This window comes from Heterodontus francisci, unplaced genomic scaffold (genome assembly GCF_036365525.1).
Source record: "Heterodontus francisci isolate sHetFra1 unplaced genomic scaffold, sHetFra1.hap1 HAP1_SCAFFOLD_50, whole genome shotgun sequence".
In the NCBI taxonomy this organism is placed as follows: domain Eukaryota; kingdom Metazoa; phylum Chordata; class Chondrichthyes; order Heterodontiformes; family Heterodontidae; genus Heterodontus; species Heterodontus francisci.
In genome coordinates this window covers 9785294-10065854 of record NW_027140867.1, presented here as the reverse complement: position 1 = coordinate 10065854, position 280561 = coordinate 9785294, and positions in this window count along the sequence as shown.

Here is a 280561-nt window from a genome sequence, read left to right as displayed (position 1 = left end):
GTTACTGGGTATCAGTGGATGTCTTTGTTACTTGGTGTCATTGTATGTCTGTGTTACTTGGTGTAAGTGTGTGTCTGTGTTCCTGGGTGTCAGTGTGTGTCTGCGTTACTTGGTGTAAGTGTGTGTCTTTGTTACTTGGTGTCCGTGTTTGTCTGTGTTACTGGGTGTCAGTGCATGTCTTTGTGACTTGGTGTCAGTGTATATCTGGGTTAATTGGTGTAAGTGTGTGTCTTTGTTACTTGGTGTAATTGTATGTCTTTATTACTTGGTGTCAGTGTGTGTCTGTGTTACTGGCTATCAGTGTATGTCTTTGTGACTTGGTATCTGTGTATGTCTTTGTTACTTGGTGTCTGTGTATGTCTTTGTTACTGGGTGTCAGTGTGTGACTGTGTTACTTGGTGTCAGTGTATGTCTTTGTTACTGTTTATTAGTGTTTCTCTGTGTTACTGGGTGTCAGTGTGTGTCTGTGTTACTGGGTATCAGTGTATGTCTTTGTGACTTGGCATCATTGTATGTCTTTGTTACTTGGTGTCAGTGTGTGTCTGTGTTACTGGGTATCAGTGTATGTCTTTGTGACTTGGTATCTGTGTATGTCTTTGTTACTTGGTGTCTGTGTATGTCTTTGTTACTGGGTGTCAGTGTGTGACTGTGTTACTTGGTGTCAGTGTATGTCTTTGTTACTGTTTATTAGTGTTTCTCTGTGTTACTGGGTGTCAGTGTGTGTTTGATGTGTTACTGGGTGTCAGTGTATGTCTTTGTTACTGGGTGTCAGTGTATGTCTTTGTTACTTGGTGTAAGTGTGTGTCTGTGTTACTTGGTATCAGTGTCTGTCTTTGTTACTTGGTGTAAGTGTGTGTCTTTGTTACTTGGTGTAATTGTGTGTCTTTGTTACTTGGTGTCCGTGTGTGTCTGTGTTACTGGGTGTCAGTGTATGTCTTTGTTACTGGGTGTCAGTGCATGTCTTTGTTACTTGGTGTAAGTGTGTGTCTGTGTTACTTGGTGTAATTGTGTGTCTTTGTTACTTGGTGTCCGTGTGTGTCTGTGTTACTGGGTGTCAGTGTATGTCTTTGTTACTGGGTGTCAGTGTATGTCTTTGTTACTTGGTGTAAGTGTGTGTCTGTGTTACTGGGTGTCAGTGTGTGTCCGTGTTACTTGGTGTAAGTGTGTGTCTTTGTTACTTGGTGTGCGTGTGTGTCTGTGTTACTGGGTGTCAGTGTATGTCTTTGTTACTGGGTGTCAGTGTATGTCTTTGTTACTTGGTGTAAGTGTGTGTCTGTGTTACTGGGTATCAGTGTCTGTCTTTGTTACTTGGTGTTCGTGTATGTCTGTGTTACTTGGTGTAAGTGTGTGTCTGTGTTATTGGGTGTCAATGAATGTCTTTGTTACCTGGTGTCAGTGTATGTCTTTGTTACATGGTGTAAGAGCGTGTCTGTGTTACTGAGTATCAGTGTATGTCTTTGTGACTTGGTGTCAGTGTATGTCTTTGTTACTGGGTGTAAGAGCGTGTCTGTGTTACTGGGTATCAGTGTATGTCTTTGTGACTTGGTGTCAGTGTATGTCTTTGTTACTGGGTGTCAGTGTGTGTCTGTGTTCCTGGGTATCAGTGTATGTCTTTGTGACTTGGTGTCATTGTATGTCTTTGTTACTGGGTGTCAGTGTGTGTCTTTGTGACTTGGTGTCAGTGTATGTCTTTGTTACTTGGTATAATTGTGTGTCTGTGAAACTGGGTAACAGTGTATGTCTGTGTTTCTTGGTATAAGTGTGTGTCTGTGCATCAGTGTATGCCCTAGTGACTTGGTGTCAGTGTACGTCTTTGTTACTGGGTGTCTGTGTGTGTCTGTGTTACTGGGTATCAGTGTATGTCTTTGTGACTTGGCATCAGTGTATGTCTTTGTTACTGGGTGTCAGTGTGTGTCTGTGTTCATGGGTATCAGTGTATGTCTTTGTGACTTGGTGTCAGTGCATGTCTTTGGTACTGGGTGTCAGTGTGTGTCTGTGTTCCTGGGTATCAGTGTATGTCTTTGTTACTGGGTGTCAGTGTGTGTCTGTGTTCCTGGGTATCAGTGTATGTCTTTGTGACTTGGTGTCAGTGTATGTCTTTGTTACTGGGTGTCAGTGTGTGGCTTTGTGACTTGGTGTCAGTGTATGTCTTTGTTACTTGGTATAATTGTGTGTCTGTGATATTGGGCAACAGTGTATGTCTTTGTGACTTGGTATCAGTGTACGTCTTTGTTACTGGGTGTCTGTGTGTGTCTGTGTGACTGGGTATCAGTGTATGTCTTTGTGACTTGGTATCAGTGTTTGTCTTTGTTACTGGGTGTCAGTGTGTGTCTGTGTTCCTGGGTATCATTGTATGTCTTTGTGACTTGGTGTCAGTGTATGTCTTTGTTACTGGGTGTCAGTGTGTGTCTGTGTTCCTGGGTATCAGTGTTTGTCTTTGTGACTTGGTGTCAGTGTATGTCTTTGTTACTGGGTGTCAGTGTGTGTCTTTGTGACTTGGTGTCAGTGTATGTCTTTGTTACTTGGTATAATTGTGTGTCTGTGATACTGGGTAACAGTGTATGTCTGTGTTTCTTGGTATAAGTGTGTGTCTGTGTATCAGTGTATGTCTTTGTGACTTGGTGTCAGTGTATGTCTTTGTTACTGGGTGTCAGTGTATGTCTGTGTTACTGGGGGTCAGTGTGAGTCTGTGTTACTGGGGGTCAGTGTGTGTTCCTAACTGGGTGTCAGTGTGTGTCTGTGTTACTGGGTATCAGTGTATGTCTTTGTTATTTGGTGTCAGTGTATGTGTTTGTGACTTGGTGTCAGTGTATGTCTTTGTTACTGTTTATTAGTGTTTCTCTGCGTTACTGGGTGTCAGTGTGTGTTTGTTTGTGTTACTGGGTGTCAGTGTGTATCTGTGACCCTAGTTGTCAGTATTTAGTTTAGTTTCGAGATACAGCACTTTCAGAGGCCCTTCGGCCCAACGAGTCTGTGCCGACCATCAAGCACCCATTTATACTAATCCTACACTAATCCGGTACTCCTATCACATCCCCACCTGTCCCTATACATTTCCCAACCACCTATCTATACTAGGGGCAAATTATGATGGCCAATTAACCTATCAACCTGCAAGCCTTTGGCATGTGGGAGGAAACCGGAGCACCCGGAGGATAACTCACGCAGACACAGGGAGAACTTGCAAACTTCGCACAGGCAGTATCCAGAATCGAATCCGGGTCCCTGGAACTGTGAGGCTGCGGTGCTAACCACTGCGCCAATGTGCCCCCCCCCCCCCCCCCCAGTGTGTGCCTGTGTTACTGGGTACCAGTGTATGTCTTTGTGACTTGGTGTCAGTGTATGTCTTTGTTACTGGGTGTCAATGTGTGTCTTTGTGACTTGGTATCAGTGTATGTCTGTGTTACTTGGTGTCAGTGTATGTCTTTGTTACCGTTTATTAGTGTTTCTCGGTGTTACTGGGTGTCAGTTTGTGTTTGTTTAAGATACTGGGTGTCAGTGTATGTCTTTGTTACTTGGTGTATGTGTATGTCTGTGTTACTTGGTGTAAGTGTGTGTCTGTGTTCCTGGGTATCAGTGTACGTCTTTGTTACTTGGTGTCAGTGTATGTCTGTGTTACTTGGTGTAAGTGTGTGTCTGTGTTCCTGGGTGTCAGTGTGTGTCTGCGTTACTTGGTGTAAGTGTGTGTCTTTGTTACTTGGTGTCCGTGTGTGTCTGTGTTACTGGGTGTCAGTGCATGTCTTTGTGACTTGGTGTCAGTGTATATCTGTGTTAATTGGTGTAAGTGTGTGTCTTTGTTACTTGGTGTAATTGTATGTCTTTGTTACTTGGTGTCAGTGTATGTCTGTGTTACTTGGTGTAAGTGTGTGTCTGTGTTCCTGGGTGTCAGTGTGTGTCTTTGTTACTTGGTGTCAGTGTGTGTCTGTGTTACTGGGTATCTGTGTATGTCTTTGTTACTTGGTGTCTGTGTATGTCTTTGTTACTGGGTGTCAGTGTGTGACTGTGTTACTTGGTGTCAGTGTATGTCTTTGTTACTGTTTATTAGTGTTTCTCTGTGTTACTGGGTGTCAGTGTGTGTTTGTTTGTGTTACTGTGTGTCAGTGTATGTCTTTGTTACTGGGTGTCAGTGTATGTCTTTGTTACTTCGTGTAAGTGTGCGTCTGTGCTACTTGGTATCAGTGTCTGTCTTTGTTACTTGGTGTAAGTGTGTGTCTTTGTTACTTGGTGTAATTGTGTGTCTTTGTTACTTGGTGTCCGTGTGTGTCTGTGTTACTGGGTGTCAGTGTATGTCTTTGTTACTGGGTGTCAGTGTATGTCTTTGTTACTTGGTGTAAGTGTGTGTCTGTGTTACTTGGTGTAATTGTGTGTCTTTGTTACTTGGTGTCCGTGTGTGTCTGTGTTACTGGGTGTCAGTGTATGTCTTTGTTACTGGGTGTCAGTGTATGTCTTTGTTACTTGGTGTAAGTGTGTGTCTGTGTTACTGGGTGTCAGTGTGTGTCCGTGTTACTTGGTGTAAGTGTGTGTCTTTGTTACTTGGTGTCCGTGTGTGTCTTTGTTACTGGGTGTCAGTGTATGTCTTTGTTACTGGGTGTCAGTGTATGTCTTTGTTACTTGGTGTAAGTGTGTGTCTGTGTTACTGGGTATCAGTGTCTGTCTTTGTTACTTGGTGTTCGTGTATGTCTATGTTACTTGGTGTAAGTGTGTGTCTGTGTTACTGGGTGTCAATGAATGTCTTTGTTACCTGGTGTCAGTGTATGTCTTTGTTACATGGTGTAAGAGCGTGTCTGTGTTACTGGGTATCAGTGTATGTCTTTGTGACTTGGTGTCAGTGTATGTCTTTGTTACTGGGAGTCAGTGTGTGTCTGTGTTCCTGGGTATCAGAGGATGTCTTTGTGACTTGGTGTCAGTGTATGTCTTTGTTACTGGGTGTCAGTGTGTGTCTTTGTGACTTGGTGTCAGTGTATGTCTTTGTTACTTGGTATAATTGTGTGTCTGTTATACTGGGTAACAGTGTATGTCTGTGTTTCTTGGTATAAGTGTGTGTCTGTGCATCAGTGTATGTCTCTGTGAATTGGTGTCAGTGTACGTCTTTGTTACTTTGTGTCTGTGTGTGTCTGTGTTACTGGGTATTAGTGTATGTCTTTGTGACTTGGTATCAGTGTATGTCTTTGTTACTGGGTGTCAGTGTGTGTCTGTGTTCCTGGGTATCAGTGTATGTCTTTGTGACTTGGTGTCAGTGCATGTCTTTGTTACTGGGTGTCAGTGTGTGTCTGTGTTCCTGGGTATCAGTGTATGTCTTTGTGACTTGGTGTCAGTGTATGTCTTTGTTACTGGGTGTCAGTGTGTGTCTTTGTGACTTGGTGTCAGTGTATGTCTTTGTTACTTGGTATAATTGTGTGTCTGTGATACTGGGCAACAGTGTATGTCTTTGTGACTTGGTATCAGTGTACGTCTTTGTTACTGGGTGTCTGTGTGTGTCTGTGTTACTGGGTATCAGTGTATGTCTTTGTGACTTGGTATCAGTGTTTGTCTTTGTTACTGGGTGTCAGTGTGTGTCTGTGTTCCTGGGTATCAGTGTATGTCTTTGTGACTTGGTGTCAGTGTATGTCTTTGTTACTGGGTGTCAGTGTGTGTCTGCGTCCCTGGGTATCAGTGTATGTCTTTGTGACTTGGTGTCAGTGTATGTCTTTGTTACTGGGTGTCACTGTGTGTCTTTGTGACTTGGTGTCAGTGTATATCTTTGTTACTTGGTATAATTGTGTGTCTGTGATACTGGGTAACAGTATATGTCTGTGTTTCTTGGTATAAGTGTGTGTCTGTGTATCAGTGTATGTCTTTGTGACTTGGTGTCAGTGTATGTCTTTGTTACTGGGTGTCAGTGTATGTCTGTGTTACTGGGGGTCAGTGTGTGTCTGTGTTACTGGGGGTCAGTGTGTGTTTCTAACTGGATGTCAGTGTGTGTCTGTGTTACTGGGTATCAGTGTATGTCTTTGTTATTTGGTGTCAGTGTATGTGTTTGTGACTTGGTGTCAGTGTATGTCTTTGTTACTGTTTATTAGTGTTTCTCTGTGTTACTGGGTGTCAGTGTGTGTTTGTTTGTGTTACTGGGTGTCAGTGTGTATCTGTGACCCTAGTTGTCAGTATTTAGTTTAGTTTCGAGATACAGCACTTTCACAGGCCCTTCGGCCCAACGAGTCTGTGCCGACCATCAACCACCCATTTATACTAATCCTGCACTAATCCGGTACTCCTATCACATCCCCACCTGTCCCTATACATTTCCCAACCACCTATCGATACTAGGGGCAATTTATGATGGCCAATTAACCTATCAACCTGCAAGTCTTTGGCATGTGGGAGGAAACCGGAGCACCCGGAGGAAACTCACGCAGACACAGGGAGAACTTGCAAACTTCGCACAGGCAGTACCCAGAATCGAATATGGGTCCCTGGAACTGTGAGGCTGCGGTGCTAACCACTGCGCCAATGTGCCCCTCCCCCCCCCCCCCCCCCCACAGTGTGTGCCTGTGTTACTGGGTACCAGTGTATGTCTTTGTGACTTGGTGTCAGTGTATGTCTTTGTTACTGGGTGTCAATGTGTGTCTTTGTGACTTGGTATCAGTGTATGTCTTTGTGACTTGGTGTCAGTGTATGTCTTTGTTACTGGGTATCAGTGTGTGTCTGTGTTACTTGGTGTCAGTGTATGTCTTTGTTACTGTTTATTAGTGTTTCTCGGTGTTACTGGGTGTCAGTTTGTGTTTGTTTATGATACTGGGTGTCAGTGTATGTCTTTGTTACTTGGTGTATGTGTGTGTCTGTGTTACTTGGTGTAAGTGTGTGTCTGTGTTCCTGGGTATCAGTGTACGTTTTTGTTACTTGGTGTCAGTGTATGTCTGTGTTACTTGGTGTAAGTGTGTGTCTGTGTTACTGGGTATCACTGGATGACTTTGTACTTGGTGTCAGTGTATGTCTGTGTTACTTGGTGTAAGTGTGTGTCTGTGTTACTGGGTGTCAGTGTGTGTCTGCGTGCCTTGGTGTAAGTGTGTGTCTTTGTTACTTGGTGTCCGTGTGTGTCTGTGTTACTGGGTGTCAGTGCATGTCTTTGTGACTTGGTGTCAGTGTATATCTGTGTTAATTGGTGTAAGTGTGTGTCTTTGTTACTTGGTGTAATTGTATGTCTTTGTTACTTGGTGTCAGTGTATGTCTGTGTTACATTGTGTAAGTGTATGTCTTTGTTACTTGGTGTAAGTGTGTGTCTGTGTTCCTGGGTATCAGTGTATGTCTTTGTTACTTGGTGTCAGTGTATGTCTGTGTTACTTAGTTGAAGTGTGTGTCTTTGTTACTTGGTGTAATTGTATGTCTTTGTTACTTGGTGTCAGTGTATGTCTGTGTTACTTGGTGTAAGTGTCTGTCTTTGTTACTTAGTGTGCGTGTGTCTGTGTTACTGGGTATCAGTGTATGTCTTTGTTACTTGGTGTCAGTGTATATCTGTGTTACTTGGTGTAAGTGTGTGTCTGTGCTACTTGGTGTCAGTGTGTGTCTGTGTTACTTGGTGTAAGTGTGTGTCTTTATTACTTGGTGTCCGTGTTTGTCTGTGTTACTGGGTGTCAGTGTATGTCTTTGTTACTTGATGTCAGTGTATGTCTTTGTTACTTGGTGTAAGTGTGTGTCAGTGTTGCTGGGTATCAGTGTCTGTCTTTGTTAGTGGGTGTCAGTGTGTGTCTATGTGACTTGTTGTCAGTGTATGTCTTTGTTACTTGATGTAAGTGTGTGTCTGTGTTACTGGGTATCAGTTTATGTCTTTGTTACTTGGTGTCACTGTATGTCAAAATACTTGGTGTAAGTGTATGTCTTTATTACTTGGTGTCAGGGTATGTCTTTGTTACTTGGTGTCAGTGTATGTCTGTGTTACTTGGTGGAAGTGTGCGTCTTTGTTTCTTGGTGTAAGTGTATGTCTTCGTTACTTGGTGTCAGTGTATATCTTTGTTACTTGGTGTCAGTGTGTGTCTGTGTTACTGGGTATCAGTGTATGTCTTTTTGACTTGGTATCAGTGTATGTCTTTGTTACTGGGTGTCTGTGTGTCTGTGTTACTGGGTATCAGTGTATGTCTTTGTGACTTGGTATCAGTGTACGTCTTTGTTACTCGGTGTCAGTGTGTGTCTGTGTTACTGGGTATCAGTGTATGTCTTTGTGACTTGGTATCAGTGTATGTCTTTGTTCCTTGGTGTAATTGTATGTCTTTGTTACTTGGTGTCAGTGTATGTCTGTGTTACTTGGTGTAAGTGTATGTCTTTGTTACTTGGTGTAAGTGTGTGTCTGTGTTACTTGGTGTAAGTGTGTGTCTGTTTTCCTGGGTATCAGTGTATGTCTTTGTCACTTGGTGTCAGTGTATGTCTGTGTTACTTGGTGTAAGTGTTTGTCTGTGTTACTGGGTATCAGTGTATGTCTTTGTTACTGGGTATCAGTGTATGTCTTTGTGACTTGGTATCATTGTATGTCTTTGTTCCTGGGTATCAGTGCATGTCTTTGTGACTTGGTGTCAGTGCATGTCTTTGTTACTGGGTGTCAGTGTGTGTCTTTGTGACTTGGTGTCAGTGTATGTCTTTGTTACTTGGTATAATTGTGTGTCTGTGATACTGGGTAACAGTGTATGTCTTTGTGACTTGGTATCAGTGTACCTCTTTGTTACTGGGTGTCTGTGTGTGTCTGTGTTACTGGGTATCAGTGTATGTCTTTGTGACTTGGTATCAGTGTTTGTCTTTGTTACTGGGTGTCAGTGTGTGTCTGTGTTCCTGGGTATCAGTGTATGTCTTTGTGACTTGGTGTCAGTGTATGTCTTTGTTACTGGGTGTCAGTGTGTGTCTTTGTGACTTGGTGTCAGTGTATGTCTTTGTTACTTGGTATAATTGTGTGTCTGTGTATCAGTGTATGTCTTTGTGACTTGGTGTCAGTGTATGTCTTTGTTACTGGGTGTCAGTGTATGTCTGTGTTACTGGGGGTCAGTGTGTGTCTGTGTTACTGGGGGTCAGTGTGTGTTTCTAACTGGGTGTCAGTGTGTGTCTGTGTTACTGGGTATCAGTGTATGTCTTTGTTATTTGGTGTCAGTGTATGTGTTTGTGACTTGGTGTCAGTGTATGTCTTTGTTACTGTTTATTAGTGTTTCTCTGTGTTACTGGGTGTCACTGTGTGTTTGTTTGTGTTCCTGGGTGTCAGTGTGTATCTGTGACCCTAGTTGTCAGTATTTAGTTTAGTTTCGAGATACAGCACTTTCACAGGCCCTTCGGCCCAACGAGTCTGTGCCGACCATCAACCACCCATTTATACTAATCCTACACTAATCCGGTACTCCTATCACATCCCCACCTGTCCCTATACATTTCCCAACCACCTATCTATACTAGGGGCAATTTATGATGGCCAATTAACCTATCAACCTGCAAGTCTTTGGCATGTGGGAGGAAACCGGAGCACCCGGAGTAAACTCACGCAGACACAGGGAGAACTTGCAAACTTCGCACAGGCGGTACCCAGAATCGAATCCGGGTCCCTGGAACTGTGAGGCTGCGGTGCTAACCACTGCGCCAATGTGCCCCCCCCCCCCCCCAGTGTGTGCCTGTGTTACTGGGTACCAGTGTATGTCTTTGTGACTTGGTGTCAGTGTATGTCTTTGTTACTGGGTGTCAATGTGTGTCTTTGTGACTTGGTATCAGTGTATGTCTTTGTGACTTGGTGTCAGTGTATGTCTTTGTTACTGGGTATCAGTGTGTGTCTGTGTTACTTGGTGTCAGTGTATGTCTTTGTTACTGTTTATTAGTGTTTCTCGGTGTTACTGGGTGTCAGTTTGTGTTTGTTTATGATACTGGGTGTCAGTGTATGTCTTTGTTACTTGGTGTATGTGTGTGTCTGTGTTACTTGGTGTAAGTGTGTGTCTGTGTTCCTGGGTATCAGTGTACGTCTTGGTTACTTGGTGTCAGTGTATGTCTGTGTTACTTGGTGTAAGTGTGTGTCTGTGTTACTGGGTATCAGTGGATGTCTTTGTTACTTTGTGTCAGTGTATGTCTGTGTTACTTGGTGTAAGTGTGTGTCTGTGTTACTGGGTGTCAGTATGTGTCTGCGTTACTTGGTGTAAGTGTGTGTCTTTGTTACTTGGTGTCCGTGTGTGTCTGTGTTACTGGGTGTCAGTGCATGTCTTTGTGACTTGGTGTCAGTGTATATCTGTGTTAATTGGTGTAAGTGTGTGTCTTTGTTACTTGGTGTAATTCTATGTCTTTGTTACTTGGTGTCAGTGTATGTATGTGTTACTTTGTGTAAGTGTATGTCTTTGTTACTTGGTGTAAGTGTGTGTCTGTGTTCCTGGGTATCAGTGTATGTCTTTGTTACTTGGTGTCAGTGTATGTCTGTGTTACTTAGTGTAAGTGTGTGTCTTTGTTACTTGGTGTAATTGTATGTCTTTGTTACTTGGTGTCAGTGTATGTCTGTGTTACTTGGTGTAAGTGTGTGTCTGTGTTACTTGGTGTCAGTGTGTGTCTGTGTTACTTGGTGTAAGTGTGTGTCTTTTTTACTTGGTGTAAGTGTGTGTCTGTGTTCCTGGGTATCAGTGTATGTCTTTGTTTCTTGGTGTCAGTGTATGTCTGTGTTACTTAGTGTAAGTGTGTGTCTTTGTTACTTGATGTCAGAGTATGTCTTTGTTACTTGGTGTAAGTGTGTGTCAGTGTTGCTGGGTATCAGTGTCTGTCTTTGTTAGTGGGTGTCAGTGTGTGTCTATGTGACTTGTTGTCAGTGTATGTCTTTGTTACTTGGTGTAAATGTGTGTCTGTGTTACTGGGTATCAGTGTATGTCTTTGTTACTTGGTGTCACTGTATGTCAAAATACTTGGTGTAAGTGTATGTCTTTGTTACTCGGTGTCAGGGTATGTCTTTGTTACTTGGTGACAGTGTTTGTCTGTGTTACTTGGTGTAAGTGTGCGTCTTTGTTTCTTGGTGTAAGTGTATGTCTTCGTTACTTGGTGTCAGTGTATATCTTTGTTACTTGGTGTCAGTGTGTGTCTGTGTTACTGGGTATCAGTGTATGTCTTTATGACTTGGTATCAGTGTATGTCTTTGTTACTGGGTGTCAGTGTGTGTCTGTGTTACTGGGTATCAGTGTATGTCTTTGTGACTTGGTATCAGTGTACGTCTTTGTTACTGTGTGTCAGTGTGTGTCTGTGTTACTGGGTATCAGTGTATGTCTTTGTGACTTGGTATCAGTGTATGTCTTTGTTGCTGGGTGTCAGTGTGTGTCTGTGTTACTGGGAATCAGTGTATGTCTTTGTGACTTGGTATCAGTGTACGTCTTTGTTACTTGGTGTAATTGTATGTCTTTGTTACTTGGTGTCAGTGTATGTCTGTGTTACATGGTGTAAGTGTATGTCTTTGTTACTTGGTGTAAGTGTGTGTCTGTGTTAATTGGTGTAAGTGTGTGTCTGTGTTCCTGGGTATCAGTGTATGTCTTTGTCACTTGGTGTCAGTGCATGTCTGTGTTACTTAGTGTGTGTGTGTCTGTGTTACTGGGTATCAGTGTATGTCTTTGTTACTTGGTGTCAGTGTATGTCTGTGTTACTTGGTGTAAGTGTGTGTCTGTGTTACTGGGTGTCAGTGTGTGTCTGTGTTACTTGGTGTAAGTGTGTGTCTTTATTACTTGGTGTGCGTGTTTGTCTGTGTTACTGGGTGTCAGTGTATGTCTTTGTTACTTGATGTCAGTGTATGTCTTTGTTACTTGGTGTAAGTGTGTATCTGTGTTGCTGGGTATCAGTGTCTGTCTTTGTTAGTGGGTGTCAGTGTGTGTCTATGTGACTTGGTGTCAGTGTATGTCTTTGTTACCTGGTGTAAGTGTGTGTCTGTGTTACTGGGTATCAGTGTATGTCTTTGTTACTTGGTGTCACTGTATGTCAAAATACTTGGTGTAAGTGTATGTCTTTGTTACTTGGTGTCAGGGTATGTCTTTGTTACTTGGTGTCAGTGTATGTCTGTGTTACTTGGTGTAAGTGTGCGTCTTTGTTTCTTGGTGTAAGTGTATGTCTTCGTTACTTGGTGTCAGTGTATATCTTTGTTACTTGGTGTCAGTGTGTGTCTGTGTTACTGGGTATCAGTGTATGCCTTTATGACTTGGTATCAGTGTATGTCTTTGTTACTGGGTGTCAGTGTGTGTCTGTGTTACTGGGTATCAGTGTTTGTCTTTGTGACTTGGTATCAGTGTACGTCTTTGTTACTGGGTGTCAGTGTGTGTCTGTGTTACTGGGTAACAGTTTATGTCTTTGTGACTTGGTATCAGTGTATGTCTTTGTTACTGGGTGTCAGTGTGTGTCTGTGTTCCTGGGTATCAGTGTATGTCTTTGTGACTTGGTGTCAGTGTATGTCTTTGTTACTGGTTGTCAGTGTGTGTCTTTGTGACTTGGTGTCAGTGTATGACTTTGTTACTTGGTATAATTGTGTGTCTGTGATGCTGGGTAACAGTGTATGTCTGTGTTTCTTGGTATAAGTATGTGTCTGTGCATCAGTGTATGTCTTTGTGACTTGGTGTCAGTGTATGTCTTTGTTATTGGGTGTCAGTGTATGTCTGTGTTACTGGGGGTCAGTGTGTGTCTGTGTTACTGGGGGTCAGTGTGTGTTTCTAACTGGGTGTCAGTGTGTGTCTGTGTTACTGGGTATCAGTGTATGTCTTTGTTATTTGGTGTCAGTGTATGTGTTTGTGACTTGGTGTCAGTGTATGTCTTTGTTACTGTTTATTAGTGTTTCTCTGTGTTACTGGGTGTCAGTGTGTGTTTGTTTGTGTTACTGGGTGTCAGTGTGTATCTGTGACCCTAGTTGTCAGTATTTAGTTTAGTTTCGAGACAAAGCACTTTCAGAGGCCCTTCGGCCCACCGAGTCTGTGCCGACCATCAACCACCCATTTATACTAATCCTTCACTAATCCGGTACTCCTATCACATCCCCACCTGTCCCTATATATTTCCCAACCACCTATCTACACTATGGGCAATTTATGATGGCCAATTAACATATCAACCTGCAAGTCTTTGGCATGTGGGAGGAAACCGGAGCACCCGGAGGAAACTCACGCAGACACAGGGAGAACTTGCAAACTCCGCACAGGCAGTACCCAGAATCGAATCCGGGTCCCTGGAGATGAGAGGCTGCGGTGCTAACCACTGCGCCAATGTGCCCTCCCCAGTGTGTGCCTGTGTTACTGGATACCAGTGTATGTCTTTGTGACTTGGTGTCAGTGTATGTCTTTGTTACTGTTTATTAGTGTTTCTCGGAGTTACAAGGTGTCAGTTTGTGTTTGTTTATGTTACTGGGTGTCAGTGTGTGTCTTTGTCACTTGGTGTCAGTGTATGTCTTTGTTACTGTTTATTAGTGTTTCTGGGAGTTACAAGGTGTCAGTTTGTGTTTGTTTATGTTACTGGGTGTCAGTGTGTGTCTTTGTCACTTGGTGTCAGTGTATGTCTGTGTTACTTAGTGTGTGTGTGTCTGTGTTACTGGGTATCAGTGTATGCCTTTGTGACTTGGTGTCAGTGTATGTCTTTGTTACTGGGTGTCAGTGTGTGTCTTTGTGACTTGGTGTCAGTGTATGTCTTTGTTACTTGGTATAATTGTGTGTCTGTGATACTGGGTAACAGTGTATGTCTGTGTTTCTTGGTATAAGTGTGTGTCTGTGCATCAGTGTATGTCTTTGTGACTTGGTGTCAGTGTATGTCTTTGTTACTGGGTGTCAGTGTATGTCTGTGTTACTGGGGGTCAGTGTGTGTCTGTGTTACTGGGGGTCAGTGTGTGTTTCTAACTGGGTATCAGTGTATGTCTTTGTTACTTGGTGTCAGTGTATGTGTTTGTGACTTGGTGTCAGTGTATGTTTTTGTTACTGTTTATTAGTGTTTCTCTGTGTTACTGGGTGTCAGTGTGTGTTTGTTTGTGTTCCTGGGTGTCAGTGTGTATCTGTGACCCTAGTTGTCAGTATTTAGTTTAGTTTCGAGATACAGCACTTTCACAGGCCCTTCGGCCCACCGAGTCTGTGCCGACCATCAACCACCCATTTATACTAATCCTACACTAATTCGGTACTCCTATCACATCCCCACCTGTCCCTATATATTTCCCAACCACCTATCTATACTAGGGGCAATTTATGATGGCAAATTAACATATCAACCTGCAAGTCATTGGCATGTGGGAGGAAACCGGAGCACCCGGAGGAAACTCACGCAGACACAGGGAGAACTTGCAAACTCCGCACAGGCAGTACCCAGAATCGAATCCGGGTCCCTGGAGCTGTTAGGCTGCGGTGCTAACCACTGCGCCAATGTGCCCCCCCCCCAGTGTGTGCCTGTGTTACTGGGTACCAGTGCATGTCTTTGCGACTTGGTGTCAGTGTATGTCTTTGTTACTGGGTGTCAATGTGTGTCTTTGTGACTTGGTATCAGTGTATGTCTTTGTGACTTGGTGTCAGTGCATGTCTTTGTTACTGGGTATCAGTGTGTGTCTGTGTTACTTGGTGTCAGTGTATGTCTTTGTTACTGTTTATTAGTGTTTTTCGGTGTCACAAGGTGTCAGTTTGTGTTTGTTTATGATACTGGGTGTCAGTCTATGTCTTTGTTACTTGGTGTATGTGTGTGTCTGTGTTACTTGGTGTAAGTGTGTGTCTGTGTTCCTGGGTATCAGTGTATGTCTTTGTTACTTGGTGTCAGTGTATGTCTGTGTTACTTGGTGTAAGTGTGTGTCTGTGTTACTGGGTATCAGTGGATGCCTTTGTTACTTGGTGTCAGTGGATGTCTGTGTTACTTGGTGTAAGTGTGTGTCTGTGTTACTGGGTGTCAGTGTGTGTCTGCGTTACTTGGTGTAAGTGTGTGTCTTTGTTACTTGGTGTCCGTGTGTGTCTGTGTTACTGGGTGTCAGTGCATGTCTTTGTGACTTGGTGTCAGTGTATATCTGTGTTAATTGGTGTAAGTGTGTGTCTTTGTTACTTGGTGTAATTGTATGTCTTTGTTTCTTGGTGTCATTGTATGTCTGTTTTACTTTGTGTAAGCGTATGTCTTTGTTACTTGGTGTAAGTGTGTGTCTGTGTTCCTGGGTATCAGTGTATGTCTTTGTTACTTGGTGTCAGTGTATGTCTCTGTTACTTAGTGTAAGTGTGTGTCTGTGTTACTGGGTATCAGTGTATGTCTTTGTTACTTGGTGTCAGTGTATGTCCGTGTTACGTGGTGTAAGTGTGTGTCTGTGTTACTGGGTGTCAGTGTGTGTCTGTGTTACTTGGTGTAAGTGTGTGTCTTTGTTACTTGGTGTCCGTGTGTGTCTGTGTTACTGGGTGTCAGTGTATGTCTTTGTTACTTGGTGTCAGGGTATGTCTTTGTTACTTGGTGTAAGTGTGTGTCTCTGTTGCTGGGTATCAGTGTCTGTCTTTATTACTTGGTGTAAGTGTGTGTCTGTGTTACTGAGTATCACTGTTTTTCTTTGTTACTTGGTGCAAGTGTGTGTCTGTGTTACTGGATATCATTGTATGTCTTTGTTACTTGGTGTCAGTGTATGTCTTTGTTACTGGGTATCAGTGTATGTCTTTGTTAATTGGTGTCAGTGTATGTCTTTGTTACTTGGTGTCAGTGTATGTCTTTGTTACTTGGTGTAAGTGTATGTCTTTGTTACTGGGTGTCAGTGTGTGTCTGTGTTACTGGGTATCAGTGTATGTCTTGGTGACTTGGTATCAGTGTATGTTTTTGTTACTGGTTGTCAGTGTGTGTCTGTGTTACTGGGTATCTGTGTCTGTCTTTGTTACTTGGTGTCAGTGTATGTCTGTGTTACTTGGTGTAAGTGTGTGTCTGTGTTACTTGGTGTAAGTGTGTGTCTTTGTTACTGGGTGTCAGTGTATGTCTGTGTTGCTTGGTGTAAGTGAGTGTCTGTGTTACTGGGTATCAGTGCATGCCTTTGTGACTTGGTGTCAGTGTATGTCTTTGTTACTGGGTGTCAGTGTGTGTCTTTGTGACTTGGTGTCAGTGTATGTCTTTGTTACTTGGTATAATTGTGTGTCTGTGATACTGGGTAACAGTGTATGTCTGTGTTTCTTGGTCTAAGTGTGTGTCTGTGCATCAGTGTATGTCTTTGTGACTTGGTGTCAGTGTATGTCTTTGTTACTGGGTGTCAGTGTATGTCTGTGTTACTGGGGGTCAGTGTGTGTCTGTGTTACTGGGGGTCAGTGTGTGTTTCTAACTGGGTGTCAGTGTGTATCTGTGTTACTGGGTATCAGTGTATGTCTTTGTTACTTGGTGTCAGTGTATGTGTTTGTGACTTGGTGTCAGTGTATGTTTTTGTTACTGTTTATTAGTGTTTCTCTGTTTTACTGGGTGTCAGTGTGTGTTTGTTTGTGTTCCTGGGTGTCAGTGTGTATCTGTGACCCTAGTTGTCAGTATTTAGTTTAGTTTCGAGATACAGCACTTTCACAGGCCATTCGGCCCACCGAGTCTGTGCCGACCATCAACCACCCATTTATACTAATCCTACACTAATTCGGTACTCCTATCACATCCCCACCTGTCCCTATATATTTCCCAACCACCTATCTATACTAGGGGCAATTTATGATGGCAAATTAACATATCAACCTGCAAGTCATTGGCATGTGGGAGGAAACCGGAGCACCCGGAGGAAACTCACGCAGACACAGGGAGAACTTGCAAACTCCGCACAGGCAGTACCCAGAATCGAATCCGGGTCCCTGGAGCTGTGAGGCTGCGGTGCTAACCACTGCGCCAATGTGCCCCCCCCCCCCTGTGTGCCTGTGTTACTGGGTACCAGTGCATGTTTTTGCGACTTGGTGTCAGTGTATGTCTTTGTTACTGGGTGTCAATGTGTGTCTTTGTGACTTGGTATCAGTGTATGTCTTTGTGACTTGGTGTCAGTGCATGTCTTTGTTACTGGGTATCAGTGTGTGTCTGTGTTACTTGGTGTCAGTGTATGTCTTTGTTACTGTTTATTAGTGTTTCTCGGTTTTACAAGGTGTCAATTTGTGTTTGTTTATGATACTGGGTGTCAGTGTATGTCTTTGTTACTTGGTGTATGTGTGTGTCTGTGTTACTTGGTGTAAGTGTGTGTCTGTGTTCCTGGGTATCAGTGTATGTCTTTGTTACTTGGTGTCAGTGTATGTCTGTGTTACTTGGTGTAAGTGTGTGTCTGTGTTACTGGGTATCAGTGGATGCCTTTGTTACTTGGTGTCAGTGTATGTCTGTGTTACTTGGTGTAAGTGTGTGTCTGTGTTACTGGGTGTCAGTGTGTGTCTGCGTTACTTGGTGTAAGTGTGTGTCTTTGTTACTTGGTGTCCGTGTGTGTCTGTGTTACTGGGTGTCAGTGCGTGTCTTTGTGACTTGGTGTCAGTGTATATCTGTGTTAATTGGTGTAAGTGTGTGTCTTTGTTACTTGGTGTAATTGTATGTCTTTGTTTCTTGGTGTCATTGTATGTCTTTGTTACTTGGTGTCAGTATGTGTCTGTGTTACTGGGTATCAGTGTATGTCTTTGTGACTTGGTGTCAGTGTATGTCTTTGTTAATGGGTGTCAGTGTGTGTCTGTGTTACTGGGTATCAATGTATGTCTTTGTGACTTGGTATCAGTGTATGTCTTTGTTACTGGGTGTCAGTGCATGTCTGTGTTCCTGGGTATCAGTGTTTGTCTTTGTTACTTGGTGTAAGTGTATGTCTCTGTTACTTAGTGTAAGTGTGTGTCTGTGTTACTGGGTATCAGTGTATGTCTTTGTTACTTGGTGTCAGTGTATGTCCGTGTTACGTGGTGTAAGTGTGTGTCTGTGTTACTGGGTGTCAGGGTGTGTCTGTGTTAATTGGTGTAAGTGTGTGTCTTTGTTACTTGGTGTCCGTGTGTGTCTGTGTTACTGGGTGTCAGTGTATGTCTTTGTTCCTTGGTGTCAGGGTATGTCTTTGTTACTTGGTGTAAGTGTGTGTCTCTGTTGCTGGGTATCAGTGTCTGTCTTTATTACTTGGTGTAAGTGTGTGTCTGTGTTACTGAGTATCACTGTTTTTCTTTGTTACTTGGTGTAAGTGTGTGTCTGTGTTACTGGGTATCATTGTATGTCTTTGTTACTTGGTGTCAGTGTATGTCTTTGTTACTTGGTGTAATTGTCTGTCTTTGTTACTTGGTGTTAGTGTATGTCTTTGTTACTTGGTGTCTGTGTGTGTCTTTGTTACTGGGTGTCAGTTTATGTCTTTGTTACTGGGTATCAGTGTATGTCTGTGTTACTTGGTGTAAGTGTGTGTCTGTGTTACTGGGTGTCAGTGAGAGTCTGTGTAACTGGGTGTCAGTGTGTGTCTGTGTTACTTGGTGTAAGTGTGTGTCTTTGTTACTTGGTGTCCGTGTGTGTCTGTGTTACTGGGTGTCAATGTATGTCTTTGTTACTGGGTGTCAGTGTATGTCTTTGTTACTTGGTGTAAGTGTGTGTCTGTGTTACTGGGTATCAGTGTCTGTCTTTGTTACTTGGTGTAAGTGTGTGGCTGTATTACTGGGTATCAGTGTTTGTCTTTGTTACTTGGTGTGAGTGTTTGTCTGTGTTACTGGGTATCAGTGTATGTCTTTGTTACTTTGCGTCAGTGTATGTTAGAATACTTGGTGTAAGTGTATGTCTTTGTTACTTGGTGTAATTGTCTTTCTTTGTTACTTGGTGTCAGTATATGTCTTTGTTACTTGGTGTAAGTGTGTGTCTTTGTTACTGGGTATCAGTGTCTGTCTTTGTTACTTGGTGTAAGTGTGTGTCTGTGTTACTGGGTATCAATGTATGTCTTTGTGACTTGGTGTCAGTGTATGTCAAAATACTTGATGTTAGTGTATGTCTTTGTTACTTGGTGTAATTGTCGGTCTGTGTCACTTGGTGTAAGAGTATGTCTTTGTTACTTGGTGTCAGTGTATGTCTTTGTTACTTGGTGTCAGTGTATGTCTGTGTTGCTTGGTGTAAGTGTGTGTCTTTGTTACTTGGTTTAAGTGTATATCTTTGTTACTTGGTGTCATTGTATGTCTTTGTTACTTGGTGGAAGTGTGTGTCTGTGTTACTGGGTATCTGTGTATGTCTTTGTGACTTGGTATCAGTGTATGTCTTTGTTACTGGGTGTCAGTGTGTGTCTGTGTTACTGGGTATCAGTGTATGTCTGTGTGACTTGGTATCAGTGTATGTCTTTGTTACTGGGTGTCAGTGTGTTTGTTTGTGTTGCTGGGTATCAGTGTATGTCTTTGTGACTTGGTATCAGTGTATGTCTTTGTTTCTGGGTGTCAGTGTGTGTCTGTGTTACTGGGTATCAGTGCATGTCTTTGTGACTTGGTATCAGTGTATGTCTTTGTTACTGGGTGTCAGTGTGTGTCTGTGTTCCTGGGTATCAGTGTATGTCTTTGTGACTTGGTGTCAGTGTATGTCTTTGTTACTTGGTGTCAGTGTGTGTCTTTGTGACTTGGTGTCAGTGTATGTCTTTGTTACTTGGTGGAAGTGTGTGTCGGTGATACTGGGTATCAGTGTATGTCTTTCTTACTTGGTGTCAGTGTATGTCTGTGTTACTTGGTGTAAGTGTGTGTCTGTGTATCAGTGTATGTCTTTGTGACTTGATGTCAGTGTGTGTCTTTGTGACTTGGTGTCAGTGTATGTCTGTGATACTGGGGGTCAGTGTGCGTTTCTAACTGGGTGTCAGTGCGTATCTGTGTTACTGGGTATCAGTGTGTGTCTTTGTTACTTGGTGTAAGTGTATGTCTTTGTTACTTGGTGTCAGTGTATGTCTTTGTTACTGTTTCTTAGTGTTTCTCTGTGTTACTGGGTGTCAGTGTGTGTTTGTTTGTGTTACTGGGTGTCAGTGTGTGTCTGTGTTACTGGGTATCTGTGTCTGTCTTTGTTACTTGGTGTCAGTGTATGTCTGTGTTACTTGGTGTAAGTGTGTGTCTGTGTTACTTGGTGTAAGTGTCTGTCTTTGTTACTGGGTGTCAGTGTATGTCTGTGTTGCTTGGTGTAAGTGAGTGTCTGTGTTACTGGGTATCAGTGCATGCCTTTGTGACTTGGTGTCAGTGTATGTCTTTGTTACTGGGTGTCAGTGTGTGTCTTTGTGACTTGGTGTCAGTGTATGTCTTTGTTACTTGGTATAATTGTGTGTCTGTGATACTGGGTAACAGTGTATGTCTGTGTTTCTTGGTCTAAGTGTGTGTCTGTGCATCAGTGTATGTCTTTGTGACTTGGTGTCAGTGTATGTCTTTGTTACTGGGTGTCAGTGTATGTCTGTGTTACTGGGGGTCAGTGTGTGTCTGTGTTACTGGGGGTCAGTGTGTGTTTCTAACTGGGTGTCAGTGTGTATCTGTGTTACTGGGTATCAGTGTATGTCTTTGTTACTTGGTGTCAGTGTATGTGTTTGTGACTTGGTGTCAGTGTATGTTTTTGTTACTGTTTATTAGTGTTTCTCTGTTTTACTGGGTGTCAGTGTGTGTTTGTTTGTGTTCCTGGGTGTCAGTGTGTATCTGTGACCCTAGTTGTCAGTATTTAGTTTAGTTTCGAGATACAGCACTTTCACAGGCCATTCGGCCCACCGAGTCTGTGCCGACCATCAACCACCCATTTATACTAATCCTACACTAATTCGGTACTCCTATCACATCCCCACCTGTCCCTATATATTTCCCAACCACCTATCTATACTAGGGGCAATTTATGATGGCAAATTAACATATCAACCTGCAAGTCATTGGCATGTGGGAGGAAACCGGAGCACCCGGAGGAAACTCACGCAGACACAGGGAGAACTTGCAAACTCCGCACAGGCAGTACCCAGAATCGAATCCGGGTCCCTGGAGCTGTGAGGCTGCGGTGCTAACCACTGCGCCAATGTGCCCCCCCCCCCCTGTGTGCCTGTGTTACTGGGTACCAGTGCATGTTTTTGCGACTTGGTGTCAGTGTATGTCTTTGTTACTGGGTGTCAATGTGTGTCTTTGTGACTTGGTATCAGTGTATGTCTTTGTGACTTGGTGTCAGTGCATGTCTTTGTTACTGGGTATCAGTGTGTGTCTGTGTTACTTGGTGTCAGTGTATGTCTTTGTTACTGTTTATTAGTGTTTCTCGGTTTTACAAGGTGTCAATTTGTGTTTGTTTATGATACTGGGTGTCAGTGTATGTCTTTGTTACTTGGTGTATGTTTGTGTCTGTGTTACTTGGTGTAAGTGTGTGTCTGTGTTCCTGGGTATCAGTGTATGTCTTTGTTACTTGGTGTCAGTGTATGTCTGTGTTACTTGGTGTAAGTGTGTGTCTGTGTTACTGGGTATCAGTGGATGCCTTTGTTACTTGGTGTCAGTGTATGTCTGTGTTACTTGGTGTAAGTGTGTGTCTGTGTTACTGGGTGTCAGTGTGTGTCTGCGTTACTTGGTGTAAGTGTGTGTCTTTGTTACTTGGTGTCCGTGTGTGTCTGTGTTACTGGGTGTCAGTGCGTGTCTTTGTGACTTGGTGACAGTGTATATCTGTGTTAATTGGTGTAAGTGTGTGTCTTTGTTACTTGGTGTAATTGTATGTCTTTGTTTCTTGGTGTCATTGTATGTCTTTGTTACTTGGTGTCAGTATGTGTCTGTGTTACTGGGTATCAGTGTATGTCTTTGTGACTTGGTGTCAGTGTATGTCTTTGTTAATGGGTGTCAGTATGTGTCTGTGTTACTGGGTATCAATGTATGTCTTTGTGACTTGGTATCAGTGTATGTCTTTGTTACTGGGTGTCAGTGCATGTCTGTGTTCCTGGGTATCAGTGTATGTCTTTGTTACTTGGTGTCAGTGTATGTCTCTGTTACTTAGTGTAAGTGTGTGTCTGTGTTACTGGGTATCAGTGTATGTCTTTGTTACTTGGTGTCAGTGTATGTCCGTGTTACGTGGTGTAAGTGTGTGTCTGTGTTACTGGGTGTCAGGGTGTGTCTGTGTTAATTGGTGTAAGTGTGTGTCTTTGTTACTTGGTGTCCGTGTGTGTCTGTGTTACTGGGTGTCAGTGTATGTCTTTGTTCCTTGGTGTCAGGGTATGTCTTTGTTACTTGGTGTAAGTGTGTGTCTCTGTTGCTGGGTATCAGTGTCTGTCTTTATTACTTGGTGTAAGTGTGTGTCTGTGTTACTGAGTATCACTGTTTTTCTTTGTTACTTGGTGTAAGTGTGTGTCTGTGTTACTGGGTATCATTGTATGTCTTTGTTACTTGGTGTCAGTGTATGTCTTTGTTACTTGGTGTAATTGTCTGTCTTTGTTACTTGGTGTTAGTGTATGTCTTTGTTACTTGGTGTCTGTGTGTGTCTTTGTTACTGGGTGTCAGTTTATGTCTTTGTTACTGGGTATCAGTGTATGTCTGTGTTACTTGGTGTAAGTGTGTGTCTGTGTTACTGGGTGTCAGTGAGAGTCTGTGTAACTGGGTGTCAGTGTGTGTCTGTGTTACTTGGTGTAAGTGTGTGTCTTTGTTACTTGGTGTCCGTGTGTGTCTGTGTTACTAGGTGTCAATGTATGTCTTTGTTACTGGGTGTCAGTGTATGTCTTTGTTACTTGGTGTAAGTGTGTGTCTGTGTTACTGGGTATCAGTGTCTGTCTTTGTTACTTGGTGTAAGTGTGTGGCTGTATTACTGGGTATCAGTGTTTGTCTTTGTTACTTGGTGTGAGTGTTTGTCTGTGTTACTGGGTATCAGTGTATGTCTTTGTTACTTTGCGTCAGTGTATGTTAGAATACTTGGTGTAAGTGTATGTCTTTGTTACTTGGTGTAATTGTCTTTCTTTGTTACTTGGTGTCAGTATATGTCTTTGTTACTTGGTGTAAGTGTGTGTCTTTGTTACTGGGTATCAGTGTCTGTCTTTGTTACTTGGTGTAAGTGTGTGTCTGTGTTACTGGGTATCAATGTATGTCTTTGTGACTTGGTGTCAGTGTATGTCAAAATACTTGATGTTAGTGTATGTCTTTGTTACTTGGTGTAATTGTCGGTCTGTGTCACTTGGTGTAAGTGTATGTCTTTGTTACTTGGTGTCAGTGTATGTCTTTGTTACTTGGTGTCAGTGTATGTCTGTGTTGCTTGGTGTAAGTGTGTGTCTTTGTTACTTGGTTTAAGTGTATATCTTTGTTACTTGGTGTCATTGTATGTCTTTGTTACTTGGTGGAAGTGTGTGTCTGTGTTACTGGGTATCTGTGTATGTCTTTGTGACTTGGTATCAGTGTATGTCTTTGTTACTGGGTGTCAGTGTGTGTCTGTGTTACTGGGTATCAGTGTATGTCTGTGTGACTTGGTATCAGTGTATGTCTTTGTTACTGGGTGTCAGTGTGTTTGTTTGTGTTGCTGGGTATCAGTGTATGTCTTTGTGACTTGGTATCAGTGTATGTCTTTGTTTCTGGGTGTCAGTGTGTGTCTGTGTTACTGGGTATCAGTGCATGTCTTTGTGACTTGGTATCAGTGTATGTCTTTGTTACTGGGTGTCAGTGTGTGTCTGTGTTCCTGGGTATCAGTGTATGTCTTTGTGACTTGGTGTCAGTGTATGTCTTTGTTACTTGGTGTCATTGTGTGTCTTTGTGACTTGGTGTCAGTGTATGTCTTTGTTACTTGGTGGAAGTGTGTGTCGGTGATACTGGGTATCAGTGTATGTCTTTCTTACTTGGTGTCAGTGTATGTCTGTGTTACTTGGTGTAAGTGTGTGTCTGTGTATCAGTGTATGTCTTTGTGACTTGATGTCAGTGTGTGTCTTTGTGACTTGGTGTCAGTGTATGTCTGTGATACTGGGGGTCAGTGTGCGTTTCTAACTGGGTGTCAGTGCGTATCTGTGTTACTGGGTATCAGTGTGTGTCTTTGTTACTTGGTGTAAGTGTATGTCTTTGTTACTTGGTGTCAGTGTATGTCTTTGTTACTGTTTCTTAGTGTTTCTCTGTGTTACTGGGTGTCAGTGTGTGTTTGTTTGTGTTACTGGGTGTCAGTGTGTATCTGTGACTCCAGGTGTCAGTATTTAGTTTAGTTTAGAGATACAGCACACAAACAGGCCCTTCGGCCCACCGAGTCTGTGCCGACAATCAAACACACATTTATACTAATCCTACACTAATCCCGTATTCCTATCACATCCCCACCTGTCCCTATATATTTCCCGACCACCTACCAATACTAGGGGCAATTTATGATGGCCAATTAACCTATCAATCTGCAAGTCTTTGGCATGAGGGAGGAAACCGGAGCACCCGCAGGAAACCCACGCAGACTGAGGGAGAACTTGCAAACTCCGCACAGGCAGTACCAAGAATCGAACCCGGGTCCCTGGAGCTGTGAGGCTGCGGTGCTAACCACTGCGCCAATGTGCACCCCCCCTCCCCAACGTGTGCCTGTGTTACTTGGTGTCAGTGTATGTCTGTGTTACATGGTGTCAGTCTGTTTGTTTGTGTTACTGGGTGTCAGTGTGTGTCTGTGTTACTTGGTGTAAGTGTGTGTCTATGTTACTTGCTGTCCGTGTTAATGGGTGTAAGTGTGTGTCTGTGTTACTGGGTGTCAGTGTGTGTCTGCGTTACTTGGTGTAAGACTGTGTCTTTGTGATTTGGTGTCCGTGTGTGTCTGTGTTACTGGGTGTCAGTGTATGTCTTTGTTACTGGGTGTCAGTGTATGTCTTTGTTACTTGGTGTAAGTGTGTGTCTGTGTTACTTGGTGTCAGTGTCTGTCTTTGTTACTTGGTGTAAGTGTATGTCTGTGTTACTGAGTATCAGTGTATGCCTTTGTTACTTGGTGTCAGTGCATGTCTGAGTTACTTGGTGTTAGTGTGTGTCTGTGTTACTGGGTGTCAGTGTATGTCTTTGTTACTGGGTGTCAGTGTATGTCTTTGTTACTTGGTGTAAGTGTGTGTCTGTGTTACTTGGTGTCAGTGTCTGTCTTTGTTACTTGGTGTAAGTGTATGTCTGTGTTACTGAGTATCAGTGTATGCCTTTGTTACTTGGTGTCAGTGCATGTCTGAGTTACTTGGTGTTAGTGTTTCTCTGTGTTACTGGGTGTCAGTGTGTGTTTGTTTGTGTTACTGGGTATCAGTGTATGTCTTTGTGACTTGGTATCAGTGTACGTCTTTGTTACTGGGTGCCAGTGTTTGTTTGTGTTACTGGGTGTCAGTGACACTAGGTGTCAGTATTTAGTTTAGTTTAGAGATACAGCACTTAAACAGGCCCTTCGGCCCACCGAGTCTGTGCCGACCATCAACAACCCATTTATACTAATCCTACACTAATCCCGTATTCCTATCACATCCCCACCGGTCCCTATATATTTCCCTACCACCTGCCTATACTAGGGGCAATTTATAATGGCCAATTAACCCATCAACCTGCAAGTCTTTGGCATGTGGGAGGAAACCAGAGCTTCCGGAGGAAACCCTCGCAGACACAGGGAGAACTTGCAAACTCCGCACAGGCAGTGCCCAGAATCGAACCCGTGTCCCTGGAGCTGTGAGGCTGCGGTGCTAACCACTGGGTCAATGTGCCCCCCCGCCCCCCATTGTGTGCCTATGTTACTGGGTATCAATGTATGTCTTTGTGACTTGGTATCAGTGTATGCCTTTCTTACAGGGTGTCAGTGTATGGCTTTGTGACTTGGTGTCAGTGTGTGTCTGTTTTACTGTGTATCAGAGTCTGTCTTTGTTAGTTGGTGTCAGTGTATGTCTTTGTTACTGGGTATCAGTGTATGTCTTTGTTACTGGGTGTCAGTGCGTGTCTGTGTTACTGGGTATCAATGTATGTCTTTGTTACTGGGTATCAATGTATGTCTTTGTTACTTGGTGTCAGTGTATGTCTTTGTTACTTGGGGTAAGTGTGTGTCTGTGTTACTGGGTATCAGTGTCTGTCGTTGTTACTTGGTGTCAGTGTACTTCTTTGTTACCTGGTGTCAGTGTATGTCTTTGTTACTTGGTGTCAGTGTATGTCTTTGTTACTGGGTGTCAGTGCGTGTCTGTGTTACTGGGTATCAGTGTATGTCTTTGTTACCTGGTGTCAGTGTATGGCTTTGTGACTTGGTGTCAGTGTGTGTCTGTTTTACTGTGTATCAGAGTCTGTCTTTGTTAGTTGGTGTCAGTGTATGTCTTTGTGACTTGGTGTCAGTGTATGTCTTTGTTAATGGGTGTCAGTGCGTGACTGTTTTAATTTGTATCAGTGTATGTCTTTGTTACTGGGTGTCAATGTATGTCTGTGTTACTTGGTATAAGTGTATGCCTTGGTTACTGGGTATCTTTGTATGTCTTTCTAACTTGGTGTAAGTGTTTGTCTGTGTTACTGGGTATCAGTGTATGCCTTTGTTACTTGGTGTCAGTGCATGTCTTTGTTACTTGGTGTAAGTGTATGTCTTTGTTACTTGGTGTCAGTGTTTGTCTTTGTTACTTGGTGTAAGTGTTTGTCTGTGTTACTAGATATCAGTGTATGTCTTTGACACTTGGTGTCTGTGTGTGTCTGTGTTACTTGGTGTAAGTGTGTGTCAGTGTAACTGGGTATCTGTGTATGTGTTTGTTACTTGGTGTAAGTGTGTGTCTGTTTTACTGGGTATCAGTGTATGTCTTTGTTACTTGGTGTCAGTGTATGTCTTTTTTACATAGTGTCATTGTATGTCTTTGTTACTGTGTCTCAGTTTTTGTCTTTGTTACTTGGTGTCAGTGTATGTCTTTGTTACTTGGTGTCAGTGTATGTCTGTGTTACTTGGTGTAAGCGTGTGTCTTTGTTACTTGGTGTAAGTGTGTATCTGTGTTACTGGGTATCAGTGTATGTTTTTGTTACTTGGTGTCAGTGTATGGCTTTGTTACTTGGTGTAAGTGTGTGTCATTGTTACTGGGTGTCAGTGTATGTCTGTGTTACATGGTGTCAGTGTTTGTCTTTGTTACTGGGTGTCAGTGTATGTCTTTGTTACTTAGTGTAAGTGTGTGTCTGTGTTACTGGGTATCAGTATATGTCTTTGTTACTTGGTGTAAGTGTGTGTCTGTGTTACTGGGTATCAGTGTATGTCTTTGTTACTTGGTGTCATTGTATTTCTTTGTTACTTGGTGTCAGTGTATGTCTTTGTGACTTGGTGTCAGTGTATGTCTTTGTTACTTGGTGCAAGTGTGTGTCTGTGTTACTGGTTATCAGTGTATGTCTCTGTTACATGGTGTCATTGTGTGTCTGTGTTACTGGGTATCAGTGTATGTCTTTGTTACTTGGTATCAGTGTTTGTCTTTGTTACTTGGTGTCAGTGTATGTCTTTGTGACTTGGTGTCAGTGTATGTCTTTGTGACTGGGTGTCAGTGCGTGTCTGTGTTACTGGGTGTCTGTGTATGTAATTGTTACTTGGTTTAAGTGTGTGTCTGTGTTACTGGGTATCAGTGTATGTCTTTGTTACTTGGTGTCAGTGTATGTCTTTGTTACTTGGTGTAAGTGTGTGTCTGTGTTACTGGGTATCAGTGTATGTCTTCGTTACTTGGTGTAAGTGTGTGTCTGTGTTACTGGGTATCAGTGTATGTCTTTGTTACTTGGTGTCATTGTACTTCTTTGTTACTTGGTGTCAGTGTATGTCTTTGTGACTTGGTGTCAGTGTATGTCTTTGTTACTGGGTGTCAGTGCGTGTCTGTGTTACTGGGTATCAGTGTATGTCTTTCTTACAGGGTGTCAGTGTATGGCTTTGTGACTTGGTGTCAGTGTGTGTCTGTTTTCCTGTGTATCAGAGTCTGTCTTTGTTAATTGGTGTCAGTGTATGTCTTTGTGACTTGGTGTCAGTGTATGTCTTTGTTAATGGGTGTCAGTGCGTGACTGTTTTACTTTGTATCAGTGTATGTCTTTGTTACTGGGTGTCAGTGCGTGTCTGTGTTACTGGGTATCAATGTCTGTCTTTGTTACTGGGTATCAATGTATGTCTTTGTTACTTGGTGTAAGTGGATGTCTTTGTTACTTGGTGTCAGCGTATGTCTGTGTTACTTGGTATAAGTGTATGTCTTGGTTACTGGGTATCTTTGTATGTCTTTCTAACTTGGTGTAAGTGTTTGTCTGTGTTACTGGGTATCAGTGTATGCCTTTGTTACTTGGTGTCAGTGCATGTCTTTGTTACTTGGTGGAAGTGTATGTCTTTGTTACTTGTTGTCAGTGTTTGTCTTTGTTACTTGGTGTAAGTGTGTATCTGTGTTACTAGGTATCAGTGTATGTCTTTGATACTTGGTGTCTGTGTGTGTCTGTGTTACTTGGTGTAAGTATGTGTCAGTGTAACTGGGTATCTGTGTATGTGTTTGTTACTTGGTGTAAGTGTGTGTCTGTGTTACTGGGTATCAGTGTATGTCTTTGTTACTTGGTGTCAGTGTATGTCTTTATTACTTGGTGTCAGTGTATGTCTTTGTTACTGTTTCTCAGTTTATGTCTTTGTTACTTGGTGTCAGTGTATGTCTTTGTTACTTGTTGTCAGTGTATGTCTGTGTTACTTGGTGTAAGCGTCTGTCTTTGTTACTTGGTGTAAGTGTGTATCTGTGTTACTGGGTATCAGTGTATGTTTTTGTTACTTGGTGTCAGTGTAAGGCTTTGTTACTTGGTGTAAGTGTGTGTCATTGTTACTGGGTGTCAGTGTATGTCTTTGTTACTGGGTGTCAGTGTATGTCTTTGTTACTTGGTGTAAGTGAGTGTCTGTGTTACTGGGTATCAGTGTATGTCTTTGTTACATGGTGTGAGTGTGTATCTGTGTTACTGGGTATCAGTGTATGTCTTTGTTACTTGGTGTCAGTGTATATCTTTGTTACTTGGTGTCAGTGTATGTCAAAATACTTGGTATAAGTGTATGTCTTTGTTACTTGGTTTAATTCTCTGTCTTTGTTACTTGGTGTCAGTGTATGTCTGTGTTACTTGGTGTCAGTGTATGTCTTTGTTACTTGGTGTCAGTGTATGTCAAAATACTTGGTGTAAGTGAATGTCTTTGTTACTTGGTGTAATTGTCTGTCTTTGTTACTTGGTGTCAGTGTATGTCTTTGTTACTTGGTGTCAGTGTGTGCCTGTCTTACTGGGTATCAGTGTATGTCTTTGTTACTTGGTGTCAGTGTATGTCTGTGTTCCTTGGTGTAAGTGTGTGTATGTGTTACTGGGTATCAGTGTATGTCTTTGTTACTGGGTGTCAGTGTATGTCTGTGTTACTTGTTGTCAATGTGTGTGTTTGTGTTACTGGGTGTCAGTGTGTGTCTATGTTACTTCGTGTATGTGTGTGTCTGTGTTACTGGGTATCAGTGGATGTCTGTATTACTTGGTGTCAGTGTATGTCTATGTTTTGGATGTCAGTGTGTGTCTGTGTTACTGGGTGTCAGTGTGTGTCTGTGTTACTTGGTGTAAGTCTGTGTCTTTGTTACTTGGTGTCCGTGTGTGTCTGTGTTACTGGGTGTCAGTGTATGTCTTTGTTACTGGGTGTCAGTGTATGTCTTTGTTACTTGGTGTAAGTGTGTGTCTGTGTTACTGGGTATCAGTGTATGTCTTTGTGAAATGGTGTAAGTGTATATCTTTGTTACTGCGTGTCTGTGTGTGTCTTTGTGACCTGGTGTCAGTGTATGTCTTTGTTACTTGGTGTCAGTGTATGTCAAAATACTTAGTGTAAGTGTATGTCTTTGTTACTTGGTGTAATTGTCTGTCTTTGTTACTTTGTGTAAGTGTATGTCTTTGTTACTTGGTGTCAGTGCATGTCTTTGTTACTTCGTGTCAGTGTGTGTCTGTGTTACTGGTTATCAGTGTATGTCTCTGTTACATGGTGTCATTGTGTGTCTGTGTTACTGGGTATCAGTGTATGTCTTTGTTACTTGGTATCAGTGTTTGTCTTTGTTACTTGGTGTCAGTGTATGTCTTTGTGACTTGGTGTCAGTGTATGTCTTTGTTACTGGGTGTCAGTGCGTGTCTGTGTTACTGGGTGTCTGTGTATGTAATTGTTACTTGGTTTAAGTGTGTGTCTGTGTTACTGGGTATCAGTGTATGTCTTTGTTAATTGGTGTCAGTGTATGTCTTTGTTACTTGGTGTAAGTGTGTGTCTGTGTTACTGGGTATCAGTGTATGTCTTCGTTACTTGGTGTAAGTGTGTGTCTGTGTTACTGGGTATCAGTGAATGTCTTTGTTACTTGGTGTCATTGTACTTCTTTGTTACTTGGTGTCAGTGTATGTCTTTGTGACTTGGTGTCAGTGTATGTCTTTGTTACTGGGTGTCAGAGCGTGTCTGTGTTACTGGGTATCAGTGTATGTCTTTGTTACTTGGTGTCAGTGTATGGCTTTGTGACTTGGTGTCAGTGTGTGTCTGTTTTACTGTGTATCAGAGTCTGTCTTTGTTAGTTGGTGTCAGTGTATGACTTTGTGACTTGGTGTCAGTGTATGTCTTTGTTAATGGGTGTCAGTGCGTGACTGTTTTACTTTGTATCAGTGTATGTCTTTGTTACTGGGTGTCAATGTATGTCTTTGTTACTTGGTGTAAGTGGATGTCTTTGTTACTTGGTGTCAGCGTATGTCTGTGTTACTTGGTATAAGTGTATGCCTTGGTTACTGGGTATCTTTGTATGTCTTTCTAACTTGGTGTAAGTGTTTGTCTGTGTTACTGGGTATCAGTGTATGCCTTTGTTACTTGGTGTCAGTGCATGTCTTTGTTACTTTGTGTAATTGTATGTCTTTGTTACTTGGTGTCAGTGTTTGTCTTTGTTACTTGGTGTAAGTGTTTGTCTGTGTTACTAGGTATCAGTGTATGTCTTTGACACTTGGTGTCTGTGTGTGTCTGTGTTACTTGGTGTAAGTGTGTGTCAGTGTAACTGGGTATCTGTGTATGTGTTTGTTACTTGGTGTAAGTGTGTGTCTGTTTTACTGGGTATCAGTGTATGTCTTTGTTACTTGGTGTCAGTGTATGTCTTTTTTACATAGTGTCAGTGTATGTCTTTGTTACTGTGTCTCAGTTTTTGTCTTTGTTACTTGGTGTCAGTGTATGTCTTTGTTACTTGGTGTCAGTGTATGTCTGTGTTACTTGGTGTAAGCGTGTGTCTTTGTTACTTGGTGTAAGTGTGTATCTGTGTTACTGGGTATCAGTGTATGTTTTTGTTACTTGGTGTCAGTGTATGGCTTTGTTACTTGGTGTAAGTGTGTGTCATTGTTACTGGGTGTCAGTGTATGTCTTTGTTACTTGATGTCAGTGTATGTCTGTGTTACATGGTGTCATTGTTTGTCTTTGTTACTGGGTGTCAGTGTATGTCTTTGTTACTTAGTGTAAGTGTGTGTCTGTGTTACTGGGTATCAGTATATGTCTTTGTTACTTGGTGTAAGTGTGTGTCTGTGTTACTGGGTATCAGTGTATGTCTTTGTTACTTGGTGTCATTGTATTTCTTTGTTACTTGGTGTCAGTGTATGTCTTTGTCACTTGGTGTCAGTGTATGTCTTTGTTACTTGGTGCAAGTGTGTGTCTGTGTTACTGGTTATCAGTGTATGTCTCTGTTACATGGTGTCATTGTGTGTCTGTGTTACTGGGGATCAGTGTATGTCTTTGTTACTTGGTATCAGTGTTTGTCTTTGTTACTTGGTGTCAGTGTATGTCTTTGTGACTTGGTGTCAGTGTATGTCTTTGTTACTGGGTGTCAGTGCGTGTCTGTGTTACTGGGTGTCTGTGTATGTAATTGTTACTTGGTTTAAGTGTGTGTCTGTGTTACTGGGTATCTGTGTATGTCTTTGTTACTTGGTGTCAGTGTATGTCTTTGTTACTTGGTGTAAGTGTGTGTCTGTGTTACTGGGTATCAGTGTATGTCTTCGTTACTTGGTGTAAGTGTGTGTCTGTGTTACTGGGTATCAGTGTATGTCTTTGTTACTTGGTGTCATTGTACTTCTTTGTTACTTGGTGTCAGTGTATGTCTTTGTGACTTGGTGTCAGTGTATGTCTTTGTTACTGGGTGTCAGTGCGTGTCTGTGTTACTGGGTATCAGTGTATGTCTTTCTTACAGGGTGTCAGTGTATGGCTTTGTGACTTGGTGTCAGTGTGTGTCTGTTTTACTGTGTATCAGAGTCTGTCTTTGTTAATTGGTGTCAGTGTATGTCTTTGTGACTTGGTGTCAGTGTATGTCTTTGTTAATGGGTGTCAGTGCGTGACTCTTTTACTTTGTATCAGTGTATGTCTTTGTTACTGGGTGTCAGTGCGTGTCTGTGTTACTGGGTATCAATGTATGTCTTTGTTACTGGGTATCAATGTATTTCTTAGTTACTTGGTGTAAGTGGATGTCTTTGTTACTTGGTGTCAGCGTATGCCTGTGTTACTTGGTATAAGTGTATGTCTTGGTTACTGGGTATCTTTGTATGTCTTTCTAACTTGGTGTAAGTGTTTGTCTGTGTTACCGGGTATCAGTGTATGCCTTTGTTACTTGGTGTCAGTGCATGTCTTTGTTACTTGGTGGAAGTGTATGTCTCTGTTACTTGTTGTCAGTGTTTGTCTTTGTTACTTGGTGTAAGTGTGTATCTGTGTTACTAGGTATCACTGTATGTCTTTGATACTTGGTGTCTGTGTGTGTCTGTGTTACTTGGTGTAAGTGTGTGTCAGTGTAACTGGGTATCTGTGTATGTGTTTGTTACTTGGTGTAAGTGTGTGTCTGTGTTACTGGGTATCAGTGTATGTCTTTGTTACTTGGTGTCAGTGTATGTCTTTTTTACTTGGTGTCAGTGTATGTCTTTGTTACTGTTTCTCAGTTTATGTCTTTGTTACTTGGTGTCAGTGTATGTCTTTGTTACTTGTTGTCAGTGTATGTCTGTGTTACTTGGTGTAAGCGTCTGTCTTTGTTACTTGGTGTAAGTGTGTATCTGTGTTACTGGGTATCAGTGTATGTTTTTGTTACTTGGTGTCAGTGATTGGCTTTGTTACTTGGTGTAAGTGTGTGTCATTGTTACTGGGTGTCAGTGTATGTCTTTGTTACTTGGTGTAAGTGAGTGTCTGTGTTACTGGGTATCAGTGTATGTCTTTGTTACATGGTGTGAGTGTGTATCTGTGTTACTGGGTATCAGTGTATGTCTTTGTTACTTGGTGTCAGTGTATGTCTTTGTTACTTGGTGTCAGTGTATGTCAAAATACTTGGTATAAGTGTATGTCTTTGTTACTTGGTTTAATTCTCTGTCTTTGTTACTTGGTGTCAGTGTATGTCTGTGTTACTTGGTGTCAGTGTATGTCTTTGTTACTTGGTGTCAGTGTATGTCAAAATACTTGGTGTAAGTGAATGTCTTTGTTACTTGGTGTAATTGTCTGTCTTTGTTACTTGGTGTCAGTGTATGTCTTTGTTACTTGGTGTCAGTGTGTGCCTGTGTTACTGGGTATCAGTGTATGTCTTTGTTACTTGGTGTCAGTGTATGTCTGTGTTCCTTGGTGTAAGTGTGAGTATGTGTTACTGGGTCTCAGTGTATGTCTTTGTTACTGGGTGTCAGTGTATGTCTGTGTTACGTGTTGTCAATGTGTTTGTTTGTGTTACTGGGTGTCAGTGTGTGTCTATGTTACTTCGTGTACGTGTGTGTCTGTGTTACTGGGTATCAGTGTATGTCTGTGTTACTTGGTGTCAGTGTATGTCTCTATTTTGGGTGTCAGTGTGTGTCTGTGTTACTGGGTGTCAGTGTGTGTCTGCGTTACGTGGTGTAAGTCTGTGTCTTTGTTACTTGGTGTCCGTGTGTGTCTGTGTTACTGGGTGTCAGTGTATGTCTTTGTTACTGGGTGTCAGTGTATGTCTTTGTTACTTGGTGTAAGTGTGTGTCTGTGTTACTGGGTATCAGTGTATGTCTTTGTGAAATGGTGTAAGTGTATATCATTGTTACTGGGTGTCTGTGTGTGTCTTTGTGACCTGGTGTCAGTGTATGTCTTTGTTACTTGGTGTCAGTGTATGTCAAAATACTTAGTGTAAGTGTATGTCTTTGTTACTTGGTGTAATTGTCTGTCTTTGTTACTTTGTGTAAGTGTATGTCTTTGTTACTTGGTGTCAGTGCATGTCTTTGTTACTTCGTGTCAGTGTGTGGCTGTGTTACTGGGTATCAGTGTATGTCTTTGTGACTTGGTGTCAGTGTATGTCTTTGTGACTTGGTGTCAGTGTATGTCTTTGTTACTTGGTGTCAGTGTGTGTCTGTGTTACTTGATGTCAGTGCATATCTTTGTTACTGTTTATTAGTGTTTCTCTGTTACTGGGTGTCAGTGTGTGTTTGTTTGTGTTACTGGGAGTCAGTGTATGTCTTTGTTACTTGGTGTAAGTGTGTGTCTTTGTTACTTGGTGTAATTTTATGTCTTTGTTACTTGGTGTCAGTGTATGTCTGTGTTACTTGTTGTAAGTGTCTGTCTTTGTTGCTTAGTGTAAGTGTGTGTCTGTGTTACTTGGTGTAAGTGTGTGTCTGTGTTCCTGGGTTTCATTGTATGTCTTTGGTACTTGTTGTCAGTGTATGTCTGAGTTACTTGGTGTAAGTGTGTGTCTGTGTTACTGGGTGTCATTGTGTGCCTGTGTTACTTGGTGTAAGTCTGTGTCTTTGTTACTTGGTGTCCGTGTACGTCTTAGTGACTTTGTGTCAGTGTATGTCTTTGTTACTGGGTGTCAGTGTATGTCTTTGTTACTGGGTGTCAGTGTGTGTCTTTGTGACTTGGTGTCAGTGTATGTCTTTGTTACTTGGTGTAAGTGTGTGTTTGTGTTACTTTGTATCAGTGTATGTCTTTGTTACTTGGTGTCAGTGTATGTCAAAATACCTGGTGTAAGTGTATGTCTTTGTTACTTGGTGTAATTGTCTGTCTTTCTTACTTGGTGTAATTGTCTGTCTTTGTTACTTTGTGTAAGTGTATGTCTTTGTTACTTGGTGTCAGTGTATGTCTTTGTTACTTGGTGTCAGTGTGTGTCTGTGTCACTGGGTATCAGTGTATGTCTTTGTGACTTGGTGTCACAGTATGTCTTTGTTACTGGGTGTCAGTGTGTGTCTGTGTAACTTGATGTCAGTGTATGTCTTTGTTACTGTTTATTAGTGTTTCTCTGTGTTACTGGTTGTCAGTGTGTGTTTGTATGTGTTACTGGGAGTCAGTGTATGTCTTTGCTACTTGGTGTTAGTGTATGTCTGTGTTCCTGGGTATCAGTGTCTGTCTTTGTTACTTGGTGTAAGTGTGTGTCTTTGTTACTTGGTGTAATTGTCTGTCTTTGTTACTTGGTGTCAGTGTATGTCTGTGTTACTTGATGTAAGTGTATGTCTTTATTACTTGGTGTAAGTGTGTGTCTGTGTTACTTGGTGTAAGTGTGTGTCTGTGTTCCTGGGTATCATTGTATGTCTTTGTTACTTGGTGTCAGTGTGTGTCTGTGTTACTTGGTGTAAGTGTGTGTCTGTGTTACTGGGTGTCAGTGTGTGTCTGTGTTACTGGGTGTCAGTGTGTGTCTGTGTTACTTGGTGTAAGACTGTGTCTTTGTTACTTGGTGTCCGTGTGTGTCTGTGTTACTGGGTGTCCGTGTTTGTCTTTGTTACTGGGTGTCAGTGTATGTCTTTGTTACTTGGTGTAAGTGTGTGTCTGTGTTATTGGGGATCAGTGTATGTCTATGCGACTTTGTGTCAGTGTATGTCTTTGTTACTGGGTGTCAGTGTGTGTCTTTGTGACTTGGTGTCAGTGTATGTCTTTGTTACTTGGTGTCAGTGTGTGTCTGTGTTACTTGGTGTAAGTGTGTGTCTTTGTTACTTGGTGTCCGTGTGTGTCTTTGTTACTTGGTGTCCGTGTGTGTCTGTGTTACTGGGTATCAGTGTTTGTCTTTGTGACATGGTATCAGTGTATGTCTTTGTTATTGGGTGTCAGTGTGTGTCTGTGTTCCTGGGTATCACTGGATGTCTGTGTTACTTGGTGTAAGTGTGTGTCTGTGTTACTGGGTATCAGTGTATGTCTTTGTTACTTGGTGTCAGTGTATGTCTGTGTCACTTGGTGTAAGTGTGTGTCTGTGTTACTGGGTGTCAGTGTGTGTCTGTGTTACTTGGTGTAAGTCTGCGTCTTTGTTACTTGGTGTCCGTGTGTGTCTGTGTTACTGGGTGTCAGTGTGTGTCTGTGTTACTTGGTGTAAGTCTGTGTCTTTGTTACTTGGTGTCCGTGTGTGTCTGTGTTACTGGGTGTCAGTGTATGTCTTTGTTACTGGGTGTCAGTGTATGTCTTTGTTACTTGGTGTAAGTGTGTGTCTGTGTTACTGGGTGTCAGTGTATGTCTGTGTTACTTGGTGTAAGTGTGTGTCTGTGTTACTGGGTATCAGTGTATGTCTTTGTGACTTGGTGTAAGTGTATGTCTTTGTTACTGGGTGTCTGTGTGTGTCTTTGTGACTTGGTGTCATTGTATGTCTTTGTTACTTGGTGTAAGTGTGTGTTTGTGTTACTGGGTATCAGTGTATGTCTTTGTTACTTGGCGTCAGTGTATGTCAAATTACTAGGTGTAAGTGTATGTCTTTGTTACTTGGTGTAATTGTCTGTCTTTGTTACTTTGTGTAAGTGTATGTCTTTGTCACTTGGTGTCAGTGTATGTCTTTGTTACTTGGTGTCAATGTGTGTCTTTGTGACTTGGTATCAGTGTATGTCTTTGTGACTTGGTATCAGTGTATGTCTTTGTAACTGGGTGTCAGTGTGTGTCTGTGTTACTTGGTGTCAGTGTATGTCTTTGTGACTGTTTGTTAGTGTTTCTCTGTGTTACTGGGTGTCAATGTGTGTTTGTTTGTGTTACTTGGTGTCAGTGCATGTCTTTGTTACTTGGTGTCAGTGTATGGCTGTGTTACTGGGTATCAGTGTATGTCTTTGTGACTTGGTATCAGAGTATGTCTTTGTGACTTGGTGTCAGTGTATGTCTTTGTGACTTGGTGTCAGTGTCTGTCTTTGTTACTTGGTGTCAGTGTGTGTCTGTGTTACTTGGTGTAAGTCTGTGTCTTTGTTACTTGGTGTCCGTGTGTGTCTGTGTTACTGGGTGTCAGTGTGTGTCTGTGTTACTTGGTGTAAGTCTGTGTCTTTGTTACTTGGTGTCCGTGTGTGTCTGTGTTACTGGGTGTCAGTGTATGTCTTTGTTACTGGGTGTCAGTGTATGTCTTTGTTACTTGGTGTAAGTGTGTGTCTGTGTTACTGGGTGTCAGTGTATGTCTGTGTTACTTGGTGTAAGTGTGTGTCTGTGTTACTGGGTATCAGTGTATGTCTTTGTGACTTGGTGTAAGTGTATGTCTTTGTTACTGGGTGTCTGTGTGTGTCTTTGTGACTTGGTGTCATTGTATGTCTTTGTTACTTGGTGTAAGTGTGTGTTTGTGTTACTGGGTATCAGTGTATGTCTTTGTTACTTGGCGTCAGTGTATGTCAAATTACTAGGTGTAAGTGTATGTCTTTGTTACTTGGTGTAATTGTCTGTCTTTGTTACTTTGTGTAAGTGTATGTCTTTGTCACTTGGTGTCAGTGTATGTCTTTGTTACTTGGTGTCAATGTGTGTCTTTGTGACTTGGTATCAGTGTATGTCTTTGTGACTTGGTATCAGTGTATGTCTTTGTAACTGGGTGTCAGTGTGTGTCTGTGTTACTTGGTGTCAGTGTATGTCTTTGTGACTGTTTGTTAGTGTTTCTCTGTGTTACTGGGTGTCAATGTGTGTTTGTTTGTGTTACTTGGTGTCAGTGCATGTCTTTGTTACTTGGTGTCAGTGTATGGCTGTGTTACTGGGTATCAGTGTATGTCTTTGTGACTTGGTATCAGAGTATGTCTTTGTGACTTGGTGTCAGTGTATGTCTTTGTGACTTGGTGTCAGTGTCTGTCTTTGTTACTTGGTGCAAGTGTGTGTCTTTGTTACTTGGTGTAATTGTATGTCTTTGTTACTTGGTGTCAGTGTATGTCTGTGTTACTTGTTGTAAGTGTATGTCTTTGTTACTTGGTGTAAGTGTATGTCTTTGTTACTTGGTGTAAGTGCATGTCTTTGTTACTTGGTGTAAGTGTGTGTCTTTGTTACTTGGTGTAAGTGTGTGTCTGTGTTACTTGGTGTAAGTGTGTGTCTGTGTTCCTGGGTATCATTGTATGTCTTTGTTACTTGGTGTCAGTGTCTGTCTGTGTTACTGGGTGTCAGTGTATGTCTTTGCTACTGGGTGTCAGTGTATGTCTTTGTTGCTTGGTGTCAGTGTATGTCTTTGTTACTTGGTGTCAGTGTGTGTCTGTGTTACTTGGTGTCAGTGTATGTCTTTGTTACTGTTTATTAGTGTTTCTCTGTGTTACTGGGTGTCAGTGTGTGTTTGTTTGTGTTACTGGGAGTCAGTGCATGTCTTTGTTACTTGGTGTAAGTGTGTGTCTTTGTTACTTGGTGTAATTGTATTTCTTTGTTACTTGGTGTCAGTGTATGTCTGTGTTACTTGTTGTAAGTGTATGTCTTTGTTGCTTGGTGTCAGTGTATGTCTGTTTTACTTGGTGTAAGTGTGTGTCTGTGTTACTGGGTGTCAGTGTGTGTCTGTGTTACTTGGTGTAAGTCTGTGTCTTTGTTACTTGGTGTCCGTGTGTGTCTGTGTTACTGGGTGTCAGTGTATGTCCTTGTTACTGGGTGTCAGTATGTGTCTTTGTTGCTTGGTGTAAGTGTGTGTCTGTGTTACTGGGTATCAGTGTATGTCTTTGTTACTGCGTGTCTGTGTGTGTCTTTGTGACTTCGTGTCAGTGTATGTCTTTGTGACTTTGTGTCAATGTATGTCTTTGTTACTTGGTGTCAGTGTGTGTCTTTGTGACTTGGTGTCAGTGTATGTCTTTGTCACTTGGTGTAAGTGTGTGTTTGTGTCACTGGGTATCAGTGTATGTCTTTGTTACTTGGTGTCAGTTTATGTCAAAATACCTGGTGTAAGTGTATGTCTTTGTTACTTGGTGCAATTGTCTGTCTTTGTTACTTTGTGTAAGTGTATGTCTTTGTTCCTTGGTGTCAGTGTATGTCTTTGTTACTTGGTGTCAGTGTGTGTCTGTGTTACTGGGTATCAGTGTATGTCTTTGTGACTTGGTATCAGTGTATGTCTTTGTGACTTGGTGTCAGTGTATGTCTTTGTTACTGGGTGTCAGTTTGTGTCTTTGTAACTTGATGTCAGTGTATGTCTTTGTTACTGTTTATTAGTGTTTCTCTGTGTTACTGGGTGTCAGTGTGTGTTTGCTTGTGTTACTGGGAGTCAGTGTATTTCTTTGTTACTTGGTGTTAGTGTGTGTCTTTGTTACTTAGTGTAAGTGTGTGTCTGTGTTACTGGGTATCAGTGTATATCTTTGTGAAATGGTGTAAGTGTATATCTTTGTGACTTGGTGTCAGTGTATGTCTTTGTGACTTGGTGTCAGTGTTTGTCTTTGTTACTTGGTGTCAGTGTATGTCAAAATACTTGGTGTAAGTGTGTGTCTTTGTTACTTGGTGTAATTGTCTGTCTGTGTTACTTTGTGCAAGTGTATGTCTTTGTTACTTGGTGTCAGTGCATGTCATTGTTACTTGGTGTCAGTGTGTGGCTGTGTTACTGGGTATCAGTGTATGTCTTTGTGACTTGGTATCAGTGTATGTCTTTGTGACTTGGTGTCAGTGTATGTCTTTGTGACTTGGTTTCAGTGTATGTCTTTGTTACTTGGTGTCAGTGTGTGTCTGTGTTACTTGATGTCAGTGCATGTCTTTGTTACTGTTTATTAGTGTTTCTCTGTTACTGGGTGTCAGTGTTTGTTTGTTTGTGTTACTGGGAGTCAGTGTATGTCTTTGTTACTTGGTGTAAGTGTGTGTCTTTGTTACTTGGTGTAATTGTATGTCTTTGTTACTTGGTGTCAGTGTATGTCTGTGTTACTTGCTGTAAGTGTATGTCTTTGTTGCTTGGTGTAAGTGTGTGTCTGTGTTACTTGGTGTAAGTGTGTGTCTGTGTTCCTGGGTTTCATTGTATGTCTTTGGTACTTGGTGTCAGTGTATGTCTGTGTTACTTGGTGTAAGTGTGTGTCTGTGTTACTGGGTGTCAGTGTGTGTCTGTGTTACTTGGTGTAAGTCTGTGTCTTTGTTACTTGGTGGCCGTGTATGTCTTTGTGACTTTGTGTCAGTGTATTCCTTTGTTACTGAGTGTCAGTGTGTGTCTTTGTGACTTGGTGTCAGTGTATGTCTTTGTTACTTGGTGTAAGTGTGTGTTTGTGTTACTTTGTATCAGTGTATGTCTTTGTTACTTGGTGTCAGTGTATGTCAAAATACCTGGTGCAAGTGTATGTCTTTGTTACTTGGTGTAATTGTCTGTCTTTGTTACTTGGTGTAATTGTCTGTCTTTGTTACTTTGTGTAAGTGTATGTCTTTGTTACTTGGTGTCAGTGTATGTCTTTGTTACTTGGTGTCAGTGTGTGTCTGTGTTTCTGGGAGTCAGTGTATGTCTTTGTTACTTGGTGTTATTGTGTGTCTGTGTTCCTGGGTATCAGTGTCTGTCTTTGTTACTTGGTGTAAGTGTGTGTCTTTGTTACTTGGTGTAAGTGTGTGTCTTTCTTACTTGGTGTAATTGTCTGTCTTTGTTACTTGGTGTCAGTGTATGTCTGTGTTACTTGATGTAAGTGTATGTCTTTGTTACTTGGTGTAAGTGTGTGTCTGTGTTACTTGGTGTAAGAGTGTGTCTGTGTTCCTGGGTATCATTGTATGTCTTTGTTACTTGGTGTCAGTGTGTGTCTGTGTTACTTGGTGTAAGTGTGTGTCTGTGTTACTGGGTGTCAGTGTGTGTCTGTGTTACTGGGTGTCAGTGTGTGTCTGTGTTGCTTGGTGTAAGTCTGTGTCTTTGTTACTTGGTGTCCGTGTGTGTCTGTGTTACTGGGTGTCCGTGTTTGTCTTTGTTACTGGGTGTCAGTGTATGTCTTTGTTATTTGGTGTAAGTGTGTGTCTGTGTTATTGGGGATCAGTGTCTTTCTTTGCGACTTTGTGTCAGTGTATGTCTTTGTTACTGGGTGTCAGTGTGTGTCTTTGTGACTTGGTGTCAGTGTATGTCTTTGTTACTTGGTGTCAGTGTGTGTCTGTGTTACTTGGTGTAAGTGTGTGTCTTTGTTACTTGGTGTCCGTGTGTGTCTTTGTTACTTGGTGTCCGTGTGTGTCTGTGTTACTGGGTATCAGTGTTTGTCTTTGTGACATGGTATCAGTGTACGTCTTTGTTATTGGGTGTCAGTGTGTGTCTGTGATCCTGGGTATCAGTGTATGTCTGTGTTACTTGGTGTATGTGTGTGTCTGTGTTACTGGGTATCAGTGTATGTCTTTGTGACTTGGTGTAAGTGTGTGTCTTTGTTACTTGGTGTAATTGTATTTCTTTGTTACTTGGTGTCAGTGTATGTCTGTGTTACTTGTTGTAAGTGTATGTCTTTGTTGCTTGGTGTCAGTGTATGTCTGTGTTACTTGGTGTAAGTGTGTGTCTGTGTTACTGGGTGTCAGTGTGTGTCTGTGTTACTTGGTGTAAGTCTGTGGCTTTGTTACTTGGTGTCCGTGTGTGTCTGTGTTACTGGGTGTCAGTTATTGTCTTTGTTACTGGGTGTCAGTGTGTGTCTTTGTTGCTTGGTGTAAGTGTGTGTCTGTGTTACTGGGTATCAGTGTATGTCTTTGTTACTGCGTGTCTGAGTGTGTCTTTGTGACTTTGTGTCAGTGTATGTCTTTGTGACTTTGTGTCAGTGTATGTCTTTGTTACTTGGTGTCAGTGTGTGTCTTTGTGACTTGGTGTCAGTGTATGTCTTTGTCACTTGGTGTAAGTGTGTGTTTGTGTTACTGGGTATCAGTGTATGTCTTTGTTACTTGGAGTCAGTGTATGTCAAAATACCTGGTGTAAGTGTATGTCTTTGTTACTTGGTGCAATTGTCTGTCTTTGTTACTTTGTGTAAGTGTATGTCTTTGTTCCTTGGTGTCAGTGTATGTCTTTGTTACTTGGTGTCAGTGTGTGTCTGTGTTACTGGGTATCAGTGTATGTCTTTGTGACTTGGTATCAGTGTATGTCTTTGTGACTTGGTGTCAGTGTATGTCTTTGTTACTGGGTGTCAGTTTGTGTCTTTGTAACTTGATGTCAGTGTATGTCTTTGTTACTGTTTATTAGTGTTTCTCTGTGTTACTGGGTGTCAGTGTGTGTTTGCTTGTGTTACTGGGAGTCAGTGTATTTCTTTGTTACTTGGTGTAAGTGTGTGTCTTTGTTACTTGGTGTAAGTGTGTGTCTGTGTTACTGGGTATCAGTGTATGTCTTTGTGAAATGGTGTAAGTGTATATCTTTGTGACTTGGTGTCAGTGTATGTCGTTGTGACTTGGTGTCAGTGTTTGTCTTTGTTACTTGGTGTCAGTGTATGTCTTTGTTACTGTTTCTCAGTTTATGTCTTTGTTACTTGGTGTCAGTGTATGTCTTTGTTACTTGTTGTCAGTGTATGTCTGTGTTACTTGGTGTAAGCGTCTGTCTTTGTTACTTGGTGTAAGTGTGTATCTGTGCTACTGGGTATCAGTGTATGTTTTTGTTACTTGGTGTCAGTGATTGGCTTTGTTATTTGGTGTAAGTGTGTGTCATTGTTACTGGGTGTCAGTGTATGTCTTTGTTACTTGGTGTCAGTGTATGTCTGTGTTACATGGTGTAAGTGAGTGTCTGTGTTACTGGGTATCAGTGTATGTCTTTGTTACATGGTGTGAGTGTGTGTCTGTGTTACTGGGTATCAGTGTATGTCTTTGTTACTTGGTGTCAGTGTATGTCTTTGTTACTTGGTGTCAGTGTATGTCAAAATACTTGGTATAAGTGTATGTCTTTGTTACTTGGTTTAATTCTCTGTCTTTGTTACTTGGTGTCAGTGTATGTCTGTGTTACTTGGTGTCAGTGTATGTCTTTGTTACTTGGTGTCAGTGTATGTCAAAATACTTGGTGTAAGTGAATGTCTTTGTTACTTGGTGTAATTGTCTGTCTTTGTTACTTGGTGTCAGTGTATGTCTTTGTTACTTGGTGTCAGTGTGTGCCTGTGTTACTGGGTATCAGTGTATGTCTTTGTTACTTGGTGTCAGTGTATGTCTGTGTTCCTTGGTGTAAGTGTGTGTATGTGTTACTGGGTATCAGTGTATGTCTTTGTTACTGGGTGTCAGTGTATGTCTGTGTTACTTGTTGTCAATGTGTTTGTTTGTGTTACTGGGTGTCAGTGTGTGTCTATGTTACTTCGTGTATGTGTGTGTCTGTGTTACTGGGTATCAGTGTATGTCTGTGTTACTTGGTGTCAGTGTATGTCTATGTGTTGGGTGTCAGTGTGTGTCTGTGTTACTGGGTGTCAGTGTGTGTCTGTGTTACGTGGTGTAAGTCTGTGTCTTTGTTACTTGGTGTCCGTGTGTGTCTGTGTTACTGGGTGTCAGTGTATGTCTTTGTTACTGGGTGTCAGTGTATGTCTTTGTTACTTGGTGTAAGTGTGTGTCTGTGTTACTGGGTATCAGTGTATGTCTTTGTGAAATGGTGTAAGTGTATATCTTTGTTACTGCGTGTCTGTGTGTGTCTTTGTGACCTGGTGTCAGTGTATGTCTTTGTTACTTGGTGTCAGTGTATGTCAAAATACTTAGTGTAAGTGTATGTCTTTGTTACTTGGTGTAATTGTCTGTCTTTGTTACTTTGTGTAAGTGTATGTCTTTGTTACTTGGTGTCAGTGCATGTCTTTGTTACTTCGTGTCAGTGTGTGGCTGTGTTACTGGGTATCAGTGTATGTCTTTGTGACTTGGTGTCAGTGTATGTCTTTGTGACTTGGTGTCAGTGTATGTCTTTGTTACTTGGTGTCAGTGTGTGTCTTTGTTACTTGATGTTAGTGCATGTCTTTGTTACTGTTTATTAGTGTGTCTCTGTTACTGGGTGTCAGTGTGTGTTTGTTTGTGTTACTGGGAGTCAGTGTATGTCTTTGTTACTTGGTGTAAGTGTGTGTCTTTGTTACTTGGTGTAATTGTATGTCTTTGTTACTTGGTGTCAGTGTATGTCTGTGTTACTTGTTGTAAGTGTATGTCTTTGTTGCTTAGTGTAAGTGTGTGTCTGTGTTACTTGGTGTAAGTGTGTGTCTGTGTTCCTGGGTTTCATTGTATGTCTTTGGTACTTGTTGTCAGTGTATGTCTGTGTTACTTGGTGTAAGTGTGTGTCTGTGTTACTGGGTGTCAGTGTGTGCCTGTGTTACTTGGTGTAAGTCTGTGTCTTTGTTACTTGGTGTCCGTGTACGTCTTAGTGACTTTGTGTCAGTGTATGTCTTTGTTACTGGGTGTCAGTGTATGTCTTTGTTACTGGGTGTCAGTGTGTGTCTTTGTGACTTGGTGTCAGTGTATGTCTTTGTTACTTGGTGTAAGTGTGTGTTTGTGTTACTTGGTATCAGTGTATGTCTTTGTTACTTGGTGTCAGTGTATGTCAAAATACCTGGTGTAAGTGTATGTCTTTGTTACTTGGTGTAATTGTCTGTCTTTCTTACTTGGTGTAATTGTCTGTCTTTGTTACTTTGTGTAAGTGTATGTCTATGTTACTTGGTGTCAGTGTATGTCTTTGTTACTTGGTGTCAGTGTGTGTCTGTGTCACTGGGTATCAGTGTATGTCTTTGTGACTTGGTGTCACAGTATGTCTTTGTTACTGGGTGTCAGTGTGTGTCTGTGTAACTTGATGTCAGTGTATGTCTTTGTTACTGTTTATTAGTGCTTCTCTGTGTTACTGGTCGTCAGTGTGTGTTTGTATGTGTTACTGGGAGTCAGTGTATGTCTTTGTTACTTGGTGTTAGTGTATGTCTGTGTTCCTGGGTATCAGCGTCTGTCTTTGTTACTTGGTGTAAGTGTGTGTCTTTGTTACTTGGTGTAATTGTCTGTCTTTGTTACTTGGTGTCAGTGTATGTCTGTGTTACTTGATGTAAGTGTATGCCTTTATTACTTGGTGTAAGTGTGTGTCTGTGTTACTTGGTGTAAGTGAGTGTCTGTGTTCCTGGGTATCATTGTATGTCATTGTTACTTGGTGTCAGTGTGTGTCTGTGTTACTTGGTGTAAGTGTGTGTCTGTGTTACTGGGTGTCAGTGTGTGTCTGTGTTACTGGGTGTCAGTGTGTGTCTGTGATACTTGGTGTAAGTCTGTGTCTTTGTTACTTGGTGTCCGTGTGTGTCTGTGTTACTGGGTGTCCGTGTTTGCCTTTGTTACTGGGTGTCAGTGTATGTCTTTGTTACTTGGTGTAAGTGTGGGTCTGTGTTATTGGGGATCAGTGTATGTCTTTGCGACTTTGTGTCAGTGTATGTCTTTGTTACTGGGTGTCAGTGTGTGTCTTTGTGACTTGGTGTCAGTGTATGTCTTTGTTACTTGGTGTCAGTGTGTGTCTGTGTTACTTGGTGTAAGTGTGTGTCTTTGTTACTTGGTGTCCGTGTGTGTCTTTGTTACTTGGTGTCCGTGTGTGTCTGTGTTACTGGGTATCAGTGTTTGTCTTTGTGACATGGTATCAGTGTATGTCTTTGTTATTGGGTGTCAGTGTGTGTCTGTGTTCCTGGGTTTCACTGGATGTCTGTGTTACTTGGTGTAAGTGTGTGTCTGTGTTACTGGGTATCAGTGTATGTCTTTGTTACTTGGTGTCAGTGTATGTCTGTGTCACTTGGTGTAAGTGTGTGTCTGTGTTACTGGGTGTCAGTGTGTGTCTGTGTTACTTGGTGTAAGTCTGTGTCTTTGTTACTTGGTGTCCGTGTGTGTCTGTGTTACTGGGTGTCAGTGTATGTCTTTGTTACTGGGTGTCAGTGTATGTCTTTGTTACATGGTGTAAGTGTGTGTCTGTGTTACTGGGTGTCAGTGTATGTCTGTGTTACTTGGTGTAAGTGTGTGTCTGTGTTACTGGGTATCAGTGTATGTCTTTGTGACTTGGTATCAGTGTATGTCTTTGTTATTGGGTGCCAGTGTGTGTCTGTGTTCCTGGGTTTCACTGGATGTCTGTGTTACTTGGTGTAAGTGTGTGTTTGTGTTACTGGGTATCAGTGTATGTCTTTGTTACTTGGCGTCAGTGTATGTCAAATTACTAGGTGTAAGTGTATGTCTTTGTTACTTGGTGTAATTGTCTGTCTTTGTTACTTTGTGTAAGTGTATGTCTTTGTCACTTGGTGTCAGTGTATGTCTTTGTTACTTGGTGTCAATGTGTGTCTTTGTGACTTGGTATCAGTGTATGTCTTTGTGACTTGGTATCAGTGTATGTCTTTGTAACTGGGTGTCAGTGTCTGTCTGTGTTACTTGGTGTCAGTGTATGTCTTTGTGACTGTTTGTTAGTGTTTATCTGTGTTACTGGGTGTCAATTTGTGTTTGTTTGTGTTACTTGGTGTCAGTGCATGTCTTTGTTACTTGGTGTCAGTGTATGGCTGTGTTACTGGGTATCAGTGTATGTCTTTGTGACTTGGTGTCAGTGTATATCTTTGTGACTTGGTGTCAGTGTCTGTCTTTGTTACTTGGTGCAAGTGTGTGTCTTTGTTACTTGGTGTAATTGTATGTCTTTGTTACTTGGTGTCAGTGTATGTCTGTGTTACTTGTTGTAAGTGTATGTCTTTGTTACTTGGTGTAAGTGTATGTTTTTGTTACTTGGTGTAAGTGTATGTCTTTGTTACTTGGTGTAAGTGTGTGTCTTTCTTACTTGGTGTAAGTGTGTGTCTGTGTTACTTGGTGTAAGTGTGTGTCTGTGTTCCTGGGTATCATTGTATGTCTTTGTTACTTGGTGTCAGTGTCTGTCTGTGTTACTGGGTGTCAGTGTATGTCTTTGCTACTGGGTGTCAGTGTATGTCTTTGTTGCTTGGTGTCAGTGTATGTCTTTGTTACTTGGTGTCAGTGTGTGTCTGTGTTACTTGGTGTCAGTGTATGTCTTTGTTACTGTTTATTAGTGTTTCTCTGTGTTACTGGGTGTCAGTGTGTGTTTGTTTGTGTTACTGGGAGTCAGTGCATGTCTTTGTTACTTGGTGTAAGTGTGTGTCTTTGTTACTTGGTGTAATTGTATTTCTTTGTTACTTGGTGTCAGTGTATGTCTGTGTTACTTGTTGTAAGTGTATGTCTTTGTTGCTTGGTGTCAGTGTATATCTGTTTTACTTGGTGTAAGTGTGTGTCTGTGTTACTTGGTGTCAGTGTGTGTCTGTGTTACTTGGTGTAAGTCTGTGTCCTTGTTACTTGGTGTCCGTGTGTGTCTGTGTTACTGGGTGTCAGTGTATGTCCTTGTTACTGGGTGTCAGTATGTGTCTTTGTTGCTTGGTGTAAGTGTGTGTCTGTGTTACTGGGTATCAGTGTATGTCTTTGTTACTGCGTGTCTGTGTGTGTCTTTGTGACTTTGTGTCAGTGTATGTCTGTGTTACTTGGTGTCAGCGTATGTCTTTGTGACTGTTTGTTAGTGTTTATCTGTGTTACTGGGTGTCAATTTGTGTTTGCTTGTGTTACTTGGTGTCAGTGCATGTCTTTGTTACTTGGTGTCAGTGTATGGCTGTGTTACTGGGTATCAGTGTATGTCTTTGTGACTTGGTATCAGTGTATGTCTTTGTGACTTGGTGTCAGTGTATGTCTTTGTGACTTGGTGTCAGTGTCTGTCTTTGTTACTTGGTGCAAGTGTGTGTCTTTGTTACTTGGTGTAATTGTATGTCTTTGTTACTTGGTGTCAGTGTATGTCTGTGTTACTTGTTGTAAGTGTATGTCTTTGTTACTTGGTGTAAGTGTATGTTTTTGTTACTTGGTGTAAGTGTATGTCTGTGTTCCTTGGTGTAAGTGTGTGTATGTGTTACTGGGTATCAGTGTATGTCTTTGTTACTGGGTGTCAGTGTATGTCTGTGTTACTTGTTGTCAATGTGTTTGTTTGTGTTACTGGGTGTCAGTGTGTGTCTATGTTACTTCGTGTATGTGTGTGTCTGTGTTACTGGGTATCAGTGTATGTCTGTGTTACTTGGTGTCAGTGTATGTCTATGTGTTGGGTGTCAGTGTGTGTCTGTGTTACTGGGTGTCAGTGTGTGTCTGTGTTACGTGGTGTAAGTCTGTGTCTTTGTTACTTGGTGTCCGTGTGTGTCTGTGTTACTGGGTGTCAGTGTATGTCTTTGTTACTGGGTGTCAGTGTATGTCTTTGTTACTTGGTGTAAGTGTGTGTCTGTGTTACTGGGTATCAGTGTATGTCTTTGTGAAATGGTGTAAGTGTATATCTTTGTTACTGCGTGTCTGTGTGTGTCTTTGTGACCTGGTGTCAGTGTATGTCTTTGTTACTTGGTGTCAGTGTATGTCAAAATACTTAGTGTAAGTGTATGTCTTTGTTACTTGGTGTAATTGTCTGTCTTTGTTACATTGTGTAAGTGTATGTCTTTGTTACTTGGTGTCAGTGCATGTCTTTGTTACTTCGTGTCAGTGTGTGGCTGTGTTACTGGGTATCAGTGTATGTCTTTGTGACTTGGTGTCAGTGTATGTCTTTGTGACTTGGTGTCAGTGTATGTCTTTGTTACTTGGTGTCAGTGTGTGTCTTTGTTACTTGATGTTAGTGCATGTCTTTGTTACTGTTTATTAGTGTGTCTCTGTTACTGGGTGTCAGTGTGTGTTTGCTTGTGTTACTGGGAGTCAGTGTATGTCTTTGTTACTTGGTGTAAGTGTGTGTCTTTGTTACTTGGTGTAATTGTATGTCTTTGTTACTTGGTGTCAGTGTATGTCTGTGTTACTTGTTGTAAGTGTATGTCTTTGTTGCTTAGTGTAAGTGTGTGTCTGTGTTACTTGGTGTAAGTGTGTGTCTGTGTTCCTGGGTTTCATTGTATGTCTTTGGTACTTGTTGTCAGTGTATGTCTGTGTTACTTGGTGTAAGTGTGTGTCTGTGTTACTGGGTGTCAGTGTGTGCCTGTGTTACTTGGTGTAAGTCTGTGTCTTTGTTACTTGGTGTCCGTGTACGTCTTAGTGACTTTGTGTCAGTGTATGTCTTTGTTACTGGGTGTCAGTGTATGTCTTTGTTACTGGGTGTCAGTGTGTGTCTTTGTGACTTGGTGTCAGTGTATGTCTTTGTTACTTGGTGTAAGTGTGTGTTTGTGTTACTTGGTATCAGTGTATGTCTTTGTTACTTGGTGTCAGTGTATGTCAAAATACCTGGTGTAAGTGTATGTCTTTGTTACTTGGTTTAATTGTCTGTCTTTCTTACTTGGTGTAATTGTCTGTCTTTGTTACTTTGTGTAAGTGTATGTCTTTGTTACTTGGTGTCAGTGTATGTCTTTGTTACTTGGTGTCAGTGTGTGTCTGTGTCACTGGGTATCAGTGTATGTCTTTGTGACTTGGTGTCACAGTATGTCTTTGTTACTGGGTGTCAGTGTGTGTCTGTGTAACTTGATGTCAGTGTATGTCTTTGTTACTGTTTATTAGTGCTTCTCTGTGTTACTGGTCGTCAGTGTGTGTTTGTATGTGTTACTGGGAGTCAGTGTATGTCTTTGTTACTTGGTGTTAGTGTATGTCTGTGTTCCTGGGTATCAGCGTCTGTCTTTGTTACTTGGTGTAAGTGTGTGTCTTTGTTACTTGGTGTAATTGTCTGTCTTTGTTACTTGGTGTCAGTGTATGTCTGTGTTACTTGATGTAAGTGTATGCCTTTATTACTTGGTGTAAGTGTGTGTCTGTGTTACTTGGTGTAAGTGAGTGTCTGTGTTCCTGGGTATCATTGTATGTCATTGTTACTTGGTGTCAGTGTGTGTCTGTGTTACTTGGTGTAAGTGTGTGTCTGTGTTACTGGGTGTCAGTGTGTGTCTGTGTTACTGGGTGTCAGTGTGTGTCTGTGATACTTGGTGTAAGTCTGTGTCTTTGTTACTTGGTGTCCGTGTGTGTCTGTGTTACTGGGTGTCCGTGTTTGCCTTTGTTACTGGGTGTCAGTGTATGTCTTTGTTACTTGGTGTAAGTGTGGGTCTGTGTTATTGGGGATCAGTGTATGTCTTTGCGACTTTGTGTCAGTGTATGTCTTTGTTACTGGGTGTCAGTGTGTGTCTTTGTGACTTGGTGTCAGTGTATGTCTTTGTTACTTGGTGTCAGTGTGTGTCTGTGTTACTTGGTGTAAGTGTGTGTCTTTGTTACTTGGTGTCCGTGTGTGTCTTTGTTACTTGGTGTCCGTGTGTGTCTGTGTTACTGGGTATCAGTGTTTGTCTTTGTGACATGGTATCAGTGTATGTCTTTGTTATTGGGTGTCAGTGTGTGTCTGTGTTCCTGGGTTTCACTGGATGTCTGTGTTACTTGGTGTAAGTGTGTGTCTGTGTTACTGGGTATCAGTGTATGTCTTTGTTACTTGGTGTCAGTGTATGTCTGTGTCACTTGGTGTAAGTGTGTGTCTGTGTTACTGGGTGTCAGTGTGTGTCTGTGTTACTTGGTGTAAGTCTGTGTCTTTGTTACTTGGTGTCCGTGTGTGTCTGTGTTACTGGGTGTCAGTGTATGTCTTTGTTACTGGGTGTCAGTGTATGTCTTTGTTACATGGTGTAAGTGTGTGTCTGTGTTACTGGGTGTCAGTGTATGTCTGTGTTACTTGGTGTAAGTGTGTGTCTGTGTTACTGGGTATCAGTGTATGTCTTTGTGACTTGGTATCAGTGTATGTCTTTGTTATTGGGTGCCAGTGTGTGTCTGTGTTCCTGGGTTTCACTGGATGTCTGTGTTACTTGGTGTAAGTGTGTGTTTGTGTTACTGGGTATCAGTGTATGTCTTTGTTACTTGGCGTCAGTGTATGTCAAATTACTAGGTGTAAGTGTATGTCTTTGTTACTTGGTGTAATTGTCTGTCTTTGTTACTTTGTGTAAGTGTATGTCTTTGTCACTTGGTGTCAGTGTATGTCTTTGTTACTTGGTGTCAATGTGTGTCTTTGTGACTTGGTATCAGTGTATGTCTTTGTGACTTGGTATCAGTGTATGTCTTTGTAACTGGGTGTCAGTGTCTGTCTGTGTTACTTGGTGTCAGTGTATGTCTTTGTGACTGTTTGTTAGTGTTTATCTGTGTTACTGGGTGTCAATTTGTGTTTGTTTGTGTTACTTGGTGTCAGTGCATGTCTTTGTTACTTGGTGTCAGTGTATGGCTGTGTTACTGGGTATCAGTGTATGTCTTTGTGACTTGGTGTCAGTGTATATCTTTGTGACTTGGTGTCAGTGTCTGTCTTTGTTACTTGGTGCAAGTGTGTGTCTTTGTTACTTGGTGTAATTGTATGTCTTTGTTACTTGGTGTCAGTGTATGTCTGTGTTACTTGTTGTAAGTGTATGTCTTTGTTACTTGGTGTAAGTGTATGTTTTTGTTACTTGGTGTAAGTGTATGTCTTTGTTACTTGGTGTAAGTGTGTGTCTTTCTTACTTGGTGTAAGTGTGTGTCTGTGTTACTTGGTGTAAGTGTGTGTCTGTGTTCCTGGGTATCATTGTATGTCTTTGTTACTTGGTGTCAGTGTCTGTCTGTGTTACTGGGTGTCAGTGTATGTCTTTGCTACTGGGTGTCAGTGTATGTCTTTGTTGCTTGGTGTCAGTGTATGTCTTTGTTACTTGGTGTCAGTGTGTGTCTGTGTTACTTGGTGTCAGTGTATGTCTTTGTTACTGTTTATTAGTGTTTCTCTGTGTTACTGGGTGTCAGTGTGTGTTTGTTTGTGTTACTGGGAGTCAGTGCATGTCTTTGTTACTTGGTGTAAGTGTGTGTCTTTGTTACTTGGTGTAATTGTATTTCTTTGTTACTTGGTGTCAGTGTATGTCTGTGTTACTTGTTGTAAGTGTATGTCTTTGTTGCTTGGTGTCAGTGTATATCTGTTTTACTTGGTGTAAGTGTGTGTCTGTGTTACTTGGTGTCAGTGTGTGTCTGTGTTACTTGGTGTAAGTCTGTGTCCTTGTTACTTGGTGTCCGTGTGTGTCTGTGTTACTGGGTGTCAGTGTATGTCCTTGTTACTGGGTGTCAGTATGTGTCTTTGTTGCTTGGTGTAAGTGTGTGTCTGTGTTACTGGGTATCAGTGTATGTCTTTGTTACTGCGTGTCTGTGTGTGTCTTTGTGACTTTGTGTCAGTGTATGTCTGTGTTACTTGGTGTCAGCGTATGTCTTTGTGACTGTTTGTTAGTGTTTATCTGTGTTACTGGGTGTCAATTTGTGTTTGCTTGTGTTACTTGGTGTCAGTGCATGTCTTTGTTACTTGGTGTCAGTGTATGGCTGTGTTACTGGGTATCAGTGTATGTCTTTGTGACTTGGTATCAGTGTATGTCTTTGTGACTTGGTGTCAGTGTATGTCTTTGTGACTTGGTGTCAGTGTCTGTCTTTGTTACTTGGTGCAAGTGTGTGTCTTTGTTACTTGGTGTAATTGTATGTCTTTGTTACTTGGTGTCAGTGTATGTCTGTGTTACTTGTTGTAAGTGTATGTCTTTGTTACTTGGTGTAAGTGTATGTTTTTGTTACTTGGTGTAAGTGTATGTCTTTGTTACTTGGTGTAAGTGTGTGTCTTTCTTACTTGGTGTAAGTGTGTGTCTGTGTTACTTGGTGTAAGTGTGTGTCTGTGTTCCTGGGTATCATTGTATGTCTTTGTTACTTGGTGTCAGTGTCTGTCTGTGTTACTGGGTGTCAGTGTATGTCTTTGCTACTGGGTGTCAGTGTATGTCTTTGTTGCTTGGTGTCAGTGTATGTCTTTGTTACTTGGTGTCAGTGTGTGTCTGTGTTACTTGGTGTCAGTGTATGTCTTTGTTACTGTTTATTAGTGTTTCTCTGTGTTACTGGGTGTCAGTGTGTGTTTGTTTGTGTTACTGGGAGTCACTGCATGTCTTTGTTACTTGGTGTAAGTGTGTGTCTTTGTTACTTGGTGTAATTGTATTTCTTTGTTACTTGGTGTCAGTGTATGTCTGTGTTACTTGTTGTAAGTGTATGTCTTTGTTGCTTGGTGTCAGTGTATGTCTGTTTTACTTGGTGTAAGTGTGTGTCTGTGTTACTTGGTGTCAGTGTGTGTCTGTGTTACTTGGTGTAAGTCTGTGTCCTTGTTACTTGGTGTCCGTGTGTGTCTGTGTTACTGGGTGTCATTGTATGTCCTTGTTACTGGGTGTCAGTATGTGTCTTTGTTGCTTGGTGTAAGTGTGTGTCTGTGTTACTGGGTATCAGTGTATGTCTTTGTTACTGCGTGTCTGTGTGTGTCTTTGTGACTTTGTGTCAGTGTATGTCTTTGTGACTTTGTGTCAGTGTATGTCTTTGTTACTTGGTGTCAGTGTGTGTCTTTGTGACTTGGTGTCAGTGTATGTCTTTGTCACTTGGTGTAAGTGTGTGTTTGTGTCACTGGGTATCAGTGTATGTCTTTGTTACTTGGTGTCAGTTTATGTCAAAATACCTGGTGTAAGTGTATGTCTTTGTTACTTGGTGCAATTGTCTGTCTTTGTTACTTTGTGTAAGTGTATGTCTTTGTTCCTTGGTGTCAGTGTATGTCTTTGTTACTCGGTGTCAGTGTGTGTCTGTGTTACTGGGTATCAGTGTATGTCTTTGTGACTTGGTATCAGTGTATGTCTTTGTGACTTGGTGTCAGTGTATGTCTTTGTTACTGGGTGTCAGTTTGTGTCTTTGTAACTTGATGTCAGTGTATGTCTTTGTTACTGTTTATTAGTGTTTCTCTGTGTTACTGGGTGTCAGTGTGTGTTTGCTTGTGTTACTGGGAGTCAGTGTATTTCTTTGTTACTTGGTGTTAGTGTGTGTCTTTGTTACTTGGTGTAAGTGTGTGTCTGTGTTACTGGGTATCAGTGTATATCTTTGTGAAATGGTGTAAGTGTATATCTTTGTGACTTGGTGTCAGTGTATGTCTTTGTGACTTGGTGTCAGTGTTTGTCTTTGTTACTTGGTGTCAGTGTATGTCAAAATACTTGGTGTAAGTGTGTGTCTTTGTTACTTGGTGTAATTGTCTGTCTGTGTTACTTTGTGCAAGTGTATGTCTTTGTTACTTGGTGTCAGTGCATGTCTTTGTTACTTGGTGTCAGTGCATGTCTTTGTTACTTGGTGTCAGTGTGTGGCTGTGTTACTGGGTATCAGTGTATGTCTTTGTGACTTGGTATCAGTGTATGTCTTTGTGACTTGGTGTCAGTGTATGTCTTTGTGACTTGGTTTCAGTGTATGTCTTTGTTACTTGGTGTCAGTGTGTGTCTGTGTTACTTGATGTCAGTGCATGTCTTTGTTACTGTTTATTAGTGTTTCTCTGTTACTGGGTGATAGTGTTTGTTTGTTTGTGTTACTGGGAGTCAGTGTATGTCTTTGTTACTTGGTGTAAGTGTGTGTCTTTGTTACTTGGTGTAATTGTATGTCTTTGTTACTTGGTGTCAGTGTATGTCTGTGTTACTTGCTGCAAGTGTATGTCTTTGTTGCTTGGTGTAAGTGTGTGTCTGTGTTACTTGGTGTAAGTGTGTGTCTGTGTTCCTGGGTTTCATTGTATGTCTTTGGTACTTGGTGTCAGTGTATGTCTGTGTTACTTGGTGTAAGTGTGTGTCTGTGTTACTTGGTGTAAGTCTGTGTCTTTGTTACTTGGTGGCCGTGTATGTCTTTGTGACTTTGTGTCAGTGTATTTCTTTGTTACTGGGTGTCAGTGTGTGTCTTTGTGACTTGGTGTCAGTGTATGTCTTTGTTACTTGGTGTAAGTGTGTGTTTGTGTTACTTTGTATCAGTGTATGTCTTTGTTACTTGGTGTCAGTGTATGTCAAAATACCTGGTGCAAGTGTATGTCTTTGTTACTTGGTGTAATTGTCTGTCTTTGTTACTTGGTGTAATTGTCTGTCTTTGTTACTTTGTGTAAGTGTATGTCTTTGTTACTTGGTGTCAGTGTATGTCTTTGTTACTTGGTGTCAGTGTGTGTCTGTGTTACTGGGAGTCAGTGTATGTCTTTGTTACTTGGTGTTAGTGTGTGTCTGTGTTCCTGGGTATCAGTGTCTGTCTTTGTTACTTGGTGTAAGTGTGTGTCTTTGTTACTTGGTGTAAGTGTGTGTCTTTGTTACTTGGTGTAATTGTCTGTCTTTGTTACTTGGTGTCAGTGTATGTCTGTGTTACTTGATGTAAGTGTATGTCTTTGTTACTTGGTGTAAGTGTGTGTCTGTGTTACTTGGTGTAAGAGTGTGTCTGTGTTCCTGGGTATCATTGTATGTCTTTGTTACTTGGTGTCAGTGTGTGTCTGTGTTACTTGGTGTCAGTGTGTGTCTGTGTTACTGGGTGTCAGTGTGTGTCTGTGTTGCTTGGTGTAAGTCTGTTTCTTTGTTACTTGGTGTCCGTGTGTGTCTGTGTTACTGGGTGTCCGTGTTTGTCTTTGTTACTGGGTGTCAGTGTATGTCTTTGTTATTTGGTGTAAGTGTGTGTCTGTGTTATTGGGGATCAGTGTCTGTCTTTGCGACTTTGTGTCAGTGTATGTCTGTGTTACTGGGTATCAGTGTATGTCTTTGTTACTGCGTGTCTGTGTGTGTCTTTGTGACTTTGTGTCAGTGTATGTCTTTGTGACTTTGTGTCAGTGTATGTCTTTGTTACTTGGTGTCAGTGTGTGTCTTTGTGACTTGGTGTCAGTGTATGTCTTTGTCACTTGGTGTAAGTGTGTGTTTGTGTCACTGGGTATCAGTGTATGTCTTTGTTACTTGGTGTCAGTTTATGTCAAAATACCTGGTGTAAGAGTATGTCTTTGTTACTTGGTGCAATTGTCTGTCTTTGTTACTTTGTGTAAGTGTATGTCTTTGTTCCTTGGTGTCAGTGTATGTCTTTGTTACTTGGTGTCAGTGTGTGTCTGTGTTACTGGGTATCAGTGTATGTCTTTGTGACTTGGTATCAGTGTATGTCTTTGTGACTTGGTGTCAGTGTATGTCTTTGTTACTGGGTGTCAGTTTGTGTCTTTGTAACTTGATGTCAGTGTATGTCTTTGTTACTGTTTATTAGTGTTTCTCTGTGTTACTGGGTGTCAGTGTGTGTTTGCTTGTGTTACTGGGAGTCAGTGTATTTCTTTGTTACTTGGTGTTAGTGTGTGTCTTTGTTACTTGGTGTAAGTGTGTGTCTGTGTTACTGGGTATCAGTGTATATCTTTGTGAAATGGTGTAAGTGTATATCTTTGTGACTTGGTGTCAGTGTATGTCTTTGTGACTTGGTGTCAGTGTTTGTCTTTGTTACGTGGTGTCAGTGTATGTCAAAATACTTGGTGTAAGTGTGTGTCTTTGTTACTTGGTGTAATTGTCTGTCTGTGTTGCTTTGTGCAAGTGTATGTCTTTGTTACTTGGTTTCAGTGCATGTCTTTGTTACTTGGTGTCAGTGCATGTCTTTGTTACTTGGTGTCAGTGTGTGGCTGTGTTACGGGGTATCAGTGTATGTCTTTGTGACTTGGTATCAGTGTATGTCTTTGTGACTTGGTGTCAGTGTATGTCTTTGTGACTTGGTTTCAGTGTATGTCTTTGTTACTTGGTGTCAGTGTGTGTCTGTGTTACTTGATGTCAGTGCATGTCTTTGTTACTGTTTATTAGTGATTCTCTGTTACTGGGTGATAGTGTTTGTCTGTTTGTGTTACTGGGAGTCAGTGTATGTCTTTGTTACTTGGTGTAAGTGTGTGTCTTTGTTACTTGGTGTAATTGTATGTCTTTGTTACTTGGTGTCAGTGTATGTCTGTGTTACTTGCTGTAAGTGTATGTCTTTGTTGCTTGGTGTAAGTGTGTGTCTGTGTTACTTGGTGTAAGTGTGTGTCTGTGTTCCTGGGTTTCATTGTATGTCTTTGGTACTTGGTGTCAGTGTATGTCTGTGTTACTTGGTGTAAGTGTGTGTCTGTGTTACTGGGTGTCAGTGTGTGTCTGTGTTACTTGGTGTAAGTCTGTGTCTTTGTTACTTGGTGGCCGTGTATGTCTTTGTGACTTTGTGTCAGTGTATTTCTTTGTTACTGGGTGTCAGTGTGTGTCTTTGTGACTTGGTGTCAGTGTATGTCTTTGTTACTTGGTGTAAGTGTGTGTTTGTGTTACTTTGTATCAGTGTATGTCTTTGTTACTTGGTGTCAGTGTATGTCAAAATACCTGGTGCAAGTGTATGTCTTTGTTACTTGGTGTAATTGTCTGTCTTTGTTACTTGGTGTAATTGTCTGTCTTTGTTACTTTGTGTAAGTGTATGTCTTTGTTACTTGGTGTCAGTGTATGTCTTTGTTACTTGGTGTCAGTGTGTGTCTGTGTTACTGGGAGTCAGTGTATGTCTTTGTTACTTGGTGTTAGTGTGTGTCTGTGTTCCTGGGTATCAGTGTCTGTCTTTGTTACTTGGTGTAAGTGTGTGTCTTTGTTACTTGGTGTAAGTGTGTGTCTTTGTTACTTGGTGTAATTGTCTGTCTTTGTTACTTGGTGTCAGTGTATGTCTGTGTTACTTGATGTAAGTGTATGTCTTTGTTACTTGGTGTAAGTGTGTGTCTGTGTTACTTGGTGTAAGAGTGTGTCTGTGTTCCTGGGTATCATTGTATGTCTTTGTTACTTGGTGTCAGTGTGTGTCTGTGTTACTTGGTGTAAGTGTGTGTCTGTGTTACTGGGTGTCAGTGTGTGTCTGTGTTGCTTGGTGTAAGTCTGTGTCTTTGTTACTTGGTGTCCGTGTGTGTCTGTGTTACTGGGTGTCCGTGTTTGTCTTTGTTACTGGGTGTCAGTGTAGGTCTTTGTTATTTGGTGTAAGTGTGTGTCTGTGTTATTGGGGATCAGTGTCTGTCTTTGCGACTTTGTGTCAGTGTATGTCTTTGTTACTGGGTGTCAGTGTGTGTCTTTGTGACTTGGTGTCAGTGTATGTCTTTGTTACTTGGTGTCAGTGTGTGTCTGTGTTACTTGGTGTAAGTGTGTGTCTTTGTTACTTGGTGTCCGTGTGTGTCTTTGTTACTTGGTGTCCGTGTGTGTCTGTGTTACTGGGTATCAGTGTTTGTCTTTGTGACATGGTATCAGTGTACGTCTTTGTTATTGGGTGTCAGTGTGCGTCTGTGATCCTGGGTATCAGTGTATGTCTGTGTTACTTGGTGTATGTGTGTGTCTGTGTTACTGGGTATCAGTGTATGTCTTTGTGACTTGGTGTAAGTGTGTGTCTTTGTTACTTGGTGTAATTGTATTTCTTTGTTACTTGGTGTCAGTGTATGTCTGTGTTACTTGTTGTAAGTGTATGTCTTTGTTGCTTGGTGTCAGTGTATGTCTGTGTTACTTGGTGTAAGTGTGTGTCTGTGTTACTGGGTGTCAGTGTGTGTCTGTGTTACTTGGTGTAAGTCTGTGGCTTTGTTACTTGGTGTCCGTGTGTGTCTGTGTTACTGGGTGTCAGTGTATGTCTTTGTTACTGGGTGTCAGTGTGTGTCTTTGTTGCTTGGTGTAAGTGTGTGTCTGTGTTACTGGGTATCAGTGTATGTCTTTGTTACTGCGTGTCTGAGTGTGTCTTTGTGACTTTGTGTCAGTGTATGTCTTTGTGACTTTGTGTCAGTGTATGTCTTTGTTACTTGGTGTCAGTGTGTGTCTTTGTGACTTGGTGTCAGTGTATGTCTTTGTCACTTGGTGTAAGTGTGTGTTTGTGTTACTGGGTATCAGTGTATGTCTTTGTTACTTGGTGTCAGTGTATGTCAAAATACCTGGTGTAAGTGTATGTCTTTGTTACTTAGTGCAATTGTCTGTCTTTGTTACTTTGTGTAAGTGTATGTCTTTGTTCCTTGGTGTCAGTGTATGTCTTTGTTACTTGGTGTCAGTGTGTGTCTGTGTTACTGGGTATCAGTGTATGTCTTTGTGACTTGGTATCAGTGTATGTCTTTGTGACTTGGTGTCAGTGTATGTCTTTGTTACTGGGTGTCAGTTTGTGTCTTTGTAACTTGATGTCAGTGTATGTCTTTGTTACTGTTTATTAGTGTTTCTCTGTGTTACTGGGTGTCAGTGTGTGTTTGCTTGTGTTACTGGGAGTCAGTGTATTTCTTTGTTACTTGGTGTAAGTGTGTGTCTTTGTTACTTGGTGTAAGTGTGTGTCTGTGTTACTGGGTATCAGTGTATGTCTTTGTGAAATGGTGTAAGTGTATATCTTTGTGACTTGGTGTCAGTGTATGTCTTTGTGACTTGGTGTCAGTGTTTGTCTTTGTTACTTGGTGCCAGTGTATGTCAAAATACTTGGTGTAAGTGTGTGTCTTTGTTACTTGGTGTAATTGTCTGTCTGTGTTACTTTGTGCAAGTGTATGTCTTTGTTACTTGGTGTCAGTGCATGTCTTTGTTACTTGGTGTCAGTGCATGTCTTTGTTACTTGGTGTCAGTGTGTGGCTGTGTTACTGGGTATCAGTGTATGTCTTTGTGACTTGGTATCAGTGTATGTCTTTGTGACTTGGTGTCAGTGTATGTCTTTGTGACTTGGTTTCAGTGTATGTCTTTGTTACTTGGTGTCAGTGTGTGTCTGTGTTACTTGATGTCAGTGCATGTCTTTGTTACTGTTTATTAGTGTTTCTCTGTTACTGGGTGTAAGTGTGTGCCTGTGTTACTTGGTGTAAGTGTGTGTCTGTGTTACTGGGTTTCATTGTATGTCTTTGGTACTTGGTGTCAGTGTATGTCTGTGTTACTTGGTGTAAGTGTGTGTCTGTGTTACTGGGTGTCAGTGTGTGTCTGTGTTACTTGGTGTAAGTCTGTGTCTTTGTTACTTGGCGGCCGTGTATGTCTTTGTGACTTTGTGTCAGTGTATTTCTTTGTTACTGGGTGTCAGTGTGTGTCTTTGTGACTTGGTGTCAGTGTATGTCTTTGTTACTTGGTGTAAGTGTGTGTTTGTGTTACTTTGTATCAGTGTATGTCTTTGTTACTTGGTGTCAGTGTATGTCAAAATACCTGGTGTAAGTGTATGTCTTTGTTACTTGGTGTAATTGTCTGTCTTTGTTACTTGGTGTAATTGTCTGTCTTTGTTACTTTGTGTAAGTGTATGTCTTTGTTACTTGGTGTCAGTGTATGTCTTTGTTACTTGGTGTCAGTGTGTGTCTGTGTTACTGGGAGTCAGTGTATGTCTTTGTTACTTGGTGTTAGTGTGTGTCTGTGTTCCTGGGTATCAGTGTCTGTCTTTGTTACTTGGTGTAAGTGTGTGTCTTTGTTACTTGGTGTAATTGTCTGTCTTTGTTACTTGATGTCAGTGTATGTCTGTGTTACTTGCTGTAAGTGTATGTCTTTGTTACTTGGTGTAAGTGTGTGTCTGTGTTACTTGGTGTAAGTGTGTGTCTGTGTTCCTGGGTATCATTGTATGTCTTTGTTACTTGGTGTCAGTGTGTGTCTGTGTTACTTGGTGTAAGTCTGTGTCTTTGTTACTTGGTGTCCGTGTGTGTCTGTGTTACTGGGTGTCCGTGTTTGTCTTTGTTACTGGGTGTCAGTGTATGTCTTTGTTACTTGGTGCAAGTGTGTGTCTGTGTTATTGGGGATCAGTGTATGTCTTTGCGACTTTGTGTCAGTGTATGCCTTTGTTACTGGGTGTCAGTGTGTGTCTTTGTGACTTGGTGTCAGTGTATGTCTTTGTTACTTGGTGTCAGTGTGTGTCTGTGTTACTTGGTGTAAGTGTGTGTCTTTGTTACTTGGTGTCCGTGTGTGTCTTTGTTACTTGGTGTCCGTGTGTGTCTGTGTTACTGGGTATCAGTGTATGTCTGTGTTACTTGGTGTATGTGTGTGTCTGTGTTACTGGGTATCAGTGTGTGTCATTGTGACTTGGTCTCAGTGTATGTCTGTGTCACTTGGTGTAAGTGTGTGTCTGTGTTACTGGGTGTCAGTGTGTGTCTGTGTTACTTGGTGTAAGTCTGTGTCTTTGTTACTTGGTGTCCGTGTGTGTCTGTGTTACTGGGTGTCAGTGTATGTCTTTGTTACTTGGTGTAAGTGTGTGTCTGTGTTACTGGGTATCAGTGTATGTCTTTGTGACTTGGTGTAAGTGTATGTCGTTGTTACTGGGTGTCTGTGTGTGTCTTTGTGACTTGGTGTCATTGTATGTCTTTGTTACTTGGTGTAAGTGTGTGTTTGTGTTACTGGGTATCAGTGTATGTCTTTGTTACTTGGCGTCAGTGTATGTCTTTGTTACTAGGTGTAAGTGTATGCCTTTGCTACTTGGTGTAATTGTCTGTCTTTGTTACTTTGTGTAAGTGTATGTCTTTGTTACATGGTGTCAGTGTATGTCTTTGTTACTTGGTGTCAGTGTTTGTCTTTGTGACTTGGTATCAGTGTATGTCTTTGTGACTTGGTATCAGTGTATGTCTTTGTAACTGGGTGTCAGTGTGTGTCTGTGTTACTTGGTGTCAGTGTATGTCTTTGTGACTGTTTGTTAGTGTTTCTCTGTGTTACTGGGTGTCAATGTGTGTTTGTTTGTGTTAATGGGTGTCAGTGTATGTCTTTGTTACTTGGTGTAGGTGTGTGTCTGTGTTACTGGGTATCAGTGTCTGTCTTTGTTACTTGGTGCAAGTGTGTGTCTTTGTTACTTGGTGTAATTGTATGTCTTTGTTACTTGGTATAAGTGTATGTCTGTGTTACTTGTTGTAAGTGCATGTATTTGTTACTTGGTGTAAGTGTATGTCTTTGTTACTTGGTGTAAGTGTGTGTCTGTGTTACTTGGTGTAAGTGTTTGTCTGTGTCCCTGGGTATCATTGTATGTCTTTGTTACTTGGTGTCAGTGTATATCTGTGTTACTTGGTGTTAGTCTGTGTCCTTATTACTTGGTGTCCGTGTCTGTCTTTGTTACTGGGTGTCAGTGTATGTCTTTGGTACTGGGTGTCAGTGTATGTCTTTGTTGCTTGGTGTCAGTGTATGTCTTTGTTACTTGGTGTCAGTGTGTGTCTGTGTTACTTGGTGTCAGTGTATGTCTTTGTTACTGTTTATTAGTGTTTCTCTGTGTTACTTGTTGTCAGTGTGTGTTTGTTTGTGTTACTGGGTGTCAGTGCATGTCTTTGTTACTTGGTGTAAGTGTGTGTCTTTGTTACTTGGTGTAATTGTATTTCTTTGTTACTTGGTGTCAGTGTATGTCTGTGTTACTTGGTGTCAGTGTATGTCTTTGTTGCTTAGTGTCAGTGTTTGTCTGTGTTACTTGGTGTAAGTGTGTGTCTGTGTTACTGGGTGTCAGTGTGTGTCTGTGTTACTTGGTGTAAGTCTGCGTCTTTTTTACTTGGTGTCCGTGTTTGTCTCTGTTACTGTGTGTCAGTGTATGTCTTTGATACTGGGTGTCAGTGTGTGTCTTTGTTGCTTGGTGTAAGTGTGTGTCTGTGTTACTGGGTATCAGTGTATGTCTTTGTGACTTTGTGTCAGTGTATGTCTTTGTTACTTGGTGTCAGTGTGTGTCTTTGTGACTTGGTGTCAGTGTATGTCATTGTCACTTGGTGTAAGTGTGTGTTTGTGTTACTGGGTATCAGAGTATGTCTTTGTTACTTGGTGTCAGTGTATGTTAAAAGACCTAGTGTAAGTGTATGTCTTTGTTACTTGGTGCAATTGTCTGTCTTTGTTACTTTGTGTAAGTGTATGTCTTTGTTACTTGGTGTAAGTGTATGTCTTTGTTACTGTGTGTCAGTGTGTGTCTGTGTAACTTGATGTCAGTGTCTGTCTTTGTTACTGTTTATTAGTGTTTCTCTGTGTTACTGGGTGTCAGTGTGTGTTTGTTTGTGTTACTGGGAGTCAACGTATGTCTTTGTTACTTGGTGTTAGTGTGTGTCTGTGTTCCTGGGTATCAATGTCTGTCTTTGTTACTTGGTGTAAGTGTGTGTCTTTGTTACTTGGTGTAATTGTCTGTCTTTGTTACTTGGTGTCAGTGTATGTCTTTGTAACTGGGTGTCAGTGTGTGTCTGTGTTACTTGGTGTCAGTGTATGTCTTTGTGACTGTTTGTTAGTGTTTCTCTGTGTTACTGGGTGTCAATGTGTGTTTGTTTGTGTTAATGGGTGTCAGTGTATGTCTTTGTTACTTGGTGTAGGTGTGTGTCTGTGTTACTGGGTATCAGTGTCTGTCTTTGTTACTTGGTGCAAGTGTGTGTCTTTGTTACTTGGTGTAATTCTATGTCTTTGTTACTTGGTATCAGTGTATGTCTGTGTTACTTGTTGTAAGTGTATGTCTTTGTTACTTGGTGTAAGTGTATGTCTTTGTTACTTGGTGTAAGTGTGTGTCTGTGTTACTTGGTGTAAGTGTGTGTCTGTGTTGATGGGTATCATTGTATGTCTTTGTTTCTTGGTGTCAGTGTATGTCTGTGTTACTTGCTGTTAGTCTGTGTCCTTATTACTTGGTGTCCGTGTCTGTCTGTGTTACTGGGTGTCAGTGTATGTCTTTGGTACTGGGTGTCAGTGTATGTCTTTGTTGCTTGGTGTCAGTGTATGTCTTTGTTACTTGGTGTCAGTGTGTGTCTGTGTTACTTGGTGTCAGTGTATATCTTTGTTACTGTTTATTAGTGTTTCTCTGTGTTACTGGGTGTCAGTGTGTGCTTGTTTGTGTTACTGGGTGTCAGTGCATGTCTTTGTTACTTGGTGTCAGTGTATGTCTGTGTTACTTGATGTAAGTGTATGTTTTTGTTACTTGGTGTAAGTGTGTGTCTGTGTTACTTGGTGTAAGTGTGTGTCTGTGTTCCTGGGTATCATTGTAAGTCTTTTTTACTTGGTGTCAGTGTGTGTATGTGTTACTTGGTGTAAGTCTGTGTCTTTGTTACTTGGTGTCCGTGTGTGTCTGTGTTACTGGGTGTCAGTGTTTGTCTTTGTTACTGGGTGTCAGTGTATGTCTTTGTTACTTGGTGTAAGTGTGTGTCTGTGTTACTGGGTATCAGTGTATGTCTTTGTGACTTTGTGTCAGTGTATGTCTTTGTTACTGGGTGTCAGTGTGTGTCTTTGTGACTTGGTGTCAGTGTATGTCTTTGTTACTTGGTGACAGTGTGTGTCTGTGTTACTTGGTGTAAGTGTGTGTCTTTGTTACTTGGTGTCCGTGTGTGTCTGTGATACTTGGTATCAGTGTTTGTCTTTGTGACATGGTATCAGTGTATGTCTTTGTTATTGTGTGTCAGTGTGTGTCTGTGTTACTGGGTATCAGTGTATGTTTTTGTGACTTGGTGTCAGTGTATGTCTTTGTTACTGGGTGTCAGTGTGTGTCTGTGTTACTTGGTGTCAGTGTATGTCTTTGTTACTGTTTATTAGTGTTTCTCTGTGTTACTGGGTGTCAATGTGTGTTTGTTTGTGTTACTGGGTGTCAGTGTATGTCTTTGTTACTTGGTGTAAGTGTGTGTCTGTGTTACTGGGTATCAGTGTCTGTCTTTGTAACTTGGTGTAAGTGTGTGTCTTTGTTACGTGGTGTAATTGTATGTCTTTGTTACTTGGTGTCAGTGTATGTCTGTGTTACTTGGTGTAAGTGTGTGTCTGTGTTCCTGGGTATCATTGTATGTCTTTGTTACTTGGTGTCAGTGTATGTCTGTGTTACTTGGTGTAAGTGTGTGTCTGTGTTACTGGGTATCAGTGTATGGCTTTGTGACTTGGTGCAAGTGTATGTCTTTGTTACTGGGTGTCTGTGTGTGTCTTTGTGACTTGGTGTCAGTGTGTGTCTGTGTTACTGGGTATCAGTGTATGTCTTTGTGACTTGGTATCAGTGTATGTCTTTGTGACTTGGTGTCAGTGTATGTCTTTGTTACTGGGTGTCAGTGTGTGTCTGTGTTACTTGGTGTCAGTGTATGTCTTTGTTACTGTTTATTAGTGTTTCTCTGTGTTACTGGGTGTCAGTGTATGTCTTTGTTACTTGGTGTCAGTGTGTATCTGTGTTACTGGGTATCAGTGTCTGTCTTTGTTACTTGGTGTAAGTATGTGTCTGTGTTACTTGGTGTAAGTTTGTGTCTGTGTTCCTGGGTATCATTGTAAATCTTTGTTACTTAGTGTCAGTGTATGTCTTTGATACTTGGTGTCAGTGTATGTCTTTGTTACTTGGTGTAAGTGTGTGTCTGTGTTACTTGGTATAAGTGTGTGTCTGTGTTACGGGGTGTCAGTGTATGTCTTTGTTACTTGGTGTAAGTGTGTGTCTGTGTTCCTGGGTATCAGAGTGTGTCTGTGTTACTGGGTATCAGTGTGTGTCTTTGTTACTTGGTGTAAGTGTGTGTCTGTGTTACTGGGTATCAGTGTATGTCTTTGTGACTTGGTGTCAGTGCATGTCTTTGTTACTGGGTGTCAGTGTGTGTCCTTGTGACTTGGTGTCAGTGTATATCTTTGTTACTTGGTGTAAGTGTGTGTCTGTGTTACTGGGTATCAGTGTATGTCTTTGTTACTTGGTGTCAGTGTATGACTTTGTTACTGGGTGTCAGTGTGTGTCTTTGTGACTTCGTGTCAGTGTATGTCTTTGTTACTTGGTGTCAGTGTGTGTCTGTGTTACTGGGTATCAGTGTATGTCTTTGTTACTTGGTGTCAGTGTATGTCAAAATACTTGGTGCAAGTGTATGTCTTTGTTACTTGGTGTCAGTGTATGTCTGTGTTACTTGGTGTAAGTGTGTGTCTTTGTTACTTCTTGTCAGTGTATGTCTTTGTTACTCGGTGTCAGTGTGTGTCTTTGTTACTCGGTGTCAGTGTGTGTCTGTGTTCCTTGGTGTCAGTGTATGTCTTTGTTACTTGGTGTAAGTGTATGTCTTTGTTACTGGGTGTCAGCGTATGTGTTTGTGACTTGTTGCCAGTGGATTTCTTTGTTACTGGGTTTCAGTGTATGTCTTTGTGACTTGGTGTAATTGTATGTCAAAATACCTGGTGTAAGTGTATGTCTGTGTTATTTGGTGTAAATGTATGTCTTTGTTACTGGGTGTCAGTGTGCGTCTGTGTTCCTGGGTATCAGAGTATGTCTTTGTTACTGGGTATCAGTGTATGTCTTTGTGACTTGGTGTCAGTGTATGTCTTTCTTACTGGGTGTCAGTGTGTGTCTTTGTGACTTGGTGTCAGTGTTTGTCTTTGTTACTTGGTGTAAGTGTGTGACTGTGTTACTGGGTATCAGTGTCTGTCTTTGTTACTTGTTGTCAGTGTATGTCTTTGTTACTGGGTATCAGTGTATGTCTTTGTTACTTGGTGTCAGTGTATGTCTTTGTTACTGGGTGTCAGTGTGTGTCTTTGTGACTTGGTGTCAGTGTATGACTTTGTTACTTGGTGTAAGTGTGTGTCTGTGTTACTGGGTGTCAGTGTATGTCTTTGTTACTTGGTGTAAGTGTGTGTCTTTGTTACTTGGTGTACGTGTATGTCTTTGTTACTGGGTGTCAGTGTATGTCTTTGTTACTTGGTGTCAGTGTATGTCTTTGTTACTTGGTGACAGTGTGTGTCTGTGTTACTTGGTGTAAGTGTGTGTCTTTGTTACTTGGTGTCCGTGTGTGTCTGTGATACTTGGTATCAGTGTTTGTCTTTGTGACATGGTATCAGTGTATGTCTTTGTTATTGTGTGTCAGTGTGTGTCTGTGTTACTGGGTATCAGTGTATGTTTTTGTGACTTGGTGTCAGTGTATGTCTTTGTTACTGGGTGTCAGTGTGTGTCTGTGTTACTTGGTGTCAGTGTATGTCTTTGTTACTGTTTATTAGTGTTTCTCTGTGTTACTGGGTGTCAATGTGTGTTTGTTTGTGTTACTGGGTGTCAGTGTATGTCTTTGTTACTTGGTGTAAGTGTGTGTCTGTGTTACTGGGTATCAGTGTCTGTCTTTGTAACTTGGTGTAAGTGTGTGTCTTTGTTACGTGGTGTAATTGTATGTCTTTGTTACTTGGTGTCAGTGTATGTCTGTGTTACTTGGTGTAAGTGTGTGTCTGTGTTCCTGGGTATCATTGTATGTCTTTGTTACTTGGTGTCAGTGTATGTCTGTGTTACTTGGTGTAAGTGTGTGTCTGTGTTACTGGGTATCAGTGTATGGCTTTGTGACTTGGTGCAAGTGTATGTCTTTGTTACTGGGTGTCTGTGTGTGTCTTTGTGACTTGGTGTCAGTGTGTGTCTGTGTTACTGGGTATCAGTGTATGTCTTTGTGACTTGGTATCAGTGTATGTCTTTGTGACTTGGTGTCAGTGTATGTCTTTGTTACTGGGTGTCAGTGTGTGTCTGTGTTACTTGGTGTCAGTGTATGTCTTTGTTACTGTTTATTAGTGTTTCTCTGTGTTACTGGGTGTCAGTGTATGTCTTTGTTACTTGGTGTCAGTGTGTATCTGTGTTACTGGGTATCAGTGTCTGTCTTTGTTACTTGGTGTAAGTATGTGTCTGTGTTACTTGGTGTAAGTTTGTGTCTGTGTTCCTGGGTATCATTGTAAATCTTTGTTACTTAGTGTCAGTGTATGTCTTTGATACTTGGTGTCAGTGTATGTCTTTGTTACTTGGTGTAAGTGTGTGTCTGTGTTACTTGGTATAAGTGTGTGTCTGTGTTACGGGGTGTCAGTGTATGTCTTTGTTACTTGGTGTAAGTGTGTGTCTGTGTTCCTGGGTATCAGAGTGTGTCTGTGTTACTGGGTATCAGTGTGTGTCTTTGTTACTTGGTGTAAGTGTGTGTCTGTGTTACTGGGTATCAGTGTATGTCTTTGTGACTTGGTGTCAGTGCATGTCTTTGTTACTGGGTGTCAGTGTGTGTCCTTGTGACTTGGTGTCAGTGTATATCTTTGTTACTTGGTGTAAGTGTGTGTCTGTGTTACTGGGTATCAGTGTATGTCTTTGTTACTTGGTGTCAGTGTATGACTTTGTTACTGGGTGTCAGTGTGTGTCTTTGTGACTTCGTGTCAGTGTATGTCTTTGTTACTTGGTGTCAGTGTGTGTCTGTGTTACTGGGTATCAGTGTATGTCTTTGTTACTTGGTGTCAGTGTATGTCAAAATACTTGGTGCAAGTGTATGTCTTTGTTACTTGGTGTCAGTGTATGTCTGTGTTACTTGGTGTAAGTGTGTGTCTTTGTTACTTCTTGTCAGTGTATGTCTTTGTTACTCGGTGTCAGTGTGTGTCTTTGTTACTCGGTGTCAGTGTGTGTCTGTGTTCCTTGGTGTCAGTGTATGTCTTTGTTACTTGGTGTAAGTGTATGTCTTTGTTACTGGGTGTCAGCGTATGTGTTTGTGACTTGTTGCCAGTGGATTTCTTTGTTACTGGGTTTCAGTGTATGTCTTTGTGACTTGGTGTAATTGTATGTCAAAATACCTGGTGTAAGTGTATGTCTGTGTTATTTGGTGTAAATGTATGTCTTTGTTACTGGGTGTCAGTGTGCGTCTGTGTTCCTGGGTATCAGAGTATGTCTTTGTTACTGGGTATCAGTGTATGTCTTTGTGACTTGGTGTCAGTGTATGTCTTTCTTACTGGGTGTCAGTGTGTGTCTTTGTGACTTGGTGTCAGTGTTTGTCTTTGTTACTTGGTGTAAGTGTGTGACTGTGTTACTGGGTATCAGTGTCTGTCTTTGTTACTTGTTGTCAGTGTATGTCTTTGTTACTGGGTATCAGTGTATGTCTTTGTTACTTGGTGTCAGTGTATGTCTTTGTTACTGGGTGTCAGTGTGTGTCTTTGTGACTTGGTGTCAGTGTATGACTTTGTTACTTGGTGTAAGTGTGTGTCTGTGTTACTGGGTGTCAGTGTATGTCTTTGTTACTTGGTGTAAGTGTGTGTCTTTGTTACTTGGTGTACGTGTATGTCTTTGTTACTTGGTGTCAGTGTATGTCTTTGTTGCTTGGTGTAAGTGTGTGACTGTGTTACCTGGTGTAAGTGTGTGTCTGTGTTCCTGTCTATCAGTGTATGTCTTTGTAGTTGGTGTCAGTGTATGTCTGTGTTAATTGGTGTAAGTGTGTGTCTGTATTACTGGGTATCAGTGTATGTCTTTGTTACTTGGTGTCAGTGTATGTCTGTGTTACTTGGTGTAAGTGTGTGTCTTTGTTACTTGGTGTAATTGTGTGTCTTTGTTACATGGTGTCAGTGTGTGTCTGTGCTACTTGGTGTAAGTGTGTGTCTGTGTTCCTGGGTATCAGTGTATGTCTTTGTTACTTGGTGTCAGTGCATGTCTTTGTTACTTGGTGTCAGTGTTTGTCTGTGTTACTGGGTGTCAGTGTGTGTCTGTGTTACTGGGTGTCAGTGTGTGTCTGTGATACTTGGTGTAAGTGTGTGTCTTTGTTACTTGGTGTCCGTGTGTGTCTGTTACTGGGTTTCAGTGTATGTCTTTGTTACTGGGTGTCAGTGTATGTCTTTGTTACTTGGTGTAAGTGTGTGTCTGTGTTACTGGGTATCAGTGTATGTCTTTGTTACTTGGTGTCAGTGTATGTCAAAATACTTGGTGCAAGTGTATGTTTTTGTTACTTGGTGTCAGTGTATGTCTGTGTTACTTGGTGTAAGTGTGTGTCTTTGTTACTTCTTGTCAGTGTATGTCTTTGTTACTGTGTGTAAGTGTGTGTCTTTGTTACTCGGTGTCAGTGTGTGTCTGTGTTCCTTGGTGTCAGTGTATGTCTTTCTTAATTGGTTTAAGTGTATGTCTTTGTTACTGGGTGTCAGTGTATGTGTTTGTGACTTGTTGCCAGTGGATTTCTTTGTTACTGGGTTTCAGTGTATGTCTTTGTGACTTGCTGTAATTGTATGTCAAAATACTTGGTGTAAGTGCATGTCTGTGTTACTTGGTGTAAGTGTATGTCTTTGTTACTTGGTGTAAGTGTGCGTCTGTGTTACTGGGTATCAGTGTATGTCTTTGTTACTTGGTGTAAATGTGCGTCTGTGTTACTGGGTATCAGTGTATGTCTTTGTTACTTGGTGTCAGTGCATGTCTTTGTTACTAGGTGTAAGTGTGTGTCTGTGTTACTGGGGGTCAGTGTGTGTCTTTGTTACTGGGTGTCCGTGTGTGTCTTTGTTACTGGGTGTCAGTGTATGTCTTTGTTTCTGGGTGTCAGTGTATGTCTTTGTTACTTGGTGTAAGTGTGTGTCTGTGTTAATTGGTGTCAGCGTATGTCTGTGTTCCTTGCTGTAAGTCTGTGTCTTTGTTATTTGGTGTCCGTGAGTGTCTGTGTTACTGGGTGTCAGTGTATGTCTTTGTTACTGTGTATCAGTGTATGTCTTTGTTACTTGGTGTCAGTGTATGTCTTTGTTACTGGGTGTCAGTGTGTGTCTTTGTGACTTGGTGTCAGTGTATGACTTTGTTACTTGGTGTAAGTGTGTGTCTGTGTTACTGGGTGTCAGTGTATGTCTTTGTTACTTGGTGTAAGTGTGTGTCTTTGTTACTTGGTGTACGTGTATGTCTTTGTTACTTGGTGTCAGTGTATGTCTTTGTTGCTTGGTGTAAGTGTGTGACTGTGTTACCTGGTGTAAGTGTGTGTCTGTGTTCCTGTCTATCAGTGTATGTCTTTGTAGTTGGTGTCAGTGTATGTCTGTGTTAATTGGTGTAAGTGTGTGTCTGTATTACTGGGTATCAGTGTATGTCTTTGTTACTTGGTGTCAGTGTATGTCTGTGTTACTCGGTGTAAGTTTGAGTCAGTGTTACTGGGTATCAGTGTATGTCTTTGTTGCTTGGTGTCAGTGCATGTCTTTTTTACTTGGTGTCAGTGTATATCTGTGTTACTTGGTGTAAGTGTGTGTCTTTGTTACTTGGTGTAATTGTGTGTCTTTGTTACATGGTGTCAGTGTGTGTCTGTGTTACTTGGTGTAAGTGTGTGTCTGTGTTGCTGGGTATCAGTGTATGTCTTTGTTGCTTGATGTCAGTGCATGTCTTTGTTACTTGGTGTCAGTGTTTGTCTGGGTTACTGGGTGTCAGTGTGTGTCTGTGTTACTGGGTGTCAGTGTGTGTCTGTGATATTTGGTGTAAGTGTGTGTCTTTGTTACTTGGTGTCCGTGTGTGTCTGTTACTGGGTGTCAGTTTATGTCTTTGTTACTGGGTGTCAGTGTATGTCTTTGTTACTTGGTGTAAGTGTGTGTCTGTGTTACTGGGTATCAGTGTCTGTCTTTGTTGCTTGGTGTAAGTGTGTGTCTGTGTTACTGGGTATCAGTGTATGTCTTTGTTACTTGGTGTCAGTGTATGTCTGTGTTACTTGGTGTAAGTGTGTGTCTGTGTTACTGGGTATCAGTGAATGTCTTTGTTACTGTGTGTCAGTGAGTTTCTTTGTGTCTTGGTGTAAGTGTATGTCTTTGTTACTTGGTGTAAGCGTGTGTCTGTGTTACTGGGTATCAGTGTATGTCTTTGTTACTTGGTGTCAGTGTATGTCAAAATACTTGGTGGAAGTGTATGTCTTTGTTACTTAGTGTAATTGTCTGTCTTTGTTACTTGGTGTAAGTGCATGTCTTTGTTACTTGGTGTCAGTGTATGACTGTGTTACCTGGTGTAAGTGTGTGTCTGTGTTACTGGGTATCAGTGTATGTCTTTGTTACTGGGTGTCAGTGTGTTTCTTTGTGTCTTGGTGTCAGTGTATGTCTTTGTTACTTGGTGTAAGCGTGTGTCTGTGTTACTTGGTGTCAGTGTATGTCAAAATACTTGGTGGAAGTGTATGTCTTTGTTACTTAGTGTAATTGTCTGTCTTTGTTACTTGGTGTCAGTGTACGTCTTTGTTACTTGGTGTCAGTGTGTGTCTGTGTTTCTGGGCATCAGTGTATGTCTTTTTGACTTGGTGTCAGGGTGTGTCTGTGTTACTGGGTATCAGTGTATGTCTTTGTGACTTGGTATCAGTGTATGTCTTTGTTACTGGGTGTCAGTGTGTGTCTGTGTTACTGGGTATCAGTGTATGTCTTTGTGACTTGGTATCAGTGTATGTCTTTGTTACTGGGTGTCAGTGTGTGTCTGTGTTACTGGGTGTCAGTGTGTGTCTGTGTTACTGGGTTTCAGTGTATGTCTTTGTTACTTGGTGTAAGTATGTGTCTGTGTTACTTGGTGTAAGTTTGTGTCTGTGTTCCTGGGTATCAGTGTATGTCTTTGTGACTTGGTGTCAGTGTATGTCTGTGTTACTTGGTGTAAGTGTGTGTCTTTGTTACTTGGTGTCCGTTTGTGTCTTTGTTACTTGGTGTCCGTGTGTGTCTGTGTTACTGGGTATCAGTGTTTGTCTTTGTGACATGGTATCAGTGCATGTCTTTGTTATTGGGTGTCAGTTTGTGTCTGTGTCACTTGGTGTCAGTGTGTGTCTGTGTTACTGGGTGACAGTGTGTGGCTGTGTTACTTGTTGTAAGTCTGTGTCTTTGTTACTTGGTGTCCGTGTGTGTCTGTGTTACTGGGTGTCAGTGTATGTCTTTGTTACTTGGTTTAAGTGTGTGTCTGTGTTACTGGGTGTCAGTGTATGTCTGTGTTACTTGGTGTAAGTGTGTGTCTGTGTTACTGGGTATCAGTGTATGTCTTTGTGACTTGGTGTAAGTGTATGTCTTTGTTACTTGGCGTCAGTGTATGTCAAAATACTAGGTGTAAGTGTATGTCTTTGCTACTTGGTGTAATTGTCTGTCTTTGTTACTATGTGTAAGTGTATGTCTTTGTTACTTGGTGTCAGTGTATGTCTTTTTTACTTGGTGTCAGTGTGTGTCTTTGTGACTTGGTATCAGTGTATGTCTTTGTGACTTGGTATCAGTGTATGTCTTTGTAACTGGGTGTCAGTGTGTGTCTGTGTTACTTGGTGTCAGTGTATGTCTTTGTGACTGTTTGTTATTGTTTCTCTGTGTTACTGGGTGTCAATGTGTGTTTGTTTGTGTTAATGGGTGTCAGTGTATGTCTTTGTTACTTGGTGTAAGTGTGTGTCTGTGTTACTGGGTATCAGTGTCTGTCTTTGTTACTTGGTGCAAGTGTGTGTCTTTGTTACTTGGTGTAATTGTATGTATTTGTTACATGGTATCAGTGTATGTCTTTGTTACTTGGTGTAAGTGTATGTCTTTGTTACTTGGTGTAAGTGTATGTCTTTGTTACTTGGTGTAAGTGTGTGTCTGTGTTACTTGGTGTAAGTGTGTGTCTGTGTTCCTGGGTATCATTGTATGTCTTTGTTACTTGGTGTCAGTGTCTGTCTGTGTTACTTGGTGTTAGTCTGTGTCCTTATTACTTGGTGTCCGTGTCTGTCTGTGTTACTGGGTGTCAGTGTATGTCTTTGGTACTGGGTGTCAGTGTATGTCTTTTTTGCTTGGTGTCAGTGTATGTCTTTGTTACTTGGTGTCAGTGTGTGTCTGTGTTACTTGGTGTCAGTGTATGTCTTTGTTACTGTTTATTAGTGTTTCTCTGTGTTACTGGGTGTCAGTGTGTGTTTGTTTGTGTTACTGGGAGTCAGTGCATGTCTTTGTTACTTGGTGTAAGTGTGTGTCTTTGTTACTTGGTGTAATTGTATTTCTTTGTTACTTGGTGTCAGTGTATGTCTGTGTTACTTGGTGTAAGTCTGTGTCTTTGTTACTTGGTGTCCGTGTTTGTCTGTGTTACTGGGTGTCAGAGTATGTCTTTGTTACTGGGTGTCAGTGTGTGTCTTTGTTGCTTGGTGTAAGTGTGTGTCTGTGTTACTGGGTATCAGTGTATGTCTTTGTGACTTTGTGTCAGTGTATGTCTTTGTTACTTGGTGTCAGTGTGTTTCTTTGTGACTTGGTGTCAGTATGTCTTTGTCACATGGTGTAAGTGTGTGTTTGTGTTACTGGGTATCAGTGTATGTCTTTGTTACTTGGTGTCAGTGTATGTCAAAATACCTGGTGTAAGTGTATGTCTTTGCTACTTGGTGCAATTGTCTGTCTTTGTTACTTTGTGTAAGTGTATGTCTTTGTTACTTGGTATCAGTGTATGTCTTTGTTACTTGGTGTCAGTGTGTGTCTGTGTTACTGGGTATTACTGTATGTCTTTGTGACTTGGTTTCAGTGTATGTCTTTGTGACTTGGTGTCAGTGTATGTCTTTGTTACTGGGTGTCAGTGTGTGTCTGTGTAACTTGGTGTCAGTGTGTGTCTGTGTTCCTGGGTATCAGTGTATGTCTTAGTGACTTGGTATCAGTGTATGTCTTTGTGACTTGGTGTCAGTGTATGTCTTTGTTACTGGGTGTCAGTTTGTGTCTTTGTAACTTGATGTCAGTGCATGTCTTTGTTACTGTTTATTAGTGTTTCTCTGTGTTACTGGGTGTCAGTGTGTGTTTGTTTGTGTTACTGGGAGTCAACGTATGTCTTTGTTACTTGGTGTTAGTGTGTGTCTGTGTTCCTGGGTATCAGTGTCTGTCTTTGTTACTTGGTGTAAGTGTGTGTCTTTCTTACTTGGTGTAATTGTCTGTCTTTGTTACTTGGTGTCAGTGTACGTCTGTGTTACTTGATGTAAGTGTATGTTTTTGTTACTTGGTGTAAGTGTGTGTCTGTGTTACTTTGTGTAAGTGTGTGTCTGTGTTCCTGGGTATCATTGTATGTCTTTTTTACTTGGGGTCAGTGTGTGTATGTGTTACTTGTTGTAAGTCTGTGTCTTTGTTACTTGGTGTCCGTGTGTGTCTGTGTTACTGGGTGTCAGTGTTTGTCTTTGTTACTGGGTGTCAGTGTATGTCTTTGTTACTTGGTGTAAGTGTGTGTCTGTGATACTGGGTATCAGTGTATGTCTTTGTGACTTTGTGTCAGTGTATGTCTTTGTTACTGGGTGTCAGTGTGTGTCTTTGTGACTTGGTGTCAGTGTATGTCTTTGTTACTTGGTGACAGTGTGTGTCTGTGTTACTTCGTGTAAGTGTGTGTCTTTGTTACTTGGTGTCCGTGTGTGTCTGTGTTACTTGGTATCAGTGTTTGTCTTTGTGACATGGTATCAGTGTATGTCTTTGTTATTGTGTGTCAGTGTGTGTCTGTGTTACTGGGTATCAGTGTATGTTTTTGTGACTTGGTGTCAGTGTATGTCTTTGTTACTGGGTGTCAGTGTGTGTCTGTGTTACTTGGTGTCAGTGTATGTCTTTGTTACTGTTTATTAGTGTTTCTCTGTGTTACTGGGTGTCAATGTGTGTTTGTTTGTGTTACTGGGTGTCAGTGTATGTCTTTGTAACTTGGTGTAAGTGTGTGTCTGTGTTACTGGGTATCAATGTCTGTCTTTGTAACTTGGTGTAAGTGTGTGACTTTGTTACTTGGTGTAATTGTATGTCTTTGTTACGTGGTGTCAGTGTATGTCTGTGTTACTTGTTGTAAGTGCATGTCTTTGTTACTTGGTGTCAGTGTGTGTCTGTGTTACTTGGTGTAAGTGTGTTTCTGTGTTCTTGGGTATCATTGTATGTCTTTGTTACTTGGTGTCCGTGTGTGTCTGTGTTACTGGGTGTCAGTGTATGTCTTTGTTACTGGGTGTCAGTGTATGTCTGTGTTACTTGGTGTCAGTGTGTGTCTGTGTTACTGGGTATCAGTGTATGGCTTTGTGACTTGGTGCAAGTGTATGTCTTTATTACTGGGTGTCTGTGTGTGTCTTTGTGACTTGGTGTCAGTGTGTGTCTGTGTTACAGGGTATCAGTGTATGTCTTTGTGACTTGTTATCAGTGCATGTCTTTGTGACTTGGTGTCTGTGTATGTCTTTGTTACTGGGTGTCAGTGTGTGTCTGTGTTACTTGGTGTCAGTGTATGTCTTTGTTACTGTTTATTAGTATTTCTCTGTGTTACTTGGTGTCAATGTGTGTTTGTTTGTGTTACTGGGTGTCAGTGTATGTCTTTGTTACTTGGTGTCAGTGCGTATCTGTGTTACTGGGTATCAGTGTCTGTCTGTGTTACTTGGTGTCAGTGTATGTCTGTGTTACTTGGTGTAAGTGTATGTCTTTGTTACTTGGTGTAAGTATGTGTCTGTGTTACTTGGTGTAATTTTGTGTCTGTGTTCCTGGGTATCATTGTAAATCTTTGTTACTTGGTGTCAGTGTATGTCTGTGTTACTTGGTGTAAGTGTATGTCTTTGTTACTGGGTGTCAGTGTGTGTCTTTGTAACTTGGTGTCAGTGTATGTCTTTGTTACCTGGTGTAACTGTGTGTCTGTGATACTGGGTATCAGTGTATGTCTTTGTTACTTGGTGTCAGTGTATGTCTGTGTTACTTGGTGTAAGTGTGTGCCTGTGTATCAGTGTATGTCTTTGTGACTTGGTGTCAGTGTATGTCTTTGTTACTGGGTGTCATTTTGTGTCTTTGTGACTTGGTGTCAGTGTATGTCTGTGTTCCTGGGGGTCAGTGTGTGTCTGTGTTACTTGGTGTAAGTGTGTGTCTGTGTTAATTGGTGTCAGTGTATGTCTGTGTTCCTTGCTGTAAGTCTGTGTCTTTGTTATTTGGCGTCCGTGAGTGTCTGTGTTACTGGGTGTCAGTGTATGTCTTTGTTAGTGGGTATCAGTGTATGTCTTTGTTACTTTGTGTCAGTGTATGTCTTTGTTACTGGGTGTCAGTGTGTGTCTTTGTGACTTGGTGTCAGTGTATGACTTTGTTACTTGGTGTAAGTGTGTGTCTGTGTTACTGGGTGTCAGTGTATGTCTTTGTTACTTGGTGTAAGTGTGTGTCTTTGTTACTTGGTGTACGTGTATGTCTTTGTTACTTGGTGTCAGTGTATGTCTTTGTTGCTTGGTGTAAGTGTGTGACTGTTTTACCTGGTGTAAGTGTGTGTCTGTGTTCCTGTGTATCAGTGTATGTCTTTGTTAGTTGGTGTCAGTGTATGTCTGTGTTAATTGGTGTAAGTGTGTGTCTGTATTACTGGGTATCAGTGTATGTCTTTGTTACTTGGTGTCAGTGTATGTCTGTGTTACTCGGTGTAAGTTTGAGTCAGTGTTACTGGGTGTCAGTGTGTGTCTGTGTTACTTGGTGTAAGTGTGTATCTTTGTTACTTGGTGTCCGTGTGTGTCTGTGTTACTGGCTATCAGTGCATGTCTTTTTTACTTGGTGTCAGTGTATATCTGTGTTACTTGGTGTAAGTGTGTGTCTTTGTTACTTGGTGTAATTGTATGTCTTTGTTACATGGTGTCAGTGTGTGTCTGTGTTACTTTGTGTAAGTGTGTGTCTGTGATCCTGGGTATCAGTGTATGTCTTTGTTACTTGGTGTCAGTGCATGTCTTTGTTACTTGGTGTCATTGTTTGTCTGTGTTACTGGGTGTCAGTGTGTGTCTGTGTTACTGGGTGTCAGTGTGTGTCTGTGATACTTGGTGTGAGTGTGCGTCTTTGTTACTTGGTGTCCGTGTGTGTCTGTGTTACTGGGTGTCAGTGTATGTCTTTGTTACAGGGTGTCAGTGTATGTCTTTGTTACTTGGTGTAAGTGTGTGTCTGTGTTACTGGGTATCAGTGTATGTCTTTGTTACTTGGTGTCAGTGTATGTCTGTGTTACTTGGTGTAAGTGTGTGTCTGTGTTACTGGGTATCAGTGTATGTCTTTGTTACTGGGTGTCAGTGTGTTTCTTTGTGTCTTGGTGTCAGTGTATGTCTTTGTTACTTGGTGTAAGCGTGAGTCTGTGTTACTGGGTATCAGTGTATGTCTTTGTTACTTGGTGTCAGTGTATGTCAAAATACTTGGTGGAAGTGTATGTCTTTGTTACTTAGTGTAATTGTCAGTCTTTGTTACTTGGTGCAAGTGTATGTCTTTGTTACTTGGTGTCAGTGTATGTCTGTGTTACCTGGTGTAAGTGTGTGTCTGTGTTACTGGGTATCAGTGTATGTCTTTGTTACTGGGTATCAGTGTATGTCTTTGATACTTGGTGTCAGTGTATGTCTTTGTTACTTGGTGTAAGTGTGTGTCTGTGTTACTGGGTATCAGTGTATGTCTGTGTTACTTGTTATCATTGTATGTCTGTGTTACTGGGGGTCAGTGTGTGTTTCTAACTCGGTGTCAGTGTGTGTCTGTGTTACTGGGTACCAGTGTATGTCTTTGTTACTTGGTGTCAGTGTATGTGTTTGTGACTTGGTGTCAGTGTATGTCTTTGTTACTTGTTGTAAGTCTGTGGCTTTGTTACTGGGTATCAGTATATGTCTTTGTTACTTTGTGTAATTGTCTGTCTTTGTTACTTGGTGTCAGTGTATGTCTGTGTTACTTGGTGTAAGTGTGTGTCTTTGTTACTTCTTGTCAGTGTATGTCTTAGTTACTTGGTGTAAGTGTGTGTCGATGTTACTTGGTGTCAGTGTTTGTGTTTGTGACTTGGTGTCAGTGTATGTCTTGGTTACTTGGTTTAAGACTGTGTCTGTGTTACTTGGTGTCAGTGTATGTCTTTGTTACTTGGTGTCAGTGTATGTGTTTGTGACTTGGTGTCAGTGTATGTCTTTGTTACTGGGTGTCAGTGTATGTCTTTGTTACTTGGTGTAAGTGTGTGTCTGTGTTACATGGGTATCAGTGTATGTCTTTGTTACCTGGTGCAAGTGTATGTCTTTGTAACTTGGTGTAAGTGTGTGTCTTTGTTACTTGGTGTCAGTGTATGAAATTGTTACTTGGTGTAAGTGTGTGTCTTTGTTACTTCTTGTCAGTGTATGTCTTAGTTACTTGGTGTAAGTGTGTTTCTGTGTTACTTGGTGTCAGTGTGTGTCTGTGTTCCTAGGTGTCAGTGAATGTCTTCGTTTCTTGGTGTAAGTGTGTGTCGATGTTACTTGGTGTCAGTGTTTGTGTTTGTGACTTGGTGTCAGTGTATGTCTTGGTTACTTGGTTTAAGACTGTGTATGTGTTACTTGGTGTCAGTGTATGTCTTTGTTACTGGGTGTCAGTGTATGTCTTTGTTACTTGGTGTAAGTGTGTGTCTGTGTTACTGGGTATCAGTGTATGTCTTTGTTACTTGGTGTAAGTGTATGTCTTTGTTACTTGGTGTAAGTGTATGTCTTTGTTATTTGGTGTAAGTGTGTGTCTTTGTTACTTGGTGTCAGTGTATGTCATTGTTACTTGGTGTAAGTGTGTGTCTTTGTTACTTGGTGTCAGTGTGTGTCGGTGTTCCTGGGTGTCAGTGTATGTCTTTGTTACTGTGTATCAGTGTGTGTTACTGGGTGTCAGTCTGAGTCTGTGACACTAGGTGTTAGTATTTCGGTTAGTTTCGAGATACAGCACTTGAACAGGCCCTTCGGCCCACCGACTCTGTGCCGAACATCAACAACCGATTTATACTAATCCGACTCTTATCCCGTATTCCTATCACATCCCCACCGTACCCTATATATTTCCCGACCACCTACCTATACTAGGGGCAATTTATAATGGCCAATTAACCTATCAACCTGCAAGTCTTTGGCATGTGGGAGGAAACCGGAGCACCCGGAGGAAACCCACGCAGACACAGGGAGAAATTGCAAACTCCGCACAGGCAGTACCCAGAATGGAACCCGGGTCCCTGGAGCTGTGAGGCTGCGGTGCTAACCACTGCGCCAATGTACCACCCCCCCATCCCCCCTAGTGTGTGCCTGTGTTACTTGGTATCATTGTATGTCTTTGTTACTTGGTGTCAATGTATGTCTGTGTTACTTGGTGTAAGTGTGTGTCCGTGTTACTCGGTATCAGTGTATGTCTTTGTTAATTGGTGTAAGTGTGTGTCTGAGTTACTGGGTATCAGTGTATGTCTTTGTTACTTGGTGTAAGTGTATGTCTTTGATACTTGGTGTCAGTGTATGTCTTTGTAACTTGGTGTCAGTGTATGTCTTTGTTACTTGGTGTAAGTGTGTGTCTGTGTTACTTGGTGTAAGTGTGTGTCTGTGTTACGGGGTGTCAGTGTACGTCTTTGTTACTTGGTGTACGTGTGTGTCTGTGTTACTGGGTATCAGTGTGTGTCTTTGTTACTTGGTGTAAGTGTGTGTCTGTGTTACTGGGTATCAGTGTATGTCTTTGTTACTGGGTATCAGTGTGTGTCCTTGTGACTTGGTGTCAGTGTATATCTTTGTTACTTGGAGTAAGTGTGTGTCTGTGTTACTGGGTATCAGTGTATGTCTTTGTTACTTGGTGTCAGTGTATGACTTTGTTACTGAGTGTCAGTGTCTGTCTTTGTGACTTCGTGTCAGTGTATGTCTTTGTTACTTGGTGTCAGTGTGTGTCTGTGTTACTGGGTATCCGTGTATGTCTTTGATACTTGGTGTCAGTGTATATCAAAATACTTGTTGTCAGTGTATGTCTTTGTTACTGGGTGTCAGTGTGTTTCTTTTAGACTTGGTGTCAGTGTATGACTTTGTTACTGGGTGTCAGTGTGTGTCTTTGTGACTTGGTGTCAGTGTATGTCTTTGTTACTTGGTGTAAGTGTGTGTCTGTGTTACTGGGTATCAGTGTATGTCTTTGTTACTTGGTGTCAGTGTATGTCAAAATACTTGGTGCAAGTGTATGTCTTTGTTACTTGGTGTCAGTGTATGTCTGTGTTACTTGGTGTAAGTGTGTGTCTTTGTTACTTCTTGTCAGTGTATGTCTTTGTTACTTGGTGTAAGTGTGTGTCTTTGTTACTCGGTGTCAGTGTGTGTCTGTGTTCCTTGGTGTCAGTGTATGTCTTTGTTAATTGGTGTAAGTGTATGTCTTTGTTACTGGGTGTCAGTGTATGTCTTTGTGACTTGGTGTAATTGTATGTCAAAATACTTGGTGTAAGTGCATGTCTGTGTTACTTGGTGTAAGTGTGCGTCTGTTTTACTGGGTATCAGAGTATGTCTTTGTTACTGGGTATCAGTGTATGTCTTTGTGACTTGGTGTCAGTGTATGTCTTTGTTACTGGGTGTCAGTGTGTGTCTTTGTGACTTGGTGTCAGTGTATGTCTTTGTTACTTGTTGTCAGTGTATGTCTTTGTTCCTGGGTGTCAGTGTGTGTCTTTGTGACTTGGTGTCAGTGTATGTCTTTGTTACTTGGAGTTAGTGTGTGTCTGTGTTACTGGGTATCAGTGTATGTCTTTGTTTCTTTTTGTCAGTGTATGTCAAAATACTTGGTGCAAGTGTATGTCTTTGTTACTTGGTGTCAGTGTATGTCTGTGTTACTTGGTGTAAGTGTGTGTCTTTGTTACTTCTTGTCAGTGTATGTCTTTGTTACTTGGTGTAAGTGTGTGTCTTTGTTACTCGGGGTCAGTGTGTGTCTGTGTTCCTTGGTGTCAGTGGATGTCTTTGTTACTGGGTGTCAGTGTATGTCTTTGTTACTTGGTGTAAGTGCATGTCAAAATACTTGGTGTAAGTGTATGTCTGTGATACTTGCTGTAAGTGTATGTCTGTGTTACTTGGTGTAAGTGTATGTCTCTGTTACTTGGTGTAAGTGTGTGTCTGTGTTACTGGGTATCAGTGTATGTCTTTGTTACTTGGTGTCAGTGTATGTCAAAATACTTGGTGCAAGTGTATGTCTTTGTTACTTGGTGTCAGTGTATGTCTGTGTTACTTGGTGTAAGTGTGTGTCTTTGTTACTTGGTGTCAGTGTATGTCTTTGTTACTTGGTGTAATTGCCTGTCTTTGTTTCTTGGTGTCAGTGTATGTCTGTGTTACTTGGTGTAAGTGTGTGTCTTTGTTACTTCTTGTCAGTGTATGTCTTTGTTACTTGGTGTAAGTGTGTGTCGTTGTTACTTGGTGTCAGTGTGTGTCTGTGTTCCTGGGTGTCAGTGTATGTCTTTGTTACTTGGTGTCAGTGTATGTCTTTGTTACTTGGTGTCAGTGTATGTGTTTGTGACTTGTTGTCAGTGGATGTCTTTGTTACTGGGTGTCAGTGTATGTCTTTGTTACTTGGTGTAAGTGCATGTCAAAATACTTGATGTAAGTTTATGTCTGTTACTTGCTGTAAGTGTATGTCTGTGTTACTTGGTGTAAGTGTATGTCTCTGTTACTTGGTGTAAATGTGCGTCTGTGTTCCTGGGTGTCAGTGTATGTCTTTGTTACTTGGTGTCAGTGTATGTGTTTGTGACTTGTTGTCAGTGGATGTCTTTGTTACTGGGTGTCAGTGTATGTCTTTGTTACTTGGTGTAAGTGCATGTCAAAATACTTGGTGTAAGTGTATGTCTGTGTTACTTGCTGTAAGTGTATGTCTGTGTTACTTGGTGTAAGTGCATGTCTCTGTTACTTGGTGTAAGTGTGCGTCTGTGTTACAGGGTATCTGTGTATGTCTTTGTTACTGGGTATCAGTGTTTGTCTTCGTGAATTGGTGTAAGTGTGTGTCTGTGTTACTGGGCATCAGTGTATGTCTTTGTTACTTGGTGTCAGTGCATGTCTTTGTGACTTGGTGTCAGTGTATGTCTTTGTTACTTGGTGTAAGTGTGTGTCTGTGTTACTGGGTATCAGTGTATGTCTTTGTTACTTGGTGTCAGTGTATGTCTTTGCTACTGGGTGTCAGTGTGTGACTTTCTGACTTGGTGTCAGTCTATGTCTTTGTTACTTGGTGTAAGTGTGTGTCTGTGTTACTGGGTATCAGTGTATGCCTTTGTTACTTGGTGTCAGTCTATGTCAAAATACTTGGTGTCAGTGTATGTCTGTTTTACTTGGTGTAAGTGTGTGTCTTTGTTACTTCTTGTCAGTGCATGTATTTGTTACTTGGTGTAATTGTCTCTCTTTGTTACTTGGTGTCAGTGTCTGTCTGTGTTACTTGGTGTAAGTGTGTGTCTTTGTTACTTCTTGTCAGTGTATGTCTTAGTTACTTGGTGTAAGTGTGTGTCTCTGTTACTTGGTGTCAGTGTGTGCCTGTGTTCCTGGGTGTCAGTGTATGTCTTTGATACTTGGTGTAAGTGTGTGTCTTTGTTACTGGGTATCAGTGTATGTCTTTGTTACTTGGTGTCAGTGTATGTCTGTGTTACTGAGGGTCAGTGTGTGTCTGTGTTACTGGGGGTCAGTGTGTGTTTCTAACTCGGTGTCAGTGTGTGTCTGTGTTACTGGGTATCTGTGTATGACTTTGTTACTTGGTGTCAGTGTATGTCTTTGTTACTGGGTGTCATTGTGTGTCTTTGTGACTTGGTGTCAGTGTATGTCTTTGTTACTTGGTGTAAGTGTGTGTCTGTGTTACTGGGTATCAGTGTATGTCTTTGTTGCTTGGTGTCAGTGTATGTCTTTGCTACTGGGTGTCAGTGTGTGCCTTTCTGACTTGGTGTCAGTGTATGTCTTTGTTACTTGGTGTAAGTGTGTGTCTGTGTTACTGGGTATCAGTGTATGTCTTTGTTACTTGGTGTCAGTCTATGTCAAAATACTTGGTGTCAGTGTATGTCTGTGTTACTTGGTGTAAGTGTGTGTCTTTGTTACTTCTTGTCAGTGTATGTATTTGTTACTTGGTGTAATTGTCTGTCTTTGTTACTTGGTGTCAGTGTATGTCTGTGTTACTTGGTGTAAGTGTGTGTCTCTGTTACTTGGTGTCAGTGTGTGCCTGTGTTCCTGGGTGTCAGTGTATTTCTTTGTTACTTGGTGTAAGTGTGTGTCTTTGTTACTGGGTATCAGTGTATGTCTTTGTTACTTGGTGTCAGTGTATGTCTGTGTTACTGGGGGTCAGTGTGAGTCTGTGTTACTGGGGGTCAGTGTGTGTTTCTAACTCGGTGTCAGTGTGTGTCTGTGTTACTGGGTATCAGTGTATGACTTTGTTACTTGGTGTCAGTGTATGTCTTTGTTACTGGGTGTCAGTGTGTGTCTTTGTGACTTGGTGTCAGTGTATGTCTTTGTTACTTGGTGTAAGTGTGTGTCTGTGTTTCTGGGTATCAGTGTATGTCTTTGTGACTTGGTGTCAGTGTATGTCTGTGTTCCTGGGGGTCAGTGTGTGTCTGTGTTACTTGGTGTAAGTGTGTGTCTGTGTTAATTGGTGTCAGTGTATGTCTGTGTTCCTTGCTGTAAGTCTGTGTCTTTGTTATTTGGCGTCCGTGAGTGTCTGTGTTACTGGGTGTCAGTGTATGTCTTTGTTACTGGGTATCAGTGTATGTCTTTGTTACTTTGTGTCAGTGTATGTCTTTGTTACTGGGTGTCAGTGTGTGTCTTAGTGACTTGGTGTAAGTGTGTGTCTGTGTTACTGGGCATCAGTGTATGTCTTTGTTACTTGGTGTCAGTGCATGTCTTTGTGACTTGGTGTCAGTGTATGTCTTTGTTACTTGGTGTAAGTGTGTGTCTGTGTTACTGGGTATCAGTGTATGTCTTTGTTACTTGGTGTCAGTGTATGTCTTTGCTACTGGGTGTCAGTGTGTGACTTTCTGACTTGGTGTCAGTCTATGTCTTTGTTTCTTGGTGTCAGTGTGTGTCTGTGTGACTGGGTATCAGTGTATGCCTTTGTTACTTGGTGTCAGTCTATGTCAAAATACTTGGTGTCAGTGTATGTCTGTGTTACTTGGTGTAAGTGTGTGTCTTTGTTACTTCTTGTCAGTGTATGTATTTGTTACTTGGTGTAATTGTCTGTCTTTGTTACTTGGTGTCAGTGTCTGTCTGTGTTACTTGGTGTAAGTGTGTGTCTTTGTTACTTCTTGTCAGTGTATGTCTTTGTTACTTGGTGTAAGTATGTGTCTGTGTTACTTGGTGTAAGTTTGTGTCTGTGTTCCTGGGTATCATTGTAAATCTTTGTTACTTGGTGTCAGTGTATGTCTGTGTTACTTGGTGTAAGTGTATGTCTTTGTTACTGGGTGTCAGTGTGTGTCTTTGTAACTTGGTGTCAGTGTATGTCTTTGTTACTTGGTGTAACTGTGTGTCTGTGATACTGGGTATCAGTGTATGTCTTTGTTACTTGGTGTCAGTGTATGTCTGTGTTACTTGGTGTAAGTGTGTGCCTGTGTATCAGTGTATGTCTTTGTGACTTGGTGTCAGTGTATGTCTTTGTTACTGGGTGTCATTTTGTGTCTTTGTGACTTGGTGTCAGTGTATGTCTGTGTTCCTGGGGGTCAGTGTGTGTCTGTGTTACTTGGTGTAAGTGTGTGTCTGTGTTAATTGGTGTCAGTGTATGTCTGTGTTCCTTGCTGTAAGTCTGTGTCTTTGTTATTTGGCGTCCGTGAGTGTCTGTGTTACTGGGTGTCAGTGTATGTCTTTGTTAGTGGGTATCAGTGTATGTCTTTGTTACTTTGTGTCAGTGTATGTCTTTGTTACTGGGTGTCAGTGTGTGTCTTTGTGACTTGGTGTCAGTGTATGACTTTGTTACTTGGTGTAAGTGTGTGTCTGTGTTACTGGGTGTCAGTGTATGTCTTTGTTACTTGGTGTAAGTGTGTGTCTTTGTTACTTGGTGTACGTGTATGTCTTTGTTACTTGGTGTCAGTGTATGTCTTTGTTGCTTGGTGTAAGTGTGTGACTGTTTTACCTGGTGTAAGTGTGTGTCTGTGTTCCTGTGTATCAGTGTATGTCTTTGTTAGTTGGTGTCAGTGTATGTCTGTGTTAATTGGTGTAAGTGTGTGTCTGTATTACTGGGTATCAGTGTATGTCTTTGTTACTTGGTGTCAGTGTATGTCTGTGTTACTCGGTGTAAGTTTGAGTCAGTGTTACTGGGTGTCAGTGTGTGTCTGTGTTACTTGGTGTAAGTGTGTATCTTTGTTACTTGGTGTCCGTGTGTGTCTGTGTTACTGGCTATCAGTGCATGTCTTTTTTACTTGGTGTCAGTGTATATCTGTGTTACTTGGTGTAAGTGTGTGTCTTTGTTACTTGGTGTAATTGTATGTCTTTGTTACATGGTGTCAGTGTGTGTCTGTGTTACTTTGTGTAAGTGTGTGTCTGTGATCCTGGGTATCAGTGTATGTCTTTGTTACTTGGTGTCAGTGCATGTCTTTGTTACTTGGTGTCATTGTTTGTCTGTGTTACTGGGTGTCAGTGTGTGTCTGTGTTACTGGGTGTCAGTGTGTGTCTGTGATACTTGGTGTGAGTGTGCGTCTTTGTTACTTGGTGTCCGTGTGTGTCTGTGTTACTGGGTGTCAGGGTATGTCTTTGTTACAGGGTGTCAGTGTATGTCTTTGTTACTTGGTGTAAGTGTGTGTCTGTGTTACTGGGTATCAGTGTATGTCTTTGTTACTTGGTGTCAGTGTATGTCTGTGTTACTTGGTGTAAGTGTGTGTCTGTGTTACTGGGTATCAGTGTATGTCTTTGTTACTGGGTGTCAGTGTGTTTCTTTGTTACTTGGTGTAAGCGTGAGTCTGTGTTACTGGGTATCAGTGTATGTCTTTGTTACTTGGTGTCAGTGTATGTCAAAATACTTGGTGGAAGTGTATGTCTTTGTTACTTAGTGTAATTGTCAGTCTTTGTTACTTGGTGCAAGTGTATGTCTTTGTTACTTGGTGTCAGTGTATGTCTGTGTTACCTGGTGTAAGTGTGTGTCTGTGTTACTGGGTATCAGTGTATGTCTTTGTTACTGGGTATCAGTGTATGTCTTTGATACTTGGTGTCAGTGTATGTCTTTGTTACTGGGTGTAAGTGTGTGTCTGTGTTACTGGGTATCAGTGTATGTCTGTGTTACTTGTTATCAGTGTATGTCTGTGTTACTGGGGGTCAGTGTGTGTTTCTAACTCGGTGTCAGTGTGTGTCTGTGTTACTGGGTACCAGTGTATGTCTTTGTTACTTGGTGTCAGTGTATGTGTTTGTGACTTGGTGTCAGTGTATGTCTTTGTTACTTGTTGTAAGTCTGTGGCTTTGTTACTGGGTATCAGTATAGGTCTTTGTTACTTTGTGTAATTGTCTGTCTTTGTTACTTGGTGTCAGTGTATGTCTGTGTTACTTGGTGTAAGTGTGTGTCTTTGTTACTTCTTGTCAGTGTATGTCTTAGTTACTTGGTGTAAGTGTGTGTCGATGTTACTTGGTGTCAGTGTTTGTGTTTGTGACTTGGTGTCAGTGTATGTCTTGGTTACTTGGTTTAAGACTGTGTCTGTGTTACTTGGTGTCAGTGTATGTCTTTGTTACTTGGTGTCAGTGTATGTGTTTGTGACTTGGTGTCAGTGTATGTCTTTGTTACTGGGTGTCAGTGTATGTCTTTGTTACTTGGTGTAAGTGTGTGTCTGTGTTACATGGGTATCAGTGTATGTCTTTGTTACCTGGTGCAAGTGTATGTCTTTGTAACTTGGTGTAAGTGTGTGTCTTTGTTACTTGGTGTCAGTGTATGAAATTGTTACTTGGTGTAAGTGTGTGTCTTTGTTACTTCTTGTCAGTGTATGTCTTAGTTACTTGGTGTAAGTGTGTTTCTGTGTTACTTGGTGTCAGTGTGTGTCTGTGTTCCTAGGTGTCAGTGAATGTCTTCGTTTCTTGGTGTAAGTGTGTGTCGATGTTACTTGGTGTCAGTGTTTGTGTTTGTGACTTGGTGTCAGTGTATGTCTTGGTTACTTGGTTTAAGACTGTGTATGTGTTACTTGGTGTCAGTGTATGTCTTTGTTACTGGGTTTCAGTGTATGTCTTTGTTACTTGGTGTAAGTGTGTGTCTGTGTTACTGGGTATCAGTGTATGTCTTTGTTACTTGGTGTAAGTGTATGTCTTTGTTACTTGGTGTAAGTGTATGTCTTTGTTATTTGGTGTAAGTGTGTGTCTTTGTTACTTGGTGTCAGTGTATGTCATTGTTACTTGGTGTAAGTGTGTGTCTTTGTTACTTGGTGTCAGTGTGTGTCGGTGTTCCTGGGTGTCAGTGTATGTCTTTGTTACTGTGTATCAGTGTGTGTTACTGGGTGTCAGTCTGAGTCTGTGACACTAGGTGTTAGTATTTCGGTTAGTTTCGAGATACAGCACTTGAACAGGCCCTTCGGCCCACCGACTCTGTGCCGAACATCAACAACCGATTTATACTAATCCGACTCTTATCCCGTATTCCTATCACATCCCCACCGTACCCTATATATTTCCCGACCACCTACCTATACTAGGGGCAATTTATAATGGCCAATTAACCTATCAACCTGCAAGTCTTTGGCATGTGGGAGGAAACCGGAGCACCCGGAGGAAACCCACGCAGACACAGGGAGAAATTGCAAACTCCGCACAGGCAGTACCCAGAATGGAACCCGGGTCCCTGGAGCTGTGAGGCTGCGGTGCTAACCACTGCGCCAATGTACCACCCCCCCATCCCCCCTAGTGTGTGCCTGTGTTACTTGGTATCATTGTATGTCTTTGTTACTTGGTGTCAATGTATGTCTGTGTTACTTGGTGTAAGTGTGTGTCCGTGTTACTCGGTATCAGTGTATGTCTTTGTTAATTGGTGTAAGTGTGTGTCTGAGTTACTGGGTATCAGTGTATGTCTTTGTTACTTGGTGTAAGTGTATGTCTTTGATACTTGGTGTCAGTGTATGTCTTTGTAACTTGGTGTCAGTGTATGTCTTTGTTACTTGGTGTAAGTGTGTGTCTGTGTTACTTGGTGTAAGTGTGTGTCTGTGTTACGGGGTGTCAGTGTACGTCTTTGTTACTTGGTGTAAGTGTGTGTCTGTGTTACTGGGTATCAGTGTGTGTCTTTGTTACTTGGTGTAAGTGTGTGTCTGTGTTACTGGGTATCAGTGTATGTCTTTGTTACTGGGTATCAGTGTGTGTCCTTGTGACTTGGTGTCAGTGTATATCTTTGTTACTTGGAGTAAGTGTGTGTCTGTGTTACTGGGTATCAGTGTATGTCTTTGTTACTTGGTGTCAGTGTATGACTTTGTTACTGAGTGTCAGTGTCTGTCTTTGTGACTTCGTGTCAGTGTATGTCTTTGTTACTTGGTGTCAGTGTGTGTCTGTGTTACTGGGTATCCGTGTATGTCTTTGATACTTGGTGTCAGTGTATATCAAAATACTTGTTGTCAGTGTATGTCTTTGTTACTGGGTGTCAGTGTGTTTCTTTTAGACTTGGTGTCAGTGTATGACTTTGTTACTGGGTGTCAGTGTGTGTCTTTGTGACTTGGTGTCAGTGTATGTCTTTCTTACTTGGTGTAAGTGTGTGTCTGTGTTACTGGGTATCAGTGTATGTCTTTGTTACTTGGTGTCAGTGTATGTCAAAATACTTGGTGCAAGTGTATGTCTTTGTTACTTGGTGTCAGTGTATGTCTGTGTTACTTGGTGTAAGTGTGTGTCTTTGTTACTTCTTGTCAGTGTATGTCTTTGTTACTTGGTGTAAGTGTGTGTCTTTGTTACTCGGTGTCAGTGTGTGTCTGTGTTCCTTGGTGTCAGTGTATGTCTTTGTTAATTGGTGTAAGTGTATGTCTTTGTTACTGGGTGTCAGTGTATGTCTTTGTGACTTGGTGTAATTGTATGTCAAAATACTTGGTGTAAGTGCATGTCTGTGTTACTTGGTGTAAGTGTGCGTCTGTTTTACTGGGTATCAGAGTATGTCTTTGTTACTGGGTATCAGTGTATGTCTTTGTGACTTGGTGTCAGTGTATGTCTTTGTTACTGGGTGTCAGTGTGTGTCTTTGTGACTTGGTGTCAGTGTATGTCTTTGTTACTTGTTGTCAGTGTATGTCTTTGTTCCCGGGTGTCAGTGTGTGTCTTTGTGACTTGGTGTCAGTGTATGTCTTTGTTACTTGGTGTTAGTGTGTGTCTGTGTTACTGGGTATCAGTGTATGTCTTTGTTTCTTTTTGTCAGTGTATGTCAAAATACTTGGTGCAAGTGTATGTCTTTGTTACTTGGTGTCAGTGTATGTCTGTGTTACTTGGTGTAAGTGTGTGTCTTTGTTACTTCTTGTCAGAGTATGTCTTTGTTACTTGGTGTAAGTGTGTGTCTTTGTTACTCGGGGTCAGTGTGTGTCTGTGTTCCTTGGTGTCAGTGGATGTCTTTGTTACTGGGTGTCAGTGTATGTCTTTGTTACTTGGTGTAAGTGCATGTCAAAATACTTGGTGTAAGTGTATGTCTGTGATACTTGCTGTAAGTGTATGTCTGTGTTACTTGGTGTAAGTGTATGTCTCTGTTACTTGGTGTAAGTGTGTGTCTGTGTTACTGGGTATCAGTGTATGTCTTTGTTACTTGGTGTCAGTGTATGTCAAAATACTTGGTGCAAGTGTATGTCTTTGTTACTTGGTGTCAGTGTATGTCTGTGTTACTTGGTGTAAGTGTGTGTCTTTGTTACTTGGTGTCAGTGTATGTCTTTGTTACTTGGTGTAATTGCCTGTCTTTGTTTCTTGGTGTCAGTGTATGTCTGTGTTACTTGGTGTAAGTGTGTGTCTTTGTTACTTCTTGTCAGTGTATGTCTTTGTTACTTGGTGTAAGTGTGTATCGTTGTTACTTGGTGTCAGTGTGTGTCTGTGTTCCTGGGTGTCAGTGTATGTCTTTGTTACTTGGTGTCAGTGTATGTCTTTGTTACTTGGTGTCAATGTATGTGTTTGTGACTTGTTGTCAGTGGATGTCTTTGTTACTGGGTGTCAGTGTATGTCTTTGTTACTTGGTGTAAGTGCATGTCAAAATACTTGATGTAAGTTTATGTCTGTTACTTGCTGTAAGTGTATGTCTGTGTTACTTGGTGTAAGTGTATGTCTCTGTTACTTGGTGTAAATGTGCGTCTGTGTTCCTGGGTGTCAGTGCATGTCTTTGTTACTTGGTGTCAGTGTATGTGTTTGTGACTTGTTGTCAGTGGATGTCTTTGTTACTGGGTGTCAGTGTATGTCTTTGTTACTTGGTGTAAGTGCATGTCAAAATACTTGGTGTAAGTGTATGTCTGTGTTACTTGCTGTAAGTGTATGTCTGTGTTACTTGGTGTAAGTGCATGTCTCTGTTACTTGGTGTAAGTGTGCGTCTGTGTTACAGGGTATCTGTGTATGTCTTTGTTACTGGGTATCAGTGTTTGTCTTCGTGAATTGGTGTAAGTGTGTGTCTGTGTTACTGGGCATCAGTGTATGTCTTTGTTACTTGGTGTCAGTGCATGTCTTTGTGACTTGGTGTCAGTGTATGTCTTTGTTACTTGGTGTAAGTGTGTGTCTGTGTTACTGGGTATCAGTGTATGTCTTTGTTACTTGGTGTCAGTGTATGTCTTTGCTACTGGGTGTCAGTGTGTGGCTTTCTGACTTGGTGTCAGTCTATGTCTTTGTTACTTGGTGTAAGTGTGTGTCTGTGTTACTGGGTATCAGTGTATGCCTTTGTTACTTGGTGTCAGTCTATGTCAAAATACTTGGTGTCAGTGTATGTCTGTTTTACTTGGTGTAAGTGTGTGTCTTTGTTACTTCTTGTCAGTGTATGTATTTGTTACTTGGTGTAATTGTCTCTCTTTGTTACTTGGTGTCAGTGTCTGTCTGTGTTACTTGGTGTAAGTGTGTGTCTTTGTTACTTCTTGTCAGTGTATGTCTTAGTTACTTGGTGTAAGTGTGTGTCTCTGTTACTTGGTGTCAGTGTGTGCCTGTGTTCCTGGGTGTCAGTGTATGTCTTTGATACTTGGTGTAAGTGTGTGTCTTTGTTACTGGGTATCAGTGTATGTCTTTGTTACTTGGTGTCAGTGTATGTCTGTGTTACTGAGGGTCAGTGTGTGTCTGTGTTACTGGGGGTCAGTGTGTGTTTCTAACTCGGTGTCAGTGTGTGTCTGTGTTACTGGGTATCTGTGTATGACTTTGTTACTTGGTGTCAGTGTATGTCTTTGTTACTGGGTGTCATTGTGTGTCTTTGTGACTTGGTGTCAGTGTATGTCTTTGTTACTTGGTGTAAGTGTGTGTCTGTGTTACTGGGTATCAGTGTATGTCTTTGTTGCTTGGTGTCAGTGTATGTCTTTGCTACTGGGTGTCAGTGTGTGCCTTTCTGACTTGGTGTCAGTGTATGTCTTTGTTACTTGGTGTAAGTGTGTGTCTGTGTTACTGGGTATCAGTGTATGTCTTTGTTACTTGGTGTCAGTCTATGTCAAAATACTTGGTGTCAGTGTATGTCTGTGTTACTTGGTGTAAGTGTGTGTCTTTGTTACTTCTTGTCAGTGTATGTATTTGTTACTTGGTGTAATTGTCTGTCTTTGTTACTTGGTGTCAGTGTATGTCTGTGTTACTTGGTGTAAGTGTGTGTCTCTGTTACTTGGTGTCAGTGTGTGCCTGTGTTCCTGGGTGTCAGTGTATTTCTTTGTTACTTGGTGTAAGTGTGTGTCTTTGTTACTGGGTATCAGTGTATGTCTTTGTTACTTGGTGTCAGTGTATGTCTGTGTTACTGGGGGTCAGTGTGTGTCTGTGTTACTGGGGGTCAGTGTGTGTTTCTAACTCGGTGTCAGTGTGTGTCTGTGTTACTGGGTATCAGTGTATGACTTTGTTACTTGGTGTCAGTGTATGTCTTTGTTACTGGGTGTCAGTGTGTGTCTTTGAGACTTGGTGTCAGTGTATGTCTTTGTTACTTGGTGTAAGTGTGTGTCTGTGTTTCTGGGTATCAGTGTATGTCTTTGTGACTTGGTGTCAGTGTATGTCTGTGTTCCTGGGGGTCAGTGTCTGTCTGTGTTACTTGGTGTAAGTGTGTGTCTGTGTTAATTGGTGTCAGTGTATGTCTGTGTTCCTTGCTGTAAGTCTGTGTCTTTGTTATTTGGCGTCCGTGAGTGTCTGTGTTACTGGGTGTCAGTGTATGTCTTTGTTACTGGGTATCAGTGTATGTCTTTGTTACTTTGTGTCAGTGTATGTCTTTGTTACTGGGTGTCAGTGTGTGTCTTAGTGACTTGGTGTAAGTGTGTGTCTGTGTTACTGGGCATCAGTGTATGTCTTTGTTACTTGGTGTCAGTGCATGTCTTTGTGACTTGGTGTCAGTGTATGTCTTTGTTACTTGGTGTAAGTGTGTGTCTGTGTTACTGGGTATCAGTGTATGTCTTTGTTACTTGGTGTCAGTGTATGTCTTTGCTACTGGGTGTCAGTGTGTGACTTACTGACTTGGTGTCAGTCTATGTCTTTGTTTCTTGGTGTCAGTGTGTGTCTGTGTTACTGGGTATCAGTGTATGCCTTTGTTACTTGGTGTCAGTCTATGTCAAAATACTTGGTGTCAGTGTATGTCTGTGTTACTTGGTGTATGTGTGTGTCTTTGTTACTTCTTGTCAGTGTATGTATTTGTTACTTGGTGTAATTGTCTGTCTTTGTTACTTGGTGTCAGTGTCTGTCTGTGTTACTTGGTGTAAGTGTGTGTCTTTGTTACTTCTTGTCAGTGTATGTCTTAGTTACTTGGTGTAAGTGTGTGTCTCTGTTACTTGGTGTCAGTGTGTGCCTGTGTTCCTGGGTGTCAGTGTATGTCTTTGATACTTGGTGTAAGTGTGTGTCTTTGTTACTGGGTATCAGTGTATGTCTTTGTTACTTGGTGTCAGTGTATGTCTGTGTTACTGAGGGTCAGTGTGTGTCTGTGTTACTGGGGGTCAGTGTGTGTTTCTAACTCGGTGTCAGTGTGTGTCTGTGTTACTGGGTATCAGTGTCTGACTTTGTTACTTGGTGTCAGTGTATGTCTTTGTTACTGGGTGTCATTGTGTGTCTTTGTGACTTGGTGTCAGTGTATGTCTTTGTTACTTGGTGTAAGTGTGTGTCTGTGTTACTGGGTATCAGTGTATGTCTTTGTTGCTTGGTGTCAGTGTATGTCTTTGCTACAGGGTGTCAGTGTGTGCCTTTCTGACTTGGTGTCAGTGTATGTCTTTGTTACTTGGTGTAAGTGTGTGTCTGTGTTACTGGGTATCAGTGTATGTCTTTGTTACTTGGTGTCAGTCTATGTCAAAATACTTGGTGTCAGTGTATGTCTGTGTTACTTGGTGTAAGTGTGTGTCTTTGTTACTTCTTGTCAGTGTATGTATTTGTTACTTGGTGTAATTGTCTGTCTTTGTTACTTGGTGTCAGTGTATGTCTGTGTTACTTGGTGTAAGTGTGTGTCTTTGTTACTTCTTGTCAGTGTATGTCTTAGACACTTGGTGTAAGTGTGTGTCTCTGTTACTTGGTGTCAGTGTGTGCCTGTGTTCCTGGGTGTCAGTGTATTTCTTTGTTACTTGGTGTAAGTGTGTGTCTTTGTTACTGGGTATCAGTGTATGTCTTTGTTACTTGGTGTCAGTGTATGTCTGTGTTACTGGGGGTCAGTGTGTGTCTGTGTTACTGGGGGTCAGTGTGTGTTTCTAACTCGGTGTCAGTGTGTGTGTGTGTTACTGGGTATCAGTGTATGACTTTGTTACTTGGTGTCAGTGTATGTCTTTGTTACTGGGTGTCAGTGTGTGTCTTTGTGACTTAGTGTCAGTGTATGTCTTTGTTACTTGGTGTAAGTGTGTGTCTGTGTTTCTGGGTATCAGTGTATGTCTTTGTGACTTGGTGTCAGTGTATGTCTGTGTTCCTGGGGGTCAGTGTGTGTCTGTGTTACTTGGTGTAAGTGTGTGTCTGTGTTAATTGGTGTCAGTGTATGTCTGTGTTCCTTGCTGTAAGTCTGTGTCTTTGTTATTTGGCGTCCGTGAGTGTCTGTGTTACTGGGTGTCAGTGTATGTCTTTGTTACTTTGTGTCAGTGTATGTCTTTGTTACTGGGTGTCAGTGTGTGTCTTTGTGACTTGGTGTCAGTGTATGACTTTGTTACTTGGTGTAAGTGTGTGTCTGTGTTACTGGGTGTCAGTGTATGTCTTTGTTACTTGGTGTAAGTGTGAGTCTTTGTTACTTGGTGTACGTGTATGTCTTTGTTACTTGGTGTCAGTGTATGTCTTTGTTGCTTGGTGTAAGTGTGTGACTGTTTTACCTGGTGTAAGTGTGCGTCTGTGTTCCTGTGTATCAGTGTATGTCTTTGTTAGTTGGTGTCAGTGTATGTCTGTGTTAATTGGTGTAAGTGTGTGTCTGTATTACTGGGTATCAGTGTATGTCTTTGTTACTTGGTGTCAGTGTATGTCTGTGTTACTCGGTGTAAGTTTGAGTCAGTGTTACTGGGTGTAAGTGTGTGTCTGTGTTACTTGGTGTAAGTGTGTATCTTTGTTACTTGGTGTCCGTGTGTGTCTGTGTTACTGGCTATCAGTGCATGTCTTTTTTACTTGGTGTCAGTCTATATCTGTGTTACTTGGTGTAAGTGTGTGTCTTTGTTACTTGGTGTAATTGTATGCCTTGTTACATGGTGTCAGTGTGTGTCTGTGTTACTTGGTGTAAGTGTGTGTCTGTGTTCCTGGGTATCAGTGTATGTCTTTGTTACTTGGTGTCAGTGCATGTCTTTGTTACTTGGTGTCAGTGTTTGTCTGTGTTACTGGGTGTCAGTGTGTGTCTGTGTTACTGGGTGTCAGTGTGTGTCTGTGATACTTGGTGTAAGTGTGTGTCTTTGTTACTTGGTGTCCGTGTGTGTCTGTGTTACTGGGTGTCAGTGTATGTCTTTGTTACAGGGTGTCAGTGTATGTCTTTATTACCTGGTGTAAGTGTGTGTCTGTGTTACTGGGTATCAGTGTATGTCTTTGTTACTTGGTGTCAGTGTATGTCTGTGTTACTTGGTGTAAGTGTGTGTCTGTGTTACTGGGTATCAGTGTATGTCTTTGTTACTGGGTGTCAGTGTGTTTCTTTGTGTCTTGGTGACAGTGTATGTCTTTGTTACTTGGTGTAAGCGTGAGTCTGTGTTACTGGGTATCAGTGTATGTCTTTGTTACTTGGTGTCAGTGTATGCCCAAATACTTGGTGGAAGTGTATGTCTTTGTTACTTAGTGTAATTGTCAGTCTTTGTTACTTGGTGCAAGTGTATGTCTTTGTTACTTGGTGTCAGTGTATGTCTGTGTTACCTGGTGTAAGTGTGTGTCTGTGTTGCTGGGTATCAGTGTATGTCTTTGTTACTGGGTATCAGTGTATGTCTTTGTTACTTGGTGTCAGTGTATGTCTTTGTTACTGGGTGTAAGTGTGTGTCTGTGTTACTGGGTATCAGTGTATGTCTGTGTTACTTGTTATCAGTGTATGTCTGTGTTACTGGGGGTCAGTGTGTGTTTCTAACTCGGTGTCAGTGTGTGTCTGTGTTACTGGGTACCAGTGTATGTCTTTGTTACTTGGTGTCAGTGTATGTGTTTGTGACTTGGTGTCAGTGTATGTCTTTGTTACTTGTTGTAAGTCTGTGGCTGTGTTACTGGGTATCAGTATATGTCTTTGTTACTTTGTGTAATTGTCTGTCTTTGTTACTTGGTGTCAGTGTATGTCTGTGTTACTTGGTGGAAGTGTGTGTCATTGTTACTTCTTGTCAGTGTATGTCTTAGTTACTTGGTGTAAGTGTGTGTCGATGTTACTTGGTGTCAGTGTATGTCTTTGTTACTGGGTGTCAGTGTATGTCTTTGTTACTTGGTGTAAGTGTGTGTCTGTGTTACTGGGTATCAGTGTATGTCTTTGTTACTTGGTGCAAGTGTATGTCTTTGTAACTTGGTGTAAGTGTGTGTCTTTGTTACTTGGTGTCAGTGTATGAAATTGTTACTTGGTGTAAGTGTGTGTCTTTGTTACTTCTTGTCAGTGTATGTCTTAGTTACTTGGTGTAAGTGTGTTTCTGTGTTACTTGGTGTCAGTGTGTGTCTGTGTTCCTAGGTGTCAGTGAATGTCTTCGTTTCTTGGTGTAAGTGTGTGTCGATGTTACTTGGTGTCAGTGTTTGTGTTTGTGACTTGGTGTCAGTGTATGTCTTGGTTACTTGGTTTAAGACTGTGTCTGTGTTACTTGGTGTCAGTGTATGTCTTTGTTACTGGGTGTCAGTGTATGTCTTTGTTACTTGGTGTAAGTGTGTGTCTGTGTTACTGGGTATCAGTGTATGTCTTTGTTACTTGGTGTAAGTGTATGTCTTTGTTACTTGGTGTAAGTGTATGTCTTTGTTATTTGGTGTAAGTGTGTGTCTTTGTTACTTGGTGTCAGTGTATGTCATTGTTACTTGGTGCAAGTGTGTGTCTTTGTTACTTGGTGTCAGTGTGTGTCGGTGTTCCTGGGTGTCAGTGTATGTCTTTGTTACTGTGTATCAGTGTGTGTTACTGGGTGTCAGTCTGAGTCTGTGACACTAGGTGTTAGTATTTCGGTTAGTTTCGAGATACAGCACTTGAACAGGCCCTTCGGCCCACCGACTCTGTGCCGAACATCAACAACCGATTTATACTAATCCGACTCTTATCCCGTATTCCTATCACATCCCCACCGTACCCTATATATTTCCCGACCACCTACCTATACTAGGGGCAATTTATAATGGCCAATTAACCTATCAACCTGCAAGTCTTTGGCATGTGGGAGGAAACCGGAGCACCCGGAGGAAACCCACGCAGACACAGGGAGAAATTGCAAACTCCGCACAGGCAGTACCCAGAATGGAACCCGGGTCCCTGGAGCTGTGAGGCTGCGGTGCTAACCACTGCGCCAATGTACCACCCCCCCATCCCCCCTAGTGTGTGCCTGTGTTACTTGGTATCAGTGTATGTCTTTGTTACTTGGTGTCAATATATGTCTGTGTTACTTGGTGTAAGTGTGTGTCCGTGTTACTCGGTATCAGTGTATGTCTTTGTTACTTGGTATCAGTGTATGTCTTTGTTACTTGGTGTCAGTGTGTGTCTGTGTTACTGGGTATTACTGTATGTCTTTGTGACTTGGTATCAGTGTATGTCTTTGTGACTTGGTGTCAGTGTATGTCTTTGTTACTGGGTGTCAGTGTGTGTCTGTGTAACTTGGTGTCAGTGTGTGTCTGTGTTCCTGGGTATCAGTGTATGTCTTTGTGACTTGGTATCAGTGTATGTCTTTGTGACTTGGTGTCAGTGTATGTCTTTGTTACTGGGTGTCAGTTTGTGTCTTTGTAACTTGATGTCAGTGTATGTCTTTGTTACTGTTTATTAGTGTTTCTCTGTGTTACTGGGTGTCAGTGTGTGTTTGTTTGTGTTACTGGGAGTCAACGTATGTCTTTGTTACTTGGTGTTAGTGTGTGTCTGTGTTCCTGGGTATCAGTGTCTGTCTTTGTTACTTGGTGTAAGTGTGTGTCTTTCTTACTTGGTGTAATTGTCTGTCTTTGTTACTTGGTGTCAGTGTATGTCTGTGTTACTTGATGTAAGTGTATGTTTTTGTTACTTGGTGTAAGTGTGTGTCTGTGTTACTTTGTGTAAGTGTGTGTCTGTGTTCCTGGGTATCATTGTATGTCTTTTTTACTTGGTGTCAGTGTGTGTATGTGTTACTTGGTGTAAGTCTGTGTCTTTGTTACTTGGTGTCCGTGTGTGTCTGTGTTACTGGGTGTCAGTGTTTGTCTTTGTTACTGGGTGTCAGTGTATGTCTTTGTTACTTGGTGTAAGTGTGTGTCTGTGTTACTGGGTATCAGTGTATGTCTTTGTGACTTTGTGTCAGTGTATGTCTTTGTTACTGGGTGTCAGTGTGTGTCTTTGTGACTTGGTGTCAGTGTATGTCTTTGTTACTTGGTGACAGTGTGTGTCTGTGTTACTTCGTGTAAGTGTGTGTCTTTGTTACTTGGTGTCCGTGTGTGTCTGTGTTACTTGGTATCAGTGTTTGTCTTTGTGACATGGTATCAGTATATGTCTTTGTTATTGTGTGTCAGTGTGTGTCTGTGTTACTGGGTATCAGTGTATGTTTTTGTGACTTGGTGTCAGTGTATGTCTTTGTTACTGGGTGTCAGTGTGTGTCTGTGTTACTTGGTGTCAGTGTATGTCTTTGTTACTGTTTATTAGTGTTTCTCTGTGTTACTGGGTGTCAATGTGTGTTTGTTTGTGTTACTGGGTGTCAGTGTATGTCTTTGTAACTTGGTGTAAGTGTGTGTCTGTGTTACTGGATATCAATGTCTGTCTTTGTAACTTGGTGTAAGTGTGTGACTTTGTTACTTGGTGTAATTGTATGTCTTTGTTACGTGGTGTCAGTGTATGTCTGTGTTACTTGTTGTAAGTGCATGTCTTTGTTACTTGGTGTCAGTGTGTGTCTGTGTTACTTGGTGTAAGTGTGTTTCTGTGTTCTTGGGTATCATTGTATGTCTTTGTTACTTGGTGTCCGTGTGTGTCTGTGTTACTGGGTGTCAGTGTATGTCTTTGTTACTGGGTGTCAGTGTATGTCTGTGTTACTTGGTGTCAGTGTGTGTCTGTGTTACTGGGTATCAGTGTATGGCTTTGTGACTTGGTGCAAGTGTATGTCTTTATTACTGGGTGTCTGTGTGTGTCTTTGTGACTTGGTGTCAGTGTGTGTCTGTGTTACAGGGTATCAGTGTATGTCTTTGTGACTTGTTATCAGTGCATGTCTTTGTGACTTGGTGTCTGTGTATGTCTTTGTTACTGGGTGTCAGTGTGTGTCTGTGTTACTTGGTGTCAGTGTATGTCTTTGTTACTGTTTATTAGTGTTTCTCTGTGTTACTGGGTGTCAATGTGTGTTTGTTTGTGTTACTGGGTGTCAGTGTATGTCTTTGTTACTTGGTGTCAGTGTGTATCTGTGTTACTGGGTATCAGTGTCTGTCTGTGTTACTTGGTGTCAGTGTATGTCTGTGTTACTTGGTGTAAGTGTATGTCTTTGTTACTTGGTGTAAGTATGTGTCTGTGTTACTTGGTGTAAGTTTGTGTCTGTGTTCCTGGGTATCATTGTAAATCTTTGTTACTTGGTGTCAGTGTATGTCTGTGTTACTTGGTGTAAGTGTATGTCTTTGTTACTGGGTGTCAGTGTGTGTCTTTGTAACTTGGTGTCAGTGTATGTCTTTGTTACTTGGTGTAACTGTGTGTCTGTGATACTGGGTATCAGTGTATGTCTTTGTTACTTGGTGTCAGTGTATGTCTGTGTTACTTGGTGTAAGTGTGTGCCTGTGTATCAGTGTATGTCTTTGTGACTTGGTGTCAGTGTATGTCTTTGTTACTGGGTGTCATTTTGTGTCTTTGTGACTTGGTGTCAGTGTATGTCTGTGTTCCTGGGGGTCAGTGTGTGTCTGTGTTACTTGGTGTAAGTGTGTGTCTGTGTTAATTGGTGTCAGTGTATGTCTGTGTTCCTTGCTGTAAGTCTGTGTCTTTGTTATTTGGCGTCCGTGAGTGTCTGTGTTACTGGGTGTCAGTGTATGTCTTTGTTACTGGGTATCAGTGTATGTCTTTGTTACTTTGTGTCAGTGTATGTCTTTGTTACTGGGTGTCAGTGTGTGTCTTTGTGACTTGGTGTCAGTGTATGACTTTGTTACTTGGTGTAAGTGTGTGTCTGTGTTACTGGGTGTCAGTGTATGTCTTTGTTACTTGGTGTAAGTGTGTGTCTTTGTTACTTGGTGTACGTGTATGTCTTTGTTACTTGGTGTCAGTGTATGTCTTTGTTGCTTGGTGTAAGTGTGTGACTGTTTTACCTGGTGTAACTGTGTGTCTGTGTTCCTGTGTATCAGTGTATGTCTTTGTTAGTTGGTGTCAGTGTATGTCTGTGTTAATTGGTGTAAGTGTGTGTCTGTATTACTGGGTATCAGTGTATGTCTTTGTTACTTGGTGTCAGTGTATGTCTGTGTTACTCGGTGTAAGTTTGAGTCAGTGTTACTGGGTGTCAGTGTGTGTCTGTGTTACTTGGTGTAAGTGTGTATCTTTGTTACTTGGTGTCCGTGTGTGTCTGTGTTACTGGCTATCAGTGCATGTCTTTTTTACTTGGTGTCAGTGTATATCTGTGTTACTTGGTGTAAGTGTGTGTCTTTGTTACTTGGTGTAATTGTATGTCTTTGTTACATGGTGTCAGTGTGTGTCTGTGTTACTTGGTGTAAGTGTGTGTCTGTGTTCCTGGGTATCAGTGTATGTCTTTGTTACTTGGTGTCAGTGCATGTCTTTGTTACTTGGTGTCATTGTTTGTCTGTGTTACTGGGTGTCAGTGTGTGTCTGTGTTACTGGGTGTCAGTGTGTGTCTGTGATACTTGGTGTGAGTGTGCGTCTTTGTTACTTGGTGTCCGTGTGTGTCTGTGTTACTGGGTGTCAGTGTATGTCTTTGTTACAGGGTGTCAGTGTATGTCTTTGTTACTTGGTGTAAGTGTGTGTCTGTGTTACTGGGTATCAGTGTATGTCTTTGTTACTTGGTGTCAGTGTATGTCTGTGTTACTTGGTGTAAGTGTGTGTCTGTGTTACTGGGTATCAGTGTATGTCTTTGTTACTGGGTGTCAGTGTGTTTCTTTGTGTCTTGGTGTCAGTGTATGTCTTTGTTACTTGGTGTAAGCGTGAGTCTGTGTTACTGGGTATCAGTGTATGTCTTTGTTACTTGGTGTCAGTGTATGTCAAAATACTTGGTGGAAGTGTATGTCTTTGTTATTAAGTGTAATTGTCAGTCTTTGTTACTTGGTGCAAGTGTATGTCTTTGTTACTTGGTGTCAGTGTATGTCTGTGTTACCTGGTGTAAGTGTGTGTCTGTGTTACTGGGTATCAGTGTATGTCTTTGTTACTGGGTATCAGTGTATGTCTTTGATACTTGGTGTCAGTGTATGTCTTTGTTACTGGGTGTAAGTGTGTGTCTGTGTTACTGGGTATCAGTGTATGTCTGTGTTACTTGTTATCAGTGTATGTCTGTGTTACTGGGGGTCAGTGTGTGTTTCTAACTCGGTGTCAGTGTGTGTCTGTGTTACTGGGTACCAGTGTATGTCTTTGTTACTTGGTGTCAGTGTATGTGTTTGTGACTTGGTGTCAGTGTATGTCTTTGTTACTTGTTGTAAGTCTGTGGCTTTGTTACTGGGTATCAGTATATGTCTTTGTTAATTTGTGTAATTGTCTGTCTTTGTTACTTGGTGTCAGTGTATGTCTGTGTTACTTGGTGTAAGTGTGTGTCTTTGTTACTTCTTGTCAGTGTATGTCTTAGTTACTTGGTGTAAGTGTGTGTCGATGTTACTTGGTGTCAGTGTTTGTGTTTGTGACTTGGTGTCAGTGTATGTCTTGGTTACTTGGTTTAAGACTGTGTCTGTGTTACTTGGTGTCAGTGTATGTCTTTGTTACTTGGTGTCAGTGTATGTGTTTGTGACTTGGTGTCAGTGTATGTCTTTGTTACTGGGTGTCAGTGTATGTCTTTGTTACTTGGTGTAAGTGTGTGTCTGTGTTACTGGGTATCAGTGTATGTCTTTGTTACCTGGTGCAAGTGTATGTCTTTGTAACTTGGTGTAAGTGTGTGTCTTTGTTACTTGGTGTCAGTGTATGAAATTGTTACTTGGTGTAACTGTGTGTCTTTGTTACTTCTTGTCAGTGTATGTCTTAGTTACTTGGTGTAAGTGTGTTTCTGTGTTACTTGGTGTCAGTGTGTGTCTGTGTTCCTAGGTGTCAGTGAATGTCTTCGTTTCTTGGTGTAAGTGTGTGTCGATGTTACTTGGTGTCAGTGTTTGTGTTTGTGACTTGGTGTCAGTGTATGTCTTGGTTACTTGGTTTAAGACTGTGTCTGTGTTACTTGGTGTCAGTGTATGTCTTTGTTACTGGGTTTCAGTGTATGTCTTTGTTACTTGGTGTAAGTGTGTGTCTGTGTTACTGGGTATCAGTGTATGTCTTTGTTACTTGGTGTAAGTGTATGTCTTTGTTACTTGGTGTAAGTGTATGTCTTTGTTATTTGGTGTAAGTGTGTGTCTTTGTTACTTGGTGTCAGTGTATGTCATTGTTACTTGGTGTAAGTGTGTGTCTTTGTTACTTGGTGTCAGTGTGTGTCGGTGTTCCTGGGTGTCAGTGTATGTCTTTGTTACTGTGTATCAGTGTGTGTTACTGGGTGTCAGTCTGAGTCTGTGACACTAGGTGTTAGTATTTCGGTTAGTTTCGAGATACAGCACTTGAACAGGCCCTTCGGCCCACCGACTCTGTGCCGAACATCAACAACCGATTTATACTAATCCGACTCTTATCCCGTATTCCTATCACATCCCCACCGTACCCTATATATTTCCCGACCACCTACCTATACTAGGGGCAATTTATAATGGCCAATTAACCTATCAACCTGCAAGTCTTTGGCATGTGGGAGGAAACCGGAGCACCCGGAGGAAACCCACGCAGACACAGGGAGAAATTGCAAACTCCGCACAGGCAGTACCCAGAATGGAACCCGGGTCCCTGGAGCTGTGAGGCTGCGGTGCTAATCACTGCGCCAATGTACCACCCCCCCATCCCCCCTAGTGTGTGCCTGTGTTACTTGGTATCAGTGTATGTCTTTGTTACTTGGTGTCAATGTATGTCTGTGTTACTTGGTGTAAGTGTGTGTCCGTGTTACTCGGTATCAGTGTATGTCTTTGTTAATTGGTGTAAGTGTGTGTCTGAGTTACTGGGTATCAGTGTATGTCTTTGTTACTTGGTGTAAGTGTATGTCTTTGATACTTGGTGTCAGTGTATGTCTTTGTAACTTGGTGTCAGTGTATGTCTTTGTTACTTGGTGTAAGTGTGTGTCTGTGTTACTTGGTGTAAGTGTGTGTCTGTGTTACGGGGTGTCAGTGTACGTCTTTGTTACTTGGTGTAAGTGTGTGTCTGTGTTACTGGGTATCAGTGTGTGTCTTTGTTACTTGGTGTAAGTGTGTGTCTGTGTTACTGGGTATCAGTGTATGTCTTTGTTACTGGGTATCAGTGTGTGTCCTTGTGACTTGGTGTCAGTGTATATCTTTGTTACTTGGAGTAAGTGTGTGTCTGTGTTACTGGGTATCAGTGTATGTCTTTGTTACTTGGTGTCAGTGTATGACTTTGTTACTGAGTGTCAGTGTCTGTCTTTGTGACTTCCTGTCAGTGTATGTCTTTGTTACTTGGTGTCAGTGTGTGTCTGAGTTACTGGGTATCCGTGTATGTCTTTGATACTTGGTGTCAGTGTATATCAAAATACTTGTTGTCAGTGTATGTCTTTGTTACTGGGTGTCAGTGTGCTTCTTTTAGACTTGGTGTCAGTGTATGACTTTGTTACTGGGTGTCAGTGTGTGTCTTTGTGACTTGGTGTCAGTGTATGTCTTTGTTACTTGGTGTAAGTGTGTGTCTGTGTTACTGGGTATCAGTGTATGTCTTTGTTACTTGGTGTCAGTGTATGTCAAAATACTTGGTGCAAGTGTATGTCTTTGTTACTTGGTGTCAGTGTATGTCTGTGTTACTTGGTGTAAGTGTGTGTCTTTGTTACTTCTTGTCAGTGTATGTCTTTGTTACTTGGTGTAAGTGTGTGTCTTTGTTACTCGGTGTCAGTGTGTGTCTGTGTTCCTTGGTGTCAGTGTATGTCTTTGTTAATTGGTGTAAGTGTATGTCTTTGTTACTGGGTGTCAGTGTATGTCTTTGTGACTTGGTGTAATTGTATGTCAAAATACTTGGTGTAAGTGCATGTCTGTGTTACTTGGTGTAAGTGTGCGTCTGTTTTACTGGGTATCAGAGTATGTCTTTGTTACTGGGTATCAGTGTATGTCTTTGTGACTTGGTGTCAGTGTATGTCTTTGTTACTGGGTGTCAGTGTGTGTCTTTGTGACTTGGTGTCAGTGTATGTCTTTGTTACTTGTTGTCAGTGTATGTCTTTGTTCCTGGGTGTCAGTGTGTGTCTTTGTGACTTGGTGTCAGTGTATGTCTTTGTTACTTGGTGTTAGTGTGTGTCTGTGTTACTGGGTATCAGTGTATGTCTTTGTTTCTTTTTGTCAGTGTATGTCAAAATACTTGGTGCAAGTGTATGTCTTTGTTACTTGGTGTCAGTGTATGTCTGTGTTACTTGGTGTAAGTGTGTGTCTTTGTTACTTCTTGTCAGTGTATGTCTTTGTTACTTGGTGTAAGTGTGTGTCTTTGTTACTCGGGGTCAGTGTGTGTCTGTGTTCCTTGGTGTCAGTGGATGTCTTTGTTACTGGGTGTCAGTGTATGTCTTTGTTACTTGGTGTAAGTGCATGTCAAAATACTTGGTGTAAGTGTATGTCTGTGATACTTGCTGTAAGTGAATGTCTGTGTTACTTGGTGTAAGTGTATGTCTCTGTTACTTGGTGTAAGTGTGTGTCTGTGTTACTGGGTATCAGTGTATGTCTTTGTTACTTGGTGTCAGTGTATGTCAAAATACTTGGTGCAAGTGTATGTCTTTGTTACTTGGTGTCAGTGTATGTCTGTGTTACTTGGTGTAAGTGTGTGTCTTTGTTACTTGGTGTCAGTGTATGTCTTTGTTACTTGGTGTAATTGCCTGTCTTTGTTTCTTGGTGTCAGTGTATGTCTGTGTTACTTGGTGTAAGTGTGTGTCTTTGTTACTTCTTGTCAGTGTATGTCTTTGTTACTTGGTGTAAGTGTGTGTCGTTGTTACTTGGTGTCAGTGTGTGTCTGTGTTCCTGGGTGTCAGTGTATGTCTTTGTTACTTGGTGTCAGTGTATGTCTTTGTTACTTGGTGTCAGTGTATGTGTTTGTGACTTGTTGTCAGTGGATGTCTTTGTTACTGGGTGTCAGTGTATGTCTTTGTTACTTGGTGTAAGTGCATGTCAAAATACTTGATGTAAGTTTATGTCTGTTACTTGCTGTAAGTGTATGTCTGTGTTACTTGGTGTAAGTGTATGTCTCTGTTACTTGGTGTAAATGTGCGTCTGTGTTCCTGGGTGTCAGTGTATGTCTTTGTTACTTGGTGTCAGTGTATGTGTTTGTGACTTGTTGTCAGTGGATGTCTTTGTTACTGGGTGTCAGTGTATGTCTTTGTTACTTGGTGTAAGTGCATGTCAAAATACTTGGTGTAAGTGTATGTCTGTGTTACTTGCTGTAAGTGTATGTCTGTGTTACTTGGTGTAAGTGCATGTCTCTGTTACTTGGTGTAAGTGTGCGTCTGTGTTACAGGGTATCTGTGTATGTCTTTGTTACTGGGTATCAGTGTTTGTCTTCGTGAATTGGTGTAAGTGTGTGTCTGTGTTACTGGGCATCAGTGTATGTCTTTGTTACTTGGTGTCAGTGCATGTCTTTGTGACTTGGTGTCAGTGTATGTCTTTGTTACTTGGTGTAAGTGTGTGTCTGTGTTACTGGGTATCAGTGTATGTCTTTGTTACTTGGTGTCAGTGTATGTCTTTGCTACTGGGTGTCAGTGTGTGACTTTCTGACTTGGTGTCAGTCTATGTCTTTGTTACTTGGTGTAAGTGTGTGTCTGTGTTACTGGGTATCAGTGTATGCCTTTGTTACTTGGTGTCAGTCTATGTCAAAATACTTGGTGTCAGTGTATGTCTGTTTTACTTGGTGTAAGTGTGTGTCTTTGTTACTTCTTGTCAGTGTATGTATTTGTTACTTGGTGTAATTGTCTCTCTTTGTTACTTGGTGTCAGTGTCTGTCTGTGTTACTTGGTGTAAGTGTGTGTCTTTGTTACTTCTTGTCAGTGTATGTCTTAGTTACTTGGTGTAAGTGTGTGTCTCTGTTACTTGGTGTCAGTGTGTGCCTGTGTTCCTGGGTGTCAGTGTATGTCTTTGATACTTGGTGTAAGTGTGTGTCTTTGTTACTGGGTATCAGTGTATGTCTTTGTTACTTGGTGTCAGTGTATGTCTGTGTTACTGAGGGTCAGTGTGTGTCTGTGTTACTGGGGGTCAGTGTGTGTTTCTAACTCGGTGTCAGTGTGTGTCTGTGTTACTGGGTATCAGTGTATGACTTTGTTACTTGGTGTCAGTGTATGTCTTTGTTACTGGGTGTCATTGTGTGTCTTTGTGACTTGGTGTCAGTGTATGTCTTTGTTACTTGGTGTAAGTGTGTGTCTGTGTTACTGGGTATCAGTGTATGTCTTTGTTGCTTGGTGTCAGTGTATGTCTTTGCTACTGGGTGTCAGTGTGTGCCTTTCTGACTTGGTGTCAGTGTATGTCTTTGTTACTTGGTGTAAGTGTGTGTCTGTGTTACTGGGTATCAGTGTATGTCTTTGTTACTTGGTGTCAGTCTATGTCAAAATACTTGGTGTCAGTGTATGTCTGTGTTACTTGGTGTAAGTGTGTGTCTTTGTTACTTCTTGTCAGTGTATGTATTTGTTACTTGGTGTAATTGTCTGTCTTTGTTACTTGGTGTCAGTGTATGTCTGTGTTACTTGGTGTAAGTGTGTGTCTTTGTTACTTCTTGTCAGTGTATGTCTTAGTTACTTGGTGTAAGTGTGTGTCTCTGTTACTTGGTGTCAGTGTGTGCCTGTGTTCCAGGGTGTCAGTGTTTTTCTTTGTTACTTGGTGTAAGTGTGTGTCTTTGTTACTGGGTATCAGTGTATGTCTTTGTTACTTGGTGTCAGTGTATGTCTGTGTTACTGGGGGTCAGTGTGTGTCTGTGTTACTGGGGGTCAGTGTGTGTTTCTAACTCGGTGTCAGTGTGTGTCTGTGTTACTGGGTATCAGTGTATGACTTTGTTACTTGGTGTCAGTGTATGTCTTTGTTACTGGGTGTCAGTGTGTGTCTTTGTGACTTGGTGTCAGTGTATGTCTTTGTTACTTGGTGTAAGTGTGTGTCTGTGTTTCTGGGTATCAGTGTATGTCTTTGTGACTTGGTGTCAGTGTATGTCTGTGTTCCTGGGGGTCAGTGTGTGTCTGTGTTACTTGGTGTAAGTGTGTGTCTGTGTTAATTGGTGTCAGTGTATGTCTGTGTTCCTTGCTGTAAGTCTGTGTCTTTGTTATTTGGCGTCCGTGAGTGTCTGTGTTACTGGGTGTCAGTGTATGTCTTTGTTACTGGGTATCAGTGTATGTCTTTGTTACTTTGTGTCAGTGTATGTCTTTGTTACTGGGTGTCAGTGTGTGTCTTTGTGACTTGGTGTAAGTGTGTGTCTGTGTTACTGGGCATCAGTGTATGTCTTTGTTACTTGGTGTCAGTGCATGTCTTTGTGACTTGGTGTCAGTGTATGTCTTTGTTACTTGGTGTAAGTGTGTGTCTGTGTTACTGGGTATCAGTGTATGTCTTTGTTACTTGGTGTCAGTGTATGTCTTTGCTACTGGGTGTCAGTGTGTGACTTTCTGACTTGGTGTCAGTCTATGTCTTTGTTACTTGGTGTAAGTGTGTGTCTGTGTTACTGGGTATCAGTGTATGCCTTTGTTACTTGGTGTCAGTCCATGTCAAAATACTTGGTGTCAGTGTATGTCTGTGTTACTTGGTGTAAGTGTGTGTCTTTGTTACTTCTTGTCAGTGTATGTATTTGTTACTTGGTGTAATTGTCTGTCTTTGTTACTTGGTGTCAGTGTCTGTCTGTGTTACTTGGTGTAAGTGTGTGTCTTTGTTACTTCTTGTCAGTGTATGTCTTAGTTACTTGGTGTAAGTGTGTGTCTCTGTTACTTGGTGTCAGTGTGTGCCTGTGTTCCTGGGTGTCAGTGTATGTCTTTGATACTTGGTGTAAGTGTGTGTCTTTGTTACTGGGTATCAGTGTATGTCTTTGTTACTTGGTGTCAGTGTATGTCTGTGTTACTGAGGGTCAGTGTGTGTCTGTGTTACTGGGGGTCAGTGTGTGTTTCTAACTCGGTGTCAGTGTGTGTCTGTGTTACTGGGTTTCAGTGTCTGACTTTGTTACTTGGTGTCAGTGTATGTCTTTGTTACTGGGTATCAGTGTATGTCTTTCTTGCTTGGTGTCAGTGTATGTCTTTGCTACTGGGTGTCAGTGTGTGCCTTTCTGACTTGGTGTCAGTGTATGTCTTTGTTACTTGGTGTAAGTGTGTGTCTGTGTTACTGGGTATCAGTGTATGTCTTTGTTACTTGGTGTCAGTCTATGTCAAAATACTTGGTGTCAGTGTATGTCTGTGTTACTTGGTGTAAGTGTGTGTCTTTGTTACTTCTTGTCAGTGTATGTCTTAGACACTTGGTGTAAGTGTGTGTCTCTGTTACTTGGTGTCAGTGTGTGCCTGTGTTCCTGGGTGTCAGTGTATTTCTTTGTTACTTGGTGTAAGTGTGTGTCTTTGTTACTGGGTATCAGTGTATGTCTTTGTTACTTGGTGTCAGTGTATGTCTGTGTTACTGGGGGTCAGTGTGTGTCTGTGTTACTGGGGGTCAGTGTGTGTTTCTAACTCGGTGTCAGTGTGTGTCTGTGTTACTGGGTATCAGTGTATGACTTTGTTACTTGGTGTCAGTGTATGTCTTTGTTACTGGGTGTCAGTGTGTGTCTTTGTGACTTGGTGTCAGTGTATGTCTTTGTTACTTGGTGTAAGTGTGTGTCTGTGTTTCTGGGTATCAGTGTATGTCTTTGTGACTTGGTGTCAGTGTATGTCTGTGTTCCTGGGGGTCAGTGTGTGTCTGTGTTACTTGGTGTAAGTGTGTGTCTGTGTTAATTGGTGTCAGTGTATGTCTGTGTTCCTTGCTGTAATTCTGTGTCTTTGTTATTTGGCGTCCGTGAGTGTCTGTGTTACTGGGTGTCAGTGTATGTCTTTGTTACTTTGTGTCAGTGTATGTCTTTGTTACTGGGTGTCAGTGTGTGTCTTTGTGACTTGGTGTCAGTGTATGACTTTGTTACTTGGTGTAAGTGTGTGTCTGTGTTACTGGGTGTCAGTGTATGTCTTTGTTACTTGGTGTAAGTGTGAGTCTTTGTTACTTGGTGTACGTGTATGTCTTTGTTACTTGGTGTCAGTGTATGTCTTTGTTGCTTGGTGTAAGTGTGTGACTGTTTTACCTGGTGTAAGTGTGTGTCTGTGTTCCTGTGTATCAGTGTATGTCTTTGTTAGTTGGTGTCAGTGTATGTCTGTGTTAATTGGTGTAAGTGTGTGTCTGTATTACTGGGTATCAGTGTATGTCTTTGTTACTTGGTGTCAGTGTATGTCTGTGTTACTCGGTGTAAGTTTGAGTCAGTGTTACTGGGTGTCAGTGTGTGTCTGTGTTACTTGGTGTAAGTGTGTATCTTTGTTACTTGGTGTCCGTGTGTGTCTGTGTTACTGGCTATCAGTGCATGTCTTTTTTACTTGGTGTCAGTCTATATCTGTGTTACTTGGTGTAAGTGTGTGTCTTTGTTACTTGGTGTAATTGTATGCCTTTGTTACATGGTGTCAGTGTGTGTCTGTGTTACTTGGTGTAAGTGTGTGTCTGTGTTCCTGGGTATCAGTGTATGTCTTTGTTACTTGGTGTCAGTGCATGTCTTTGTTACTTGGTGTCAGTGTTTGTCTGTGTTACTGGGTGTCAGTGTGTGTCTGTGTTACTGGGTGTCAGTGTGTGTCTGTGATACTTGGTGTAAGTGTGTGTCTTTGTTACTTGGTGTCCGTGTGTGTCTGTGTTACTGGGTGTCAGTGTATGTCTTTGTTACAGGGTGTCAGTGTATGTCTTTGTTACCTGGTGTAAGTGTGTGTCTGTGTTACTGGGTATCAGTGTATGTCTTTGTTACTTGGTGTCAGTGTATGTCTGTGTTACTTGGTGTAAGTGTGTGTCTGTGTTACTGGGTATCAGTGTATGTCTTTGTTACTGGGTGTCAGTGTGTTTCTTTGTGTCTTGGTGTCAGTGTATGTCTTTGTTACTTGGTGTAAGCGTGAGTCTGTGTTACTGGGTATCAGTGTATGTCTTTGTTACTTGGTGTCAGTGTATGCCAAAATACTTGGTGGAAGTGTATGTCTTTGTTACTTAGTGTAATTGTCAGTCTTTGTTACTTGGTGCAAGTGTATGTCTTTGTTACTTGGTGTCAGTGTATGTCTGTGTTACCTGGTGTAAGTGTGTGTCTGTGTTGCTGGGTATCAGTGTATGTCTTTGTTACTGGGTATCAGTGTATGTCTTTGTTACTTGGTGTCAGTGTATGTCTTTGTTACTGGGTGTAAGTGTGTGTCTGTGTTACTGGGTATCAGTGTATGTCTGTGTTACCTGTTATCAGTGTATGTCTGTGTTACTGGGGTCAGTGTGTGTTTCTAACTCGGTGTCAGTGTGTGTCTGTGTTACTGGGAACCAGTGTATGTCTTTGTTACTTGGTGTCAGTGTATGTGTTTGTGACTTGGTGTCAGTGTATGTCTTTGTTACTTGTTGTAAGTCTGTGGCTGTGTTACTGGGTATCAGTATATGTCTTTGTTACTTTGTGTAATTGTCTGTCTTTGTTACTTGGTGTCAGTGTATGTCTGTGTTACTTGGTGTAAGTGTGTGTCTTTGTTACTTCTTGTCAGTGTATGTCTTAGTTACTTGGTGTAAGTGTGTGTCGATGTTACTTGGTGTCAGTGTTTGTGTTTGTGACTTGGTGTCAGTGTATGTCTTGGTTACTTGGTTTAAGACTGTGTCTGTGTTACTTGGTGTCAGCGTATGACTTTGTTACTTGGTGTCAGTGTATGTGTTTGTGACTTGGTGTCAGTGTATGTCTTTGTTACTGGGTGTCAGTGTATGTCTTTGTTACTTGGTGTAAGTGTGTGTCTGTGTTACTGGGTATCAGTGTATGTCTTTGTTACTTGGTGCAAGTGTATGTCTTTGTAACTTGGTGTAAGTGTGTGTCTTTGTTACTTGGTGTCAGTGTATGAAATTGTTACTTGGTGTAAGTGTGTGTCTTTGTTACTTCTTGTCAGTGTATGTCTTAGTTACTTGGTGTAAGTGTGTTTCTGTGTTACTTGGTGTCAGTGTGTGTCTGTGTTCCGAGGTGTCAGTGAATGTCTTCGTTTCTTGGTGTAAGTGTGTGTCGATGTTACTTGGTGTCAGTGTTTGTGTTTGTGACTTGGTGTCAGTGTATGTTTTGGTTACTTGGTTTAAGACTGTGTCTGTGTTACTTGGTGTCAGTGTATGTCTTTGTTACTGGGTGTCAGTGTATGTCTTTGTTACTTGGTGTAAGTGTGTGTCTGTGTTACTGGGTATCAGTGTATGTCTTTGTTACTTGGTGTAAGTGTATGTCTTTGTTACTTGGTGTAAGTGTATGTCTTTGTTATTTGGTGTAAGTGTGTGTCTTTGTTACTTGGTGTCAGTGTATGTCATTGTTACTTGGTGTAAGTGTGTGTCTTTGTTACTTGGTGTCAGTGTGTGTCGGTGTTCCTGGGTGTCAGTGTATGTCTTTGTTACTGTGTATCAGTGTGTGTTACTGGGTGTCAGTCTGAGTCTGTGACACTAGGTGTTAGTATTTCGGTTAGTTTCGAGATACAGCACTTGAACAGGCCCTTCGGCCCACCGACTCTGTGCCGAACATCAACAACCGATTTATACTAATCCGACTCTTATCCCGTATTCCTATCACATCCCCACCGTACCCTATATATTTCCCGACCACCTACCTATACGAGGGGCAATTTATAATGGCCAATTAACCTATCAACCTGCAAGTCTTTGGCATGTGGGAGGAAACCGGAGCACCCGGAGGAAACCCACGCAGACACAGGGAGAAATTGCAAACTCCGCACAGGCAGTACCCAGAATGGAACCCGGGTCCCTGGAGCTGTGAGGCTGCGGTGCTAACCACTGCGCCAATGTACCACCCCCCATCCCCCCCAGTGTGTGCCTGTGTTACTTGGTATCAGTGTATGTCTTTGTTACTTGGTGTCAATATATGTCTGTGTTACTTGGTGTAAGTGTGTGTCCGTGTTACTCGGTATCAGTGTATGTCTTTGTTAATTGGTGTAAGTGTGTGTCTGAGTTACTGGGTATCAGTGTATGTCTTTGTTACATGGTGTCAGTGTATGTCTTTGTTACTTGGTGTAAGTGTATGTCTTTGATACTTGGTGTCAGTGTATGTCTTTGTAACTTGGTGTCAGTGTATGGCTTTGTTACTTGGTGTAAGTGTGTGTCTGTGTTACTTGGTGTAAGTGTGTGTCTGTGTTACGGGGTGTCAGTGTATGTCTTTGTTACTTGGTGTAAGTGTGTGTCTGTGTTACTGGGTATCAGTGTGTGTCTTTGTTACTTGGTGTAAGTGTGTGTCTGTGTTACTGGGTATCAGTGTATGTCTTTGTTACTGGGTATCAGTGTGTGTCCTTGTGACTTGGTGTCAGTGTATATCTTTGTTACTTGGAGTAAGTGTGTGTCTGTGTTACTGGGTATCAGTGTATGTCTTTGTTACTTGGTGTCAGTGTATGACTTTGTTACTGAGTGTCAGTGTCTGTCTTTGTGACTTCGTGTCAGTGTATGTCTTTGTTACTTGGTGTCAGTGTGTGTCTGTCTTACTGGGTATCCGTGTATGTCTTTGATACTTGGTGTCAGTGTATATCAAAATACTTGTTGTCAGTGTATGTCTTTGTTACTGGGTGTCAGTGTGTGTCTTTTAGACTTGGTGTCAGTGTATGACTTTGTTACTGGGTGTCAGTGTGTGTCTTTGTGACTTGGTGTCAGTGTATGTCTTTGTTACTTGGTGTAAGTGTGTGTCTGTGTTACTGGGTATCAGTGTATGTCTTTGTTACTTGGTGTCAGTGTATGTCTGTGTTACTTGGTGTAAGTGTGTGTCTTTGTTACTCGGTGTCAGTGTGTGTCTGTGTTCCTTGGTATCAGTGTATGTCTTTGTTAATTGGTGTAAGTGTATGTCTTTGTTAGTGGGTGTCAGTGTATGTGTTTGTGACTTGTTGACAGTGGATTTCTTTGTTACTGGGTTTCAGTGTATGTCTTTGTGACTTGGTGTAATTGTATGTCAAAATACTTGGTGTAAGTGCATGTCTGTGTTACTTGGTGTAAGTGTGCGTCTGTTTTACTGGGTATCAGAGTATGTCTTTGTTACTGGGTATCAGTGTATGTCTTTGTGACTTGGTGTCAGTGTATGTCTTTGTTACTGGGTGTCAGTGTGTGTCTTTGTGACTTGGTGTCAGTGTATGTCTTTGTTACTTGGTGTTAGTGTGTGTCTGTGTTACTGGGTATCAGTGTGTGTCTTTGTTTCTTGGTGTCAGTGTATGTCAAAATACTTGGTGCAAGTGTATGTCTTTGTTACTTGGTGTCAGTGTATGTCTGTGTTACTTGGTGTAAGTGTGTGTCTTTGTTACTTCTTGTCAGTGTATGTCTTTGTTACTTGGTGTAAGTGTGTGTCTTTGTTACTCGGGGTCAGTGTGTGTCTGTGTTCCTTGGTGTCAGTGGATGTCTTTGTTACTGGGTGTCAGTGTATGTCTTTGTTACTTGGTGTAAGTGCATGTCAAAATACTTGGTGTAAGTGTATGTCTGTGATACTTGCTGTAAGTGTATGTCTGTGTTACTTGGTGTAAGTGTATGTCTCTGTTACTTGGTGTAAGTGTGTGTCTGTGTTACTGGGTATCAGTGTATGTCTTTGTTACTTGGTGTCAGTTTATGTCAAAATACTTGGTGCAAGTGTATGTCTTTGTTACTTGGTGTCAGTGTATGTCTGTGTTACTTGGTGTAAGTGTGTGTCTTTGTTACTTGGTGTCAGTGTATGTCTTTGTTACTTGGTGTAAGTGTGTGTCGTTGTTACTTGGTGTCAGTGTGTGTCTTTGTTACTTGGTGTCAGTGTATGTCTTTGTTACTTGGTGTAATTGACTGTCTTTGTTCCTTGGTGTCAGTGTATGTCTGTGTTACTTGGTGTAAGTGTGTGTCTTTGTTACTTCTTGTCTGTGTATGTCTTTGTTACTTGGTGTAAGTGTGTGTCGTTGTTACTTGGTGTCAGTGTGTGTCTGTGTTCCTGGGTGTCAGTGTATGTCTTTGTTACTTGGTGTCAGTGTATGTCTTTGTTACTTGGTGTCAGTGTATGTGTTTGTGACTTGTTGTCAGTGGATGTCTTTGTTACTGGGTGTCAGTGTATGTCTTTGTTACTTGGTGTAAGTGCATGTCAAAATACTTGATGTAAGTGTATGTCTGTGTTACTTGCTGTAAGTGTATGTCTGTGTTACTTGGTGTAAGTGTATGTCTCTGTTACTTGGTGTAAATGTGCGTCTGTGTTCCTGGGTGTCAGTGTATGTCTTTGTTACTTGGTGTCAGTGTATGTCTTTGTTACTTGGTGTCAGTGTATGTGTTTGTGACTTGTTGTCAGTGGATGTCTTTGTTACTGGGTGTCAGTGTATGTCTTTGTTACTTGGTGTAAGTGCATGTCAAAATACTTGGTGTAAGTGTATGTCTGTGTTACTTGCTGTAAGTGTATGTCTGTGTTACTTGGTGTAAGTGCATGTCTCTGTTACTTGGTGTAAGTGTGCGTCTGTGTTACAGGGTATCTGTGTATGTCTTTGTTACTGGGTATCAGTGTTTGTCTTTGTGACTTGGTGTAAGTGTGTGTCTGTGTTACTGGGCATCAGTGTAAGTCTTTGTTACTTGGTGTCAGTGCATGTCTTTGTGACTTGGTGTCAGTGTATGTCTTTGTTACTTGGTGTAAGTGTGTCTCTGTGTTACTGGGTATCAGTGTATGTCTTTGTTACTTGGTGTCAGTGTATGTCTTTGCTACTGGGTGTCAGTGTGTGACTTTCTGACTTGGTGTCAGTGTATGTCTTTGTTACTTGGTGTAAGTGCGTGTCTGTGTTACTTGGTATCAGTGTATGCCTTTGTTACTTGGTGTCAGTCTATGTCAAAATACTTGGTGTCAGTGTATGTCTGTGTTACTTGGTGTAAGTGTGTGTCTTTGTTACTTCTTGTCAGAGTATGTATTTGTTACTTGGTGTAATTGTCTGTCTTTGTTACTTGGTGTCAAAGTATGTCTGTGTTACTTGGTGTAAGTGTGTGTCTTTGTTACTTCTTGTCAGTGTATGTCTTAGTTACTTGGTGTAAGTGTGTGTCTCTGTTACTTGGTGACAGTGTGTGCCTGTGTTCCTGGGTGTCAGTGTATGTCTTTGATACTTGGTGTAAGTGTGTGTCTTTGTTACTTGGTGTCAGTGTATGTCTATGTTACTGAGGGTCAGTGTGTGTCTGTGTTACTAGGGGTCAGTGTGTGTTTCTAACTCGGTGTCAGTGTGTGTCTGTGTTACTGGGTATCAGTGTATGACTTTGTTACTTGGTGTCAGTGTATGTCTTTGTTACTGGGTGTCAGTGTGTGTCTTTGTGACTTGGTGTCAGTGTATGTCTTTGTTACTTGGTGTAAGTGTGTGTCTGTGTTACTGGGTATCAGTGTATGTCTTTGTTGCTTGGTGTCAGTGTATGTCTTTGCTACTGGGTGTCAGTGTGTGCCTTTCTGACTTGCTGTCAGTGTATGTCTTTGTTACTTGGTGTCCGTGTGTGTCTGTGTTACTGGGTATCAGTGTATGTCTTTGTTACTTGGTGTCAGTCTATGTCAAAATACTTGGTGTCAGTGTATGTCTGTGTTACTTGGTGTAAGTGTGTGTCTTTGTTACTTCTTGTCAGTGTATGTATTTGTTACTTGGTGTGATTGTCTGTCTTTGTTACTTGGTGTCAGTGTATGTCTGTGTTACTTGGTGTAAGTGTGTGTCTTTGTTACTTCTTGTCAGTGTATGTCTTAGTTACTTGGTGTAAGTGTGTGTCTCTGTTACTTGGTGTCAGTGTGTGCCTGTGTTCCTGGGTGTCAGTGTATTTCTATGTTACTTGGTGTAAGTGTGTGTCTTTGTTACTGGGTATCAGTGTATGTCTTTGTTACTTGGTGTCAGTGTATGTCTGTGTTACTGGGGGTCAGTGTGTGTCTGTGTTACTGGGGGTCAGTGTGTGTTTCTAACTCGGTGTCAGTGTGTGTCTGTGTTACTGGGTATCAGTGTATGACTTTGTTACTTGGTGTCAGTGTATGTCTTTGTTACTGGGTGTCAGTGTGTGTCTTTGTGACTTGGTGTCAGTGTATGTCTTTGTTACTTGGTGTAAGTGTGTGTCTGTGTTTCTGGGTATCAGTGTATGTCTTTGTTACTTGGTGTCAGTGTATGTCAAAATACTTGGTGCAGGTGTATGTCTTTGTTATTTGGTGTAATTGTCTGTCTTTGTTAGTTTGTGTCAGTGTATGTCTGTGTTACTTGGTGTAAGTGTGTGTCTTTGTTACTTCTTGTCTTTGTATGTCTTTGTTACTTGGTGTAAGTGTGTGTCTTTGTTACTTGGTGTAAGTGTATGTCTTTGTTACTTGGTGTCATTGTATGTGTTTGTGACTTGTTGTCAGTGAATGTCTTTGTTACTGGTTGTCAGTGTATGTCTTTGTTACTTGGTGTAAGTGTATGTCAAAATACTTGATGTAAGTGTATGTCTTTGTTACTTGGTGTAAGTGTGTGTCTTTGTTACTGGGGATCAGTGTATGTCTTTGTTACTGGGTGTCAGTGTGTGTCTTTGTTACTGGGTGTCAGTGTGTGTCTTTGTGACTTGGCGTCAGTGTATGTCTTTGTTACTGGGTATCTGTGTATGTCTTTGTTACTGGGTATCTGTGTATGTCTTTGTTACTTGTTGTAAGTGTATGTCTTTGTTATTTGATGTAAGTGTGTGTCTATGTTACTGTGTATCAGTGTATGTCTTTGTTACTTGGTGGCAGAGTATGTCCAAATACTTGGTGTAAGTGTATGTCTTAGTTATTTGGAGTAAGTGTGTGTCTTTGTTACTTGGTGTCAGTGTGTGTCTGTGTGCCTTGGTGTCAGTGTATGTCTTTGTTACATGTTGTCCGTGGATTTCTTTTTTACTGGGTGTCAGTGTATGTCTTTGTTACTTGGTGTAAGTGTGCGTCTGTGTTGCTGGGTCTCAGTGAATGTCTTTGTTACTTGGTGTCATTGTATGTCTTTGTTACTTGGTGTAAGTGTGCGTCTGTGTTACTGGGTATCAGTGTACGTCTTTGTTACTTGGTGTCAGAGTATTTCTTTGTTACTTGGTGTCAGTGTGTGACTGTGTTACTGGGGGTCAGTGTGTGTTTCTAACTGGGTGTCAGTGTGTATCTGTGTTACTGGGTATCAATGTATGTCTTTGTTACTTGGTGGAAGTGTATGTCTTTGTTACTTGCTGTCAGTGTATGTGTTTGTGACTTGGTGTCATTGTATGTCTTCGTTACTGGGTGTCAGTGTATGTCTTTGTTACTTGGTGCAAGTGTATGTCAAAATACTTGGTGTAAGTGTATGTCAAAATACTTGGTGTAAGTGTATGTCTTTGTTACTTGGTGCAATTGTCTGTCTTTGTTACTTGATGTAAGTGTATGTCTTTGTTAATTGGTGTCAGTGTCTGTCTGTGTAACATGGTGTCAGTGTGTTTGTTTGTGTTACTGGGTGTCAGTGTGTGTCTGTGATACTTGGTGTCAGTGTGTGTCTTTGTTACCTGGTGTCCGTGTGTGTCTGTGTTACTGGGTGTCAGTGTATGTCTTTGTTACTGGGTGTCAGTGTATGTCTTTGTTACTTGGTGTAAGTGTATGTCAAAATACTTGGTGTAAATGTATGTCTGTGTTACTTGGTGTAAGTGCATGTCTTTGTTACTTGGTGTAAGTGTGCGTCTGTGTTACTGGGTATCAGTGTATGTCTTTGTTACTGGGTATCAGTGTATGTATTTGTGACTTGGTGTCAGTGTATGTCTTTGTTACTGGGTGTCAGTGTGTGTCTTTGTGACTTGGTGTCAGTGTATGTCTTTGTTACTTGGTGTAAGTGTGTGACTGTGTTACTGGGAATCAGTGTATGTCTTCGTTACTTGTTGTCATTGTATGTCTTTGTTACTGGGTGTCAGTGTGTGTCTTTGTGACTTGGTGTCAGTGTATGTCTTTGTTACTTGGTGTAAGTGTGTGTCTGTGTTACTGGGTATCAGTGTATGTCTTTGTTACTTGGTGTCAGTGTATGTCAAAATACTTGGTGCAAGTGTATGTCTTTGTTACTTGGTGTCAGTGTGTGTCTGTGTTCCTTGGTGTAAGTGTATGTCTTTGTTACTTGGTGTAAGTGTGTGTCTTTGTTACTGGGTATCAGTGTATGTCTTTGTTACTTGGCGTCAGTGTATGTCTTTGTTACTGGGTGTCAGTGTGTGTCTTTGTGACTTGGTGTCAGTGTATGTCTTTGTTACTGGGTATCTGTGTATGTCTTTGTTACTGGGTATCTGTGTATGTCTTTGTTACTTGTTGTAAGTGTATGTCTTTGTTACTTGATGTAAGTGTGTGTCTGTGTTACTGTGTATCAGTGTATGTCTTTGTTACTTGGTGGCAGAGTATGTCCAAATACTTGGTGTAAGTGTATGTCTTAGTTATTTGGAGTAAGTGTGTGTCTTTGTTACTTGGTGTCAGTGTTTGTCTGTGTGCCTGGGTGTCAGTGTATGTCTTTGTTACTTGGTGTCCGTGGATTTCTTTGTTACTGGGTGTCAGTGTATGTCTTTGTTACTTGGTGTAAGTGTGCGTCTGTGTTGCTGGGTCTCAGTGAATGTCTTTGTTACTTGGTGTCATTGTATGTCTTTGTTACTTGGTGTAAGTGTGCGTCTGTGTTACTGGGTATCAGTGTACGTCTTTGTTACTTGGTATCAGTGTACGTCTTTGTTACTTGGTGTCAGTGCATGTCTTTGTTACTTGGTGTCAGTGTGTGACTGTGTTACTGGGCGTCAGTGTGTGTTTCTAACTGGGTGTCAGTGTGTATCTGTGTTACTGGGTATCAATGTATGTCTTTGTTACTTGGTGGAAGTGTATGTCTTTGTTACTTGCTGTCATTGTATGTGTTTGTGACTTGGTGTCATTGTATGTCTTCGTTACTGGGTGTCAGTGTATGTCTTTGTTACTTGGTGCAAGTGTATGTCAAAATACTTGGTGTAACTGTATGTCTTTGTTACTTGGTGTAATTGTCTGTCTTTGTTACTTGGTGTAAGTGTATGTCTTTGTTAATTGGTGTCAGTGTCTGTCTGTGTAACATGGTGTCAGTGTGTTTGTTTGTGTTACTGGGTGTCAGTGTGTGTCTGTGATACTTGGTGTCAGTGTGTGTCTTTGTTACTTGGTGTCCGTGTGTGTCTGTGTTACTGGGTGTCAGTGTATGTCTTTGTTACTGGGTGTCAGTGTATGTCTTTGTTACTTGGTGTAAGTGTATGTCAAAATACTTGGTGTAAATGTATGTCTGTGTTACTTGGTGTAAGTGCATGTCTTTGTTACTTGGTGTAAGTGTGCGTCTGTGTTACTGGGTATCAGAGTATGTCTTTGTTACTGGGTATCAGTGTATGTCTTTGTGACTTGGTGTCAGTGTATGTCTTTGTTACTGGGTGTCAGTGTGTGTCTTTGTGACTTGGTGTCAGTGTATGTCTTTGTTACTTGGTGTAAGTGTGTGACTGTGTTACTGGGAATCAGTGTATGTCTTCGTTACTTGTTGTCATTGTATGTCTTTGTTACTGGGTGTCAGTGTGTGTCTTTGTTACTGGGTATCAGTGTATGTCTTTGTGACTTGGTGTCAGTGTATGTCTTTGTTACTGGGTGTCAGTGTGTGTCTTTGTGACTTGGTGTCAGTGTATGTCTTTGTTACTTGGTGTAAGTGTGTGTCTGTGTTACTGGGTATCAGTGTATGTCTTTGTTACTTGGTGTCAGTGTGTGTCAAAATACTTGGTGCAAGTGTATGTCTTTGTTACTTGGTGTCAGTGTATGTCTGTGTTACTTGGTGTAAGTGTGTGTCTTTGTTACTACTTGTCAGTGTATGTCTTTCTTACTTGGTGTAAGTGTGTGTCTTTGTTACTCGGTGTCAGTGTGTGTCTGTGTTCCTTGGTGTCAGTGTATGTGTTTGTGACTTGTTGCCAGTGGATTTCTTTGTTTCTGGTTTTCAGTGTATGTCTTTGTGACTTGGTGTAATTGTATGTCAAAATACTTGGTGTAAGTGCATGTCTGTGTTACTTGGTGTAAGTGTATGTCTTTGTTACTTGGTGTAAGTGTGCGTCTGTGTTACTGGGTATCAGTGTATGTCTTTGTTACTTGCTGTATGTGTGCGTCTGTGTTACTGGGTATCGGTGTATGTCTTTGTTACTTGGTGTCAGTGCATGTCTTTGTTACTTGGTGTAAGTGTGTGTCTGTGTTACTTTTTGTAATTCTTTGTCTTTGTTACTTGGTGTCCGTGTGTGTCTTTGTTACTGGGTGTCAGTGTATGTCTTTGTTACTGGGTGTCAGTGCATGTCTTTGTTACTTGGTGTAAGTGTGTGTCTGTGTTACTGGGTGTCAGTGTATGTCTTTGTTACTTGGTGTAAGTGTATGTCAAAATACTTGGTGTAAGTGTATGTCTGTGTTACTTGGTGTAAGTGTATGTCTTTGTTACTTGGTGTAAGTGTGCGTTTGTGTTACTGGGTATCAGTGTATGTCTTTGTTACTTGGTGTCAGTGTAGGTCTTTGTTACTTGGTGTAAGTGTGCGTCGGTGTTCCTGGGTATCAGTGTATGTCTTTGTTACTTGGTGTCATTGTGTGACTGTGTTACTGGGTGTCAGTGTGTGTTTGTGTTACTTGGTGTAAGTGTATGTCTTTGTTACTTGGTGTAAGTGTGCGTCTGTGTTACTGGGTATCAGTGTATGTCTTTGTTACTGGGTGTCAGTGTATGTCTTTGTTACTGGGTGTCAGTGTGTGTCTTTGTGACTTGGTGTCAGTGTATGTCTTTGTTACTTGGTGTAAGTGTGTGACTGTGTTACTGGGTATCAGTGTATGTCTTTGTTACTTGTCGTCAGTGTATGTCTTTGTTACTGGGTGTCAGTGTGTGTCTTTGTGACTTGGTGTCAGTGTATGTCTTTGTTACTTGGTGTAAGTGTTTTTCTGTGTTACTGGGTATCAGTGTATGTCTTTGTTACTTGGTGTCAGTGTATGTCAAAATACTTGGTGCAAGTGTATGTCTTTGTTACCTGGTGTCAGTGTATGTCTGTGTTACTTGGTGTAAGTGTGTGTCTTTGTTACTTCTTGTCAGTGTATGTCTTTGTTACTTGGTGTCAGTGTATGTCAAAATACTTGGTGCAAGTGTATGTCTTTGTTACTTGGTGTCAGTGTATGTCTGTGTTACTTGGTGTAAGTGTGTGTCTTTGTTACTACTTGTCAGTGTATGTCTTTCTTACTTGGTGTAAGTGTGTGTCTTTGTTACTCGGTGTCAGTGTGTGTCTGTGTTCCTTGGTGTCAGTTTATGTGTTTGTGACTTGTTGCCAGTGGATTTCTTTGTTTCTGGTTTTCAGTGTATGTCTTTGTGACTTGGTGTAATTGTATGTCAAAATACTTGGTGTAAGTGCATGTCTGTGTTACTTGGTGTAAGTGTATGTCTTTGTTACTTGGTGTAAGTGTGCGTCTGTGTTACTGGGTATCAGTGTATGTCTTTGTTACTTGCTGTAAGTGTGCGTCTGTGTTACTGGGTATCAGTGTATGTCTTTGTTACTTGGTGTCAGTGCATGTCTTTGTTACTTGGTGTAAGTGTGTGTCTGTGTTACTGGGGGTCAGTGTGTGTCTGTGTTACTTTTTGTAATTCTTTGTCTTTGTTACTTGTGTCCATGTGTGTCTTTGTTACTGGGTGTCAGTGTATGTCTTTGTTACTGGGTGTCAGTGAATGTCTTTGTTACTTGGTGTAAGTGTGTGTCTGTGTTACTGGGTGTCAGTGTATGTCTTTGTTACTTGGTGTAAGTGTATGTCAAAATACTTGGTGTAAGTTATGTCTGTGTTACTTGGTGTAAGTGTATGTCTTTGTTACTTGGTGTAAGTGTGCGTTTGTGTTACTGGGCATCAGTGTATGTCTTTGTTACTTGGTGTCAGTGTAGGTCTTTGTTAATTGGTGTAAGTGTGCGTCGGTGTTCCTGGGTATCAGTGTATGTCTTTGTTACTTGGTGTCATTGTGTGACTGTGTTACTGGGTGTCAGTGTGTGTTTGTGTTACTTGGTGTAAGTGTATGTCTTTGTTACTTGGTGTAAGTGTGCTTCTGTGTTACTGGGTATCAGTGTATGTCTTTGTTACTGGGTGTCTGTGTATGTCTTTGTTACTGGGTGTCAGTGTGTGTCTTTGTGACTTGGTGTCAGTGTATGTCTTTGTTACTTGGTGTAAGTGTGTGACTGTGTTACTGGGTATCAGTGTATGTCTTTGTTACTTGTTGTCAGTGTATGTCTTTGTTACTTGGTGTCAGTGTGTGTCTTTGTGACTTGGTGTCAGTGTATGTCTTTGTTACTTGGTGTAAGTGTTTTTCTGTGTTACTGGGTATCAGTGTATGTCTTTGTTACTTGGTGTCAGTGTATGTCAAAATACTTGGTGCAAGTGTATGTCTTTGTTACCTGGTGTCAGTGTATGTCTGTGTTACTTGGTGTAAGTGTGTGTCTTTGTTACTTCTTGTCAGTGTATGTCTTTGTTACTTTGTGTAAGTGTGTGTCTTTGTTACTCGGTGTCAGTGTGTGTCTGTGTTCCTTGGTGTAAGTGTATGTCTTTGTTACTTGGTTTAAGTGTGTGTCTTTGTTACTGGGTATCAATGTATGTCTTTGTTACTTGGCGTCAGTGTATGTCTTTGTTACTGGGTGTCAGTGTGTGTCTTTGTGACTTGGTGACAGTGTATGTCTTTGTTACTGGGTATCTGTGTATGTCTTTGTTACTTGTTGTAAGTGTATGTCTTTGTTACTTGATGTAAGTGTGTGTCTGTGTTACTGTGTATCAGTGTATGTCTTTGTTACTTGGTGGCAGAGTATGTCTTTGTTACTGGGTGTCAGTGTGTGTCTTTGTGACTTGGTGTCAGTGTATGTCTTTGTTACTTGGTGTAAGTGTGTGACTGTGTTACTGGGAATCAGTGTATGTCTTCGTTACTTGTTGTCATTGTATGTCTTTGTTACTGGGTGTCAGTGTATGTCTTTGTTACTGGGTATCAGTGTATGTCTTTGTGACTTGGTGTCAGTGTATGTCTTTGTTACTGGGTGTCAGTGTGTGTCTTTGTGACTTGGTGTCAGTGTATGTCTTTGTTACTTGGTGTAAGTGTGTGTCTGTGTTAATGGGTATCAGTGTATGTCTTTGTTACTTGGTGTCAGTGTGTGTCAAAATACTTGGTGCAAGTGTATGTCTTTGTTACTTGGTGTCAGTGTATGTCTGTGTTACTTGGTGTAAGTGTGTGTCTTTGTTACTACTTGTCAGTGTATGTCTTTCTTACTTGGTGTAAGTGTGTGTCTTTGTTACTCGGTGTCAGTGTGTGTCTGTGTTCCTTGGTGTCAGTGTATGTGTTTGTGACTTGTTGCCAGTGGATTTCTTTGTTTCTGGTTTTCAGTGTATGTCTTTGTGACTTGGTGTAATTGTATGTCAAAATACTTGGTGTAAGTGCATGTCTGTGATACTTGGTGTAAGTGTATGTCTTTGTTACTTGGTGTAAGTGTGCGTCTGTGTTACTGGGTATCAGTGTATGTCTTTGTTACTTGCTGTATGTGTGCGTCTGTGTTACTGGGTATCGGTGTATGTCTTTGTTACTTGGTGTCAGTGCATGTCTTTGTTACTTGGTGTAAGTGTGTGTCTGTGTTACTTTTTGTAATTCTTTGTCTTTGTTACTTGGTGTCCGTGTGTGTCTTTGTTACTGGGTGTCAGTGTATGTCTTTGTTACTGGGTGTCAGTGCATGTCTTTGTTACTTGGTGTAAGTGTGTGTCTGTGTTACTGGGTGTCAGTGTATGTCTTTGTTACTTGGTGTAAGTGTATGTCAAAATACTTGGTGTAAGTGTATGTCTGTGTTACTTGGTGTAAGTGTATGTCTTTGTTACTTGGTGTAAGTGTGCGTTTGTGTTACTGGGTATCAGTGTATGTCTTTGTTACTTGGTGTCAGTGTAGGTCTTTGTTACTTGGTGTAAGTGTGCGTCGGTGTTCCTGGGTATCAGTGTATGTCTTTGTTACTTGGTGTCATTGTGTGACTGTGTTACTGGGTGTCAGTGTGTGTTTGTGTTACTTGGTGTAAGTGTATGTCTTTGTTACTTGGTGTAAGTGTGCGTCTGTGTTACTGGGTATCAGTGTATGTCTTTGTTACTGGGTGTCAGTGTATGTCTTTGTTACTGGGTGTCAGTGTGTGTCTTTGTGACTTGGTGTCAGTGTATGTCTTTGTTACTTGGTGTAAGTGTGTGACTGTGTTACTGGGTATCAGTGTATGTCTTTGTTACTTGTCGTCAGTGTATGTCTTTGTTACTGGGTGTCAGTGTGTGTCTTTGTGACTTGGTGTCAGTGTATGTCTTTGTTACTTGGTGTAAGTGTTTTTCTGTGTTACTGGGTATCAGTGTATGTCTTTGTTACTTGGTGTCAGTGTATGTCAAAATACTTGGTGCAAGTGTATGTCTTTGTTACCTGGTGTCAGTGTATGTCTGTGTTACTTGGTGTAAGTGTGTGTCTTTGTTACTTCTTGTCAGTGTATGTCTTTGTTACTTGGTGTCAGTGTATGTCAAAATACTTGGTGCAAGTGTATGTCTTTGTTACTTGGTGTCAGTGTATGTCTGTGTTACTTGGTGTAAGTGTGTGTCTTTGTTACTACTTGTCAGTGTATGTCTTTCTTACTTGGTGTAAGTGTGTGTCTTTGTTACTCGGTGTCAGTGTGTGTCTGTGTTCCTTGGTGTCAGTGTATGTGTTTGTGACTTGTTGCCAGTGGATTTCTTTGTTTCTGGTTTTCAGTGTATGTCTTTGTGACTTGGTGTAATTGTATGTCAAAATACTTGGTGTAAGTGCATGTCTGTGTTACTTGGTGTAAGTGTATGTCTTTGTTACTTGGTGTAAGTGTGCGTCTGTGTTACTGGGTATCAGTGTATGTCTTTGTTACTTGCTGTAAGTGTGCGTCTGTGTTACTGGGTATCAGTGTATGTCTTTGTTACTTGGTGTCAGTGCATGTCTTTGTTACTTGGTGTAAGTGTGTGTCTGTGTTACTGGGGGTCAGTGTGTGTCTGTGTTACTTTTTGTAATTCTTTGTCTTTGTTACTTGTGTCCATGTGTGTCTTTGTTACTGGGTGTCAGTGTATGTCTTTGTTACTGGGTGTCAGTGAATGTCTTTGTTACTTGGTGTAAGTGTGTGTCTGTGTTACTGGGTGTCAGTGTATGTCTTTGTTACTTGGTGTAAGTGTATGTCAAAATACTTGGTGTAAGTTATGTCTGTGTTACTTGGTGTAAGTGTATGTCTTTGTTACTTGGTGTAAGTGTGCGTTTGTGTTACTGGGCATCAGTGTATGTCTTTGTTACTTGGTGTCAGTGTAGGTCTTTGTTAATTGGTGTAAGTGTGCGTCGGTGTTCCTGGGTATCAGTGTATGTCTTTGTTACTTGGTGTCATTGTGTGACTGTGTTACTGGGTGTCAGTGTGTGTTTGTGTTACTTGGTGTAAGTGTATGTCTTTGTTACTTGGTGTAAGTGTGCTTCTGTGTTACTGGGTATCAGTGTATGTCTTTGTTACTGGGTGTCTGTGTATGTCTTTGTTACTGGGTGTCAGTGTGTGTCTTTGTGACTTGGTGTCAGTGTATGTCTTTGTTACTTGGTGTAAGTGTGTGACTGTGTTACTGGGTATCAGTGTATGTCTTTGTTACTTGTTGTCAGTGTATGTCTTTGTTACTTGGTGTCAGTGTGTGTCTTTGTGACTTGGTGTCAGTGTATGTCTTTGTTACTTGGTGTAAGTGTTTTTCTGTGTTACTGGGTATCAGTGTATGTCTTTGTTACTTGGTGTCAGTGTATGTCAAAATACTTGGTGCAAGTGTATGTCTTTGTTACCTGGTGTCAGTGTATGTCTGTGTTACTTGGTGTAAGTGTGTGTCTTTGTTACTTCTTGTCAGTGTATGTCTTTGTTACTTTGTGTAAGTGTGTGTCTTTGTTACTCGGTGTCAGTGTGTGTCTGTGTTCCTTGGTGTAAGTGTATGTCTTTGTTACTTGGTTTAAGTGTGTGTCTTTGTTACTGGGTATCAATGTATGTCTTTGTTACTTGGCGTCAGTGTATGTCTTTGTTACTGGGTGTCAGTGTCTGTCTTTGTGACTTGGTGACAGTGTATGTCTTTGTTACTGGGTATCTGTGTATGTCTTTGTTACTTGTTGTAAGTGTATGTCTTTGTTACTTGATGTAAGTGTGTGTCTGTGTTACTGTGTATCAGTGTATGTCTTTGTTACTTGGTGGCAGAGTATGTCCAAATACTTGGTGTAAGTGTATGTCTTTGTTACTTGGAGTATGTGTGTGTCTTTGTTACTTGGTGTCAGTGTGTGTCTGTGTGCCTGGGTGTCAGTGTATGTCTTTGTTACTTGGTGTCCGTGGATTTCTTTGTTACTGGGTGTCAGTGTATGTCTTTGTTACTTGGTGTACGTGTGCGTCTGTGTTGCTGGGTATCAGTGAATGTCTTTGTTACTTGGTGTCATTGTATGTCTTTGTTACTTGGTGTAAGTGTGCGTCTGTGTTAATTGGTGTCAGTGTACGTCTTTGTTTCTTGGTGTCAGTGTATGTCTTTGTTACTTGGTGTCTGTGTGTGGCTGTGTTACTGGGGGTCAGTGTGTGTGTGTTACTGGGGGTTATTGTGTGTTTCTAACTGTGTGTCAGTGTGTGTCTGTGTTACTGGGTATCAATGTATGTCTTTGTTACTTGGTGGAAGTGTATGTCTTTGTTACTTGCTGTCAGTGTGTGTCTTTGTGACTTGGTGTCAGTGTATGTCTTTGCTACTTGGTGTAAGTGTGTGACTGTGTTACTGGGTATCAGTGTATGTCTTTGTTACTTGTTGTCAGTGTATGTCTTTGTCACAGGGTGTCAGTGTGTGTCTTTGTGACTTGGTGTCAGTGTATGTCTTTGTTACTTGGTGTAAGTGTGTGTCTGTGTTACTGGGTATCAGTGTATGTCTTTGTTACTTGGTGTCAGTGTATGTCAAAATACTTGGTGCAAGTGTATGTCTTTGTTACTTGGTGGCAGTGTATGTCTGTGTTACTTGGTGTAAGTGTGTGTCTTTGTTACTTCTTGTCAGTGTATGTCTTTGTTACTTGGTGCAAGTGTGTGTCTTTGTTACTCGGTGTCAGTGTGTGTCTGTGTTCCTTGGTGTAAGTGTATGTCTTTGTTACTTGGTGTAAGTGTGTGTCTTTGTTACTGGGTATCAGTGTATGTCTTTGTTACTTGGCGTCAGTGTATGTCTTTGTTACTGGGTGTCAGTGTGTGTCTTTGTGACTTGGTGTCAGTGTATGTCTTTGATACTTGGCGTCAGTGTATGTCTTTGTTACTGGGTATCTGTGTATGTCTTTGTTACTTGTTGTAAGTGTATGTCTTTGTTACTTGATGTAAGTGTGTGTCTGTGTTACTGTGTATCAGTGTATGTCTTTGTTACTTGGTGTCAGAGTATGTCCAAATACTTGGTGAAAGTGTATGTCTTTCTTACTTGGAGTAAGTGTGTGTCTTTGTTACTTGGTGTCAGTGTGTATCTGTGTGCCTGGGTGTCAGTGTATGTCTTTGTTACTTGGTGTCCGTGGATTTCTTTGTTACTGGGTGTCAGTGCATGTCTTTGTTACTTGGTGTAAGTGTGCGTCTGTGTTGCTGAGTATCAGTGAATGTCTTTGTTACTTGGTGTCATTGTATGTCTTTGTTACTTGGTGTAAGTGTGCGTCTGTGTTACTTGGTGTCAGTGTACGTCTTTGTTACTTGATGTCAGTGTATGTCTTTGTTACTTGGTGTCAGTGTGCGGCTGTGTTACTGGGGGTCAGTGTGTGTGTGTTACTGGGGGTCATTGTGTGTTTCTAACTGGGTGTCAGTGTGTGTCTGTGTTACTGGGTATCAATGTATGTCTTTGTTACTTGGTGGAAGTGTATGTCTTTGTGACTTGGTGTCAGTGTATGTCTTTGCTACTTGGTGTAAGTGTGTGACTGTGTTACTTGGTATCAGTGTATGTCTTTGTTACTTGTTGTCAGTGTATGTCTTTGTTACAGGGTGTCAGTGTGTGTCTTTGTGACTTGGTGTCAGTGTATGTCTTTGTTACTTGGTGTAAGTGTGTGTCTGTGTTACTGGGTATCAGTGTATGTCTTTGTTACTTGGTGTCAGTGTATGTCTGTGTTACTTGGTGTAAGTGTGTGTCTTTGTTACTTCTTGTCAGTGTATGTCTTTGTTACTTGGTGTCAGTGTGTGTCTTTGTTACTCGGTGTCAGTGTGTGTCTGTGTTCCTTGGTGTCAGTGTATGTCTTTGTTACTTGGTGTAAGTGTATGTCTTTGTTACTGGGTGTCAGTGTATGTGTTTGTGACTTGTTGCCAGTGGATTTCTTTGTTACTTGGTTTCAGTGTATGTCTTTGTGACTTGGTGTAATTGTATGTCAAAATACTTGCTGTAAGTGCATGCCTGTGTTACTTGGTGGAAGTGTATGTCTTTGTTACTTGGTGTAAGTGTGCGTCTGTGTTACTGGGTATCAGTGTATGTCTTTGTTACTTGGTGTAAGTGTGCGTCTGTGTTACTGGGTATCAGTGTATGTCTTTGTTATTTGGCGTCAGTGCATGTTTTTGTTACTTGGTGTAAGTGTGTGTCTGTGTTACTGTGGGTCAGTGTCTGTCTGTGATACTTGGTGTAATTCTGTGTCTTTGTTAATTGGTGTCCGTGTGTGTCTGTGTTACTGGGTGTCAGTGTATGTCTTTGTTACTTGGTGTAAGTGTGTGTCTGTGTTACTGGGTGTCAGTGGATGTCTTTGTTACTTGACGTCAGTGTATGTCTTTGTTACTGGGTGTCAGTGTGTGTCTTTGTGACTTGGTGTCAGTGTATGTCTTTGATACTTGGCGTCAGTGTATGTCTTTGTTACTGGGTATCTGTGTATGTCTTTGTTACTTGTTGTAAGTGTATGTCTTTGTTACTTGATGTAAGTGTGTGTCTGTGTTACTGTGTATCAGTGTATGTCTTTGTTACTTGGTGGCAGAGTATGTCCAAATACTTGGTGAAAGTGTATGTCTTTGCTACTTGGAGTAAGTGTGTGTCTTTGTTACTTGGTGTCAGTGTGTGTCTGTGTGCCTGGGTGTCAGTGTATGTCTTTGTTACTTGGTGTCCGTGGATTTCTTTGTTACTGGGTGTCAGTGTATGTCTTTGTTACTTGGTGTAAGTGTGCGTCTGTGTTGCTGGGTATCAGTGAATGTCTTTGTTATTTGGTGTCATTGTATGTCTTTGTTACTTGGTGTAAGTGTGCGTCTGTGTTACTTGGTGTCAGTGTACGTCTTTGTTACTTGGTGTCAGTGTATGTCTTTGTTACTTGGTGTCAGTGTGTGGCTGTGTTACTGGGGGTCAGTGTGTGTGTGTTACTGGGGGTCATTGTGTGTTTCTAACTGGGTGTCAGTGTGTGTCTGTGTTACTGGGTATCAATGTATGTCTTTGTTACTTGGTGGAAGTGTATGTCTTTGTTACTTGCTGTCAGTGTGTGTCTTTGTGACTTGGTGTCAGTGTATGTCTTTGCTACTTGGTGTAAGTGTGTGACTGTGTTACTGGGTATCAGTGTATGTCTTTGTTACTTGTTGTCAGTGTATGTCTTTGTTACAGGGTGTCAGTGTGTGTCTTTGTGACTTGGTGTCAGTGTATGTCTTTGTTACTTGGTGTAAGTGTGTGTCTGTGTTACTGGGTATCAGTGTATGTCTTTGTTACTTGGTGTCAGTGTATGTCTGTGTTACTTGGTGTAAGTGTGTGTCTTTGTTACTTCTTGTCAGTGTATGTCTTTGTTACTTGGTGTAAGTGTGTGTCTTTGTTACTCGGTGTCAGTGTGTGTCTGTGTTCCTTGGTGTCAGTGTATGTCTTTGTTACTTGGTGTAAGTGTATGTCTTTGTTACTGGGTGTCAGTGTATGTGTTTGTGACTTGTTGCCAGTGGATTTCTTTGTTACTGGGTTTCAGTGTATGTCTTTGTGACTTGGTGTAATTGTATGTCAAAATACTTGCTGTAAGTGCATGTCTGTGTTACTTGGTGTAAGTGTATGTCTTTGTTACTTGGTGTAAGTGTGCGTCTGTGTTACTGGGTATCAGTGTATGTCTTTGTTACTTGGTGTAAGTGTGCGTCTGTGTTACTGGGTATCAGTGTATGTCTTTGTTACTTGGCGTCAGTGCATGTTTTTGTTACTTGGTGTAAGTGTGTGTCTGTGTTACTCTGGGTCAGTGTCTGTCTGTGTTACTTGGTGTAATTCTGTGTCTTTGTTCCTTGGTGTCCGTGTGTGTCTGTGTTACTGGGTGTCAGTGTATGTCTTTGTTACTTGGTTTAAGTGTGTGTCTGTGTTACTGGGTGTCAGTGTATGTCTGTGTTACTTGGTGTAAGTGTGTGTCTGTGTTACTGGGTATCAGTGTATGTCTTTGTGACTTGGTGTAAGTGTATGTCTTTGTTACTGGGTGTCTGTGTGTGTCTTTGTGACTTGGTGTCATTGTATGTCTTTGTTACTTGGTGTAAGTGTGTGTTTGTGTTACTGGGTATCAGTGTATGTCTTTGTTACGTGGCGTCAGTGTATGTCAAAATACTAGGTGTAAGTGTATGTCTTTGCTACTTGGTGTAATTGTCTGTCTTTATTACTTTGTGTAAGTGTATGTCTTTGTTACTTGGTTTCAGTGTATGTCTTTGTTACTTGGTGTCAGTGTGTGTCTTTGTGACTTGGTATCAGTGTATGTCTTTGTGACTTGGTATCAGTGTATGTCTTTGTAACTGGGTGTCAGTGTATGTCTTTGTTACTTGGTGCAAGTGTATGTCAAAATACTTGGTGTAAGTGTATGTCAAAATACTTGGTGTAAGTGTATGTCTTTGTTACTTGGTGTAATTGTCTGTCTTTGTTACTTGGTGTAAGTGTATGTCTTTGTTACTTGGTGTCAGTGTATGTCTGTGCAACATGGTGTCAGTGTGTTTGTTTGTGTTGCTGGGTGTCAGTGTATGTCTGTGATACTTGGTGTCAGTGTGTGTCTTTGTTACTTGGTGTCCGTGTGTGTCTGTGTTACTGGGTGTCAGTGTATGTCTTTGTTACTGGGTGTCAGTGTATGTCTTTGTTACTTGGTGTAAGTGTATGTCAAAATACTTGGTGTAAATGTATGTCTGTGTTACTTGGTGTAAGTGTATGTCTTTGTTACTTGGTGTAAGTGTGCGTCTGTGTTACTGGGTATCAGAGTATGTCTTTGTTACTGGGTATCAGTGTATGTCTTTGTGACTTGGTGTCAGTGTATGTCTTTGTTACTGGGTGTCAGTGTGTGTCTTTGTGACTTGGTGTCAGTGTATGTCTTTGTTACTTGGTGTAAGTGTGTGACTGTGTTACTGGGAATCAGTGTATGTCTTCGTTACTTGTTGTCATTGTATGTCTTTGTTACTGGGTGTCAGTGTGTGTCTTTGTGACTTGGTGTCAGTGTATGTCTTTGTTACTTGGTGTAAGTGTGTGTCTGTGTTACTGGGTATCAGTGTATGTCTTTGTTACTTGGTGTCAGTGTATGTCAAAATACTTGGTGCAAGTGTATGTCTTTGTTACTTGGTGTCAGTGTATGTCTGTGTTACTTGGTGTCAGTGTGTGTCTGTGTTCCTTGGTGTCAGTGTATGTCTTTGTTACTTGGTGTAAGTGTATGTCTTTGTTACTGGGTGTCAGTGTATGTGTTTGTGACTTGTTGCCAGTGGATTTCTTTGTTTCTGGGTTTCAGTGTATGTCTTTGTGACTTGGTGTAATTGTATGTCAAAATACTTGGTGTAAGTGCATGTCTGTGTTACTTGGTGTAATTGTATGTCTTTGTTACTTGCTGTAAGTGTGCGTCTGTTTTACTGGGTATCAGTGTATGTCTTTGTTACTTGGTGTCAGTGCATGTCTTTGTTACTTGGTGAAAGTGTGTGTCTGTGTTACTGGGGGTCAGTGTGTGTCTGTGTTACTTGGTGTAATTCTTTGTCTTTGTTACTTGGTGTCCGTGTGTGTCTTTGTTACTGGGTGTCAGTGTATGTCTTTGTTACTGGGTGTCAGTGCATGTCTTTGTTACTTGGTGTAAGTGTGTGTCTGTGTTACTGGGTATCATTGTTTTTCTTTGTTACTTGGTGTAAGTGTGTGTCTGTGTTACTGGGTGTCAGTGTATGTCTTTGTTACTTGGTGTAAGTGTATGTCAAAATACTTGGTGTAAGTGTATGTCTGTGTTACGTGGTGTAAGTGTATGTCTTTGTTACTTGGTGTAAGTGTGCGTTTGTGTTACTGGGTATCAGTGTATGTCTTTGTGACTTGGTGTCAGTGTAGGTCTTTGTTAATTGGTGTAAGTGTGCGTCGGTGTTCCTGGGTATCAGTGTATGTCTTTGTTACTTGGTGTCATTGTGTGACTGTGTTACTGGGTGTCAGTGTGTGTTTGTGTTACTTTGTGTAAGTGTATGTCTGTGTTACTTGGTGTAAGTGTATGTCTTTGTTACTTGGTGTAAGTGTGCGTCTGTGTTACTGGGTATCAGTGTATGTCTTTGTTACTGGGTGTCAGTGTATGTCTTTGTTACTGGGTGTCAGTGTGTGTCTTTGTGACTTGGTGTCAGTGTATGTCTTTGTTACTTGGTGTAAGTGTGTGACTGTGTTCTTGGTATCAGTGTATGTCTTTGTTACTTGTTGTCAGTGTATGTCTTTGTTACTGGGTGTCAGTGTGTGTCTTTGTGACTTGGTGTCAGTGTATGTCTTTGTTACTTGGTGTAAGTGTGTTTCTGTGTTACTGGGTATCAGTGTATGTCTTTGTTACTTGGTGTCAGTGTATGTCAAAATACTTGCTGTAAGTGCATGTCTGTGTTACTTGGTGTAAGTGTATGTCTTTGTTACTTGGTGTAAGTGTGCGTCTGTGTTACTGGGTATCAGTGTATGTCTTTGTTACTTGGTGTAAGTGTGCGTCTGTGTTACTGGGTATCAGTGTATGTCTTTGTTACTTGGCGTCAGTGCATGTTTTTGTTACTTGGTGTAAGTGTGTGTCTGTGTTACTGCGGGTCAGTGTCTGTCTGTGTTACTTGGTGTAATTCTGTGTCTTTGTTACTTGGTGTCCGTGTGTGTCTTTGTTACTGAGTGTCAGTGTATGTCTTTGTTACTGGGTGTCAGTGTATGTCTTTGTTACTTGATGTAAGTGTGTGTCTGTGTTACTGGTTGTCAGTGTATGTCTTTGTTACTTGGTGGAAGTGTATGTCATTGTTACTTGGTGTAAGTGTGCGTTTGAGTTACTGGGTATCAGTGTATGTCCTTGTTACTTGGTGTCAATGTAGGTTTTTGTTACTTGGTGTAAGTGTGCGTCGGTGTTCCTGGGTATCAGTGTATGTCTTTGTTACTTGGTGTCAGTGTGTGTCTGTGTTACTGGGTGTCAGTGTGTGTTTGTGTTACTTGGTGTAAGTGCGTGTCTTTGTAACTTGGTGTAAGTGTGTGTCTTTGTTACTTCTTGTCCGTGTGTGTCTGTGTTACTGGGAATCAGTGTATGTCTTTGTTACTTGGTGTCAGTGTATGTCTTTGTTACTGGCTGTCAGTGTGTGTCTTTGTGACTTGGTGTCAGTGTATGTCTTTTTTACTTGGTGCAAGTGTGTGTCTGTGTTACTTGGTATCAGTGTATGTCTTTGTTACTGGGTGTCAGTGTATTTCTTTGTTAATTGGTGTAAGTGTGTGTCTGTGTTACTGGGTATCAGTGTATGTCTTTGTTACTGGGTGTCAGTGTGTTTCTTTGTGTCTTGGTGTCAGTGTATGTTTTTATTACTTGGTTTAAGCGTGTGTCTGTGTTACTGGGTATCAGTGTATGTCTTTGTTACTTGGTGTCAGTGTATGTCAAAATACTTGGTGGAAGTGTATGTCTTTGTTACTTAGTGTAAGTGTATGTCTTTGTAACTTGGTGTCGGTGTATGTCTTTGTAACTTGGTGTCAGTGTATGTCTTTGTAACTTGGTGTCAGTGTATGTCTTTGTTACTTGGTGTCAGTGTATGTCTGTGTTTCTTGGTATAAGTGTGTGTCTTTGTTACTTGGTGTAGGTGTATGTCTTTGTTACTTGGTGTCTGTGTATGTCTTTGTTACTTGGTGTCAGGGTGTGTCTGTGTTACTGGGTATCAGTGTATGTCATTGTGACTTGGTATCAGTGTATGTCTTTGTTACTGGGTGTCAGTGTGTGTCTGTGTTACTGGGTATCAGTGTATGTCTTTGTGACTTGGTATCAGTGTCTGTCTTTGTTCCTGGGTGTCAGTGTGTGTCTGTGTTGCTGGGTATCAGTGTATGTCTTTGTGATTGGTGTCAGTGTATGTCTGTGTTACTTGGTGTAAGTGTGTGTCTGTGTTACGGGGTGTCAGTGTATTTCTTTGTTACTTGGTGTCAGTGTATGTCTTTGTTACTTGGTGTCCGTGTGTATCTGTGTTACTGGGTGTCAGTGTATGTCTTTGTTACTTGGTGTAAGTGTGTGTCTGTGTTACTTGGTGTAAGTCTATGTCTTTGTTACTTGGTGTCCGTGTGTATCTGTGTTACTGGGTGTCAGTGTATGTCTTTGTTACTTGGTGTAAGTGTGTGTCTGTGTTACTGGGTGTCTGTGTATGTCTTTGTTACTTGGTGTAAATGTGTGTCTGTGTTACTGGGTATCGGTGTCTGTCTTTGTTACTTGGTGTAAGTGTGTGTCTGTGTTACTGGGTATCAGTGTATGTCTTTGTTACTTGGTGTCAGTGTATGTCAAAATACTTGGTGGAAGTGTATGTCTTTGTTACTTAGTGTAATTGTCTGTCTTTGTTCCTTGGTGTAAGTGTATGTCTTTGTGACTTGGTATCAGTGTATGTCTTTGTTACTGGGTGTCAGTGTGTGTCTGTGTTACTGGGTATCAGTGTATGTCTTTGTGACTTGGTATCAGTGCATGTCTTTGTTACTGGGTGTCAGTGTGTGTCTGTGTCACTGGGTATCAGTGTAAGTCTTTGTGACTTGGTATCAGTGTATGTCATTGTTACTAGGTGTCAGTGTGTGTCTGTGTTCCTGGGTGTCAGTGTGTGTCTTTGTGATTGGTGTCAGTGTATGTCTGTGTTACTGGGTGTCAGTGTTTTTAGATTAGATTAGATTAGAGATACAGCACTGAAACAGGCCCTTCGGCCCACCGAGTCTGTGCCGAACATCAACCACCCATTTATACTAATCCTACACGAATCCCATATTCCTACCAAACATCCCCACCTGTCCCTATGTTTCCCTACCACCTACCTATACTAGTGACAATTTATAATGGCCAATGTACCTATCAACCAGCAATTCTTTTGGCTTGTGTGAGGAAACCGGAGCACCCGGAGAAAACCCACGCAGACACAGGGAGAACTTGCAAACTCCACACAGGCAGTACCCAGAATCGAACCCAGGTCCCTGGAGCTGTGAGGCTGCGGTGCTAACCACTGCGCCACTGTGCCGCCCAATGTCTTTGTTACTTAGTGTCAGTGTATGTCTGCGTTACTTGGTGTAAGTATGTGTCTGTGTTACTGTATGTCAGTGTGTGTCTGTGTTACTTGGTGTAAGTGTATGTCTTTGTTACTTGGTGTCCGTGTGTGTCTGTGCTACTGGGTGTCAGTGTATGTCTTTGTTACTGGGTGTCAGTGTATGTCTTTGTTACTTGGTGTAAGTGTGTGTCTGTGTTACTGGGTGTCACAGTATGTCTGTGTTACTTGGTGTAATTTTGTGTTTGTGTTACTGGGTATCAGTGTATGTCTTTTTTACTTGGTGTCAGTGTAGGTCTTTGTTACTGTGTGTCAGTGTGTGTCTTTGTGACTTGGTGTAAGTGTGTGTCTGTGTTACTGGGTATCAGTGTATGTCTTTGTTACTTGGTGTCAGTGTTTGTCAAAATAATTGGTGTAAGTGTGTGTCTGTGTTACTTGGTGCAATTGTCTGTCTTTGTTACTTGGTGTCAGTGTATGTCTTTGTTACTTGGTGTCAGTGTATGTCTTTGTTACTTGGTGTCAGTGTGTGTCCGTGTTACTGGGTATCAGTGTGTGTCTGTGTTACTTGGTGTCAGTGTATGTCTTTGTTACTGTTTATTAGTGTTTCTCTGTTTTACTGTATGTCAGTGTGTGTTTATTTGTGTTACTGGGTGTCAGTGTATTTCTTTGTTACTTGGTGTAAGTTTGTGTCTGTGTTACTGGGTGTCAGTGTCTGTCTTTGTTACTTGGTGTAAGTGTGAGTCTTTGCTTCTTGGTGTAATTGTATGTCTTTGTTACTTGGCGTCAGTGTATGTCTGTGTTACTTGGTGTAAGTGTATGTCTTTGTTACTTGGTGTAAGTGTGTGTCTTTGTTACTTGGTGTAAGTGTGTGTCTTTGTTACTTGGTGTAAGTGTGTGTCTGTGTTCCTGGGTATCATTGTATGTCTTTGTTACTTTGTGTCAGTGGATGTCTGTGTTACTTGGTGTAAGTGTGTGTCTGAGTTACTGGGTATCAGTGCATGTCTTAGTTACTTGGTGTCAGTGTATGTCTGTGTTACTGGGTGTCAGTGTGTGTCTGTGTTACTGGGTGTCAGTGTGTGTCTGTTTTACTTGGTGTAAGTGTGTGTCTTTGTTACTTGGTGTCCGTGTGTGTCTGTGTTTCTGGGTGTCAGTGCATGTCTTTGTTACTTGGTGCCAGTGTATATCTGTGTTACTTGGTGTAAGTGTGTGTCTTTGTTACTTGGTGTCAGTGTATGTCTGTGTATCTTGGTGTAAGTGTGTATCTGTGTTACTGTGTATCAGTGTATGTCTTTGTTACTTGGTGTCAGTGTATGTCTGTGTTACTTGGTGTAAGTGTGTGTCTGTGTTACTCGGTGTCAGTGTATGTCTTTGTTACTTGGTGTAAGTGTGTGTCTGTGTTACTGGGTATCAGTGTCTGTCTTTGTTACTTGGTGTAAGTGTGTGTCTGTGTTACTTGGTGTCAGGGTGTGTCTGTGTTACTGGGTATCAGTGTATGTCTTTGTGACTTTGTATCAGTGTATGTCTTTGTTACTGGGTGTCAGTGTGTGTCTGTGTTGCTGGGTATCAGTGTGTGTCTGTGTTCCTGGGTATCAGTGTATGTCTTTGTGACTTGGTGTCAGTGTATGTCTTTGTTACTGGGTGTCAGTGTATTTCTTTGTTACATGGTGTCAGTGTATGTCTGCGGTACTTGGTGTAAGTCTATGTCTTTGTTACTTGGTGTCCGTGTGTATCTGTGTTACTGGGTGTCAGTGTATGTCTTTGTTACTTGGTGTAAGTCAGTCTCTGTGTTACTGGGTGTCTGTGTATGTCTTTGTTACTTGGTGCAATTGTGTGTCTGTGTTACTGGGTATCAGTGTATGTCTTTGTTACTTGGTGTCAGTGTATGTCTGTGTTACTTGGTGTAAGTGTGTGTCTGTGTTACTGGGTATCAGTGTATGTCTTTGTGACTTGGTATCAGTGTATTTCTTTGTTACTGGGTGTCAGTGTGTTTCTTTGTGACTTGGTGTCAGTGTATGTCTTTGTTACTTGGTGTAAGCGTACGTCTGTGTTACTGGGTATCAGTTTATTTCTTTGTTACTTGGTGTCAGTGTATGTCAAAATACTTGGTGGAAGTGTATGTCTTTGTTACTTAGTGTAATTGTCTGTCTTTGTTACTTGGTGTAAGTGTATGTCTTTGTTACTGGGTGTCAGTGTATTTCTTTGTTACTGGGTATCAGTGTATGTCTTTGTGACTTGGTATCAGTGGATGTCTTTGTTACTGGGTGTCAGTGTGTGTCTGTGTCACTGGGTATCAGTGTGTGTCTGTGTTACTTGGTGTAAGTCTATGTCTTTGTTACTTGGTGTCCGTGTGTATCTGTGTTACTGGGTGTCAGTGTATGTCTTTGTTACTTGGTGTAAGTGTGTCTCTGTGTTACTGGGTGTCTGTGTATGTCTGTGTTACTTGGTTTAAGTGTGTGTCTGTGTTACTGGGTATCAGTGTATGTCTTTGTGACTTGGTATCAGTGTATGTCTTTGTTACTGGGTGTCAGTGTGTTTCTTTGTGACTTGGTGTAAGCGTATGTCTGTGTTACTGGGTATCAGTGTATGTCTTTGTTACTTGGTGTCAGTGTATGTCAAAATACTTGGTGGAAGTGTATTTCTTTGTTACTTAGTGTAATTGTCTGTCTTTGTTACTTGGTGTAAGTGCATGTCTTTGTTACTGGGTGTCAGTGTGTGTCTGTGTTACTGGGTATCAGTGTATGTCTTTGTGACTTGGTATCAGTGGATGTCTTTGTTACTGGGTGTCAGTGTGTGTCTGTGTTACTGGGTATCAGTGTATGTCTTTGTGACTTGGTATCAGTTTATGTCTTTGTTACTGGGTGTCCGTGTGTATCTGTGTTACTGGGTGTCAGTGTATGTCTTTGTTACTTGGTGCAAGTGTGTCTCTGTGATACTGGGTGTCTGTGTATGTCTTTGTTACTTGGTGTAAATGTGTGTCTGTGTAACTGGGTATCGGTGTCTGTCTTTGTTACTTGGTGTAAGTGTATGTCTGTGTTACTGGGTATCAGTGTATGTCTTTGTTACTTGGTGTCAGTGTATGTCTGTGTTACTTGGTGTAAGTGTGTGTCTGTGTTACTGGGTATCAGTGTATGTCTTTGTGACTTGGTATCAGTGTATATCTTTGTTACTGTGTGTCAGTGTGTATCTTTGTGACTTGGTGTCAGTGTATGTCTTTGTTACTTGGTGTAAGTTTGTGTCTGTGTTACTGGGTATCAGTGTATGTCTTTGTGACTTGGTATCAGTGTATGTCTTTGTTACTGTGTGTCAGTGTGTGTCTTTTTGACTTGGTATCAGTGTATGTCTTTGTGACTTGGTGTCAGTGTATGTCTTTGTTACTGGGTGTCAGTGTGTGTCTGTGTTACTTGGTGTCAGTCTATGTCTTTGTTACTGTTTATTTGTGTTTCTCTGTTTTACTGTGTGTCAGTGTGTGTTTGTTTGTGTTACTGGGTGTCAGTGTATGTCTTTGTTACATGGTGTAAGTTTGTGTCTGTGTCACTGGGTGTCAGTGTCTGTCTTTGTTACTTGGTGTAAGTGTGAGTCTTTGCTTCTTGGTGTAATTGTATGTCTTTATTACTTGGCGTCAGTGCATACCTGTTTTACTTGGTGTAAGTGTATGTCTTTGTTACTTGGTGTAAGTGTGTGTCTTTGTTACTTGGTGTAAGTGTGTGTCTGTGTTCCTGGGTATCATTGTATGTCTTTGTTACTTTGTGTCAGTGTATGTCTGTGTTACTTGGTGTAAGTGTGTGTCTGTGTTACTGGGTATCAGGGCATGTCTTAGTTACTTGGTGTCAGTGTATGTCTGTGTTACTTGGTGTAAGTGTGTGTCTGTGTTGCTGGGTGTCAGTGTGTGTCGGTGTTACTTGGTGTAAGTGTGTGTCTTTGTTACTTGGTGTCCGTGTGTGTCTGTGTTTCTGGGTGTCAGTGCATGTCTTTGTTACTTGGTGCCAGTGTATATCTGTGTTACTTGGTGTAAGTGTGTGTCTTTGTTACTTGGTGTAATTGTATGTCTTTGTTACTTGGTGTCCGTGTGTGTCTTTGTTACTGGGTGTCAGTGCATGTCTTTGTTAATTGGTGTAAGTGTGTGTCTGTGTTACTGGGTGTCAGAGTATGTCTGTGTTACTTGGTGTAATTTTGTGTTTGTGTTACTGGGTATCAGTGTACGTCTTTGTGACTTGGTGTCAGTGTATGTCTTTGTTACTGTGTGTCAGTGTGTGTCTTTGTGACTTGGTGTCAGTGTATGTCTTTGTTACTTGGTGTAAGTGTGTGTCTGTGTTACTGGGTATCAGGGTATGTCTTTGTTACTTGGTGTCAGTGTTTGTCAAAATAATTGGTGTAAGTGTGTGTCTGTGTTACTTGGTGCAATTGTCTGTCTTTGTTACTTGGTGTAAGTGTATGTCTTTGTTACTTGGTGTCCGTGTGTGTCTGTGTTACTGGGTATCAGTGTATGTCTTTTTGACTTGGTATCAATGTATGTCTTTGTGACTTGGTATCAGTGTATGTCTTTGTTACTGGGTGTCAGTGTGTTTCTTTGTGACTTGGTGTCAGTGTATGTCTTTGTTACTTGGTGTAAGCGTATGTCTGTGTTACTGGGTATCAGTGTATGTCTTTGTTACTTGGTGTCAGTGTATGTCAAAATACTTGGTGGAAGTGTATGTCTGTGTTACTGGGTGTCAGTGCATGTCTTTGTTACTTGGTGTCAGTGTTTGTCTGTGTATCTTGGTGTAAGTGTGTATCTGTGTTACTGTGTATCAGTGCATGCCTTTGTTACTTGGTGTCAGTGTATGTCTGTGTTACTTGGTGTATGTGTGTGTCTGTGTTACTGGGTGTCAGTGTATGTCTTTGTTACTGGGTGTCAGTGTATGTCTTTGTTACTTGGTGTAAGTGTGTGTCTGTGTTACTGGGTATCAGTGTCTGTCTTTGTTACTTGGTGTAAGTGTGTGTCTGTGTTACTGGGTATCAGTGTATGTCTTTGTTACTTGGTGTCAGTGTATGTCTGTGTTACTTGGTGTTAGTGTATGCCTTTGTTACTTGGTGTCAGTGTATGTCTGTGTTACTTGGTTTAAGTGTGTGTCTGTGTTACTGGGTGTCAGTGTATGTCTTTGTTACTGGGTGTCAGTGTATGTCTTTGTGACTTGGTGTCAGTGCATGTCTTTGTTACTTGGTGTAAGTGTGTGTCAGTGTTACTGGGTATCAGTGTATGTCTTTGTTACTTGGTGTCCGTGTGTATCTGTGTTACTGGATGTCAGTGTATGTCTTTGTTACTTGGTGCAAGTGTGTCTCTGTGTTACTGGGTGTCTGTGTATGTCTTTGTTACTTGGTGTAAATGTGTGTCTGTGTAACTGGGTATCGGTGTCTGTCTTTGTTACTTGGTGTAAGTGTCTGTCTGTGTTACTGGGTATCAGTGTATGTCTTTGTTACTTGGTGTCAGTGTATGTCTGTGTTCCTTGGTGTAAGTGTGTGTCTGTGTTACTGGGTATCAGTGTATGTCTTTGTGACTTGGTATCAGTGTATGTCTTTGTTACTGTGTGTCAGTGTGTATCTTTGTGACTTGCTGTCAGTGTATGTCTTTGTTACTTGGTGTAAGTTTGTGTCTGTGTTACTGGGTATCAGTGTATGTCTTTGTGACTTGGTATCAGTGTATGTCTTTGTTACTGTGTGTCAGTGTGTGTCTTTTTGACTTGGTATCAGTGTATGTCTTTGTGACTTGGTGTCAGGGTATGTCTTTGTTACTGGGTGTCAGTGTGTGTCTGTGTTACTTGGTGTCAGTCTATGTCTTTGTTACTGTTTATTTGTGTTTCTCTGTTTTACTGTGTGTCAGTGTGTGTTTGTTTGTGTTACTGGGTGTCAGTGTATGTCTTTGTTACATGGTGTAAGTTTGTGTCTGTGTCACTGGGTGTCAGTGTCTGTCTTTGTTACTTGGTGTAAGTGTGAGTCTTTGCTTCTTGGTGTAATTGTATGTCTTTATTACTTGGCGTCAGTGCATGTCTGTGTTACTTGGTGTAAGTGTATGTCTTTGTTACTTGGTGTAAGTGTGTGTCTTTGTTATTTGGTGTAAGTGTGTGTCTGTGTTCCTGGGTATCATTGTATGTCTTTGTTACTTTGTGTCAGTGTATGTCTGTGTTACTTGGTGTAAGTGTGTGTCTGTGTTACTGGATATCAGTGCATGTCTTAGTTACTTGGTGTCAGTGTATGTCTGTGTTACTTGGTGTAAGTGTGTGTCAGTGTTGCTGGGTGTCAGTGTGTGTCTGTGTTACTTGGTGTAAGTGTGTGTCTTTGTTACTTGGTGTCCGTGTGTGTCTGTGTTTCTGGGTGTCAGTGCATGTCTTTGTTACTTGGTGCCAGTGTATATCTGTGTTACTTGGTGTAAGTGTGTGTCTTTGTTACTTGGTGTAATTGTATGTCTTTGTTACTTGGTGTCCGTGTGTGTCTTTGTTACTGGGTGTCAGTGCATGTCTTTGTTAATTGGTGTAAGTGTGTGTCTGTGTTACTGGGTGTCAGAGTATGTCTGTGTTACTTGGTGTAATTTTGTGTTTGTGTTACTGGGTATCAGTGTACGTCTTTGTGACTTGGTGTCAGTGTATGTCTTTGTTACTGTGTGTCAGTGTGTGTCTTTGTGACTTGGTGTCAGTGTATGTCTTTGTTACTTGGTGTAAGTGTGTGTCCCTGTTACTGGGTATCAGGGTCTGTCTTTGTTACTTGGTGTCAGTGTTTGTCAAAATAATTGGTGTAAGTGTGTGTCTGTGTTACTTGGTGCAATTGTCTGTCTTTGTTACTTGGTGTAAGTGTATGTCTTTGTTACTTGGTGTCCGTGTGTGTCTGTGTTACTGGGTATCAGTGTATGTCTTTTTGACTTGGTATCAGTGTATGTCTTTGTGACTTGGTATCAGTGTATGTCTTTGTTACTGGGTGTCAGTGTGTTTCTTTGTGACTTGGTGTCAGTGTATGTCTTTGTTACTTGGTGTAAGCGTATGTCTGTGTTACTGGGTATCAGTGTATGTCTTTGTTACTTGGTGTCAGTGTATGTCAAAATACTTGGTGGAAGTGTATGTCTGTGTTACTGGGTATCAGTGCATGCCTTTGTTACTTGATGTCAGTGTATGTCTGTGTTACTTGGTGTATGTGTGTGTCTGTGTTACTGGGTGTACGGTGTATGTCTTTGTTACTGGGTGTCAGTGTATGTCTTTGTTACTGGGTGTCAGTGTGTCTCTTTGTGACTTGGTGTCACTTTATGTCTTTGTTACTTGATGTAAGTGTGTGTCTGTGATACTGGGTATCTGAGTATGTCTTTGTTACTTGGTGTCAGTGTATGTCTGTGTTACTTGGTGTAAGTGTGTGTCTGTGTATCAGTGTATGTCTTTGTGACTTGGTGTCAGTGTATGTCTTTGTTACTGGGTGTCAGTGTATGTCTTTGTGACTTGGTGTAAGTGTATGTCTGTGTTACTTGGTGTAAGTTTATGTCTTTGTTACTTGGTGTCAGTGTATTTCTTTGTTACTTGGTGTAAAAGTGTGTCTTTGTGACTTGGTGTAAGTGTATGTCTTTGTTACTTGGTGTAAGTGTGTGTCTGTGTTACTGGGTGTCAGTGTATGTCTTTGTTACTGGGTGTCAGTGTATGTCTTTGTGACTTGGTGTAAGTGTGTGTCTCTGTTACTGGGTATCAGTGTCTGTCTTTGTTACTTGGTGTAAGTGTGTGTCTGTGTTACTGGGTATCAGTGTATGTCTTCGTTACTTGGTGTAACTGTATGTCTTTGTTACTTGGTGTCAGTGTATGTCTTTGATACTTGGTGTCAGTGTTTGTCTTTGATACTTGGTGTCAGTGTATGTCTGTGTTACTTGGTGTAAGTTTGTGTCTTTGTTACTTGGTGTCAGTGTATGTCTTTGATACTTGGTGTCAGTGTTTGTCTTTGATACTTGGTGTCAGTGTATGTCTGTGGTACTTGGTGTAAGTTTGTGTCTTTGTTACTTGGTGTCAGTGTATGTATTTGTTACTTGGTGTCAGTGTATGTCTGTGTTACTTGGTGCAAGTGTATGTCTGTGTTACTTGGTGCAAGTGTATGTCTGTGTTCCTTGGTGCAAGTGTATGTCTTTGTAACTTGGTGTCACTGTATTTCTTTGTTACTTGGTGCAAGTGTGTGTCTTTGTTACTTGGTGTAAGTGTATGTCTTTGTTACTTGGTGTCAGTGTGTGTCTTTGTTACTGGGTGTCAGTGTCTGTCTTTGTTACTTGGTGTAAGTGTGTGTCTTTGTTACTGGGTATCAGTGTCTGATTTTGTCACTTGGTGTAAGAGTGTGTCTGTGTTGTTTGGTATCAGTGTATGTCTTTGTTACTTGGTGTAAGTTTGTGTCTTTGTTACTGGGTGTCAGTGTCTGTCTTTGTTACTTGGTGTAAGTGTGTGTCTTTGTTACTGGGTATCAGTGTCTGATTTTGTCACTTGGTGTAAGAGTGTGTCTGTGTTGTTTGGTATCAGTGTATGTCTATGTTACTTGGTGTAAGTGTATATCTTTGTTACTAGGTGTCAGTGTATGTCTGTGTTATTTGGTGTAAGTGTATGTATCTGTTACTTGGTGTCGGTGCATGTCTTTGTTACTTGGTGCAATTCTTTGTCTGTGTTACTGGGTATCAGTGTATGTCTTTGTTAGTCGGTGTCTGTGTATGTCTGTGATACTGGGTGTAAGTGTATGTCTTTGTTACTTGGTGTCAGTGTGTGTCTGTGTAACTGGGTATCAGTGTATGTATTTGTTAATTGGTGTCAGTGTATGTCTTTGTTACTTGGTGTAAGTGTGTGTCTGTGTTACTGGGTATCAGTGTATGTCTTTGTTACTGCGTGTCTGTGTGTGTCTTTGTTACTGGGTGTCAGTGCATGTCTCTGTTACTGGGTGTCAGTGTGTGTCTTTGTTACTGGGTGTAAGTGTATGTCTTTGTTACTTGGTGTCAGTGTGTGTCTGTGTTGCTTGGTATCAGTGTATGTCTTTGTTACTTGGTGTAAGTTTGTTTCTGTGTTCCTGGGTATCAGTGTATGTCTTTGTTACTTGGTGTCAGTGTTTGTCTTTGTTACTTGGTGTAAGTGTATGTCTTTGTTACTGGGTATCAGTGTATGTCTTTGTTAATTTGTGTCAGTGCATGTCTTTGTTACTTGGTGTCAGTGTGTGACTTTGTTACTGGGTGTAACTGTATGTCTTTGTTACTTGGTGTCAGTGTTTGTCTTTGTTACTTGGTGTAAGTGTATGTCTTTGTTACTGGGTATCAGTGTATGTCTTTGTTACTTGGTGTCAGTGCATGTTTTTGTTACTTGGTGTCAGTGTGTGTCTTTGTTACTGGGTGTCAGTGTATGTCTTTGTTACTTGGTGTCAGTGTATGTCTTTGTGATTTGGTGTAAGTGTGTGTCTCTGTTACTGGGTATCAGTGTCTGTCTTTGTTACTTGGAGTAAGTGTGTGTCTGTGTTACTGGGTATCAGTGTATGTCTTTGTTACTTGGTGTAACTGTATGTCTTTGTTACTTGGTGTCAGTGTATGTCTTTGATGCTTGGTGTCAGGGTTTGTCTTTGATACTTGGTGTCAGTGGATGTCTGTGTTACTTGGTGTAAGTTTGTGTCTTTGTTACTTGGTGTAAGTTTGTGTCTTTGTTACTTGGTGTCAGTGTATGTATTTGTTACTTGGTGTCAGTGTATGTCTGTGTTACTTGGTGTAAGTGTATGTCTTTGTGACTTGGTCTAAGTGTATGTCTTTGTTACTTGGTGTCAGTGTGTGTCTGTGTTGCTTGGTATCAGTGTATGTCTTTGTAACTGGGTATCAGTGTCTGTCTTTGTTACTTGGTGTAAGTGTGTGTCTGTGTTACTGGGTATCCGTGTATGTCTTCGTTACTTGGTGTCTGTGTATGTCTTTGTTACTTGGTGTCAGTGTGTGTCTTTGTTACTTGGTGTCAGTGTGTGTCTTTGTTACTTGGTGTCAGTGTATGTCTTTGTTACTTGGTGTAAGTTTGTGTCTGTGTTACTGGGTGTCAGTGTATGTCTTTGTTACTGGGTGTCAGTGTATGTCTTTGTGACTTGGTGTAAGTGTGTATCTCTGTTACTGGGTATCAGTGTCTGTCTTTGTTACTTGGTGTCAGTGTGTGTCTGTGTTACTGGTTATCAGTGTATGTCTTTGTTACTTGGTGTAACTGTATGTCTTTGTTACTTGGTGTCAGTGTATGTCTTTTATACTTGGTGTCAGTGTTTGTCTTTGATACTTGGTGTCAGTGTATGTCTGTGTTACTTGGTGTAAGTTTGTGTCTTTGTTACTTGGTGTCAGTGTATGTATTTGTTACTGGGTGTCAGTGTATGTCTGTGTTACTTGGTGTAAGTGTATGTCTGTGTTACTTGGTGTAAGTGTATGTCTTTGTTACTTGGTGTCAGTGTATTTCATTGTTACTTGGTGCAAGTGTGTGTCTTTGTTACTAGGTGTAAGTGTATGCCTTTGTTACTTGGTGTCAGTGTGTGTCTTTGTTACTGGGTGTCAGTGTCTGTCTTTGTTACTTGGTGTAAGTGTGTGTCTTTGTTACTGGGTATCAGTGTCTGTCTTTGTCACTTGGTGTAAGAGTGTGTCTGTGTTCCTGGGTATCAGTGTATGTCTTTGTTACTTGGTGTCAGTGTTTGTCTTCGTTACTTGGTGTAAGTGAATGTCTTTGTTACTGGGTATCTGTGTATGTCTTTGTTACTGGGTGTCAGTGTATGCCTTTGTGACTTGGTGTAAGTGTGTGTCTCTGTTACTGGGTATCAGTGTCTGTCTTTGTTACTTGTTGAAAGTGTGTGTCTGTGTTACTGGGTATCAGTGCATGTCTTTGTTACTTGGTGTAACTGTATGTCTTTGTTACTTGGTGTCAGTGTGTGTCTTTGTTACTTGGCGTCAGTGTATGTCTTTGTTACTGGGTGTCAGTGTATGTCTTTGTGACTTGGTGTAAGTGTGTGTCTCTGTTACTGGGTATCAGTGTCTGTCTTTGTTACTTGGTGTAAGTGTGTGTCTGTGTTACTGGGTATCAGTGTATGTCTTTGTTACTTGGTGTAACTGTATGTCTTTGTTACTTGGTGTCAGTGTATGTCTTTGATACTTGGTGTCAGTGTTTGTCTTTGATACTTGGTGTCAGTGGATGTCTGTGTTACTTGGTGTAAGTTTGTGTCTTTGTTACTTGGTGTCAGTGTATGTATTTGTAACTTGGTGTCAGTGTCTGTCTGTGTTACTTGGTGTAAGTGTATGTCTGTGTTACTTGGTGTAAGTGTATGTTAATATTACTTGGTGTCAGTGTATTTCTTTGTTACTGGGTGTCAGTGTATGTCTTTGTGACTTGGTGTAAGTGTGTGTCTCTGTTACTGCGTATCAGTGTCTGTCTTTGTTACTTGGTGTAAGTGTGTGTCTGTGTTACTGGGTATCAGTGTATATCTTTGTTACTTGGTGTAACTGTATGTCTTTGTTACTTGGTGTCAGTGTATGTCTTTTATACTTGGTGTCAGTGTTTGTCTTTGATACTTGGTGTCAGTGTATGTCTGTGTTACTTGGTGTAAGTTTGTGTCTTTGTTACTTGGTGTCAGTGTATGTATTTGTTACTGGGTGTCAGTGTATGTCTGTGTTACTTGGTGTAAGTGTATGTCTGTGTTACTTGGAGTAAGTGTATGTCTTTGTTACTGGGTGTCAGCGTATTTCTTTGTTACTTGGTGCAAGTGTGTGTCTTTGTTACTAGGTGTAAGTGTATGTCTTTGTTACTTGGTGTCAGTGTATGTCTTTGTTACTGGGTGTCAGTGTCTGTCTTTGTTACTTGGTGTAAGTGTGTGTCTTTGTTACTGGGTATCAGTGTCTGTCTTTGTCACTTGGTGTAAGAGTGTGTCTGTGTTGTTTGGTATCAGTGTATGTCTTTGTTACTTGGTGTAAGTTTGTGTCTTTGTTACTGGGTATCAGTGTCTGTCTTTGTTGCTTGGTGTAAGTGTGTGTCTGTGTTGCTCGGTATCAGTGTATGTCTTTGTTACTTGGTGTCAGTGTAGGTCTGTGTTACTTGGTGTAAGTGTTTGTCTTTCTTACTTGGTGCAAGTGCATGTCTTTGTTACTTGGTGTCAGTGTTTGTCTTTGTTACTTGGTGTAAGTGAATGTCTTTGTTACTGGGTTTCTGTGTATGTCTTTGTTACTGGGTGTCAGTGTATGTCTTTGTGACTTGGTGTAAGTGTGTGTCTCTGTTACTGGGTATCAGTGTCTGTCTTTGTTACTTGTTGAAAGTGTGTGCCTGTGTTACTGGGTATCAGTGCATGTCTTTGTTACTTGGTGTAACTGTATGTCTTTGTTACTTGGTGTCAGTGTGTGTCTTTGTTACTGGGTGTCAGTGTATGTCTTTGTTACTGGGTGTCAGTGTATGTCTTTGTGACTTGGTGTAAGTGTGTGTCTCTGTTACTGGGTATCAGTGTCTGTCTTTGTTACTTGGTGTAAGTGTGTGTCTGTGTTACTGGGTATCAGTGTATGTCTTTGTTACTTGGTGTAACTGTATGTCTTTGTTACTTGGTGTCAGTGTATGTCTTTGATACTTGGTGTCAGTGTTTGTCTTTGATACTTGGTGCCAGTGGATGTCTGTGTTACTTGGTGTAAGTTTGTGTCTTTGTTACTTGGTGTCAGTGTATGTATTTGTAACTTGGTGTCAGTGTCTGTCTGTGTTACTTGGTGTAAGTGTATGTCTGTGTTTCTTGGTGTCAGTGTATGTCTGTGTTACTTGGTGTAAGTGTATTTCTTTGTTACTTGGTGTCAGTGTATTTCTTTGTTACTTGGTGTCAGTGTATGTCTGTGTTACATGGTGTAAGTGTGTGTCTGTGTTACTGGGTATCAGTGTATGTCTTTGTTACTTGGTGTTAGTGAGTGTCTGTGTTACTGGGTATCAGTGTATGTCTTCGTTACTTGGTGTCTGTGTATGTCTTTGTTACTTGGTGTCAGTGTGTGTCTTTGTTACTTGGTGTCAGTGTATGTCTTTGTTACTTGGTGTAAGTGTGTGTCTGTGTTACTGGGTGTCATTGTATGTCTTTGTTACTGGGTGTCAGTGTATGTCTTTGTTACTTGGTGTCAGTGAATGTCTTTGATACTTGGTGTCAGTGTTTGTCTTTGATACTTGGTGTCAGTGTATGTCTGTGTTACTTGCTGTAAGTTTGTGTCTTTGTTACTTGGTGTCAATGTTTGTATTTGTTACTTGGTGTCAGTGTATGTCTGTGTTACTTGGTGTAAGTGTATGTCTTTTTTACTTGGTGTAAGAGTATGTCTTTGTTACTTGGTGTCAGTGTGTGTCTTTGTTACTGGGTGTCAGTGTCTGTCTTTGTTACTTGGCGTAAGTGTGTGTCTTTGTTACTGGGTGTAAGTGTATGTCATTGTTACTTGGTGTCAGTGTGTGTCTTTGTTACTGGGTGTCAGTGTCTGTCTTTGTTACTTGGTGTAAGTGTGTGTCTGTGTTACTGGGTATCAGTGTATGTCTTTGTTACTTGGTGTAACTGTATGTCTTTGTTACTTGGTGTCAGTGTATGTCTTTTATACTTGGTGTCAGTGTTTGTCTTTGATACTTGGTGTCAGTGTATGTCTGTGTTACTTGGTGTAAGTTTGTGTCTTTGTTACTTGGTGTCAGTGTATGTATTTGTTACTGGGTGTCAGTGTATGTCTGTGTTACTTGGTGTAAGTGTATGTCTGTGTTACTTGGTGTAAGTGTATGTCTTTGTTACTGGGTGTCAGCGTATTTCTTTGTTACTTGGTGCAAGTGTGTGTCTTTGTTACTAGGTGTAAGTGTATGTCTTTGTTACTTGGTGTCAGTGTATGTCTTTGTTACTGGGTGTCAGTGTCTGTCTTTGTTACTTGGTGTAAGTGTGTATCTTTGTTACTGGGTATCAGTGTCTGTCTTTGTCACTTGGTGTAAGAGTGTGTCTGTGTTGTTTGGTATCAGTGTATGTCTTTGTTACTTAGTGTAAGTTTGTGTCTTTGTTACTGGGTATCAGTGTCTGTCTTTGTTGCTTGGTGTAAGTGTGTGTCTGTGTTGCTCGATATCAGTGTATGTCTTTGTTACTTGGTGTCAGTGTAGGTCTGTGTTACTTGGTTTAAGTGTGTGTCTTTGTTAGTTGGTGTCAGTGTATGTCTGTGTAACTTGGTTTAAGTGTGTGTCTTTGTTAGTTGGTGTAAGTGTATATCTTTGTTCCTGGGTGTCAGTGCATGTCTGTGTTATTTGGTGTAAGTGTATGTATTTGTTACTTGGTGTCGGTGCATGTCTTTGTTACTTGGTGCAATTCTTTGTCTGTGTCACTGGGTGTCAGTGTATGTCTTTGTTAGTTGGTGTCCGTGTATGTCTGTGATACTTGGTGTAAGTGTGTGTCTGTGTTCCCGGGTATCAGTGTATGTATTTGTTACTTCGTGTAAGTGTGTGTCTGTGTTCCTGGGTATCAGTGTATGTCTTTGTTACTTGGTGTCAGTGTTTGTCTTTGTTACTTGGTGTAAGTGAATGTCTTTGTTACTGGGTATCTGTGTATGTCTTTGTTACTGGGTGTCAGTGTATGTCTTTGTGACTTGGTGTAAGTGTGTGTCTCTGTTACTGGGTATCAGTGTCTGTCTTTGTTACTTGTTGAAAGTGTGTGTCTGTGTTACTGGGTATCAGTGCATGTCTTTGTTACTTGGTGTAACTGTATGTCTTTGTTACTTGGTGTCAGTGTGTGCCTTTGTTACTGGGTGTCAGTGTATGTCTTTGTTACTGGGTGTCAGTGTATGTCTTTGTGACTTGGTGTAAGTGTGTGTCTCTGTTACTGGGTATCAGTGTCTGTCTTTGTTACTTGGTGTAAGTGTGTGTCTGTGTTACTGGGTATCAGTGTATGTCTTTGTTACTTGGTGTAACTGTATGTCTTTGTTACTTGGTGTCAGTGTATGTCTTTGATACTTGGTGTCAGTGTTTGTCTTTGATACTTGGTGTCAGTGGATGTCTGTGTTACTTGGTGTAAGTTTGTGTCTTTGTTACTTGGTGTCAGTGTATGTATTTGTAACTTGGTGTCAGTGTCTGTCTGTGTTACTTGGTGTAAGTGTATGTCTGTGTTTCTTGGTGTCAGTGTATGTCTGTGTTACTTGGTGTAAGTGTATTTCTTTGTTACTTGGTGTCAGTGTATTTCTTTGTTACTTGGTGTCAGTGTATGACTGTGTTACATGGTGTAAGTGTGTGTCTGTGTTACTGGGTATCAGTGTATGTCTTTGTTACTTGGTGTTAGTGTGTGTCTGTGTTACTGGGTATCAGTGTATGTCTTCGTTACTTGGTGTCTGTGTATGTCTTTGTTACTTGGTGTCAGTGTGTGTCTTTGTTACTTGGTGTCAGTGTATGTCTTTGTTACTTGGTGTCAGTGTTTGTCTTTGATACTTGGTGCCAGTGGATGTCTGTGTTACTTGGTGTAAGTTTGTGTCTTTGTTACTTGGTGTCAGTGTATGTATTTGTAACTTGGTGTCAGTGCCTGTCTGTGTTACTTGGTGTAAGTGTATGTCTGTGTTTCTTGGTGTCAGTGTATGTCTGTGTTACTTGGTGTAAGTGTATTTCTCTGTTACTTGGTGTCAGTGTATTTCTTTGTTACTTGGTGTCAGTGTATGTCTGTGTTACATGGTGTAAGTGTGTGTCTGTGTTACTGGGTATCAGTGTATGTCTTTGTTACTTGGTGTTAGTGAGTGTCTGTGTTACTGGGTATCAGTGTATGTCTTCGTTACTTGGTGTCTGTGTATGTCTTTGTTGCTTGGTGTCAGTGTGTGTCTTTGTTACTTGGTGTCAGTGTATGTCTTTGTTACTTGGTGTAAGTGTGTGTCTGTGTTACTGGGTGTCATTGTATGTCTTTGTTACTGGGTGTAAGTGTGTGTCTCTGTTACTGGGTATCAGTGTCTGTCTTTGTTACTTGTTGAAAGTGTGTGTCTGTGTTACTGGGTATCAGTGCATGTCTTTGTTACTTGGTGTAACTGTATGTCTTTGTTACTTGGTGTCAGTGTGTGCCTTTGTTACTGGGTGTCAGTGTATGTCTTTGTTACTGGGTGTCAGTGTATGTCTTTGTGACTTGGTGTAAGTGTGTGTCTCTGTTACTGGGTATCAGTGTCTGTCTTTGTTACTTGGTGTAAGTGTGTGTCTGTGTTACTGGGTATCAGTGTATGTCTTTGTTACTTGGTGTAACTGTATGTCTTTGTTACTTGGTGTCAGTGTATGTCTTTGATACTTGGTGTCAGTGTTTGTCTTTGATACTTGGTGTCAGTGGATGTCTGTGTTACTTGGTGTAAGTTTGTGTCTTTGTTACTTGGTGTCAGTGTATGTATTTGTAACTTGGTGTCAGTGTCTGTCTGTGTTACTTGGTGTAAGTGTATGTCTGTGTTTCTTGGTGTCAGTGTATGTCTGTGTTACTTGGTGTAAGTGTATTTCTTTGTTACTTGGTGTCAGTGTATTTCTTTGTTACTTGGTGTCAGTGTATGACTGTGTTACATGGTGTAAGTGTGTGTCTGTGTTACTGGGTATCAGTGTATGTCTTTGTTACTTGGTGTTAGTGTGTGTCTGTGTTACTGGGTATCAGTGTATGTCTTCGTTACTTGGTGTCTGTGTATGTCTTTGTTACTTGGTGTCAGTGTGTGTCTTTGTTACTTGGTGTCAGTGTATGTCTTTGTTACTTGGTGTCAGTGTTTGTCTTTGATACTTGGTGCCAGTGGATGTCTGTGTTACTTGGTGTAAGTTTGTGTCTTTGTTACTTGGTGTCAGTGTATGTATTTGTAACTTGGTGTCAGTGCCTGTCTGTGTTACTTGGTGTAAGTGTATGTCTGTGTTTCTTGGTGTCAGTGTATGTCTGTGTTACTTGGTGTAAGTGTATTTCTCTGTTACTTGGTGTCAGTGTATTTCTTTGTTACTTGGTGTCAGTGTATGTCTGTGTTACATGGTGTAAGTGTGTGTCTGTGTTACTGGGTATCAGTGTATGTCTTTGTTACTTGGTGTTAGTGAGTGTCTGTGTTACTGGGTATCAGTGTATGTCTTCGTTACTTGGTGTCTGTGTATGTCTTTGTTGCTTGGTGTCAGTGTGTGTCTTTGTTACTTGGTGTCAGTGTATGTCTTTGTTACTTGGTGTAAGTGTGTGTCTGTGTTACTGGGTGTCATTGTATGTCTTTGTTACTGGGTGTCAGTGTATGTCTTTGTTACTTGGTGTCAGTGTATGTCTTTGATACTTGGTGTCAGTGTTTGTCTTTGATACTTGGTGTCAGTGTATGTCTGTGTTACTTGCTGTAAGTTTGTGTCTTTGTTACTTGGTGTCAATGTTTGTATTTGTTACTTGGTGTCAGTGTATGTCTGTGTTACTTGGTGTAAGTGTATGTCTTTTTTACTTGGTGTAAGAGTATGTCTTTGTTACTTGGTGTCAGTGTGTGTCTTTGTTACTGGGTGTCAGTGTCTGTCTTTGTTACTTGGCGTAAGTGTGTGTCTTTGTTACTGGGTGTAAGTGTATGTCATTGTTACTTGGTGTCAGTGTGTGTCTTTGTTACTGGGTGTCAGTGTCTGTCTTTGTTACTTGGTGTAAGTGTGTGTCTGTGTTACTGGGTATCAGTGTATGTCTTTGTTACTTGGTGTAACTGTATGTCTTTGTTACTTGGTGTCAGTGTATGTCTTTTATACTTGGTGTCAGTGTTTGTCTTTGATACTTGGTGTCAGTGTATGTCTGTGTTACTTGGTGTAAGTTTGTGTCTTTGTTACTTGGTGTCAGTGTATGTATTTGTTACTGGGTGTCAGTGTATGTCTGTGTTACTTGGTGTAAGTGTATGTCTGTGTTACTTGGTGTAAGTGTATGTCTTTGTTACTGGGTGTCAGCGTATTTCTTTGTTACTTGGTGCAAGTGTGTGTCTTTGTTACTAGGTGTAAGTGTATGTCTTTGTTACTTGGTGTCAGTGTATGTCTTTGTTACTGGGTGTCAGTGTCTGTCTTTGTTACTTGGTGTAAGTGTGTGTCTTTGTTACTGGGTATCAGTGTCTGTCTTTGTCACTTGGTGTAAGAGTGTGTCTGTGTTGTTTGGTATCAGTGTATGTCTTTGTTACTTGGTGTAAGTTTGTGTCTTTGTTACTGGGTATCAGTGTCTGTCTTTGTTGCTTGGTGTAAGTGTGTGTCTGTGTTGCTCGATATCAGTGTATGTCTTTGTTACTTGGTGTCAGTGTAGGTCTGTGTTACTTGGTGTAAGTGTTTGTCTTTCTTACTTGGTGCAAGTGCATGTCTTTGTTACTTGGTGTCAGTGTATGTCTGTGTAACTTGGTTTAAGTGTGTGTCTTTGTTAGTTGGTGTAAGTGTATATCTTTGTTCCTGGGTGTCAGTGCATGTCTGTGTTATTTGGTGTAAGTGTATGTATTTGTTACTTGGTGTCGGTGCATGTCTTTGTTACTTGGTGCAATTCTTTGTCTGTGTCACTGGGTATCAGTGCATGTCTTTGTTAGTTGGTGTCCGTGTATGTCTGTGATACTTGGTGTAAGTGTGTGTCTGTGTTCCCGGGTATCAGTGTATGTCTTTGTTACTTCGTGTAAGTGTGTGTCTGTGTTCCTGGGTATCAGTGTATGTCTTTGTTACTTGGTGTCAGTGTTTGTCTTTGTTACTTGGTGTAAGTGAATGTCTTTGTTGCTGGGTATCTGTGTATGTCTTTGTTACTGGGTGTCAGTGTATGTCTTTGTGACTTGGTGTAAGTGTGTGTCTCTGTTACTGGGTATCAGTGTCTGTCTTTGTTACTTGTTGAAAGTGTGTGTCTGTGTTACTGGGTATCAGTGCATGTCTTTGTTACTTGGTGTAACTGTATGTCTTTGTTACTTGGTGTCAGTGTGTGCCTTTGTTACTGGGTGTCAGTGTATGTCTTTGTTACTGGGTGTCAGTGTATGTCTTTGTGACTTGGTGTAAGTGTGTGTCTCTGTTACTGGGTATCAGTGTCTGTCTTTGTTACTTGGTGTAAGTGTGTGTCTGTGTTACTGGGTATCAGTGTATGTCTTTGTTACTTGGTGTAACTGTATGTCTTTGTTACTTGGTGTCAGTGTATGTCTTTGATACTTGGTGTCAGTGTTTGTCTTTGATACTTGGTGTCAGTGGATGTCTGTGTTACTTGGTGTAAGTTTGTGTCTTTGTTACTTGGTGTCAGTGTATGTATTTGTAACTTGGTGTCAGTGTCTGTCTGTGTTACTTGGTGTAAGTGTATGTCTGTGTTTCTTGGTGTCAGTGTATGTCTGTGTTACTTGGTGTAAGTGTATTTCTTTGTTACTTGGTGTCAGTGTATTTCTTTGTTACTTGGTGTCAGTGTATGTCTGTGTTACATGGTGTAAGTGTGTGTCTGTGTTACTGGGTATCAGTGTATGTCTTTGTTACTTGGTGTTAGTGTGTGTCTGTGTTACTGGGTATCAGTGTATGTCTTCGTTACTTGGTGTCTGTGTATGTCTTTGTTACTTGGTGTCAGTGTGTGTCTTTGTTACTTGGTGTCAGTGTATGTCTTTGTTACTTGGTGTAAGTGTGTGTCTGTGTTACTGGGTGTCATTGTATGTCTTTGTTACTGGGTGTCAGTGTATGTCTTTGTTACTTGGTGTCAGTGTATGTCTTTGATACTTGGTGTCAGTGTTTGTCTTTGATACTTGGTGTCAGTGTATGTCTGTGTTACTTGCTGTAAGTTTGTGTCTTTGTTACTTGGTGTCAATGTATGTATTTGTTACTTGGTGTCAGTGTATGTCTGTGTTACTTGGTGTAAGTGTATGTCTTTTTTACTTGGTGTAAGAGTATGTCTTTGTTACTTGGTGTCAGTGTGTGTCTTTGTTACTGGGTGTCAGTGTCTGTCTTTGTTACTTGGCGTAAGTGTGTGTCTTTGTTACTGGGTATCAGTGTCTGTCTTTTTCACTAGGTGTAAGAGTGTGTCTGTGTTGTTTGGTATCAGTGTATGTCTTTGTTGCTTGGTGTAAGTGTGTTTCTGTGATGCTGGTTATCAGTGTATGTCTTTGTTACTTGATGTCAGTGTAGGTCTGTGTTACTTGGTGTAAGTGTTTCTCTTTCTTACTTGGTGTAAGTGCATGTCTTTGTTACTTGGTGTCAGTGTATGTCTGTGTAACTTGATGTAAGTGTGTGTCTTTGTTAGTTTGTGTAAGTGTATACCTTTGTTACTAGGTGTCAGTGTATGTCTGTGTTATTTGGTCCAGTGTATGTATTTGTTACTTGGTGTCGGGGCATGTCTTTGTTACTTGGTGCAATTCTTTGTCTGTGTTACTGGGTATCAGTGTGTGTCTTTGTTAGTTGGTGTCTGTGTATGTCTGTGATTCTTGGTGTAAGTGTGTGTCTGTGTTACCGGGTATCAGTGTATGTCTTTGTTGCTTCGTGTAAGTGTGTGTCTGTGTTCCTGGGTATCAGTGTATGTCTTTGTTACTTGGTGTCAGTGTTTGTCTTTGTTACTTGGTGTAAGTGTATGTCTTTGTTACTGGGTATCTGTGAATGTCTTTGTGAATTTGTGTAAGTGTATGTCTGTGTTACTTGGTGTAAGTGTATATCTTTGTTACTGGGTGTCAGTGTATTTCTTTGTTACTTGGGGCAAGTGTGTGTCTTTGTTACTAGGTGTAAGTGTATGTCTTTGTTACTTGGTGTCAGTGTGTGTCTTTGTTACTGGGTGTCAGTGTCTGTCTTTGTTACTTGGTGTAAGTGTGTGTCTTTGTTACTGGGTATCAGTGTCTGTCTTTGTTGCTTGGTGTAAGTGTGTGTCTGTGTTGCTGGGTATCAGTGTATGTCTTTCTTACTTGGTGCAAGTGCATGTCTTTGTTAATTGGTGTCAGTGTATGTCTGTGTAACTTGGTTTAAGTGTGTGTCTTTGTTAGTTGGTGTAAGTGTATATCTTTGTTCCTAGGTGTCAGTGCATGTCTGTGTTATTTGGTGTAAGTGTATGTATTTGTTACTTGGTGTCGGTGCATGTCTTTGTTACTTGGTGCAATTCTTTGTCTGTGTCACTGGGTATCAGTATATGTCTTTGTTAGTTGGTGTCTGTGTATGTCTGTGATACTTGGTGTAAGTGTGTGTCTGTGTTGCTCGATATCAGTGTATGTCTTTGTTACTTGGTGTCAGTGTAGGTCTGTGTTACTTGGTGTAAGTGTTTGTCTTTCTTACTTGGTGCAAGTGCATGTCTTTGTTACTTGGTGTCAGTGTATGTCTGTGTAACTTGGTTTAAGTGTGTGTCTTTGTTAGTTGGTGTAAGTGTATATCTTTGTTCCTGGGTGTCAGTGCATGTCTGTGTTATTTGGTGTAAGTGTATGTATTTGTTACTTGGTGTCGGTGCATGTCTTTGTTACTTGGTGCAATTCTTTGTCTGTGTCACTGGGTATCAGTGTATGTCTTTGTTAGTTGGTGTCCGTGTATGTCTGTGATACTTGGTGTAAGTGTGTGTCTGTGTTCCCGGGTATCAGTGTATGTCTTTGTTACTTCGTGTAAGTGTGTGTCTGTGTTCCTGGGTATCAGTGTATGTCTTTGTTACTTGGTGTCAGTGTTTGTCTTTGTTACTTGGTGTAAGTGAATGTCTTTGTTACTGGGTATCTGTGTATGTCTTTGTTACTGGGTTTCAGTGTATGTCTTTGTGACTTGGTGTAAGTGTGTGTCTCTGTTACTGGGTATCAGTGTCTGTCTTTGTTACTTGTTGAAAGTGTGTGTCTGTGTTACTGGGTATCAGTGCATGTCTTTGTTACTTGGTGTAACTGTATGTCTTTGTTACTTGGTGTCAGAGTGTGCCTTTGTTACTGGGTGTCAGTGTATGTCTTTGTTACTGGGTGTCAGTGTATGTCTTTGTGACTTGGTGTAAGTGTGTGTCTCTGTTACTGGGTATCAGTGTCTGTCTTTGTTACTTGGTGTAAGTGTGTGTCTGTGTTACTGGGTATCAGTGTATGTCTTTGTTACTTGGTGTAACTGTATGTCTTTGTTACTTGGTGTCAGTGTATGTCTTTGATACTTGGTGTCAGTGTTTGTCTTTGATACTTGGTGTCAGTGGATGTCTGTGTTACTTGGTGTAAGTTTGTGTCTTTGTTACTTGGTGTCAGTGTATGTATTTGTAACTTGGTGTCAGTGTCTGTCTGTGTTACTTGGTGTAAGTGTATGTCTGTGTTTCTTGGTGTCAGTGTATGTCTGTGTTACTTGGTGTAAGTGTATTTCTTTGTTACTTGGTGTCAGTGTATTTCTTTGTTACTTGGTGTCAGTGTATGTCTGTGTTACATGGTGTAAGTGTGTGTCTGTGTTACTGGGTATCAGTGTATGTCTTTGTTACTTGGTGTTAGTGTGTGTCTGTGTTACTGGGTATCAGTGTATGTCTTCGTTACTTGGTGTCTGTGTATGTCTTTGTTACTTGGTGTCAGTGTGTGTCTTTGTTACTTGGTGTCAGTGTATGTCTTTGTTACTTGGTGTAAGTGTGTGTCTGTGTTACTGGGTGTCATTGTATGTCTTTGTTACTGGGTGTCAGTGTATGTCTTTGTTACTTGGTGTCAGTGTATGTCTTTGATACTTGGTGTCAGTGTTTGTCTTTGATACTTGGTGTCAGTGTATGTCTGTGTTACTTGCTGTAAGTTTGTGTCTTTGTTACTTGGTGTCAATGTATGTATTTGTTACTTGGTGTCAGTGTATGTCTGTGTTACTTGGTGTAAGTGTATGTCTTTTTTACTTGGTGTAAGAGTATGTCTTTGTTACTTGGTGTCAGTGTGTGTCTTTGTTACTGGGTGTCAGTGTCTGTCTTTGTTACTTGGCGTAAGTGTGTGTCTTTGTTACTGGGTATCAGTGTCTGTCTTTTTCACTAGGTGTAAGAGTGTGTCTGTGTTGTTTGGTATCAGTGTATGTCTTTGTTGCTTGGTGTAAGTGTGTTTCTGTGATGCTGGTTATCAGTCTATGTCTTTGTTACTTGATGTCAGTGTAGGTCTGTGTTACTTGGTGTAAGTGTTTCTCTTTCTTACTTGGTGTAAGTGCATGTCTTTGTTACTTGGTGTCAGTGTATGTCTGTGTAACTTGATGTAAGTGTGTGTCTTTGTTAGTTTGTGTAAGTGTATATCTTTGTTACTAGGTGTCAGTGTATGTCTGTGTTATTTGGTCCAGTGTATGTATTTGTTACTTGGTGTCGGGGCATGTCTTTGTTACTTGGTGCAATTCTTTGTCTGTGTTACTGGGTATCAGTGTATGTCTTTGTTAGTTGGTGTCTGTGTATGTCTGTGATTCTTGGTGTAAGTGTGTGTCTGTGTTACCGGGTATCAGTGTATGTCTTTGTTGCTTCGTGTAAGTGTGTGTCTGTGTTCCTGGGTATCAGTGTATGTCTTTGTTACTTGGTGTCAGTGTTTGTCTTTGTTACTTGGTGTAAGTGTATGTCTTTGTTACTGGGTATCTGTGAATGTCTTTGTGAATTTGTGTAAGTGTATGTCTGTGTTACTTGGTGTAAGTGTATATCTTTGTTACTGGGTGTCAGTGTATTTCTTTGTTACTTGGGGCAAGTGTGTGTCTTTGTTACTAGGTGTAAGTGTATGTCTTTGTTACTTGGTGTCAGTGTGTGTCTTTGTTACTGGGTGTCAGTGTCTGTCTTTGTTACATGGTGTAAGTGTGTGTCTTTGTTACTGGGTATCAGTGTCTGTCTTTGTTGCTTGGTGTAAGTGTGTGTCTGTGTTGCTGGGTATCAGTGTATGTCTTTCTTACTTGGTGCAAGTGCATGTCTTTGTTAATTGGTGTCAGTGTATGTCTGTGTAACTTGGTTTAAGTGTGTGTCTTTGTTAGTTGGTGTAAGTGTATATCTTTGTTCCTAGGTGTCAGTGCATGTCTGTGTTATTTGGTGTAAGTGTATGTATTTGTTACTTGGTGTCGGTGCATGTCTTTGTTACTTGGTGCAATTCTTTGTCTGTGTCACTGGGTATCAGTATATGTCTTTGTTAGTTGGTGTCTGTGTATGTCTGTGATACTTGGTGTAAGTGTGTGTCTGTGTTACCGGGTATCAGTGTATGTCTTTGTTACTTCGTGTAAGTGTGTGTCTGTGTTCCTGGGTATCAGTGTATGTCTTTGTTACTTGGTGTCAGTGTTTGTCTTTGTTACTTGGTGTAAGTGAATGTCTTTGTTACTGGGTATCTGTGTATGTCTTTGTTACTGGGTGTCAGTGTATGTCTTTGTGACTTCGTGTAAGTGTGTGTCTCTGTTACTGGGTATCAGTGTCTGTCTTTGTTACTTGTTGAAAGTGTGTGTCTGTGTTACTGGGTATTAGTGCATGTCTTTGTTACTTGGTGTAACTGTATGTCTTTGTTACTTGGTGTCAGTGTTTGTCTTTGTTACTGTGTGTCAGTGTATGTCTTTGTTACTGGGTGTCAGTGTATGGCTTTGTGACTTGGTGTAAGTGTGTGTCTCTGTTACTGGGTATCAGTGTCTGTCTTTGTTACTTGGTGTAAGTGTGTGTCTGTGTTACTGGGTATCAGTGTATGTCTTTGTTACTTGGTGTAACTGTATGTCTTTGTTACTTGGTGTCAGTGTATGTCTTTGATACTTGGTGTCAGTGTATGTCTGTGTTACTTGGTGTAAGTTTGTGTCTTTGTTACTTGGTGTCAGTGTATGTATTTGTTACTTGGTGTCAGTGTATGTCTGTGTTACTTGGTGTAGGTGTATGTCTGTGTTACTTGGTGTAAGTGTATGTTAATATTACTTGGTGTCAGTGTATTTCTTTGTTACTTGGTGTCAGTGTATGTCTGTGTTACTTGTTGTAAGTGTGTGTCTGTGTTACTGGGTATCAGTGTATGTCTTTGTTACTTGGTGTAAGTGTGTGTCTGTGTTACTGGGTATCAGTGTATGTCTTCTTTACTTGGTGTCTGTGTATGTCTTTGTTACTTGGTGTCAGTGTATGTCTTTGATACTTGGTGTCAGTGTTTGTCTTTGATACTTGGTGTCAGTGTATGTCTGTGTTACTTGGTGTAAGTTTGTGTCTTTGTTACTTGGTGTCAATGTATGTATTTGTTACTTGGTGTCAGTGTATGTCTGTGTTACTTGGTGGAAGTGTATGTCTTTGTTACTTGGTGTAAGAGTATGTCTTTGTTACTTGGTGTCAGTGTACTTCTTTGTTATTTGGTGCAAGTGTGTGTCTTTGTTACTTGGTGTAAGTGTATGTCTTTGTTACTTGGTGTCAGTGTGTGTCTTTGTTACTGGATGTCAGTGTCTGTCTTTGTTACTTTGCGTAAGTGTGTGTCTTTGTTACTGGGTATCAGTGTCTGTCATTTTCACTAGGTGTAAGAGTGTGTCTGTGCTGTTTGGTATCAGTGTATGTCTTTGTTACTTGGTGGAAGTTTGTGTCTTTGTTACTGGGTATCAGTGTCTGTCTTTGTTGCTTGGTGTAAGTGTGTGTCTGTGATGCTGGGTATCATTGTATGTCTTTGTTACTTGATGTCAGTGTAGGTCTGTGTTACTTGGTGTAAGTGTTTGTCTTTCTTACTTGGTGTAAGTGCATGTCTTTGTTACTTGGTGTCAGTGTATGTCTGTGTAACTTGATGTAAGTGTGTGTCTTTGTTAGTTTGTGTAAGTGTATAACTTTGTTACTAGGTGTCAGTGTATGTCTGTGTTATTTGGTGTAAGTATATGTATTTGTTACTTGGTGTCGGTGTTTGTCTTTGTTACTTGGTGCAATTCTTTGTCTGTGTTACTGGGTATCAGTGTATGTCTTTGTTAGTTGGTGTCTGTGTATGTCTGTGATACTTGGTGTAAGTGTGTGTCTGTGTTACCGGGTATCAGTGTATGTCTTTGTTACTTTGTGTAAGTGTGTGTCTGTGTTCCTGGGTATCAGTGTATGTCTTTGTGACTTGGTGTCAGTGTTTGTCTTTGTTACTGGGTATCTGTGAATGTCTTTGTGAATTTTTGTCAGTCTATGTCTTTGTTACTTGGTGTCAGTGTGTGTCTTTGTTACTGGGTGTCAGTGTATGTCTATGTTACTGGGTGTCAGTGTATGTCTTTGTGACTTGGAGTAAGTGTGTGTCTCTGTTACTGTGTATCAGTGTCTGTCTTTGTTACTTGGTGTAAGTGTGTCTGTGTTACTGGGTATCCGTGCATGTCTTTGTTACTTGGTGTAACTGTATGTCTTTGTTACTTGGTGTCAGTGTATGTCTTTGATACTTGGTGTCAGTGTATGTCTGTGTTACTTGGTGTAAGTTTGTGTCTTTGTTACTTGGTGTCAGTGTATGTATTTGTTACTTGGTGTCAGTGTATGTCTGTGTTACTTGGTGTAGGTGTATGTCTGTGTTACTTGGTGTAAGTGTATGTCTTTGTTACTTGGTGTCAGTGTATTTCTTTGTTACTTGGTGTAAGTGTGTGTCTTTGTGACTTGGTGTAAGTGTATGTCTTTGTTACTTGGTGTCAGTGTATGTCTGTGTTACTTGGTGTAAGTGTGTGTCTGTATTACTGGTTATCAGTGTATGTCTTCGTTACTTGGTGTCTGTGTATGTCTTTGCTGGTTGGTGTAAGTGTGTGTCTGTGTTACTTGGGATCAGTGAATGTCTTTGTTACTGCGTTTCTGTGTGTGTCTTTGTTACTGGGTGTCAGTGCATGTCTTTGTTACTGGGTGTCAGTGTATGTCTTTGTCACTGGGTGCATGTGTATGTCTTTGTTACTTGGTGTAAGTGTATGTCTTTGTTACATGGTGTCAGTGTGTGTCTGTGTTGCTTGGTATCAGTGTATGTCTTTGTTACTTGGTGTAAGTTTGTGTCTTTGTTACTGGGTATCAGTGTCTGTCTTTGTTGCTTGGTGTAAGTGTGTGTCTATTTGCTGGGTATCAGTGTATGTCTTTGTTACTTGGTGTCAGTGCAGGTCTGTGTTACTTGGTGTAAGTGTGTGTCTTTCTTACTTGGTGTCAGTGCATGTCTTTGTTACTTGGTGTCAGTGTATGTCTGTGTAACTTGGTGTAAGTGTGTGTCTTTGTTAGTTGGTGTAAGTGTATATCTTTGTTACTAGGTGTCAGTGTATGTCTGTGTTATTTGGTGTAAGTGTATGTATTTGTTACTTGGTGTCGGTGTATGTCTTTGTTATTTGGTGCACTTCTTTGTCTGTGTTACTGGGTATCAGTTTATGTCTTTGTTAGTTGGTGTCTGTGTATGTCTGTGATAATTGGTGTAAGTGTGTGTCTGTGTTACCGGGTATCAGTGTATGTCTTTGTTACTTGGTGTCAGTGTATGTCTTTGTTACTTGGTGTAAGTGTATGTCTTTGTTACTTGGTGTCAGTGTATGTATTTGTTACTTGGTGTAAGTGTGTGTCATTGTTACTGGGTATCAGTGTATGTCTTTGTTAATTTGTGTCAGTGGATGTCTTTTTTACTTGGTGTCAGTGTGTGTCTTTGTTACTGGGTGTCAGTGTATGTCTTTGTGACTTGGAGTAAGCGTGTGTCTCTGTTACTGGGTATCAGTGTCTGTCTTTGTTACTTGGTGTCAGTGTGTGTCTGTGCTACTGGGTATCAGTGTATGTCTTTGTTACTTGGTGTCAGTGCATGTCTGTGTTACTTGGTGTAAGTTTGTGTCTTTGTTACTTGGTGTCAGTGTATGTATTTGTTACTTGGTGTCAGTGTATGTCTGTGTTACTTGGTGTTAGTGTATGTCTGTGTTACTTGGTGTTAGTGTATGTCTGTGTTACTTGGTGTAAGTGTATGTCTTTCTAACTTGGTGTCAGTGTGTGTCTTTGTTACTTGGTGTAAGTGTGTGTCTTTGTTACTTGGTGTCAGTGTATGTCTGTGTTATTTGGTGTAAGTGTATGTCTTTGTTACTTGATGTCAGTGTATGTCTTTGTTATTTGGTGTAAGTGTGTGTCTGTGTCACTGGGTATCAGTGTATGAATTTGTTACTTGGTGGAAGTGTATGTCTTTGTTACTTGGTGTAAGAGTATGTCTTTGTTACTTGGTGTCAATGTATTTCTTTGTTACTTGGTGCAAGTGTGTGTCTTTGTAACTTGGTGTAAGTGTATGTCTTTGTTACTTGGTGTCAGTGTGTGTCTTTGTTACTGCATGTCAGTGTCTGTCTTTGTTACTTGGCGTAAGTGTGTGTCTGTGCTGTTTGGTATCAGTGTATGTCTTTGTTACTTGGTGGAAGTTTGTGTCTTTGTTACTGGGTATCAGTGTCTGTCTTTGTTGCTTGGTGTAAGTGTGTGTCTGTGATGCTGGGTATCATTGTATGTCTTTGTTACTTGATGTCAGTGTAGGTCTGTGTTACTTGGTGTAAGTGTTTGTCTTTCTTACTTGGTGTAAGTGCATGTCTTTGTTACTTGGTGTCAGTGTATGTCTGTGTAACTTGATGTAAGTGTGTGTCTTTGATAGTTTGTGTAAGTGTATATCTTTGTTACTAGGTGTCAGTGTATGTCTGTGTTATTTGGTGTAAGTATATGTATTTGTTACTTGGTGTCGGTGTATGTCTTTGTTACTTGGTGCAATTCTTTGTCTGTGTTACTGGGTATCAGTGTATGTCTTTGTTAGTTGGTGTCTGTGTATGTCTGTGATACTTGGTGTAAGTGTGTGTCTGTGTTACCGGGTATCAGTGTATGTCTTTGTTACTTCGTGTAAGTTTGTGTCTGTGTTCCTGGGTATCAGTGTATGTCTTTGTTACTTGGTGTCAGTGTTTGTCTTTGTTACTGGGTATCTGTGAATGTCTTTGTGAATTTGTGTCAGTGGATGTCTTTGTTACTTGGTGTCAGTGTGTGTCTTTGTTACTGGGTGTCAGTGCATGTCTATGTTACTGGGTGTCAGTGTATGTCTTTGTGACTTGGTGTAAGTGTGTGTCTGTGTTACTGGGTATCAGTGTATGTCTTTGTTACTTGGTGTCTGTGTGTGTCTTTGTTACTGGGTGTCAGTGCATGAATTTGTTACTGGGTTTCAGTGTATGTCTTTGTTACTGGGTGTAAGTGTATGTCTTTGTTACTTGGTGTAAGTGTATCTCTTTGTTCCTTGGTGTCAGTGTGTGTCTTTGTTACTGGGTGTCAGTGTCTGTCTTTGTTACTTGGTGTAAGTGTGTGTCTTTGTTATTGGGTATCAGTGACTGTCTTTGTCACTTGGTGTAAGAGAGTGTCTGTGTTGCTGGGTATCAGTGTATGTCTTTGTTGCTTGGTGTAAGAGTAGGTCTGTGTTAATTGGTGTAAGTGTTTGTCTTTCTTACTTGGTGTAAGTGCATGTCTTTGTTACTTGGTGTCAGTGTATGTCTGTGTAACCTGGTGTAAGTGTATGTCTTTGTTACTTGGTGTAAATGCATGCCTTTGTTACTTGGTGTAAGTGTATGCCTTTGTTACTTGGTGTCAGTGTATGCCTTTGTTACTTGGTGTCAGTGTATGTCTCTGTTACTTGGTGTAAGTGTATGTCTTTGTTACTTGGTGTCAGTGTATGTCTTTGTTACATGGTGTAAGTGTGTTTCTATGTTACTGGGTATCAGTGCATGTCTTTGTTACTTGGTGTCTGTGTATGTCTGTGATACTTGTTGTAAGTGTGTATCTGTGTGGCTGGGTATCAGTGCATGTCTTTGTTACTTGGTGTAAGTGTGTTTCTATGTTACTGGGTATCAGTGTATGACTTTGTTACTTGGTGTCATTGTATGTCTTTGTTACTTGGTGGAAGAGTGTGTCTGTGTTACTGGGTATCAGTGTATTTCTGTGTAACTGGGTAACAGTGTATGTCTTTGTTACTTGGTGTAAGTGTGTGTCTGTGTTACTGGGTATCAGTGTATGCCTTTGTTACTTGGTATCAGTGTATGTCTTTGTTACTTGGTGTAAGTGTATGTCTTCGTTACTTGGTGTCAGTGTATGTCATTGTTACATGGTGTAAGTGCGTTTCTGTGTTACTGGGTCTCAGTGTATGTCTTTGTTACTTGGTGTCTGTGTATGTCTGTGATACTTGTTGTAAGTGTGTATCAGTGTGGCTGGGTATCAGTGTATGTCTTTGTTACTTGGAGTCAGTGTTAGTCTTTTTTACTTGGTGTAAGTGTATGTCTTTGTTGCTTGGTGTCAGTGTATGTCTTTGTTCCAAGGTGTAAGTGTGTTTCTGTGTTACTGGGTATCAGTGCATGTCTTTGTTACTTGGTGTCTGTGTATGTCTGTGATACTTGTTGTAAGTGTGTATCTGTGTGGCTGGGTATCAGTGTATGTCTTTGTTACTTGGTGTAAGTGTGTTTCTATGTTACTGGGTATCAGTGTATGACTTTGTTACTTGGTGTCAGTGTATGTCTTTTTTACTTGGTGTAAGTGTATGTCTTTGTAGCTTGGTGTCATTGTATGTCTTTGTTACTTGGTGGAAGAGTGTGTCTGTGTTACTGGGTATCAGTGTATTTCTGTGTAACTGGGTAACAGTGTATGTCTTTGTTACTTGGTGTAAGTGTGTGTCTGTGTTACTGGGTATCAGTGTATGCCTTTGTTACTTGGTATCAGTGTATGTCTTTGTTACTTGGTGTAAGTGTATGTCTTTGTTACTTGGTGTCAGTGTATGTCTTCGTTACTTGGTGTCAGTGTATGTCTTTGTTACTTGGTGTAATTGTGTGTCTGTGTTACTGGGTATCAGTGTATGTCTTTGTTAATTGGTGTCAGTGTATATCTTTGTTACTTGGTGTAAGTGTGTGTCTGTGTTACTGGGTGTTAGTGTATGTCTTTGTTACTTGGTGTCTGTGTGTGTCTTTGTTACTGGGTGTCAGTGTATGTCTTTGTTACTTGGTGTAAGTGTATGTCTTTGTTACTTGGTGTCAGTGTGTGTCTTCGTTAGTGGGTGGCAGTGTCTGTCTTTGTTACTTGGTGTAAGTGTGTGTCTTTGTTACTGGGTATCAGTGACTGTCTTTGTCACTTGGTGTAAGAGTGTGTCTGTGTTGCTTGGTATCAATGTATGTCTTTGTTACTTGGTGTAAGTGTGTGTCTTTGTTACTGGTATCAGTGTCTGTCTTTGTTGCTTGGTGTAAGTGTGTGTCTGTGTTGCTGGGTATCAGTGTATGTCTTTGTTACTTGGTGTCAGTGTAGGTCTATGTTACTTGGTGTCGGTGTATGTCTGTGTAACTTGGTGTAAGTGTGTGTCTTTGTTAGATGGTGTAAGTGTATATCTTTGTTACTAGTTGTCATTGTATGTCTCTGTTATTTGGTGTAAATGTATGTATATGTTACTTGGTGTCGGTGTATGTCTTTGTTACTTGGTGTCACTGTATGTCTCTGTTACTTGGTGTAAGTGTATGTCTTTGTTACTTGGTGTCAGTGTATGTCTTTGTTACATGGTGTAAGTGTGTTTCTGTGTTACTGGGTATCAGTGTATGTCTTTGTTACTTGGTGTCACTGTATGTCTCTGTTACTTGGTGTAAGTGTATGTCTGTGTTACTTGGTGTCAGTGTATGTCTTTGTTACTTGGTGTCTGTGTATGTCTGTGATACTTGTTGTAAGTGTGTATCAGTGTGGCTGGGTATCAGTGTATGTCTTTGTTACTTGGTGTCAGTGTTAGTCTTTTTACTTGGTGTAAGTGTATGTCTTTGTTGCTTGGTGTCAGTGTATGTCTTTGTTACTTGGTGTAAGAGTGTGTCTGTGTTTCTGGGTATCAGTGTATGTCTGTGTAACTGGGTAACAGTGTATGTCTTTGTTACTTGGTGTAAGTGTGTGTCTGTGTTACTGGGTATCAGTGTATGTCTTTGTTACTTGGTGTCTGTGTGTGTCTTTGTTACTGGGTGTCAGTGCATGAATTTGTTACTGGGTTCCAGTGTATGTCTTTGTTACTGGGTGTAAGTGTATGTCTTTGTTACTTGGTGTAAGTGTATCTCTTTGTTCCTTGGTGTCATTGTGTGTCTTTGTTACTGGGTGTCAGTGTCTGTCTTTGTTACTTGGTGTAAGTGTGTGTCTTTGTTACTGGGTATCAGTGACTGTCTTTGTCACTTGGTGTAAGAGAGTGTCTGTGTTGCTGGGTATCAGTGTATGTCTTTGTTGCTTGGTGTAAGAGTAGGTCTGTGCTAATTGGTGCAAGTGTGTGTCTTTCTTACTTGGTGTAAGTGCATATCTTTGTTACTTGGTGTCAGTGTATGTCTGTGTAACCTGGTGTAAGTGTGTGTCTTTGTTAGTTGGTGTAAGTGTATATCTTTGTTACTAGGTGTCAGTGTATGTCTGTGTTATTTGGTGTAAGTGTATGTATTTGTTACTTGGTGTCTGTGCATGTCTTTGTTACTTGCTGCAATTCTTTGTCTGTGTTACTGGGTATCAGTGTATGTCTTTGTTAGTTGGTGTCTGTGTATGTCTGTGATACTTGGTGTAAGTGTTACCGGGTATCAGTGTATGTCTTTGTTACTTGGTGTCAGTGTTTGTCTTTGTTACTTGATGTAAGTGTATGTCTTTGTTACTTGGTATCTGTGTATGTCTTTGTGAATTTGTGTCAGTGGATGTCTTTCTTACTTGGTGTCAGTGTGTGTCTTTGTTACTGGGTGTCAGTGTATGTCTTTGTTACTGGGTGTCAAGGTATGTCTTTGTGACTTGGTGTAAGTGTGTGTCTCTGTTACTGGGTATCAGTGTCTGTCTTTGTTACTTGGTGTAAGTGTGTGTCTGTGTTACTGGGTATCAGTGCATGTCTTTGTTACTTGGTGTAACTGTATGTCTTTGTTACTTGGTGTCAGTGTATGTCTTTGATACTTGGTGTCAGTGTATGTCTGTGTTACTTGGTGTAAGTTTGTGTCTTTGTTACTTGGTGTCAGAGTATGTATTTGTTACTTGGTGTCAGTGTATGTCTGTGTTACTTGGTGTCACTGTATGTATTTGTTACTTGGTGTAAGTGTGTGTCATTGTTACTGGGTGTCAGTGTATATCTTTGTTAATTTGTGTCAGTGGATGTCTTTGTTACTTGGTGTCAGTGTGTGTCTTTGTTACTGGGTGTCAGTGTATGTCTTTGTTACTGTGTGTCAGTGTATGTCTTTGTTACTTGGTGTCAGTGTATGTATTTGTTACTTGGTGTAAGTGTGTGTCATTGTTACTGGGTATCAGTGTATGTCTTTGTTAATTTGTGTCAGTGGATGTCTTTGTTACTTGGTGTCAGTGTATGCCTTTGTTACTTGGTGTCACTGTATGCCTTTGTTACTTGGTGTCAGTGTATGTCTCTGTTACTTGGTGTAAGTGTATGTCTTTGTTACTTGGTGTCAGTGTATGTCTTTGTTACATGGTGTAAGTGTGTTTCTATGTTACTGGGTATCAGTGCATGTCTTTGTTACTTGGTGTCTGTGTATGTCTGTGATACTTGTTGTAAGTGTGTATCTGTGTGGCTGGGTATCAGTGCATGTCTTTGTTACTTGGTGTAAGTGTGTTTCTATGTTACTGGGTATCAGTGTATGACTTTGTTACTTGGTGTCATTGTATGTCTTTGTTACTTGGTGGAAGAGTGTGTCTGTGTTACTGGGTATCAGTGTATTTCTGTGTAACTGGGTAACAGTGTATGTCTTTGTTACTTGGTGTAAGTGTGTGTCTGTGTTACTGGGTATCAGTGTATGCCTTTGTTACTTGGTATCAGTGTATGTCTTTGTTACTTGGTGTAAGTGTATGTCTTCGTTACTTGGTGTCAGTGTATGTCATTGTTACATGGTGTAAGTGCGTTTCTGTGTTACTGGGTCTCAGTGTATGTCTTTGTTACTTGGTGTCTGTGTATGTCTGTGATACTTGTTGTAAGTGTGTATCAGTGTGGCTGGGTATCAGTGTATGTCTTTGTTACTTGGAGTCAGTGTTAGTCTTTTTTACTTGGTGTAAGTGTATGTCTTTGTTGCTTGGTGTCAGTGTATGTCTTTGTTCCAAGGTGTAAGTGTGTTTCTGTGTTACTGGGTATCAGTGCATGTCTTTGTTACTTGGTGTCTGTGTTTGTCTGTGATACTTGTTGTAAGTGTGTATCTGTGTGGCTGGGTATCAGTGTATGTCTTTGTTACTTGGTGTAAGTGTGTTTCTATGTTACTGGGTATCAGTGTATGACTTTGTTACTTGGTGTCAGTGTATGTCTTTTTTACTTGGTGTAAGTGTATGTCTTTGTAGCTTGGTGTCATTGTATGTCTTTGTTACTTGGTGGAAGAGTGTGTCTGTGTTACTGGGTATCAGTGTATTTCTGTGTAACTGGGTAACAGTGTATGTCTTTGTTACTTGGTGTAAGTGTGTGTCTGTGTTACTGGGTATCAGTGTATGCCTTTGTTACTTGGTATCAGTGTATGTCTTTGTTACTTGGTGTAAGTGTATGTCTTTGTTACTTGGTGTCAGTGTATGTCTTCGTTACTTGGTGTCAGTGTATGTCTTTGTTACTTGGTGTAATTGTGTGTCTGTGTTACTGGGTATCAGTGTATGTCTTTGTTAATTGGTGTCAGTGTATATCTTTGTTACTTGGTGTAAGTGTGTGTCTGTGTTACTGGGTGTTAGTGTATGTCTTTGTTACTTGGTGTCTGTGTGTGTCTTTGTTACTGGGTGTCAGTGTATGTCTTTGTTACTTGGTGTAAGTGTATGTCTTTGTTACTTGGTGTCAGTGTGTGTCTTCGTTAGTGGGTGGCAGTGTCTGTCTTTGTTACTTGGTGTAAGTGTGTGTCTTTGTTACTGGGTATCAGTGACTGTCTTTGTCACTTGGTGTAAGAGTGTGTCTGTGTTGCTTGGTATCAATGTATGTCTTTGTTACTTGGTGTAAGTGTGTGTCTTTGTTACTGGTATCAGTGTCTGTCTTTGTTGCTTGGTGTAAGTGTGTGTCTGTGTTGCTGGGTATCAGTGTATGTCTTTGTTACTTGGTGTCAGTGTAGGTCTATGTTACTTGGTGTCGGTGTATGTCTGTGTAACTTGGTGTAAGTGTGTGTCTTTGTTAGATGGTGTAAGTGTATATCTTTGTTACTAGTTGTCATTGTATGTCTCTGTTATTTGGTGTAAATGTATGTATATGTTACTTGGTGTCGGTGTATGTCTTTGTTACTTGGTGTCACTGTATGTCTCTGTTACTTGGTGTAAGTGTATGTCTTTGTTACTTGGTGTCAGTGTATGTCTTTGTTACATGGTGTAAGTGTGTTTCTGTGTTACTGGGTATCAGTGTATGTCTCTGATACTTCGTGTAAGTGTGTGTCTGTGTTCCTGGGTATCAGTGTATGTCTTTGTTACTTGGTGTCACTGTATGTCTCTGTTACTTGGTGTAAGTGTATGTCTGTGTTACTTGGTGTCAGTGTATGTCTTTGTTACTTGGTGTCTGTGTATGTCTGTGATACTTGTTGTAAGTGTGTATCAGTGTGGCTGGGTATCAGTGTATGTCTTTGTTACTTGGTGTCAGTGTTAGTCTTTTTTACTTGGTGTAAGTGTATGTCTTTGTTGCTTGGTGTCAGTGTATGTCTTTGTTACTTGGTGTAAGAGTGTGTCTGTGTTTCTGGGTATCAGTGTATGTCTGTGTAACTGGGTAACAGTGTATGTCTTTGTTACTTGGTGTAAGTGTGTGTCTGTGTTACTGGGTATCAGTGTATGTCTTTGTTACTTGGTGTCTGTGTGTGTCTTTGTTACTGGGTGTCAGTGCATGAATTTGTTACTGGGTTCCAGTGTATGTCTTTGTTACTGGGTGTAAGTGTATGTCTTTGTTACTTGGTGTAAGTGTATCTCTTAGTTCCTTGGTGTCATTGTGTGTCTTTGTTACTGGGTGTCAGTGTCTGTCTTTGTTACTTGGTGTAAGTGTGTGTCTTTGTTACTGGGTATCAGTGACTGTCTTTGTCACTTGGTGTAAGAGAGTGTCTGTGTTGCTGGGTATCAGTGTATGTCTTTGTTGCTTGGTGTAAGAGTAGGTCTGTGCTAATTGGTGCAAGTGTGTGTCTTTCTTACTTGGTGTAAGTGCATGTCTTTGTTACTTGGTGTCAGTGTATGTCTGTGTAACCTGGTGTAAGTGTGTGTCTTTGTTAGTTGGTGTAAGTGTATATCTTTGTTACTAGGTGTCAGTGTATGTCTGTGTTATTTGGTGTAAGTGTATGTATTTGTTACTTGGTGTCTGTGCATGTCTTTGTTACTTGCTGCAATTCTTTGTCTGTGTTACTGGGTATCAGTGTATGTCTTTGTTAGTTGGTGTCTGTGTATGTCTGTGATACTTGGTGTAAGTGTTACCGGGTATCAGTGTATGTCTTTGTTACTTGGTGTCAGTGTTTGTCTTTGTTACTTGATGTAAGTGTATGTCTTTGTTACTTGGTATCTGTGTATGTCTTTGTGAATTTGTGTCAGTGGATGTCTTTCTTACTTGGTGTCAGTGTGTGTCTTTGTTACTGGGTGTCAGTGTATGTCTTTGTTACTGGGTGTCAAGGTATGTCTTTGTGACTTGGTGTAAGTGTGTGTCTCTGTTACTGGGTATCAGTGTCTGTCTTTGTTACTTGGTGTAAGTGTGTGTCTGTGTTACTGGGTATCAGTGCATGTCTTTGTTACTTGGTGTAACTGTATGTCTTTGTTACTTGGTGTCAGTGTATGTCTTTGATACTTGGTGTCAGTGTATGTCTGTGTTACTTGGTGTAAGTTTGTGTCTTTGTTACTTGGTGTCAGAGTATGTATTTGTTACTTGGTGTCAGTGTATGTCTGTGTTACTTGGTGTCACTGTATGTATTTGTTACTTGGTGTAAGTGTGTGTCATTGTTACTGGGTGTCAGTGTATATCTTTGTTAATTTGTGTCAGTGGATGTCTTTGTTACTTGGTGTCAGTGTGTGTCTTTGTTACTGGGTGTCAGTGTATGTCTTTGTTACTGTGTGTCAGTGTATGTCTTTGTTACTTGGTGTCAGTGTATGTATTTGTTACTTGGTGTAAGTGTGTGTCATTGTTACTGGGTATCAGTGTATGTCTTTGTTAATTTGTGTCAGTGGATGTCTTTGTTACTTGGTGTCAGTGTGTGTCTTTGTTACTGGGTGTCAGTGTATGTCTTTGTTACTGTGTGTCAGTGTATGTCTATGTTGCTGGGTGTCAGTGTATGTCTTTGTGACTTGGAGTAAGCGTGTGTCTCTGTTACTGGGTATCAGTGTCTGTCTTTGTTACTTGGTGTAAGTGTATGTCTTTGTTACTTGGTGTCAGTGTATGTCTTTGTTACATGGTGTAAGTGTGTTTCTGTGTTACTGGGTATCAGTGTATGTCTCTGATACTTCGTGTAAGTGTGTGTCTGTGTTCCTGGGTATCAGTGTATGTCTTTGTTACTTGGTGTCACTGTATGTCTCTGTTACTTGGTGTAAGTGTATGTCTGTGTTACTTGGTGTCAGTGTATGTCTTTGTTACTTGGTGTCTGTGTATGTCTGTGATACTTGTTGTAAGTGTGTATCAGTGTGGCTGGGTATCAGTGTATGTCTTTGTTACTTGGTGTCAGTGTATGTCTTTGTTACTTGGTGTAAGAGTGTGTCTGTGTTTCTGGGTATCAGTGTATGTCTGTGTAACTGGGTAACAGTATATGTCTTTGTTACTTGGTGTAAGTGTGTGTCTGTGTTACTGGGTATCAGTGTATGTCTTTGTTACTTGGTGTCTGTGTGTGTCTTTGTTACTGGGTGTCAGTGCATGAATTTGTTACTGGGTTCCAGTGTATGTCTTTGTTACTGGGTGTAAGTGTATGTCTTTGTTACTTGGTGTAAGTGTATCTCTTTGTTCCTTGGTGTCATTGTGTGTCTTTGTTACTGGGTGTCAGTGTCTGTCTTTGTTACTTGGTGTAAGTGTGTGTCTTTGTTACTGGGTATCAGTGACTGTCTTTGTCACTTGGTGTAAGAGAGTGTCTGTGTTGCTGGGTATCAGTGTATGTCTTTGTTGCTTGGTGTAAGAGTAGGTCTGTGCTAATTGGTGCAAGTGTGTGTCTTTCTTACTTGGTGTAAGTGCATGTCTTTGTTACTTGGTGTCAGTGTATGTCTGTGTAACCTGGTGTAAGTGTGTGTCTTTGTTAGTTGGTGTAAGTGTATATCTTTGTTACTAGGTGTCAGTGTATGTCTGTGTTATTTGGTGTAAGTGTATGTATTTGTTACTTGGTGTCTGTGCATGTCTTTGTTACTTGCTGCAATTCTTTGTCTGTGTTACTGGGTATCAGTGTATGTCTTTGTTAGTTGGTGTCTGTGTATGTCTGTGATACTTGGTGTAAGTGTTACCGGGTATCAGTGTATGTCTTTGTTACTTGGTGTCAGTGTTTGTCTTTGTTACTTGATGTAAGTGTATGTCTTTGTTACTTGGTATCTGTGTATGTCTTTGTGAATTTGTGTCAGTGGATGTCTTTCTTACTTGGTGTCAGTGTGTGTCTTTGTTACTGGGTGTCAGTGTATGTCTTTGTTACTGGGTGTCAAGGTATGTCTTTGTGACTTGGTGTAAGTGTGTGTCTCTGTTACTGGGTATCAGTGTCTGTCTTTGTTACTTGGTGTAAGTGTGTGTCTGTGTTACTGGGTATCAGTGCATGTCTTTGTTACTTGGTGTAACTGTATGTCTTTGTTACTTGGTGTCAGTGTATGTCTTTGATACTTGGTGTCAGTGTATGTCTGTGTTACTTGGTGTAAGTTTGTGTCTTTGTTACTTGGTGTCAGAGTATGTATTTGTTACTTGGTGTCAGTGTATGTCTGTGTTACTTGGTGTCACTGTATGTATTTGTTACTTGGTGTAAGTGTGTGTCATTGTTACTGGGTGTCAGTGTATATCTTTGTTAATTTGTGTCAGTGGATGTCTTTGTTACTTGGTGTCAGTGTGTGTCTTTGTTACTGGGTGTCAGTGTATGTCTTTGTTACTGTGTGTCAGTGTATGTCTTTGTTACTTGGTGTCAGTGTATGTATTTGTTACTTGGTGTAAGTGTGTGTCATTGTTACTGGGTATCAGTGTATGTCTTTGTTAATTTGTGTCAGTGGATGTCTTTGTTACTTGGTGTCAGTGTGTGTCTTTGTTACTGGGTGTCAGTGTATGTCTTTGTTACTGTGTGTCAGTGTATGTCTATGTTGCTGGGTGTCAGTGTATGTCTTTGTGACTTGGAGTAAGCGTGTGTCTCTGTTACTGGGTATCAGTGTCTGTCTTTGTTACTTGGTGTAAGTGTGTGTCTGTGTTACTGGGTATCAGTGTATGTCATTGTTACTTGGTGTCAGTGCATGTCTGTGTTACTTGGTGTAAGTTTGTGTCTTTGTTACTTGGTGTCAGTGTATGTATTTGTTACTTGGTGTCAGTGTATGTCTGTGTTACTTGGTGTTAGTGTATGTCTGTGTTACTTGGTGTAAGTGTATGTCTTTCTAACTTGGTGTCAGTGTGTGTCTTTGTTACTTGGTGTAAGTGTGTGTCTTTGTTACTTGGTGTAAGTGTGTGTCTTTGTTACTTGGTGTAAGTGTGTGTCTTTGTGACTTGATGTAAGTGTATGTCTTTGTTACTTGGTGTCAGTGTATGTCTGTGTTATTTGGTGTAAGTGTATGTCTTTGTTACTTGATGTCAGTGTATGTCTTTGTTACTTGGTGTAAGTGTGTGTCTGTGTCACTGGGTATCAGTGTATGAATTTGTTACTTGGTGTAAGTGTGTGTCTGTGTTACTGGGTATCTGTGTATTTCTTCGTTACTTGGTGTCTGTGTATGTCTTTGTCACTTGGTGTCAGTGTGTGTCTTTGTTACTTGGTGTCAGTGTATATCTTTGTTACTTGGTGTAAGTGTGTGTCTGTGTTACTGGGGATCAGTGAATGTCCTTGTTACTTGGTGTCAGTGTATGTCTTTGTTACTGGGTGTCAGTGTTTGTTTTTGTTACTGGGTGTCAGTGTATGTCTTTGTTACTTGGTGTCCGTGTGTGTCTTTGTTACTGGGTGTCAGTGTATGCCTTTGTAACTTGTTGTCAGTGTCTGTCTTTGTTACTTGGTGTCAGTGTATGTCTTTGTTACTTGGGGTAAGTGTGTGTGTGTTACTGGGTATCAGTGAATGTCTTTGTTACTTGGTGTCAGTGTATGTCTTTGTTACTTGGTGTAAGTGTGTGTCTGTGTTACTGGGTATCAGTGTATGTCATTGTTACTTGGTGTCAGTGTGGGCCTTTGTTCCTTGGTGTCATTGTTTGTCTTTGCTACTGGGTGTCAGTGTATGTCCTTGTTACTGGGTGTCAGTGTATGTCTTTGTGACTGGGTGTAAGTGTGTGTCTGTGTTACTGGGTATCAGTGTCTGTCATTGTTACTTGGGTAAGTGTGTGTCTGTCTTACTGGTTATCAGTGTATGTCTTTGTTACTTGGTGTCAGTGTATGTCTGTGTTACTTGGTGTAAGTGTGTGTCTTTGTTACTTGGTGTCAGTGTATGTCTGTGTTACTTGGTGTAAGTGTATGTCTTTGTTACTTGGTGTCTGTGTATGTCTGTGATACTTGTTGTAAGTGTGTATCTGTGTGGCTGGGTATCAGTGTATGTCTTTGTTACTTGGTGTACGTGTGTGTCTGCGTTACTGGGTATCAGTGTATGTCTTTGTTACTTGGAGTCTGTATGTCTTTGTATATTTGATGTAAATGTGTGTCTTTGTTACTTGGTGTCAGTGTGTTTCTTTGTTACATGGTGTCAGTGTGTTTCTTTGTTACTGGGTGTCAGTGTATGTCTTTGTGACTTGGTGTTAGTGTGTGTCTGTGTTACTGGGTATCAGTGTATGTCTTTTTTACTTGGTGTCAGTGTCTGTCTTTGTACTTGGTGTAAGTGTGTGTCTTTGTTACATGGTGTCAGTGTATATCTGTGTTACTTGGTGTAAGTGTATGTCTTTGTTACTTGGTGTCAGTGTACGTCTTTGTTACTTGGTGTAAGTGTACGTCTTTGTTACTTGGTGTAAGTGTACGTCTTTGTTACTTGGTGTAAATGCATGCCTTTGTTACTTGGTGTAAGTGTATCCCTTTGTTACTTGGTGTCAGTGTATGCCTTTGTTACTTGGTGTCAGTGTATGTCTCTGTTACTTGGTGTAAGTGTATGTCTTTGTTACTTGGTGTCAGTGTATGTCTTTGTTACATGGTGTAAGTGTGTTTCTGTGTTACTGGGTATCAGTGCATGTCTTTGTTACTTGGTGTCTGTGTATGTCTGTGATACTTGTTGTATATGTGTATCTGTGTGGCTGGGTATCAGTGTATGTCTTTGTTACTTGGTGTAAGTGTGTTTCTATGTTACTGGCTATCAGTGTATGACTTTGTTACTTGGTGTCAGTGTATGTCTTTTTTACTTGGTGTAAGTGTATGTCTTTGTAGCTTGGTGTCATTGTATGTCTTTGTTACTTGGTGGAAGAGTGTGTCTGTGTTACTGGGTATCAGTGTATGTCTTTGTTAATTGGTGTCAGTGTATATCTTTGTTACTTGGTGTAAGTGTGTGTCTGTGTTACTGGGTGTTAGTGTATGTCTTTGTTACTTGGTGTCTGTGTGTGTCTTTGTTACTGGGTGTCAGTGTATGTCTTTGTTACTTGGTGTAAGTGTATGTCTTTGTTACTTGGTGTCAGTGTGTGTCTTCGTTACTGGGTGTCAGTGTCTGTCTTTGATACTTGGTGTAAGTCTGTGTCTTTGTTACTGTGTATCAGTGACTGTCTTTGTTGCTTGGTGTAAGTGTATGTCTTTGTTACTTGGTGTAAGAGTGTGTCTGTGTTGCTTGGTATCAGTGTATGTCTTTGTTACTTGGTGTAAGTGTGTGTCTTTGTTACTGGTATCAGTGTCTGTCTTTGTTGCTTGGTGTAAGTGTGTGTCTTTGTTGCTGGGTATCAGTGTATGTCTTTGTTACTTGGTGTCAGTGTAGGTCTATGTTACTTGGTGTATGTGTGTGTCTTTCTTACTTGGTGTAATGCATGTCTTTGTTACTTGGTGTCGGTGTATGTCTGTGTAACATGGTGTAAGTGTGTGTCTTTGTTAGATGGTGTAAGTGTATATCTTTGTTACTAGGTGTCATTGTATGTCTCTGTTATTTGGTGTAAATGTATGTATATGTTACTTGGTGTCAGTGTATGTCTTTGTTACTTGGTGCAATTCTTGTCTGTGTTACTGGGTATCTGTGTATGTCTGTGTTAGTTGGTGTCACTGTATGTCTCTGTTACTTCGTGTAAGTGTATGTCTTTGTTACTTGGTGTCAGTGTATGTCTTTGTTACATGGTGTAAGTGTGTTTCTGTGTTACTGGGTCTCAGTGTATGTCTTTGTTACTTGTTGTCTGTGTATGTCTGTGATACTTGTTGTAAGTGTGTATCAGTGTGGCTGGGTATCAGTGTATGTCTTTGTTACTTGGTGTCATGGTTAGTCTTTTTTACTTGGTGTAAGTGTATGTCTTTGTTGCTTGGTGTCAGTGTATGTCTTTGTTACTTGGTGTAAGAGTGTGTCTGTGTTTCTCGGTATCAGTGTATGTCTTTGTTACTTGGTGTAAGTGTATGTCTTTGTTACTTGGTGTCAGTGTATGTCTTCGTTACTTGGTGTCAGTGTATGTCTTTGTTACTTGGTGTAATTGTGTGTCTGTGTTACTGGGTATCAGTGTATGTCTTTGTTAATTGGTGTCAGTGTATATCTTTGTTACTTCGTGTAAGTGCGTGTCTGTGTTACTGGGTGTTAGTGTATGTCTTTGTTACTTGGTGTCTGTGTGTGTCTTTGTTACTGGGTGTCAGTGTATGTCTTTGTTACTTGGTGTAAGTGTATGTCTTTGTTACTTGGTGTCAGTGTGTGTCTTCGTTACTGGGTGTCAGTGTCTGTCTTTGTTACTTGGTGTAAGTGTGTGTCTTTGTTACTGTGTATCAGTGACTGTCTTTGTTGCTTGGTGTAAGTGTATGTCTTTGTTACTTGGTGTAAGAGTGTGTCTGTGTTGCTTGGTATCAGTGTATGTCTTTGTTACTTGGTGTAAGTGTGTGTCTTTGTTACTGGTATCAGTGTCTGTCTTTGTTGCTTGGTGTAAGTGTGTGTCTGTGTTGCTGGGTATCAGTGTATGTCTTTGTTACTTGGTGTCAGCGTAGGTCTATGTTACTTGGTGTATGTGTGTGTCTTTCTTACTTGGTGTAAGTGCATGTCTTTGTTACTTGGTGTCGGTGTATGTCTGTGTAACTTGGTGTAAGTGTGTGTCTTTGTTAGATGGTGTAAGTGTATATCTTTGTTACTAGGTGTCATTGTATGTCTCTGTTATTTGGTGTCAATGTATGTATATGTTACTTGGTGTCAGTGTATGTCTTTGTTACTTGGTGCAATTCTTGTCTGTGTTACTGGGAATCTGTGTATGTCTTTGTTAGTAGGTGTCACTGTATGTCTCTGTTACTTGGTGTAAGTGTATGTCTTTGTTACTTGGTGTCAGTGTATGTCTTTGTTACATGGTGTAAGTGTGTTTCTGTGTTACTGGGTCTCAGTGTATGTCTTTGTTACTTGGTGTCTGTGTATGTCTGTGATACTTGTTGTAAGTGTGTATCAGTGTGGCTGGGTATCAGTGTATGTCTTTGTTACTTGGTGTCAGTGTTAGTCTTTTTTACTTGGTGTAAGTGTATGTTTTTGTTGCTTGGTGTCAGTGTATGTCTTTGTTACTTGGTGTAAGAGTGTGTCTGTGTTTCTCGGTATCAGTGTATGTCTGTGTAACTGGGTAACAGTGTATGTCTTTGTTACTTGGTGTAAGTGTGTGTCTGTGTTACTGGGTATCAGTGTATGTCTTTGTTACTTGGTGTCTGTGTGTGTCTTTGTTACTGGGTGTCAGTGCATGAATTTGTTACTGGGTTTCAGTGTATGTCTTTGTTACTGGGTGTAAGTGTATGTCTTTGTTACTTGGTGTAAGTGTATCTCTTTGTTCCTTGGTGTCAGTGTGTGTCTTTGTTACTGGGTGTCAGTGTCTGTCTTTGTTACTTGGTGTAAGTGTGTGTCTTTGTTATTGGGTATCAGTGACTGTCTTTGTCACTTGGTGTAAGAGAGTGTCTGTGTTGCTGGGTATCAGTGTATGCCTTTGTTGCTTGGTGTAAGAGTAGGTCTGTGTTAATTGGTGTAAGTGTGTGTCTTTCTTACTTGGTGTAAGTGCATGTCTTTGTTACTTGGTGTCAGTGTATGTCTGTGTAACCTGGTGTAAGTGTATGTCTGTGTTATTTGGTGTAAGTGTATGTATTTGTTACTTGGTGTCTGTGCATGTCTTTGTTACTTGCTGCAATTCTTTGTCTGTGTTACTGGGTATAAGTGTCTGTCTTTGTTACTTGGTGTAAGTGTGTGTCTGTGTTACTGGGTATCAGTGTATGTCTTTGTTACTTGGTGTCAGTGCATGTCTGTGTTACTTGGTGTAAGTTTGTGTCTTTGTTACTTGGTGTCAGTGTATGTATTTGTTACTTGGTGTCAGTGTATGTCTGTGTTACTTGGTGTTAGTGTATGTCTGTGTTACTTGGTGTTAGTGTATGTCTGTGTTACTTGGTGTCAGTGTATGTCTTTCTAACTTGGTGTCAGTGTGTGTCTTTGTTACTAGGTGTACGTGTGTGTCTTTGTTACTTGGTGTAAGTGTGTGTCTTTGTTACTTGGTGTAAGTGTGTCTTTGTGACTTGATGTAAGTGTATGTCATTGTTACTTGGTGTCAGTGTATGTCTGTGTTATTTGGTGTAAGTGTATGTCTTTGTTACTTGATGTCAGTGTATGTCTTTGTTACTTGGTGTAAGTGTGTGTCTGTGTCACTGCGTATCAGTGTATGAATTTGTTACTTGGTGTAAGTGTGTGTCTGTGTGACTGGGTATCTGTGTATTTCTTCGTTACTTGGTGTCTGTGTATGTATTTGTCACTTGGTGTCAGTGTGTGTCTTTGTTACTTGGTGTCAGTGTATATCTTTGTTACTTGGTGTAATTGTGTGTCTGTGTTACTGGGGATCAGTGAATGACCTTGTTACTTCGTGTCAGTGTATGTCTTTGTTACTGGGTGTCAGTGTTTGTTTTTGTTACTGGGTGTCAGTGTATGTCTTTGTTACTTGGTGTCCGTGTGTGCCATTGTTACTCGGTGTCAGTGTATGCCTTTGTTAATTGTTTTCAGTGTCTGTCTTTGTTACTTGGTGTCAGTGTATGTCTTTGTTACTTGGGGTAAGTGTGTGTGTGTTACTGGGTATCAGTGAATGTCTTTGTTACTTGGTGTCAGTGTATGTCTTTGTTACTTGGTGTAAGTGTGTGTCTGTGTTACTGGGTATCAGTGTATGTCATTGTTACTTGGTGTCAGTGTGGGCCTTTGTTACTTGGTGTCATTGTTTGTCTTTGCTACTGGGTGTCAGTGTATGTCCTTGTTACTGGGTGTCAGTGTATGTCTTTGTGACTGGGTGTAAGTGTGTGTCTGTGTTACTGGGTATCAGTGTCTGTCATTGTTACTTGGGGTAAGTGTGTGTCTGTCTTACTGGTTATCAGTGTATGTCTTTGTTACTTGGTGTCAGTGTATGTCTGTGTTACTTGGTGTAAGTGTGTGTCTTTGTTACTTGGTGTCAGTGTATGTCTGTGTTACTTGGTGTAAGTGTATGTCTTTGTTACTTGGTGTCTGTGTATGTCTGTGATACTTGTTGTAAGTGTGTATCTGTGTGGCTGGGTATCAGTGTATGTCTTTGTTACTTGGTGTACGTGTGTGTCTGCGTTACTTGGCATCAGTGTATGTCTTTGTTACTTGGAGTCTGTATGTCTTTGTATATTTGATGTAAATGTGTGTCTTTGTTACTTGGTGTCAGTGTGTTTCTTTGTTACATGGTGTCAGTGTGTTTCTTTGTTACTGGGTGTCAGTGTATGTCTTTGTGACTTGGTGTTAGTGTGTGTCTGTGTTACTGGGTATCAGTGTATGTCTTTTTTACTTTGTGTCAGTGTCTGTCTTTGTACTTGGTGTAAGTGTGTGTCTTTGTTACATGGTGTCAGTGTATGTCTGTGTTACTTGGTGTAAGTGTATGTCTTTGTTACTTGGTGTCAGTGTACGTCTTTGTTACTTGGTGCAAGTGTACGTCTTTGTTACTTGGTGTAAATGCATGCCTTTGTTACTTGGTGTAAGTGTATCCCTTTGTTACTTGGTGTCAGTGTATGCCTTTGTTACTTGGTGTCAGTGTATGTCTCTGTTGCTTGGTGTCAGTGTATGTCTTTGTTACTTGGTGTAAGAGTGTGTCTGTGTTTCTCGGTATCAGTGTATGTCTGTGTAACTGGGTAACAGTGTATGTCTTTGTTACTTGGTGTAAGTGTGTGTCTGTGTTACTGGGTATCAGTGTATGTCTTTGTTACTTGGTGTCTGTGTGTGTCTTTGTTACTGGGTGTCAGTGCATGAATTTGTTACTGGGTTTCAGTGTATGTCTTTGTTACTGGGTGTAAGTGTATGTCTTTGTTACTTGGTGTAAGTGTATCTCTTTGTTCCTTGGTGTCAGTGTGTGTCTTTGTTACTGGGTGTCAGTGTCTGTCTTTGTTACTTGGTGTAAGTGTGTGTCTTTGTTATTGGGTATCAGTGACTGTCTTTGTCACTTGGTGTAAGAGAGTGTCTGTGTTGCTGGGTATCAGTGTATGCCTTTGTTGCTTGGTGTAAGAGTAGGTCTGTGTTAATTGGTGTAAGTGTGTGTCTTTCTTACTTGGTGTAAGTGCATGTCTTTGTTACTTGGTGTCAGTGTATGTCTGTGTAACCTGGTGTAAGTGTATGTCTTTGTTATTTGGTGTAAGTGTATGTATTTGTTACTTGGTGTCTGTGCATGTCTTTGTTACTTGCTGCAATTCTTTGTCTGTGTTACTGGGTATAAGTGTCTGTCTTTGTTACTTGGTGTAAGTGTGTGTCTGTGTTACTGGGTATCAGTGTATGTCTTTGTTACTTGGTGTCAGTGCATGTCTGTGTTACTTGGTGTAAGTTTGTGTCTTTGTTACTTGGTGTCAGTGTATGTATTTGTTACTTGGTGTCAGTGTATGTCTGTGTTACTTGGTGTTAGTGTATGTCTGTGTTACTTGGTGTTAGTGTATGTCTGTGTTACTTGGTGTCAGTGTATGTCTTTCTAACTTGGTGTCAGTGTGTGTCTTTGTTACTAGGTGTAAGTGTGTGTCTTTGTTACTTGGTGTAAGTGTGTGTCTTTGTTACTTGGTGTAAGTGTGTCTTTGTGACTTGATGTAAGTGTATGTCTTTGTTACTTGGTGTCAGTGTATGTCTGTGTTATTTGGTGTAAGTGTATGTCTTTGTTACTTGATGTCAGTGTATGTCTTTGTTACTTGGTGTAAGTGTGTGTCTGTGTCACTGCGTATCAGTGTATGAATTTGTTACTTGGTGTAAGTGTGTGTCTGTGTGACTGGGTATCTGTGTATTTCTTCGTTACTTGGTGTCTGTGTATGTATTTGTCACTTGGTGTCAGTGTGTGTCTTTGTTACTTGGTGTCAGTGTATATCTTTGTTACTTGGTGTAATTGTGTGTCTGTGTTACTGGGGATCAGTGAATGACCTTGTTACTTCGTGTCAGTGTATGTCTTTGTTACTGGGTGTCAGTGTTTGTTTTTGTTACTGGGTGTCAGTGTATGTCTTTGTTACTTGGTGTCCGTGTGTGCCTTTCTTACTGGGTGTCAGTGTATGCCTTTGTTAATTGTTTTCAGTGTCTGTCTTTGTTACTTGGTGTCAGTGTATGTCTTTGTTACTTGGGGTAAGTGTGTGTGTGTTACTGGGTATCAGTGAATGTCTTTGTTACTTGGTGTCAGTGTATGTCTTTGTTACTTGGTGTAAGTGTGTGTCTGTGTTACTGGGTATCAGTGTATGTCATTGTTACTTGGTGTCAGTGTGGGCCTTTGTTACTTGGTGTCATTGTTTGTCTTTGCTACTGGGTGTCAGTGTATGTCCTTGTTACTGGGTGTCAGTGTATGTCTTTGTGACTGGGTGTAAGTGTGTGTCTGTGTTACTGGGTATCAGTGTCTGTCATTGTTACTTGGGGTAAGTGTGTGTCTGTCTTACTGGTTATCAGTGTATGTCTTTGTTACTTGGTGTCAGTGTATGTCTGTGTTACTTGGTGTAAGTGTGTGTCTTTGTTACCTGGTGTCAGTGTATGTCTGTGTTACTTGGTGTAAGTGTATGTCTTTGTTACTTGGTGTCTGTGTATGTCTGTGATACTTGTTGTAAGTGTGTATCTGTGTGGCTGGGTATCAGTGTATGTCTTTGTTACTTGGTGTACGTGTGTGTCTGCGTTACTTGGCATCAGTGTATGTCTTTGTTACTTGGAGTCTGTATGTCTTTGTATATTTGATGTAAATGTGTGTCTTTGTTACTTGGTGTCAGTGTGTTTCTTTGTTACATGGTGTCAGTGTGTTTCTTTGTTACTGGGTGTCAGTGTATGTCTTTGTGACTTGGTGTTAGTGTGTGTCTGTGTTACTGGGTATCAGTGTATGTCTTTGTTACTTGGTGTAAGTGTATGTCTTTTTTACTTTGTGTCAGTGTCTGTCTTTGTACTTGGTGTAAGTGTGTGTCTTTGTTACATGGTGTCAGTGTATGTCTGTGTTACTTGGTGTAAGTGTATGTCTTTGTTACTTGGTGTCAGTGTACGTCTTTGTTACTTGGTGTAAGTGTACGTCTTTGTTACTTGGTGTAAATGCATGCCTTTGTTGCTTGGTGTAAGTGTATCCCTTTGTTACTTGGTGTCAGTGTATGCCTTTGTTACTTGGTGTCAGTGTATGTCTCTGTTACTTGGTGTAAGTGTATGTCTTTGTTACTTGGTGTCAGTGTATGTCTTTGTTACATGGTGTAAGTGTGTTTCTGTGTTACTGGGTATCAGTGCATGTCTTTGTTACTTGGTGTCTGTGTATGTCTGTGATAATTGTTGTAAGTGTGTATCTGTGTGGCTGGGTATCAGTGTATGTCTTTGTTACTTGGTGTAAGTGTGCTTCTATGTTACTGGGTATCAGTGTATGACTTTGTTACTTGGTGTCAGTGTATGTCTTTTTTACTTGGTGTAAGTGTATGTCTTTGTAGCTTGGTGTCATTGTATGTTTTTGTTACTTGGTGGAAGAGTGTGTCTGTGTTACTGGGTATCAGTGCATTTCTGTGTAACTGGGTAACAGTGTATGTCTTTGTTACTTGGTGTAAGTGTGTGTCTGTGTTACTGGGTATCAGTGTATGCCTTTGTTACTTGGTATCAGTGCATGTCTTTGTTACTTGGTGTAAGTGTATGTCTTTGTTACTTGGTGTCAGTGTATGTCTTCGTTACTTGGTGTCAGTGTATGTCTGTGTTACTTGGTGTAAGTGTGTGTCTTTGTTACTTGGTGTCAGTGTATGTCTGTGTTACTTGGTGTAAGTGTATGTCTTTGTTACTTGGTGTCTGTGTATGTCTGTGATACTTGTTGTAAGTGTGTATCTGTGTGGCTGGGTATCAGTGTATGTCTTTGTTACTTGGTGTACGTGTGTGTCTGCGTTACTTGGCATCAGTGTATGTCTTTGTTACTTGGAGTCTGTATGTCTTTGTATATTTGATGTAAATGTGTGTCTTTGTTACTTGGTGTCAGTGTGTTTCTTTGTTACATGGTGTCAGTGTGTTTCTTTGTTACTGGGTGTCAGTGTATGTCTTTGTGACTTGGTGTTAGTGTGTGTCTGTGTTACTGGGTATCAGTGTATGTCTTTTTTACTTTGTGTCAGTGTCTGTCTTTGTACTTGGTGTAAGTGTGTGTCTTTGTTACATGGTGTCAGTGTATGTCTGTGTTACTTGGTGTAAGTGTATGTCTTTGTTACTTGGTGTCAGTGTACGTCTTTGTTACTTGGTGTAAGTGTACGTCTTTGTTACTTGGTGTAAATGCATGCCTTTGTTACTTGGTGTAAGTGTATCCCTTTGTTACTTGGTGTCAGTGTATGCCTTTGTTACTTGGTGTCAGTGTATGTCTCTGTTACTTGGTGTAAGTGTATGTCTTTGTTACTTGGTGTCAGTGTATGTCTTTGTTACATGGTGTAAGTGTGTTTCTGTGTTACTGGGTATCAGTGCATGTCTTTGTTACTTGGTGTCTGTGTATGTCTGTGATAATTGTTGTAAGTGTGTATCTGTGTGGCTGGGTATCAGTGTATGTCTTTGTTACTTGGTGTAAGTGTGCTTCTATGTTACTGGGTATCAGTGTATGACTTTGTTACTTGGTGTCAGTGTATGTCTTTTTTACTTGGTGTAAGTGTATGTCTTTGTAGCTTGGTGTCATTGTATGTTTTTGTTACTTGGTGGAAGAGTGTGTCTGTGTTACTGGGTATCAGTGTATTTCTGTGTAACTGGGTAACAGTGTATGTCTTTGTTACTTGGTGTTAGTGTGTGTCTGTGTTACTGGGTATCAGTGTATGCCTTTGTTACTTGGTATCAGTGCATGTCTTTGTTACTTGGTGTAAGTGTATGTCTTTGTCACTTGGTGTCAGTGTATGTCTTCGTTACTTGGTGTCAGTGTATGTCTTTGTTACTTGGTGTAATTGTGTGTCTGTGTTACTGGGTATCAGTGTATGTCTTTGTTAATTGGTGTCAGTGTATATCTTTGTTACTTGGTGTAAGTGTGTGTCTGTGTTACTGGGTGTTAGTGTATGTCTTTGTTACTTGGTGTCTGTGTGTGTCTTTGTTACTGGGTGTCAGTGTATGTCTTTGTTACTTGGTGTAAGTGTATGTCTTTGTTACTTGGTGTCAGTGTGTGTATTCGTTACTGGGTGTCAGTGTCTGTCTTTGTTACTTGGTGTAAGTGTGTGTATTTGTTACTGTGTATCAGTGACTGTCTTTGTTGCTTGGTGTAAGTGTATGTCTTTGTTACTTGGTGTAAGAGTGTGTCTGTGTTGCTTGGTATCAGTGTATGTCTTTGTTACTTGGTGTAAGTGTGTGTCTTTGTTACTGGTATCAGTGTCTGTCTTTGTTGCTTGGTGTAAGTGTGTGTCTGTGTTGCTGGGTATCAGTGTATGTCTTTGTTACATGGTGTCAGTGTTGGTCTATGTTACTTGGTGTATGTGTGTGTCTTTCTTACTTGGTGTAAGTGCATGTCTTTGTTACTTGGTGTCGGTGTATGTCTGTGTAACTTGTTGTAAGTGTGTGTCTTTGTTAGATGGTGTAAGTGTATATCTTTGTTACTAGGTGTCATTGTATGTCTCTGTTATTTGGTGTAAATGTATGTATATGTTACTTGGTGTCGGTGTATGTCTTTGTTACTTGGTGCAATTCTTTGTCTGTGTTACTGGGTATCTGTTTATGTCTTTGTTAGTTGGTGTCACTGTATGTCTCTGTTACTTGGTGTAAGTGTATGTCTTTGTTACTTGGTGTCAGTGTATGTCTTTGTTACATGGTGTAAGTGTGTTTCTGTGTTACTGGGTATCAGTGTATGTCTCTGATACTTCGTGTAAGTGTGTGTCTGTGTTCCTGGGTATCAGTGTATGTCTTTGTTACTTGGTGTCACTGTATGTATCTGTTACTTGCTGTAAGTGTATGTCTTTGTTACTTGGTGTCAGTGTATGTCTTTGTTACATGGTGTAAGTGTGTTTCTGTGTTACTGGGTCTCAGTGTATGTCTTTGTTACTTGGTGTCTGTGCATGTCTGTGTTACTTGTTGTAGGTGTGTATCAGTGTGGCTGGGTATCAGTGTATGTCTTTGTTACTTGGTGTCAGTGTTAGTCTTTTTTACTTGGCGTAAGTGTATGTCTTTGTTGCTTGGTGTCAGTGTATGTCTTTGTTACTTGGTGTAAGAGTGTGTCTGTGTTTCTGGGTATCCGTGTATGTCTGTGCAACTGGGTAACAGTGTATGTCTTTGTTACTTGGTGTAAGTGTGTGTCTGTGTTACTGGGTATCAGTGTATGTCTTTGTTACTTGGTGTCTGAGTGTGTCTTTGTTACTTGGTGTCAGTGCATGAATTTGTTACTGGGTTTCAGTGTATGTCTTTGTTACTGGGTGTAAGTGTATGTCTTTGTTACTTGGTGTAAGTGTATCTCTTTGTTCCTTGGTGTCAGTGTGTGTCTTTGTTACTTGGTGTAATTGTGTGTCTGTGTTACTGGGTATCAGTGTATGTCTTTGTTAATTGGTGTCAGTGTATATCTTTGTTACTTGGTGTAAGTGTGTGTCTGTGTTACTGGGTGTTAGTGTATGTCTTTGTTACTTGGTGTCTGTGTGTGTCTTTGTTACTGGGTGTCAGTGTATGTCTTTGTTACTTGGTGTAAGTGTATGTCTTTGTTACTTGGTGTCAGTGTGTGTCTTCGTTACTGGGTGTCAGTGTCTGTCTTTGTTACTTGGTGTAAGTGTGTGTCTTTGTTACTGTGTATCAGTGACTGTCTTTGTTGCTTGGCGTAAGTGTATGTCTTTGTTACTTGGTGTAAGAGTGTGTCTGTGTTGCTTGGTATCAGTGTATGTCTTTGTTACTTGGTGTAAGTGTGTGTCTTTGTTACTGGTATCAGTGTCTGTCTTTGTTGCTTGGTGTAAGTGTGTGTCTGTGTTGCTGGGTAACAGTGTATGTCTTTGTTACTTGGTGTCAGTGTAGGTCTATTTTACTTGGTGTATGTGTGTGTCTTTCTTACTTGATGTAAGTGCATGTCTTTGTTACTTGGTGTCGATGTATGTCTGTGTAACTTGGTGTAAGTGTGTGTCTTTGTTAGATGGTGTAAGTGTATATCTTTGTTACTAGGTGTCATTGTATGTCTCTGTTATTTGGTGTAAATGTATGTATATGTTACTTGGTGTCGGTGTATGTCTTTGTTACTTGGTGCAATTCTTTGTCTGTGTTACTGGGTATCTGTGTATGTCTTTGTTAGTTGGTGTCACTGTATGTCTCTGTTACTTGGTGTAAGTGTATGTCTTTGTTACTTGGTGTCAGTGTATGTCTTTGTTACATGGTGTAAGTGTGTTTCTGTGTTACTGGGTATCAGTGTATGTCTCTGATACTTCGTGTAAGTGTGTGTCTGTGTTCCTGGGTATCAGTGTATGTCTTTGTTACTTGGTGTCACTGTATGTCTCTGTTACTTGGTGTAAGTGTATGTCTTTGTTACATGGTGTAAGTGTGTTTCTGTGTTACTGGGTCTCAGTGTATGTCTTTGTTACTTGGTGTCTGTGTATGTCTATGTTACTTGTTGTAAGTGTGTATCAGTGTGGCTGGGTATCAGTGTATGTCTTTGTTACTTGGTGTCAGTGTTAGTCTTTTTTACTTGGTGTAAGTGTATGTCTTTGTTGCTTGGTGTCAGTGTATGTCTTTGTTACTTGGTGTAAGAGTGTGTCTGTGTTTCTGGGTATCAGTGTATGTCTGTGTAACTGGGTAACAGTGTATGTCTTTGTTACTTGGTGTAAGTGTGTGTCTGTGTTACTGGGTATCAGTGTATGTCTTTGTTACTTGGTGTCTGTGTGTGTCTTTGTTACTGGGTGTCAGTGCATGAATTTGTTACTGGGTTTCAGTGTATGTCTTTGTTACTGGGTGTAAGTGTATGTCTTTGTTACTTGGTGTAAGTGTATCTCTTTGTTCCTTGGTGTCAGTGTGTGTCTTTGTTACTGGGTGTCAGTGTCCGTCTTTGTTACTTGGTGTAAGTGTGTGTCTTTGATATTGGGTATCAGTGACTGTCTTTGTCACTTGGTGTAAGAGAGTGTCTGTGTTGCTGGGTATCAGTGTATGTCTTTGTTGCTTGGTGTAAGAGTAGGTCTGTGTTAATTGGTGTAAGTGTGTGTCTTTCTTACTTGGTGGAATTGCATGTCTTTGTTACTTGGTGTCAGTGTATGTCTGTGTAACCTGGTGTAAGTGTGTGTCTTTGTTAGTTGGTGTAAGTGTATATCTTTGTTACTAGGTGTCAGTGTATGTCTGTGTTATTTGGTGTAAGTGTACGTATTTGTTACTTGGTGTCTGTGCATGTCTTTGTTACTTGCTGCAATTCTTTGTCTGTGTTACTGGGTATCAGTGTATGTCTTTGTTAGTTGGTGTCTGTGTATGTCTGTGATACTTGGTGTAAGTATTACCGGGTATCAGTGTATGTCTTTGTTACTTGGTGTCAATGTTTGTCTTTGTTACTTGATGTACGTGTATGTCTTTGTTACTTGGTATCTGTGTATGTCTTTGTGAATTTGTGTCAGTGGATGTCTTTGTTACTTGGTGTCAGTGTGTGTCTTTGTTACTGGGTGTCAGTGTATGTCTTTGTTACTGGGTGTCAAGGTATGTCTTTGTGACTTGGTGTAAGTGTGTGTCTCTGTTACTGGGTATCAGTGTCTGTCTTTGTTACTTGGTGTAAGTGTGTGTCTGTGTTACTGGGTATCAGTGCATGTCTTTGTTACTTGGTGTAACTGTATGTCTTTGTTACTTGGTGTCAGTGTATGTCTTTGATACTTGGTGTCAGTGTATGTCTGTGTTACTTGGTGTAAGTTTGTGTCTTTGTTACTTGGTGTCAGAGTATGTATTTGTTACTTGGTGTCAGTGTATGTCTGTGTTACTTGGTGTCAGTGTATGTATTTGTTACTTGGTGTAAGTGTGCGTCATTGTTACTGGGTATCAGTGTATGTCTTTGTTAATTTGTGTCAGTGGATGTCTTTGTTACTTGGTGTCAGTGTGTGTCTTTGTTACTGGGTGCCAGTGTTTGTCTTTGTTACTGTGTGTCAGTGTATGTCTTTGTTACTTGGTGTCAGTGTATGTATTTGTTACTTGGTGTAAGTGTGTGTCATTGTTACTGGGTATCAGTGTATGTCTTTGTTAATTTGTGTCAGTGGATGTCTTTGTTACTTGGTGTCAGTGTGTGTCTTTGTTACTGGGTGTCAGTGTATGTCTTTGTTACTGTGTGTCAGTGTATGTCTATGTTGCTGGGTGTCAGTGTATGTCTTTGTGACTTGGAGTAAGCGTGTGTCTCTGTTACAGGGTATCAGTGTCTGTCTTTGTTACTTGGTGTAAGTATGTGTCTGTGTTACTGGGTATCAGTGTATGTCTTTGTTACTTGGTGTCAGTGCATGTCTGTGTTACTTGGTGTAAGTTTGTGTCTTTGTTACTTGGTGTCAGTGTATGTATTTGTTACTTGGTGTCAGTGTCTGTCTGTGTTACTTGGTGTTAGTGTATGTCTGTGTTACTTGGTGTAAGTGTATGTCTTTCTAACTTGGTGTCAGTGTGTGTCTTTGCTACTTGGTGTAAGTGTTTGTCTTTGTTACTTGGTGTAAGTGTGTGTCTTTGTGACTTGATGTAAGTGTATGTCTTTGTTACTTGGTGTCAGTGTATGTCTGTGTTATTTGGTGTAAGTGTATGTCTTTGTTACTTGATGTCAGTGTATGTCTTTGTTACTTGGTGTAAGTGTGTGTCTGTGTCACTGGGTATCAGTGTATGAATTTGTTACTTGGTGTAAGTGTGTGTCTGTGTTACTGGGTATCTGCGTATTTCTTCGTTACTTGGTGTCTGTGTATGTCTTTGTCACTTGGTGTCAGTGTATATCTTTGTTACTTGGTGTAAGTGTGTGTCTGTGTTACTGGGGATCAGTGAATGTCCTTGTTACTTGGTGTCAGTGTATGTCTTTGTTACTGGGTGTCAGTGTTTGTTTTTGTTACTGGGTGTCAGTGTATGTCTTTGTTACTTGGTGTCCGTGTGTGTCTTTGTTACTGGGTGTCAGTGTATGCCTTTGTTACTTGTTGTCAGTGTCTGTCTTTGTTACTTGGTGTCAGTGTATGTCTTTGTTACTTGGGGTAAGTGTGTGTGTGTTACTGGGTATCAGTGAATGTCTTTGTTACTTGGTGTCAGTGTATGTCTTTGTTACTTGGTGTAAGTGTGTGTCTGTGTTACTGGGTATCAGTGTATGTCATTGTTACTTGGTGTCAGTGTGGGCCTTTGTTTCTTGGTGTCATTGTTTGTCTTTGCTACTTGGTGTCAGTGTATGTCCTTGTTACTGGGTGTCAGTGTATGTCTTTGTGACTGGGTGTATGTGTGTGTCTGTGTTACTGGGTATCAGTGTCTGTCATTGTTACTTGGGGTAAGTGTGTGTCTGTCTTACTGGTTATCAGTGTATGTCTTTGTTACTTGGTGTCAGTGTATGTCTGTGTTACTTGGTGTAAGTGTGTGTCTTTGTTACTTGGAGTCAGTGTATGTCTGTGTTACTTGGTGTAAGTGTATATTCTTTGTTACTTGTTGTCTGTGTATGTCTGTGATACTTGTTGTAAGTGTGTATCTGTGTGGCTGGGTATCAGTGTATGTCTTTGTTACTTGGTGTACGTGTGTGTCTGCGTTACTGGGTATCAGTGCATTTATTTGTTACTTGGAGTCTGTATGTCTTTGTATATTTGATGTAAATGTGTGTCTTTGTTACTTGGTGTCTGTGTGTTTCTTTGTTACATGGTGTCAGTGTGTTTCTTTGTTACTGGGTGTCAGTGTATGTCTTTGTGACTTGGTGTTAGTGTGTGTCTGTGTTACTGGGTATCAGTGTATGTCTTTTTTACTTGGTGTCAGTGTCTGTCTTTGTACTTGGTGTAAGTGTGTATCTTTGTTACATGGTGTCAGTGTATGTCTGTGTTACTTGGTGTAAGTGTATGTCTTTGTTACTTGGTGTCAGTGTACGTCTTTGTTACTTGGTGTAAGTGTACGTCTTTGTTACTTGATGTAAGTGTACGTCTTTGTTACTTGGTGTAAATGCATGCCTTTGTTACTTGGTGTAAGTGTATGCCTTTGTTACTTGGTGTCAGTGTATGCCTTTGTTACTTGGTGTCAGTGTATGTCTCTGTTACTTGGTGTAAGTGTATGTCTTTGTTACTTGGTGTCAGTGTATGTCTTTGTTACATGGTGTAAGTGTGTTTCTGTGTTACTGGGTATCAGTGCATGTCTTTGTTACTTTGTGTCAGTGTGGGCCTTTGTTACTTGGTGCTATTGTTTGTCTTTGCTACTGGGTGTCAGTGTATGTCCTTGTTACTGGGTGTCAGTGTATGTCTTTGTGACTGGGTGTAAGTGTGTGTCTGTGTTACTGGGTATCAGTGTCTGTCATTGTTACTTGGGGTAAGTGTGTGTCTGTCTTACTGGTTATCAGTGTATGTCTTTGTTACTTGGTGTCAGTGTATGTCTGTGTTACTTGGTGTAAGTGTGTGTCTTTGTTACTTGGTGTCAGTGTATGTCTGTGTTACTTGGTGTAAGTGTATGTCTTTGTTACTTGGTGTCTGTGTATGTCTGTGATACTTGTTGTAAGTGTGTATCTGTGTGGCTGGGTATCAGTGTATGTCTTTGTTACTTGGTGTACGTGTGTGTCTGCGTTACTGGGTATCAGTGCATGTCTTTGTTACTTGGAGTCTGTATGTCTTTGTATATTTGATGTAAATGTGTGTCTTTGTTACTTGGTGTCATTGTGTTTCTTTGTTACATGGTGTCAGTGTGTTTCTTTGTTACTGGGTGTCAGTGTATGTCTTTGTGACTTGGTGTTAGTGTGTGTCTGTGTTACTGGGTATCAGTGTATGTCTTTTTTACTTGGTGTCAGTGTCTGTCTTTGTACTTGGTGTAAGTGTGTGTCTTTGTTACATGGTGTCAGTGTATGTCTGTGTTACTTGGTGTAAGTGTATGTCTTTGTTACTTGGTGTCAGTGTACGTCTTTGTTACTTGGTGTAAGTGTACGTCTTTGTTACTTGGTGTAAGTGTACGTCTTTGTTACTTGGTGTAAATGCATGCCTTTGTTACTTGGTGTAAGTGTATGCCTTTGTTACTTGGTGTCAGTGTATGCCTTTGTTACTTGGTGTCAGTGTATGTCTCTGTTACTTGGTGTAAGTGTATGTCTTTGTTACTTGGTGTCAGTGTATGTCTTTGTTACATGGTGTAAGTGTGTTTCTGTGTTACTGGGTATCAGTGCATGTCTTTGTTACTTGGTGTCTGTGTATGTCTGTGATACTTGTTGTAAGTGTGTATCTGTGTGGCTGGGTATCAGTGTATGTCTTTGTTACTTGGTGTAAGTGTGTTTCTATGTTACTGGGTATCAGTGTATGACTTTGTTACTTGGTGTCAGTGTATGTCTTTTTTACTTGGTGTAAGTGTATGTCTTTGTAGCTTGGTGTCATTGTATGTCTTTGTTACTTGGTGGAAGAGTGTGTCTGTGTTACTGGGTATCAGTGTATTTCTGTGTAACTGGGTAACAGTGTATGTCTTTGTTACTTGGTGTAAGTGTGTGTCTGTGTTACTGGGTATCAGTGTATGCCTTTGTTACTTGGTATCAGTGTATGTCTTTGTTACTTGGTGTAAGTGTATGTCTTTGTTACTTGGTGTCAGTGTATGTCTTCGTTACTTGGTGTCAGTGTATGTCTTTGTTACTTGGTGTAATTGTGTGTCTGTGTTACTGGGTATCAGTGTATGTCTTTGTTAATTGGTGTCAGTGTATATCTTTGTTACTTGGTGTAAGTGTGTGTCTGTGTTACTGGGTGTTAGTGTATGTCTTTGTTACTTGGTGTCTGTGTGTGTCTTTGTTACTGGGTGTCAGTGTATGTCTTTGTTACTTGGTGTAAGTATATGTCTTTGTTACTTGGTGTCAGTGTGTGTCTTCGTTACTGGGTGTCAGTGTCTGTCTTTGTTACTTGGTGTAAGTGTGTGTCTTTGTTACTGGGTATCAGTGACTGTCTTTGTCACTTGGCGTAAGAGTGTGTCTGTGTTGCTTGGTATCAGTGTATGTCTTTGTTACTTGGTGTAAGTGTGCGTCTGTGTTGCTGGGTATCAGTGTATGTCTTTGTTACTTGGTGTCAGTGTAGGTCTATGTTACTTGGTGTAAGTGTGTGTCTTTCTTACTTGGTGTAAGTGCATGTCTTTGTTACTTGGTGTCGGTGTATGTCTGTGTAACTTGGTGTAAGTGTGTGTCTTTGTTAGATGGTGTAAGTGTATATCTTTGTTACTAGGTGTCATTGTATGTCTCTGTTATTTGGTGTAAATGTATGTATATGTTACTTGGTGTCGGTGCATGTCTTTGTTACTTGGTGCAATTCTGTGTCTGTGTTACTGGGTATCTGTGTATGTCTCTGATACTTCGTGTAAGTGTGTGTCTGTGTTCCTGGGTATCAGTGTATGTCTTTGTTACTTGGTGTCAGTGTATGTCTTTGTTACATGGTGTAAGTGTGTTTCTGTGTTACTGGGTATCAGTGTATGTCTCTGATACTTCGTGTAAGTGTGTGTCTGTGTTCCTGGGTATCAGTGTATGTCTTTGTTACTTGGTGTCACTGTATGTCTCTGTTACTTGGTGTAAGTGTATGTCTTTGTTACTTGGTGTCAGTGTATGTCTTTGTTACATGGTGTAAGTGTGTTTGTGTGTTACTGGGTCTCAGTGTATGTCTTTGCTACTTGGTGTCAGTGTTAGTCTTTTTTACTTGGTGTAAGTGTATGTCTTTGTTGCTTGGTGTCAGTGTATGTCTTTGTTACTTGGTGTAAGAGTGTGTCTGTGTTTCTGGGTATCAGTGTATGTCTGTGTAACTGGGTAACAGTGTATGTCTTTGTTACTTGGTGTAAGTGTGTGTCTGTGTTACTGGGTATCAGTGTATGTCTTTGTTACTTGGAGTCTGTGTGTGTCTTTGTTACTGGGTGTCAGTGCATGAATTTGTTACTGGGTTTCAGTGTATGTCTTTGTTACTGGGTGTAAGTGTATGTCTTTGTTACTTGGTGTAAGTGTATCTCTTTGTTCCTTGGTGTCAGTGTGTGTCTTTGTTACTGGGTGTCAGTGTCCGTCTTTGTTACTTGGTGTAAGTGTGTGTCTTTGTTACTGGGTATCAGTGACTGTCTTTGTCACTTGGTGTAAGAGATTGTCTGTGTTGCTGGGTATCAGTGTATGTCTTTGTTGCTTGGTGTAAGAGTAGGTCTGTGTTAATTGGTGTAAGTGTGTGTCTTTCTTACTTGGTGTTAGTGCATGTCTTTGTTACTTGGTGTCAGTGTATGTCTGTGTAACCTGGTGTAAGTGTGTGTCTTTGTTAGTTGGTGTAAGTGTATATCTTTGTTACTAGGTGTCAGTGTATGTCGGTGTTATTTGGTGTAAGTGTATGTATTTGTTACTTGGTGTCTGTGCATGTCTTTGTTACTTGCTGCAATTCTTTGTCTGTGTTACTGGGTATCAGTGTATGTCTTTGTTAGTTGGTGTCTGTCTATGTCTGTGATACTTGGTGTAAGTGTTACCGAGTATCAGTGTATGTCTTTGTTACTTGGTGTCAGTGTGTGTCTTTGTTACTGGGTGTCAGTGTATGTCTTTGTTACTGGGTGTCAAGGTATGTCTTTGTGACTTGGTGTAAGTGTGTCTCTCTGTTACCGAGTATCAGTGTATGTCTTTGTTACTTGGTGTAATTGTGTGTCTGTGTTACTGGGTATCAGTGTATGTCTTTGATACTTGGTGTCAGTGTATGTCTGTGTTACTTGGTTTAAGTTTGTGTCTTTGTTACTTGGTGTCAGAGTATGTATTTGTTACTTGGTGTCAGTGTATGTCTGTGTTACTTGGTGTAAGTGTATGTCTTTGTTACTTGGTGTCATTGTATTTCTTTGTTACTTGGTGTAAGTGTGTGTCTTTGTGACTTGGTGTAAGTGTATGTCTTTGTTACTTGGTGTCAGTGTATGTCTGTGTTACTTGGTGTAAGTGTGTGTCTTCGTTACTTGGTGTCTGTGTATGTCTTTGTTCCTTGGTGTCAGTGTGTGTCTTTGTTACTTAGTGTCAGTGTACGTTTTTGTTACTTGGTGTAAGTGTGTGTCTGTGTTACTGGGTATCAGTGTATGTCATTGTTACTTGGTGTCAGTGTGGGCCTTTGTTTCTTGGTGTCATTGTTTGTCTTTGCTACTTGGTGTCAGTGTATGTCCTTGTTACTGGGTGTCAGTGTATGTCTTTGTGACTGGGTGTATGTGTGTGTCTGTGTTACTGGGTATCAGTGTCTGTCATTGTTACTTGGGGTAAGTGTGTGTCTGTCTTACTGGTTATCAGTGTATGTCTTTGTTACTTGGTGTCAGTGTATGTCTGTGTTACTTGGTGTAAGTGTGTGTCTTTGTTACTTGGAGTCAGTGTATGTCTGTCTTACTTGGTGTAAGTGTATATTCTTTGTTACTTGTTGTCTGTGTATGTCTGTGATACTTGTTGTAAGTGTGTATCTGTGTGGCTGGGTATCAGTGTATGTCTTTGTTACTTGGTGTACGTGTGTGTCTGCGTTACTGGGTATCAGTGCATTTATTTGTTACTTGGAGTCTGTATGTCTTTGTATATTTGATGTAAATGTGTGTCTTTGTTACTTGGTGTCAGTGTGTTTCTTTGTTACATGGTGTCAGTGTGTTTCTTTGTTACTGGGTGTCAGTGTATGTCTTTGTGACTTGGTGTTAGTGTGTGTCTGTGTTACTGGGTATCAGTGTATGTCTTTTTTACTTGGTGTCAGTGTCTGTCTTTGTACTTGGTGTAAGTGTGTATCTTTGTTACATGGTGTCAGTGTATGTCTGTGTTACTTGGTGTAAGTGTATGTCTTTGTTACTTGGTGTCAGTGTACGTCTTTGTTACTTGGTGTAAGTGTACGTCTTTGTTACTTGATGTAAGTGTACGTCTTTGTTACTTGGTGTAAATGCATGCCTTTGTTACTTGGTGTAAGTGTATGCCTTTGTTACTTGGTGTCAGTGTATGCCTTTGTTACTTGGTGTCAGTGTATGTCTCTGTTACTTGGTGTAAGTGTATGTCTTTGTTACTTGGTGTCAGTGTATGTCTTTGTTACATGGTGTAAGTGTGTTTCTGTGTTACTGGGTATCAGTGCATGTCTTTGTTACTTTGTGTCAGTGTGGGCCTTTGTTACTTGGTGCTATTGTTTGTCTTTGCTACTGGGTGTCAGTGTATGTCCTTGTTACTGGGTGTCAGTGTATGTCTTTGTGACTGGGTGTAAGTGTGTGTCTGTGTTACTGGGTATCAGTGTCTGTCATTGTTACTTGGGGTAAGTGTGTGTCTGTCTTACTGGTTATCAGTGTATGTCTTTGTTACTTGGTGTCAGTGTATGTCTGTGTTACTTGGTGTAAGTGTGTGTCTTTGTTACTTGGTGTCAGTGTATGTCTGTGTTACTTGGTGTAAGTGTATGTCTTTGTTACTTGGTGTCTGTGTATGTCTGTGATACTTGTTGTAAGTGTGTATCTGTGTGGCTGGGTATCAGTGTATGTCTTTGTTACTTGGTGTACGTGTGTGTCTGCGTTACTGGGTATCAGTGCATGTCTTTGTTACTTGGAGTCTGTATGTCTTTGTATATTTGATGTAAATGTGTGTCTTTGTTACTTGGTGTCATTGTGTTTCTTTGTTACATGGTGTCAGTGTGTTTCTTTGTTACTGGGTGTCAGTGTATGTCTTTGTGACTTGGTGTTAGTGTGTGTCTGTGTTACTGGGTATCAGTGTATGTCTTTTTTACTTGGTGTCAGTGTCTGTCTTTGTACTTGGTGTAAGTGTGTGTCTTTGTTACATGGTGTCAGTGTATGTCTGTGTTACTTGGTGTAAGTGTATGTCTTTGTTACTTGGTGTCAGTGTACGTCTTTGTTACTTGGTGTAAGTGTACGTCTTTGTTACTTGGTGTAAGTGTACGTCTTTGTTACTTGGTGTAAATGCATGCCTTTGTTACTTGGTGTAAGTGTATGCCTTTGTTACTTGGTGTCAGTGTATGCCTTTGTTACTTGGTGTCAGTGTATGTCTCTGTTACTTGGTGTAAGTGTATGTCTTTGTTACTTGGTGTCAGTGTATGTCTTTGTTACATGGTGTAAGTGTGTTTCTGTGTTACTGGGTATCAGTGCATGTCTTTGTTACTTGGTGTCTGTGTATGTCTGTGATACTTGTTGTAAGTGTGTATCTGTGTGGCTGGGTATCAGTGTATGTCTTTGTTACTTGGTGTAAGTGTGTTTCTATGTTACTGGGTATCAGTGTATGACTTTGTTACTTGGTGTCAGTGTATGTCTTTTTTACTTGGTGTAAGTGTATGTCTTTGTAGCTTGGTGTCATTGTATGTCTTTGTTACTTGGTGGAAGAGTGTGTCTGTGTTACTGGGTATCAGTGTATTTCTGTGTAACTGGGTAACAGTGTATGTCTTTGTTACTTGGTGTAAGTGTGTGTCTGTGTTACTGGGTATCAGTGTATGCCTTTGTTACTTGGTATCAGTGTATGTCTTTGTTACTTGGTGTAAGTGTATGTCTTTGTTACTTGGTGTCAGTGTATGTCTTCGTTACTTGGTGTCAGTGTATGTCTTTGTTACTTGGTGTAATTGTGTGTCTGTGTTACTGGGTATCAGTGTATGTCTTTGTTAATTGGTGTCAGTGTATATCTTTGTTACTTGGTGTAAGTGTGTGTCTGTGTTACTGGGTGTTAGTGTATGTCTTTGTTACTTGGTGTCTGTGTGTGTCTTTGTTACTGGGTGTCAGTGTATGTCTTTGTTACTTGGTGTAAGTATATGTCTTTGTTACTTGGTGTCAGTGTGTGTCTTCGTTACTGGGTGTCAGTGTCTGTCTTTGTTACTTGGTGTAAGTGTGTGTCTTTGTTACTGGGTATCAGTGACTGTCTTTGTCACTTGGCGTAAGAGTGTGTCTGTGTTGCTTGGTATCAGTGTATGTCTTTGTTACTTGGTGTAAGTGTGCGTCTGTGTTGCTGGGTATCAGTGTATGTCTTTGTTACTTGGTGTCAGTGTAGGTCTATGTTACTTGGTGTAAGTGTGTGTCTTTCTTACTTGGTGTAAGTGCATGTCTTTGTTACTTGGTGTCGGTGTATGTCTGTGTAACTTGGTGTAAGTGTGTGTCTTTGTTAGATGGTGTAAGTGTATATCTTTGTTACTAGGTGTCATTGTATGTCTCTGTTATTTGGTGTAAATGTATGTATATGTTACTTGGTGTCGGTGCATGTCTTTGTTACTTGGTGCAATTCTTTGTCTGTGTTACTGGGTATCTGTGTATGTCTCTGATACTTCGTGTAAGTGTGTGTCTGTGTTCCTGGGTATCAGTGTATGTCTTTGTTACTTGGTGTCAGTGTATGTCTTTGTTACATGGTGTAAGTGTGTTTCTGTGTTACTGGGTATCAGTGTATGTCTCTGATACTTCGTGTAAGTGTGTGTCTGTGTTCCTGGGTATCAGTGTATGTCTTTGTTACTTGGTGTCACTGTATGTCTCTGTTACTTGGTGTAAGTGTATGTCTTTGTTACTTGGTGTCAGTGTATGTCTTTGTTACATGGTGTAAGTGTGTTTGTGTGTTACTGGGTCTCAGTGTATGTCTTTGCTACTTGGTGTCAGTGTTAGTCTTTTTTACTTGGTGTAAGTGTATGTCTTTGTTGCTTGGTGTCAGTGTATGTCTTTGTTACTTGGTGTAAGAGTGTGTCTGTGTTTCTGGGTATCAGTGTATGTCTGTGTAACTGGGTAACAGTGTATGTCTTTGTTACTTGGTGTAAGTGTGTGTCTGTGTTACTGGGTATCAGTGTATGTCTTTGTTACTTGGTGTCTGTGTGTGTCTTTGTTACTGGGTGTCAGTGCATGAATTTGTTACTGGGTTTCAGTGTATGTCTTTGTTACTGGGTGTAAGTGTATGTCTTTGTTACTTGGTGTAAGTGTATCTCTTTGTTCCTTGGTGTCAGTGTGTGTCTTTGTTACTGGGTGTCAGTGTCCGTCTTTGTTACTTGGTGTAAGTGTGTGTCTTTGTTACTGGGTATCAGTGACTGTCTTTGTCACTTGGTGTAAGAGATTGTCTGTGTTGCTGGGTATCAGTGTATGTCTTTGTTGCTTGGTGTAAGAGTAGGTCTGTGTTAATTGGTGTAAGTGTGTGTCTTTCTTACTTGGTGTTAGTGCATGTCTTTGTTACTTGGTGTCAGTGTATGTCTGTGTAACCTGGTGTAAGTGTGTGTCTTTGTTAGTTGGTGTAAGTGTATATCTTTGTTACTAGGTGTCAGTGTATGTCGGTGTTATTTGGTGTAAGTGTATGTATTTGTTACTTGGTGTCTGTGCATGTCTTTGTTACTTGCTGCAATTCTTTGTCTGTGTTACTGGGTATCAGTGTATGTCTTTGTTAGTTGGTGTCTGTCTATGTCTGTGATACTTGGTGTAAGTGTTACCGAGTATCAGTGTATGTCTTTGTTACTTGGTGTCAGTGTGTGTCTTTGTTACTGGGTGTCAGTGTATGTCTTTGTTACTGGGTGTCAAGGTATGTCTTTGTGACTTGGTGTAAGTGTGTCTCTCTGTTACCGAGTATCAGTGTATGTCTTTGTTACTTGGTGTAATTGTGTGTCTGTGTTACTGGGTATCAGTGTATGTCTTTGATACTTGGTGTCAGTGTATGTCTGTGTTACTTGGTTTAAGTTTGTGTCTTTGTTACTTGGTGTCAGAGTATGTATTTGTTACTTGGTGTCAGTGTATGTCTGTGTTACTTGGTGTAAGTGTATGTCTTTGTTACTTGGTGTCATTGTATTTCTTTGTTACTTGGTGTAAGTGTGTGTCTTTGTGACTTGGTGTAAGTGTATGTCTTTGTTACTTGGTGTCAGTGTATGTCTGTGTTACTTGGTGTAAGTGTGTGTCTTCGTTACTTGGTGTCTGTGTATGTCTTTGTTCCTTGGTGTCAGTGTGTGTCTTTGTTACTTAGTGTCAGTGTACGTTTTTGTTACTTGGTGTAAGTGTGTGTCTGTGTTACTGGGGATCAGTGAATGTCTTTGTTACTGCGTGTCTGTGTGTGTCTTTGTTACTGGGTGTCAGTGCATGTCTTTGTTACTTGTTGTCAGTGTATGTCTTTGTCACTGGGTGTATGTGTATGTCTTTGTTACTTGGTGTAAGAGTATATCTTTGTTACATGGTGTCAGTGCGTGTCTGTGTTGCTTGGTGTCAGTGTATGTCTTTGTTACTTGGTGTAAGTTTGTGTCTCTGTTACTGGGTATCAGTGTCTGTCTTTGTTACTTGGTGTAAGTGTGTGTCTTTGTGACTTGGTGTAAGTGTATGTCTTTGTTATTGGTGTCAGTGTATGTCTGTGTTACTTGGTGTAAGTGTGTGTCTTCGTTACTTGGTGTCTGTGTATGTCTTTGTTACTTGGTGTCAGTGTGTGTCTTTGTTACTTAGTGTCAGTGTATGTCTTTGTTACTTGGTGTAAGTGTGTGTCTGTGTTACTGGGGATCAGTGAATGTCTTTGTTACTGCGTGTCTGTGTGTGTCTTTGTTACTGGGTGTCAGTGCATGTCTTTGTTACTTGTTGTCAGTGTATGTCTTTGTCACTGGGTGTATGTGTATGTCTTTGTTACTTGGTGTAAGAGTATATCTTTGTTACATGGTGTCAGTGCGTGTCTGTGTTGCTTGGTGTCAGTGTATGTCTTTGTTACTTGGTGGAAGTTTGTGTCTCTGTTACTGGGTATCAGTGTCTGTCTTTGTTGCTTGGTGTAAGTGTGTGTCGGTGTTGCTGGGTATCAGTGTATGTCTTTGTTACTTGGTGTCAGTGTAGGTCTGTGTCACTTGGTGTAAGTGTGTGTCTTTCTTACTTGGTGTAAGTGCATGTCTATGTTACTTGTTGTCAGTGTATGTCTGTGTAACTTGGTGTAAGTGTGTGTCTTTGTTAGTTGGTGCAAGTGTATATCTTTGTTACTAGGAGTCAGTGTATGTCTGTGTTATTTGGTGTAAGTGTATGTATTTGTTACTTGGTGTCGGTGTATGTCTTTGTTACTTGGTGCACTTCTTTGTCTGTGTTACTGGGTATCAGTGTATGTCTTTGTTAGTTGGTGTCTGTGTATGTCTGTGTTACTTGGTGTAAGTGTGTGTCTGTGTTACCGGGTATCAGTGTATGTCTTTGTTACTTGGTGTAAGTGTATGTCTTTGTTACTTGGTGTCAGTGTATGTATTTGTTACTTGGTGTAAGTGTGTGTCTTTGTTATTGGGTATCAGTGTATGTCTTTGTTAATTTGTGTCAGTGGATGTCTTTGTTACTTGGTGTCAGTGTGTGTCTTTGTTACTGGGTGTCAGTGTATGTCTTTGTTACTGGGTGTCAGTGTATGTCTTTGTGACTTGGTGTAAGCGTGTGTCTCTGTTACTGGGTATCAGTGTCTGTCTTTGTTACTTGGTGTAAGTGTGTGTCTGTGTTACTGGGTATCAGTGTATGTCTTTGTTACTTGGTGTCAGTGCATGTCTTTGTTACTTGGTGTAAGTTTGTGTCTTTGTTACTTGGTGTCAGTGTATGTATTTGTTACTTGGTGTCAGTGTATGTCTGTGTTACTTGGTGTTAGTGTATGTCTGTGTTACTTGTTGTAAGTGTATGTCTTTGTTACTTGGTGTCAGTGTATGTCTGTGTTACTTGGTGTCAGTGTATGTCTTTGTTACTTGGTGTCAGTGTATGTCTTTGTTACACGGTGTAAGTGTGTTTCTGTGTTACTGGGTATCAGTGTATGTCTTTGTTCCTTGGTGTCTGTGTATGTCTGTGATACTTGTTGTAAGTGTGTATCTGTGTGGCTGGGTCTCAGTGTATGTCTTTGTTACTTGGTGTACGTGTGTGTCTGCGTTACTGGGTATCAGTGTATGTCTTTGTTACTTGGAGTCTGTTTGTCTTTGTATATTTGATGTAAGTGTGTGTCTTTGTTACTTGATGTCAGTGTGTTTCTTTGTTGCAGGGTGTCAGTGTGTTTCTTTGTTACTGGGTGTCAGTGTATGTCTGTGTTACTTGGTGTAAGTGTATGTCTTTGTTACTTGGTGTCAGTGCATGTCTTTGTTACTTGGTGTAAATGCATGCCTTTGTTACTTGGTGTAAGTGTATGCCTTTGTTACTTGGTGTCAGTGTATGTCTCTGTTACTTGGTGTAAGTGTATGTCTTCGTTCCTTGGTGTCAGTGTATGTCTTTGTTACATGGTGTAAGTGTGTTTCTATGTTACTGGGTATCAGTGTATGTCTTTGTTACTGGGTGTCAGTGTATTTCTTTGTTACTTGGTGTAAGTGTGTGTCTTTCTTACTTGGTGTAAGTGCATGTCTTTGTTACTTGGTGTCGGTGTATGTCTGTGTAACTTGGTGTAAGTGTGTGTCTTTGTTAGATGGTGTAAATGTATATCTTTGTTACTAGGTGTCATTGTATGTCTCTGTTATTTGGTGTAAATGTATGTATATGTTACTTGGTGTCGGTGTATGTCTTTGTTACTTGGTGCAATTCTTTGTCTGTGTTACTGGGTATCTGTGTATGTCTTTGTTAGTTGGTGTCACTGTATGTCTCTGTTACTTGGTGTAAGTGTATGTCTTTGTTACTTGGTGTCAGTGTATGTCTTTGTTACATGGTGTAAGTGTGTTTCTGTGTTACTGGTTATCAGTGTATGTCTCTGATACTTCGTGTAAGTGTGTGTCTGTGTTCCTGGGTATCAGTGTATGTCTTTGTTACTTGGTGTCACTGTATGTCTCTGTTACTTGGTGTAAGTGTATGTCTTTGTTACTTGGTGTCAGTGTATGTCTTTGTTACATGGTGTAAGTGTGTTTCTGTGTTACTGGGTCTCAGTGTATGTCTTTGTTACTTGGTGTCTGTGTATGTCTGTGATACTTGTTGTAAGTGTGTATCAGTGTGGCTGGGTATCAGTGTATGTCTTTGTTACTTGGTGTCAGTGTTAGTCTTTTTTACTTGGTGTAAGTGTATGGCTTTGTTGCTTGGTGTCAGTGTATGTCTTTGTTACTTGGTGTCTGTGTGTGTCTTTGTTACTGGGTGTCAGTGCATGAATTTGTTACTGGGTTTCAGTGTATGTCTTTGTTACTGGGTGTAAGTGTATGTCTTTGTTACTTGGTGTAAGTGTATCTCTTTGTTCCTTGGTGTCAGTGTGTGTCTTTGTTACTGGGTATCAGTGACTGTCTTTGTCACTTGGTGTAAGAGAGTGTCTGTGATGCTGGGTATCAGTGTATGTCTTTGTTACTTGGTGTAAGAGTAGGTCTGTGTTAATTGGTGTAAGTGTGTGTCTTTCTTACTTGGTGTACGTGCATGTCTTTGTTACTTGGTGTCAGTTTATGTCTGTGTAACCTGGTGTAAGTGTGTGTCTTTGTTAGTTGGTGTAAGTGTATATCTTTGTTACTAGGTGTCAGTGTATGTCTGTGTTATTTGGTGTAAGTGTATGTATTTGTTACTTGGTGTCTGTGCATGTCTTTGTTACTTGCTGCAATTCTTTGTCTGTGTTACTGGGTATCAGTGTATGTCTTTGTTAGTTGGTGTCTGTGTATGTCTGTGATACTTGGTGTAAGTGTTACCGGGTATCAGTATATGTCTTTGTTACTTGGTGTCAGTGTTTGTCTTTGTTACTTGATGTAAGTGTATGTCTTTGTTACTTGGTATCTGTGTATGTCTTTGTGAATTTGTGTCAGTGGATGTCTTTGTTACTTGGTGTCAGTGTGTGTCTTTGTTACTGGGTGTCAGTGTATGTCTTTGTTACTGGGTGTAAAGGTATGTCTTTGTGACTTGGTGTCAGTGTATGTCTTTGATACTTGGTGTCAGTGTTTGTCTTTGATACTTGGTGTCAGTGTATGTCTGTGTTACTTGGTGTAAGTGTATGTCTTTGTTACTTGGTGTCTGTGTATTTCTTTGTTACTTGGTGTAAGTGTGTGTCTTTGTGACTTGGTGTAAGTGTGTGTCTGTGTTACTGGGTATCAGTGCATGTCTTTGTTACTTGGTGTAACTGTATGTCTTTGTTACTTGGTGTCAGTGTATGTCTTTGATACTTGGTGTCAGTGTTTGTCTTTGATACTTGGTGTCAGTGTATGTCTGTGTTACTTGGTGTAAGTGTATGTCTTTGTTACTTGGTGTCTGTGTATTTCTTTGTTACTTGGTGTAAGTGTGTGTCTTTGTGACTTGGTGTAAGTGCATGTCTTTGTTACTTGGTGTCGGTGTATGTCTGTGTAACTTGGTGTAAGTGTGTGTCTTTGTTAGATGGTGTAAGTGTATATCTTTGTTACTAGGTGTCATTGTATGTCTCTGTTATTTGGTGTAAATGTATGTATATGTTACTTGGTGTCGGTGTATGTCTTTGTTACTTGGTGCAATTCTTTGTCTGTGTTACTGGGTATCTGTGTATGTCTTTGTTAGTTGGTGTCACTGTATGTCTCTGTTACTTGGTGTAAGTGTATGTCTTTGTTACTTGGTGTCAGTGTATGTCTTTGTTACATGGTGTAAGTGTGTTTCTGTGTTACTGGGTATCAGTGTATGTCTCTGATACTTCGTGTAAGTGTGTGTCTGTGTTCCTGGGTATCAGTGTATGTCTTTGTTACTTGGTGTCACTGTATGTCTCTGTTACTTGGTGTAAGTGTATGTCTTTGTTACTTGGTGTCAGTGTATGTCTTTGTTACATGGTGTAAGTGTGTTTCTGTGTTACTGGGTCTCAGTGTATGTCTTTGTTACTTGGTGTCTGTGTATGTCTGTGTTACTTGTTGTAAGTGTGTATCAGTGTGGCTGGGTATCAGTGTATGTCTTTGTTACTTGGTGTCAGTGTTAGTCTTTTTTACTTGGTGTAAGTGTATGTCTTTGTTGCTTGGTGTCAGTGTATGTCTTTGTTACTTGGTGTAAGAGTGTGTCTGTGTTTCTGGGTATCAGTGTATGTCTGTGTAACTGGGTAACAGTGTATGTCTTTGTTACTTGGTGTAAGTGTGTGTCTGTGTTACTGGGTATCAGTGTATGTCTTTGTTACTTGGTGTCTGTGTGTGTCTTTGTTACTGGGTGTCAGTGCATGAATTTGTTACTGGGTTTCAGTGTATGTCTTTGTTACTGGGTGTAAGTGTATGTCTTTGTTACTTGGTGTAAGTGTATCTCTTTGTTCCTTGGTGTCAGTGTGTGTCTGTGTTACTGGGTGTCAGTGTCTGTCTTTGTTACTTGGTGTAAGTGTGTGTCTTTGTTATTGGGTATCAGTGACTGTCTTTGTCACTTGGTGTAAGAGAGTGTCTGTGTTGCTGGGTATCAGTGTATGTCTTTGTTGCTTGGTGTAAGAGTAGGTCTGTGTTAATTGGTGTAAGTGTGTGTCTTTCTTACTTGGTGTAAGTGCATGTCTTTGTTACTTGGTGTCAGTGTATGTCTGTGTAACCTGGTGTAAGTGTGTGTCTTTGTTAGTTGGTGTAAGTGTATATCTTTTGTTACTAGGTGTCAGTGTATGTCTGTGTTATTTGGTGTAAGTGTATGTATTTGTTACTTGGTGTCTGTGCATGTCTTTGTTACTTGCTGCAATTCTTTGTCTGTGTTACTGGGTATCAGTGTATGTCTTTGTTAGTTGGTGTCTGTGTATGTCTGTGATACTTGGTGTAAGTGTTACCGGGTATAAGTGTATGTCTTTGTTACTTGGTGTCAGTGTTTGTCTTTGTTACTTGATGTACGTGTATGTCTTTGTTACTTGGTATCTGTGTATGTCTTTGTGGATTTGTGTCAGTGGATGTCTTTGTTACTTTTTGTCAGTGTGTGTCTTTGTTACTGGGTGTCAGTTTATGTCTTTGTTACTGGGTGTCAAGGTATGTCTTTGTGACTTGGTGTAAGTGTGTGTCTCTGTTACTGGGTATCAGTGTCTGTCTTTGTTACTTGGTGTAAGTGTGTGTCTGTGTTACTGGGTATCAGTGCATGTCTTTGTTACTTGGTGTAACTGTATGTCTTTGTTACTTGGTGTCAGTGTATGTCTTTGATACTTGGTGTCAGTGTATGTCTGTGTTACTTGGTGTAAGTTTGTGTCTTTGTTACTTGGTGTCAGAGTATGTATTTGTTACTTGGTGTCAGTGTATGTCTGTGTTACTTGGTGTCAGTGTATGTATTTGTTACTTGGTGTAAGTGTGTGTCATTGTTACTGGGTATCAGTGTATGTCTTTGTTAATTTGTGTCAGTGGATGTCTTTGTTACTTGGTGTCAGTGTGTGTCTTTGTTACTGGGTGCCAGTGTTTGTCTTTGTTACTGTGTGTCAGTGTATGTCTTTGTTACTTGGTGTCAGTGTATGTATTTGTTACTTGGTGTAAGTGTGTGTCATTGTTACTGGGTATCAGTGTATGTCTTTGTTAATTTGTGTCAGTGGATGTCTTTGTTACTTGGTGTCAGTGTGTGTCTTTGTTACTGGGTGTCAGTGTATGTCTTTGTTACTGTATGTCAGTGTATGTCTATGTTGCTGGGTGTCAGTGTATGTCTTTGTGACTTGGAGTAAGCGTGTGTCTCTGTTACTGGGTATCAGTGTCTGTCTTTGTTACTTGGTGTAAGTGTGTGTCTGTGTTACTGGGTATCAGTGTATGTCTTTGTTACTTTGTGTCAGTGCATGTCTGTGTTACTTGGTGTAAGTTTGTGTCTTTGTTACTTGGTGTCAGTGTATGTATTTGTTACCTGGTGTCAGTGTCTGTCTGTGTTACTTGGTGTTAGTGTATGTCTGTGTTACTTGGTGTAAGTGTATGTCTTTCTAACTTGGTGTCAGTGTGTGTCTTTGCTACTTGGTGTAAGTGTGTGTCTTTGTTACTTGGTGTAAGTGTGTGTCTTTGTGACTTGATGTAAGTGTATGTCTTTGTTACTTGGTGTCAGTGTATGTCTGTGTTATTTGGTGTAAGTGTATGTCTTTGTTACATGATGTCAGTGTATGTCTTTGTTACTTGGTGTAAGTGTGTGTCTGTGTCACTGGGTATCAGTGTATGAATTTGTTACTTGGTGTAAGTGTGTGTCTGTGTTACTGGGTATCTGCGTATTTCTTCGTTACTTGGTGTCTGTGTATGTCTTTGTCACTTGGTGTCAGTGTGTGTCTTTGTTACTTGGTGTCAGTGTATATCTTTGTTACTTGGTGTAAGTGTGTGTCTGTGTTACTGGGGATCAGTGAATGTCCTTGTTACTTGGTGTCAGTGTATGTCTTTGTTACTGGGTGTCAGTGTTTGTTTTTGTTACTGGGTGTCAGTGTATGTCTTTGTTACTTGGTGTCCGTGTGTGTCTTTGTTACTGGGTGTCAGTGTATGCCTTTGTTACTTGTTGTCAGTGTCTGTCTTTGTTACTTGGTGTCAGTGTATGTCTTTGTTACTTGGGGTAAGTGTGTGTGTGTTACTGGGTATCAGTGAATGTCTTTGTTACTTGGTGTCAGTGTATGTCTTTGTTACTTGGTGTAAGTGTGTGTCTGTGTTACTGGGTATCAGTGTATGTCATTGTTACTTGGTGTCAGTGTGGGCCTTTGTTACTTGGTGTCATTGTTTGTCTTTGCTACTGGGTGTCAGTGTATGTCCTTGTTACTGGCTGTCAGTGTATGTCTTTGTGACTGGGTGTAAGTGTGTGTCTGTGTTACTGGGTATCAGTGTCTGTCATTGTTACTTGGGGTAAGTGTGTGTCTGTCTTACTGGTTATCAGTGTATGTCTTTGTTACTTGGTGTCACTGTATGTCTGTGTTACTTGGTGTAAGTGTGTGTCTTTGTTACTTGGAGTCAGTGTATGTCTGTGTTACTTGGTGTAAGTGTATGTCTTTGTTACTTGGTGTCTGTGTATGTCTGTGATACTTGTTGTAAGTGTGTATCTGTGTGGCTGGGTATCAGTGTATGTCTTTGTTACTTGGTGTACGTGTGTGTCTGCGTTACTGGGTATCAGTGCATTTCTTTGTTACTTGGAGTCTGTATGACTTTGTATATTTGATGTAAATGTGTGTCTTTGTTACTTGGTGTCAGTGTGTTTCTTTGTTACATGGTGTCAGTGTGTTTCTTTGTTACTGGGTGTCAGTGTATGTCTTTGTGACTTGGTGTTAGTGTGTGTCTGTGTTACTGGGTATCAGTGTATGTCTTTTTCACTTGGTGTCAGTGTCTGTCTTTGTACTTGGTGTAAGTGTGTATCTTTGTTACATGGTGTCAGTGTATGTCTGTGTTACTTGGTGTAAGTGTATGTCTTTGTTACTTGGTGTCAGTGTACGTCTTTGTTACTTGGTGTAAGTGTACGTCTTTGTTACTTGGTGTAAGTGTACGTCTTTGTTACTTGGTGTAAATGCATGCCTTTGTTACTTGGTGTAAGTGTATGCCCTTGTTACTTGGTGTCAGTGTATGCCTTTGTTACTTGGTGTCAGTGTATGTCTCTGTTACTTGGTGTAAGTGTATGTCTTTGTTACTTGGTGTAAGTGTATGTCTTTGTTACTTGGTGTCAGTGTATGTCTTTGTTACATGGTGTAAGTGTGTTTCTGTGTTACTGGGTATCAGTGCATGTCTTTGTTACTTTGTGTCAGTGTGGGCCTTTGTTACTTGGTGTCATTGTTTGTCTTTGCTACTGGGTGTCAGTGTATGTCCTTGTTACTGGGTGTCAGTGTATGTCTTTGTGACTGGGTGTAAGTGTGTGTCTGTGTTACTGGGTATCAGTGTCTGTCATTGTTACTTGGGGTAAGTGTGTGTCTGTCTTACTGGTTATCAGTGTATGTCTTTGTTACTTGGTGTCAGTGTATGTCTGTGTTACTTGGTGTAAGTGTGTGTCTTTGTTACTTGGTGTCAGTGTATGTCTGTGTTACTTGGTGTAAGTGTATGTCTTTGTTACTTGGTGTCTGTGTATGTCTGTGATACTTGTTGTAAGTCTGTATCTGTGTGGCTGGGTATCAGTGTATGTCTTTGTTACTTGGTGTACGTGTGTGTCTGCGTTACTGGGTATCAGTGCATGTCTTTGTTACTTGGAGTCTGTATGACTTTGTATATTTGATGTAAATGTGTGTCTTTGTTACTTGGTGTCAGTGTGTTTCTTTGTTACATGGTGTCAGTGTGTTTCTTTGTTACTGGGTGTCAGTGTATGTCTTTGTGACTTGGTGTTAGTGTGTGTCTGTGTTACTGGGTATCAGTGTATGTCTTTTTCACTTGGTGTCAGTGTCTGTCTTTGTACTTGGTGTAAGTGTGTATCTTTGTTACATGGTGTCAGTGTATGTCTGTGTTACTTGGTGTAAGTGTATGTCTTTGTTACTTGGTGTCAGTGTACGTCTTTGTTACTTGGTGTAAGTGTACGTCTTTGTTACTTGGTGTAAATGTACGTCTTTGTTACTTGGTGTAAATGCATGCCTTTGTTACTTGGTGTAAGTGTATGCCTTTGTTACTTGGTGTCAGTGTATGCCTTTGTTACTTGGTGTCAGTGTATGTCTCTGTTACTTGGTGTAAGTGTATGTCTTTGTTACTTGGTGTCAGTGCATGTCTTTGTTACTTGGTGTCTGTGTATGTCTGTGATACTTGTTGTAAGTGTGTATCTGTGTGGCTGGGTATCAGTGTATGTCTTTGTTACTTGGTGTAAGTGTGTTTCTATGTTACTGGGTATCAGTGTATGACTTTGTTACTTGGTGTCAGTGTATGTCTTTTTTACTTGGTGTAAGTGTATGTCTTTGTAGCTTGGTGTCATTGTATGTCTTTGTTACTTGCTGGAAGAGTGTGTCTGTGTTACTGGGTATCAGTGTATTTCTGTGTAACTGGGTAACAGTGTATGTCTTTGTTACTTGGTGTAAGTGTGTGTCTGTGTTACTGGGTATCAGTGTATGCCTTTGTTACTTGGTATCAGTGTATGTCTTTGTTACTTGGTGTAAGTGTATGTCTTTGTTACTTGGTGTCAGTGTATGTCTTCGTTACTTGGTGTCAGTGTATGTCTTTGTTACTTGGTGTAATTGTGTGTCTGTGTTACTGGGTATCAGTGTATGTCTTTGTTAATTGGTGTCAGTGTATATCTTTGTTACTTGGTGTAAGTGTGTGTCTGTGTTACTGGGTGTTAGTGTATGTCTTTGTTACTTGGTGTCTGTGTGTGTCTTTGTTACTGGGTGTCAGTGTATGTCTTTGTTACTTGGTGTAAGTGTATGTCTTTGTTACTTGGTGTCAGTGTGTGTCTTCGTTACTGGGTGTCAGTGTCTGTCTTTGTTACTTGGTGTAAGTGTGTGTCTTTGTTACTGGGTATCAGTGACTGTCTTTGTCACTTGGCGTAAGAGTGTGTCTGTGTTGCTTGGTATCAGTGTATGTCTTTGTTACTTGGTGTAAGTGTGTGTCTGTGTTGCTGGGTATCAGTGTATGTCTTTGTTACTTGGTGTCAGTGTAGGTCTATGTTACTTGGTGTAAGTGTGTGTCTTTCTTACTTGGTGTAAGTGCATGTCTTTGTTACTTGGTGTCGGTGTATGTCTGTGTAACTTGGTGTAAGTGTGTGTCTTTGTTAGAAGGTGTAAGTGTATATCTTTGTTACTAGGTGTCATTGTGTGTCTCTGTTATTTGGTGTAAATGTATGTATATGTTACTTGGTGTCGGTGTATGTCTTTGTTACTTGGTGCAATTCTTTGTCTGTGTTACTGGGTATCTGTGTATGTCTTTGTTAGTTGGTGTCACTGTATGTCTCTGTTACTTGGTGTCAGTGTATGTCTTTGTTACATGGTGTAAGTGTGTTTCTGTGTTACTGGGTATCAGTGTATGTCTCTGATACTTCGTGTAAGTGTGTGTCTGTGTTCCTGGGTATCAGTGTATGTCTTTGTTACTTGGTGTCACTGTATGTCTCTGTTACTTGGTGTAAGTGTATGTCTTTGTTACTTGGTGTCAGTGTATGTCTTTGTTACATGGTGTAAGTGTGTTTCTGTGTTACTGGGTCTCAGTGTATGTCTTTGCTACTTGGTGTCAGTGTTAGTCTTTTTTACTTGGTGTAAGTGTATGTCTTTGTTGCTTGGTGTCAGTGTATGTCTTTGTTACTTGGTGTAAGAGTGTGTCTGTGTTTCTGGGTATCAGTGTATGTCTGTGTAACTGGGTAACAGTGTATGTCTTTGTTACTTGGTGTAAGTGTGTGTCTGTGTTACTGGGTATCAGTGTATGTCTTTGTTACTTGGTGTCTGTGTGTGTCTTTGTTACTGGGTGTCAGTGCATGAATTTGTTACTGGGTTTCAGTGTATGTCTTTGTTACTGGGTGTAAGTGTATGTCTTTGTTACTTGGTGTAAGTGTATCTCTTTGTTCCTTGGTGTCAGTGTGTGTCTTTGTTACTGGGTGTCAGTGTCCGTCTTTGTTACTTGGTGTAAGTGTGTGTCTTTGTTACTGGGTATCAGTGACTGTCTTTGTCACTTGGTGTAAGAGATTGTCTGTGTTGCTGGGTATCAGTGTATGTCTTTGTTGCTTGGTGGAAGAGTAGGTCTGTGTTAATTGGTGTAAGTGTGTGTCTTTCTTACTTGGTGTTAGTGCATGTCTTTGTTACTTGGTGTCAGTGTATGTCTGTGTAACCTGGTGTAAGTGTGTGTCTTTGTTAGTTGGTGTAAGTGTATATCTTTGTTACTAGGTGTCAGTGTATGTCGGTGTTATTTGGTGTAAGTGTATGTATTTGTTACTTGGTGTCTGTGCATGTCTTTGTTACTTGCTGCAATTCTTTGTCTGTGTTACTGGGTATCAGTGTATGTCTTTGTCAGTTGGTGTCGGTGTATGTCTGTGTAACTTGGTGTAAGTGTATGTCTTTGTTACTTGGTGTCAGTGTATGTCTTTGTTACATGGTGTAAGAGTGTTTCTGTGTTCCTGGGTATCAGTGTATGTCTTTGTTACTTGGTGTCACTGTATGTCTCTGTTACTTGGTGTAAGTGTATGTCTTTGTTACTTGGTGTCAGTGTATGTCTTTGTTACATGGTGTAAGTGTGTTTCTGTGTTACTGGGTGTCAGTGTATGTCTGTGTTACTTGGTGTAAGTGTATGTCTTTGTTACTTGGTGTCAGTGCATGTCTTTGTTACTTGGTGTAAATGCATGCCTTTGTTACTTGGTGTAAGTGTATGCCTTTGTTACTTGGTGTCAGTGTATGTCTCTGTTACTTGGTGTAAGTGTATGTCTTCGTTCCTTGGTGTCAGTGTATGTCTTTGTTACATGGTGTAAGTGTGTTTCTATGTTACTGGGTATCAGTGTATGTCTTTGTTACTGGGTGTCAGTGTATTTCTTTGTTACTTGGTGTAAGTGTGTGTCTTTCTTACTTGGTGTAAGTGCATGTCTTTGTTACTTGGTGTCGGTGTATGTCTGTGTAACTTGGTGTAAGTGTATGTCTTTGTTACTTGGTGTCAGTGTATGTCTTTGTTACATGGTGTAAGTGTGTTTCTGTGTTACTGGGTATCAGTGTATGTCTCTTATACTTCGTGTAAGTGTGTGTCTGTGTTCCTGGGTATCAGTGTATGTCTTTGTTACTTGGTGTCACTGTATGTCTCTGTTACTTGGTGTAAGTGTATGTCTTTGTTACTTGGTGTCAGTGTATGTCTTTGTTACATGGTGTAAGTGTGTTTCTGTGTTACTGGGTCTCAGTGTATGTCTTTGTTACTTGGTGTCTGTGTATGTCTGTGATACTTGTTGTAAGTGTGTATCAGTGTGGCTGGGTATCAGTGTATGTCTTTGTTACTTGGTGTCAGTGTTAGTCTTTTTTACTTGGTGTAAGTGTATGTATTTGTTGCTTGGTGTCAGTGTATGTCTTTGTTACTTGGTGGAAGACTGTGTCTGTGTTTCTGGGTATCAGTGTATGTCTGTGTAACTGGGTAACAGTGTATGTCTTTGTTACTTGGTGTAAGTGTGTGTCTGTGTTACTGGGTATAAGTGTATGTCTTTGTTACTTGGTGTCTGTGTGTGTCTTTGTTACTGGGTGTCAGTGCATGAATTTGTTACTGGGTTTCAGTGTATGTCTTTGTTACTGGGTGTAAGTGTATGTCTTTGTTACTTGGTGTAAGTGTATCTCTTTGTTCCTTGGTGTCAGTGTGTGTCTTTGTTACTGGGTGTCAGTGTCTGTCTTTGTTACTTGGTGTAAGTGTGTGTCTTTGTTAGTGGGTATCAGTGACTGTCTTTGTCACTTGGTGTAAGAGAGTGTCTGTGTTGCTGGGTATCAGTGTATGTCTTTGTTACTTGGTGTAAGAGTAGGTCTGTGTTAATTGGTGTAAGTGTGTGTCTTTCTTACTTGGTGTAAGTGCATGTCTTTGTTACTTGGTGTCAGTGGATGTCTGTGTAACCTGGTGTAAGTGTGTGGCTTTGTTAGTTGGTGTAAGTGTATATCTTTGTTACTAGGTGTCAGTGTATGTCTGTGTTATTTGGTGTAAGTGTATGTATTTGTTACTTGGTGTCTGTGCATGTCTTTGTTACTTGCTGCAATTCTTTGTCTGTGTTACTGGGTATCAGTGTATGTCTTTGTTACTTGGTGTCAGTGTTTGTCTTTGTTACTTGATGTAGGTGTATGTCTTTGTTACTTGGTATCTGTGTATGTCTTTGTGAATTTGTGTCAGTGGATGTCTTTGTTACTTGGGGTCAGTGTTTGTCTTTGTTACTGGGTGTCAGTGTATGTCTTTGTTACTGGGTGTCAAGGTATGTCTTTGTGACTTGGTGTAAGAGTGTGTCTCTGTTACTGGGTATCAGTGTCTGTCTTTGTTACTTGGTATCTGTGTATGTCTTTGTGAATTTGTGTCAGTGGATGTCTTTGTTACTTGGTGTCAGTGTGTGTCTTTGTTACTGGGTGTCAGTGTATGTCTTTGTTACTGGGTGTCAAGGTATGTCTTTGTGACTTGGTGTAAGTGTGTGTCTCTGTTACTGGGTATCAGTGTCTGTCTTTGTTACTTGGTGTAAGTGTGTGTCTGTGTTACTGGGTATCAGTGCATGTCTTTGTTACTTGGTGTAACTGTATGTCTTTGTTACTTGGTGTCAGTGTATGTCTTTGATACTTGGCGTCAGTGTTTGTCTTTGATACTTGGTGTCAGTGTATGTCTGTGTTACTTGGTGTAAGTGTATGTCTTTGTTACTTGGTGTCAGTGTATTTCTTTGTTACTTGGTGTAAGTGTGTGTCTTTGTGACTTGGTGTAAGTGTATGTCTTTGTCACTTGGTGTCAGTGTATGTCTGTGTTACTTGGTGTAAGTGTGTGTCTTCGTTCCTTGGTGTCAGTGTGTGTCTTTGTTACTTGGTGTCAGTGTATGTCTTTGTTACTTGGTGTAAGTGTGTGTCTGTGTTACTGGGGATCAGTGAATGTCTTTGTTACTGCGTGTCTGTGTGTGTCTTTGTTACTGGGTGTCAGTGCATGTCTTTGTTACTGGGTGTCAGTGTATGTCTTTGTCACTGGGTGTATGTGTATGTCTTTGTTACTTGGTGTAAGTGTATATCTTTGTTACATGGTGTCAGTGTATGTCTGTGTTGCTTGGTATCAGTGTATGCCTTTGTTACTTGGTGTAAGTTTGTGTCTTTGTTACTGGGTATCAGTGTCTGTCTTTGTTGCTTGGTGTAAGTGTGTGTGTGTGTTGCTGGGTATCAGTGTATGTCTTTGTTACTTGGTGTCAGTGTAGGTCTGTGTTACTTGGTGTAAGTGTCTGTCTTTCTTACTTGGTGTAAGTGCATGTCTTTGTTACTTGTTGTCAATGTATGTCTGTGTAACTTGGTGTAAGTGTGTGTCTTTGTTAGTTGGTGCAAGTGTATATCTTTGTTACTAGGTGTCAGTGTATGTCTGTGTTATTTGGTGTAAGTGTATGTATTTGTTACTTGGTGTCGGTGTATGTCTTTGTTACTTGGTGCACTTCTTTGTCTGTGTTACTGGGTATCAGTGTATGTCTTTGTTAGTTGGTGTCTGTGTATGTCTGTGTTACTTGGTGTAAGTGTGTGTCTGTGCTACCGGGTATCAGTGTATGTCTTTGTTACTTGGTGTAAGTGTATGTCTTTGTTACTTGGTGTCAGTGTATGTATTTGTAACTTAGTGCAGGTGTGTGTCTTTGTTATTGGGTATCAGTGTATGTCTTTGTTACTGGGTGTCAGTGTATGTCTTTGTGACTTGGTGTAAGCGTGTGTCTCTGTTACTGGGTATCAGTGTCTGTCTTTGTTACTTGGTGTAATTGTGTGTCTGTGTTACTGGGTATCAGTGTATGTCTTTGTTACTTGGTGTCAGTGCATGTCTTTGTTAATTGGTGTAAGTTTGTGTCATTGTTACTTGGTGTCAGTGTATGTATTTGTTACTTGGTGTCAGTGTATGTCTGTGTTACTTGGTGTAAGTGTGTGTCTTTGTTACTGGGTATCAGTGTCTGTCTTTGTTGCTTGGTGTAAGTGTGTGTCTGTGTTGCTAGGTATCAGTGTATGTCTTTGTTACTTGGTGTCAGTGTAGGTCTGTGTTACTTGGTGTAAGTGTGTGTCTTTCTTACTTGGTGTAAGTGCATGTCTTTGTTACTTGTTGTCAATGTATGTCTGTGTAACTTGGTGTAAGTGTGTGTCTTTGTTAGTTGGTGCAAGTGTATATCTTTGTTACTAGGTGTCAGTGTATGTCTGTGTTATTTGGTGTAAGTGTATGTATTTGTTACTTGGTGTCGGTGTATGTCTTTCTTACTTGGTGCACTTCTTTGTCTGTGTTACTGGGTATCAGTGTATGTCTTTGTTAGTTGGTGTCTGTGTATGTCTGTGTTACTTGGTGTAAGTGTGTGTCTGTGTTACCGGGTATCAGTGTATGTCTTTGTTACTTGGTGTAAGTGTATGTCTTTGTTACTTGGTGTCAGTGTATGTATTTGTAACTTAGTGCAGGTGTGTGTCTTTGTTATTGGGTATCAGTGTATGTCTTTGTTACTGGGTGTCAGTGTATGTCTTTGTGACTTGGTGTAAGCGTGTGTCTTTGTTACTGGGTATCAGTGTCTGTCTTTGTTACTTGGTGTAATTGTGTGTCTGTGTTACTGGGTATCAGTGTATGTCTTTGTTACTTGGTGTCAGTGCATGTCTTTGTTACTTGGTGTAAGTTTGTGTCATTGTTACTTGGTGTCAGTGTATGTATTTGTTACTTGGTGTCAGTGTATGTCTGTGTTACTTGGTGTTAGTGTATGTCTGTGTTACTTGTTGTAAGTGTATGTCTTTCTAACTTGGTGTCAGTGTGTGTCTTTGTTACTTGGTGTAAGTGTGTGTCTTTGTGACTTGGTGTAAGTGTATGTCTTTGTTACTTGGTGTCAGTGTATGTCTGTGTTATTTGGTGTAAGTGTGTGTCTGTGTTACTGGGTATCAGTGTATGTCTTTGTTACTTGGTGTCTGTGTGTGTCTTTGTTACTGGGTGTCAGTGCATGAATTTGTTACTGGGTTTCAGTGTATGTCTTTGTTACTGGGTGTAAGTGTATGTCTTTGTTACTTGGTGTAAGTGTATCTCTTTGTTCCTTGGTGTCAGTGTGTGTCTTTGTTACTGGGTGTCAGTGTCTGTCTTTGTTACTTGGTGTAAGTGTGTGTCTTTGTTACTGGGTATCATTGACTGTCTTTGTCACTTGGTGTAAGAGAGTGTCTGTGTTGCTGGGTATCAGTGTATGTCTTTGTTACTTGGTGTAAGAGTAGGTCTGTGTTAATTGGTGTAAGTGCATGTCTTTGTTACTTGGTGTCAGTCTATGTCTGTGAAACCTGGTGTAAGTGTGTGTCTTTGTTAGTTGGTGTAAGTGTATATCTTTGTTACTAGGTGTCAGTGTATGTCTGTGTTATTTGGTGTAAGTGTATGTATTTGTTACTTGGTGTCTGTGCATGTCTTTGTTACTTGCTGCAATTCTTTGTCTGTGTTACTGGGTATCAGTGTATGTCTTTGTTAGTTGGTGTCTGTGTATGTCTGTGTTACTTGGTGTAAGTGTGTGTCTGTGTTACCGGGTATCAGTGTATGTCTTTGTTACTTGGTGTAAGTGTATGTCTTTGTTACTTGGTGTCAGTGTATGTATTTGTAACTTAGTGCAGGTGTGTGTCTTTGTTATTGGGTATCAGTGTATGTCTTTGTTACTGGGTGTCAGTGTATGTCTTTGTGACTTGGTGTAAGCGTGTGTCTCTGTTACTGGGTATCAGTGTATGTCTTTGTTACTTGGTGTAACTGTGTGTCTGTGTTACTGGGTATCAGTGTATGTCTTTGTTACTTGGTGTCAGTGCATGTCTTTGTTACTTGGTGTAAGTTTGTGTCATTGTTACTTGGTGTCAGTGTATGTATTTGTTACTTGGTGTCAGTGTATGTCTGTGTTACTTGGTGTTAGTGTATGTCTGTGTTACTTGTTGTAAGTGTTTGTCTTTCTAACTTGGTGTCAGTGTGTGTCTTTGTTACTTGGTGTAAGTGTGTGTCTTTGTGACTTGGTGTAAGTGTATGTCTTTGTTACTTGGTGTCAGTGTATTTCTGTGTTATTTGGTGTAAGTGTGTGTCTGTGTTACTGGGTATCAGTGTATGTCTTTGTTACTTGGTGTCTGTGTGTGTCTTTGTTACTGGGTGTCAGTGCATGAATTTGTTACTGGGTTTCAGTGTATGTCTTTGTTACTGGGTGTAAGTGTATGTCTTTGTTACTTGGTGTAAGTGTATCTCTTTGTTCCTTGGTGTCAGTGTGTGTCTTTGTTACTGGGTATCATTGACTGTCTTTGTCACTTGGTGTAAGAGAGTGCCTGTGTTGCTGGGTATCAGTGTATGTCTTTGTTACTTGGTGTAAGAGTAGGTCTGTGTTAATTGGTGTAAGTGCATGTCTTTGTTACTTGGTGTCAGTCTATGTCTGTGAAACCTGGTGTAAGTGTGTGTCTTTGTTAGTTGGTGTAAGTGTATATCTTTGTTACTAGGTGTCAGTGTATGTCTGTGTTATTTGGTGTAAGTGTATGTATTTGTTACTTGGTGTCTGTGCATGTCTTTGTTAGTTGGTGTCTGTGTATGTCTATGATACTTGGTGTATGTGTTACCGGGTATCAGTGTATGTCTTTGTTACTTGGTGTCAGTGTTTGTCTTTGTTACTTGATGTAAGTGTATGTCTTTGTTACTTGGTATCTGTGTATGTCTTTGTGAATTTGTGTCAGTGGATGTCTTTGTTACTTGGTGTCAGCGTGTGTCTTTGTTACTGGGTGTCAGTGTATGTCTTTGTTACTGGGTGTCAATGTATGTCTTTGTTACTTGGTGTCAGTGTGTGTCTTTGTTACATGGTCTAAGTGTGTTTCTGTGTTACTGGGTCTCAGTGTATGTCTTTGTTACTTGGTGTCTGTGTATGTCTGTGATACTTGTTGTAAGTGTGTATCAGTGTGGCTGGGTATCAGTGTATGTCTTTGTTACTTGGTGTCAGTGTTAGCCTTTTTTACTTGGTGTAAGTGTATGTCTTTGTTGCTTGGTGTCAGTGTATGTCTTTGTTACTTGGTGTAAGAGTGTGTCTGTGTTTCTGGGTATCAGTGTATGTCTGTGTAACTGGGTAACAGTGTATGTCTTTGTTACTTGGTGTAAGTGTGTGTCTGTGTTACTGGGTATCAGTGCATGTCTTTGTTACTTGGTGTAACTGTATGTCTTTGTTACTTGGTGTCAGTGTATGTCTTTGATACTTGGTGTCAGTGTTTGTCTTTGATACTTGGTGTCAGTGTATGTCTGTGTTACTTGGTGTAAGTGTATGTCTTTGTTACTTGGTGTCAGTGTATTTCTTTGTTACTTGGTGTAAGTGTGTGTCTTTGTGACTCGGTGTAAGTGTATGTCTTTGTCACTTGGTGTCAGTGTATGTCTGTGTTACTTGGTGTAAGTGTGTGTCTTCGTTACTTGGTGTCAGTGTGTGTCTTTGTTACTTGGTGTCAGTGTGTGTCTTTGTTACTTGGTGTCAGTGTATGTCTTTGTTACTTGGTGTAAGTGTGTGTCTGTATTACTGGGTATCAGTGTATGTCTTTGTTACTTGGTGTCTGTGTGTGTCTTTGTTACTGGGTGTCAGTGCATGAATTTGTTACTGGGTTTCAGTGTATGTCTTTGTTACTGGGTGTAAGTGTATGTCTTTGTTACTTGGTGTAAATGTATCTCTTTGTTCCTTGGTGTCAGTGTGTGTCTTTGTTACTGGGTGTCAGTGTCTGTCTTTGTTACTTGGTGTAAGTGTGTGTCTTTGTTACTGGGTATCAGTGACTGTCTTTGTCACTTGGTGTAAGAGAGTGTCTGTGTTGCTGGGTATCAGTGTATGTCTTTGTTACTTGGTGTAAGAGTAGGTCTGTGTTAATTGGTGTAAGTGTGTGTCTTTCTTACTTGGTGTAAGTGCATGTCTTTGTTACTTGGTGTCTGTGTATCCTGGTGTAAGTGTGTGTCATTGTTAGTTGGTGTAAGTGTATGTATTTGTTACTTGGTGTCTGTGCATGTCTTTGTTACTTGCTGCAATTCTTTGTCTGTGTTACTGGGTATCAGTGTATGTCTTTGTTAGTTGGTGTCTGTGCATGTCTGTGATACTTGGTGTATGTGTTACCGGGTATCAGTGTATGTCTTTGTTACTTGGTATCAGTGTTTGTCTTTGTTACTTGATGTAAGTGTATGTCTTTGTTACTTGGTATCTGTGTATGTCTTTGTTACTTGGTGTAAGTGTATGTCTTTGTTACTTGGTGTCAGTGTATGTATTTGTAACTTAGTGCAGGTGTGTGTCTTTGTTATTGGGTATCAGTGTATGTCTTTGTTACTGGGTGTCAGTGTATGTCTTTGTGACTTGGTGTAAGCGTGTGTCTTTGTTACTGGGTATCAGTGTCTGTCTTTGTTACTTGGTGTAATTGTGTGTCTGTGTTACTGGGTATCAGTGTATGTCTTTGTTACTTGGTGTCAGTGCATGTCTTTGTTACTTGGTGTAAGTTTGTGTCATTGTTACTTGGTGTCAGTGTATGTATTTGTTACTTGGTGTCAGTGTATGTCTGTGTTACTTGGTGTTAGTGTATGTCTGTGTTACTTGTTGTAAGTGTATGTCTTTCTAACTTGGTGTCAGTGTGTGTCTTTGTTACTTGGTGTAAGTGTGTGTCTTTGTGACTTGGTGTAAGTGTATGTCTTTGTTACTTGGTGTCAGTGTATGTCTGTGTTATTTGGTGTAAGTGTGTGTCTGTGTTACTGGGTATCAGTGTATGTCTTTGTTACTTGGTGTCTGTGTGTGTCTTTGTTACTGGGTGTCAGTGCATGAATTTGTTACTGGGTTTCAGTGTATGTCTTTGTTACTGGGTGTAAGTGTATGTCTTTGTTACTTGGTGTAAGTGTATCTCTTTGTTCCTTGGTGTCAGTGTGTGTCTTTGTTACTGGGTGTCAGTGTCTGTCTTTGTTACTTGGTGTAAGTGTGTGTCTTTGTTACTGGGTATCATTGACTGTCTTTGTCACTTGGTGTAAGAGAGTGTCTGTGTTGCTGGGTATCAGTGTATGTCTTTGTTACTTGGTGTAAGAGTAGGTCTGTGTTAATTGGTGTAAGTGCATGTCTTTGTTACTTGGTGTCAGTCTATGTCTGTGAAACCTGGTGTAAGTGTGTGTCTTTGTTAGTTGGTGTAAGTGTATATCTTTGTTACTAGGTGTCAGTGTATGTCTGTGTTATTTGGTGTAAGTGTATGTATTTGTTACTTGGTGTCTGTGCATGTCTTTGTTACTTGCTGCAATTCTTTGTCTGTGTTACTGGGTATCAGTGTATGTCTTTGTTAGTTGGTGTCTGTGTATGTCTGTGTTACTTGGTGTAAGTGTGTGTCTGTGTTACCGGGTATCAGTGTATGTCTTTGTTACTTGGTGTAAGTGTATGTCTTTGTTACTTGGTGTCAGTGTATGTATTTGTAACTTAGTGCAGGTTTGTGTCTTTGTTATTGGGTATCAGTGTATGTCTTTGTTACTGGGTGTCAGTGTATGTCTTTGTGACTTGGTGTAAGCGTGTGTCTCTGTTACTGGGTATCAGTGTATGTCTTTGTTACTTGGTGTAACTGTGTGTCTGTGTTACTGGGTATCAGTGTATGTCTTTGTTACTTGGTGTCAGTGCATGTCTTTGTTACTTGGTGTAAGTTTGTGTCATTGTTACTTGGTGTCAGTGTATGTATTTGTTACTTGGTGTCAGTGTATGTCTGTGTTACTTGGTGTTAGTGTATGTCTGTGTTACTTGTTGTAAGTGTTTGTCTTTCTAATTTGGTGTCAGTGTGTGTCTTTGTTACTTGGTGTAAGTGTGTGTCTTTGTGACTTGGTGTAAGTGTATGTCTTTGTTACTTGGTGTCAGTGTATTTCTGTGTTATTTGGTGTAAGTGTGTGTCTGTGTTACTGGGTATCAGTGTATGTCTTTGTTACTTGGTGTCTGTGTGTGTCTTTGTTACTGGGTGTCAGTGCATGAATTTGTTACTGGGTTTCAGTGTATGTCTTTGTTACTGGGTGTAAGTGTATGTCTTTGTTACTTGGTGTAAGTGTATCTCTTTGTTCCTTGGTGTCAGTGTGTGTCTTTGTTACTGGGTATCATTGACTGTCTTTGTCACTTGGTGTAAGAGAGTGCCTGTGTTGCTGGGTATCAGTGTATGTCTTTGTTACTTGGTGTAAGAGTAGGTCTGTGTTAATTGGTGTAAGTGCATGTCTTTGTTACTTGGTGTCAGTCTATGTCTGTGAAACCTGGTGTAAGTGTGTGTCTTTGTTAGTTGGTGTAAGTGTATATCTTTGTTACTAGGTGTCAGTGTATGTCTGTGTTATTTGGTGTAAGTGTATGTATTTGTTACTTGGTGTCTGTGCATGTCTTTGTTACTTGCTGCAATTCTTTGTCTGTGTTACTGGGTATCAGTGTATGTCTTTGTTAGTTGGTGTCTGTGTATGTCTATGATACTTGGTGTATGTGTTACCGGGTATCAGTGTATGTCTTTGTTACTTGGTGTCAGTGTTTGTCTTTGTTACTTGATGTAAGTGTATGTCTTTGTTACTTGGTATCTGTGTATGTCTTTGTGAATTTGTGTCAGTGGATGTCTTTGTTACTTGGTGTCAGCGTGTGTCTTTGTTACTGGGTGTCAGTGTATGTCTTTGTTACTGGGTGGCAAGGTATGTCTTTGTTACTTGGTGTCAGTGTGTGTCTTTGTTACATGGTCTAAGTGTGTTTCTGTGTTACTGGGTCTCAGTGTATGTCTTTGTTACTTGGTGTCTGTGTATGTCTGTGATACTTGTTGTAAGTGTGTATCAGTGTGGCTGGGTATCAGTGTATGTCTTTGTTACTTGGTGTCAGTGTTAGCCTTTTTTACTTGGTGTAAGTGTATGTCTTTGTTGCTTGGTGTCAGTGTATGTCTTTGTTACTTGGTGTAAGAGTGTGTCTGTGTTTCTGGGTATCAGTGTATGTCTGTGTAACTGGGTAACAGTGTATGTCTTTGTTACTTGGTGTAAGTGTGTGTCTGTGTTACTGGGTATCAGTGCATGTCTTTGTTACTTGGTGTAACTGTATGTCTTTGTTACTTGGTGTCAGTGTATGTCTTTGATACTTGGTGTCAGTGTTTGTCTTTGATACTTGGTGTCAGTGTATGTCTGTGTTACTTGGTGTAAGTGTATGTCTTTGTTACTTGGTGTCAGTGTATTTCTTTGTTACTTGGTGTAAGTGTGTGTCTTTGTGACTTGGTGTAAGTGTATGTCTTTGTCACTTGGTGTCAGTGTATGTCTGTGTTACTTGTTGTAAGTGTGTGTCTTCGTTACTTGGTGTCAGTGTGTGTCTTTGTTACTTGGTGTCAGTGTGTGTCTTTGTTACTTGGTGTCAGTGTATGTCTTTGTTACTTGGTGTAAGTGTGTGTCTGTATTACTGGGTATCAGTGTATGTCTTTGTTACTTGGTGTCTGTGTGTGTCTTTGTTACTGGGTGTCAGTGCATGAATTTGTTACTGGGTTTCAGTGTATGTCTTTGTTACTTGGTGTAAGTGTATCTCTTTGTTCCTTGGTGTCAGTGTGTGTCTTTGTTACTGGGTGTCAGTTTCTGTCTTTGTTACTTGGTGTAAGTGTGTGTCTTTGTTACTGGGTATCAGTGACTGTCTTTGTCACTTGGTGTAAGAGAGTGTCTGTGTTGCTGGGTATCAGTGTATGTCTTTGTTACTTGGTGTAAGAGTAGGTCTGTGTTAATTGGTGTAAGTGTGTGTCTTTCTTACTTGGTGTAAGTGCATGTCTTTGTTACTTGGTGTCTGTGTATCCTGGTGTAAGTGTGTGTCATTGTTAGTTGGTGTAAGTGTATGTATTTGTTACTTGGTGTCTGTGCATGTCTTTGTTACTTGCTGCAATTCTTTGTCTGTGTTACTGGGTATCAGTGTATGTCTTTGTTAGTTGGTGTCTGTGCATGTCTGTGATACTTGGTGTATGTGTTACCGGGTATCAGTGTATGTCTTTGTTACTTGGTATCAGTGTTTGTCTTTGTTACTTGATGTAAGTGTATGTCTTTGTTACTTGGTATCTGTGTATGTCTTTGTGAATTTGTGTCAGTGGATGTCTTTGTTACTTGGTGTCAGTGTGTGTCTTTGTTACTGGGTGTCAGTGTATGTCTTTGTTACTGGGTGTCAAGGTATGTCTTTGTGACCTGGTGTAAGTGTGTGTCTCTGTTACTGGGTATCAGTGTCTGTCTTTGTTACTTGGTGTAAGTGTGTGTCTGTGTTACTGGGTATCAGTGCATGTCTTTGTTACTTGGTGTAACTGTATGTCTTTGTTACTTGGTATCAGTGTATGTCTTTGATACTTGGTGTCAGTGTTTGTCTTTGATACTTGGTGTCAGTGTATGTCTGTGTTACTTGGTGTAAGTGTATGTCTTTGTTACTTGGTGTCAGTGTATTTCTTTGTTACTTGGTGTAAGTGTGTGTCTTTGTGACTTGGTGTAAGTGTATGTCTTTGTCACTTGGTGTCAGTGTATGTCTGTGTTACTTGGTGTAAGTGTGTGTCTTCGTTACTTGGTGTCAGTGTGTGTCTTTGTTACTTGGTGTCAGTGTATGTCTTTGTTACTTGGTGTAAGTGTGTGTCTGTGTTACTGGGGATCAGTGAATGTGTTTGTTACTGCGTGTCTGTGTGTGTCTTTGTTACTGGGTGTCAGTGCATGTCTTTGGTACTGGGTGTCAGTGTATGTCTTTGTCACTGGGTGTATGTGTATGTCTTTGTTACTTGGTGTAAGTGTATATCTTTGTTACATGGTGTCAGTGTGTGTCTGTGTTGCTTGGTATCAGTGCATGTCTTTGTTACTTGGTGTAAGTTTGTGTCTTTGTTACTGGGTATCAGTGTCTGTCTTTGTTGCTTGGTGTAAGTGTGTGTCTGTGTTGCTGGGTATCAGTGTATGTCTTTGTTACTTGGTGTCAGTGTAGGTCTGTGTCACTTGGTGTAAGTGTGTGTCTTTCTTACTTGGTGTAAGTGCATGTCTTTGTTACTTGTTGTCAGTGTATGTCTGTGTAACTTGGTGTAAGTGTGTGTCTTTGTTAGTTGCTGCAAGTGTATATCTTTGTTACTAGGTGTCAGTGTATGTCTGTGTTATTTGGTGTAAGTGTATGTATTTGTTACTTGGTGTCGGTGTATGTCTTTGTTACTTGGTGCACTTCTTTGTCTGTGTTACTGGGTATCAGTGTATGTCTTTGTTAGTTGGTGTCTGTGTATGTCTGTGTTACTTGGTGTAAGTGTGTGTCTGTGTTACCGGGTATCAGTGTATGTCTTTGTTACTTGGTGTAAGTGTATGTCTTTGTTACTTGGTGTCAGTGTATGTATTTGTAACTTGGTGCAGGTGTGTGTCTTTGTTATTGTGTATCAGTGTATGTCTTTTTTAATTTGTGTCAGTGGATGTCTTTGTTACTTGGTGTCAGTGTGTGTCTTTGTTACTGGGTGTCAGTGTATGTCTTTGTTACTGGGTGTCAGTGTATGTCTTTGTGACTTGGTGTAAGCGTGTGTCTCTGTTACTGGGTATCAGTGTCTGTCTTTGTTACTTGGTGTAATTGTGTGTCTGTGTTACTGGGTATCAGTGTATGTCTTTGTTACTTGGTGTCAGTGCATGTCTTTGTTACTTGGTGTAAGTTTGTGTCTTTGTTACTTGGTGTCAGTGTATGTATTTGTTACTTGGTGTCAGTGTATGTCTGTGTTATTTGGTGTAATTGTGAGTCTGTGTTACTGGGTATCAGTGTATGTCTTTGTTACTTGGTGTCTGTGTGTGTCTTTGTTACTGGGTGTCAGTGCATGAATTTGTTACTGGGTTTCAGTGTATGTCTTTGTTACTGGGTGTAAGTGTATGTCTTTGTTACTTGGTGTAAGTGTATCTCTTTGTTCCTTGGTGTCAGTGTGTGTCTTTGTTACTGGGTGTCAGTGTCTGTCTTTGTTACTTGGTGTAAGTGTGTGTCTTTGTTACTGGGTATCAGTGACTGTCTTTGTCACTTTGTGTAAGAGAGTGTCTGTGTTGCTGGGTATCAGTGTATGTCTTTGTTACTTGGTGTAAGAGTAGGTCTGTGTTAATTGGTGTAAGTGTGTGTCTTTCTTACTTGGTGTAAGTGCATGTCTTTGTTACTTGGTGTCAGTGTATGTCTGTGTAACCTGGTGTAAGTGTGTGTCTTTGTTAGTTGGTGTAAGTGTATATTTTGTTACTAGGTGTCAGTGTATGTCTGTGTTATTTGGTGTAAGTGTATGTATTTGTTACTTGGTGTCTGTGCATGTCTTTGTTACATGCTGCAATTCTTTGTCTGTGTTACTGGGTATCAGTGTATGTCTTTGTTAGTTGGTGTCTGTGTATGTCTGTGATACTTGGTGTCTGTGTTACCGGGTATCAGTGTATGTCTTTGTTACTTGGTGTCAGTGTTTGTCTTTGTTACTTGATGTAAGTGTATGTTTTTGTTACTTGGTATCTGTGTATGTCTTTGTGAATTTGTGTCAGTGGATGTCTTTGTTACTTGGTGTCAGCGTGTGTCTTTGTTACTGGGTGTCAGTGTATGTCTTTGTTACTGGGTGTCAAGGTATGTCTTTGTGACTTGGTGTAAGTGTGTGTCTCTGTTACTGGGTATCAGTGTCTGTCTTTGTTACTTGGTGTAAGTGTGTGTCTGTGTTACTAGGTATCAGTGCATGTCTTTGTTACTTGGTGTAACTGTATGTCTTTGTTACTTGGTGTCAGTGTATGTCTTTGATACTTGGTGTCAGTGTTTGTCTTTGATACTTGGTGTCAGTGTATGTCTGTGTTACTTGGTGTAAGTGTGTGTCTTTGTTAGTTGGTGCAAGTGTATATCTTTGTTACTAGGTGTCAGTGTATGTCTGTGTTATTTGGTGTAAGTGTATGTATTTGTTACTTGGTGTCGGTGTATGTCTTTGTTACTTGGTGCACTTCTTTGTGTGTGTTACTGGGTATCAGTGTATGTCTTTGTTAGTTGGTGTCTGTGTATGTCTGTGTTACTTGGTGTAAGTGTGTGTCTGTGTTACCGGGTATCAGTGTATGTCTTTGTTACTTGGTGTAAGTGTATGTCTTTGTTACTTGGTGTCAGTGTATGTATTTGTTACTTGGTGCAGGTGTGTGTCTTTGTTATTGGGTATCAGTGTATGTCTTTTTCAATTTGTGTCAGTGGATGTCTTTGTTACTTGGTGTCAGTGTGTGTCGTTGTTACTGGGTGTCAGTGTATGTCTTTGTTACTGGGTGTCAGTGTATGTCTTTGTGACTTGGTGTAAGCGTGTGTCTCTGTTACTGGGTATCAGTGTCTGTCTTTGTTACTTGGTGTAATTGTGTGTCTGTGTTACTGGGTATCAGTGTATGTCTCTGTTACTTGGTGTCAGTGCATGTCTTTGTTACTTGGTGTAAGTCTGTGTCTTTGTTACTTGGTGTCAGTGTATGTATTTGTTACTTGGTGTCAGTGTATGTCTGTGTTACTTGGTGTTAGTGTATGTCTGTGTTACTTGTTGTAAGTGTATGTCTTTCTAACTTGGTTTCAGTGTGTGTCTTTGTTACTTGGTGTAAGTGTGTGTCTTTGTGACTTGGTGTAAGTGTATGTCTTGTTACTTGGTGTCAGTGTATGTCTGTGTTATTTGGTGTAAGTGTATGTCTTTGTTACTTGATGTCAGTGTATGTCTTTGTTACTTGGTGTCAGTGTATGTATTTGTTACTTGGTGTCATTGTGTGTCTTTGTTACTGGGTGTCAGTGTATGTCTTTGTTACTGGGTGTCAGTGTATGTCTTTGTGACTTGGTGTAAGCGTGTGTCTCTGTTACTGTGTATCAGTGGCTGTCTTTGTTACTTGGTGTAAGTGTATGTCTGTGCTAGTGGGTATCAGTGTATGTCTTTGTTACTTTCGTGTCAGTGCATGTCTTTGTTACTTGGTGTAAGTATGTGTCTTTGTTACTTGGTGTCAGTGTATGGATTTGTTAATTGGTGTCAGTGTTTGTCTGTGTTACTTGGTGTTAGTGTATGTCTGTGTTACTTGTTGTAAGTGTATGTCTTTCTAAATTGGTGTCAGTGTGTGTCTTTGTTACTTGGTGTAAGTGTGTGTCTTTGTGACTTGGTGTAAGTGTATGTCTTTGTTACTTGGTGTCAGTTTATGTCTGTGTTATTTGGTGCAAGTGTATGTCTTTGTTACTTGATGTCATTGTATGTCTTTGTTACTTGGTGTAAGTGTGTGTCTGTGTCACTGGGTATCAGTGTATGACTTGGTTACTTGGTGTAAGTGTGTTTCTGTTTTACTGGGTATCAGTGTATGTCTTCGTTACTTGGTGTCTGTGTATGTCTTTGTTACTTGGTGTCAGTGTGTGTCTTTGTTACTTGGTGTCAGTGTATGTCTTTGTTACATGGTGTAAGTGTGTGTCTGTGTTACTGGGGATCAGTGAATGTCTTTGTTACTTGATGTCAGTGTATGTCTTTGTTACTGGGTGTCAGTGTTTGTTTTTGTTACTGGGTGTCAGTGTATGTCTTTGTTACTTGGTGTCCGTGTGTGTCTTTGTTACTGGGTGTCAGTGTATGTCTTTGTGACTTGGTGTAAGCGTGTGTCTCTGTTACTGGGTATCAGTGGCTGTCTTTGTTACTTGGTGTAAGTGTGTGTCTGTGTTACTGGGTATCAGTGTATGTCTTTGTTACTTGGTGTCAGTGCATGTCTTTGTTACTTGGTGTAAGTTTGTGTCTTTGTTACTTGGTGTCAGTGTATGTATTTGTTACTTGGTGTCAGTGTATGTCTGTGTTACTTGGTGTTAGTGTATGTCTGTGTTACTTGTTGTAAGTGTATTTCTTTCTAACTTGATGTCAGTGTGTGTCTTTGTTACTTGGTGTAAGTGTGTGTCTTTGTGACTTGGTGCAAGTGTATGTCTTTGTTACTTGGTGTCAGTTTATGTCTGTGTTATTTGGTGTAAGTGTATGTCTTTGTTACTTGATGTCAGTGTATGTCTTTGTTACTTGGTGTAAGTGTGTGTCTGTGTCACTGGGTATCAGTGTATGACTTTGTTACTTGGTGTAAGTGTGTGTCTGTGTTACTGGGTATCAGTGTATGTCTTCGTTACTTGGTGTCTGTGTATGTCTTTCTTACTTGGTGTCAGTGTGTGTCTTTGTTACTTGGTGTCAGTGTATGTCTTTGTTACTTGGTGTAAGTGTGTGTCTGTGTTACTGGGGATCAGTAAATGTCTTTGTTACTTGATGTCAGTGCATGTCTTTGTTACTGGGTGTCAGTGTTTGTTTTTGTTACTGGGTGTCAGTGTATGTCTTTGTTACTTGGTGTCCGTGTGTGTCTTTGTTACTGGGTGTCAGTGTATGCCTTTGTTACTTGTTGTCAGTGTATGTCTTTGTTACTTGGTGTCAGTGTATGTCTTTGTTACTTGGTGTAAGTGTGTGTCTGTGTTACTGGGTATCAGTGTCTGTCATTGTTACTTGGGGTAAGTGTGTGTCTGTCTTACTGGTTATCAGTGTATGTCTTTGTTACTTGGTGTCAGTGTATGTTTGTGTTACTTGGTGTAAGTGTGTGTCTTTGTTACTTGGTGTCAGTGTATGTCTGTTTTACTTGGTGTAAGTGCATGTCTTTGTTACTTGGTGTCAGTGTATGTCTTTGTTACACGGTGTAAGTGTGTTTATGTGTTACTGGTTATCAGTGTATGTCTTTGTTCCTTGGTGTCTGTGTATGTCTGTGATACTTGTTGTAAGTGTGTATCTGTGTGGCTGGGAATCAGTGTATGTCTTTGTTACTTGGTGTACGTGTGTGTCTGCGTTACTGGGTATCAGTGTATGTCTTTGTTACTTGGAGTCTGTTTGTCTTTGTATATTTGATGTAAGTGTGTGTCTTTGTTACTTGGTGTCAGTGTGTTTCTTTGTTACAGGGTGTCAGTGTGTTTCTTTGTTACTGGGTGTCAGTGTATGTCTGTGTTACTTGGTGTAAGTGTATGTCTTTGTTACTTGGTGTCAGTGCATGTCTTTGTTACTTGGTGTCAATGCATGCCTTTGTTACTTGGTGTAAGTGTATGCCTTTGTTACTTGGTGTCAGTGTATGTCTCTGTTACTTGGTGTAAGTGTATGTCTTCGTTACTTGGTGTCAGTGTATGTCGTTGTTACATGGTGTAAGTGTGTTTCTATGTTACTGCGTATCAGTGTATGTCTTTGTTACTTGGTGTCTGTGTATGTCGTTGATACTTGTTGTCAGTGTATGTCTTTGTTGCTTGGTGTCTGTGTATGTCTTTGTTACTTGGTGTCAGTGTGTGTCTTTGTTACTTGGTGTCAGTGTATGTCTTTGTTACTTGGTGTAAGTTTGTGTCTGTGTTACTGGGGATCAGTGAATGTCTTTGTTACTGCGTGTCTGTGTGTGTCTTTGTTACTGGGTGTCAGTGCATGTCTTTGTTACTGGGTGTCAGTGTATGTCTTTGTCACTGGGTGTATGTGTATGTCTTTGTTACTTGGTGTAAGTGTATATCTTTGTTACATGGTGTCAGTGTGTGCCTGTGTTGCTTGGTATCAGTGTATGTCTTTGTTACTTGGTGTAAGTTTGTGTCTTTGTTACTGGGTATCAGTGTCTGTCTTTGTTGCTTGGTATAAGTGTGTGTCTGTGTTGCTGGGTATCAGTGTATGTATTTGTTACTTGGTGTCAGTGTAGGTCTGTGTTACTTGGTGTAAGTGTGTGTCTTTCTTACTTGGTGTAAGTGCATGTCTTTGTTACTTGGTGTCAGTGTATGTCTGTGTAACTTGGTGTAAGTGTGTGTCTTTGTTAGTTGGTGCAAGTGCATATCTTTGTTACTAGGTGTCAGTGTATGTCTGTGTTATTTGGTGTAAGTGTATGTATTTGTTACTTGGTGTCGGTGTATGTCTTTGTTACTTGGTGCACTTCTTTGTCTCTGTTACTGGGTATCAGTGTATGTCTTTGTTAGTTGGTGTCTCTGTATGTCTGTGATACTTGGTGTAAGTTTGTGTCTGTGTTACCGGGTATCAGTGTATGTCTTTGTTACTTGGTGTAAGTGTATGTCTTTGTTACTTGGTGTCAGTGTATGTATTTGTTACTTGGTGTAAGTGTGTGTCTTTGTTATTGGGTATCAGTGTATGTCTTTGTTAATTTGTGTCAGTGGATGTCTTTGTTACTTGGTGTCAGTGTGTGTCTTTGTTACTGGGTGTCAGTGTATGTCTTTGTTACTGGGTGTCAGTGTATGTCTTTGTGACTTGGTGTAAGCGTGTGCCTCTGTTACTGGGTATCAGTGTATGTCTTTGTTACTTGGTGTAAGTTTGTGTCTTTGTTACTTGGTGTCAGTGTATGTTTTTGTTACTTGGTGTCAGTGTATGTCTGTGTTACTTGGTGTTAGTGTATGTCTGTGTTACTTGTTGTAAGTGTATGTCTTTCTAACTTGGTGTCAGTGTGTTTCTTTGTTACTTGGTGTAAGTGTGTGTCTTTGTGACTTGGTGTAAGTGTATGTCTTTTTTACTTGATGTCAGTGTATGTCATTGTTACTTGGTGTAAGTGTGTGTCTGTGTCACTGGGTATCAGTGTTTGTTTTTGTTACTGGGTGTCAGTGTATGTCTTTGTTACTTGGTGTCCGTGTGTGTCTTTGTTACTGGGTGTCAGTGTATGCCTTTGTTACCTGTTGGCAGTGGATGTCTTTGTTACTTGGTGTCAGTGTATGTCTTTGGTACTTGGTGTAAGTGTATGTCTTTGTTACTTGGTGTAAGTGTGTGTCTGTGTTACTGGGTATCAGTGTATGTCATTGTTACTTGGTGTCAGTGTGGGCCTTTGTTACTTGGTGTCATTGTTTGTCTTTGCTACTGGGTGTCAGTGTATGTCCTTGTTACTGGGTGTCAGTGTATGTCTTTGTGACTTGGTGTAAGTGTGTATCTGTGTTACTGGGTATCAGTGTCTGTCATTGTTACTTGGGGTAAGTGTGTGTCTGTCTTTCTGGTTATCAGTGTATGTCTTTGTTACTTGGTGTCAGTGTATGTCTGTGTTACTTGGTGTAAGTGTGTGTCTTTGTTACTTGGTGTCAGTGTATGTCTCTGTTACTTGGTGTAAGTGTATGTCTTTGTTACTTGGTGTCAGTGTATGTCATTGTTACACGGTGTAAGTGTGTTTCTGTGTTACTGGGTATCAGTGTATGTCTTTGTTCCTTGGTGTCTGTGTATGTCTGTGATACTTGTTGTAAGTGTGTATCTGTCTGGCTGGGTATCAGTGTATGACTTTGTTACTTGGAGTCTGTTTGTCTTTGTATATTTGATGTAAGTGTGTGTCTTTGTTACTTGGTGTCAGTGTGTTTCTTTGTTACAGGGTGTCAGTGTGTTTCTTTGTTACTGGGTGTCAGTGTATGTCTGTGTTACTTGGTGTAAGTGTATGTCTTTGTTACTTGGTGTCAGTGCATGTCTTTGTTACTTGGTGTAAATGCATGCCTTTGTTACTTGGTGTAAGTGTATGCCTTTGTTACTTGGTGTCAGTGTATGTCTCTGTTACTTGGTGTAAGAGTATGTCTTCGTTACTTGGTGTCAGTGTATGTCTTTGTTACATGGTGTAAGTGTGTTTCTATGTTACTGGGTATCAGTGTATGTCTTTGTTGCTTGGTGTCAGTGTATGTCTTTGTTACTTGGTGTAAGAGTGTGTCTGTGTTACTGGGTATCAGTGTATGTCTGTGTAACTGGGTAACAGTGTATGTCTTTGGTACTTGGTGTAAGTGTGTGTCTGTGTTACTGGGTATCAGTGTATGTCTTTGTTACTTGGTATCAGTGTATGTCTTTTTTACTTGGTGTATGTGTATGTCTTTGTTAATTGGTGTAAGTGCATGTCTTTGTTACTTGGTGTCAGTGTATGTCTTTGTTACTTGGTGTAATTGTGTGTCTGTGTTACTGGGTATCAGTGTATGTCTTTGTTAATTGGTGTCAGTGTATGTCTTTGTTACTTGGTGTAAGTGTCTGTCTGTGTTACTGGGTATCAGTGTATGTCTTTGTTACTTGGTGTCTGTGTGTGTCTTTGTTACTGGGTGTCAGTGTATGTCGTTGTTACTTGGTGTCAGTGTATGTCTGTATTACTTGGTGTAAGTGTATGTCTTTGTTAAATGGTGCAAGTGTGTGTCTGTGTTACTTGGTGTAAGTGTCTGTCTGTGTTACTGGGTATCAGTGTATGTCTTTGTTACTTGGTGTCTGTGTGTGTCTTTGTGACTTGGTGTCAGTGTATGTCTCTGTTTCTTGGTGTAAGTGTGTGTCTGTGTTACTGGGTATCAGTGTATGTCTTTGTTACTTGGTGTCTGTGTATGTCAAAATACTTGCTGTAAGTGTATGTCTTTGTTACTTGGTGTAATTGTCTGTCTTTGTTACTTGGTGGAAGTGTATGTCTTTGTTAATTGGTGTCAGTGTATGTCTTTGTTACTTGGTGTCAGTGTATGTCTGTGTTACTTGGTGTCAGTGTGTGTCTTTTTTACTTGGTGTAAGTGTATGTCTTTGTTACTTGGTGTAAGTGTGTGTCTGTGTTACTTGGTGTAAGTGTGTGTCTGTGTTCCTGGGTATCATTGTATGTCTGTGTTACTGTGTATCAGTGTATGTCTTTGTTACTTGGTGTAAGTGTGTGTCTTTGTTATTTGGTGTCCGTGTGTGTCTGTGATACTGGGTGTCAGTGTATGTATTTGTTACTGGGTGTCAGTGTATGTCTTTGTTACTTGGTGTAAGTGCGTGTCTGTGTTACAGGGTATCAGTGTCTGTCTTTGTTACTGGGTGTCAGTGTGTTTCTGTGTTACTGGGTATCAGTGTATGTCTTTGTGACTTGGTATCAGTGTTTGTCATTGTTACTGGGTGTCACTGTGTGTCTGTGTTCCTGGGTATCAGTGTATGTCTTTGTGACTTGGTGTCAGTGTATGTCTTTGTGACTTGGTGTCAGTGTATGTCTGTGTTACTTGGTGTAAGTGTGTGTCTGTGTTACTGGGTATCAGTGTATGTCCTTGTGACTTGGTGTCAGTGTCTGTCTTTGTTACTTGGTGTCAGTGTATGTCTGTGTTACTTGGTGTAAATGTGTGTCTGTGTTACTGGGTATCAGTGTATGTCTTTGTGACTTGGTGTCAGTGTATGTCTTTGTTACTGGGTGTCAGTGTATGTCTTTGTGACTTGGTGTCAGTGTATGTCTTTGTTACTTGGTGTAAGTGTGTGTCTGTGTTACTGGGTATCAGTGTATGTCTTTGTTACTTGGTGTCAGTGTATGTCAAAATACTTGGTCTAAGTGTATGTCTTTGTTACTTGGTGTAAGTGTGTGTCTTTGTTACTTGGTGTAAGTGTATGCCTTTGTTCCTTGCTGTCAGTGCATGTCTTTGTTACTTGGTGTCAATGTGTGTCTGTGTTACTGGGTATCAGTGTATGTCTTTGTGACTTGGTATCAGTGTATGTCTTTGTTACTGGGTGTCAGTGTGTGTCTGTGTTACTGGGTATCAGTGTATGTCTTTGTGACTTGGTAGCAGTGTATGTCTTTGTTACTGGGTGTCAGTATGTTTCTGTGTTACTGGGTATCAGTGTATGTCTTTGTGACTTGGTATCAGTGTTTGTCATTGTTACTGTGTGTCAGTGTGTGTCTGTGTTCCTGGGTATCAGTGTATGTCTTTGTGACTTGGTGTCAGTGTATGTCTTTGTTACTGGGTGTCAGTGTGTGTCTTTGTGACTTGGTGTCAGTTCATGTCTTTGTTACTTGATGTAAGTGTGTGTCTGTGATACTGGGTATCAGAGTATGTCTTTGTTACTTGGTGTCAGTGTATGTCTGTGTTACTTGGTGTAAGTGTGTGTCTGTGTATCAGTGTATATCTTTGTGACTTGGTGTCAGTGTATGTCTTTGTGACTTGGTGTCAGTGTATGTCTTTGTTACTGGGTGTCAGTGTATGTCTTTGTGACTTGGTGTCAGTGTATGTCTGTGTTACTGGGGGTCAGTCTGTGTCTGTGTTACTGGGTATCAGTGTATGTCTTTGTTACTTGGTGTCAGTGTATGTCTGTGTTACTTGGTGTAAGTGTATGTCTTTGTTACTTGGTGTAAGTGTGTGTCTGTGTTACTTGGTGTAAGTGTGTGTCTGTGTTCCTGGGTATCATTGTATGTCTTTGTTATTTGGTGTCAGTGTATGTCTGTGTTACTTGGTGTAATTGTGTGTCTTTGTTACTTGATGTCCGTGTGTGTCTGTGTTACTGGGTGTCAGTGTATGTCTTTGTTACTGGGTGTCAGTGGATTCCTTTGTTACTTGGTGTAAGTGTGTGTCTGTGTTACTGGGTGTCAGTGTGTGTCTTTGTGACTTGGTGTCAGTGTATGTCTCTGTTTCTTGGTGCAAGTGTGTGTCTGTGTTACTGGGTATCAGTGTATGTCTTTGTTACTTGGTGTCAGTGTATGTCTGTGTTACTTGGTGTAAGTGTATGTCTTTGTTACTTGGTGTAATTGTCTGTCTTTGTTACTTGGAGTAAGTGTATGTCTTTGTTACTTGGTGTCAGTGTATGTCTGTGTTACTTGGTGTAAGTGTGTGTCTTTTTTACTTGGTGTAATTGTATGTCTTTGTTACTTGGTGTCAGTGTATGTCTGTGTTACTTGGTGTAAGTGTATGTCTTTGTTACTTGGTGTAAGTGTGTGTCTGTGTTACTTGGTGTAAGTGTGTGTCTGTGTTCCTGGGTATCATTGTATGTCTTTGTTTCTTGGTGTCAGTGTATGTCTGTGTTACTTGGTGTAAGTGTGTGTCTGTGTTACTGGGTGTCAGTGTCTGTCTGTGTTACTTGGTGTAAGTGTGTGTCTTTGTTACTTGGTGTCCGTGTGTGTCTGTGTTACTGGGTGTCAGTGGATGTCTTTGTTACTTGGTGCCAGTGTATATCTGTGTTATTTGGTGTAAGTGTGTGTCTTTGTTACTTGGTGTAATTGTATGTCTTAGTTACTTGGTGTCAGTGTATGTCTGTGTTACTTGGTGTAAGCGTGTGTCTGTTTTACTTGGTGTAATTGTGAGTATGTGTTCCTGGGTATCAGTGTATGACTTTGTTACTTGGTGTCAGTGTATGTCTTTGTTACTTGGTGTAATTGTATGTCTTTGTTACTTGGTGTCAGTGTATGTCTGTGTTACTTGGTGTCAGTGTATGTCTTTGTTACTTGGTGTAAGTGTGTGTCTGTTTTACTGGGTATCAGTGTATGTCATTGTTACATGGTGTCAGTGTGAGAGTTTGTTACTTGGTGTCATTGTTTGTCTTTGCTCCTGGGTGTCACTGTATGTCCTTGTTACTGGGTGTCAGTGTATGTCTTTGTGACTTGGTGTAAGTGTGTGTTTGTGTTACTGGGTATCAGTGTCTTTCATTGTTACTTGGGGTAAGTGTGTGTCTGTCTTACTGGTTATCAGTGTATGTCTTTGTTACTTGGTGTCAGTGTATGCCTGTGTTACTTGGTGTAAGTGTGTGCCTTTGTTACTTGGTGTCATTGTATGTCTGTGTTACTTGGTGTAAGTGTATGTCTTTGTTACTTGGTGTCAGTGTATGTCTTCGTTACAAGGTGTAAGTGTGTTTCTGTGTTACTGGGTATCAGTGTATGTCTTTGTTCCTTGGTGTCTGTGTATGTCTGTGATACTTGTTGTAAGTGTGTTTCTATGTGGCTGGGTATCAGTGTATGTCTTTGTTACTTGGTGTACGTGTGTGTCTGCGTTACTGGGTATCAGTGTATGTCTTTGTTACTTGGAGTCTGTATGTATTTGTATATTTGATGTAAGTGTGTGTCTTTGTTACTTGGTGTCAGTGTGTTTCTTTGTTACAGGGTGTCAGTGTGTTTCTTTGTTACTGGGTGTCAGTGTATGTCTGTGTTACTTGGTGTAAGCGTGTGTCTGTTTTACTTGGTGTAATTGTGAGTATGTGTTCCTGGGTATCAGTGTGTGACTTTGTTACTTGGTGTCAGTGTATGTCTTTGTTACTTGGTGTAATTGTATGTCTTTGTTACTTGGTGTCAGTGTATGTCTGTGTTACTTGGTGTCAGTGTATGTCTTTGTTACTTGGTGTAAGTGTGTGTCTGTTTTACTGTGTATCAGTGTATGTCATTGTTACATGGTGTCAGTGTGGGCCTTTGTTACTTGGTGTCATTGTTTGTCTTTGCTCCTGGGTGTCAGTGTATGTCCTTGTTACTGGGTGTCAGTGTATGTCTTTGTGACTTGGTGTAAGTGTGTGTCTGTGTTACTGGGTATCAGTGTCTGTCATTGTTACTTGGGGTAAGTGTGTGTCTGTCTTACTGGTTATCAGTGTATGTCTTTGTTACTTGGTGTCAGTGTATGCCTGTGTTACTTGGTGTAAGTGTGTGTCTTTGTTACTTGGTGTCAGTGTATGTCTGTGTTACTTGGTGTAAGTGTATGTCTTTGTTACTTGGTGTCAGTGTATGTCTTCGTTACAAGGTGTAAGTGTGCTTCTGTGTTACTGGGTATCAGTGTATGTCTTTGTTCCTTGGTGTCTGTGTATGTCTGTGATACTTGTTGTATGTGTGTATCTGTGTGGCTGGGTATCAGTGTATGTCTTTGTTAATTGGTGTACGTGTGTCTCTGCGTTACTGGGTATCAGTGTGTGTCTTTGTTACTTGGTGTCAGTGTGTTTCTTTGTTACAGGGTGTCAGTGTGTTTCTTTGTTACTGGGTGTCAGTGTCTGTCTTTGTTACTTGGTGTCAGTGTGTGTCTGTGTTACTTTGTGTAAGTGTATGTCTTTGTTACTTGGTGTCAGTGCATATCTTTGTTACTTGGTGTAAGTGTACGTCTTTGTTACTTGGTGTAAGTGTACGTCTTTGTTACTTGGTGTAAATGCATGCCTTTGTTACTTGGTGTAAGTGTATGCCTTTGTTACTTGGTGTCAGTGTATGTATCTGTTACTTGGTGTAAGTGTATGTCTTTGTTACTTGGTGTCAGTGTATGTCTTTGTTACTTGGTGTCAGTGTATGCCTGTGTTACTTGGTGTAAGTGTGTGTCTTTGTTACTTGGTGTCATTGTATGTCTGTGTTACTTGGTGTAAGTGTATGTCTTTGTTACTTGGTGTCAGTGTATGTCTTCGTTACAAGGTGTAAGTGTGTTTCTGTGTTACTGGGTATCAGTGTATGTCTTTGTTCCTTGGTGTCTGTGTATGTCTGTGATACTTGTTGTAAGTGTGTTTCTGTGTGGCTGGGTATCAGTGTATGTCTTTGTTACTTGGTGTACGTGTGTGTCTGCGTTACTGGGTATCAGTGTATGTCTTTGTTACTTGGAGTCTGTATGTATTTGTATATTTGATGTAAGTGTGTGTCTTTGTTACTTGGTGTCAGTGTGTTTCTTTGTTACAGGGTGTCAGGGTGTTTCTTTGTTACTGGGTGTCAGTGTATGTCTGTGTTACTTGGTGTAAGCGTGTGTCTGTTTTACTTGGTGTAATTGTGAGTATGTGTTCCTGGGTATCAGTGTGTGACTTTGTTACTTGGTGTCAGTGTATGTCTTTGTTACTTGGTGTAATTGTATGTCTTTGTTACTTGGTGTCAGTGTATGTCTGTGTTACTTGGTGTCAGTGTATGTCTTTGTTACTTGGTGTAAGTGTGTGTCTGTGTTACTGTGTATCAGTGTATGTCATTGTTACATGGTGTCAGTGTGGGCCTTTGTTTCTTGGTGTCATTGTTTGTCTTTGCTCCTGGGTGTCAGTGTATGTCCTTGTTACTGGGTGTCAGTGTATGTCTTTGTGACTTGGTGTAAGTGTGTGTCTGTGTTACTGGGTATCAGTGTCTGTCATTGTTACTTGGGGTAAGTGTGTGTCTGTCTTACTGGTTATCAGTGTATGTCTTTGTTACTTGGTGTCAGTGTATGCCTGTGTTACTTGGTGTAAGTGTGTGTCTTTGTTACTTGGTGTCAGTGTATGTCTGTGTTACTTGGTGTAAGTGTATGTCTTCGTTACAAGGTGTAAGTGTGTTTCTGTGTTACTGGGTATCAGTGTATGTCTTTGTTCCTTGGTGTCTGTGTATGTCTGTGATACTTGTTGTATGTGTGTATCTGTGTGGCTGGGTATCAGTGTATGTCTTTGTTAATTGGTGTACGTGTGTCTCTGCGTTACTGGGTATCAGTGTGTGTCTTTGTTACTTGGTGTCAGTGTGTTTCTTTGTTACAGGGTGTCAGTGTGTTTCTTTGTTACTGGGTGTCAGTGTATGTTTTTGTGACTTGGTGTTAGTATGTGTCTGTGTTACTGGGTATCAGTGCATGTCTTTGTTACTGGGTACCAGTGTCTGTCTTTGTTACTTGGTGTCAGTGTGTGTCTGTGTTACTTTGTGTAAGTGTATGTCTTTGTTACTTGGTGTCAGTGCATATCTTTGTTACTTGGTGTAAGTGTACGTCTTTGTTACTTGGTGTAAGTGTACGTCTTTGTTACTTGGTGTAAATGCATGCCTTTGTTACTTGGTGTAAGTGTATGCCTTTGTTACTTGGTGTCAGTGTATGTATCTGTTACTTGGTGTAAGTGTATGTCTTTGTTACTTGGTGTCAGTGTATGTCTTTGTTACATGGTGTAAGTGTGTTTCTGTGTTACTGGGTATCAGTGTATGTCTTTGTTACTTTGTGTCTGTGTATGTCTGTGATACTTGTTGCAAGTGTGTATCTGTGTGGCTGGGTATCAGCGTATGTCTTTGTTACTTGGTGTAAGTGTGTTTCTATGTTACTGGGTGTCAGTGTATGTCGTTGTTACTTGGTGTCAGTGTATGTCTGTGTTACTTGGTGTAAGTGTATGTCTTTGTTAGTTGGTGTAAGTGAGTGTCTGTGTTACTTGGTGTAAGTGTGTGTCTGTGTTCCTGGGTATCATTGTATGTCTTTGTTACTTGGTGTCAGTGTATGTCTGTGTTACTTGGTGTAAGTGTGTGTCTGTGTTACTGGGTGTCAGTGTGTGTCTGTGTTACTTGGTGTAAGTGTGTGTCTTTGTTACTTGGTGTCCGTGTGTGTCTGTGTTACTGGGTGTCAGTGCATGTCTTTGTTACTTGGTGCCAGTGTATATCTGTGTTATTTGGTGTAAGTGTGTGTCTTTGTTACTTGGTGTAATTGTATGTCTTAGTTACTTGGTGTCAGTGTATGTCTGTGTTACTTGGTGTAAGTGTGTGTCTGTTTTACTTGGTGTAATTGTCTGTATGTGTTCCTGGGTATCAGTGTATGTCTTTGTTACTTGGTGTCATTGTATGTCTGTGTTACTTTGTGTAAGTGTGTGTCTGTGTTAATGGGTGTCAGTGTATGTCTTTGTTACTGGGTGTCAGTGTATGTCTTTGTTACTTTGTGTAAGTGTGTGTCTGTGTTACTGGGTATCAGTGTCTGTCTTTGTTACTTGGTGTAAGTGTGAGTCTGTGTTACTGGGTATCAGTGTATGTCTTTGTTACTTGGTGTCAGTGTATGTCTGTGTTACTTGGTGTAAGTGTGTGTCTGTGTTACTGGGTATCAGTGTATGTCTTTGCGACTTGGTGTCAGTGTATGTCTTTGTTACTGGGTGTCAGTATGTGTCTTTGTGACTTGGTGTCAGTGTATGTCTCTGTTTCTTGGTGTAAGTGTGTGTCTGTGTTACTGGGTATCAGTGTATGTCTTTGTGACTTGGTGTCAGTGTATGTCAAAATACTTGGTGTAAGTGTATGTTTTTGTTACTTGGTTTAATTGTCTGTCTTTGTTACTTGGTGTAAGTGTGTGTCTTTGTTACTTGGTGTCAGTGTATGTCTTTGTTACTTGGTGTCAGTGTATGTCTGCGTTACTTGGTGTAAGTGTGTGTCTTTTTTACTTGGTGTAAGTGTATGTCTTTGTTACTTGGTGTCAGTGTATGTCTGTGTTACTTGGTGTAAGTGTATGTCTTTGTTACTTGGTGTAAGTGTGTGTCTGTGTTACTTGGTGTAAGTGTGTGTCTGTGTTCCTGGGTATCATTGTATGTCTGTGTTACTGTCTATCAGTGTATGTCTTTGTTACTTGGTGTAAGTGTGTGTCTTTGTTACTTGGTGTCCGTGTGTGTCTGTGATACTGGGTGTCAGTGTATGTCTTTGTTACTGGGTGTCAGTGTATGTCTTTGTTACTTGGTGTAAGTGTGTGTCTGTGTTCCTGGGTATCAGTGTCTGTCTTTGTTACTTGGTGTCAGTGTATGTCTGTGTCATTTGGTGTAAGTGTGTATCTGTGTTACTGGGTATCAGTGCATGTCTTTGTGACTTTGTGTCAGTTTCTGTCTTTGTGACTTGGTGTCAGTGTATGTCTTTGTTACTGGATGTCAGTGTATGTCTTTGTGACTTAGTGTCAGTGTATGTCTTTGTTACTTGGTGTAAGTGTGTGTCTGTGTTACTGGTTATCAGTGTATGTCTTTGTGACTTGGTATCAGTGTATGTCTTTGTTACTGGGTGTCAGAGTATGTCTGTGTTACTTGGTGTAAGTGTATGTCTTTGTTACTTGGTGTCAGTGCATGTCTTTGTTACTTGGTGTCAGTGTGTGTCTGTGTTACTGGGTATCAGTGTATGTCTTTGTGACTTGGTAGCAGAGTATGTCTTTGTTACTGGGTGTCAGTGTGTTTCTGTGTTACTGGGTATCAGTGTATGTCTTTGTGACTTTGTATCAGTGTTTGTCATAGTTACTGGGTGTCAGTGTGTGTCTGTGTTCCTGGGTATCAGTGTATGTCTTTGTGACTTGGTGTCAGTGTATGTCTGTGTTACTTGGTGTAAGTGTGTGTCTGTGTTACTGGGTATCAGTGTATGTCTTTGTGACTTGGTGTCAGTGTCTGTCTTTGTTACTTGGTGTCAGTGTATGTCTGTGTTACTTGGTGTAAGTGTGTGTCTGTGTTACTGGGTATCAGTGTATGTCTTTGTGACTTGGTGTCAGTGTATGTCTTTGTTACTGGGTGTCAGTGTATGTCTTTGTGACTTGGTGTCAGTGTATGTCTTTGTTACTTGGTGTAAGTGTGTGTCTGTGTTACTGGGTATCAGTGTATGTCTTTGTTACTTGGTGTCAGTGTATGTCAAAATACTTGGTCTAAGTGTATGTTTTTGTTACTTGGTGTCATTGTCTGTCTTTGTTACTTGGTGTAAGTGTATGTCTGTGTTACTTGGTGTCAGTGTATGTCTTTGTTACTGTGTGTCATTGTATGTCTGTGTTACTTGGTGTAAGTGTGTGTCTTTCTTACTTGGTGTAAGTGTATGTCTTTGTTACTTGGTGTCAGTGCATGTCTTTGTTACTTGGTGTCAGTGTGTGTCTGTGTTACTGGGTATCAGTGTATGTCTTTGTGACTTGGTATCAGTGTATGTCTTTGTTACTGGGTGTCAGTGTGTGTCTGTGTTCCTGGGTATCATTGTATGTCTTTGTTACCTGGTGTCAGTGTATGTCTGTGTTACCTGGTGTCAGTGTATGTCTGTGTTACTTGGTGTAAGTGTGTGTCTTTGTTACTTGGTGTCCGTGTTTGTCTGTGATAATGGGTGTCAGTGTATGTCTGTGTTACTTGGTGTAAGTGTGTGTCTTTGTTACTTGGTGTAAGTGTATGTCTTTGTTACTTGGTGTCAGTGCATGTCTTTGTTACTTGGTGTCAGTGTGTGTCTGTGTTACTGGGTATCAGTGTATGTCTTTGTGACTTGGTATCAGTGTATGTCTTTGTTACTGGGTGTCAGTGTGTGTCTGTGTTACCTGGTGTCAGTGTATGTCTGTGTTACTTGGTGTAAGTGTGTGTCTTTGTTACTTGGTGTCCGTGTGTGTCTGTGATACTGTGTGTCAGTGTATGTCTGTGTTACTTGGTGTAAGTGTGTGTCTTTGTTACTTGGTGTAAGTGTATGTCTTTGTTACTTGGTGTCAGTGCATGTCTTTGTTACTTGGTGTCAGTGTGTGTCTGTGTTACTGGGTATCAGTGTATGTCTTTGTGACTTGGTATCAGTGTATGTCTTTGTTACTGGGTGTCAGTGTGTGTCTGTGTTCCTGGGTATCATTGTATGTCTTTGTTACCTGGTGTCAGTGCATGTCTGTGTTACTTGGTGTAAGTGTGTGTCTTTGTTACTTGGTGTCCGTGTGTGTCTGTGATACTGGGTGTCAGTGTATGTCTTTGTTACTGGGTGTCAGTGTATGTCTTTGTTAATTGGTGTAAGTGTGTGTCTGTGTTACTGGGTATCAGTGTCTGCCTTTGTTACTTGGTGTCAGTGTATGTCTGTGTTACTTGGTGTAAGTGTGTGTCTGTGTTACTTTGTGTAATTGTATGTCTTTGTTACTTGGTGTCAGTGCATGTCTTTGTTACTTTGTGTCAGTGAGTGTCTATGTTACTGGGTATCAGTGTATGTCTTTGTTACTTGGTGTCAATGTATGTCAAAATATTGGGTGTAAGTGTATGTCTTTGTTACTTGGTGTATTTGTCTGTCTTTGTTACTTGGTGTAAGTGTATGTCTTTGTGACTTGGTTCAGTGTATGTCTTTGTTACTGGGTGTCAGTATGTTTCTGTGTTACTGTGTATCAGTGTATGTCTTTGTGACTTGGTGTCATTGTCTGTCTTTGTTACTTGGTGTAAGTGTATGTCTTTGTTACTTGGTGTCAGTGTATGTCTTTGTTACTGGGTGTCAGTGTATGTCTGTGTTACTTGGTGTAAGTTTGTGTCTTTGTGACTTGGTATCAGTGTATGTCTTTGTTACTGGGTGTCAGTGTGTGTCTGTGTTCCTGGGTATCATTGTATGTCTTTGTTACCTGGTGTCAGTGCATGTCTGTGTTACTTGGTGTAAGTGTGTGTCTTTGTTACTTGGTGTCCGTGTGTGTCTGTGATACTGGGTGTCAGTGTATGTCTTTGTTACTGGGTGTCAGTGTATGTCTTTGTTACTTGGTGTAAGTGTGTGTCTGTGTTACTGGGTATCAGTGTCTGCCTTTGTTACTTGGTGTCAGTGTATGTCTGTGTTACTTGGTGTAAGTGTGTGTCTGTGTTACTGGGTATCAGAGTATGTCTATGTGACTTGGTGTCAGTGTCTGTCTTTGTGACTTGGTGTCAGTGTATGTCTTTGTTAATGGGTGTCAGTGTATGTCTTTGTGACTTGGTGTCAGTGTATGTCTTTGTTACTCTGTGTAAGTGTGTGTCTGTGTTACTGGGTATCAGTGTATGTCTTTGTTACTTGGTGTCAGTGTATGTCAAAATACTTGGTCTAAGTATATGTCTTTGTTACTTGGTGTCATTGTCTGTCTTTGTTACTTGGTGTAAGTGTATGTCTTTGTTACTTGGTGTCACTGTATGTCTTTGTTACGGGTGTCAGTGTATGTCTGTGTTACTTGGTGTAAGTGTATGTCTTTGTGACTTGGTATCAGTGTATGTCTTTGATACTGGGTGTCAGTGTGTGTCAGTGTGTGTCTTTGTTACTGGGTATCAGTGTATGTCTTTGTGACTTGGTAGCAGTGTATGTCTTTGTTACTGGGTGTCAGTATGTTTCTGTGTTACTGTGTATCAGTGTATGTCTTTGTGACTTGGTGTCAGTGAATGTCTTTGTTACTGGGTGTCAGTGTATGTCTTTGTGACTTGGTGTCAGTGTATGTCTGTGTTACTGGGGGTCAGTGTGTGTCTGTGTTACTGGGTATCAGTGTATGTCTTTGTTACTTGATGTCAGTGTATGTCTTTGTTACTTGGTGTAAGTGTATGTCTTTGTTACTTTGTGTAAGTGTGTCTCTGTGTTACTTGGTGTAAGTGTGTGTCTGTGTTCCTGGGTATCATTGTATGTCTTTGTTACTTGGTGTAAGTGTGTGTCTTTGTTACTTGGTGTCCGTGTGTGTCTGTGATACTGTGTGTCAGTGTATGTCTGTGTTACTTGGTGTAAGTGTGTGTCTTTGTTACTTGGTGTAAGTGTATGTCTTTGTTACTTGGTGTCAGTGCATGTCTTTGTTACTTGGTGTCAGTGTGTGTCTGTGTTACTGGGTATCAGTGTATGTCTTTGTGACTTGGTATCAGTGTATGTCTTTGTTACTGGGTGTCAGTGTGTGTCTGTGTTCCTGGGTATCATTGTATGTCTTTGTTACCTGGTGTCAGTGCATGTCTGTGTTACTTGGTGTAAGTGTGTGTCTTTGTTACTTGGTGTCCGTGTGTGTCTGTGATACTGGGTGTCAGTGTATGTCTTTGTTACTGGGTGTCAGTGTATGTCTTTGTTAATTGGTGTAAGTGTGTGTCTGTGTTACTGGGTATCAGTGTCTGCCTTTGTTACTTGGTGTCAGTGTATGTCTGTGTTACTTGGTGTAAGTGTGTGTCTGTGTTACTTTGTGTAATTGTATGTCTTTGTTACTTGGTGTCAGTGCATGTCTTTGTTACTTTGTGTCAGTGAGTGTCTATGTTACTGGGTATCAGTGTATGTCTTTGTTACTTGGTGTCAATGTATGTCAAAATATTGGGTGTAAGTGTATGTCTTTGTTACTTGGTGTATTTGTCTGTCTTTGTTACTTGGTGTAAGTGTATGTCTTTGTGACTTGGTTCAGTGTATGTCTTTGTTACTGGGTGTCAGTATGTTTCTGTGTTACTGTGTATCAGTGTATGTCTTTGTGACTTGGTGTCATTGTCTGTCTTTGTTACTTGGTGTAAGTGTATGTCTTTGTTACTTGGTGTCAGTGTATGTCTTTGTTACTGGGTGTCAGTGTATGTCTGTGTTACTTGGTGTAAGTTTGTGTCTTTGTGACTTGGTATCAGTGTATGTCTTTGTTACTGGGTGTCAGTGTGTGTCTGTGTTCCTGGGTATCATTGTATGTCTTTGTTACCTGGTGTCAGTGCATGTCTGTGTTACTTGGTGTAAGTGTGTGTCTGTGTTACTTGGTGTCCGTGTGTGTCTGTGATACTGGGTGTCAGTGTATGTCTTTGTTACTGGGTGTCAGTGTATGTCTTTGTTACTTGGTGTAAGTGTGTGTCTGTGTTACTGGGTATCAGTGTCTGCCTTTGTTACTTGGTGTCAGTGTATGTCTGTGTTACTTGGTGTAAGTGTGTGTCTGTGTTACTGGGTATCAGAGTATGTCTATGTGACTTGGTGTCAGTGTCTGTCTTTGTGACTTGGTGTCAGTGTATGTCTTTGTTAATGGGTGTCAGTGTATGTCTTTGTGACTTGGTGTCAGTGTATGTCTTTGTTACTCTGTGTAAGTGTGTGTCTGTGTTACTGGGTATCAGTGTATGTCTTTGTTACTTGGTGTCAGTGTATGTCAAAATACTTGGTCTAAGTATATGTCTTTGTTACTTGGTGTCATTGTCTGTCTTTGTTACTTGGTGTAAGTGTATGTCTTTGTTACTTGGTGTCACTGTATGTCTTTGTTACGGGTGTCAGTGTATGTCTGTGTTACTTGGTGTAAGTGTATGTCTTTGTGACTTGGTATCAGTGTATGTCTTTGATACTGGGTGTCAGTGTGTGTCAGTGTGTGTCTTTGTTACTGGTTATCAGTGTATGTCTTTGTGACTTGGTAGCAGTGTATGTCTTTGTTACTGGGTGTCAGTATGTTTCTGTGTTACTGTGTATCAGTGTATGTCTTTGTGACTTGGTGTCAGTGAATGTCTTTGTTACTGGGTGTCAGTGTATGTCTTTGTGACTTGGTGTCAGTGTATGTCTGTGTTACTGGGGGTCAGTGTGTGTCTGTGTTACTGGGTATCAGTGTATGTCTTTGTTACTTGATGTCAGTGTATGTCTTTGTTACTTGGTGTAAGTGTATGTCTTTGTTACTTTGTGTAAGTGTGTCTCTGTGTTACTTGGTGTAAGTGTGTGTCTGTGTTACTGGGTATCATTGTATGTCTTTGTTACTTGATGTCCGTGTGTGTCTGTGTTACTGGGTGTCAGTGTATGTCTTTGTTACTGGGTGTCAGTGGATGCCTTTGTTACTTGGTGTAAGTGTGTGTCAGTGTTACTGGGTGTCAGTGTGTGTCTTTGTGACTTGGTGTCAGTGTATGTCTCTGTTTCTTGGTGTAAGTGTGTGTCTCTGTTACTGGGTATCAGTGTATGTCTTTGTTACTTGGTGTCAGTGTATGCCTTTGTTACTTGGTGTAAGTGTATGTCTCTGTTACTTGGTGTCAGTGTATGTCTTTGTTACTTGGTGTCAGTGTATGTCTGTGTTACTTGGTGTAAGTGTGTGTCTTTTTGACTTGGTGTAAGTGTATGTCTTTATTACTTGGTGTCAATGTATGTCTGTGTTACTTGGTGTAAGTGTATGACTTTGTTACTTGGTGTAAGTGTGTGTCTGTGTTACTTGGTGTAAGTGTGGGTCTGTGTTGCTGGGTATCAGTGTCTGTCTTTGTTACTTGGTGTAAGTGTGTGTCTGTGTTACTGGGTATCAGTGCATGTCTTTGTTACTTGATGTCAGTGTATGTCTGTGTTACTTGGTGTAAGTGTGTGTCAATGTTAGTGGGTATCAGTGTATGTATTTGTGACTTGGTGTATGTGTATGTCTTTGTTACTTGGTGTCAGTGTATGTCTTTGTTACTTGGTGTCAGTGTATGTCTGTGTTACTTGGTGTAAGTGTGTGTCTTTTTGACTTGGTGTAAGTGTATGTCTTTATTACTTGGTGTCAATGTATGTCTGTGTTACTTGGTGTAAGTGTATGACTTTGTTACTTGGTGTAAGTGTGTGTCTGTGTTACTTGGTGTAAGTGTGGGTCTGTGTTGCTGGGTATCAGTGTCTGTCTTTGTTACTTGGTGTAAGTGTGTGTCTGTGTTACTGGGTATCAGTGCATGTCTTTGTTACTTGATGTCAGTGTATGTCTGTGTTACTTGGTGTAAGTGTGTGTCAATGTTAGTGGGTATCAGTGTATGTATTTGTGACTTGGTGTATGTGTATGTCTTTGTTACTGGGTGTAAGTGTATGTCTTTGTTACTTGGTGTCAGTGTGTGTCTGTGATACTGGGCATCATTGGATGTATTTGTGACTTGGTAACAGTGTATTTCTGTGTTACTTGGTGTCAGTGTGTTTGTTTGTGTTACTGGGTGTCAGTGTGTGTCTGTGTTACTTGGTGTAAGTGTGAGTCTTTGTTACTTGGTGTCCGTGTGCGTCTGTGTTACTGGGTGTAAGTATGTGTCTTTGTTACTGGGTATGAGTGTATGTCTTTGTGACTTGGTGTCAGTGTATGTCTTTGTTACTGGGTTTCAGTATGTGTCTTCGTGACTTGGTGTCAATGTATGTCTTTGTTACTTGGTGTCAGAGTATGTCTGTGTTACTTGGTGTAAGTATGTGTCTTTGTTACTGGGTAACAGCGTATGTCTTTGTGACTTGGTATCAATGTATGTCTTTGTTACTTGGTGTCACTGTGTGTCTGTGTTACTGGGTAACAGCGTATGTCTTTGTGACTTGGTATCAATGTATGTCTTTGTTACTTGGTGTCAGTGTATGTCTTTGTTACTTGGTGTCAGTGTGTGTCTGTGTTACTTGGTGTCAGTGTATGTCTTTGTTACTGTGAATCAGTGGTTCTCTGTGTTACTGTGTATCAGTGTGTGCCTGTGACACTAGTTGTCAGCACTTAGTTTAGTTTGGAGATACAGCACTTAAACAGGCCCTTCGGCCCACCGAGTCTGTGCCGACCATCAACCATCCATTTATGCTAATCCTACACTAATTCCGTATTCCGATCACATCTCCACCTGTCCCTATATATTTCCCTACCACCTACCTATATTCGGGGCAATTTATGATGGCCAATTAACCTATCAACCTGCAAGTCTTTGGCATGTGGGAGGAAACCGGAGCACCGGGAGGAAACCCACGCAGACACAGGGAGAACTTGCAAACTCCGCACAGGTAGTACCCAGAATCGAACCCGGGTCCCTGGAGCTGTGAGGCTGCGGTGCTAACCACTGCGCCAATGTGCACCCCCGCCCCCGCCCCGCCCAGTGTGTGCATGTGTTACTGGGTATCAGTGCATGTATTTGTTACTTGGTGTCAGTGTATGTCTGTGTTACTTGGTGTAAGTGTGTGTCTGTGTTACTGGGTGTCAGTGTGTGTCTGTGTTACTTGGTGTAAGTGTATGTCTTTGTTACTTTGTGTCCTTGTGTGTCTGTGTTACTGGGTGTCAGTGTATGTATTTGTTACTGGGTGTCAGTGTATGTCTTAGTTCCTTGGTGCAAGTGTGTGCCTGTGTTAATGGGTGTCAGTGTATGTCTGTGTTACTTGGTGTAAGTGTGTGTCTGTGTTACTGGGTATCAGTGTATGTCTTTGTGACTTGGTGTCAGTGTATGTCTTTGTTACTGGGTGTCAATATGTGTCTTTGTGACTTGGTGTCAGTGTATGTCTTTGTTACTTGGTGTAATAGTGTGTCTGTGTTACTGGGTATCAGTGTATGTCTTTGTTACTTAGTGTCATTGTATGTCTGTGTTACTTGATGTAAGTGTGTGTCTGTGTATCAGTGTAAGTCTTTGTGACTCGGTGTCAGTGTATGTCTTTGTTACTGGGTGTCAGTGTGTGTCTTTGTGACTTGGTGTCATGTATGTCGGTGTTACTTGGGGTCATTGTGCGGCTGTGTTACTGTGTATCAGTGTATGTCTTTGATACTTGGTGTAAGTGTAAGTCGTTGTTAGTTGGTGTCAGTGTATGTGTTTGTGACTTGGTGTCAGTGGATGTCTTTGTTACTGGGTGTAATTGTAAGTCAAAATATTTGGTGTATGTGTATGTCTGTGTGACTTGGTATCAGTGTATGTCTTTGTTACTGGGTGTCAGTGTGTGTCTGTGTTCCTGGGTATCATTGTATGTCTTTGTTACCTGGTGTCAGTGCATGTCTGTGTTACTTGGTGTAAGTGTGTGTCTGTGTTACTTGGTGTCCGTGTGTGTCTGTGATACTGGGTGTCAGTGTATGTCTTTGTTACTGGGTGTCAGTGTATGTCTTTGTTACTTGGTGTAAGTGTGTGTCTGTGTTACTGGGTATCAGTGTCTGCCTTTGTTACTTGGTGTCAGTGTATGTCTGTGTTACTTGGTGTAAGTGTGTGTCTGTGTTACTGGGTATCAGAGTATGTCTATGTGACTTGGTGTCAGTGTCTGTCTTTGTGACTTGGTGTCAGTGTATGTCTTTGTTAATGGGTGTCAGTGTATGTCTTTGTGACTTGGTGTCAGTGTATGTCTTTGTTACTCTGTGTAAGTGTGTGTCTGTGTTACTGGGTATCAGTGTATGTCTTTGTTACTTGGTGTCAGTGTATGTCAAAATACTTGGTCTAAGTATATGTCTTTGTTACTTGGTGTCATTGTCTGTCTTTGTTACTTGGTGTAAGTGTATGTCTTTGTTACTTGGTGTCACTGTATGTCTTTGTTACGGGTGTCAGTGTATGTCTGTGTTACTTGGTGTAAGTGTATGTCTTTGTGACTTGGTATCAGTGTATGTCTTTGATACTGGGTGTCAGTGTGTGTCAGTGTGTGTCTTTGTTACTGGTTATCAGTGTATGTCTTTGTGACTTGGTAGCAGTGTATGTCTTTGTTACTGGGTGTCAGTATGTTTCTGTGTTACTGTGTATCAGTGTATGTCTTTGTGACTTGGTGTCAGTGAATGTCTTTGTTACTGGGTGTCAGTGTATGTCTTTGTGACTTGGTGTCAGTGTATGTCTGTGTTACTGGGGGTCAGTGTGTGTCTGTGTTACTGGGTATCAGTGTATGTCTTTGTTACTTGATGTCAGTGTATGTCTTTGTTACTTGGTGTAAGTGTATGTCTTTGTTACTTTGTGTAAGTGTGTCTCTGTGTTACTTGGTGTAAGTGTGTGTCTGTGTTACTGGGTATCATTGTATGTCTTTGTTACTTGATGTCCGTGTGTGTCTGTGTTACTGGGTGTCAGTGTATGTCTTTGTTACTGGGTGTCAGTGGATGCCTTTGTTACTTGGTGTAAGTGTGTGTCAGTGTTACTGGGTGTCAGTGTGTGTCTTTGTGACTTGGTGTCAGTGTATGTCTCTGTTTCTTGGTGTAAGTGTGTGTCTCTGTTACTGGGTATCAGTGTATGTCTTTGTTACTTGGTGTCAGTGTATGCCTTTGTTACTTGGTGTAAGTGTATGTCTCTGTTACTTGGTGTCAGTGTATGTCTTTGTTACTTGGTGTCAGTGTATGTCTGTGTTACTTGGTGTAAGTGTGTGTCTTTTTGACTTGGTGTAAGTGTATGTCTTTATTACTTGGTGTCAATGTATGTCTGTGTTACTTGGTGTAAGTGTATGACTTTGTTACTTGGTGTAAGTGTGTGTCTGTGTTACTTGGTGTAAGTGTGGGTCTGTGTTGCTGGGTATCAGTGTCTGTCTTTGTTACTTGGTGTAAGTGTGTGTCTGTGTTACTGGGTATCAGTGCATGTCTTTGTTACTTGATGTCAGTGTATGTCTGTGTTACTTGGTGTAAGTGTGTGTCAATGTTAGTGGGTATCAGTGTATGTATTTGTGACTTGGTGTATGTGTATGTCTTTGTTACTTGGTGTCAGTGTATGTCTTTGTTACTTGGTGTCAGTGTATGTCTGTGTTACTTGGTGTAAGTGTGTGTCTTTTTGACTTGGTGTAAGTGTATGTCTTTATTACTTGGTGTCAATGTATGTCTGTGTTACTTGGTGTAAGTGTATGACTTTGTTACTTGGTGTAAGTGTGTGTCTGTGTTACTTGGTGTAAGTGTGGGTCTGTGTTGCTGGGTATCAGTGTCTGTCTTTGTTACTTGGTGTAAGTGTGTGTCTGTGTTACTGGGTATCAGTGCATGTCTTTGTTACTTGATGTCAGTGTATGTCTGTGTTACTTGGTGTAAGTGTGTGTCAATGTTAGTGGGTATCAGTGTATGTATTTGTGACTTGGTGTATGTGTATGTCTTTGTTACTGGGTGTAAGTGTATGTCTTTGTTACTTGGTGTCAGTGTGTGTCTGTGATACTGGGCATCATTGGATGTATTTGTGACTTGGTAACAGTGTATTTCTGTGTTACTTGGTGTCAGTGTGTTTGTTTGTGTTACTGGGTGTCAGTGTGTGTCTGTGTTACTTGGTGTAAGTGTGAGTCTTTGTTACTTGGTGTCCGTGTGCGTCTGTGTTACTGGGTGTAAGTATGTGTCTTTGTTACTGGGTATGAGTGTATGTCTTTGTGACTTGGTGTCAGTGTATGTCTTTGTTACTGGGTTTCAGTATGTGTCTTCGTGACTTGGTGTCAATGTATGTCTTTGTTACTTGGTGTCAGAGTATGTCTGTGTTACTTGGTGTAAGTATGTGTCTTTGTTACTGGGTAACAGCGTATGTCTTTGTGACTTGGTATCAATGTATGTCTTTGTTACTTGGTGTCACTGTGTGTCTGTGTTACTGGGTAACAGCGTATGTCTTTGTGACTTGGTATCAATGTATGTCTTTGTTACTTGGTGTCAGTGTATGTCTTTGTTACTTGGTGTCAGTGTGTGTCTGTGTTACTTGGTGTCAGTGTATGTCTTTGTTACTGTGAATCAGTGGTTCTCTGTGTTACTGTGTATCAGTGTGTGCCTGTGACACTAGTTGTCAGCACTTAGTTTAGTTTGGAGATACAGCACTTAAACAGGCCCTTCGGCCCACCGAGTCTGTGCCGACCATCAACCATCCATTTATGCTAATCCTACACTAATTCCGTATTCCGATCACATCTCCACCTGTCCCTATATATTTCCCTACCACCTACCTATATTCGGGGCAATTTATGATGGCCAATTAACCTATCAACCTGCAAGTCTTTGGCATGTGGGAGGAAACCGGAGCACCGGGAGGAAACCCACGCAGACACAGGGAGAACTTGCAAACTCCGCACAGGTAGTACCCAGAATCGAACCCGGGTCCCTGGAGCTGTGAGGCTGCGGTGCTAACCACTGCGCCAATGTGCACCCCCGCCCCCGCCCCGCCCAGTGTGTGCATGTGTTACTGGGTATCAGTGCATGTATTTGTTACTTGGTGTCAGTGTATGTCTGTGTTACTTGGTGTAAGTGTGTGTCTGTGTTACTGGGTGTCAGTGTGTGTCTGTGTTACTTGGTGTAAGTGTATGTCTTTGTTACTTTGTGTCCTTGTGTGTCTGTGTTACTGGGTGTCAGTGTATGTATTTGTTACTGGGTGTCAGTGTATGTCTTAGTTCCTTGGTGCAAGTGTGTGCCTGTGTTAATGGGTGTCAGTGTATGTCTGTGTTACTTGGTGTAAGTGTGTGTCTGTGTTACTGGGTATCAGTGTATGTCTTTGTGACTTGGTGTCAGTGTATGTCTTTGTTACTGGGTGTCAATATGTGTCTTTGTGACTTGGTGTCAGTGTATGTCTTTGTTACTTGGTGTAATAGTGTGTCTGTGTTACTGGGTATCAGTGTATGTCTTTGTTACTTAGTGTCATTGTATGTCTGTGTTACTTGATGTAAGTGTGTGTCTGTGTATCAGTGTAAGTCTTTGTGACTTGGTGTCTGTGTATGTCTTTGTTACTGGGTGTCAGTGCGTGTCTTTGTGACTTGGTGTCAGTGTGTGTCTTTGTTACTTGGTGTCCGTGTGTTTCTGGGTTACTGGGTGTCAGTGGATGTCTTTGTTTAAGTATGTCAGTGTATGTCTTTGTTACTTGGTGTAAGTGTGTGTCTGTGTTACTTGGTATCATTGTCTGTCTTTGTTACTTGGTGTCAGTGCATGTCTGTGTTACTTGGTGTAAGTGTGTGTCTGTGTTACTTGGTGTAAGTCTGTGTCTTTGTTACTTGGTGTCCGTGTGTGTATGTGTTACTGGGTGTCAGTGTGTGTCTGTGTTACTGGGGGTCAGTGTGTGTTTCTAACTGGGTGTCTGTGTGTGTCTGTGTTACTGGGTATCAGTGTATGTCTTTGTTACTTGGTGTAAGTGTATGTCTTTGTTTCTTGGTGTCAGTATATGTGTTTGTGACTTGGTGTCAGTGTATGTCTTTGTTACTGTTTGTTAGAGTTTCTCTGTGTTACTGGGTGTCAGTGGATGTTTGTTTGTGTTACTGGGTGTCAGTGTGTGTTTCTAACTGGGTGTCTGTGTGTGTCTGTGTTACTGGGTATCAGTGTATGTCTTTGTTACTTGGTGTAAGTGTATGTCTTTGTTTCTTGGTGTCAGTGTATGTGTTTGTGACTTGGTGTCAGTGTATGTCTTTGTTACTGTTTGTTCGAGTTTCTCTGTGTTACTGGGTGTCAGTGGATGTTTGTTTGTGTTACTGGGTGTCAGTGTGTATCTGTGACACTAGGTGTCAGTATTTAGTTTAGTTGAGAGATCCAGCACTTTTACAGGCCCTTCGGCCACCGAGTCTCTGCCGACCATCAACCACACATTTATACTAGTCCTACCATAATCCCGTATTCCTATCACTTCCCCACCTCTCCCTATATATTTCCCTCCCACCTACCTATACTGGAGGCAATTTATGATGGCCAATTAACCGATCAACCTGCAAGTCTTTGTCATGTGGGAGGAAATCGGAGCACCTGGAGGAAACCCACGCTGACACAGGGAGAACTTGCAAAATCCGCACAGGCAGCACACAGAATCGAACCCGGGTCCCTGGAGCTGTGAGGCTGCGGAGCTAACCACTGCGCCAATGTGCCCCCCCACACCTAGTGTGTGCCTGTGTTACTGGGTATCATTGCATGTCTTTGTTGCTTGGTGTAAGAGTGTGTCTGTGTTACTGTGTGTCAGTGTGTGTCTGTGTTACTTGGTGTAAGTGTATGTCTTTGTTACTTTGTGTCCGTGTGTGTCTGTGTTACTGGGTGTCAGTGTATGTCTTTGTTACTGGGTGTCAGTGTATGTCATTGTTACTTGGTGTAAGTGTGTGTCTGTGTTACTGGGTATCAGTGTCTGTCTTTGTTACTGGGTGTCAGTGTATGTCATTGTTACTTGGTGTAAGTGTGTGTCTGTGTTACTGGGTATCAGTGCATGTCTTTGTTACTTGGTGTCTGTGTGTGTCTGTGTTACTGGGCATCAGTGCATGCCTTGATGACTTGGTGTCAGTGTATGTCAAAATACTTGCTGTAAGTGTATGTCTTTGTTACTTGGTGTAATTGTCTGTCTTTGTTACTTGGTGTCAGTGTATGTCTGTGTTACTTGGTGTAAGTGTGTGTCTTTGTTACTTGGTGTAAGTGTATGTCTTTGTTACTTGGTGTCAGTGTATGTCTTTGTTACTTGGTGTCAGTGTGTGTCTGTGTTACTGGGCATCAGTGTATGTCTTTGTGTCTTGGTATCAGTGTATGTCTTTGTGACTTGGTGTCAGTGTATGTCTTTTTTACTGGGTGTAAGTGTGTGTCTGCGTTACTGTGTATCAGTGTATGTCTTTGTTACTTGGTGTCAGTGTATATCAAAATACTTGGTGTAAGTGTATGTCTTTGTTACTTGGTGTAATTGTCTGTCTATGTTACTTGGTGTCAGTGTATGTCTGTGTTACTTGGTGTAAGTGTGTGCCTTTGTTACTGGGCATCACTGTATGTCTTTGTGACTTGGTATCAGTGTAAGTTTTTATGACCTGGTGTCAGTGTATGTCTTTTTTACTGGGTGTCAGTGTATGTCTATGTTACTTGGTGTCAGTGTATGTCTTTGTTACTGTGTATCAGTGTTTCCCTGTGTCACTGGGTGTCAGTGTGTATCTGTGACACTAGGTGTCAGTATTTAGTTTAGTTCAGAGATACAGCACTTTAACAGGCCCTTCGGCCCACCGAGTCTGTGCCGACCATCAACCACACATTTATACTATTCCTACACTAATCCCGTATTCCTATAACTTCCCCACCTCTCCCTATATATTTCCCTACCACCTGCCTATACAAGGGGCAATTTATGATGGCCAATTAACCTATCAACCTGCAAGTCTTTGGCATGTGGGAGGAAACCGGAAGACCGGGAGGAAACCCACGCTGACACAGGGAGTACTTGCAAACTCCGCACAGGCAGTACCCAGAATCGAACCCGGGTCCCTGGAGCTGTGAGGCTGCGGTGCTAACCACTGCGTCAATGTGCCCCCCCCTCTAGTGTGTGCTTGTGTTACTGGGTATCAGTGCATGTCTTTGTTACTTGGTGTAAGTGTGTGTCTGTGTTACTGTGTGTCATTGTGTGTCTGTGTTACTTGGTGTAAGTTTATGTCTTTGCTACTTGGTGTCCGTGTGTGTGTGTGTTACTGGGTGTCAGTGTATGTCTTTGTTACTGGGTGTCAGTGTATGTCTTAGTTACTTGGTGTATGTGTGTGCCTGTGTTACTGGGTGTCAGTGTATGTCTGTGTTACTTGGTGCATGTGTGTGTCTGTGTTACTGGGTATCAGTGCATGTCTTTGTTACTTGATGTCAGTGTATGTCTGTGTTACTTGGTGTAAGTGTGTGTCTGTGTTCCTGGGTATCAGTGTATGTCTTTGTGACTTCGTGTCAGTGTATGTCTTTGTTACTGGGTGTCAGTGTGTGTCTTTGTGACTTCGTATCAGTGTATGTCTTTGTGACTTGGTGTCAATGTATGTCTTTTTTACTGGGTGTCAGTGTGCATCTGTGTTACTTGGTGTCAGTGTATGTCTTTGTTACCGTGTATCAGTGTTTCTCTGTGTTACTGGGTGTCAGTGTGTGTTTGTTTGTGTTACTGGGTGTCAGTGCGTGTCTGTGACACTAGGTGTCAGTATTTAGTTTAGTTCAGAGATACAGCACTTAAACAGGCCCTTCGGCCCACCGAGTCTCTGCCGACCATCAACCACACATTTATACTAGTCCTACCCTAATCCCGTATTCCTATCACTTCCCCACCTCTCCCTATATATTTCCCTCCCACCTACCTATACTGGAGGCAATTTATGATGGCCAATTAACCGATCAACCTGCAAGTCTTTGTCATGTGGGAGGAAATCGGAGCACCTGGAGGAAACCCACGCTGACACAGGGAGAACTTGCAAAATCCGCACAGGCAGCACACAGAATCGAACCCGGGTCCCTGGAGCTGTGAGGCTGCGGAGCTAACCACTGCGCCAATGTGCCCCCCCACACCTAGTGTGTGCCTGTGTTACTGGGTATCATTGCATGTCTTTGTTGCTTGGTGTAAGAGTGTGTCTGTGTTACTGTGTGTCAGTGTGTGTCTGTGTTACTTGGTGTAAGTGTATGTCTTTGTTACTTTGTGTCCGTGTGTGTCTGTGTTACTGGGTGTCAGTGTATGTCTTTGTTACTGGGTGTCAGTGTATGTCATTGTTACTTGGTGTAAGTGTGTGTCTGTGTTACTGGGTATCAGTGTCTGTCTTTGTTACTGGGTGTCAGTGTATGTCATTGTTACTTGGTGTAAGTGTGTGTCTGTGTTACTGGGTATCAGTGCATGTCTTTGTTACTTGGTGTCTGTGTGTGTCTGTGTTACTGGGCATCAGTGCATGCCTTGATGACTTGGTGTCAGTGTATGTCAAAATACTTGCTGTAAGTGTATGTCTTTGTTACTTGGTGTAATTGTCTGTCTTTGTTACTTGGTGTCAGTGTATGTCTGTGTTACTTGGTGTAAGTGTGTGTCTTTGTTACTTGGTGTAAGTGTATGTCTTTGTTACTTGGTGTCAGTGTATGTCTTTGTTACTTGGTGTCAGTGTGTGTCTGTGTTACTGGGCATCAGTGTATGTCTTTGTGTCTTGGTATCAGTGTATGTCTTTGTGACTTGGTGTCAGTGTATGTCTTTTTTACTGGGTGTAAGTGTGTGTCTGCGTTACTGTGTATCAGTGTATGTCTTTGTTACTTGGTGTCAGTGTATATCAAAATACTTGGTGTAAGTGTATGTCTTTGTTACTTGGTGTAATTGTCTGTCTATGTTACTTGGTGTCAGTGTATGTCTGTGTTACTTGGTGTAAGTGTGTGCCTTTGTTACTGGGCATCACTGTATGTCTTTGTGACTTGGTATCAGTGTAAGTTTTTATGACCTGGTGTCAGTGTATGTCTTTTTTACTGGGTGTCAGTGTATGTCTATGTTACTTGGTGTCAGTGCATGTCTTTGTTACTTTGTATCAGTGTTTCCCTGTGTCACTGGGTGTCAGTGTGTATCTGTGACACTAGGTGTCAGTATTTAGTTTAGTTCAGAGATACAGCACTTTAACAGGCCCTTCGGCCCACCGAGTCTGTGCCGACCATCAACCACACATTTATACTATTCCTACACTAATCCCGTATTCCTATAACTTCCCCACCTCTCCCTATATATTTCCCTACCACCTGCCTATACAAGGGGCAATTTATGATGGCCAATTAACCTATCAACCTGCAAGTCTTTGGCATGTGGGAGGAAACCGGAAGACCGGGAGGAAACCCACGCTGACACAGGGAGTACTTGCAAACTCCGCACAGGCAGTACCCAGAATCGAACCCGGGTCCCTGGAGCTGTGAGGCTGCGGTGCTAACCACTGCGTCAATGTGCCCCCCCCCTCTAGTGTGTGCTTGTGTTACTGGGTATCAGTGCATGTCTTTGTTACTTGGTGTAAGTGTGTGTCTGTGTTACTGTGTGTCATTGTGTGTCTGTGTTACTTGGTGTAAGTTTATGTCTTTGCTACTTGGTGTCCGTGTGTGTGTGTGTTACTGGGTGTCAGTGTATGTCTTTGTTACTGGGTGTCAGTGTATGTCTTAGTTACTTGGTGTATGTGTGTGCCTGTGTTACTGGGTGTCAGTGTATGTCTGTGTTACTTGGTGCATGTGTGTGTCTGTGTTACTGGGTATCAGTGCATGTCTTTGTTACTTGATGTCAGTGTATGTCTGTGTTACTTGGTGTAAGTGTGTGTCTGTGTTCCTGGGTATCAGTGTATGTCTTTGTGACTTCGTGTCAGTGTATGTCTTTGTTACTGGGTGTCAGTGTGTGTCTTTGTGACTTCGTATCAGTGTATGTCTTTGTGACTTGGTGTCAATGTATGTCTTTTTTACTGGGTGTCAGTGTGCATCTGTGTTACTTGGTGTCAGTGTATGTCTTTGTTACCGTGTATCAGTGTTTCTCTGTGTTACTGGGTGTCAGTGTGTGTTTGTTTGTGTTACTGGGTGTCAGTGCGTGTCTGTGACACTAGGTGTCAGTATTTAGTTTAGTTCAGAGATACAGCACTTAAACAGGCCCTTCGGCCCATCGAGTCTCTGCCGACCATCAACCACACATTTATACTAGTCCTACCCTAATCCCGTATTCCTATCACTTCCCCACCTCTCCCTATATATTTCCCTCCCACCTACCTATACTGGAGGCAATTTATGATGGCCAATTAACCGATCAACCTGCAAGTCTTTGTCATGTGGGAGGAAATCGGAGCACCTGGAGGAAACCCACGCTGACACAGGGAGAACTTGCAAAATCCGCACAGGCAGCACACAGAATCGAACCCGGGTCCCTGGAGCTGTGAGGCTGCGGAGCTAACCACTGCGCCAATGTGCCCCCCCACACCTAGTGTGTGCCTGTGTTACTGGGTATCATTGCATGTCTTTGTTGCTTGGTGTAAGAGTGTGTCTGTGTTACTGTGTGTCAGTGTGTGTCTGTGTTACTTGGTGTAAGTGTATGTCTTTGTTACTTTGTGTCCGTGTGTGTCTGTGTTACTGGGTGTCAGTGTATGTCTTTGTTACTGGGTGTCAGTGTATGTCATTGTTACTTGGTGTAAGTGTGTGTCTGTGTTACTGGGTATCAGTGTCTGTCTTTGTTACTGGGTGTCAGTGTATGTCATTGTTACTTGGTGTAAGTGTGTGTCTGTGTTACTGGGTATCAGTGCATGTCTTTGTTACTTGGTGTCTGTGTGTGTCTGTGTTACTGGGCATCAGTGCATGCCTTGATGACTTGGTGTCAGTGTATGTCAAAATACTTGCTGTAAGTGTATGTCTTTGTTACTTGGTGTAATTGTCTGTCTTTGTTACTTGGTGTCAGTGTATGTCTGTGTTACTTGGTGTAAGTGTGTGTCTTTGTTACTTGGTGTAAGTGTATGTCTTTGTTACTTGGTGTCAGTGTATGTCTTTGTTACTTGGTGTCAGTGTGTGTCTGTGTTACTGGGCATCAGTGTATGTCTTTGTGTCTTGGTATCAGTGTATGTCTTTGTGACTTGGTGTCAGTGTATGTCTTTTTTACTGGGTGTAAGTGTGTGTCTGCGTTACTGTGTATCAGTGTATGTCTTTGTTACTTGGTGTCAGTGTATATCAAAATACTTGGTGTAAGTGTATGTCTTTGTTACTTGGTGTAATTGTCTGTCTATGTTACTTGGTGTCAGTGTATGTCTGTGTTACTTGGTGTAAGTGTGTGCCTTTGTTACTGGGCATCACTGTATGTCTTTGTGACTTGGTATCAGTGTAAGTTTTTATGACCTGGTGTCAGTGTATGTCTTTTTTACTGGGTGTCAGTGTATGTCTATGTTACTTGGTGTCAGTGCATGTCTTTGTTACTTTGTATCAGTGTTTCCCTGTGTCACTGGGTGTCAGTGTGTATCTGTGACACTAGGTGTCAGTATTTAGTTTAGTTCAGAGATACAGCACTTTAACAGGCCCTTCGGCCCACCGAGTCTGTGCCGACCATCAACCACACATTTATACTATTCCTACACTAATCCCGTATTCCTATAACTTCCCCACCTCTCCCTATATATTTCCCTACCACCTGCCTATACAAGGGGCAATTTATGATGGCCAATTAACCTATCAACCTGCAAGTCTTTGGCATGTGGGAGGAAACCGGAAGACCGGGAGGAAACCCACGCTGACACAGGGAGTACTTGCAAACTCCGCACAGGCAGTACCCAGAATCGAACCCGGGTCCCTGGAGCTGTGAGGCTGCGGTGCTAACCACTGCGTCAATGTGCCCCCCCCCTCTAGTGTGTGCTTGTGTTACTGGGTATCAGTGCATGTCTTTGTTACTTGGTGTAAGTGTGTGTCTGTGTTACTGTGTGTCATTGTGTGTCTGTGTTACTTGGTGTAAGTTTATGTCTTTGCTACTTGGTGTCCGTGTGTGTGTGTGTTACTGGGTGTCAGTGTATGTCTTTGTTACTGGGTGTCAGTGTATGTCTTAGTTACTTGGTGTATGTGTGTGCCTGTGTTACTGGGTGTCAGTGTATGTCTGTGTTACTTGGTGCATGTGTGTGTCTGTGTTACTGGGTATCAGTGCATGTCTTTGTTACTTGATGTCAGTGTATGTCTGTGTTACTTGGTGTAAGTGTGTGTCTGTGTTCCTGGGTATCAGTGTATGTCTTTGTGACTTCGTGTCAGTGTATGTCTTTGTTACTGGGTGTCAGTGTGTGTCTTTGTGACTTCGTATCAGTGTATGTCTTTGTGACTTGGTGTCAATGTATGTCTTTTTTACTGGGTGTCAGTGTGCATCTGTGTTACTTGGTGTCAGTGTATGTCTTTGTTACCGTGTATCAGTGTTTCTCTGTGTTACTGGGTGTCAGTGTGTGTTTGTTTGTGTTACTGGGTGTCAGTGCGTGTCTGTGACACTAGGTGTCAGTATTTAGTTTAGTTCAGAGATACAGCACTTAAACAGGCCCTTCGGCCCATCGAGTCTGTGCCGACCATCAACAACCCATTTATAATAATCCTACACTAATCTCGTATTCCTATCACATCCCCACCTATCCCTATATAATTCCCTGCCACCTACCTATACATGGGGCAATTTATGATGACCAATTAACCTATCAAACTGCAAGTCTTTGGCATGTGGGAGGAAACCGGAGCACCGGGAGGAAACCCACGCAGACACAGGGAGAAATGCAAACTCCGCACAGGCAGTACCCAGAATCGAACCCGGGTCCCTGGAGCTGTGAGGCTGCGGTGCTAACCACTGCGCAAATGTGCCACCCCCCCCCTCCCCCCAGTGTGTGCCTGTGTTACTGGGTATCAGTGTCTGTCTTTTGTACTTGGTGTAAGTGTGTGTCTGTGTTACTGGGTATCAGTGCATGTCTTTGTTACTTGGTGTCTGTGTGTGTCTGTGTTACTGGGCATCAGTGCATGCCTTGATGACTTGGTGTCAGTGTTTGTCAAAATACTTGCTGTAAGTGTATGTCTTTGTTACTTGGTGTAATTGTCTGTCTTTGTTACTTGGTGTCAGTGTATGTCTGTGTTACTTGGTGTAAGTGTGTGTCTTTGTTACTTGGTGTAAGTGTATGTCTTTGTTACTTGGTGTCAGTGTATGTCTTTGTTACTTGGTGTCAGTGTGTGTCTGTGTTACTGGGCATCAGTGTATGGCTTTGTGACTTGGTATCAGTGTATGTCTTTGTGACTTGGTGTCAGTGTATGTCTTTTTTACTGGGCGTAAGTGTGTCTGCGTTACTGTGTATCAGTGTATGTCTTTGTTACTTGGTGTCAGTGTATATCAAAATACTTGGTGTAAGTGTATGTCTTTGTTACTTGGTGTAATTGTCTGTCTGTGTTACTTGGTGTCAGTGTATGTCTGTGTTACTTGGTGTAAGTGTGTGACATTGTTACTGGGCATCACTGTATGTCTTTGTGACTTGGTATCAGTGTAAGTTTTTATGACCTGGTGTCAGTGTATGTCTTTTTTACTGGGTGTCAGTGTATGTCTATGATACTTGGTGTCAGTGCATGTCTTTGTTCCTGTGTATCAGTGTTTCCCTGTGTCACTGGGTGTCAGTGTGTATCTGTGACACTAGGTGTCAGTATTTAGTTTAGTTCAGAGACACAGCACTTTAACAGGCCCTTCGGCCCACCGAGTCTGTGCCGACCATCAACCACACATTTATACTATTCCTACACTAATCCCGTATTCCTATCACTTCCCCGCCTCTCCCTATATATTTCCCTACCACCTACCTATACAAGGGGCAATTTATGATGGCCAATTAACCTATCAACCTGCAAGTCTTTGGCATGTGGGAGGAAACCGGAAGACCGGGAGGAAACCCACGCTGACACAGGGAGTACTTGCAAACTCCGCACAGGCAGTAGCCAGAATCGAACCCGGGTCCCTGGAGCTGTGAGGCTGCGGTGCTAACCACTGCGTCAATGTGCCCCCCCCCCTCTAGTGTGTGCTTGTGTTACTGGGTATCAGTGCATGTCTTTGCTACTTGGTGTAAGTGTGTGTCTGTGTTACTGTGTGTCAGTGTGTGTCTGTGTTACTTGGTGTAAGTGTATGTCTTTGTTACTTGGTGTCCGTGTGTGTGTGTGTTACTGGGTGTCAGTGTATTTCTTTGTTACTGGGTGTCAGTGTATGTCTTAGTTACTTGGTGTATGTGTGTGTCTGTGTTACTGGGTATCAGTGCATGTCTTTGTTACTTGATGTCAGTGTATGTCTGTGTTACTTGGTGTAAGTGTGTGTCTGTGTTCCTGGGTATCAGTGTATCTCTTTGTGACTTCGTGTCAGTGTATGTCTTTGTTACTGGGTGTCAGTGTGTGTCTTTGTGACTTGGAGTCAGTGTATGTCTTTGTTACTTGGTGTAAGTGTGTGTCTGTGTTACTGGGTATCAGTGTATGTCTTTGTGACTTGGTGTCAGTATATGTCAAAATACTTGGTGTAATTGTATGTCTTTGTTACTTGGTGTAATTGTATGTCTTTGTTACTTTGGTGTCTGTGTATGTCTGTGTTACTTGGTGTCAGTGTGTGTCTTTGTTACTGCGCATCAGTGCATGTCTTTGTCACTTGGTATCAGTGTATGTCTTTGTGACTTGGTGTCAGTGTGTGTCTTTTTTACTGGGTGTCAGTGCGTGTCTGTGTTACTTGGTGTCAGTGTATGTCTTTGCTACTGTGTATCAGTGTTTCTCTGTGTTACTGGGTGTCAGTGTGTGTTTGTTTATGTTACCGGGTGTCAGTGTCTGTCTGTGATACTGGGTGTCAGTATTTAGTTTAGTTTAGAGATACAGCACTTAAACAGGCCCTTCGGCCCACCGACTCTGTGCCGACCATCAACAACCCATTTATAGTAATCCTACACTAATCCTACACTAATCCCGTACTCCTATCACATCCCCACCGGTCCCTATATATTTCCCTACCACCGACCTATACTAGGGGGAATTTATAATGGCCCATTAACTTATCAACCTGCAAGTCTTTGGCATGTGGGAGGAGACCGGAGCACCGAAAGGAAACCCACGCTGACACAGGGAGAACTTGCAAACTCCGCACAGGCAGTACCCAGAATCGAACCCGGGTCCCTGGAGCTGTGAGGCTGCGGTGCTAACGACTGCGCCAATATGCACCCCCCAACCCCCACCCCCCCGCCCCAGTGTGTGCTTGTGGTACTGGTTATCAGTGTCTGTCTTTGTTACTTGGTGTCAGTGTATATCTGTGTTACTTGGTGTAAGTGTGTGTCTTTGTTACTTGGTGTAATTGTATGTCTTTGTTACTTTTTGTAAGTTTGTGTCTGTGTTACTTGGTGAAAGTGTGTGTCTGTGTTCCAGGGTATCAGTGTATGTCTTTGTTACTTGGTGTCAGTGTATGTCTGTGTTACTTGGTGTAAGTGTGTGTCTGTGTTACTGGGTGTCAGTGTATGTCTGTGTTACTTGGTGTAAGTCTGTGTCTTTGTTACTTGGTGTCCGTGTGTGTCTGTGTTACTGGGTGTCAGTGTATGTCTTTGTTACTTGGTGTAAGTGTGTGTCTGTGTTACTGGGTATCAGTGTCTCTCTTTGTTACTTGGTGTAAGAAAGTGTCTGTGTTCCTGGGCATCAGTGTATGTCTTTGTTACTTGGTGTCAGTGTATGACTGTGTTACTTGGTGTAAGTGTGTGTCTTTGTGACTTGGTGTCAATGTATGTCTTTTTTACTGGGTGTCAGTGTGCATCTGTGTTACTTGGTGTCAGTGTATGTCTTTGTTACCGTGTATCAGTGTTTCTCTGTGTTACTGGGTGTCAGTGTGTGTTTGTTTGTGTTACAGGGTGTCAGTGCGTGTCTGTGACACTAGGTGTCAGTATTTAGTTTAGTTCAGAGATACAGCACTTAAACAGGCCCTTCGGCCCATCGAGTCTGTGCCGACCATCAACAACCCATTTATACTAATCCTACACTAATCCCGTATTCCTATCACATCCCCACCTATCCCTATATATTTCCCTGCCACCTACCTATACTAGGGGCAATTTATGATGGCCAATTAACCTATCAAACTGCAAGTCTTTGGCATGTGGGAGGAAACCGGAGCACCGGGAGGAAACCCACGCAGACACAGGGAGAAATACAAACTCCACACAGGCAGTACCCAGAATCGAACCCGGGTCCCTGGAGCTGTGAGGCTGCGGTGCTAACCACTGCGCAAATGTGCCACCACCCGCCCCCCCCCCCTTCCCCCCAGTGTGTGCCTGTGTTACTGGGTATCAGTGTCTGTCTTTTTTACTTGGTGTAAGTGTGTGTCTGTGTTACTGGGTATCAGTGCATGTCTTTGTTACTTGGTGTCTGTGTGTGTCTGTGTTACTGGGCATCAGTGCATGCCTTGATGACTTGGTGTCAGTGTTTGTCAAAATACTTGCTGTAAGTGTATGTCTTTGTTACTTGGTGTAATTGTCTGTCTTTGTTACTTGGTGTCAGTGTATGTCTGTGTTACTTGGTGTAAGTGTGTGTCTTTGTTACTTGGTGTAAGTGTATGTCTTTGTTACTTGGTGTCAGTGTATGTCTTTGTTACTTGGTGTCAGTGTGTGTCTGTGTTACTGGGCATCAGTGTATGGCTTTGTGACTTGGTATCAGTGTATGTCTTTGTGACTTGGTGTCAGTGTATGTCTTTTTTACTGGGTGTAAGTGTGTCTGCGTTACTGTGTATCAGTGTATGTCTTTGTTACTTGGTGTCTGTGTGTGTCTGTGTTACTGGGCATCAGTGCATGCCTTGATGACTTGGTGTCAGTGTTTGTCAAAATACTTGCTGTAAGTGTATGTCTTTGTTACTTGGTGTAATTGTCTGTCTTTGTTACTTGGTGTCAGTGTATGTCTGTGTTACTTGGTGTAAGTGTGTGTCTTTGTTACTTGGTGTAAGTGTATGTCTTTGTTACTTGGTGTCAGTGTATGTCTTTGTTACTTGGTGTCAGTGTGTGTCTGTGTTACTGGGCATCAGTGTATGGCTTTGTGACTTGGTATCAGTGTATGTCTTTGTGACTTGGTGTCAGTGTATGTCTTTTTTACTGGGTGTAAGTGTGTCTGCGTTACTGTGTATCAGTGTATGTCTTTGTTACTTGGTGTTAGTGTATATCAAAATACTTGGTGTATGTGTATGTCTTTGTTACTTGGTGTAATTGTCTGTCTGTGTTACTTGGTGTCAGTGTATGTCTGTGTTACTTGGTGTAAGTGTGTGCCTTTGTTACTGGGCATCACTGTATGTCTTTGTGACTTGGTATCAGTGTAAGTTTTTATGACCTGGTGTCAGTGTATGTCTTTTTTACTGGGTGTCAGTGTATGTCTATGTTACTTGGTGTCAGTGCATGTCTTTGTTACTGTGTATCAGTGTTTCCCTGTGTTACTGGGTGTCAGTGTGTATCTGTGACACTAGGTGTCAGTATTTAGTTTAGTTCAGAGACACAGCACTTTAACAGGCCCTTCGGCCCACCGAGTCTGTGCCGACCATCAACCACACATTTATACTATTCCTACACTAATCCCGTATTCCTATCACTTCCCCGCCTCTCCCTATATATTTCCCTACCACCTACCTATACATGGGGCAATTTATGATGGCCAATTAACCTATCAACCTGCAAGTCTTTGGCATGTGGGAGGAAACCGGAAGACCGGGAGGAAACCCACGCTGACACAGGGAGTACTTGCAAACTCCGCACAGGCAGTACCCAGAATCGAACCCGGGTCCCTGGAGCTGTGAGGCTGCGGTGCTAACCACTGCGTCAATGTGCCCCCCCCCCTCTAGTGTGTGCTTGTGTTACTGGGTATCAGTGCATGTCTTTGCTACTTGGTGTAAGTGTGTGTCTGTGTTACTGTGTGTCAGTGTGTGTCTGTGTTACTTGGTGTAAGTGTATGTCTTTGTTACTTGGTGTCCGTGTGTGTGTGTGTTACTGGGTGTCAGTGTATGTCTTTGTTACTGGGTGTCAGTGTATGTCTTAGTTACTTGGTGTATGTGTGTGTCTGTGTTACTGGGTATCAGTGCATGTCTTTGTTACTTGATGTCAGTGTATGTTTGTGTTACTTGGTGTAAGTGTGTGTCTGTGTTCCTGGGTATCAGTGTATGTCTTTGTGACTTCGTGTCAGTGTATGTCTTTGTTACTTGGTGTCAGTGTATGTCAAAATACTTGGTGTAATTGTATGTCTTTGTTACTTGGTGTAATTGTATGTCTTTGTTACTTGGTGTCTGTGTATGTCTGTGTTACTTGGTGTCAGTGTGTGACTTTGTTACTGCGCATCAGTGCATGTCTTTGTCACTTGGTATCAGTGTATGTCTTTGTGACCTGGTGTCAGTGTATGTCTTTTTTACAGGGTGTCAGGGCGTGTCTGTGTTACTTGGTGTCAGTGTATGTCTTTGTTACTGTGTATCAGTGTTTCTCTGTGTTACTGGGTGTCAGTGTGTGTTTGTTTATGTTACCGGGTGTCAGTGTCTGTCTGTGATACTGGGTGTCAGTATTTAGTTTAGTTTAGAGATACAGCACTTAAACAGGCCCTTCGGCCCACCGACTCTGTGCCGACCATCAACAACCCATTTATAGTAATCCTACACTAATCCTACACTAATCCCGTACTCCTATCACATCCCCACCGGTCCCTATATATTTCCCTACCACCGACCTATACTAGGGGGAATTTATAATGGCCCATTAACTTATCAACCTGCAAGTCTTTGGCATGTGGGAGGAGACCGGAGCACCGAAAGGAAACCCACGCTGACACAGGGAGAACTTGCAAACTCCGCACAGGCAGTACCCAGAATCGAACCCGGGTCCCTGGAGCTGTGAGGCTGCGGTGCTAACGACTGCGCCAATATGCACCCCCCAACCCCCACCCCCCCGCCCCAGTGTGTGCTTGTGGTACTGGTTATCAGTGTCTGTCTTTGTTACTTGGTGTCAGTGTATATCTGTGTTACTTGGTGTAAGTGTGTGTCTTTGTTACTTGGTGTAATTGTATGTCTTTGTTACTTTTTGTAAGTTTGTGTCTGTGTTACTTGGTGAAAGTGTGTGTCTGTGTTCCAGGGTATCAGTGTATGTCTTTGTTACTTGGTGTCAGTGTATGTCTGTGTTACTTGGTGTAAGTGTGTGTCTGTGTTACTGGGTGTCAGTGTATGTCTGTGTTACTTGGTGTAAGTCTGTGTCTTTGTTACTTGGTGTCCGTGTGTGTCTGTGTTACTGGGTGTCAGTGTATGTCTTTGTTACTTGGTGTAAGTGTGTGTCTGTGTTACTGGGTATCAGTGTCTCTCTTTGTTACTTGGTGTAAGAAAGTGTCTGTGTTCCTGGGCATCAGTGTATGTCTTTGTTACTTGGTGTCAGTGTATGACTGTGTTACTTGGTGTAAGTGTGTGTCTGTGTTACTGGGTATCAGTGTATGTCTTTGTGACTTCGTGTCAGTGTATGTCTTTGTGACTTGGTGTCAATGTATGTCTTTTTTACTGGGTGTCAGTGTGCATCTGTGTTACTTGGTGTCAGTGTATGTCTTTGTTACCGTGTATCAGTGTTTCTCTGTGTTACTGGGTGTCAGTGTGTGTTTGTTTGTGTTACAGGGTGTCAGTGCGTGTCTGTGACACTAGGTGTCAGTATTTAGTTTAGTTCAGAGATACAGCACTTAAACAGGCCCTTCGGCCCATCGAGTCTGTGCCGACCATCAACAACCCATTTATACTAATTCTACACTAATCCCGTATTCCTATCACATCCCCACCTATCCCTATATATTTCCCTGCCACCTACCTATACTAGGGGCAATTTATGATGGCCAATTAACCTATCAAACTGCAAGTCTTTGGCATGTGGGAGGAAACCGGAGCACCGGGAGGAAACCCACGCAGACACAGGGAGAAATACAAACTCCACACAGGCAGTACCCAGAATCGAACCCGGGTCCCTGGAGCTGTGAGGCTGCGGTGCTAACCACTGCGCAAATGTGCCACCACCTCCCCCCCTTCCCCCCAGTGTGTGCCTGCGTTACTGGGTATCAGTGTCTGTCTTTTTTACTTGGTGTAAGTGTGTGTCTGTGTTACTGGGTATCAGTGCATGTCTTTGTTACTTGGTGTCTGTGTGTGTCTGTGTTACTGGGCATCAGTGCATGCCTTGATGACTTGGTGTCAGTGTTTGTCAAAATACTTGCTGTAAGTGTATGTCTTTGTTACTTGGTGTAATTGTCTGTCTTTGTTACTTGGTGTCAGTGTATGTCTGTGTTACTTGGTGTAAGTGTGTGTCTTTGTTACTTGGTGTAAGTGTATGTCTTTGTTACTTGGTGTCAGTGTATGTCTTTGTTACTTGGTGTCAGTGTGTGTCTGTGTTACTGGGCATCAGTGTATGGCTTTGTGACTTGGTATCAGTGTATGTCTTTGTGACTTGGTGTCAGTGTATGTCTTTTTTACTGGGTGTAAGTGTGTCTGCGTTACTGTGTATCAGTGTATGTCTTTGTTACTTGGTGTCTGTGTGTGTCTGTGTTACTGGGCATCAGTGCATGCCTTGATGACTTGGTGTCAGTGTTTGTCAAAATACTTGCTGTAAGTGTATGTCTTTGTTACTTGGTGTAATTGTCTGTCTTTGTTACTTGGTGTCAGTGTATGTCTGTGTTACTTGGTGTAAGTGTGTGTCTTTGTTACTTGGTGTAAGTGTATGTCTTTGTTACTTGGTGTCAGTGTATGTCTTTGTTACTTGGTGTCAGTGTGTGTCTGTGTTACTGGGCATCAGTGTATGGCTTTGTGACTTGGTATCAGTGTATGTCTTTGTGACTTGGTGTCAGTGTATGTCTTTTTTACTGGGTGTAAGTGTGTCTGCGTTACTGTGTATCAGTGTATGTCTTTGTTACTTGGTGTTAGTGTATATCAAAATACTTGGTGTATGTGTATGTCTTTGTTACTTGGTGTAATTGTCTGTCTGTGTTACTTGGTGTCAGTGTATGTCTGTGTTACTTGGTGTAAGTGTGTGCCTTTGTTACTGGGCATCACTGTATGTCTTTGTGACTTGGTATCAGTGTAAGTTTTTATGACCTGGTGTCAGTGTATGTCTTTTTTACTGGGTGTCAGTGTATGTCTATGTTACTTGGTGTCAGTGCATGTCTTTGTTACTGTGTATCAGTGTTTCCCTGTGTTACTGGGTGTCAGTGTGTATCTGTGACACTAGGTGTCAGTATTTAGTTTAGTTCAGAGACACAGCACTTTAACAGGCCCTTCGGCCCACCGAGTCTGTGCCGACCATCAACCACACATTTATACTATTCCTACACTAATCCCGTATTCCTATCACTTCCCCGCCTCTCCCTATATATTTCCCTACCACCTACCTATACATGGGGCAATTTATGATGGCCAATTAACCTATCAACCTGCAAGTCTTTGGCATGTGGGAGGAAACCGGAAGACCGGGAGGAAACCCACGCTGACACAGGGAGTACTTGCAAACTCCGCACAGGCAGTACCCAGAATCGAACGCGGGTCCCTGGAGCTGTGAGGCTGCGGTGCTAACCACTGCGTCAATGTGCCCCCCCCCTCTAGTGTGTGCTTGTGTTACTGGGTATCAGTGCATGTCTTTGCTACTTGGTGTAAGTGTGTGTCTGTGTTACTGTGTGTCAGTGTGTGTCTGTGTTACTTGGTGTAAGTGTATGTCTTTGTTACTTGGTGTCCGTGTGTGTGTGTGTTACTGGGTGTCAGTGTATGTCTTTGTTACTGGGTGTCAGTGTATGTCTTAGTTACTTGGTGTATGTGTGTGTCTGTGTTACTGGGTATCAGTGCATGTCTTTGTTACTTGATGTCAGTGTATGTTTGTGTTACTTGGTGTAAGTGTGTGTCTGTGTTCCTGGGTATCAGTGTATGTCTTTGTGACTTCGTGTCAGTGTATGTCTTTGTTACTTGGTGTCAGTGAATGTCAAAATACTTGGTGTAATTGTATGTCTTTGTTACTTGGTGTAATTGTATGTCTTTGTTACTTGGTGTCTGTGTATGTCTGTGTTACTTGGTGTCAGTGTGTGTCTTTGTTACTGCGCATCAGTGCATGTCTTTGTCACTTGGTATCAGTGTATGTCTTTGTGACCTGGTGTCAGTGTATGTCTTTTTTACAGGGTGTCAGGGCGTGTCTGTGTTACTTGGTGTCAGTGTATGTCTTTGTTACTGTGTATCAGTGTTTCTCTGTGTTACTGGGTGTCAGTGTGTGTTTGTTTATGTTACCGGGTGTCAGTGTGTGTCTGTGACACTGGGTGTCAGTATTTAGTTTAGTTTAGAGATACAGCACTTAAACAGGCCCTTCGGCCCACCGACTCTGTGCCGACCATCAACAAACCATTTATAGTAATCCTACACTAATCCTACACTAATCCCGTACTCCTATCACATCCCCACCGGTCCCTATATATTTCCCTACCACCGACCTATACTAGGGGCAATTTATAATGGCCCATTAACTTATCAACCTGCAAGTCTTTGGCATGTGGGAGGAGACCGGAGCACCGGGAGGAAACCCACGCTGACACAGGGAGAACTTGCAAACTCCGCACAGGCAGTACCCAGAATCGAACCCGGGTCCCTGGAGCTGTGAGGCTGCGGTGCTAACGACTGCGCCAATATGCACCCCCCAACCCCCACCCCCCCCGCACAGTGTGTGCTTGTGGTACTGGGTATCAGTGTCTGTCTTTGTTACTTGGTGTCAGTGTGTGTATGTGTTACTTGGTGTAAGTGTGTGTCTTTGTTACTTAGTGCCCGTGTGTGTCTGTGTTACTGGGTGTCAGTGCATGTCTTTGTTACTTGGTGTCAGTGTATATCTGTGTTACTTGGTGCAAGTGTGTGTCTTTGTTACTTGGTGTAATTGTATGTCTTTGTTACTTTTTGTAAGTTTGTGTCTGTGTTACTTGGTGTAAGTGTGTGTCTGTGTTCCAGGGTATCAGTGTATGTCTTTGTTACTTGGTGTCAGTGTATGTCTGTGTTACTTGGTGTAAGTGTGTGTCTGTGTTACTGGGTGTCAGTGTATGTATGTGTTACTTGGTGTAAGTCTGTGTCTTTGTTACTTGGTGTCCGTGTGTGTCTGTGTTACTGGGTGTCAGTGTATGTCTTTGTTACTTGGTGTAAGTGTGTGTCTGTGTTACTGGGTATCAGTGTCTCTCTTTGTTACTTGGTGTAAGAAAGTGTCTGTGTTCCTGGGCATCAGTGTATGTCTTTGTTACTTGGTGTCAGTGTATGACTGCGTTACTTGGTGTAAGTGTGTGTCTGTGTTACTGGGTATCAGTGTATGTCTTTGTGAATTCGTGTCAGTGTATGTCTTTGTTACTGGGTGTCAGTGTGTGTCTTTGTGACTTCGTATCAGTGTATGTCTTTGTGACTTGGTGTCAATGTATGTCTTTTTTACTGGGTGTCAGTGTGCATCTGTGTTACTTGGTGTCAGTGTATGTCTTTGTTACCGTGTATCAGTGTTTCTCTGTGGTAATGGGTGTCAGTGTGTGTTTGTTTGTGTTACTGGGTGTCAGTGCGTGTATGTGACACTAGGTGTCAGTATTTAGTTTAGTTCAGAGATACAGCACTGAAACAGGCCCTTCGGCCCATCGAGTCTGTGCCGACCATCAACAACCCATTTATACTAATCCTACACTAATCCCGTATTCCTATCACATCCCCACCTATCCCTATATATTTCCCTGCCACCTACCTATACTAGGGGCAATTTATGATGGCCAATTAACCTATCAAACTGCAAGTCTTTGGCATGTGGGAGGAAACCGGAGCACCGGGAGGAAACCCACGCAGACACAGGGAGAAATGCAAACTCCGCACAGGCAGTACCCAGAATCGAACCCGGGTCCCTGGAGCTGTGAGGCTGCGGTGCTAACCACTGCGCAAATGTGCCACCCCCACCCCCCCCTTCCCCCCAGTGTGTGCCTGTGTTACTGGGTATCAGTGTCTGTCTTTTTTACTTGGTGTAAGTGTGTGTCTGTGTTACTGGGTATCAGTGCATGTCTTTGTTACTTGGTGTCTGTGTGTGTCTGTGTTACTGGGCATCAGTGCATGCCTTGATGACTTGGTGTCAGTGTTTGTCAAAATACTTGCTGTAAGTGTATGTCTTTGTTACTTGGTGTAATTGTCTGTCTTTGTTACTTGGTGTCAGTGTATGTCTGTGTTACTTGGTGTAAGTGTGTGTCTTTGTTACTTGGTGTAAGTGTATGTCTTTGTTACTTGGTGTCAGTGTATGTCTTTGTTACTTGGTGTCAGTGTGTGTCTGTGTTACTGGGCATCAGTGTATGGCTTTGTGACTTGGTATCAGTGTATGTCTTTGTGACTTGGTGTCAGTGTGTGTCTTTTTTACTGGGTGTAAGTGTGTCTGCGTTACTGTGTATCAGTGTATGTCTTTGTTACTTGGTGTCTGTGTGTGTCTGTGTTACTGGGCATCAGTGCATGCCTTGATGACTTGGTGTCAGTGTTTGTCAAAATACTTGCTGTAAGTGTATGTCTTTGTTACTTGGTGTAATTGTCTGTCTTTGTTACTTGGTGTCAGTGTATGTCTGTGTTACTTGGTGTAAGTTTGTGTCTTTGTTACTTGGTGTAAGTGTATGTCTTTGTTACTTGGTGTCAGTGTATGTCTTTGTTACTTGGTGTCAGTGTGTGTCTGTGTTACTGGGCATCAGTGTATGGCTTTGTGACTTGGTATCAGTGTATGTCTTTGTGACTTGGTGTCAGTGTATGTCTTTTTTACTGGGTGTAAGTGTGTCTGCGTTACTGTGTATCAGTGTATGTCTTTGTTACTTGGTGTTAGTGTATATCAAAATACTTGGTGTATGTGTATGTCTTTGTTACTTGGTGTAATTGTCTGTCTGTGTTACTTGGTGTCAGTGTATGTCTGTGTTACTTGGTGTAAGTGTGTGCCTTTGTTACTGGGCATCACTGTATGTCTTTGTGACTTGGTATCAGTGTAAGTTTTTATGACCTGGTGTCAGTGTATGTCTTTTTTACTGGGTGTCAGTGTATGTCTATGTTACTTGGTGTCAGTGCATGTCTGTGTTACTGTGTATCAGTGTTTCCCTGTGTTACTGGGTGTCAGTGTGTATCTGTGACACTAGGTGTCAGTATTTAGTTTAGTTCAGAGACACAGCACTTTAACAGGCTCTTCGGCCCACCGAGTCTGTGCCGACCATCAACCACACATTTATACTATTCCTACACTAATCCCGTATTCCTATCACTTCCCCGCCTCTCCCTATATATTTCCCTACCACCTACCTATACAAGGGGCAATTTATGATGGCCAATTAACCTATCAACCTGCAAGTCTTTGGCATGTGGGAGGAAACCGGAAGACCGGGAGGAAACCCACGCTGACACAGGGAGTACTTGCAAACTCCGCACAGGCAGTACCCAGAATCGAACCCGGGTCCCTGGAGCTGTGAGGCTGCGGTGCTAACCACTGCGTCAATGTGCCCCCCCCCCTCTAGTGTGTGCTTGTGTTACTGGGTATCAGTGCATGTCTTTGCTACTTGGTGTAAGTGTGTGTCTGTGTTACTGTGTGTCAGTGTGTGTCTGTGTTACTTGGTGTAAGTGTATGTCTTTGTTATTTGGTGTCCGTGTGTGTGTGTGTTACTGGGTGTCAGTGTATGTCTTTGTTACTGGGTGTCAGTGTATGTCTTAGTTACTTGGTGTATGTGTGTGTCTGTGTTACTGGGTATCAGTGCATGTCTTTGTTACTTGATGTCAGTGTATGTCTGTGTTACTTGGTGTAAGTGTGTGTCTGTGTTCCTGGGTATCAGTGTATGTCTTTGTGACTTCGTGTCAGTGTATGTCTTTGTTACTTGGTGTCAGTGTATGTCAAAATACTTGGTGTAATTGTATGTCTTTGTTACTTGGTGTAATTGTATGTCTTTGTTACTTGGTGTCTGTGTATGTCTGTGTTACTTGGTGTCAGTGTGTGTCTTTGTTACTGCGCATCAGTGCATGTCTTTGTCACTTGGTATCAGTGTATGTCTTTGTGACTTGGTGTCAGTGTATGTCTTTTTTACAGGGTGTCAGGGCGTGTCTGTGTTACTTGGTGTCAGTGTATGTCTTTGTTACTGTGTATCAGTGTTTCTCTGTGTTACTGGGTGTCAGTGTGTGTTTGTTTATGTTACCGGGTGTCAGTGTGTGTCTGTGACACTGGGTGTCAGTATTTAGTTTAGTTTAGAGATACAGCACTTAAACAGGCCCTTCGGCCCACCGACTCTGTGCCGACCATCAACAACCCATTTATAGTAATCCTACACTAATCCTACACTAATCCCGTACTCCTATCACATCCCCACCGGTCCCTATATATTTCCCTACCACCGAAATATACTAGGGGCAATTTATAATGGCCCATTAACTTATCAACCTGCAAGTCTTTGGCATGTGGGAGGAGACCGGTGCACCGGGAGGAAACCCACGCTGACACAGGGAGAACTTGCAAACTCCGCACAGGCAGTACCCAGATTCGAACCCGGGTCCCTGGAGCTGTTAGGCTGCGGTGCTAACGACTGCGCCAATATGCACCCCCCACCCCCCACCCCCCCGCCCCAGTGTGTGCTTGTGGTACTGGGTATCAGTGTCTGTCTTTGTTACTTGGTGTAAGTTTGTGTCTGTGTTACTGGGTGTCAGTGTGTGTATGTGTTACTTGGTGTAAGTGTGTGTCTTTGTTACTTAGTGCCCGTGTGTGTCTGTGTTACTGGGTGTCAGTGCATGTCTTTGTTACTTGGTGTCAGTGTATATCTGTGTTACTTGGTGTAAGTGTGTGTCTTTGTTACTTGGTGTAATTGTATGTCTTTGTTACTTTTTGTAAGTTTGTGTCTGTGTTACTTGGTGTAAGTGTGTGTCTGTGTTCCAGGGTATCAGTGTATGTCTTTGTTACTTGGTGTCAGTGTATGTCTGTGTTACTTGGTGTAAGTGTGTGTCTGTGTTACTGGGTGTCAGTGTATGTCTGTGTTACTTGGTGTAAGTCTGTGTCTTTGTTACTTGGTGTCCGTGTGTGTCTGTGTTACTGGGTGTCAGTGTATGTCTTTGTTACTTGGTGTAAGTGTGTGTCTGTGTTACTGGGTATCAGTGTCTCTCTTTGTTACTTGGTGTAAGAAAGTGTCTGTGTTCCTGGGCATCAGTGTATGTCTTTGTTACTTGGTGTCAGTGTATGACTGCGTTACTTGGTGTAAGTGTGTGTCTGTGTTACTGGGTATCAGTGTATGTCTTTGTGAATTCGTGTCAGTGTATGTCTTTGTTACTGGGTGTCAGTGTGTGTCTTTGTGACTTCGTATCAGTGTATGTCTTTGTGACTTGGTGTCAATGTATGTCTTTTTTACTGGGTGTCAGTGTGCATCTGTGTTACTTGGTGTCAGTGTATGTCTTTGTTACCGTGTATCAGTGTTTCTCTGTGGTAATGGGTGTCATTTTGTGTTTGTTTGTGTTACTGGGTGTCAGTGCGTGTCTGTGACACTAGGTGTCAGTATTTAGTTTAGTTCAGAGATACAGCACTTAAACAGGCCCTTCGGCCCATCGAGTCTGTGCCGACCATCAACAACCCATTTATACTAATCCTACACTAATCCCGTATTCCTATCACATCCCCACCTATCCCTATATATTTCCCTGCCACCTACCTATACTAGGGGCAATTTATGATGGCCAATTAACCTATCAAACTGCAAGTCTTTGGCATGTGGGAGGAAACCGGAGCACCGGGAGGAAACCCACGCAGACACAGGGAGAAATGCAAACTCCGCACAGGCAGTACCCAGAATCGAACCAGGGTCCCTGGAGCTGTGAGGCTGCGGTGCTAACCACTGCGCAAATGTGCCACCCCACCCCCCTCCCCCCAGTGTGTGCCTGTGTTACTGGGTATCAGTGTCTGTCTTTTTTACTTGGTGTAAGTGTGTGTCTGTGTTACTGGGCATCAGTGCATGTCTTTGTTACTTGGTGTCTTTGTGTGTCTGTGTTACTGGGCATCAGTGCATGCCTTGATGACTTGTTGTCAGTGTTTGTCAAAATACTTGCTGTAAGTGTATGTCTTTGTTACTTGGTGTAATTGTCTGTCTTTGTTACTTGGTGTCAGTGTATGTCTGTGTTACTTGGTGTAAGTGTGTGTCTTTGTTACTTGGTGTAAGTGCATGTCTTTGTTACTTGGTGTCAGTGTATGTCTTTGTTACTTGGTGTCAGTGTGTGTCTGTGTTACTGGGTATCAGTGTATGTCTTTGTGACTTGGTATCAGTGTATGTCTTTGTGACTTGGTGTCAGTGTATGTCTTTTTTACTGGGTGTAAGTGTGTCTGCGTTACTGTGTATCAGTGTATGTCTTTGTTACTTGGTGTTTGTGTATATCAAAATACTTGGTGTAAGTGTATGTCTTTGTTACTTGGTGTAATTGTCTGTCTGTGTTACTTGGTGTCAGTGTATGTCTGTGTTACTTGGTGTAAGTGTGTGCCTTTGTTACTGGGCATCACTGTATGTCTTTGTGACTTGGTATCAGTGTAAGTTTTTATGACCTGGTGTCAGTGTATGTCTTTTTTACTGGGTGTCAGTGTATGTCTATGTTACTTGGTGTCAGTGCATGTCTTTGTTACTGTGTATCAGTGTTTCCCTGTGTTACTGGGTGTCAGTGTGTATCTGTGACACTAGGTGTCAGTATTTAGTTTAGTTCAGAGACACAGCACTTTAACAGGCCCTTCGGCCCACCGAGTCTGTGCCGACCATCAACCACACATTTATACTATTCCTACACTAATCCCGTATTCCTATCACTTCCCCGCCTCTCCCTATATATTTCCCTACCACCTACCTATACAAGGGGCAATTTATGATGGCCAATTAACCTATCAACCTGCAAGTCTTTGGCATGTGGGAGGAAACCGGAAGACCGGGAGGAAACCCACGCTGAGACAGGGAGTACTTGCAAACTCCGCACAGGCAGTACCCAGAATCGAACCCGGGTCCCTGGAGCTGTGAGGCTGCGGTGCTAACCACTGCGTCAATGTGCCCCCCCCACCTCTAGTGTGTGCTTGTGTTACTGGGTATCAGTGCATGTCTTTGCTACTTGGTGTAAGTGTGTGTCTGTGTTACTGTGTGTCAGTGTGTGTCTTTGTTACTTGATGTCAGTGTATGTCTGTGTTACTTGGTGTAAGTTTGTGTCTGTGTTCCTGGGTATCAGTGTATGTCTTTGTGACTTCGTGTCAGTGGATGTCTTTGTTACTGGGTGTCAGTGTGTGTCTTTGTGACTTGGAGTCAGTGTACGTCTTTGTTACTTGGTGTAAGTGTGTGTCTGTGTTACTGGGTATCAATGTATGTCTTTGTTACTTGGTGTCAGTGTATGTCAAAATACTTGGTGTAATTGTATGTCTTTGTTACTTGGTGTAATTGTCTGTCTTTGTTACTTGGTGTCTGTGTATGTCTGTGTTACTTGGTGTAAGTGTGTGTCTTTGTTACTGCGCATCAGTGCATGTCTTTGTCACTTGGTATCAGTGTATGTCTTTGTGACTTGGTGTCAGTGTATGTCTTTTTTACTGGGTGTCAGTGTGTGTCTCTGTTACTTGGTGTCAGTGTATGTCTTTGTTACTGTGTATCAGTGTTTCTCTGTGTTACTGGGTGTCAGTGTGTGTTTGTTTATGTTACCGGGTGTCAGTGTCTGTCTGTGACACTGGGAGTCAGTATTTAGTTTAGTTTAGAGATACAGCACTTAGACAGGCCCTTCGGCCCACCGACTCTGTGCCGACCATCAACAACCCATTTATAGTAATCCTACACTAATCCTACACTAATCCCGTATTCCTATCACATCCACACCGGTCCCTATATATTTCCCTACCACCGACCTATACTAGGGGCAATTTATAATGGCCCATTAACTTATCAACCTTCATGTCTTTGGCATGTGGGAGGAGACCGGAGCACCGGGAGGAAACCCACGCTGACACAGGGAGAACTTGCAAACTCCGCACAGGCAGTACCCAGAATCGAACCCAGGTCCCTGGACCTGTGAGGCTGCGGTGCTAACGACTGCGCCAATGTGCACCCCCCACCCCCCACCCCCCCCCCTTCCCGCCCCAGTGTGTGCTTGTGGTACTGGGTATCAGTGTCTGTCTTTGTTACTTGGTGTAAGTGTGTGTCTGTGTTACTGGGTGTCAGTGTGTGTATGTGTTACTTGGTGTAAGTGTGTGTCTTTGTTCCTTAGTTTCCGTGTGTGTCTGTGTTACTGGGTGTCAGTGCATGTCTTTGTTACTTGGTGTCAGTGTATATCTGTGTTACTTGGTGTAAGTGTGTGTCTTTGTTACTTGGTGTAATTGTATGTCTTTGTTACTTTTTGTAAGTTTGTGTCTGTGTTACTTGGTGTAAGTGTGTGTCTGTGTTCCAGGGTATCAGTGTATGTCTTTGTTACTTGGTGTCAATGTATGTCTGTGTTACTTGGTGTAAGTGTGTGTCTGTGTTACTGGGTGTCAGTGTATGTCTGTGTTACTTGGTGTAAGTGTATGTCTTTGTTACTTGGTGTCCGTGTGTGCGTGTGTTACTGGGTGTCAGTGTATGTCTTTGTTACTGGGTGTCAGTGTATGTCTTAGTTACTTGGTGTATGTGTGTGTCTGTGTTACTGGGTGTCAGTGTATGTCTGTGTTACTTGGTGCATGTGTGTGTCTGTGTTACTGGGTATCAGTGCATGTCTTTGTTACTTGATGTCAGTGCATGTCTGTGTTACTTGGTGTAAGTGTGTGTCTGTGTTCCTGGGTATCAGTGTATGTCTTTGTGACTTCGTGTCAGTGTATGTCTTTGTTACTGGGTGTCAGTGTGTGTCTTTGTGACTTGGAGTCAGTGTATGTCTTTGTTACTTGGTGTAAGTGTGTGTCTGTGTTACTGGGTATCAGTGTATGTCTTTGTTACTTGGTGTCAGTGTATGTCAAAATACTTGGTGTAATTGTATGTCTTTGTCACTTGGTGTCTGTGTATGTCTGTGTTACTGGGTGTCAGTGTATGTCTGTGTTACTTGGTGTAAGTCTGTGTCTTTGTTACTTGGTGTCCGTGTGTGTCTGTGTTACTGGGTGTCAGTGTATGTCTTTGTTACTTGGTGTAAGTGTGTGTCTGTGTTACTGGGTATCAGTGTCTCTCTTTGTTACTTGGTGTAAGAAAGTGTCTGTGTTCCTGGGCATCAGTGTATGTCTTTGTTACTTGGTGTCAGTGTATGACTGTGTTACTTGGTGTAAGTGTGTGTCTGTGTTACTGGGTATCAGTGTATGTCTTTTTGAATTGGTGTCAGTGTATGTCTTTGTTACTGGGTGTAATTGACTGTCTTTGTTACTTGGTGTCAGTGTATGTCTGAGTTACTTGGTGTAAGTGTGTGTCTTTGTTACTTGGTGTAAGTGTATGTCTTTGTTAATTGGTGTCAGTGTATGTCTTTGTTACTTGGTGTCAGTGTGTGTCTGTGTTACTGGGCATCAGTGCATGTCTTTGTGACTTGGTATCAGTGTATGTCTTTGTTACTTGGTGTAAGTGTGTGTCTGTGTTACTGTGTGTCAGTGTGTGTCTGTGTTACTTGGTGTAAGTGTATGTCTTTGTTACTTGGTGTCCGTGTGTGTGTGTGTTACTGGGTGTCAGTGTATGTCTTTGTTACTGGGTGTCAGTGTATGTCTTAGTTACTTGGTGTATGTGTGTGTCTGTGTTACTGGGTGTCAGTGTATGTCTTTGTTACTTGGTGCATGTGTGTGTCTGTGTTACTGGGTATCAGTGCATGTCTTTGTTACTTGATGTCAGTGTATGTCTGTGTTACTTGGTGTAAGTGTGTGTCTGTGTTCCTGGGCATCAGTGTATGTCTTTGTGACTTCGTGTCAGTGTATGTCTTTGTTACTGGGTGTCAGCGTGTGTCTTTGTGACTTGGAGTCAGTGTATGTCTTTGTTACTTGGTGTAAGTGTGTCTCTGTGTTACTGGGTATCAGTGTATGTCTTTGTTACTTGGTGTCAGCGTATGTCAAAATACTTGGTGTAATTGTATGTCTTTGTCACTTGGTGTCTGTGTATGTCTGTGTTACTTGGTGTAAGTGTGTGTCTTTGTTACTGCGCATCAGTGCATGTCTTTGTCACTTGGTATCAGTGCATGTCTTTGTGACTTGG